This window comes from Magallana gigas, chromosome 5 (assembly GCF_963853765.1).
Source record: "Magallana gigas chromosome 5, xbMagGiga1.1, whole genome shotgun sequence".
Lineage (NCBI taxonomy): Eukaryota > Metazoa > Mollusca > Bivalvia > Ostreida > Ostreidae > Magallana > Magallana gigas.
Window position 1 is genome coordinate 41,384,978 of NC_088857.1, and position 288,358 is coordinate 41,673,335.

The 288,358-nt window shown below is 32.8% G+C and overlaps 17 protein-coding genes and 1 pseudogene across 31 annotated transcripts; 13 read left to right on the forward strand and 5 right to left on the reverse strand.

The window, feature by feature from the left end:
* Window positions 1–2,710: 2,710 nt before the first annotated feature.
* Window positions 2,711–24,504, forward strand: LOC105346465 (polycystin-1-like protein 1). The gene is made up of 23 exons (XM_034480138.2): window positions 2,711–4,165; window positions 4,422–4,643; window positions 4,737–4,906; window positions 5,192–5,374; window positions 11,058–11,204; window positions 11,771–11,895; window positions 12,316–12,444; window positions 13,159–13,257; window positions 13,600–13,752; window positions 13,851–13,959; window positions 14,388–14,644; window positions 14,720–14,947; window positions 15,105–15,546; window positions 17,424–17,617; window positions 18,619–18,840; window positions 19,010–19,180; window positions 19,862–20,022; window positions 20,184–21,019; window positions 21,190–21,428; window positions 21,570–21,744; window positions 21,879–23,129; window positions 23,624–23,721; window positions 23,802–24,504. Exons 1-23 carry the CDS (start codon window positions 4,002–4,004, stop codon window positions 24,018–24,020), a joined length of 5,994 nt encoding a protein of 1,997 aa, XP_034336029.2. The 5' UTR covers window positions 2,711–4,001; the 3' UTR covers window positions 24,021–24,504.
* A 41,781-nt stretch (window positions 24,505–66,285) lies between these two features.
* Window positions 66,286–80,272, forward strand: LOC105346762 (polycystin-1-like protein 2). The gene is made up of 16 exons (XM_066085465.1): window positions 66,286–66,521; window positions 67,867–67,965; window positions 69,051–69,203; window positions 70,803–70,911; window positions 71,287–71,848; window positions 72,006–72,441; window positions 72,775–72,959; window positions 73,841–74,062; window positions 74,791–74,961; window positions 75,799–75,959; window positions 76,085–76,923; window positions 77,078–77,316; window positions 77,442–77,616; window positions 77,756–79,015; window positions 79,137–79,222; window positions 79,314–80,272. Exons 5-16 carry the CDS (start codon window positions 71,645–71,647, stop codon window positions 79,347–79,349), a joined length of 4,014 nt encoding a protein of 1,337 aa, XP_065941537.1. The 5' UTR covers window positions 66,286–66,521; window positions 67,867–67,965; window positions 69,051–69,203; window positions 70,803–70,911; window positions 71,287–71,644; the 3' UTR covers window positions 79,350–80,272.
* Window positions 80,273–88,707: 8,435 nt separating this feature from the next.
* Window positions 88,708–98,586, forward strand: LOC136269591 (uncharacterized). The gene is made up of 18 exons (XM_066085240.1): window positions 88,708–89,052; window positions 89,269–89,414; window positions 90,180–90,404; window positions 91,528–91,694; window positions 91,793–91,963; window positions 92,093–92,239; window positions 92,344–92,468; window positions 92,551–92,715; window positions 92,835–92,933; window positions 93,429–93,581; window positions 93,767–93,875; window positions 95,822–96,078; window positions 96,166–96,396; window positions 96,733–97,174; window positions 97,348–97,562; window positions 97,669–97,887; window positions 98,046–98,216; window positions 98,340–98,586. Exons 1-18 carry the CDS (start codon window positions 88,708–88,710, stop codon window positions 98,526–98,528), a joined length of 3,576 nt encoding a protein of 1,191 aa, XP_065941312.1. The 3' UTR covers window positions 98,529–98,586.
* On the forward strand, window positions 98,562–102,963 carry LOC105347188 (polycystin-2-like protein 2). The gene is made up of 5 exons (XM_066085241.1): window positions 98,562–99,396; window positions 99,623–99,855; window positions 100,069–100,243; window positions 100,520–101,776; window positions 102,173–102,963. Exons 1-5 carry the CDS (start codon window positions 98,562–98,564, stop codon window positions 102,304–102,306), a joined length of 2,634 nt encoding a protein of 877 aa, XP_065941313.1. The 3' UTR covers window positions 102,307–102,963.
* Window positions 102,589–111,627, reverse strand: LOC105346591 (kelch-like protein 18). Its single transcript, XM_011455282.4, has 11 exons — window positions 111,424–111,627; window positions 109,103–109,233; window positions 108,810–108,950; window positions 108,372–108,570; window positions 108,022–108,182; window positions 107,761–107,897; window positions 107,386–107,493; window positions 106,969–107,083; window positions 106,667–106,771; window positions 105,214–105,325; window positions 102,589–104,374 (listed from the first exon to the last, which is right to left on the reverse strand). The coding sequence occupies exons 1-11, from the start codon at window positions 111,532–111,534 to the stop codon at window positions 103,979–103,981; spliced, it is 1,716 nt and encodes a 571-aa protein (XP_011453584.3). The 5' UTR covers window positions 111,535–111,627; the 3' UTR covers window positions 102,589–103,978.
* Window positions 111,628–113,135: 1,508 nt separating this feature from the next.
* On the reverse strand, window positions 113,136–124,902 carry LOC105346473 (nuclear envelope integral membrane protein 1). Of its 2 annotated transcripts, XM_066085466.1 has the most exons (9): window positions 124,777–124,902; window positions 120,023–120,150; window positions 119,590–119,821; window positions 116,724–116,796; window positions 116,511–116,604; window positions 115,861–116,225; window positions 115,165–115,326; window positions 114,657–114,820; window positions 113,136–114,626 (listed from the first exon to the last, which is right to left on the reverse strand). In XM_066085466.1, exons 1-9 carry the CDS (start codon window positions 124,877–124,879, stop codon window positions 114,514–114,516), a joined length of 1,434 nt encoding a protein of 477 aa, XP_065941538.1. In that variant the 5' UTR covers window positions 124,880–124,902; the 3' UTR covers window positions 113,136–114,513. The 2 variants fall into 2 exon arrangements, with proteins under 2 accessions (XP_065941538.1, XP_011453378.3); XM_011455076.4 differs by having other exon boundaries at window positions 113,136–114,820.
* A 1,860-nt stretch (window positions 124,903–126,762) lies between these two features.
* On the reverse strand, window positions 126,763–137,773 carry LOC105346385 (uncharacterized). Its single transcript, XM_011454963.4, has 16 exons — window positions 137,411–137,773; window positions 137,014–137,214; window positions 136,458–136,567; window positions 135,717–135,855; window positions 135,414–135,548; window positions 135,037–135,204; window positions 134,660–134,764; window positions 134,160–134,339; window positions 133,533–133,642; window positions 132,301–132,448; window positions 131,782–131,913; window positions 131,291–131,479; window positions 131,016–131,129; window positions 130,799–130,903; window positions 128,570–128,711; window positions 126,763–128,228 (listed from the first exon to the last, which is right to left on the reverse strand). Exons 1-16 carry the CDS (start codon window positions 137,451–137,453, stop codon window positions 127,988–127,990), a joined length of 2,262 nt encoding a protein of 753 aa, XP_011453265.3. The 5' UTR covers window positions 137,454–137,773; the 3' UTR covers window positions 126,763–127,987.
* A 2,369-nt stretch (window positions 137,774–140,142) lies between these two features.
* On the forward strand, window positions 140,143–148,001 carry LOC105346243 (uncharacterized). Its single transcript, XM_011454779.4, has 7 exons — window positions 140,143–140,455; window positions 142,199–142,773; window positions 143,935–143,988; window positions 144,103–144,264; window positions 144,715–144,898; window positions 145,330–145,424; window positions 146,647–148,001. Exons 2-7 carry the CDS (start codon window positions 142,398–142,400, stop codon window positions 147,810–147,812), a joined length of 2,037 nt encoding a protein of 678 aa, XP_011453081.3. The 5' UTR covers window positions 140,143–140,455; window positions 142,199–142,397; the 3' UTR covers window positions 147,813–148,001.
* Window positions 148,002–153,438: 5,437 nt separating this feature from the next.
* Window positions 153,439–162,339, forward strand: LOC105347120 (solute carrier family 49 member 4 homolog). Of its 5 annotated transcripts, none has more exons than XM_034447460.2 (12): window positions 153,444–154,091; window positions 155,409–155,499; window positions 156,243–156,406; window positions 156,889–156,967; window positions 157,117–157,178; window positions 157,286–157,339; window positions 158,192–158,318; window positions 159,133–159,241; window positions 159,938–160,005; window positions 160,113–160,231; window positions 160,409–160,591; window positions 160,911–162,339. In XM_034447460.2, exons 1-12 carry the CDS (start codon window positions 153,770–153,772, stop codon window positions 161,084–161,086), a joined length of 1,554 nt encoding a protein of 517 aa, XP_034303351.2. In that variant the 5' UTR covers window positions 153,444–153,769; the 3' UTR covers window positions 161,087–162,339. The 5 variants fall into 5 exon arrangements, with proteins under 5 accessions (XP_065941541.1, XP_065941539.1, XP_034303351.2 ...); XM_034447465.2 differs by having other exon boundaries at window positions 153,446–154,091; window positions 156,889–156,958; XM_066085469.1 differs by lacking the exon at window positions 160,911–162,339 and having other exon boundaries at window positions 153,439–154,091; window positions 160,113–160,266; window positions 160,409–160,585.
* Window positions 162,340–163,657: 1,318 nt separating this feature from the next.
* LOC105346593 (solute carrier family 49 member 4 homolog) lies at window positions 163,658–170,465 on the forward strand. The gene is made up of 12 exons (XM_034447483.2): window positions 163,658–164,089; window positions 164,342–164,432; window positions 164,547–164,710; window positions 165,143–165,224; window positions 165,387–165,436; window positions 165,843–165,902; window positions 166,101–166,230; window positions 167,049–167,157; window positions 167,508–167,575; window positions 167,701–167,819; window positions 168,136–168,318; window positions 168,712–170,465. The coding sequence occupies exons 1-12, from the start codon at window positions 163,822–163,824 to the stop codon at window positions 168,894–168,896; spliced, it is 1,509 nt and encodes a 502-aa protein (XP_034303374.2). The 5' UTR covers window positions 163,658–163,821; the 3' UTR covers window positions 168,897–170,465.
* Window positions 170,466–173,371: 2,906 nt separating this feature from the next.
* On the forward strand, window positions 173,372–183,390 carry LOC136275702 (solute carrier family 49 member 4-like). Its single transcript, XM_066085471.1, has 12 exons — window positions 173,372–173,919; window positions 178,707–178,797; window positions 178,930–179,093; window positions 180,127–180,208; window positions 180,285–180,334; window positions 180,956–181,012; window positions 181,212–181,341; window positions 181,530–181,638; window positions 181,951–182,018; window positions 182,117–182,235; window positions 182,509–182,691; window positions 183,060–183,390. The coding sequence occupies exons 1-12, from the start codon at window positions 173,652–173,654 to the stop codon at window positions 183,248–183,250; spliced, it is 1,512 nt and encodes a 503-aa protein (XP_065941543.1). The 5' UTR covers window positions 173,372–173,651; the 3' UTR covers window positions 183,251–183,390.
* On the forward strand, window positions 183,149–189,939 carry LOC136275703 (solute carrier family 49 member 4-like). 2 transcript variants are annotated; one of them, XM_066085473.1, is made up of 8 exons: window positions 183,149–183,277; window positions 185,294–185,353; window positions 185,552–185,681; window positions 186,506–186,614; window positions 186,982–187,049; window positions 187,175–187,293; window positions 187,610–187,792; window positions 188,186–189,939. In XM_066085473.1, exons 2-8 carry the CDS (start codon window positions 185,320–185,322, stop codon window positions 188,368–188,370), a joined length of 828 nt encoding a protein of 275 aa, XP_065941545.1. In that variant the 5' UTR covers window positions 183,149–183,277; window positions 185,294–185,319; the 3' UTR covers window positions 188,371–189,939. The 2 variants fall into 2 exon arrangements, with proteins under 2 accessions (XP_065941545.1, XP_065941544.1); XM_066085472.1 differs by lacking the exon at window positions 183,149–183,277 and having other exon boundaries at window positions 183,687–185,353.
* Window positions 189,940–192,249: 2,310 nt separating this feature from the next.
* LOC117681732 (uncharacterized) lies at window positions 192,250–208,420 on the forward strand. Its single transcript, XM_066085242.1, has 19 exons — window positions 192,250–192,762; window positions 197,554–197,644; window positions 197,777–197,940; window positions 198,974–199,055; window positions 199,132–199,181; window positions 199,803–199,894; window positions 199,971–200,188; window positions 200,377–200,485; window positions 200,798–200,865; window positions 200,964–201,082; window positions 201,356–201,538; window positions 201,907–202,095; window positions 204,022–204,201; window positions 204,400–204,529; window positions 205,354–205,462; window positions 205,830–205,897; window positions 206,024–206,142; window positions 206,458–206,640; window positions 207,042–208,420. The coding sequence occupies exons 1-19, from the start codon at window positions 192,417–192,419 to the stop codon at window positions 207,224–207,226; spliced, it is 2,685 nt and encodes an 894-aa protein (XP_065941314.1). The 5' UTR covers window positions 192,250–192,416; the 3' UTR covers window positions 207,227–208,420.
* Window positions 208,421–211,506: 3,086 nt separating this feature from the next.
* LOC105347303 (solute carrier family 49 member 4) lies at window positions 211,507–232,835 on the forward strand. 5 transcript variants are annotated; one of them, XR_010714215.1, is made up of 13 exons: window positions 211,507–212,044; window positions 218,581–218,671; window positions 218,804–218,967; window positions 220,000–220,081; window positions 220,158–220,207; window positions 220,821–220,877; window positions 221,076–221,205; window positions 221,399–221,507; window positions 221,815–221,882; window positions 221,981–222,099; window positions 222,372–222,554; window positions 227,329–228,103; window positions 228,732–232,835. XR_010714215.1 is itself a non-coding variant. In XM_034447472.2 (12 exons), exons 1-12 carry the CDS (start codon window positions 211,777–211,779, stop codon window positions 227,514–227,516), a joined length of 1,509 nt encoding a protein of 502 aa, XP_034303363.2. In that variant the 5' UTR covers window positions 211,507–211,776; the 3' UTR covers window positions 227,517–232,835. The 5 variants fall into 5 exon arrangements, 3 of the variants coding, with proteins under 3 accessions (XP_034303363.2, XP_065941547.1, XP_065941546.1); XR_010714216.1 differs by having other exon boundaries at window positions 230,316–232,835; XM_034447472.2 differs by having other exon boundaries at window positions 227,329–232,835.
* LOC136275333 (uncharacterized) lies at window positions 222,986–226,316 on the reverse strand (annotated as a pseudogene).
* Window positions 232,836–243,517: 10,682 nt separating the features above from the next.
* On the reverse strand, window positions 243,518–244,876 carry LOC105347304 (uncharacterized). Its single transcript, XM_011456314.4, has 2 exons — window positions 244,465–244,876; window positions 243,518–244,026 (listed from the first exon to the last, which is right to left on the reverse strand). Exons 1-2 carry the CDS (start codon window positions 244,841–244,843, stop codon window positions 243,584–243,586), a joined length of 822 nt encoding a protein of 273 aa, XP_011454616.3. The 5' UTR covers window positions 244,844–244,876; the 3' UTR covers window positions 243,518–243,583.
* Window positions 244,877–249,173: 4,297 nt separating this feature from the next.
* Window positions 249,174–250,840, forward strand: LOC105347305 (myeloid differentiation primary response protein MyD88). The gene is made up of 6 exons (XM_011456315.4): window positions 249,174–249,328; window positions 249,434–249,616; window positions 249,721–249,812; window positions 249,926–250,207; window positions 250,320–250,453; window positions 250,614–250,840. Exons 2-4 carry the CDS (start codon window positions 249,435–249,437, stop codon window positions 250,204–250,206), a joined length of 555 nt encoding a protein of 184 aa, XP_011454617.3. The 5' UTR covers window positions 249,174–249,328; window position 249,434; the 3' UTR covers window position 250,207; window positions 250,320–250,453; window positions 250,614–250,840.
* A 20,922-nt stretch (window positions 250,841–271,762) lies between these two features.
* Window positions 271,763–276,935, forward strand: LOC105347306 (myeloid differentiation primary response protein MyD88-like). 5 transcript variants are annotated; one of them, XM_011456317.4, is made up of 4 exons: window positions 271,763–271,787; window positions 275,679–275,867; window positions 276,074–276,165; window positions 276,351–276,934. In XM_011456317.4, the coding sequence occupies exons 2-4, from the start codon at window positions 275,686–275,688 to the stop codon at window positions 276,626–276,628; spliced, it is 552 nt and encodes a 183-aa protein (XP_011454619.1). In that variant the 5' UTR covers window positions 271,763–271,787; window positions 275,679–275,685; the 3' UTR covers window positions 276,629–276,934.
* The last annotated feature ends 11,423 nt before the right edge of the window (window positions 276,936–288,358 follow it).

Sequence of the window (288,358 nt, forward strand, 5' to 3'; positions counted from 1 at the left end):
TAGGGAGGTTACAATACAAACAAGTACTAGAACCATTTTTTCAGCTCCACATGCAGCTATTTATTTTACAGAAATTCTATGTACGGACTCTTTTCGATTAAAACATTATACATTACCCTAATGAAAAAAAAAGTTATAGCGTGCTCCTAGATACAAGTGTAAGGTTAGTTTTAACTAAAACAAAACATATTTCTAAATATAAATCTTGTAATGACATTTACTTCTTTACGATGTTCATTTCAACCCTCGATAAAGTAAGTAAACATTTAAATAAAATTTTGTTAAATAAGAACACACAAAATAATTCATTCAACAAAAGTTGATGTATATTCAAAGACTATATCAGGATAGGTGTTTTCACTCAAATCATTAAAATAAAAAAAAAAAATAGAACACAAATTTATACAGCAGGTTGATTATTTAATGGTACTTAATCTATGAATATTTAATTTTTCCTAATCAAAGTTTGAAAAATATGACATTTTGCATATTTACACATACAACCGTGCACCTCCTGTTTATTTGTGATGATAATGTCCAACATAATGTCTACCTTTTTAATCATCATTATACAATAATTGTCACTAAATATGGAAAAACGGACTTAAATTTAGAGTATTGAATTATATGAGCTTGTTCTTCACATAAAATATTTGTTGATTTTCCAATTATTACGTGCATTGAAAAGCTTTTTGTAAGCTAAATGCAGAGAGGTTGATGCATACAATGCATACAATGCACATTCATTTCTTTAAAAAAATCCTTCATCAATAAAATAGAATTATGTGTAGACGTTGTTTTTTTTAATTCAGGCGGTGTCCTAAAAAATCCAGCAGTTCACTTCAATGAGTCTGATGTATATACAACAGGCCAGCCTATTCAATTTAAAATTACTGCCGAAACAAACGTGACCGAATTCAATATCACTGCTGAAATTAACATGACTGAATTCAATATCACTGCTGAAACAAACATGACTGAATTCAATATCACTGCTGAAACAAACATGACCGAATTCAATATCACTGCTGAAACAAACATGACCAAATTAAATATCACTGCTGAAACGAACGTAACCGAATACAATATCACTGCCGAAACAAACGTGACCGATTTAAATATCACTGCTGAAACTAACATGACTGAATTCAATATCACTGCTGAAACAAACATGACCAAATTCAATATAACTGCTGAAACAAACGTGGCCGAATTCAATATCACTGCTGAAACAAACATGACCGAATTCAATATCACTGCTGAAACAAACGTGACCGAATTCAATACTACTGCTGAAACAAACATGACCGAATTCAATATCACTGCTGAAACAAACGTGACCGAATTCAATACTACTGCTGAAACAAACATGACCGAATTCAATATCACTGCTGAAACAAACATGACCGAATTCAATATCACTGCTGAAACAAACGTCACCGAATTCAATATCACTGCTGAAACAAACATGACCGAATTCAATATCACTGCTGAAACAAACATGACCGAATTCAATATCACTGCTGAAACAAACATGACCAAATTAAATATCACTGCTGAAACGAACGTAACCGAATACAATATCACTGCCGAAACAAACGTGACCGATTTAAATATCACTGCTGAAACTTACATGACTGAATTCAATATCACTGCTGAAACAAACATGACCAAATTCAATATAACTGCTGAAACAAACGTGGCCGAATTCAATATCACTGCTGAAACAAACATGACCGAATTCAATATCACTGCTGAAACAAACGTGACCGAATTCAATACTACTGCTGAAACAAACATGACCGAATTCAATATCACTGCTGAAACAAACGTGACCAAATTCAATACTACTGCTGAAACAAACATGACCGAATTCAATATCACTGCTGAAACAAACATGACCGAATTCAATATCACTGCTGAAACAAACATGACCGAAATCAATATCACTGCTGAAATAAACATAACCGATTCAAATACCACTGCTAAATCAAACGTGACCCATTCCAATGATGCTATTACCATAACGTTATTTTACGGGGACGGTTCGAACCATACTTATTTCTCAACAGCTTCAGAAATCCAAAGTGTATACACTGCAGTGCCGATTCTCGTTCTCTTACCAAGGTAACTACTCAGTCTATGGGGAACTTACATGTAATGGATCCGTTAGTGTAACTCCAAGTAAAACAATTTACATCTGGAACCCAATAAACATGGATATATCATCAAAATCCATTGCAGCAGTTAATGAAAAGATTCAGTTCGTTTTCATATCACCTCCGGAGTGGAACGTCTATTACACAATTGATTTTGGAGATAATAACATTTCTCTACACCGAGCTGGATCATTTCAAATTGCCTTTATGGATCGTAGTATTGTTCATTCGTATGCACTGCCAGGGTTGTATAATGTAACGCTACATGCTTGGAACTCAATGTATACCCATGTTAACAGCACAATAATAAGGATCGAGTATCCGATATCCAATGGAAGTTTAGCCGTCAATAAATTTGCTAACAAAATTCCTATTCCAGATGGAAAGGCAACCTTCACTTTATCTTACTCATCAACAAACCACGATCCCTCTAATGTTCGATGTATATTTGATTACGGAGATAACAATGAAACCCTCGCTGTAAACTTAACAAATAGTCAATCAATTCAACGCATTCACTTTTACAGGACAGCGGGACAAATGAATGTGGTATTTACGTGCACAAATGATTTGTCTCATCAAGTCGTAAAAACAGTTGTTAACCTCGAAACTTATAAGCTATCTGAGATTTCTTTTCAATATAAAAATCCAGTTCCCATGAGTATGAAGTTAGAGCAAGTAATTCCAACTTTAGAATACAACCATTATTTTAAATCAGTAACAATTCAAAAAAAGGTGACTTTTACCATTTTTATAAACAAATTTCCAAACTTACCTTCTGGAATATCAGTGTTTTGGGATTTTGATGACGGAACTCCTCTTAAACATTTTGAGCTTGTGTCACCGACTGTAACGCACACATTTGCAGGCAAACGTGGAACTTATAACATGGTTATCAAGATGAATAACAGTGATAGTGAGTACACAGTTTACAAAAATATAACATTAGGAGTTATTAAACTAACGTGCAATACTACAAAGTTTGATTTAAGGTTTACCGACGTACAATTGAAAGCAGAGGGAATTTCTGGTGATCCATTTTATTTTTTTAATGTAAATTCTGACATTAACACTTTTGTCTCAAAAGAAACATATGAAGTGAACCAAAATATGAATGGCACGACATACACCTTCAGGTATGCAAAATTTGGGCTCTACATTCCGTCTGTCTATGGAATACACCTTGACAACGAGAGAGAGACAGTATATCTTGATGAACCACTTATAGCAGACCTCTCTGTGGAAGATGTCTTCGGTGTAAGTGTTCAACCAATGCAAATACCACTTCCTCCGGGAAACGCTTCTATTTACGTGATTTCATCTTCGACTACCACAAGGCCATTTGTTACTTGCGAAATGAAACCTGGGGATGCAGTTGACCGCGACATCGTTTTCACTAAGAGACAAAATGTATCATCTACTGAACCAATGGTATTTAGTTATGCGTATAAAAGCCTTGGGACGAATTTTGTTGCCATTAAGTGTTCAAACCACATATCTGTCAAAACAATGGAAAAAACTGCAACGACTGTTAATAGCTGTTTTGATACTCGCGGCATATTTGATCGTCAGTATTCAATACCAACAAATCCAATGAAAGTCTTCTCTGCAAATGATCTATACATTTCAAATCGAATGGAAATTTTTTGTAAAGACAATATTAAGTTTTATTGGAAACTGTTTCAAACTAATAACACGGAAGAATTCGGTTTACCGATTGACTATGAAAACCCAATTCAAGAAGGTCAAGGTAGAATGCTAATAAGGAGAAATACGCTAAGGGAAGGTTTAATTTTCTTACATCTCAATGTGACACTAAGTACCACTTAGTTTCCGGAATACATGTATATTCAATTTCATAGCTCGCATCCTTTTGCTTACATAGTGGGTGGTGGTTACGTCATTGGGTTAAAAAATATGACGTTTGACGCTTTGTCTGAATCACGAGTTACTTACCTAGACCTTGGTATCAAGGGGAATCTCACCTTTACCTGGAAATGTAAAAGGTACTTATAAAGAAGTAGATACATGTATAATATCAATCTATTTTGTGTACATTTGACAATAGTATTCTAAGTGAATTGTATCTATTTAAGTTGTCAAAGTTACCAATATTTTTTAATCAAGGAAAAAGGATATATTTTTTTTCCATATATCTATATTATTATTTAGACAAAGACTGATTGTTGTATTTGGTTACTTTTATAAAGTTTATCACCTCCTCAAATAGAAATACAATATTTACTATTCAATGAATTCTAGATTTTCACGTGCATATATGAGTGTGGCTGAAATTCGCATCGATGAAACACCACTAGACAACTGTTCCGTTAAGGAACTGTCACGTGGTATTGTTCAACTGAGTTCCGTGATGTCAACTGACTTAGATTATGCTGTTACGGTGACAGTACACGAGGGATCCTTAGAAAGAACCTTTACGCAGATTGCATCAATTACAGAAACAGGACCATCATTAGCTATAAAGTACATTTCAATTAAGTAATGAAACTTCCTTCATTCATTCATAATTATTACAAGTTGTTTTTATCTTTCCCATTTTTGTATTCTATTTCACAGCTGTAGCTTAAATTGTAATGACAAAGTCGCTGTGTCGTCCAAACTGGCTCTTGTTGCTTGGTGCCAGTCTTGTGTACCAGGAGATGACGTTAAATATGATTGGCATTTATGGGAAAATCTAAATGGAAGATATGAACGGGTTCTAATGTCAACAGAAAATCAAGAAAACGGTGAAAATTTAGTACAATACATACTGTGGTTTTATTAAAATTCAAGGGTATCAATTTTCGTGAATAAATTGAAAATCATTTCAAAGATACAATAATGCGTGTTAACAACGAAATCCACAAAAATTAGTATTCAATGAGTATTGACGAAACAACGATGTAAGTTATGCTATGTAAATTGTATCATAATATTATATTAGGATATTAGATATAAAAAATGTTAAATTCCCGTGTTCGTTTCACATGTTTAATACAAAATGTTACATAAAAGTATGTTTCTTTTTTTAGATACTACATGCAACAGCCAAGCTTTTAATGTGCCTAGTTTTGTTTTACAATCTGGTAAATCGTATGTTGTGACACTGTTTGTCACAATTGCCAACCATACAAAACATGAAAGGAAAATCTACAGAAAAATACAAACCAACACACCACCTACCGATGGAGTATGTTCGGTCTCAAAAGATACAGGTAAGGTCAGCTTAAAACGGGAAACATTATAAATAATTATATTTTACCTGAATTATTTACGTTGCTCTCTACTTTCTATGAGTTGACAAAACAATACAATGTTAAAAAAAAATATTCGTTTCATTATCTGTCATATACATGTATCTGTGTCTATATGACATTTCAGTTTAATGTTTTATAAAGACAGAAGAACATTTTAGATAAAAGTGGACTACTTTATCCTGAAAAAGAAAGACAACAGCGTACGTTTTCTGGTCCAGAAAATGTTTTATACTGATACAATAAGCATTTTGATAGCCGAGCTACCCTTTTAGTTTCCACTCAATGTTAAAAAATAATTGTTTTCTTTCTGCGTCTAAATGACATTTCATATAAATGTTTTATAAAGACAGACGAAAGTTTTAAGTGGGGAGAATAATTACGGTGAACAGAAAAACAACAGTGTAGCAGTGCCCATTAAACATTATTAATTTCATTGAAGCATTATGATAGCCCAGTTACCTATTGAATTGCTCATTTTTTCTACAATCCTCCTTATCACTAGAACACCTTGTTTTATACATGTACCCCTTTAATAAATAAAAGGTCTGTTAACAGTTTGCCTTGCTTTGTCACATATTTGTGGTATTTAGGAGGGCAAGATGGTGGTGGCCAATTTTAGACTATTTAAATCTCTTCAAAAAAAGTTCGGTGTAAAGAGAAAGGAAAATGATCAATTTTAAAACTAAAGTGTTCGGATCAATTCTTTATTAAATCTTATTATATGGCAAGAAAATATCTCATGTAAAAGTTGAAGGCACTTGTAATAGTTTATATGTTGACCCCCCAGTATCCTAAACAATCAGTTTGTAACTCTCAAAAATATTATTGATAATGGCATGTTATTCTGTCAGGCAACAAGGATAAAGATGAGGGAAATCCCGATTTTTGATTAATCACAACTAAGATTTAAACGAACAATCATGAAAATGGGCCTGAAAAAATTTACAGATATAAAACTAAAAAGAACATACTTGGCGGAGAACGGGTGGAAGAAGATCTATAACAGGCATGAGAAAACTCCCACCCTCCAATTCAAGGATGTAGAAGGCAGAAGAAGCAGATTGACACACCGCGCGGCCGGACTTTTTATATTTTGACTGGACAATATCTGCCTTTTCTATAACATTTAATCAAATAATTATTACAATACATCAGAACACAGTATTTTAAACGCTAAGCTTCAAGGAGGCCAGGACACTAAAAAATTACCATAAAAAATTTGAGTAGACTTAAATTTATTAATGGAAAAACGATTTTTAGAGCAAATGTTTATCTTTTTTCCTTACGTGAAAGAAATTATAAATATCTATTATCTAAGATATTGCAAGTAAACACAGAAAGTATTTATTAATATTTACTTGGAGTTAAAGGGCATTGCTTATCAGCAAAACATATATCAAATTACTTACAAAGCAAATAATTAATTTTGGCTGCATTCAAACAACAAGGCCAAAAGGCACAACTGTATCATCAAACATTCAACATATCAAATAAGTGACTATGGTTGTAAAAGATACAGACTCAAGGTGAAAGTTCAACACATCAAATCATTCAAGCAAATCAAATCATTCAAGCAAATCAAATCTCAAATCCATGTGACAATGACCCTTGGAGGTCCAAAGATCAAAGTCGAAGTTTCAATTATCATGGAAAAGTAGTTCAATACGCCATAGAATCCAACCTAGAGTGGTTTCTAAGAACACTCATAATTGGGGTCTCCGTCACCACGAGGTGGGGCTTAGAGCGGCATCCGTTAAGCCGTGTCTCGCCATGGGGAATTTAGAGGTAATATGATTGCAAATCGATCGAGATTTTGTGGTTCATAATCTTTTCAAGCCCACCTTGAATGGTGTTAAAAAATATTTGGTTGCCCTGATAAGGCTAGTTGACCCCATCCCTTTGAAAAAATTGGGGATGCTTCGAGATGTCTAGATGTTGGATTACTGAAATCTTCAAAGACCTTTTTCACCATGAAGGAATATATACGTTTCTTTTGTCTTTCCATGGCCACTGCATTGTAAAAATAGCACTATGTACGTCTGGGCAAAATGAGGGATCGATGAAGTGTACATGTGGAAACTCACTTGTTAGATCCCGAAGTAATTTTATAATTGCTAACATAATTTTTCTTACAGAAGTTTTGCTACGATCATTGCCCCCAAAATGGATAGATATTATTTTGGCTACAAGCTACATCAAGCTACTTGCTTCAGTAGCTCTAATTTCTAAAAAGCGTTGAGCAATTTCTTTCCACTATAATGTTGCCACCATAAAGTGATTTTGTTTCTCAAGATTAAGATTAGACCCACAAGGTCGGAGCAAATGCTCTCTCTAGATAATTGATTACCCAAACATCCAAACAATCGGATAATTTGAAAGAATTTTTAAATTAAATATATATTTAGAATACATATGTACGCTTTGTAACAATTTGACATCTTCCTAAAGTCTGAATGATGTCGGATGAAAAACATATCATTGTCAAATCAGTGCTCACCCCAATCTTAAAAGAATGTGACTTGTAAACGGTTGTATCAAGATGGAGGACAGATATTGCCTTGGTCAATACTAACGAAAATTGGTGTCTTGTTACTTGTTAATAACAAAACAATGGGTCTGTATAATGTTGTAATGTCAATAATAATATTGTGAGCGCGTATGCTTTGTATATACAGATTGTTTTCCTTACCCGTTTAGTCGGGTTTAAAAACATGTTACTTGCAAAAGTAAAAAATTAATTTGCTTCGTCGATATGGAGATGTTCCCTCATCAACAACCTCTTATTCTGTTTTGGGGTTACTGTCACTTGGTAATCTAACGTCTTGGGTGTGTTTGATGCGCTTTAAACCTTACAACAGCTTAGATACAAAAAATTGGTCTGTTGGGTCTTGGAAACCTTAAAGTTTTGTAAGATGTGATTAGATTGATAAGTAAGATTGTTCTGTTCCATGAGAAAGGCATTCAACTGAATAGTTAACTACACACTCTGAGGATGGGCCAAGGAGATTTTAATTCGTATTGCATACAAAATGCTGGAAGGAGCTGGGGATCGGCAATGGTTTGGTCTGTGCTGGGGTTCAGTCTGCCTGAAAAGTTGCCACTATTTACGAAATATTGAATCAGCAATTGCATCATGATTTGTAGGCGTAGGTATGTGAACTGCACTAAAACAAATACTGTTTAACATACAATTGATAATGAAAGGCCGTAGCAATAACATAACTCTCTGAGACTTGGAGGTTTGCCTGTTGAGAATAAGTGCCTGACTATCACTGTGAAACACCACTTTTTTGTTTTTTAACTTAGCACCCTAAAGACATACATGCATAACCAACACAACAGGGATCAACTACAAAGATGTCATGTCTTAAAGGATGTTTGACCTATCAGAACCTGCAGGCCAAGAAAAATAATACCACTCGCCTTGACAAAAATGTCCCACATTCAAGATCCTGAGCCCCTGCTCTATCTGTATTCAGATCTAGGACTAAGTTAGACCACTCAGCCTCATAGGAATACACTTTGCCATTACATTTTTGCAAACATTTAAGCCATATCTGCATATCTTCCTTCGTTTCATGTCTTGCTTTAGCCTGATATAACGGTGCGGTTGAAGTATGCCAATGGGGCAATTTATTTCAATCCTAGGAATGTGAGATTATGTGTTGAACAAGTAGATTTATCCTCTACCAATGAAACCCTTAACACTTAACTCATAAGTAATTTTTTTGAATGAGTCTGATAACTTTAATTTAACAAGTGTCATAATCTTTCCCAGCAAAATGATTATCAAATAATGATTAATGGTAGAAAGGCCTGTATTCTGTTTAATTGTCCACAAAAAAAAGTAGACAACTCTTCAAAAACATTGCATGATACCAAACAACTCATGGGGAGACACTTGTCTATGTAATAATTTATTTCCAGCGATTTTAATTCTGAAGAGCTCAAAATCCGCTGGATTTATTGGTTACATCCGAAAGGTCCATCTTACCAATACATGCCCCTGTGCCTTGTTTTGTTAAGATTTGGACAACTAAATCGAATGATGGGTAGTGTACTGTACGCTCTACTTGATGAATGAATAGGTTAACACTATTTCCCTCTAGAATGACAGGTGTGTGTAATGAGACGCCAACCTGATTTGTCACTTTAGGAACAATTCATATTGTTGATACGCTTACACAAGAGATAGGAATTTTTTTTATATACGTGGATGTTTGTTGATGTGCCAAAACTAAATTGGAACATGCTAAATGGGTTCTTGGACCAGAGTAATGCAGTCGAAATACAACTGAAAACCTGATAGAATTTCATTTCCTACGGACCTGTTTGGATATTTGACCAAGTATTTGTTTTAACACAGATTTATTGATTGCGGTTTTCCCTAGCTCCCATATATTTTGGGATTACTCGGTTGTTAAATTTTTGGGACGGTTTTTGTTGTCTCTATTGTTGTTGTGGTTGAAACCAATGATTGTAGTTGGTTGATTTGTTTGTGGTACTTGCACCATTGTTGTTGGTATAACGGAGTGGTTGGGATAACTAACAACCGATCATCATAATGTCCATCGTTGTCTGTTTGATTCCAGCTAACTAAGATGTGCATGCCAGCACAGCAATAGCAAGTGTGTGAGTACTAACAATGAGTCCTTGTGCAAATTCCTTTAAAGTTATAATTGAAACACTTGTACGCAGGTGTAGTTGATTGTGTGTAATGAGATAGGGATTGATCTATCATAGTCATATATATGAGCCACAACTCTAAAACAATCCCCACAAGAGCTGGCTGGATTAATGGCTTTGTAAAGTGTTAACTGTTCGTCATGTTCATACCAACAATGTGCCCACTTGCGGCCATTAATCTTACGGTATGAATATACTTTTGTAATTCAGCAGACTTGGAAAGGTTTGCAGTCAAATTTATAGATGCAAAATGCAAAAATATGCATAGAAACTGTCCATTTTCAAAAAAACAATTTTTTTATTCAGTTTCCTTTGTAAAAATCTCCCCTGCACTTCTAAGGAGGCGATTCTTGTTACTTGTGGTAAAAAAGGTAAAGTTCAATAAATTTGACTTGAACAGTTATAAATAGATTGTATCATAAGATCAGTTATATATTATTACCTTCTCCTGGATACTGGGGGCTTAAAAGTGGGAACTGCTGAAGAGCCTGTGGAGGTGGCTGAGTCTCCTAAAGAGGTGGTTGAAATAACTTAGTAGTTGTACAACTGGTTGAGGCAGTTGCTTATGAAGGTTTCGGGTGACCATTTACGTTCATCTACACTTCTAGGATGTTGAAATAGGAAAAATTATGCCCAGCATGTATAATATAACTAAGGTAAAGTTAAGAGAAAAAAAATGTTTTTGTTGAAAACTTTGATTTTCTGGGGAAAATATTTGGTTTTAATAAAATGGCAAACCTCATTGTTGCAGTAGTAAGACGAAAGATGGGATTTGTATGCGCATGATTTAAATATACCCAAGGGAAGTAATTAATTCCCAGCATGAGGCGATATCAATATTTGCACGACTTTGATAACAGCGTCGTACATACGTAAGACATAAATGTAAAAAATAGAATAAAATTCTTTGTTTTACTTTGCACTAATTATGAATATTGTGGGTTTTTTTTCATAGATGCGGTTACTCTGATCAGCGTTAATTGCTCAAACTGGACTGACCCTGATGACAGTTTACAAACGTTTGTGTACCTGTATGAAACAGTAATACGCAGGAATTTGACGCATGGAATAGATGACATTGTCTCAATTGTTTATGAAGGAAGTATGTATGTTACATTCAGTTCGGATATCAGATATCAAATATAAGTCGTTATGAAAATAACATCAGATCCCGGGGCGAAAAAAGTTAGATGAGCTCTCTTTTGATCTCAGTCTCTCTTTCCACCAATATATTTCATGTGTAAAAGTGAGACTTATATCAAAGGTGGGCTCGACTAACTTTTATGACCCAGGGTATGTAACGTATGCAGAAAGAAACTACACTTGAAATAATAAAAACAATGCAACATTTCTCGGTATATCTATCATAAAGATCATGGATTTTTATAAAGTATCATAAAACAGCTGAATATTAATTTATTACCTTTTTCTCAAATTTTAAAGATTGCTTGATCTTCAATGCAATGATTATTTTTTTCCGTTTACACGTGAATGATCAGTGAATGTATAATATTTAATATTATTGCATTTAATATTTACCGCTGGTGTAAAAAATGTTGAACTTTTTTTCCACAAATATTCAAGATTCCTTATTTATGTACATTTCATCGTTTCGACAAGTTTTTTTTCTAGAGTGTTTCAGTGGCCTTGAAACTTTTGTTGATTTAGGTGAAAGCAGTATTGCAGATGTGCCTGTTCAGGCCGGGGATCCAGTTTTTGGTTACAATGTGACTGTCAGAGTTCGAATCTTTGATATTTATGGGGATTACGCAACCTTTGTGAAAAACATCACGGTCAGCAAAAGCATATTTCAAATCATTCTGTTTTAAGATACTGTGGAATCATTAGAATTTGTAGTGGCTCAATGTTCATGGTATTCATGGGTAGCCCTCCCCCAAGAGTTTAAATACTCAACAAAAACAGATTTAGAAAGAGTTATCTTTGTTACTGAAAATGAAAACCTATGAATCCACGAAATTACATACCTACGAATACACAAAAAACCGCAATCCGCAAAAATTTACCTCCACGAATTTTAATGATTCCTCAGTAAATAGTCTCCCTTATCTAAAACTCGTTTTTGTCGTCTTAAAATGTAGATAGATGACAGATTAAAACAAGAATTTTATAATTTATTTAAAGATGAATTCGGGTTGACTTTAATAAAAATATGCTATTTATTTATGTTACTTTACTAAAACTTGTTTTTGTAGGTGGTTTCAACTGAAGTATCTTCCGAGAGCTTTGATGAAAAGTTCAGTAAATATAACCTTTCTGGAAACGACATACAGACGCTTAATTTTATAGGAGCAGCGGCATCTTCTTTGAGGCAGCTTCCTTACGTATGTACTTTGCGCATTTAAACCTCTAAGAAATGTAAACAGAGTGGTTGGTTTTACAGCTATATATATTCTTATTTTGAATGCGCAAAAACAAAATTCACAACTTATCATAATGATTATTCTATGTTATCTCAGAGCAGTAAGTCTCGTAAGAGGGAAGGTCAAAGTGACCTTTCAACATGCAAATGAGAATAATCTATCTGAAATCCTACATAAATCATAGCAGGTGGACTTTGTCTATTACTGGCATAAAAAAAGAAACACGCTTGAACATCTGAAATACCTTTATGGAATACATCCGTTTAGTCATTGAGTGATCGAAATTATCAAGAGATGCCTTTGTCGATCGATTGATTTTAAAATTTTGCGAGAATGAATGGTACAGGGAAATATCAATTTATACAACTACAAAAACTTTCGTTATTTCAATTATCAGTAAGAAAGCTGTATTCATTTAGAATTTTAACTTTAATATGTTTATAGTTTCATGTTTTAAATTTAGTGAATGTGATTTCATAAATTGCCCATTTTTGACAATCATTAATAAAAAAAATAATAATTCCAACTTTTATGTAAATAGATAAGTATAAATGGATAAATCATCTAATCATTAATATCCTTAAAATATCGGAGAGATGTAAAAAAATCTATAAATCTTTTTATTTACGTAAAATATTTATATTTTGTCGTCTGTTGTACCATTTAATGTTACAGACTGATTCAACTACAAAAGAAGAAGATGTCTTCCGTGGAGTGGAGTCTATATATATTGACGATACAGATGGAGGACCTGAAATCATAAACTATCAACAAGTAATACATTGGCATATTTACTAATCTATTTCCGCTCTCTTAGAATATTTCTTCTAATTACTTCAAAACTGATAAATTTCGCATAAAATCAGATGACACTCAGTTGTATTGATTTTACACACAAAAACGAACATTTTTGCCATTCATCAGTGGATTCATACATTTAAAAAGAAGTGTACAGTCAAATGTAAATATAGTATTATATTCAAGAAAACTCTCACATACGATACAAATTCATGATAATTACTATACAATAAATTAACCATAATGAACAATTTTATAATACATTGTGATTTTAATTTTATTTATTATTTTATATTAACAATTAATATCTACCAACAGAGGGTATTAAAGCTAATCCGACTGGTAGAAAAGATCATCTCACCTGGTTGCAACAACACACACGGAAGATACAACTTAGCAGACATACAGACCATATACAGCACTCTTGATGCACTGACTCGTTACCAGCCTTACCTCACACTGGAAGCTGTGGTAGGGCCTTTTAAGACTTCGTATTTTTTGCTTGAAATGTCAGTTTTTTTTATCAATGCTGAATGTCAATAGATTTAAAATTGATTGCATTAATATAGAACACAACAACAGATATTCTGAAAACAGTTATTGGTTGTTTGGAAATTGAGACTGTTGATCGCCCTCTTTCAACAACAATGTTGGACAAATTAACATTATTAGCCAAGGGTAAGAGAGTTTTATTATCGATAATTTAAAGATACGAATTGTTGTCATATGTAAAAAAAAAAATATCGATAGTTTCTGTATTATGTGAGTACAGTTATAAGCATACATAGCCCGCCCTCATTTGCTACTTCTACAAAATGCTGACACATGACCTGAATATCAGATGTTTAGGTTTTTGTTATGCATCACACTTTTTCGTATCTTTATTAAAGTCTAACAAAGTTACCGATAGTCTAAACATGATATGGTAAGAAACAAACTACCATATGGATATACATTCTCTTCATATTTCGATATTGTCGATATTCATTTAGTATTGGAATAAAGATTTTGAATAAGGAACTGATTTTGATTATGGATAGTGTGCCGTGCCTCATGTAATTGTTAATGTGTTACATATATTGTTTTGAATATTTTATTTTTTGTAGTTTTCCACCGAGTACTGGATAATACATTGAACAAAATGCTACCAGAAAAACTTCAAAATTTAGATGAGGAACTCTCAGAAGAAGACATTAGATCAACCATCATTGTACAAACTACTCGATTTTTGCAAGAGACATTTTTATTGAAAAAAACGCAAGGAAACGTAACTTTAGACCATCACCTTATGAATTTACGAGCCTCGTTTTTGTTTCAAATAAGGTCACATGAGCGATCCAAGCAGATTAAACAAAGAGAACTGGTAAGTCTTGTGATATTTCGAATTTGGAGTAAATAATTGTATTCCATTAATACCAATCTTTTTTCAACGTTTTAGGCACAAAGAAACATTCCTTGCATTAAAAACATTTTGTCTGTCTTCAATAAAATTATGGAGAATACAATCGCTCTTGGAGAGCGATTATTCCTTAATGGTCTTCATGTGCTTGAAATAATGATTCGAAAAGTATCAGGCAACAATCTATCAAACACCAACGATCCATTTTTTGCTGGACTGTATCAAAGAAATAATTCCGAACATCACTATTCCTACTTGACAATATCGGTATGGTATTTAATTCAAAGCAGGTTTCTTCTGTGGAAAATGCAAAATGAATTATAGGCTCCATATGAGTCTGCGTGTGTTTGTTTATGAAAAATACTATGAGAGAAGTAATATTGATTTGACGATACATATGCTCCATTTTGAATTTTTTTTTCAGATTGCAAATTTTTTAAGGAACCCCTATATTTACGCGGAAAATGCATCAGTGGCCACGTCGTCCGTACCTGTCATAAAAATACCGCAAAACGTATCAGTGGATTCTAATGTCCCAAATATCGGCAAACCTGTGTATAAGAGATACATTCCTTTAATGAACCCAGCATATTCAGAGAAAATGATTTATTTCACATTTGATTTAATTAATGATGAGGATGCTAGTATTATCTACATCAAACCTGATGGATTTGATAAAACTAGCCAAAGAAACATGACATTGTATTCTTTCTTCTTTAGTTCTAAAACTTTTCCAAAAGCTACAAATTTTGATTATTTAAAAGTCTTGGGAGTCAGAGATTGGACCGATTATGGTTTTAAAGTTTTTTTACCAGGAGGTATTTGTCGGAAAGGGAACTGCTTTCTTGGAATACAACCACATGCAGGTATTATTTCTCTTGTAAAACTGTTTGTATTTCGAGGGTAAAACTACATAAAAGAATAAAAGTTTAAAAGAATATTGTTACGATTTTAGCTGAGATATTTTTAAAAAATTAATTTTTGTTTTTAAATTTTTACAGGTATATTGCTTTAATAAAGAACACCAAGAGCTAATTTTGAATGTCAGTTGACAATTTGTCAGAAATAGATCTTTAATTCTTTTTTTTTTCAAAACAAAGCTCGTGCCATGTTTTTGTTTACATTGGTTAAATTAATTTGTGAAAATTATGTTTTATACAAATTTGTTTTGCTAGTTTGCTATGACAACAAATGAAAAATTTCTATTGTTTCTACTCAATTTTGTATTAAACGAGATGCCTTTATTTGCTACCCAATACGGTAAGTAAAGTCTTAACAAGGGCAACGCTAAGCGGAGCATCCCCTCACGACATGACTTGTTGTAGGGGGAAATGCATTCTTTAGGAAAATACATGAAAATATTAATTAGATCAAAATAAATATGACACAAGTATTTTTAAAACCACTTTGAATTCATAATAACTATTTTATCCCAATCCCATAGCTTTGTGGTGTATAAATTGGGGGAGGGTAGTTACATTTACGTGGTTGCACAGTTTTCCTATTCATAGCAGAAACTCAACACACATGCATTAGAGTTTAATAATTTAGTGACAGCCATTTTTATATAAGCATACATAAACGATCCATATACATTGTGAAGAATAGCTGAACACCCAGCGATCAGTAGTCTGCTCTGATGGACGCTTGTCGTATGTCAACCCATAGTAGTAGATATGCAGCAATTATTAATATACAACAATTTTCCGGTGATGAATGTGCGATATCTGTCAAAGTGTTTTCTGAATTTTGGACTAGTTCTATTGTAAGCAATACGGAAAATGTTGTCCATAAATCGACTGCTTGTTTCGATGTTTTTTGAATGACTTTAATCTCTTGCCCGCTTCAACTTTTAATTATGGGCAATCTTCTCACCCTCCAATACTACAAAATTAAACGTTTGGGTTTTTTTACCTTTACTAGATTTAAATCCCAAAAATGTCAAATTGTTGATTTGAACTGTATACGGTAGCGATTTATTTCAAGTCGTACATAAAATTACCGGAAATGTCTATTGTCAAGTCGTACATAAAATTCCTGTTTTAACTTCTTTTTTTACGATAACTTAAAAAATATTGAATCAATTGACTTGAAAATCTATAGGATTTGTCCTTTTACCATGCCAAAGAAGTGTTATGAGTATTCATGTGAGGGTTATCTTGGAATTTTGCTAAGAGCTGACAATGGACTCACATACATACTTACATACATACACACATACACACACACAGCACGCACTCACACACACACGCACACTCACGCACAGTCAGGTATTGAGATTTTTGTTAAATCTTTACTCGATCACAATTCTTCTGTTTTGTTGTATTTAAGAAATGTAAACATGACATTTGAATATTAATCACACTTGTAGATTGTAATCATATATATTCATTTTGATTTTATGATATAATAGATAAAAAAGTTTATAATAAAATGTTTTGTAAATATGATTTAGCACTATAACTCGAGAGAAATACAAAATCTGTTCAACTTAGTATCAAAATATTGTCTTTTTAAACAAGCAAAGATTACAAAAGATGAAAATTCTTTAAATGAAACAATCTGTAACAGTGACCCACATCTCATGAACAGAGAAAAGCATGTCTTAAAGGATGCAGATATTAGATTTTTAATTTACAAACATTCATTTCAATACAACAACAGTATCACATATTAATGTTAATATCTATGTCTATGAAGCGATCGATCATAAATCCTTATCCTTTTGTTTGCATCTTTCCAGGGTCCAGCTCCGTTAAAAATTTGTTATCAAGAAAAAAACGAGCAGTAAGTAATACCACAACTGAGGAACCATTTGGGAATGCGACATCTCTGGAGTTCATGCCAGTTGAGGCAAACTTTAGCTTAATATTCACAACCACGGGGTGTCGTACATGGACTGATGATAACAATTCATGGACTATGGAGGGTTGCACGGTAAATTTTGTATTCAGATTGCATTTAAGCACATATAGTAGCAGCACAAATGTAAAAGTAAGAAAGAAAGAAAAAACTATTAACGCCAGAGTGAAGGTAAGGTACATGTATGTTAGCCATCAAAATATTGATTTTTGGTCAAAAGTAAATACAAAATCTATTAAAATACAAGATATATAGTATCCAGAACACGGGTGTATAATTAGTTTGAGCCTTTATCTTTTATGGCTGTAGGTAAGAAGACAAGCGTGTAGCGGTGTATATACAATATATTAATCTATGACTACATTTATTTATTACTTAATGTTGTAAATTTGCAAATATAGCAATCTGAATTTTATGATTCCGTGGTAAACCACTGCCAATATATTCCCTCTCGAAACTCGCTAAGAGAGTCGGGAAGATATAGAACGTGGCTGCGGACGATACTGGATAGTCTTCGAAATGCGCACTTTGAACTACAAAATGACCAGTTTCATAACTTCTTCAAATTTCTCTAACACGGACTGTCAATATAATTCCTTTCCAGAATTCCAATTTACGCAGGCGCAAATTAGGTTTCATTCGCACTTAATTATTCAGCGAGCGGACCGACTAATTCTTAGATCATTCCTTTATAAATTCAAAAGGGATGTGCGGCCATCTTGTACATTTAAGGATAAGAATGTAAACTTTTCTTGAACTGGCTTGTTTCTGCCCGAAACTGGCCAAACTGACTCATTTTGAAGATTTAAATATCTGAAAAATTATGAAGGAGTTTCATTGGTGTCCTCTCTACAACCATTTATTGAGAAAAAGTTTGAATTTTGCTCATTTAAGTGGCAACGTTTCCTCAAAATGGGTACCCTATTCTTAAAATGGGCCTTTTAAGAATACGACTTTTTCATCTTTTTCCACAAATATTAATTTGAATTGTTTGGTAACAGTAATCAAATTTATATGTTATTTTCGAATTTCAACTGTGTCAAACAATTTAAGTTTAATCAATACTATGTTTCTAGGTACTTCCAATGAGTGATTTAAACTACACAGTCTGTCGATGTACAGGAAACACGTTCTCTTCCTCGTTCTATATTCCTCCAAATGTCATCAATTTTCTGACGGTGTGGGGGAAATTTGACGCATCGAACGCGTCCGTGTATGGAACACTAATAGGCGTCTTTATAATCTACCTGGTGGCAGTAATCTTTCTTAGAAGACAAGATAGAAAGGATGTAGATCAGGTTTATTAATCTGAATAAAATATCATTTAAAATGTGACTTGTAATTTGTGCATGTATATGTTTGCACAACTGAGATTGGCTTAACCCCCCTTAAACATATCGAAATCTTAACTTGTTCATATATTAGATAAGATCACTAAAACAAACGAATTATTTCTACATTCTACAGTGGGCAGTGACGTTTCTCTCTGACCATACTACATCACATGTGTACTTCTATCTGATAAGCGTTCATACTGGATTACGGAGAGATGCTGGCACAAAATCAAACGTACAGTTTATTGTAACAGGAGACCTTTGTGATTCTGGAATTCGTGTTTTAAAAGACAGAAAGACAAAGGTATTTGCTTTTACAAAACAAACATTTTCTATTTTAAGCTGTCATGAACCGAATGTTCAAGTGAGCCTTTCGAATTTCTTGATATTCGTCGTTGGTCCGTCTGCCTGTCTCTTCGACTAACTTAATACATTTTACATTTGGCATATATAACAAAAATAAAAGGTAGAAACCTTTTATACAAGAAATATGTTTAAAAGAAATATATTATAATAAGGATGTTTTAGAAAATGCAATATCAATAACAATTGCGCAAAAATGCCCCCCAAAAATGCTAAAAAGTTGTGTCATGTTGAATTTCTTAACCTGTGTTACCCAGACCAGTGTATTATTGCCGGAAACATGACGTTTGACCGAGGACCTAGTAGAGTTTTAAAGTTTGGCAACAGCAAAAATATGATGGGGAATATTTCATTATAGAGATTTATGTGATATAATCAACGTCCTAATACATTATTGATTTTTCATTGTGCAACACAGACCTCCTTCACGTTATTTTCATTATAATTATTTTTTTTTAAGATTAATTTTATAAAAAAAACATTTAAATTAGTTTTGAACTAATATGATTTTATATTATTATAATACTTGAAGTTTTATTCAAATCTGATTTAGACGTTTTTTCATTACCTTAAAATAAATATATTTACATTTTATTTAAGTTATTTACATCTTTATTTTAAGGAATTCTCTACAACCAGTGTTAACAAGTTTTTCTTTGGAACAACGGAGCCTTTAGGAGATTTATTGTATTTAAGAATATGGCATGACAATTCAGGTCTACCTGGATATCAAAGTTGGTTTTTGGGCAAAGTAATAATCGACGATTTGCAAACCAAAAAGAGGTATTTAAAATACAGTATTAAAAGCTCATTATCATGTCGATTCTGAAAGCCGCTTTTTAAAGCAAAGACAGGAGGTATATTTAAAACAAGTGACATTTAAAGTGTTTGATAGCCGTTGTACTATCCAAATGATAATAGTTGCATGATGTTCTTGATTTCAGGTATTTCTTCTATTGTAACAAATGGCTGGCTATTGATGATGGAGATTGTACTCTTGATCGCATTATTCCAGTATCTGCTCCAAATCTTATTTCTCTTAAAAAACGTCTATCTGACGAAACACAGACTCAAATTCCGGAACACCATTTGTGGTTATCGCTGTTTTTCCGTCCACGACAAAGTAAATTTACGCGTGTTCAAAGAATCTCGTGCTTACTGGCTCTGTCATGTTTAACCATGATATCAAATGCCATGTTTTTTCGATCATCCTCAGAGAACCAAAATGTGGAGCAAGTGACGTTTGGATTTCTTCAAATTTCTTCATCAACACTATACGTGTCTTGTGTTGGAATTTTGATTTCAACTCTACCTGTTTTATTTGCTTCCCATGTGTTTAGACATATAAACAACAATATAAAAACAAAACAAAAATCTTCTAAATCTAAACATATCAACAGACCTTATAAGAGTAATGATATCTCAGTTTCTCTGTCCGACGTTGATACCGATGTTTTTCAACAAGAAGACGACAAATTTCCTCACTGGATATACTACTTGGCATGGATAATTTTAACAATGTCTGTTTTATCATCCTGTTTCTTCTTAATCCTATACAGCATGGAATGGGGCAGTACTAAATCAGAAGAATGGCTTTCTTCCTTTGTTTTCTCTCTAGTAGAATCTTTAGTTGTGTTTGATCCGATGAAAGTACTTATAATAGTAATTTCTTTTTCAACTCTATTAACAAACTGGTACCAAGAGAGGGCACCCAATATTAATCTACAAAAATTAAGAAAAATGTCGATTTCAAAAGGATATAAAGAAACAAACATTTCAGGTAATAAGATATTAATACTACAATACACAATGTTTCTTTTCATCAAAATCCTATTTGTGCCAAGAGGTGTAAAATTTGATAGATAAATTAACAAAATGAAAAACAAAATTCAACAAGACCTGTTTTTATTACATATTTTTCTATGTGGTTTTTTAAAATTTATTTTAAAGATCTCACTAACTACGTGCTTCCAACGTATGATTTGATTTCCGAAGAGGAACGGGCAGACTTGAAGAAAATATGTCAAGAAAAATCAAAAGCCAAATCAGCTCTACGGAACATAATCTTTTTCACCCTTTACATCATTGCTATTTACTTGATTAGCTACTTTGAACGCGATAAAAGATCGTTTCATCTAAAACAAAATTTGGACAACTATTTAATGTTTGGGAAGGAAGGACCCTCGGCTGTAAGTTTATTTTATTGCAATTGAATTTTATTACTAACACACTATTTTGCCTACCAGTTTTTAATCGCTTTATTCTCCGAACAATCTGTTTAAGTTTTTATTATGAAGGTTTTTAATCAAATAATTTTGTGCTTGTTTTAGATTACAGATAAAAAAAGCTTTTATACATGGCTGAATGAAACCTTCATCCCAACGTATTATCCAGTCAATAATTACGCAAGTAAACCCTTGACGGTTGTAGATCGTCAATGGTTTCAAGATATGGCGAGTATTCGTGTTGGACCTGCCCGGCTGCGACAAGTTCGAATGAAGTCAGGTACAGTTAACAAAACAAAATGAAATCACATAATATTTCAAAGATACTATTTATTTTAACATTAATCCACCATACTCAATTTGAAAACTACCTTAAGTTAACATGGAAACTGCTATAATTATTTTCAATTTTAGGTAGTTGTAAATATTCAAAGTTGGTTGGGACCTACCCATGCATAGAGACGTATTCCGAACTTAATGAAGACCAGAGTTTGTATTGCTTGGAATGGAAATCCTATAATGAAAGCATTTGTGGAACCAATGATTATAAAAATCGTTTTTATACAGCCGATTCTTGGAAATACACTAAAGCTAGTGACATATGGGGAATATCAAGAATGGGAGAGTACAATACATACAGCGGGGGTGGATATATTTTAAAGTTTGTAAAGAATAGAGCAAATGCTTACTTACTTTTGAAAGAGCTCGTTGAACATGATTGGATTGACCGGAAAACACGTGCTGTTTTTTTAGAGTTCACAATGTACAATCCAAACGTGAACCTTTTTCATTATGCAATGCTACTTACAGAGTTTCCCGAGGTTGGAGGTGTTGTTACTTGGACAGACATTCAAGCATTTAAGCCGATATTGAACTTTTCTTCCCTTGGATTTGGACTGGTTATGGCGTATATAATAGTACTGTGTTACTATATTTTCCTGCTTTTTAAAATTCTTTGGAACTGTTCAAAGTTTGGTTGCATCACATATTTTAAAGAGCCTTGGAACGTTGTAGATTGCATAAGTACATGTTTGGCATATTCCTGTTTCGTGATAATTGTAGTTAAAATGAAATACACGAGTACAGCTATGAACATGTTCTATGAAGACAAATTGACTGGTGCCAATCGATTCATAAACTATGGTCACATTGTTATTTGGGATAACGCGTTGAATATTTTCTTCGCTGTTCTTGTTTTTGTATCAACAATACAAATATTGAAAATTCTAGGATACAATAAACGGTTTACTGAAATTCTAGCAGTAATTACAAATGCAAGAAAGGATTTGCTCTCTTTTGGAGTTCTTTTGGCGATTTTACTAATTGCATTTGTATTCTTAGCTTATTTACTTTTTGGATCAAGGCTGGAAAACTACAAGTCTATATACATCACATGCGGGAGTCTAGCCAACACGTTTATTGGCAAAAACAAACTTGATCCTTTAGTAATTGCCTCGCCGTTGACAGCCCAATTCTTTTACATGACGTATATATTTTTTGTCATCATGTTCATGTTAACAATTTTCTTGTCGATCCTGAATAACAGTATTTCAGCAGTTCGAGCGGACACGGCAATGACTTTAGACTCTCTGGGAATCTTGTACATCGTGAAAGATGTATTCAGACGTTTACATGAGAAATTCCTCAAATTTAAAAAATATGAGAGTGAGTTAAAATTTCTAAACTGACTTAAATATTGTGTAATAGGTTTAGGAAGGATTTGCTATAAAATAAACAATTTCTAGTCGTTATTGTCCAGAAAACAAAACCAATACCCACGATACTAAAAAGAATGCATATAGTGCTCTTTTTGTGAAATATTAATTGAATAGTCATTGTGTGAATATAACAAATTACATCGTTGTCTTAGATATGTTTCAATCGGAAAAAGCATCCTTTTAATGAAAAATGTAATAATATCATCGGTATTAACAAAGAAAAAAAAATTAAATTATCGTTAAAATATTTTCATAACAGAGTGTAAATATATTTTGTTAGTATGTCTTTGAATTTAAAGTTTAATTTATTGTGTTACATTTTCTAACAATTTTCTAATACACAATCATGTTTCAAAAGTTTGCTTTATATAAAGTTTTATTATTATATTGATTTCAACAAAACTATATTTCTTAATTTAATATATCATTATCTTTAAATAGAATCTGAAGAGACCACAGTAAGAAAGGAGATCAATGCTGTCAACGTCATGACGTTAATTCGAGATATTGTCACCATTTATGGGATTAAAAAACTAGAGGTTCGTACGTCGTTTTAAGGAAAACATAAAAAAATATCAAATGTTTGTCATTAAACCCTGATCATATGATTTCATTTTAGCTAAAAGTGAAAAGCAACGACAACGTCGAAGAAAAATGCAAACAGAATTATTTCTCCTCTCTCAAACTTGATTCTTGTGACTGTCATGATCTAGTAAAAGAGAACAACGACGAAGAAATTTCCAACAACAAACACATCTCTCGATTCGATGCTGTATCCATCTCAAATATAGATGCTAAGTTACATGTTTCGGAGGATTCATGCAATGTGCACAAATGAAGAAATTGACGATGCTTTAGATACTATGGATCTGTATACCATGATTGCTACCACGTCATCATTCTAATTTTACTGCGATTGACATTTGAATATCCCTGTTGCACGTGAATTTCATATATTGAAGTTACGTTTTTTAAGATTATTTTCGTTTTTTCGATCATATGTATGTGTGGTGTTTGTATATAAACATTTTTGAGAAAAATTAATCAAGAGAAAAAACATTCGAATAATTTCAATACAGTAGTTATCAATTTTAGTTGAATCCAATTGAACAAAGTTTGTTGTGACATAAATCATTGGTGCTCTCATGTTACAATGTAAATACATCAATCATTGTCTTTATGATGACGCATGCAGAGCGTAATAGATGTAAACATTCAAACAGTTTAAAAACATTATGCATATTATATTGAAGTCTACGAACCTGATGTCCTAACAAAAGAATAGAGCAACGCGGATTTTGATCTGAGTCGATAGAATGCAAAAGACATGTTGATGTTGTACATGTAATATGTATAAATGTTTCTTAATAAACTCTTAATTTTTTCATTCTTATATATCTTATAAAATATTATTTAAGATAATAATGTGTCGTGATTTTAATGAAATTTAGGATCTCTCATGATTTGCGATGGTATATTATTTTTATTCCACGAGTTGTGTGATTTCTATCCCCGAGCCGTGTCGAGGGGATAGAAAAAACACAACGAGTTGGGTAAAAATCATATACCATCACAAATCATGAGAGATTCTTTTTATCACGTGTTTTTAACACAGATTTTGTTAATCTCAATTCTTTCTGTAAAAATTGTAATTGTGAGCCGCACAACACATTAAAACTGCAAGACGTCGACAACTTTACGCAAGAAAAAGAAGTTCTTTGAATTTAACAAACAAACATTTCATTTTCGAACAATTTTTTATGAATTCATTAAAAATAAATGAAACTACATTAAATGCTTCAAATTTAAAACTCAACTGTTTTCAACTGAATGAATTTTTTTTCTTTTTCATTCTACGTCAACCAACCGCATAAACCTACGTAATGCTTAATTATGACGTCATGTGGCGTAAGAACACATTGTGGAATATCAAAAATTTATTCCATGAGTGATATCCACCGTATATTGAGATAAACATGCGATAATGTATCTAAAAGTATTTGTTGTAATAAGCATGAATATACCTTGATAAACTCTTAAAGTGGCATAGTCACGATTTTAATTATATTATCTTATAAAATATAACTTTAGGTAAATGATTTCTAGTGATTTAGAAAAAAAATAAATTATTATTTGAGTACAAAATCAAATACAATTTCTTCTTTCTTCTTTTATATTTAATTAAGGATTATATGTTGCACTAAATGAACATGCCCTCCTATCTTTCGATCAATATTTCCCATCTGTTGTTGTTACAGGCTCCCCAACACGATATTGGATATGCACGTTTTTATATGATATGTTTTTTTTCTTAAAAATTCACAACTGAATACTACATGTATTCCTAGCATTTTTTTTACAATTTTATGTTTTGAGTTGACCTATCTTAGTGTGTGTAAGTTGGATTTCAAGAGAAAAAAATACCATGTAACATACATGTACCACAGAATCTATAACCAGAAACTTACAGTTGTTAATGAATATGCTACTGAGTGGTATCGAATTATTTGAAGAACAAATGAAGCAAATAGATTGAGTTATTTGCAACCGATGCATTTGAATATGTCAATTGGTACATACAAATTTGAATTTTAGATTATATTTCGAATCTTGATATACTTTTTTCATTACAAATTCTGGGGAGTTTTCCTAATATTTACTGCATTCTTACTCAGTTTATCTTACACACAGTGCTTCAAAATAAAATATATTTTAATACCTGAACATTCCGTTGAATGTAAATTTTGCAAATATTTCGTGAGAGTGATGCATCATGCCTGAACTTTTAATTTCAATTTCCTAAATATAATATATTTAAAAAATAAACATTTGCATAGGTTAAGACTAACCACAAAAGATCATTTAAATGGATTTGCAAAAAAAAGTCGAGGAAAGAAAATGACCCAGATATTCAATCATTCAATATTTCATGGTTGAAAACCAAGCATTTTTTTAATCTTAGGTTAGATATCATATTCATTATGGATCATAAAGTTTGATAAAAGTTGCATGTAAATTGATATATCATTACTTTTTTTCACTTGTCTATTTTTCATGTAAAATAAATTGTCCCGCTTATCTCTGAAGTAAAATAGAGAAACTAAAAAATGTACAATGACGGGGCGGACTTTAAAAGAAAAATGTGTTTTCAGTGGTATATCTAGGTACAGTATTTTTGATATACATGGTTGATAAAAAAAAATTTTTTAAAGCACACAAATATTTTGAATTGCAGTTTCTATGTACAATAACTTTTCATAGATATTTTTAGAAGTTGCAAATATATGAGCGGCGGAAAGGAGAAAAACGTCAAAGCAAAACGAACAACTTATTTTTAAAAACATGCTAAAATACGAACGGACCAGCTGCTTAAAACAACCAACAGCCTCTTTTGCAAAATCAACAGACACTGGTGCAAAACAAACAATCACCGGTGCAAAACCCAATAGCCATACACTGAATTGTCGCTAAATGGTGTGCATAGAAATATCAGGAGAAATCGTATCATATAACGAAACCCAATGAAAACGCATCCATAAATTGGGTTGCATTTTCTCAGAGAGAGAGAAATCGGGAAATTGTAACAAGAATTTAAAAAGTTATAATAACTGTTCTAAAGTAACAAAGAGACTAAGTCAATAAACATGTGTACATATTTGCTTGCATCATTGTTTACATCACATCACATCGTTGGCAAAAAAAGGGAAATTTACAAATTATCGAAGTCGTGAAAATCGTATTCCGAGGGGGGGGGGGGGGGGGGGGTTACTTTACACCTGTACCTATAACCTCAAATTCACTGTTAATTTCCTTCCTTTCACTTCAATTTCTTATACCCCCCCCCCCCAAAAACCAAAAAAAAAAAGTGGAGAAGCCAACTTCATGTTCATTTACTTTTTTATATATAAATTTGGGAATATGCGGTTGATGGGAAGGGGGCAGCGCGATAAAACGTGCCTATAAATAATCGCATACATAAATAATTACACAATACAGACACCAAGCAGTGTGTTTTAAAGTTAAGGTTGGAGGCGAGGGCAGACATTGACAAGCCAAAACATTGCAAATTATGAAAACACTATTCCTTTGGGGGGATGTTTACCTATTCCTTTGGGGGGATGTTTACCTATAACTTCAATTTTAGTTTTTACATGCTCCGAAAAAAGGTCCTTGGTAATTTGTATCTTTGATGTTAATTTAAGTAAACAAAAAATTTGCTACGAGAAAAAGTGGAAGGGACAGGCCTCCATACACCCCCTTCCTAATGCTACGTACATGTAATGATTGAGTATATATGTATGCACGAACAAGCGTGGCCTGAGCAGGTTAACCAGTCAGTAACTAACCAATCGATACAGTATATCTGAAATCATTTTAAAAAATGTAACAGTTTTGATTGCATTATACTTTTGAGACTTAAAAGATGAGTATTATGAAAAGAATAATGTGTTAGTTTTGGTATATTTAATTATGTGTATTCGTTTATTTATCCATATATGTTATGTGTATCTGTATATCTTTTATGTCTATACATGTATGTATTCACATATGTTAGGTGCACCTGGATCTTCAGTACCCGGTCGGGATTTAAGATTGTTATACATGAAAAATATGTGCATTTGTTTAATCTGATTCAGCAGCAATTTGCAATATTTTTAATAATCCGTTAAGCGTATTGAGGCCAAAATCTCTATCTACAGTAATGGTAATTATCACATTCCTGAATTTTATAGGATACTGTTTCATATCTTTTACGTTTGTTTTATATGACTGTTATTTACACAAAATATAACGAAACTCTTTAAACCCCGAAATTCTTGTTTTTCTTTTTATCCTTCCAAACCCGGATTACGAACAGAACAAACCCCTAGACAGCCCCAGTACAAAATGAAGACGATATGTTTTGTTTTGTTGTTGTTGTTGTTTTTTTTTTTTGGGGGGGGGGGTTGTGTTTTGGTTTTTTTTTTGCTTTTTTTTTTTGGGGGGGGGGGGGGTACCAGTATTCTATTGTCTTTAAGAACATACCATAAATATTTTTTAAAAAAACCCTTTGTAAATGACAGCATTTAGGAAATATAATTTCAGAATCAATTCTTAAAATTCGACAAGTTTTGGCCCCTTCCCCACAAATAATTAATAAGTATTCCAATTTTTATCTCTAGAGTGGTAAATTGATGCTTTATATGCTTGAACAAACTTTGTAAGTCAAGTTACAAACGAAATACATAGCTTTAAAGTTTTGTTGATATGGATAAGATGAAGTCTGGAACCCCACCCCCCCCCCCCCCACACACACACGTATACACTTCTGGAAAACTCAAATTTCTAAAATTTACTTTGTAAAATAACCGAATATATTGTACGGACTCTAAACCACTACCACCATCCCACCCCTGGCAAACCTAACGATTCCCCAGAACCCATTCTTTTTCGATGGAATAAATTCTGTATCCGCACATTAAAACGTTCCCTGTCATTCAAGGGTAATATTTCTCTGAGTTCCGATTTCTCCAGAGTTCGATTTTTACTGATACCTCTGTGCATGCCATCTAGCGTTAATTCAGTGCATGGCTGTTAGTTTTACATCGGTGATCATTTGTATTGCATCGGTGTCTGTTGATTTTACGAAGGAGGCTGTTGGTTTTTGCTTTAAGCTGGTCTGTTTCGTGTTTTGCTTATTTTTAATAGGTCAGTCTTATCAGGAACAGATAGCTAATGATACAATAATTACGATTGTATCCGTCAAGGGTGTAGCTCTGAACTTGCCTTATGTCAAACGACTAATCGGATCATATACACTTGACAAGCGAAGATAACAAATTACACAGAAAGAATCTATTACCACAATATTGGGATGCATTTATGGCGTAATACATGTAATTCGATTTAATTGTTTAAAAAATGAAATCGCTTTATTAGAAAGACCCTTGTTTTGGTTTTTTGGGGTTATTAGAAAATACCCCAGTAGTTACTTCGTCAATTAGTCAAATCCCACTGCACTTTTTTTCCTTTTCAACGACGGAGTTAAGCAGATCCAGTTTAAAATCTGTTTATTAGGGTCTTATGTTTTCAACGGAAGATCCTATTGTTTTTGTTAGGTTTCTTTTTCTCTACTTTTCACTATCATTAAGGTCTTCCGTTTCCAACGGATTAGTAGCCAAGAGACTCGTTAAGTCTTTTACACATACCTTAAAAACGATAAAGATTTCGTGATGCATTATATTATAGAAGCAAAGTTGTTGATTGCAACAATAACAGTTTGTAAAACTCATTGCCACACCCATGGATGGCGTAATTAGGGATTTTAGGGGACTAAAATCTTAAATCTTCAATGTGCTGTATCTGAAAAAGTAAAACACTTTGTTAAGCATTTTAAAGGATATTGACAATCGTATACATTATCTAAAAGAGGGGGGGGGGGGGGGTTGAGGGGAACTTCTGAAATTTCATTGATATTTTAATCGTATCGTTTAAAAAATTGAACGGAAGACATACTTGTTACTCGTAACGAGATCGTATCTAGTTATTATTTTATTCCCCACAGATTATGTGCACGCGATTTCTCAGAAACTTTTCGGCTGATTTTGACCATTTTTAACAAATGATTGCCAGAGGTCATAATTCTAGAATTTTTAAATTTTGAAATCGTCACTTCCGGTACCGAGTTACGGCTATTTTTTACGACCAATTTTGTGCATAGCTGATCTCAGAAATTATCAGAGATATGAATATGAATTTTTTTAAGGATAGGTAGCTAGTAGTTTGAAGTTGTGCACTATTTATTTTGTTTTACGTCAGTGGCACCATTACTTGGAGTTCGCCTGGGCGCGAAAATTGGGTAGGAATTTTTAAAAAAATGTCCCCTGTTTTTTGTCTACAAAGTTTCTCATGAATGGCTTAATAAATTTTCTTGATATTTGCAGGGATGATAAAAAGCTTGTGACATAGAGATCCCAAAAATGATAAGGACTTGAGCATATATTTTACGCATTTAATTTATTTTCACATATCGTCACCTGAAGCACTTCAAAATTGTATATGGAATGGATATATAAGTATAAAATCTTATATGTGTTAACTCTACAATGTTAAAATAAGCAAACATGATCTATTTCCGGTGAGATATATCAAATATCTTAAGTAGCTTTCCTTTTTACTTTGATACCCGTAAGATTTTAGTCACTGTAAGTGAGACTTAAAACACGAAAAGTTTATGAATGATAGACATTTGATTGAAGATGTGTTTAACGGGGTTTATTTTGTCAACCGCCATTTCCGGTACTAACCGAAAGTGTTCAAACAATTAATGTTTTAACAGGTTTTCTTGGGTGTTTCATCTAGCCTGCTAAAAGTGATCTACACTAAGCAAACGTACAATAAATTCCAGCTTTTATTTTCATTAATCACTTCTGTTCGTTGGTTTTCAGTCCCGAGACAAAAAACCTAGTTTCACAGAATCTCAGATTTGGCAGAGAGTACTGATATTTCATCGTATTATACATGTACTAGTATATAACAGATCGGACGAAATACCTACTCGTTACTCGTAACGAGATCTAGTTATTTTTTTTCTTCAAATTTTGTGCACGCGATTTCTCGGAAACTATCCAACCGATCCACACCATGTTTTCACAGATGATTGGAAGTGATCTGAATTTATTTTGTTTTTATTATTTTTGCCGTCGTCACTTCCGGTACCGATTTATCGCTGATTCTGTAACTTTTACGACCCATTTTGTGCACGCTTCATCTCAAAAACTATCAGAGATATGAATATGACATTTTCAAGATAGGTAGACCATAGTCTGAAGTTGTGCCTATTGTTTTTGTGTTATGCCAGTGGCGCCATTCGTAAGACCTCACTATGGTTCGAAAATTGGGTACAAATTTTGTTCCCCTTTTTTGTACACAAGATTTCTCAGAGATGGCTCAATAGATTTTTTGGAAATTTTCAGGAGTCATAGAAAAAGAATTATCTCAAGGAATTTATTTTATTTTTTCCAAAGTTCATTTTCTGTCGTCCGTTTTCTGTCCCGCGACAAAAAGCTAGTGACATTGATATCTCAAAAATGATAAGGACTTGAGCATTCAGACTTTGTAGGATTGTAGACCTATACTTGTAGATGTCTTTAAACTATTTTGTTTTCTTCGTCATAACTTACGGTCGACACCGGAAGCACTTCAATTTTTTTTGGGCATATAATTTGTTTCATATAGAAATGAAATATAAGTATTAATCCTTGCATATATCATGTATCCAATGTTAAATAAATAAAACAATTCTACTTCTGGTAAGATATCTTAAATATCTCAGAAAGCCTTTTTTAAATAAATGTATAATTACCCACGAGATCTCAGAAAGTCAATTGATAAATACACGAAACTTATATAGATGATGGACATTTGATAGAAAATGTGTTTAAACCCTTTCATTTTGTCAACCGTCACTTCCGGTTCTCACCGGAAGGGTTCAAACAAATCAAGCTGTTTGAAAGTTTAACTGTTTTTCTTTAACAATTTTAGGAAAATTGATAAACAATAAAGAACAGTTGTCTAATGTTCAAGAAATACTAACTCTTATTTTCACTGAGCATTTCCGTTTGTCTGTTTTCTGTCAAGAGACAAAAAACAATGACTCCACGAGATCTCAAAAACGGTGATGACTTGAACAAACAAACTTTGTGGGATGATAGCCCTAAGTATGTGTCCGTGTTTACATTATTTTGTTTGAATCGTTGTCACTTCCGGTCGTCACCAGAAGCACTTAAAAATATTTTTTTTCTTTTTTCTTTTTTTTTACATGGAATGAATACCGGTATATCATTACACGATCTTATATATGTTAACTACACAATGTCAAATAAGCAATTATATTCTTCTTCCGGTGAGTTATATCAAATATCTTAAGTACCTATCTTTTTTTACAAAATTGATATCTGCGAGATTTTAGTCACTGTAAGTGATTGAGTTTCAAACTTTTATAAATGATAGATAGTTGATTGAAGATGTGTTTAACGGGGTTTTTTTGTTCACCGTCACCTCCGGTACTCACCGAAAGGGTTCAAACATTTCATATTTAAAACATTTCACATTTTAGGAAAATGTACCAAAAACCCCCCAGCTTTTATTTGCATTAATCACTTTTGTTCGTCCATTTCCGGTCTCGAGACAAAAAAACCTAGTTTCACCAGGATCTCAGATTTGGCAGAGAGTATCGATATTTCATCGTATCAAGAATGTAAAACAAAATTGAACGGAAGACCACTTATTATTCTTTTTTTCTTAACATTTTTCTTTAAACTCAAATATCTCAGAAACGGCACAACAGTTTTATGTAGATTTCATAGATTATAAAGAGTATCAAAATCTTTTATCACGTACATTTTTGTTGATGAAGTCATTTCTGCTCGGCCGATATATTCGTTTAAAATATCTTTTTTCAAGTGATTTTGTCCTCCTTTTTTTCTCAAAGACGATTAAGAATAGAAATTTGAAATTTTCAGGAATGATAGATTTTTGAATTCCTAGGGGCGATCAGGTAAAAACATGATCGTCCGTCACTTTCGGTCAGCTCAAACAGCATTTTTTGAAAATTGTGTTTTAAAAACTTTTCAAATTAAAAAATTTACAATTTTTTCCCATCAACTGGTATTTCACCTGTACCTTTGGTTTCCCCCCCCCCCCCCCCCGTCCCCGTACTAAATACGGTAATTTATACATATTTTTTTCAAAGTGCGTTAAGAGTGTCGATACTAAAAAATGTTGATGTACCATCTTAACGCACTTTGAAAAAAAATTTCAAATGGGTTAACTTGGTCCAAAGTTTAACGCACTCTGAAAATTGTTTTCAAAGTGCGTTGATTTGGTCCCAAATTAAACGCACTTTGAAAAAAAAAATTCAAAGTGCGTTATTTTTTAAAAGTGCGTTGCCACATTGGTCGGTAACCTTTTTACAAATGAAGCCAGTAAATAATTGTAAATTGTTGAACTTTTCAATAACATGTATTTGCCATTTGGGCCATTTTATAGGTCGGTAACCTTGGTTACAAATGTAACCAGTAAATAATTGAAAGTTGTACTGTAATCTAAAATTGTAGTGCAGTCATGGCCATTATTCGCCAATAAATATGAAAATTACAGGTTTTTTTTTATTTTTCTAATAATCAAATTGGAAAACTTTAATGTCATGATTGCAATTTTGGAAAACCAACAACAATAAATATTTGATAATTTTTAAACGTTTGATCAAGCTAGAGTAACCTCCAAGGAATATAGATGATATAAACTGTAATATTCAAATGCATTTAAAACAAACCCACGCAACGTGAAATGAATGCATCTGTTTTTAAAACCCACCAGCCTAGCCAACAGATATTCTCGAGTAACAAGCATGGATGCATCAAATCGAAGAAATTTGTAGTATTGTGTGCAAAGACATACAAACATGAAAAAACCTACCTTGTTTCATCTTTTCTTTTTATGGCTGACCATGCTAGATCCAGCTCGCGGTGAGTTTGTTTTTTACAATTTCATTTTCTATAATATATTTTAAGAGAATTTTTCCACGTGTCCTTATATTTGTTGATTTTTTTTTTGTGAATTCATCAGATGTTGATAAGATTTGAAAATTTAGGATGAAGAAATTATTAAATCATGGTAAAAAAGAAAACTTTATCAAAAATTTCACTGAATTCGAACTTTTCTGCTTATCAGAAAAAAAACTTCGTTAGGTTGAAATTTATTCAATATAACTATAAGCTTAATAGTTTCGTATCTATCTTTTTTCTACATTAATGAGGTAAAACCCATTTATTTTGGTTGATTATATTCACGAATCATCTTATTTTTATCCGGATATATTTTGTCTCGTTACTCTCGGAATGATCATTTGAAACGCATATGCAAGAGATGTACCACTTTGCATAATGAATATACACATATTCAATTTTTTAGCATTATTATTATAAGGTTATCAGGAATGTACAATGTTCAAATTGAAATGTCAGAATTATTTAACTTTGCATAGACGTGAGTTATAGATGAAATACATGTAATGGTTTTGTCTGGAATTTGGCCTGGTGTCCGTTTAATGCACACTTCAAAGATAAAACAGATAATTGCCAATCTTTCACCCCTATATCATTGTGAAATGCTAAAATATGACAAAGTTTTGTTGCGATAACTGCATGGTCCCTTCACTCAAGTAAGATGTAAAGACCTAAAATGAGCCCGAACCCCTGGGAGCCACTTATAATTAGTAGTACCCCTACAGCCCAAATTTAAGACCGGAAAATAGTAGCCCCATAGGTCCCCTACACTGCCCTGCCAACGTTTATATGTGTTTTGGTTAGAATATACAGCGAATATTGTTGTTTGCCGTTTAAATTAATTTTATTTATCATGTCTTATGTGTCATAATACATTTGCATATAACTTTATACGATGTATTTAGTTTTTCCATTTGTTTTGCCCCCTTTAAATAAGAGAGGGCATATTGCTTTCCTGCTGTCTGTCGGTCGGTCGGTCGGTCGGTCGGTCGGTCCACCAACAGTTTCCGTTCATTTTTTTCGCAGAGGATAGACATATTGAAATGAAATTTGATATATAGGTTTATCATGATAATATCTAGGTCAAGGTCGATATTGGGTACGATCGAGCAATATTCGACAGAGTTATGGCCTTTGGACGTAGAAAAATTCCAGTTACTTGCAGATTCCGCTCATTTTCTTCGCAGAGGATGACCATATTGAAATGAAATTTGGTGTACAGGTTTTCCATGATAATATCTAGTTCAAGTTCGATATTGGGTACGATTGAGCAATTTTCGACAGACTTATAGATTTTGGACGTAGAAAAATTCCCGTTATTTGCATTTTCCGTTCATTTTCTTTGCAGAGGGTGCACATATTGGTAGCAAGACTTTTAGGCCCCAAGATGTTTAGGCCCTTCATTGATAAGGCGCTTAGGCCCCAACATGTTTAGGCCCCAACTTGTTTAGGCACCAGCCTACATTTTTCTAAGTTAATTGTAATTTTCATTTTCTTTTTTTAATGAATAATGGTTTAGGCACCAGCATACATTTGTATAAGTTAATTATGATTTACATTTTATTATTTAAAACTTCATTTACTTTAAAAATTATAAAGAAGTATAATCTGCATCTTATGCATAATTTATTATTTTTTTTAATATCATATTATTTTGTCACATCATATTATTTTCTAGAAACGGTAAAGTCTTTCATTTACTTTGTGTTTGACATGAATTAAATTGTTAAAACAACACCCCCACCGCATCCTGCTCCCTCTCTAGATAGGTGCTAATTAGGAGACGATATAAATGAAGAGATCCTCTAGTAATACAATGAGGGTTTCACACCTCACTTTGGAAGAAAGAAAATGTACAATGTGTAAATCTAATAGTATTGGGGATGAATTTCATTATATTTTAGAATGTACCCATTTTGTAAACGACAGAAAAATGTTTTTACCCAAGAGATATTATGAAAACCCAAATATTATAAAATTTAACGAGCTCATGAATACTTTTAATGTAGAAAAACTTGTCAATATTTATTTAAAAAAATTTCAAAGTCTGTTCTTCCAGAAACCAACTTTAACAACCTATTGTATTGTGATTTTAACCTTTTTTTGTCATTATTACTCCTACTGTACATGTGATCCTTGACTGTGTTCGTGTACATTTGTATATACTGATTTTGAACCTCAAATGCCAGTGAACTGGTCTTGAGCGAATAAAGAATTGAATTGAACTTGTATTTGGGTAATAAGTAGGTGAATTCTTTTGGGATATATAAGGGTTCTTAAAAATATTATGTATACGTTGCCATAAATAAGCTTTCTGAACAATTTTATGACATTCAAGTGTTGTATAATTCCAATAATAGAAAAAAATACAATAATTTGTTTTCTTTTCTTGAAATATCAATAATGAAATACTTCCCCTTATATAACATTTGTTCGTTTCTTTGTGATGATAGTATGATTTGATCACGGTATTAACTGATTTAAAGCACGGACACATAACCATGCTGGATGATACTATCATTGATAGCGTGTGCATGCAAGTTTATACATTGTGTAGCATAATGTTTTTCGTGATTAAAGTTTTTCAAGAACTTGTATATAAAGTCAACAACGCCATGTTTGCGTAGCGATTGTTAGTTTAATACAAATTAAAGTAAATTGCATTTATTGGCTCCAAAGTGCTTAAAAGCCATGTTCTTTCAACTATCAGTTATTATTATAAACAACAGGTGCCTAAACATCTTGGGGACTAAACATCTTACCTGGGGCCTAACCGTCTTGGGGCCTAAACATGTTGGGGCCTAAACGTCTGCAATTCCACATATTTATATGAAATTTGGTATACAGCTTAATCAAAATAATATCTAGGTCAAGTTTGATTTTGGGCTTGATAGAGCAATTTTCCACAGAGTTACGCTCCTTGGACTTAGAAAAATTCCAAATATTTGCAGATTACGTTCATTTTCTTTGTGGATGTTTCCAAGGGAGGGGCATAAATGTTTCACTAACATTTCTTGTTATTTACTACTGCATTTAGAATAACATGATTTTCATAATGTATGACCCGTATAGACAAATGTCAATGTTGATTTGATTTATATTTAGCAAAGACGAATTTATAACTCTTATCCAGGCAAGCTTTACTGCTTCTAAAGTCGTCAGTGCATGTACACATTATTTATCATTAATCGTTTTGATATTGATTAAAATTTGTCGATTATTAAGTAAAATATATAATGTTCTGTTCGAGTACTCTCAGTACTTTGATGAATTTCATTAACTATATGCTGCTAGCTTCTACGGGCTTAGTGGCTGCTGTTACATGTAGTGGCTGTTAGCTTCAGCCTGGTCTCTACTGTATATACAGTACAGAACCCTGGTAACTTGATGTCAGAGTGCATAAGTAAATTATAGAAAATTATTAATTAAAAAATAGATATATGATTAAAAGCCAGTTTCGATTATATAGCTGATTAATGGTCCTCGACTATCTTTTTATGGTACTAGGAAAAGTCTTTTATGATTTGTGTAAAATGACTTCAAAGAGAGAGGTGATATACGAAAGCAAACATTTTTAAAAACTGTATCTAATTTGGTATGCATAACACAATATTCTGGTAGAGTACCAGTATCAGTAAGGTCTTCATTACTCGTGTTTTATTTATTGTTATCATGATACATTTTGGAAAGTTTTGAGCGATCAAAAGTTATAATTAAATTTTGTGTTAAAATATTGTTTGGTCAAGATTAACGCAAAATGTAAAATTGCAAAATAATACGAATATGAATCGTGGGATGTATTCTTATTTTTTGGAATCTAAAGCGCTAATATTGACAATATTAAAATTTAAAAATGAAATCGTCCTAATTCTTTGCTGGTTCTTGTTCAGTCTTTTCTGGTTTGTTATGGTTGGCGTAATTATGTTAAATGTCATTAAAATTTAAGTCATGATGACAGGATGAACCTGTGTTACCCGTCCAACTGAATGATAACTGGAATGTAGGGCAATGTTAGGGGTGACTAATTAACGAAGCTACGTTTGATTGCCTGTAAACATCTAATATATTAAATATGAATTTAAAATTGTACTATTTCGTGAAAATTAATCAAAATGAACCACAATCAATGAAGATGAAGGATGAAGGATGATGATTTAAACGAACAAAGTCCATTCTATATGAATCAGAGAACTGCAATGAACTTTTTAAAATAAATTCCTTTCCGTGAAAATCATCAATATTGTTGCAGGAGGTTGCCATTAAAAATTCTCTGAAATTTAAGTGGAACACAATATTTGTTAGTGTAAAATATTCATTTCATAATTTACCATTACGTGTAAATCAATCTAAATTGCTGCAGGGAGTTGCAATAAAAGAGTTCTCTGAAATCTGAGTTTAAAGAAAGTGTTTTTCTGTATAAAATATTCATTTCATAATGTAAAATTCCGTGTACATCAATCAAAATTGATGTAGGGAATTGCAATAAAAGAGTTCTCTGTATTTTGAGAAACACACAGTATGTTATTATGTGTAAAATATTCATTTCATAATGTACCATTCCATGTTGATCAATCAAAATTGATGCAGGAAAATGACAAGGCTGAAGCTAGCAGCCACTAACAGCAGCCACTAAGCCCGTATAAGCTAGCAGCCACTAACAGCAGCCACTAAACCCGTAGAAGCTAGCAGCCAATAAGGAAATTCATCAAAGTACTGAGAGTACTCCAACAGTAAATTACATTTTACTTAATTATCGCCATATTTTAATTAATATCAAAATGATTAATGCACAATAATTTGTACGAGCGTTGACGGTTTCTGAAGCAGTAAAGCTCGCCTGGATAAGACTTATAAATGCGTCTTTGTTGGATAGAAATGAAATACGTCTATACGGGTCATAAGTTATGAAAATAATGTTACCCTAAGTGTAGTCTTATTGATACAAATAGAAAAACTATATGCATCGTATAAAGTGATATGTATACGTATTATGATATAAAAGTAAATTAAAAGGCACAAAATGATACAAATACAATAAAAACCCAAAGCCAATCCAGTGTGGCAAAATAATTTCTTTACATGTGCGTGTTTAAAAAATTATCCTCGGGCCTTTTCACTCCCCCGTTAACAACATCAACCGGAAATTAAAAAAACATCGTATTATTACAAATATGAGAAAACAAAACACCCAGCATTGTGATTTTATTCTCATCAAAAAAATTGTCATATGTCGCAGTCAAAAACGGCGAAAATCATCAGGTGAAATTGGGTTTATTTTGTCTCATGATCAGCCATATTTTGACGTGAACCTTCGAAGAATACAACAATGACAATGAAAAGGGTCGGATTAGGTCACCCAAACTACCAGGGCAGTGCAGGAGACCTGTGGGGCTATTATATCCCGGTCTCAAATTTGGGCTGTAAGGGTACCACCAAGTGGCTCCCAGGGGTTCTGGCTCATTTCAGGGGTTTATATCTCACTTGAGATTGACCCGAGAACTTGGAACACTAGGATTAGGTAGAGGATCTCACGAGGTATTCATTATAAGCGTTAGAGGGCACCTATGACCCCTGCAAGGGACCATTTAGCTCACCCGAACTTTGTCATATTTTAGCATTTCACACTAATATAGGGGTAAAAGGTGGGCCATTATCTCTTTTATCTTTGAAGTGTGCATCAAACAGAAACCAGGGCAGTGCAGGTGACCTATCAGGCTATTATTTCCCGGTCTCCAATTTGGGCTGATGGGGTACCACCAAGTGGCTCCGAGGGGTTCTAGCTCATTTCAGGGGTTTATATCTGACTTGAGATTGACTATAGAACTTGATAACACTAGGATTAGGTAGAGGACCTCAACAGGCATTCATAATAAGCGTTAGAGGGCACCTATGACTGATCATTGTGAAATGTAAAAAATGCAAAGTTCGGGTGAGCTCCTTGAACCCTTGCAAAGGTCATAGGTGCCCTCTAACGCTTATATGAATACCTGTTCAGGTCCTCTACCTAAGCCTTGTGTTTCCAAGTTATTGTGATCAAACTCAAGTCAGATATCAACCCCTGAAATGAGCCAGAACCCCTGGGAGCCACGTGGTGGTACCCCTACAGCCCTAATTTGAGACCGGGAAATAGTAGCCCCATAGGTCCCCTACACTGCCCTGGTATCCGTTTGATGCACACTTTAAAGATAAAAGAGATAATGGCCCGCATTTCACCCCTATATCAGTGTGAAATGCTAAAATATGACAAAGTTTGGGTGAACTAAACCGACCTTTTTAATTGTCATTGTTGTATTCTTCGAAGGTTCACGTCAAAACATGGCTGAGACAAAATAATTTCAATTTCACCTGATGATTTTCGCTGTTTTTCGACTGCGACACACGATAATTTTTTTATAAGAATAAAATCTCAATGCTAGGTGTTTTATTGTCTCATATTCGTATATACTAATACGATATCTTTTTAATTTTCAATTGATGTTGTTTCCGGGGGAATGAAAATGCCCGAGGATAAATTTTTAAACACGCACATGTTCAACTTCGATGTAAACAAATTATCTTGCCATACTGGATTGACTTGTGGTTTTTAATGTATTTGTATTGTTTTATGCCTTTTAATTTACTTTATTATACCCGCACTTTCTAAAGAAAGTTCGGGTATATTGTTGTTACCCTGTTCCGTCCGTCCGTCCGTCCATCTGTCACGTTTTATTTTTTCAAACTGCTCTTACATCTTATAAACCAGCAAACTGAACTCTTGGAGTTTGATTTGGGGTATCATATTGTTTTGTAAAAAGGTTTCAAAAATTCTTTGTTAGTCCTGGGGGTCAAATAATTGGTAAAAAATGACGTTTTTTCACAAAAAACCTTCTTCTCGAACTCCTCCTACATTTTCAACAGTAGACAAATCATCTCTTGGAATATGTTTTAGGGTATCCTATAGATGCGCAATAAGGTTTCGGAATTTTCAATTTTGTCCTGGGGGTCATTTAATGGCTGAAAAATGACGTGGTTTTTTTTTTTTTTTTTTTTTTTTTTTTTACAAAAAACTGGTTTCAAAAACGTAATTTTTTTTTTTCAGTAGCCAAATGATCTTCTAGAATATGATTGAGGGTGTCATATTGAAGTGTGATCAGGTTCCAGAATTGTTTTTTTTATTAAGGGGATCAGTGGGCACAAAAAATGACGTTTTTTTGCAAAAAAAAGTATGGTTCCCAGAACTCCTCTTACAACTTTTAGAGTAGCTCCGTCATCTCTTGGGATATAATTGAGGCTGTCCTGTAGATGTGCAATAAGGTTTTAAAAATTTAAATTTCATCCAGGGAGTCAAATAGTAGCAGAAAATTGACGTTTATCACTAAAAAAAACCATAGATCCTAGAACTCCTCTTATGATTTAATGGATAGACACATCATATCTTGGGATATGATAGGGACTGTCCTATAGATGTGCAGTAAGGTTTTAAAAATTTAAATTTCATCCAGGGAGTCAAATAGTAGCAGAAAATTGACGTTTATCACTAAAAAAACCATAGATCCTAGAACTCCTCTTATGATTTAATGGATAGACACATCATATATTAGGATATGATAGGGACTGTCCTATAGATGTGCAGTAAGGTTTTAAAAATTTAAATTTCATCCAGGGAGTCAAATAGCAGGAGAAAATTGAGGTTTATCACTTTAAAAAAAACCCATAGATCCAAGAGCTCCTCTTATGATTTAATGGATAGACACATCACATTTTGGGATATGATAGGGACTGTTCTACAGATGTTCATTACGGTTTTGAAAAATTGAAATTTAACCCTGAAGCCCATTACCTACATACCTTTTGATGCCCTTTAATTAAGGATCAAGAATATATATGGTTAAGGGGTGGGGATCTCAACCGTTTTCGAGATATTCGTGCACTTCCTGTTCGAGAGGGGTCACGACCACCCCCGGGGCCCATGACCTATTTGATGCCCCTTGACACAAGGAACAAGAATATATATGGTTTAAGGGTGGGGATCTCAACTGTTTTTAAGATATTAAGGGACTTGCTGTTCGAGGGGGTCAGGACCACCCACAGGGCCCATGACCTACATAACATTTGATGCTCCATGACATCAGAACCATGAATATATATGATTTAGGGGTCATGATTATAACAGTTTCTGAGATATATGGTAATTTCAAATTCCTGGGGGGTGGGAATGACCCCAGGGGTCAGATCAAATGAACCCTATATATTGCCAGTAACAGTCAATATTTGATTATAAAAACCCTATATTATTATCTTTGTCCGTTTTCAAGTTACCATTTACAATAGAGTCTACTATTCTTCCTACAAGGTTCAATGTTAGACCCCACACCGTTTTGACACCCCCCCCCCCCAAAAAAAAAAGTGGTTGTCTAACCCAAAATGAGAAAAATTAAACCAGGATGCACAACTAGATATGCAGGCCTATCATATCGGTATAGTCCACTAATGCATTTTCCATAGGCGGTAATGTTAACGTTATGGTTCATAGCTCCGGTGTAATGAAGTATAATGACCCCCGTAGAATAATGACCGGGGGTCATTTTTCTACGTAGAATAATGACCCCCTTAGCTGAAGAATAATTGGATTTTTTTGAAGAAAAAAGACCCAGGGGTTATTTTTCTTCATGTTAAACATGAAGAAAAATGACCCCCATAAAAAAATGACCCCCCCCCCCTCCGTAAACATGAATAGAAATTGGTTACCCCGTATCCAAGATATGACTTTGAAATTACTTTATTTTTCACTGTGTTCAACTGATTTTGAAGTTATAAACACCGATCTTGTAAATAAATCGCTGTATATAGTTTTTCCTATCCGTAGCAAGCACACGCAAAACACTCTTACAATGCCACAAATTGATTGTTAACAGTTACGTTACTTCTCTCGTCGACAAACGGCGGGAAATGACGCATATAAAGAAAAATTCATACACAATGAGCATATTGTGTAATAATTAACGAACAATAATCATGAAAGAATAATTGTTGTAATAATATAAGCAATATTCATTGGTGAATGAATTGTCAATCGAAGAATGATACTTGTATATATCTTTATGGAAAAAGACTAAGGGGGCAGGTAACGTAGGAATACGAATACTTCTTATTTACATTTCTTGGGGAAAGTGATTTTAAAAAAAAAGCATTCTGCGTTAGTTTTGTTTTCTTCTGCGTAATACATGAACATCAATATTCTAAACATTTGTTGTAATGTTGTATTTGTGATCATGGATTGACTTTATTCTTTTAGAGCAAATTTGTGAAGAGTACCTGACTATAGTAAATCTTAATAGATAATAAACACTGATCGATTATAATAAGAAACGATTGTTTCAAAAAGCGTTGATAAGAGGTTAACACCCATGTTAGGGGTTTATATCCCGCTTGATTTTGATCTCACGATCTTTGTTGTATCCAACGTTACCAATGCTCATACAAACTATTGATGCATTAATCATCTTGATATTAACTAAACTTACTAAAGTATGCCGAGGATAAAGTAAAATATATTTTCTGTACGAGTACTCTCAGCACTTTGACGATTTTCCTTATTGGCCGTTAACCTCTACTGGCGTAATGGCTCTAACTTCAGCTTGGCTATAATGCCTAACAGTGGAGTAAACTTTTCATAATTTTGGTTTCATCATTAATTCTGGGTGATGCACTTGTATACCGAGCAGTTTGTATTGCGGAAATCCTCAATGCAAGTATAATTCATGAATAATATGGAGAATATAGAAGATGCGACGGCGAAGCGCGAAGATGCGAAGACGAAAGTGCTAAGTTGCGAAGGCGAAGAAGTGATACTACTACCGCTTCTTGCCTTTGCAACTTCGCACTCTCGCCTTCGAATCTTCGCGCTTTCGCCTTTTTAGCTCACCGAGACGAAGTCAATGGGAGCATATGCTATACCCCCGGCGTCGGCGTCCGGAGCTGGTTAAAGTTTTAGTTGCAGCTCCTGTATCTAAGCTATAACTTGTCCTCTCTTCACCAAAGTTACATGGAGGATGCATCTGGACCTACTGAATCTGGTTCCTAACTTTCAGATGCTGGAGGAGGTTTAGGTTTTTGGAGCAGGTGCCTTAAATAGCAATATTTAAGTTACTGCTGGTCCGTACTTCACCAAACTTGCATGGATGGTGTGTCTTATGATACTGATATACCAGACAGGCTTGAGTGCTGAATCTGAGTTATAGGTTTCAGATGCAGGAGGAGGTAAAGGTTTTTGCAGCTGGTTAAAGTTTTTGGAGCAGGTGCCCTCTAATGATAATATCTTAGTTACTACTGGTCCTAACTTCATTAAACTTGTATGGATGGTGCGTCTTATTATAGTGATGCACCTGACAGGCTTAAATGCTGAATTTGAGCCACAGGTTTCGGATGCTGGAGGAGGTTAAGATTTTTAGAGCTGGTTAAAGTTTTTGAAACATGTGCCCTCTGATGACGATATCGTATTATTACTGGTCCTAACTTCACCAATCTTGCATTGATATAGTCTTATGATACTGATGCACCTGACAGGCTTGAATGCTGAATCAGAGCCATAGGTTTATGATTCTTGATGAGGTTTAGTTTTTTGGAACAGGTCACATGTTTTATAGCTAGAAAGATAGCTTGCATAGTTGATTTAACTATATTATATATGAAACGCAGAGGTTGCTTCAGATGCAGAGCCTGATCTCCATTATCAAGGATGCTAAAGAAATCTCCTACCTCACTCAAACCTGCTTGATAGATAGATATGGTTGTTGTTAAATGATGTAACATGATCCCTATGATATTGTAATATTATAAAATATCGTATCATACGATATTGTATAATATGATATTGGTTTATATGATATGTTATCATATCACATGAAATTGTATTTTATGGGATTTTAATATATATTATTGTATCATATGATACAATGTGTATAGTATGATTGTATTATATAATATTTTACTTTATCCCATGATATTGTATCATTTGATATGATAGAATGTTTATCAAATTATATTGTATTATATAATACAATATCATATTACGTATCAAATATGATACAGTATCATACAATACAATATCATACTATAATGTTTACATTCACTTTCTTTCCCTCTATTAAATTGCATTAGTTAATTTTAGTGATATTTACACACAACACAGAAGACCCAATCACCAAATCTGGTGCGTATGAATACATTCAGTATTTCTTCAGTATTTCTCGAAGAACAAGAACTGACTCTTCTCGCGACTTCAAACCGGATAAAGACCTGATATTATACTTACGCTGATAAATATTTCATTGATGTAAATATATTTTGGCACTTAAATTAATTCAATTGATTAATTTCTAAGTACACTTGTATACCAAGAGTAAATTCATTAAATTACAGAAAGAAAAAAAATAATTGTGTTATTAGAATTTAAAACGCTGCGTACTATTTTTGTCAGTATATTTCGGCTGTTCCAGTGGCCATTCTGTTAATTTCGCATTACTTGTTGAATAAGACAGAGCCTGTTAAAAAAAATCATATTTGCGGGAAGGAAGTACATGTTTAAAAAACGTAAATATAAGCATTGAATCATTATTTTTTGAAAGATGTGGTCTCATAACTGCAACAATGAGTGCAAACAAATTTTCATAACGCGCTAACGCGCGTTATACAATTTGTATGCACACACCGTTGCAGTTATGAGACCACATCTTTCAAACAATAATGATTCAATGCTTAATTATACAATATAATATCATATGTTTCAATGTTATGATGTATTGATGCAGTTTAATATTGTTTCATATAATACTATATTGTATTATGTTTTATGATATTGTATTGTTTGATCAAATACAATAATGTATCACACAATACAATGTCATATCATACGTTACAATATCATATCTCACAATTTTTTACGGTATTTTATGGTATTATATGATATATATTGTAATTATGATAGGATGCAATTTTAATTTTATATTATTGTATTGATTAACATATGAACATATGAATAACATACAATTTTTTAACAGATGATATACGATATTGTTTCCAAACAGAATCCATGAATATCCAAGATCATAAAGGATGGTTTTCATATAATATGAGAAAGGTGGTCTCATAAAGGTGATTCCTCATAAAGGTGATGCCTCGTCTCGGTGAGCTTTGTAATCTGTGATTACCTATGTTTTATAATTGCGGAGCTCTCCATCGTTGAAATGGTCCGAGGCATATTTTGGAAATTTTATTTTTATAAAATTAATAAAATAAAATTATCCAGGGGGATGGGGTCCGAACTCCCTCTCCCCTTTTACTGCGTGAAATTATTAATATTGAATTTTCCGGGGGGGGGGGGCGGACCCCCTTTCCCCCTCTAGATCCATGCATGAGCAAGGAGTGTCGCATAATGAAATTACTTTGTTGCTGGGTTTGGTCCACGGTAAAGAGACGGCTGGTAAGTGACAGTCCTGAGTCTGGAAGTGCATATGTACACATTATGGCGGACATTACATTTAGTGTGGAGTAGATAATGATTAGGCATAGCCAGCACTGGTAAACATATATGTTACATTTACACATTAAAATATTTATAAACATTCATAGTAAGCGCGATGGCCTAGCGCATGCGTACCAATAATAGCATGGATTAATCTGAAAACCTTGGCGAGTACGGTGCCTGTATAAAATTCTATGTAATCGACCGAGACTTGCTGAATGCAATCAAAAAAGGCGACGGCGAAAGTGCGAAGATGCGAAGGCCAGAGTGCAAAGTTGGGAAGGAGCGATAGAAGTATCGCTCCTTCGCCCCTCGCACCTTCGCATTTTAGGCATCACATCTTCGCGCTTCGTCGTCGCATCTTCGCACTTTTGCCCTTTCGCCTTCGCACTATCGCATTTGCAACTTCGCATCTTCGCCCTAAGGTCGAAGTGGCCCTATCGGAACACCATAGATATATGTAAATGTAATTGTTAAGATGACAACCATACCCCGATGCAATACGTCAATATCTAGTTATAACGGAAGGATTTTTATTTTCTAAGATATACCCCTTCTTTCACTTTAAGTTTATTTGAATATGAATTTTAATTTCTGTTACTTTCTGTAAACTGCAGCAGTAAAAATTGCAATAGTGTAAAGACTATTTCACAAATAATAAAAAAATATACTGAAAAACTTTAATCTACAAGGGGGTCATTATTCTACAGGGGTCACTTTTCTTCGTGTGGAGTGTGCTCATTTTTATGAAAATGACACTTATTCTTCAGGCAAAGGGGTCATTTTTCTACGTAGAATAATGACCGGGGGGTCATTTTTCTGCGTAGAATAATGACCGGGGGGTCATTTTTCTACGTAGAAAAATGACCCCCGGTCATTATTCTACGGGGGTCATTATTCTTCATTACACCGGCCCTAATTTTCGTTCAGCAACGAGGGACCTTTTGAATGAAAGCTCATCAAATTGTCTCTTTCCTGTTAAAATTTCGTGGTTTGAAGTCAGATTCGTTTTCCGGCAAAATGCGTCTGTATTGAAAAACTCTGAAAATGAAAGTAAAAGTAGGGAATTTCTCAGTTTTGGAAAGGGTGTACATCAAACAATTTCAATTCTTTTCTTCAAATGATTATTCAATTTTGACACTTGTTTTAAAAATTGCAAATCCTCTTTTCTGACATGTGTCAACCATTCTGATTTAAAATGTCCCAATAAATGTATATACACTCTGCAAGTATAGGGACTATTTTGCTTAAAGGCACTTCTTTGTTGTCCTACCGATTCTAAAAATAGTTAGAGGGATATACCCATATCCTAGAGTTTTGTACAATTCTGTTCAGCCATCTCTGAGAAACAAGTTCAGAGCGGGAAAGAAGAAGACGAAGAATAATAATACATGTATTAAGAACCGTACAAAAACAATAAGTCTCCAAATTTCATTTGTGAAACTTAATGATAAAGATTAAATAGAGATAGGATCATCAAACATCAATAATCTAAAGATAATTGACAATTTCTGATTCTAAGGGGGTCAGGATAATCCTGACCCCTTAGGGTCATGACTTACATGCCATAATGATCTGATGCGCCATGACCTAAGGAGGAATAATATCTTTGGATTAAGGTGGGGATCTCAATGGTTTTTATGATATTTGATAATTTCAGGAAGGGCACTTGGGATCATGACCTACATACCATCTGAAATGCCTTGATCAAAGAGACAATAATATAATATGTACATGATATATGATTCAATTTAAGAACCCAGATATAGATCAATCATCTATGTTTTGTAATACTTCCTATGTATATATACGTACATGTATTAGTTTGTGTTTTGTTCTATACTATTCATGTTCATGACTGTAGTATGGCTTATAGTTTTATTTTAAATTACATTAAAAAATTGTCAAATATATCGGGATGACTTGGAACCCCCACTCCAAAACAAACTCAAAAATAAACTATTCTCCCCCCCCCCCCCCCCCTTAATTGTCGAATAATCTATTAAAATCAAAATATATAATTTGGGTGTCTAAAAAAATTTATAAACTGGTAAAAAATGTTATTCTTAAAAAAATTATATTACACCTTGCATACTTGACAAATGATCTATTGGAATATGATCATATTTCTACCTTGGGATCAATAACAATGATTCAAATTATAAATGTTTATACTCGACATCCACCCCCCCCCCCCCCCATCTAACCTGGTTCTAATGATTCAGTCTTCTTAATACATTCTCACATGTGTACAGTAGCAAATTTTAAATCATTTCTTGGTTGCCTTTTCTCTCCTGATGCACATTAACATTTTGGAAATTGCTTAATTCAATTTTTAAGATTTATAAACAAAATGTTATATGCATGTGTATTCGCCTATTTTGGGCAATTGTAAAGTCTCCGAAACAAAGAAGTGTCATCATTAGCTAGGTTAGGAATTACCTACATGGATCAAACACTACATATGAATAAGATAAAATACTTTATTATTTCTAGTTCTAGAATGTCAGAGTGTCTCCAAGGGGGCATAACCTATATATATACAATTTGACGCGCAATGACACAAAGAGCAAGAAAAAATTATATGGTTTAGGGATGAGGATCACAGAAGTTAACAAAATATACAGTGTATCATCATTTCCTATTTCATAAAAGGGGGGGTTAAGACAACACCTGGGGGTCATTAATGTACTTTACACCATATTCCTTTTTTATGGGGTCAGATCGAACAGTCCCATAAGTTCATGACCTACATTGTATTTGATGCATTATAATACATTAAGAAAGAAATACTTCTTCCTTCCTATTATAACTCATATAAAATTGAATTGTGTCCACACTTACTTACATGTAAAACACAAATTTAATACGAAATTGTTTATACAGGGTCAATATGGGGTCAACTAAATAGTGTAATTCTGACAAATAAAAAAAATAACTTTTGCAATTAAAATGACAGAAACTTTACAAATGCGATAGGATAGGTAACAATGATAAGCTCATTTAAATATTAAAAGATGATGATACAGTATGCTGTCAAAGGGAGATAACATTTAGAAAGTGAAAGTAAAACTTATGTGTGCTGGCATCTCATTATATTGTGCTACTGCTACTACATGTATTATACTTATCTATATTGGTCAACATCATAATGATAATCCAATTAAAGCACAATAATGAATTCCTTTAGCTGATCTTAACTAATCCTTTTCTGCATATGGAAAACACATACCGGTACGTGAAACGATCTAATCGAAGAGCTGGGTAAAACTAGTACCCGCTAATGAGACCTGCAGACCTGTGTTGTGTACGTTACTTCAGACAAAGATCAGTTATTTGTAACATGCATGTATTTTTATGACCTATTCTTCAAAACTCCTTGCAGTATTTTATTAGGTAAATAACAGCTTTAAGGTGGTGCAGGACACCTGCATATTGTGATGTATACTTCCTTAATTGAGATAAACAATAAAGTATAGATAGTAATTAAATATTTACCCCAAAAATAATGTTACCTAACATTGACACAGGGGTTGGATATTGAATTTCCTAAATATTTGTTCCCGAAGAAAAAAATTAAAATTGGTAATCTTATGTGTATTTTTGGATTTATAGGGGGGTCCTCGTTTCAAGCTATGTTTTAAACAAGTTCTTCCAGTTCTCCAACGATTTCTGACAAGATCTAGGTTGGAATGTATTCAAAAGACTTATTCCTATCGTCTGACTACATCTGTATGCTGCATAATAAACACATCGTTCCGAAATGTACTATATACTTGCCAAACTTATCGAAATCAACGGAAGTGACGTAAATTCTCTATATAATCACTGAGATGTTCCGAAAATGTAAGATAAATCTAGAGAGAGCAAAAATTCCGCGAAAAGATATTCCTCTTGGTTTATCCAATGCTTTCGGATCTCCTCAGTGATTACATGGCGACTTTGCATCAACTTCCGTTGCTTTCGATAAGTTTGGCGAGTATCTAGTACATTTCGGAACGATGTGTTTATTATGCAGCGTACAGATGTAGTCAGACAATAGGAATAAGTAATCTTAACATTTTACAACCTAGATCTCGTCAGAAATCGTTGGAGAAACGGAAGAACTTGTTTAAAACATAGCTTGAAACGAGGACCCCCTATAAATCCAAGATGGCGAGTGTCGTCCCTTTACTTTTTTTAAAGTACATTGAATACACTTTTTTAACATGACTGAAACGGGGGGTTTCAGTGTATTTATTTAATGCAATACACAGAAATGCATCTAAGATTACCAATCTTCATCAATTTTTTCTTCGGGAACAAATAATTAAGAACTTCACTATCCAACAACCAAGCCCCTGTGAACATTGAAGCGCAATGGGTTAAAGCGTTTACATGTCTGTAAGAGCATTAATGGGTTCAAGGTGTATTTTTGGTAATTTTACTATTGATATAAGTGAATTTTCATGGGGGGGGGGGGTCTCGACCCCTCACTCCCACCCCTTCTCTAAATCTGTGCACACGATCGATGATGTACATGTAGGCACACAGAAGCAAATCTAAAACCGGCAACCGCCACAGGGAGGGGGCATCATTTAATTTTGTTTGTAATAATTATATAGACCATTATATATACTTTCTATGACATGAAATGTTAAGATTATTGATTAATTGAAAATTCACTGCAAACAGTTCAACCCCAAATTGCACATAAAGTGCTGCTCATGTGTATTATCATATGGGAAGGCTAGGGGCAAACACTTGGTGCGGGTATTACTGTCTAATGACAGCATCTAGTTTTATCATGTCTTTTATATCATAATTATGCATCTCACTTTATAAGATGCATATATTTTTCCGATTTGTATCAATAAGACTTCACTTAGGATAACATTATTTTCATATCGTATGACCCGTAAAGACGTATTTTATTTCTATCCAGCAAAGACCCATTTATAATTCTTATCGAGGCGAGCCTTACTGCTTCATAAGTCGTCAATGCTCGTACAAATTATTGAGCATTAATCATTTTGATATTAATTAAAATATGTCGATAATTATGTAAAATATAATTTTTTGATTGAGTACTCTCAGTACTTTGATGAATTTCCTTATTAGCTGCTAGCTTCTACGGGCTTAGTGGCTGCTCGTAGTGGCTGCTAGCTTCAGCCTGGTAGGAAAGTGCCATAAAAATTCCCTAAACTTTAAGTAAAACGAAATTGTGTTTTATTTATAAAAAAAAAAATATAAATTGTATCAGTCTGCGTAAATCAATCAAAATAATCACATATGATGCAAATGACTGTAATTAAAAAATTCGAATTTTAATAACAATCTTCACTGTATATTGGAAGACTGTATGCGATTTACATTAAACAGATTTCCAGACATTGACCATTTTACATGTTTTCTTTAGATTTTGTGATTCCCTACATGATTATGAAATCTTGATACCAAAGCAATTTAAAGCTCTGATAGAAAATAATTTTCCCATATTTGTTAGCTCAAGATAGGTTTTATGTGTATATATTTTGATAGATAAACTAAAACAAGGTGGCTATTATACATATTTTATTGAAAACAAACCACTATTCCCCATCCCCAGGGGCAGACAGAAACTCTCCCTGTGGGTATTGAAACAAAACAAGAGGCCCATGGGCCACATCGCTCACCAGAGCAACAATAGGCATGATAAAATCAGTTTAATGGAGTCATGATACAGACTATCTGGACAATGTAGTATAATACATGTAGATCCTGTATAAATAAAAATCATTTTTTTTCCACCGGATATTCTTATGTATATTACGATTAGTCTCTTTTCTAACAGGATGATTTTATAGTAATATCATATGTTGAGCATTGCAGCTCTCAGACAGATCCTAAACATTTGTTTATATATAGGATATAAACTTACATCAAACGCCGAACCCCTTGTGAGACCCAATCGTCCAGGAATCACCCAGAAGACAAAATCTAAACAATATCAAATATTTTCTGAGAAGATTTTTAAAACTTTATTCTAAATATTCATATGTAAAAATTCCACCCCATTAAGGCCCCACTCTACCCCCAGGAATCATGATTTTCACAACTTTAAATATACACTACCTGAGAATGCTTCCACACAAGTTTCAGCTCTCCTGGCTAATTGGTTTCTGAGAAGAAAATTTTTAAAGATTTACCCTATATATTCCTATGTAAAAAGTTGACCCCCCACCCATTGTGGCCTAACCATACACCCAGGGGTCATGATTTTTACATCTTTGAATCTTCTCTACCTCGGGAAGCTTCCACACAAGTTTCAGATTTCCTGGCTAAATGGTTTCTTAGAAAAAGATGTTTAAAGATTTACTCTATATATTTCTATGTAAAAATTCGAACCACCCCCATTGTAGCCCCACCCTATCCTCAGTCATGGTTTTCACAACTCTGATTCTACACTACCTGGGTATGCTTCCACAGAAGTTTCGGCTTTTCTGGCCAAATAATTCTTGAAAAGAAGATTTTAAAAGATTTACTCTATATATTCCTATGTAAAAAGTCGACATTCCCCATTGTGGCCCATCCTACTCCTGGAGGTCATGATTTTCACACCTTTGAATCTACATTACCTGAGAAGGCTTCCACATAAGTTCCGGATTTCCTGGCCTAACGGTTTGTGAGAAGACGATTTATAATCGTTTTACACTAACTGAAGATGCTTCCACATAAGTTTCAGCTTTTCTGGGCAAATGGTTTTTGAGAATAACATTTCTAAAGATTTACTCTATATATTCCTATGTAAAAAGTCGACCCTCCCCATTGTGGCCCCATCCTACCCCTGGAGGTCATGATTTTCACAACTTTGAATCTACATTACCTGAGAATGCTTTCATACGTTCCGGATTTCCTGGCCTTACGGTTTGTGAGAAGACGATTTCTAAAGATTTACTCTATATATTCCTACGTAAGAAAAGTTTAACCTCCTCATTGTGGCCCCATCCTACACACGGGGGTCATGATTTCCACAACTTTGAATTGACACTACCTGAGAATGCTTCCACATAAGTGTCAGCTTTTCTGGCTTAATGGTTCTTGAGAGGAAGGTATTTAAATAATTACTCTATATATTCCTATGTTAAAAGTAGACCCCCCTCATTGTGGCCCCACCCTACCCCAGGGGGACATGATTTTCACAACATTGAATTTACACTACCTGAGGATGCTTCTATAAAAGTTTCAGCTTTCCTTGTCTAATGGTTTTTGAGAAGAAGATTTATATAAAGATTTACTTTATTTATTCCTATGTAAAAAGTCGAACCCCCATTGTGGCCCCACCCTACCCCTGGGGGTCGTGGTTTTTTTTTACAGCTTTGAATCTACACTACCTGAGAATGCTTCCACATAAGTTTCAGCTTTTCTGGCCAAATGGTTTTTGAGAATAACACTTCTAAAGAATTATTCTATATATTCCTATGTAAAAAGTTGACCCTCCCCATTGTGGCCCCATCCTACCCCTGGAAGTCAAGATTTTCACAACTTTGAATCTACATTACTGAGAATGCTTTCATACGTTTCGGATTTCCTGGCCTTACGGTTTGTGAGAAGACGATTTCTAAAGATTTACTCTATATATTCCTACGTAAGAAAAGTTTAACTTCCTCATTGTGGCCCCATCCTACACACGGGGGTCATGATTTCCACAACTTTGAATTGACACTACCTGAGAATGCTTCCACATAAGTGTCAGCTTTTCTGGCTTAATGGTTCTTGAGAGGAAGGTAATTAAATAATTACTCTATATATTCCTATGTTAAAAGTAGACCCCCCTCATTGTGGCCCCACCCTACCCCAGGGGGACATGATTTTGACAACATTGAATTTACACTACCTGAGGATGCTTCTATAAAAGTTTCAGCTTTCCTAGTCTAATGGTTTTTGAGAAGAAGATTTATATAAAGATTTACTCTATTTATTCCTATGTAAAAAGTCGACATTCCCCATTGTGGCCCATCCTACTCCTGGAGGTCATGATTTTCACACCTTTGAATCTACATTACCTGAGAAGGCTTCCACATAAGTTCCGGATTTCCTGGCCTAACGGTTTGTGAGAAGACGATTTATAATCGTTTTACACTAACTGAAGATGCTTCCACATAAGTTTCAGCTTTTCTGGCCAAATGGTTTTTGAGAATAACACTTCTAAAGAATTATTCTATATATTCCTATGTAAAAAGTTGACCCTCCCCATTGTGGCCCCATCCTACCCCTGGAAGTCAAGATTTTCACAACTTTGAATCTACATTACCTGAGAATGCTTTCATACGTTTCGGATTTCCTGGCCTTACGGTTTGTGAGAAGACGATTTCTAAAGATTTACTCTATATATTCCTACGTAAGAAAAGTTTAACCTCCTCATTGTGGCCCCATCCTACACACGGGGGTCATGATTTCCACAACTTTGAATTGACACTACCTGAGAATGCTTCCACATAAATGTCAGCTTTTCTGGCTTAATGGTTCTTGAGAGGAAGGTATTTAAATAATTACTCTATATATTCCTATGTTAAAAGTAGACCCCCCTCATTGTGGCCCCACCCTACCCCAGGGGGACATGATTTTGACAACATTGAATTTACACTACCTGAGGATGCTTCTATAAAAGTTTCAGCTTTCCTAGTCTAATGGTTTTTGAGAAGAAGATTTATATAAAGATTTACTCTATTTATTCCTATGTAAAAAGTCGAACCCCCATTGTGGCCCCACCCTACCCCTGGGGGTCGTGGTTTTTTTTTACAGCTTTGAATCTACACTACCTGAGAATGCTTCCACATAAGTTTCAGCTTTTCTGGCCAAATGGTTTTTGAGAATAACACTTCTAAAGAATTATTCTATATATTCCTATGTAAAAAGTTGACCCTCCCCATTGTGGCCCCATCCTACCCCTGGAAGTCAAGATTTTCACAACTTTGAATCTACATTACCTGAGAATGTTTCCACATACGTTTTGGATTTCCTGGCCTAACGATTTGTGAGAAGAAGATTTCTAAAGATAAACTCTATATATTCCTGTGTAAAAAAAGTTGTGGACCCATCCTATCCACAGGGGTCATGATTTTAACACTACCTGAGGATGCTTCTACGAAAGTTTCAGCTTTCCTGCTCTAATGGTTTTTGAGAATAAGATTTTTATAAAGATTTACTCTATATATTCCTACATGTATGTTGTCGAACCCCCATTGTGGCCCCACCCTACCCCTGGGGGTCATGCTTTTCACAACTTTGAATCTATACTACAGTAGAATGCTTCCACACAAGTTTCAGCTTTCCTGGCCTAACGGTTTTTGAGAAGAAGATTTTAAAAGATTTACTCTATATATTTCTATGTAAAAGGTCGACCACCATCGTGGTATCATCTACCTCCGGGGGTTATGGTTTTTACAACTATGAATATTTGAGGATGCTTCCACAGAAGTTTCAGCTTTTCTGGCCAAATGGCTCCTGAAAACATGATTTTTAAAAATTTCTTAAAATTTTCAATTAATTCCTAATTATCTGTCTTTGTAAGAGGGCATGGTCCTTAATTTTCACAACTTTGGATTCCCTTAGGCTAAGGATGCTTTGTGCAAAGCTTGGTTGAAATAGGCCCATTGGTTCTTGAGAAGATGATGAAAATGTGAAAAGTGTACAGACGGACGACAGACAAAATTTGATCAGAATAGCTCACTTGAGCTTTTAATTAGCTCTGGTGAGTTAAAAAAACCCACTAACTATGCCATAATGTGTTAATCACTCTGTTCCATGTTTTTCATATTCAACTTTCCTTGACATTGCCTCACCATTTTACATGTACTGCTTAATAGTGATTTTTGCGAGCCAATTATTACTTTAGCATTGACAAGTCTATTTGTTTATTTAAAAATTTCAAAAACTGTGTAATTATATTCAATGTCAATGATTAAGTGCTAAATATAAAGAATATGTATAGCTCCATTAAAAAGAAGTAAGGAAAGATAACTCCATTAAATGTTAACACCACCCCCCCCCCCCCCCCGAACGCTTTCCAAATGCTTTCACAATATCTTTTAACTTTGATATTCAGCTTCATTCTTTCTCTTTTCTAAATATGTGAATATTAACTCATTTTCATGGAAATTCCTGAGCAGAATAGAATAATAAAACAAATACATTGTATATCCCCAACAGTTAAGATTTTGTTATGTAAATGGCTTTATTTTCTTCCTTTATATGCAGTCAGATTTTTAGTGTCAGCAGAAGTAAAGAAGACGATTTTTTAAAACATTAATTGCATTTACACTATATGACCATTTTGGCCCCGCCCTAGAGTCAGAACCCATACTCCAGGTGACATTAAATTTACAATTTTTGTAGAAGACTTCCAGCTGGTTAACATAAATATGAAGTAAGTTTTTCTTATAAATATGTAAGAGTAGAGAATATTTTTAAACATTATATGCATTAATACTATATGGCCATATTGCCCACTCTCAGGTCCTGAACCCCAAACACAGGGACAATAATTTTCACAATTTAGGTAGAGGAGTTTGTAGACATCACAACCATGCATTCAGTTTTTCCCACATGTGTGGGAGTAAAGAAAAAGATTTTCTAAGTTTCAATAGATTTTTACTCTATGGTTATATTTGCCCCACCCTAGGGTCTTGACCCCTGCCAAAGGAGCAATGGGTTTCACAATTTACGTAGAACACTTCACGATCATAACCATGCATTTAGTTTTTATCAAATATATATGGAAGTAGATAAGAAGATTTTTGAAGATATAATACATTTTTAATATATGGCCAAATTGGCCCCACCCTAGAGCCTGAACCCCTTACCTAGGGACCATGAATTTCCCAATTTTTGGAGAGGGCTTCATGGGCATCTTAATCATGCATTCAGTTTTATCCTTCCGTATGTGGGAGTCGAGCGGAAGATATTTGAAAATTTGGCTTTTTTTTGCATTAATCTAACCCGCCCGTGGTGCCCCTGGGGTGTAAGAGCCATAAATTTTACAACTTATATTCTTCTTACCAAAGAGATGCTTCACACCAAAAATGGTAACAACTGGCCTTGTAGCTTTTAAGAAGTTAAAAAAATCGTTAACTTTGTCCGACGCACGACGACGGACAAAGACCAATTGCGATAGGTCACCTGAGTGACTCAGGTGACCTTAAAATCTAATCAAAAGTCCCATTCTCACTGGGGGTTTTTTCAGTCGAGATTGCCTCACATAAAAACTATTTATTTTTTCAGATGCATTTTCTTGATTCTTTGGTATATGTTGGTTTTGTTTTGTTTTTTTTCAATTTCTTTGATTTTTTTTTGTTCAAATATTTGATTTTATATAGACAAAAGGAAAAATTCATATCTTATACAGCTTTTTTTGTAAGTACAATAACAAAATTATTGCTGAGGTATTGTACTATGTACTACATTAAAATTACCGCCACCATGATTAAAATATGTGCTCAGCTCTTGCGGGCTGCCCCACGACCCTCTGCTTACAAATATTTTGTCCATAGATACGAAACTGAGATGAGAACCATTCCCCGGTAAAATGTACAATATGTCAAAATCTTGTTATAACAAAAGGATTTGTCTATTTTAATTTTCACTTTAAAGGGGCATGGTCTCGATTTTGGTCAAAAATTATTTTTCCAATTTCAATATTTACTATGCTTCAGAAAGGCATTTTTAATAAACAACCGAAATTTGCGTGTCATTTGTTGAGTTATTTATAAGTGAGTTACAGAGTTTGAAATTCTTTGCTATGTAAACAAAGTGTTTTGAACGTTGAAGTAAAAATTTCAGTTTCAAACTTAAAACGAATGTGTTAAACGTTAGGAACTGTTTATCCATCCTTAAAATAAATAAAAAGATTGCCAAATTAGCTGGAAACAGATTTTGACTGGTATATTGAACCTTCGTAAACAAAAACAGGGCACGAGCCTTGTTTACATGACAAAGAAATGTGAGCCCCGTATCTTGCTTATAACTCTACGAATGACTCTCAAATTGTATTTGATCATTAGAAATGCATTTCTAAAGCATTGAAAATAATAAAAACATAAGAATAGAATTTAACCAAAACCGTGACCATGCCCCTTTAAGTTTAAGAATATGAATAGTAATTATTGTTACTTTCTGTTTACTGCAATCAAAATTTAAGTATTTTAAAGACGTTTTCAAAAATAGCAAGAAATGATACCGAATAACTTGATAGTGGGGTCGTTATTCTACAGGGGTCACTTCTACGTCAAATAGGGACCCCGGTTATTATTCTACGTAAGTCATTATTCTGCTTCACACCGGGCGTCCGCCTTTTAGTGAAACGGATCACATGGCTTTGCTGGATATATTGTTAAAACTGTCGGATTGGTTGTGTTTCCCCATAGATTTTTCAAATTGTTGTTAGTTTTCGATGAAATGATGGTACTTTTTAACATGGAAAAGTATTCAAATTTTTGTACACGGATTGCCAAATATTTTTAAAAAAAACAATATCAAAGTCGAAATGAACATAAGATTTAACTTGAGTTCAACCTATCGTAAGGTCAATTCAGGCATCAAAATTCTAACAGCTCAGGGGTTTTTTTTTATCTTCGGTGATTATTCACATTAATTGCCTTTAATCTGAAGAACAAAATGCGAATTTCTATTATGTTTCATGATTTTCAAATCATGTTATTAATAAGGACGAACACTTAGATGTTTTGTTAAGTGAAAATACTGTATTTATATTAATTGAACGAGTGAAAATACTATATTTATAGAACATAAAAGAATCAAACTGATGTATTTATTTAAATGTTTTCGCTTAATGCAGGAAGCTTTATTTACCCATAACTACACAGTTATCCATATAAACAACTTATTTATAGATAAGATAAAATTGTTTACATTTTTTTGTAATCTAGGCGATGATCTAGAAAACCCAACTGTTCACTTCAATAATTCCAATGTGTACACAACAGGCGAATCTATTCAATTTAAAATCATTACTGAAACAAATGTGGTCCACTCCAGTATCACTGCTGAAACAAACCTGACTGATTCAAATAGATCTGCTATAAACGAGTCCGGATTTAATGTCACTGTTGCCATAAACTTGACCAATTTCAATATCATTGCTGAAACAAACATGACCGAATTCAATATCAATGCTAAAACAAATATGACCAAATTCAATATCACTGCTGAAACAAACGTCACCGAATTCAATATCACTGCTGAAACAAACGTGATCGAATTCAATATCAATGCTGAAACAAACATGACCGAATTCAATATCACTGCTGAAACAAACGTGACCGAATTCAATATCACTGCTGAAAAAAACGTGACCGAATTCAATACTAGTATCACTGCTGAAACAAACCTGACCGAATTCAATATTACTGCTGAAACAAACATGACCGAATTCAATATCACTGCTGAAACAAACGTGACCGAATTCAATACCATTGCTGAAACAAACGTCACCGAATTCAACATCACTGCTGAAACAAACGTCACCGAATTCAATATCACTGCTGAAACAAACATGACCGAATTCAAAATCACTGCTGAAAAAAACATAACCGATTCAAATATCACTGCTAAAACAAACGTGACCCATTCCAATGATGCTATTACCATAACGTTATTTTACGGGGACGGTTCGAACCATACTTATTTCTCAACAGCTTCAGAAATTCAAAGTTTAAACACTACAGTGCCGATTAATCACTCGTACTCTTACCAAGGTAACTACTCAGTCTATGGGGAACTAACATGTAATGGGTCCGTCAGTGTAACTTCAAGTAAAACAATTTACATCTGGAACCCAATAAACATGGACATATCATCCAAATCCATTGCAGCAGTTGATGAAAATATTCAGTTCGTTTTCATATCACCTCCGGCTTGGAACGTTCATTACACAATTGATTTTGGAGATGATAACACTTCTCAACACCGAGTTGGATCATTTCAAATCGCTTTCGTGGATACAAATATTGTTCATTCGTATGCAGCTCCCGGGTGGTATAATATAACAATTAATGCTTGGAACTCAATGTACACCCATGTTAACAGCACACTAATACGGATCGAATATCCTATACCCAGTAAAAGTTTGTCCATCAGCACATCTGCTAGTAGAATTTCTATTCCAGATGGAAAGACAAACTTCACTTTATCTTACTCATCAACAAACCACGATCCCTCTAATGTTCGATGTATATTTGATTACGGAGATAACATTGAAACCCTCGCTGTAAACTTAACAAATAGTCAACCAATTCAACGGATGCACACTTATAAAACAACAGGAAAAATGAATGTGGAATTTACATGCACAAATGATTTGTCTCTTGAAGTCGTATACACAGCTATTAACCTAGACACTTATACCTTATCTGAGTTTACTTTTCGTTATCAAAATCCAGTTCCCATGAGTATGGAGTTAGAGCAAGTAATTCCAACTTTAGAATACAACCATTACTTTAAATCAGTCACAATTCCAAAAAATGTTACTTTTACCATTTTGATGAAAAAATTTTCAAAATTACCTCCTGGAATATCAGTATTGTGGGATTTTAATGACGGAACACCTCTCAAACATTTTGAGCTTGTGTCACCGACTGTAACCCACACATTTTCAGGCAAACGTGGAACTTATAACATGGTTATCAAGATGAAAAACAGTGATAGAGAGTACACATTTCACAAAAGAATAACATTAGGAGTTATTCAACTAAAGTCTGATACTATACAATTTGACTTGATGGGAAGAAATACATATATTACATTGGAGGCAAAGGGTATTTCTGGTAATCCATCATATTTATTTGACGTCGATACAAATGATTCCCCTCCTGGTTCTATACAACCATTTAAAGTGAACCCAGAAATGAAAGGTACTAGATACAAAATTTCATATAAGAGATATGGGTTCTATATTCCATCTGTCTTTGGAATATGTGCTGGCAACGAAACAGAAACAGTATTCCTGGATGAGCCACTGATAGCAGACTTTTCTTTAAAAGATGTCTTGAGTCTTAATGTTCAACCAATACAGATACCTCTTCCGACGGGGGCCGTTGATTTCAGCATTGTTTCATCTTCGGGCACGACATTGCCTCGTGTCACTTGTGCAATAAAACCTGGGGATGCAGTTGATCGAGACAGCGTTTTCGTTAAAACACAGAATATATCATCTAAAGAACCAATGATTTTCAAGTATGTTTATACCAGCCTTGGAGCGAATATTGTTACCATTAACTGTTCAAACTACATATCTGACACAACAATGGAAAAAACTGCAACGACTGTTAATAGCTGTTTTGATACTGGTGGTATATTTGATCGTCAGTATTCACTACCAACAAATCCAATGAAAGTATTTTCTGCAAACGATCTATACATTTCAAATCGGATGGAAATATTTTGCAAAGACAGTATTAAGTTTCATTGGAAACTGTTTCAAACAAATAACACGGAAGAAGTCGGTTTGCCAATTGAATATGAAAACCCCTTTAAAGAAGGTCAAGGAAGAATGCTAATAAGGAGAAATACTCTGAGAGAAGGTTTAATTTACTTACATCTCAATGTGACACTTAGTACCACTTGGATTACGGAATACATGTATATTCAATTCCATAGATTGCATCCTTTTGCTTACATAGTGGGCGGTGATTACGTCATTGGATTAAAGGATATGACGTTCGATGCTTTAGCTGAATCACGAATGGATTACCACGCCTTTGGAGAAAACGAAAACTTTAACTTTACATGGAAATGTACCAGGTAATCTTAAACAAAATTATATTGAGTTTGTAATGCTATTTTTGTGATTTGATTTATATTTCCCTTAGTATTCAAAAATGTCTATATTTTGTTTTATACTGTAAACATATTATATTTAGCGTGTGGAATAATTGGCGAAAAAGATTTTGCAACAGGTAAGCGTGGATCTAAATCAGCGCATTTCTGAATGTGCTTTTTTATGTATATATAGTTGACATTTGGCGATTACTTTATACGGCAGGACCTTCATTGCACTAAAATTGCTTAAAAGAATACATAGCAAAATGAAATATGTTTACAGTTTCCACAAAAATCAAATTAAGGCTTACATACTCAATTCGATAAAAGTCATCAGAAAAACGGGTTCCGATTTCTGATCACTTATATAAACATGCTATCCACTTTAAATGACAACGCAATAATTATTTTTATAATGAATTTCAGAATTTCGCCTGCGAATATGACTGTGAATGAAATTCGCATCGATGAAACACCACTAGAATATTGTTCCGTTAAAGAACTGTCACGGGGTATTGTTCAGCTGAGTTCCGTGACGTCAACTGACTTAGATTATGCTGTTACGGTGACAGTACACGGGGGATCCTTAGAAAGAACCTTTACGCAGATTGCATCTATTACAGAAACAGGACCAACACTAATTATCAAGTACATTAAAATCTACTTATTTAAGTTCACTAATTACAAGTGATACAATTTTTATTCCTCCATGCTTATCATAGGTGTTGGAACCGGGGGGGGGGGGGGCACTATTTTTATTATTTTTTCAAAGTTAGACCTAACCATTAGGAACATGGCATCAGAGAATGTCCAGCTCCCCCACCCCCTTTCTCGCTGCAGAAAAAATGTTCCTAAAGTTCTAGAGTTGCCTTTAAAAGATTGAAATATCAATAGTGATATTGAAAATTGGAGTCAAAGGTATACAACACCCCCCCCCCCACCCCCCTTTCATGGATTAGGAATGACATGATTTGGTTTGTTTGGAAATTTGTTTTTGCCAGGTAAGATTTGAGTTATAATAACAACAAACCCCCCCCCCCCGGATTAGGATTTTCATGATTTTGGGAATTTTATTTTGTTCTTGACAAGATTCCTGTTGATCAGTCTAGCCCCTCTCCCCCACTTTCAGTTTGCTTCCGACGCCAGTGCCTATGCATCTTTATATTAATATTCTATTTCACAGCTGCAGCTTAAATTGTAACGACAAGGTCGCTGTGTCGTCCAAACTGGCTCTTGTTGCTTGGTGCCAGTCTTGTGTACCAGAAGATGATGTTAAATATGATTGGCATGTATGGGAAAGTCTAAATGGGACATCTAAACGTCTTCTAATGTCAACAGAAAAAACAAAACACGGTGATGCTTATTTTAGATCTCTTATTAGTTATCAATCATTACGCTCATAAAACTGTGCTTACTGACACAGTAGATGTTAGTGAATTTTATAAAAAAAAAAAAATTAATGATAAAAAGGATATTGGCATCATTACATTTCACACGTTTAATTACTTTTTTTTATAGATATACCATGTAACAACCAAAGTTTTATATTGCCATCTAACTTTTTAAAACCTGGAAAAATGTATATTGTGACACTGTTTGTCACAATTGACCATGGTACAAAATCATCTGAAAGGAAAATATACAGAAAAATACAAACCAACACACCGCCTACAGATGGAAATTGTTTTGTCTCACAAAAAACAGGTAGGGTCAATTTAAACAATATGCAATGATATTTTCTTAAATCAATAACTGAGACATCTTAGTAATTAGACAATTAGATTTACATAGTCATTATCAATTATCTATTTATTATTGTTTTACATTAAGTTTACAATAAAAAAGAAAGAATTTTTAAGAAAATGTTTAAAATTTTTTTCAAGTATTCATTGTTTATATGTAATGAAGAAAAAATTGACACTTTTTAATTATCTTAATTTAGTTCAATCTGTAATGCTAGAGAACGGGAAAAGTAGTTTGAACCACATTCACATGGCTGATATCATATACTAAGTTTGCCATTTTGCACTTTCAATTTTTTAATACGTTATTTTTTCTTGGTTTATTTTTTTATACGTAATTCAGAAAAAGGTTTTGCATATTTTCAGCAGGAGATTTGGATGAATTTTATATTATACTCTACAATATCTTAATAGCACATGGGATGCTCATAGACTTTAGTGTAAAATTCAAGGTGCAATCAACTAAATAACAATCAAGATATTGGAAATTCCTTTAGCAGAGTATTTTATTTGACTTTCAAAATGCCGCTATGAATAAAATAAAGGACCATTTGTGTATAAGGAACAACATACGATCATTATACATTAAGTACCTAATATGATGACATTAACGTTGTGGCTGTGTACATGTAGTTTTATAAGGGCTGCGTGGTCATGCCCATAAAACCTCCTTTAGATGAATAGCTTTGTGTGAAGTGTATAAAAAAATGTTTTAATCTTAAAGCTCTTTACTTAATAATATTTTATTGTCAAAACTTTCATGTACAAAAGTTTAAAGAAGATCTAATAGCTAATTTGTTGACCATTCAGTCTCTGGACTGTCAACAGATTTTATCCAACTGTTCAAATCAAACAATTTCTGGCCGACAAAAGTTAAGTTTGTAATAAGTTGACAAAAGTTTTTAATATGCTAAATTACTTATTTATTTGCAAATATATTCGGGGTTTTGTACTTGTTATATTCCGCCCTTTTTTTTGTCGTATCATATTTTTTAAGTTTAACTATAAAGGGCTAAGCAAATTGTTAAAAATATTACCAAATACTTTAAGGCGTAGTTAGTTGTTATCTAGTATATGCTGATCCCCTTGGATACATGTATGTATTATTCTTATTATTCGTCATCACATTTGTTTATTTTCCTATGTTTATTTTCCAGTGTTTAGCGTTTCCCGATAATATTTAAAACTCACTGCGGTGTCCTAACTCTTGATAACTAAGGAGGATACATTTTATTGTTGATAACATTGTATTAGATAGAAATATTATGTTTCTATTAATAGATGCAGTTACTCTGATAAGCGTTAATTGCTCAAACTGGACTGACCCTGATGACAGTTTACAAACGTTTGTGTACCTGTATGAAACAATAACAAGCAGGGATTTGACGTATGGAATAGATGACATTGTCACGGTTGTTTATGAAGGAAGTATGCTCTATTATATATGGATATCAGATGTATTATAATAACGTTTACTTGATAATGTTTCCACAAATTATATGAGTTTGCTGTTGACCCTTTTTTCGTGTTTTGTTCAAAGGCGATGGCAAAATATTATTGAAATAATTGGGAGCACAAATAATAGCACAAATCGGGAACGAATCACTAGTTCAATTGATTTGAACCTCTGTAAGCGTTTTAAATAAAGAACAATGTTTTACGAGAAGTTGAGTTTATCCAAATCATGAAAAAAATATATCAAAGGGTTTTCAGTCAGATAAGAACATCAAAATGAATACAAAAAAGACTTATTTCTTAAATGAATAAAGATATTGATCATGATTTATTATATATTTTATTTTTTGGCCTTTATAAAAAAAATATTTATATATTTGCCATAATATTTTACAAACACCAAATTTTTTTTTACCAATCTCGTTCAACAAGTTGCGAAATAATAGATATTTCAAGGGGAATAATTATTGTAACAATTGTTATGTTAACTGCGTAGGTGGATACTGTATAAATGTTATGCAATAAATTGAGGACAACGCTAGACACTTTCATCAAAACGGGACTGGTGTGATAGAATTTTCAACACCAAGTTCCAAACGGCTTATTACTGATTGATGACTTGTTTATGGAAATGTAATTTATGAAATTTCACTGCAGTGTTAAATTTGTCCCGTTGTCTTGTTGACACACGAGAGATCAAAGGCTGATGGATATTAGAAATTTAATAAATTATCATTCCTTTGAACAATGGCAAATGTTTGAAAAACACATAAATTTGTACATTTTTTTCACACACAATATCCGGAATTGCCTTAATGTATTTTTGTTAAATTTTGTCAATTTTATATGTTTTATTGATGTACATGTGTTGTACATTGCAAGTCGTTACAATCTTCGGGTTTTTTTCTTCTTTCTATTTTGCGTAGGTGAAAGTAGCATTGCTAATGTGCCTGTTCACGCCGGGGATCAAGTTTCTAATAACGTTGTGACTGTCAGAGTTCGAATCTTTGATATCTATGGAGATTACGGAACCTTTATGAAAAAGCTTAAGATAAAAGTAAACATAATGATATTTGAATTTATTTATTTATACTTTTTTCATATAATAAATATGTACTATCTTCATTTGTAATATAATGTAAAAGCTTTTACTGCGAGTTTCGTGATTATTATAGGTGAGTCCACTTGATGTTGTGACTTTTGATAAAAAGTTCAATGAATATAACCTTTCTGGCAACGGCATACTTACTGTGTGTTTCATAGGAGCAGCAGCATCCACCTTCACGCAACTCCCTTACGTATGTATATCTATAATGTATTGAACACACAGCACTGTTAAGGCTTACTATGAAAATATCAGCGGATTTAAACGTCCATAAAACGACGCATCTGTTATTACAAAATATTTATTGTATGACACTTAGAGTGGTCCTTTGAATTGATAGTTATGTGACATGTGTTGATAATTCTCCCGAATTGAGGTCATAAATATATTTCAATATTACAAGGGCATACCCTTATCTGAATAAAAAATTTAAATGATAATTGAATTCTACCTTTATGGTAGATTCTGAAAAGTGCTGCTGCTTTGTATTGAGTTTTCTCTTATTAGAATAAATGTCAAAGAAATGAGCTCTGGTTGGAATTTATATGACCTTTTATATTTTACGTATTTAATAATTTATTCTATAGATTATCTCAAAGCAGCAGCACTTTTTAATGATATAAACATTCCCTTAATTTATATCCAAAAGATGGTAGTGATATGTTTATTGTATGCCCTTGTAAAAAGCGGATTCATATAGGCTTCCCGATGTCAAACACAACGAATTTGTACAGTTAACGCTCCAGGAAAGAAATAATACACGCTCTAAAAAAATAATCACATGCCGAATCAAAACAAGCATAATAGGTAGGATTTAGTGGTATGGTAATTGTTTTAAGATTGTCTTCTGTTCATTTATAAAAAGTATTTTTCCAGGTTAAAAAAATGATTGATCCGCCAATCTACAGACAAATATGCGTCACAATTTACAGTATGACGCCACATCGACAAGTGCATCGCGATCAGTCAGTTGTTTATATTTATCGTTGTTGGACTTATTTGCCTACAATATTGCACTCATAGGTAATTTTTAATCTAGTTTAATGTTTTCGTACCCATAACAATCGGAAATTACTTTATGCTTTAGCATTTTTGACGACTTGTTGTTTTGTGTGATGTCATAGTTAACATTTCCCGTACTTTCTGGTCGGCGCGACCACAAAGTAAACCTTAACAGTGCTGCACATATCAACAAATACATCATAGAAAGATAAAACGGACCATTTGCCTTAAATATTTCTTATTTCATATAATTACATGCACTGCATGTTATTCATCATTCATATTAAAATCGTCTGTTCATAAATGTATGACACAAACACCATTTCAAAGGATCAAGATGACTTTTCGATATGCAGATGAGATCTATCTAACCGTAATACTTTCTATTCATTAACAAACATTGGAAACAAAAGAAATATCTTCATGAAATGAATCTATTGAGGAGTCAGCCTCATCATATGTATGTCTTTGTCGATTGAATATTTCAGAGTTAACGGATGCTCTTTGTCGTATGTTAATACCATTCAATATTACAGATTGATAAAACTACCAAAGAAAAGGACGTATTCCGTGGTGTGAATTCTATATTTATCGATAATACAGATGGAGGACCTGAAATTAAAAATTATCAAAACGTAATATATATATATTCATTTGTTATTATTTTTACTGTCAAACGGTTTGTGGCATTATTATTTTTTATCGATAATAATTGTTAGATATAATTTTTATAGTTTTTTTCTTTTTCTTTTTTTTTTTGGCTAGATTACCTTAACCATGGTTCAATTAAGTATGCGTGAATCACTTAAGATATTTAACAACACGTAACAAACAGCTACTGTTTCTGATTTTTGAAAGTTTCAAAATGTTTAAAAGTCTAAACATTCCAATGAACATTTAGCATATGATTCTTATTATTGTATTAAAACAAAAAGTAAACCATCTTTAAAAAAAACCCTAGTATTGAAATATATTTTGTTTTTAAAAAAATGGAATTTATATATCCAAATTCTAACATACATTTTTTACTAGAAAAAAGACATTAATGATGATCTTATAACAACACTATAGATTAAGTATTTACTTCAATTTTTATTGTCAACTTTCCTCACTTATGTAGCAAAAGACCTTCATTACCTGCATATGGAGTTTTTGTCCCTTATTTGATACGCAAGGGCATGCTTTAAGTGTGGAGCAACTTCTAAAACGAGGCAAGCTACTGACAAACAAGTTGATAAAACAAGATTATCAACATTCTCAATTGACGTCATCGTTTTGTAATTCTATGGTTGATACAACGACGTTGTCAGCAAATACAATTTTCCGCTAGGTCGAAGGTGGACTAACGTTTTTCAAACTTATTGCAAGAACATTATTAATCACCAAAATGTCTGCAAAGTTTTCCGTTTTACCGATTACGACAAAAACCCATTGCGGGTAATACCGGTCAGCAGAGGAGGGTCACTCCTCCATGGCATTTGATCCTACTTCTAATTTTTATAGAGGTCCGTATTTGCTCTGCTCCTGTTTTGTATTTTTTCTTTGGACTTCTGATTTTGAACAGTTTTTGTTATCAATATCGTTATCATTTCATACAATACACAATGTACGCGTGGTTTTTACTAAATTATATATAAATAACTCATGAGGGACTTTTTAGAGCATTGTTCGTTTGATTGTATCAATTGTTTTAACAAACTACATGTCTTGCATTATACAGAGGGTATCAAAGCTTCTGAAACTGGCAGAAAATGTCATCACACCTGGTTGCAACAACTCACACCGAACATACAACTTAGCAGACATACAGATTATATACAGCACTCTTGATGCACTGACTCGTTACCAGCCCTACCTCACACCGGAAGCTGTGGTATGTCTTAAATTTAAAACTCTAGTTACTTCTTCATTATTAATGTTTAATTTTTAGCTCACCTGAACCGAAGGTTCAAGTGAGCTTTTCTGATCACCCGTTGTCCGTCGTCCGTCCGTCCGTCTGTCCGTCCGTCTGTCCGTCCGTCTGTAAACATTTCACATTTTCTACTTCCTCTCAAAAACCACCAGATTTAACCAAATTTGGTAAAAAGCATCCTTATGGAAAGGGGATTATAAATTGTTAAAATGAAGGGCACAGCCCTTTTCAAAAGGCAGATAATTGCGAAAGATAGTAAAGATTGTAAATTGTAAAAATCGTGACCCCCGAACAAAAAGTGGGGCCCCAGGAGGGGTTTGGATTTTAACATATATAGGAAAATGTTTTAAAATCTTCTTCTCAAGAACTATAACGCAACTGTTTGGGATATTACTATGCATACATGTACATTCTTAAGTAATGTAGATTAATGTTGACTGGGCACCAAGAGGGGTTCAAAATTTAAACATTTTAAAAAACATAAAGGAAACGTTTAAAAATTTCTTCTCAAGAACTATAATGTTATAGTTTGTGGAATTTCTATGCATGCATTCTTGGCTTATGTCGACTCCTAATTGGTAAAATTGTGACCCTGGACCAATACTGGGGCCGCAAGAGGGGGTGACAGTTTATAATAGAAATATAAAGGTAACATGTTAAAAAATCTTCTTCTCGAGAACTACAATGCTTCAATTTGTGAGATTACTATCATGCATACAGCCTTGGATAATGAAGGTTCGACAGTTTTAAAATAGTGACCCCTGGACTAATACTGGGGACCCAAAATGGGTTTAAAGTTAAATGTAGAAGTATATATGGAAATGTTTAAAAATCTTCTTGTCGAGAACTACAATGCAACAATTTGTCAGGTAACCACGTAAGCATCCTCAAATAGTGTAGATTCGAAATTATAAAAGCTTATACTGGGGACCCAAGAGATGTTCAAAGTTTAGCATAGAAACATAGAGGGAAAATGTTGAAAAATCTTTTTGTAGGGAACTATAATGCTTCAGCTTGTGAGATTACTATGCAAGCATCCTTAAATAATGTAGATTCCAAATAATTAAAGCTTTAGCACTGGACTAATACTGTGGCCTCAAGAGGGGTCTAAAGTTTAACATAGAAAGATATATTGAAAATGTTTTTAAACAGTTTTTCTCGAGAACTATAATGCTACCGTTTGTGAGATTACTATGCAAGGATCCTCAAATTGTATAAACTCTAATGTAGTGGAACCAAGAGTTATCTTTCTTGATGTTCTGTACAGTCTGAGAGTTATTTTTCTTGAAGTGGAACTCTTCTACGTTCAGTTTTTCAGGCTGTGTACGTGCGGTCCCACCGCAGTGCTACACATTTTCATTCCTTTGTCACTATATATGTTGTTCAAGCCAACCATAAACCTCGGACCAATACTGGGTCCCCAGAAAGGGGTTCAATGTTTAAAATAGAAAAAGCATATGCTACGAAATGTAATGTTACAAGGAACTGCTGTTCAGGTGAGCGATGTGGCCCATGGGTCTCTTGTTTAATTCAAATAACACTAAGGTTACAATTATATAGAGCACAGCAACAAATATTCTGAATTTAGTCATCGATTGTTTGGAAAATGAGACTGGTGATCGCACTCTATCGGTATCAAAGATGGACAAATTGGCATTAGTAGCCAAGGGTAAGATATTCTTATTTATAGAAAATAATGTTAGGTACATCTATAGATTTTGCATGTTGTATTTAAATAGACACTATCCTAATTGTTATTTTTACAAATTATTGACAAGTGCATCGCACCTGTTCTTATCTTTAATAATGAAAGCCTAACAAAAATACTAATAGTCCAGTAGAAATCTAGTTGTACTTTTTCAATGAAAATCAAATTACCAGAAGGACAAATGTTCTCTTAATATTTTTTGTTGAAATACAATCAATTTCAGAATATTTTTTTAAACTAAACAAAATTATTATTATTATTATTATTAAATAAATATGCTTTATGTCGAAAGTATCAGGTATTTATTTTCAATTTTAAAAAAAATTGATTTTGTAGCTATTCACCGGGTATTGGATAATTTGTTAAACAAAATGCTACCAGAAAAACTTCAAGACTTGGATAAGGAACTCTCAGAAGAAGAAATAAGATCAACCATTTATAGACAAACTACTCGATTTCTGCATGAGTCATTTTTATTGAAAAAATATGAAGGAAACATAACTTTGGACCATAAACTAATCAATTTACGAGCCTCTCTTGTTTTTCAAATAAGGAAACATGAGCAATCCAAACAGAAACTACAAAGAAAACTAGTAAGTTTTGTGAAAGTACTATTTTAGAGCTTGTAAGTTTATATCAAAAATAACAAAATCATTCTTTAACACTTTAGGCAAAAAAAAACATCCCTACAATTATGAAGGTTCTGTCTGTCTTCATAAAAGTTATGGAAAAAACCGTCGCCCTTGGAGATCGACTATTCCTAAATGGACTTCATGTGCTTGAAATAATGATTCGAAAAGTATCAACCAATCATCTGTCAAACACCGAAGATCCATTTTTTACCAGCTTGTATATGAAGGATGATACGGAAAATCGCTGTTCCTACTTGACAATATCGGTACGTTTGTTAATTTATTCAAAAAATGTTTCAGGCGATATGAATTATGAAAAGGATAAAAAACCCTTGTACGCATGTTTATGCTATTTATGAATTGCATAATTTCGAGTTTAATTAATATAATGATACATATGTTCTATTTTTTCATATCTTTCAGATCGCGAACTTTATGAAGAATCCTTATATTTACGGTGAAAATTCATCAATCGCCACTTCATCCGTCATAAAAATAGAACAGAACATTATAATAAATTCCAGTGTTCCTAATATCGGCATTGCCACGTATAAGAATTACACTCCGTTAATGAATCCAGCATATCCGGAGAAAATGATTTATTTCACATATGATGTAACATACGATGGCGATGCAAGTATTATCTATATGAAACCTGATGGATTTCATGAGTCCTTTAAAAAAAACAAGACTTTTTACTCTTTTTTCTTTAGTTCCAAAACTTTTCCGACAACTTCTAATTTTGAATATCGTAAAGTCTTGGGAATCAGAGATTGGACCAAGTATGGTTTTAAAGTTTTCTTACCAGGAGGTATTTGTGGAAAAGGGGCATGCTTTCTTGGAATAAAACCACAAACAGGTATACTTTTCTCGGTTTTAGAAAACTATAACTCCGTAAAATTTTATGCTAATAATAATAATTTAGTGCTTACATGCATCTTGTACTTTCGCTGCATTTTGATATTTAGAGGTTTCGGAACATTGATATTTTAACAAAATTATGAAATAATATATTGTTAAGACATAGAAAGAAAGTGTCATTATCTAATTAACTTGATATAGTGATATCCAAGTTAAAAAGATCTAGGATGCAGATATGAGATGTTTTGTTTTTGAATGTACATGCATTTCAAAATCCATACCAGCATCTATTGTGCGTAAATGCTTTTTGCTTTTGTTCGTGTTTTCTCAGTCGAAAGTTCAAAATCAAGAATAAAAAGAACGGTGAGCAATGTCGCAGTTGAGGAACCATTTAGAAACGTGACATCTTTAGAACAAATATCACTTGAAAGTTTAAACTTAAGCATAATTTTCACAACAACGGGGTGTCGTAAATGGAATGAGGATACCAAAGGATGGACGATGGAAGATTGCACGGTAAACTTTGCAAGACGGATTACAGTTTAGTTTTGGCTCTGGGCAGGCAAAACAGCCTCGTTACCATTAAAACACAAATAAAAATAGAAAAAAAATCAAAGAATGATGAAAAAAACTAAGTTTATCGCACTTGATCAAATCATTACCTTCTAATGTATAAATTGGAATAAAATGAGACATGCGTAAATAAGAATATGATTAGTCACTAAGTCTCTATCCTAAGCATAATCTAAATCAACCAGTACACGAAATGACCATTACATAATGAACATTTTCTATTTAATTATAAATACACAAAATTGGATATTTTGGATATTTTTTTTCAACTACTTCACAATGATTTTTCATTTAGCTTGTTTTCAAATTAAATATTCTTTAAATTTTGTCGCTTTTTATAAGCATTTTACTGTATTCAGTTGATTTTTCACCGCCATTAAATGCATGCTTCCTAAAACCATGAACCAATTGGTTGTAGTAAGATCCTCACATAATCATAAACGGGTCAGTACCATAAAACAAAGACACTATCACCAATTGAAATGAGAGAAATGGAAAAAAAACGTATTTATAATTTTTGTAAAATTCGTAAGAAAGGCCTAATTTTTAAACGAAATTTTCAATAAGCAGACCTTAAAATCTTTTATGATTAACAATTTATAAAAACAAAAAAAAACCAAAGAATTTGACCTGCAGCTCTCATAGACATTTAAAAAAATAGTATTTGATGCCTAGAGTAAAAGTCTAGAAAAACTCTTTCTTTGGCTCATTCATTTAGATGCATTGGGTAGTAACTATATACAAATAAGCATGTTAATTTTGCAACTAAATTCTTTTTGTAAAATTGGCACACAACCAATCAATTTAACATTCTTTGATTTAAGGTACTTCCAATGAGTGATTTAAACAACACAGTCTGTCGATGTACAGGAAACACGTTCTCTTCCTCGTTCTATATTCCTCCAAATGTTATCAATTTTCTGACGGTGTGGGGGAAATTTGACGCATCAAACGCGTCCGTGTATGGAACATTGATAGGCGTCTTTGTAATCTACGTGGTGGCAATAATCTTTCTTAGAAGAGAGGATAAAAAGGATGTACAAAAGGTTTAATTATCACAAACTATTAATGTCTATATCATGTGGATATTTTAATATGTTTATATTTGCACAGCTGAAAAAGCGTTTTGATTTATCTATTAATTTAGATACTTTTACAACACAACAACTGTTTAACTTGTTAATAACTATAATTATTATATATTCATCGATATTTTTGGGATTTGATTTTAATCAACTCTCCTATGCAGTTACACTGGCAAATCGAAAGTGAACCAGTATTTGGACCTAAGCACAATTCATCACCACTGACAATACTTAGTTCTCGAAAATAATCGATAAATTCGCTGTAATGAATTCTGAAGCACTGTTTTTCAAGGAAACTTATTTATGAAAACCATAAAAAATAGTCAGATTATAAATGGTAGGAACAATTTAGATATGTTTTGTAGTGGTGTGTATTCCTGCACTAGAGATTACAAGAGTCAAACAACTGATTTTAAAAAGATATTTTTGTAATTTTAACTTTCTTGAATTTATTATTATAACAATAACTTGACCCAGAGAGTCGAATCTATTTTCATGCCATGCGCAGATTATTAGATCAAACTTGATGCTTGAGTAATTACCAAAGTCGCCAGAATTGCACCTAGCTTGACCTTATGATCAACGCTTGGCAACTCGTCGTGACCAAATCCTTTGGATCAAGTTCTAATTACGATATTAGATATTTGCGAGATAATGAAAGTGAAATGAAGAATTTATGCATTTTACAGTGGAAAGTGACCTTTCTCTCTGATCACAGACCAGCACATGTGTACTTTTATTTGATAAGCGTTCATACTGGATTACGGAGAGATGCTGGCACAAAGTCAAACGTACAGTTTATTGTAACAGGGGAACTTTGTGATTCTGGAATTCGTGTCTTAGATGATGAGAAAACAAAGGTATTTGCCTATTTAAAAGAACCGAATCAAATTTTTCTATTTTAACTACTCATCAAGGTTCAAGTGAGCTTTTTTGTGCTTTTGTTTTCTAGCCTCAAACCGTCTGTCTATCTTAAAACTCAACACTTTGAGACTTTGGACTCTGAAGCAACTTGGCATATTTCAATAAAATAGAATAAGAGTTAAATCCCTTTCAAATATGAGAAATAATTAAAAAAAAAATTAAAATGGGTGGATATATGCATTGTATCAGGATCATCATTTAGGTCCCAGAAGGAGTTCAAAGTTAAACATAGGGATTTAAAGTGACAATGTTTCTTTTAAATTCTGGCATAGTGTAGTAAAAATTCCACCTTCCTGACATTATAACACCTAGCTGACTTTGGGTGTGAGAAATTAAGAATTTATAAATGTAGAGAAACATATTTAAAGATATTTTTCCTAAAATATATAACCTTGCAGTTTGGTAGATTACTGTTTGGTAGAATCGTGTCATAAATAATTACATTAAATTCAGCCTTTTTCCTCATTTCACCACCCATCACCCCCTTACCTAAGTGTGTAAAATAAAGATTTCGAAATCTTTAAGGAAACCTTCTAAATGGCTGTCTGAATATAAGCAATGAAGTTCATTAGTCGTCACTTGAATATAGAATGATAGAGGATCAAAATGACGGAAGGTTAAAATCAGAATTTCGACATTGTGTAAATATGTATACTTTTTAAATAACTGCATTATTATTACCTGAAATAACATTTATATAAAATTTGCTCGATGATTTTTTTATTATCATGATTTATTTCGATTTTTATAATTCAACAAAATATCTTTTAAAGGGATTCTCTGCATCAAGTGTGAAAAAGTTATTCTTTGGAACAACGGAGCCTTTAGGTGATTTATTGTATTTACGAATATGGCATGACAACTCTGGTCCACCTGGATATCAAAGTTGGTTTTTGGACAAAGTAATTATCGACGATTTGCAGAGCAGAGATAGGTATTTACATATAGTACTGTGAAAATACGATAAATTAAATAAAAGTATATTTCATAGAAGTGATATTTCTTGTTAGTCGCATTTATGCACAATAATATATGACCATGGTTTTATCTTGATTTTAGGTATTTTTTTTATTGTAACAAATGGCTGGCTATTGATGATGGAGATTGCAAGCTCGATCGCATTATTCCGGCATCAGCACCCAATCTTATTTCTCCAAAAACGCGTCTAACGGACGAAACCCAGACTCAAATTACGGAACACCATTTGTGGTTATCACTGCTTCTCCGTCCACGACAAAGTAAATTCACACGTGTTCAAAGAATCTCGTGCTTACTTGCCCTGTTATGTTTGATAATGATATCAAATGCCATGTTTTTTCGATCATCCTCAGAGAACCAAAATGTGGATCAAGTGAAATTCGGAGTTCTTCGAATTTCGTCGCTAACATTATACGTGTCTTGTATTGGAATTTTAATTTCAACTCTACCTGTTGTATTTGCTTCCTATGTGTTTAGACATATAAACAACGGTTTAAAAACAAAACAAAATTCTTCTGAATCTAAAAATATCGACAGACCTTATAAGAGTAACGATAACTTAGTTTCTCTGTCCGATGTTGATACTGATGTTTTTCAACAAGAAGACGACAAATTTCCTCATTGGATTTACTACGTGGCCTGGGTAATTTTAGCAATGTCCGTTATTTCATCCTGTTTTTTCTTAATCCTATACAGCATGGAATGGGGCGATACGAAATCAGAAGAATGGCTTTCTTCCTTTGTTTTCTCTTTAGTGGAATCCTTAACCGTAGTCGATCCGATGAAAGTACTTATTATTGCAATAACCTCTTCAATTTTATTCACAAACTGGATGCAAGAAAACGCACCTAAAATCAATCTATGGAAATTAAGAAAAATATCTTTGATTTCGAGAAGATTTCAAGATACAAACATTTCGGGTGAGAAAATACGAATTTCAAAACACACAGTATTTTAAGCATAATAAAATGCAACATGAATTTTTATCTCAGGGTGTAAAATTTAATATAATGCTAGAGAAATTTTAAAAAAGTGTATAAACAAATTTTGATATTTTTTTAATACTTTTCAAAGAGATCGCTAAATACGTACTTCCAACGTATGATTTGGTTTCCGAAGAGGAACGAATGGACTTGAGGAAAAAATGTCAAGAAAAATCCAAAGCAACATCAGCTCTAAGAAACCTTGTGTTTTTCATCGTATACATCATCGCAATTTACTTAATAAGCTACAAGGAACGGGACCAGAGAGCATTTCATTTAAAACAAAATTTGGACAATCATCTTTTTTTAGGAAAGGATGGATTCTCAACTGTAATTGCATTTTGAAATTATATTTCGTTATTAACAACATATTTTAATCATTTTGTTCTGCGAAAACCCGTTTTAAGTAATTAGTATGATAATGTTTAATAAATATTTTTGTTTGTACTTTTTAGATAACAGATAAAAAGGGTTTTTATACATGGTTGAATGAAACCTTTATCCCAACGTATTACCCGGTCAATAATTACGCAAGTAAACCCTTGACGGTTGTAGATCGTCAATGGTTTCAAGATATGGCTAGTATTCGTGTTGGACCTGCCCGGCTGCGACAAGTTCGAATGAAGTCAGGTACAGTTAACAAAACAAAAAGAAATCACATTTTATTTCTATACTAAGGTACTATTTATATTGACATTAAACCACCATACTCAATTTAAAAATTATCTTATGTTAACATGAAAACTGCTATAATTATTTACAATTTTAGGTAGTTGTAAATATTCAAAGTTGGTTGGGACCTACCCATGCATAGAGACGTATTCGGAACGAAATGAAGACCAGAGTTTGTATTGCTTGGAATGGAAATCCTTTAATGATAGCAGTTGTGGAACCAACGATTATAAAAATCGTTTTTATACAGCCGATTCTTGGAAATACACTAAAGCTAGTGACATATGGGGAATATCAAGAATGGGAGAGTACAATACATACAGCGGGGGTGGATATATTTTAAAGTTTGTAAAGGATAGAGAAAATGCTTACTTACTTTTAAAAGAGCTCGTTGAACATGATTGGATCAATCGGAATACGCGTGCTGTTTTTTTAGAATTCACGATGTACAATCCAAACGTGAACCTTTTTGTCTATGCCATGCTACTTACAGAGTTTCCCGAGGTTGGAAGTGCACTAACATGGGTTGACTCGCGAACATTTAAACCCGTTTTGAATTTTTCATCCCTGGGGTTTGATCTTGTTTTGGCGTATTTCATATTTGTATTTTACTATATTTTCCTGCTATTCAAAATTCTGCGGAACTGTTCTCAGTTTGGTTGTAAGACATTTTTGAAAGATCCTTGGAACGTTGTAGATTGCATAAGTACATTTTTGGCATGTTCCTGTTTTGTGACAATTGTAGTAAAATTGGACTACACGAGTAAAGCTGTGGATATGTTTTATGAGGACAAAATGACTGCTGCCAATCGATTCATAAATTATGGTCACATTGTAATATGGGATAATGCATTCAATTTTTTCTTTGCTGCTCTTGTTTTTGTGTCAACGATACAAATCTTGAAAATTCTAGGGTACAACAAACGTTTTACCGAAATTCTATCAGTAATAGCCTATGCAAGAAGGGATCTGCTTTCTTTTGGATTAAACTTATCCATATTAATTATTGCATTTATCTTCTTTGCATATTTACTTTTTGGCTCAAAAAATGAAAACTACAGGTCTCTTTTCATAACGTGTGGGAGTCTAGCCAACACGTTTATTGGCAAAAATAAATTTGATTCTTTAGTCATTGCCTCGCCGTTGACAGCCCAATTCTTTTTAATGACCTACGTATTTTTTGTTATTATGTTTATGTTAACAATTTTCTTGTCGATCCTGAATAACAGTATTTCAGCAGTTCGAGCAGAGACGGCCGGGGCTTCAAACTCTCTGGGAATGATGCACATCGTGAAAAATTCATTCAGAAACTTTGTTGAATTTTTCTTCAAACCTAAAAAAAGAGAAAAGTTGGAGAGTAAGTCCTAGAAATGTACTTTTTTTTTATAATCAATTATTTTGTATATCAAGATATTTTCGCATTTGTATGTAATTTTAAAGATTTATTTTTGAATATTTTTTTATGATTTTAAATTTAGAATATGTGCTGTTTAAAGCAAAAGACGAAGTAAATGCAGGCAATACCTTGGTATTATTAAAGGATATCATCGCTGTTCATTTTAAGGTTTGTGTGTCTTTGTAATAAAAAAAAATAAAGCTATTATCAATCAATGTTATATTTAAAAAAAACGTTTCAAAATTCCTTTTTCCTATAGGTAACAAAGGAAAGCAACAGTAGGGAGGAAGAGTGAAAACTGGAGCAACTTTTTTTTTAAATTTGCTTTCTCCTTTAATTAATTAATTGCTAACTAAGGAGGAAAATGACGCAATTTTTTTAAAGAAGACACATACATTAATCTGATGCTCTGTTTGAGTCAAGTGATGACAATTAGCGAAAAGAACGAACGATTATAGTGCTTATATGTATATATCACAAGGAAATTCTCTGGAGCTTCTTCTCCGCCTCGGCCTGGTATTGGAACCCACTTTCTGTGATAGAATTGTTTTACAATAGTTTGCGTTATTTCTCTCTACAATTAATATATACAAATGTTTTCGTCATATAAGAAGAGCGGTGCAGTCCAAACTTCTTTGTGTTATCTCAGTTAGTCCAAAGTATTATGTACATGGCTGTAATTCATACGATATAAACAAACATTTAATTATTTTTTATGGATGTGGGATTTTGAGTATGCATTTTATGTGCATTTGTATAATATAAACAAAAATATTTCCCTAATTATTAATCTCTCCAGCTCGGTTTTGCTGTGGTTTGAATACAAACATTTTTTTATAGAAAAAAAGAGAACAAAGACATGTGATGCAGAAAAATAGTTCAGTTCTCTTTGAGTTTTATTGTAACATGGACTTAACTTAGTTTATAAAAAACAATATTTTTAAGGTCTTCCGTTTCCAACGGAAGACCTTATAGTGATTGTAATGTTTTTTATTATTATTATTATTTTTTTCCCCTTTTTTGTCCACAAGATTTCTCAGAGATGGCTAAATATATTTTCTTGAAATTTTCGGGACTGATAGAGAATGATCATATCTCTAGGCGTTTTTTTTTATTTTTTTAAAATTCACTTCCTGTTGTCCGTTTCCTGTCCCGCGACAAAAAGCTATGGACAATCAGATCTCAGAAACGATAAAGACTTGAACATCCAAACTTTGAGGGATGATAGACCTATAGTTGTAGATGTGTTTAAACTATTTTGTTTTGTTCGTCGTAACTTCCGGTCGTCACCGGAAGCTCTTCAAAAATTATGCTTTTACGCATTTAATATATTTCTGGGAGAATTAAAATAAAAGTATAAATGCATATATATTGCATCTTTCCGATGTTAACTAAACATAAAAATTCTACTTCCGGTGAGATATCTCAAATATCTCATGTAGCCTTTTTTAAAACAAATGTTTGAACCCCGAGATCTCAGAAACTGTAAGTGATCAAGACACGAAACTTACTTGAATGATAGTCATTTGATAGAAGATGTGTTTAACCGTTTTTATTTTGTCAACCGTCACTTCCGGTCCACACAGGAAGAGTTCAAACAATTCAAGTTTTTGAAAAGTTTAAGATTTCTCAGAGATGGCTGGATGGATTTTCTTGAAATTTTTAGGACTGATAAAGAACGATAATATCTCTTGGTGTTTTTTTCATTTTTTCAAAATTCACTTCCTGTCGTCCGTTTCCTGTCCCGCGACAAAAAGCTATGGACAATCAGATCTCAGGAACGATAAAGACTTGAACCTTCAAACTTTGAGGGATGATACATCTATAGTTGTAGCTGTGTTTAAACTATTTTGTTTTGTTCGTGATTACTTCCGGTTGTCACCGGAAGCACTTCAAAAATTATGTTTTTACGCATTTTATTTCTTTAACACAAAATTGAAATATAAGTATAAGCGCTTTCATATGTCATCTATCCGATGATTAATAAACAAAAAAAAATTACTTCCGGTGAGATATCTCAAATATCTCAGGTACTCTTTTTAAAACAAATATTATTACAGCGAGATCTCAGAAACTGTAAGTGACCAAGACACAAAACTTACATGGGTGATAGACAATTGATAGAAGATGTGTTTAACCGCTCTCATTTTGTCAACCGTCACTTCCGGTCTACACCGGAAGAGTTCAAACAATTCAAGTTGTTTAAGAGTTTAACTGTTTTTGTTTGACAATATAAGATATGTTGATAGCCAATAAAGTCCTGTTGTGTAATGGTTAAAAAATACTAACTTTCATTTTCATTGAACACTTCCGTTTGTCCGTTTCCTGTCCCGAGACAAAAAACCTTGTTTCCTAGAGATTTCAAAAACGGTGACGACTTGAACAATCAAACTTTGTGGGATGATAGACCTAGGTATGTACATGTGTATATACTATTTGTTTCGATCGGCGTAATTTCCGGTCGTCACCGGAAACACTTCAAAAATTTGTTTGTTTTTTTCATATTTTATATATTTTACATAAAATGAAAATATCAGTATACAATCTTACATATGTTATCTATATAATGTTAAATTAGCAAATAAATTTTACTTCCGGTAAGATATCTCAAATGTCTCTATGTAGCTTTCCTTTTTATAAATGTGATATCCGCGAGATTTTTGTCACTGTAAGCGAATTAGACACGGAACTTTCATGATTGATAGAAATTTGATTGGGGATGTGTTTAACGGGTTTAATTTTGTCAACTGTCACTTCCGGTTCTTACCGGAAAGGTTCAAACAAATCATGTTTTTAACAAGTTTAACTGACTTTCTTGGGTGTTTCATCTAGCCTGACAAACAGTGATGTACGCTGAGCAAATGTATGAGAAATACCAGCTTTTGTTTTTATTAATCACTTCCGTTTGTCCGTTTCCAGTCCCGAGACAAAAAATATTGTTTCTAAAAGATCTTAGATTTGGCAGAGACGTGAACAACCAAACTTTGAGGAAAGATTAACTTATCATTGTACAAATGGTTAACATTTTTGTTTAGTTCGGCATTACTTCCGGTCGTCACAGAAAGTACTTCAGAAATTGATTTCTTTTTCATTCTCGTTGTTTTACATGTAAGTAACGTCCGTATATATCATTCACAATAATTATCATATCCACTTTTTTCTCTGTCAGAGAAGCAATGTCTTACAGTTAAATTGATACATGTATATCAAAACGGAAGACCTTTTTGTTGCTTTTGCAACAAGAGTCTAGTTTTTTTAATAATTATTTTGAACTAATCAATTAACGAACATGTTGTAAAGGATAAAAGTCACAATTTGACTTAAATTATTTTAAAATGCTAATTTCCTGAACAGTGTTATTTCCAACAGCCGTACATTTGATTCGACCAGTGGCCAATTTCTTACGCTATAAAGATAAACATTGTCTATACTGATATCTATGAACATATTTCTCGTTATGTGCCAATAAAGTTCAACGTTGGTGTTGAACATAAATAACAATTAAAATATTTCCTCTTTCTCGATTATTTTTCATACGCAAAATCCTTAAACTATTTGATAAATTATATTTCTATGTGCGGTTGGAATGTGAAGGGAAAGCCTATGCTTTAGCGCTATTCGGTCCCTTGTTTTACTTCTTTGTTTCGAATTGGCTATAGCTAGGGAAATAAATGAAAATAAAATTTGTAAATCGCTAGTGTAATTGTGACTTCTTGTATGTTTGCGGGCAATCAATAATTTTGATATACAGAAACTGTTAAATTAAAAACGTATACCTTGTCTGATGTTTGAAAAGCTTATATTTGAAATTTTAATTAATAATGCGTTGATTTTAATTTAAACAAAAAATTATCAATATGACAAAACATATTTTAGATTTGATTTAATAAGCTTGCAAAAGACAAACGCCCAAACTATTTTCTTTTTCAGTGTTAGACTTTTTATTTTAATTTTTGTTTTAAAAAGGCATGGTCACAATTGGTCAAAATTTATTTTTCTGATTTGAATAATTACAATGCTTTAGTGAGGCATTCTGAATAGGCAAACAAAATTTGAGTGTCATTTGTTGAGTTGTTAGTGAGTTACAGAGCTGCTTACAATTCTTTGACATGTAAACAAAACTTTTGTTTACATTTGGAATGTTGAAGTAAAAATTTCAAATTAAGAACTAAAATGAATGTGGTTTTCAATTGGTGAATTGAACCTTTGTAAACAAAAACAGGGCACGAGCCTTGTTTACATGACACAGATTTGCGAGCTCTGTATCTTGCTTAAAACTTAAAGACCGACTCTCAAATTCCATTTGATCATGAGAAATGCATTTCTAAAGAGTTTAAATTAAAAAAAAAATAAGAAAATTTGTCGAAAATCGTGACCATGCCCCTTTAATGTGAATAGAGACATAACATTTTCTTTATATTTCAGCTAGAAAAATTAAAGTAGTATTTGTTTAGACTAACAATCTAATTCTAATTATAATAATTGTTAGACCATAATTAATCACCTAATTGTCTACAGACTTTTCTATTTTTCCCGATTACGACAAATAGCACACGCGGGTGTGACCATTCAGCAGAGGATGCTCACTCCTCCTAGGCACCTGATTCTACCTCTATCTTTTAGAGGTCCGTGTTGCTCTGCTTTGAATTTGTATTTCGTTTTATGGATTTTGAGATAGTTGACAGTTTTGTTATTGTCATTTTTCACTTTTAAAATCGCTCCTCTATGATGCACTAAACAAGATTTAACATAAAAGTGTACGGGTTAATATCAGAGAAACATCTTGATAATTAATAAATATAAGAATGTTAGCTAATCAGATTCAAGTTCAAAAACAAGTCTAATAATAAATTTATAGTGTTGTCTCATAACTTTATGGACGACCATTTTAAATCAAGTTAAGTTTTCCCTGTCATAATTGTGTATAACATATCTGTCCGATCTGATATTCATTACTAAATCATGCTAACAATAATAATTCAAACATGCACTTGGCCATGACTTTATTTCTACACACGACATCTCGGAGAATTGGGTTAATCTGCGATAAAGACCCACACTGATTTCGACAACAGTGATTTCATTGCCTATCTGAAAGGTCGCTCTGAGAAGGGATGTTGTTAGATCTTGTGTAGCGTATCGTAGTAAAGCGGTTTTACAAGTCACATTTAATATTTTAGATAAGTATTTATTACACGTGCAACAAAAATATGATATATGTGTATTTTGTGACTGCATTCATTTTGTGTTTAAAAATAAATCAATTAAAACAATAAACATAATGACGTCTTAGTTATTTCTTAATCTTTGAACTATAAGTCAGTATATTATATCATATTGTATCGAAGCACCGTCAAAATTTGGTGAAATAAACAATACGTATTGTGTTAAAGAGACACTACAGCTAATTGACCTCATCTTGGTAATTCTTTTTTAAACACAGTTCAAAAAAGATTAGAATTTGCGCATATACTGAACGTTCGAATCTTTTGTACTACTAATAATAAGATTGAGATTACGTGCTAAAGATGTTCCGGGAAGGATTTATTGCGAATAACAATTGATCTATAGGGGATATATATTTACTTATCACTTATGAAAATCAAAGTTTTTTTCGTTATTTTTAAAATTGCATGTTTTGCGTTATCCTCCCACATTAAGGACCACATCGCGAAAAGCATTCGTACCAACAAGAGACATTAAAATAAGAACCTACGTGTCAATTGTAAAAAAAACATTGCTACTGATAAAAGCAAATGAAAGTTTCCTTGATGATACGGATCTGTTACATTAGTTTTAAAATTATCATGTTCAAAACTGAATGAGATATAAGGAAAATAAATACCCGATTTTACCGCCATTGTGGACCCGGCATATGTTAGAATTGCATCATCGTAATTATGATCCTATACGGGAATAAAGTAAAATAAAACATTTCTTAATTTTTATAAAATAAGAAAATATTGATGAATAAAACGATCTTTAGAATCGCGTCACGCGAGGCTTTCGAGATAGTTGCAGTCCCTGGTTGTAAATAAACGCATATGAAATACATGTATTGTATTATAGAAAGTATACTGGAAATAAAATTTTAAGATAATAAAGTTAAAAAAAAAGTCCATAACTCATATTGCTCGGACAACGACTGTGAAACTTTTTTTGGGGGGGGGGGGGGGGGGATTCACTACATATTATGTGAACTAGAACTCAAGAGTTTAATGTGTATGGCCTAAATTAAGAAGTGAAACGGAAATCGATATGCTATTTGTAAAGACAGAAACCAATACCGGTTCTATTGGTCAATTCTATTGTAATATACAATCGATCCTTTAAATTTCTTCATAGCAATTCGAACCTTGAAATTTTTTTTGCATCACGTGATTTTTAATGGAAGCACTTGTCAATAGAATATTGGAGATACTTTTATAGAAATAAACTGGTAGTGAAAATAATTCATGCACAGGATCGTGCACATGACAATATTAAATAAAGCGTCTAAACTCTTCATGTTAAGACATTTCTATACTTGTTACGCCTCATAGCGTAATACGAAAGGGGGAAGTGGAAATGCTCGGCAGATCTAAATATTAAAATATTTTTATAGTAAAATGATGTATTTATTTGACACAGAGAAATCTATTATTTTTTATCTCTTACAAGTTATCTAGTTCGCACGTGTGTTTTGTTTCCATCTCTTTTGATTATTTTCCATCTCTTTTGATTATTTTCTTGCCAAATCTGTCGAAATTCTTAGCTTTCATTCTCTTGCTGAAAGCAACGCTTAAATCGATCTGCATGCGTTGGGGCACGAAAGGCTGGGCTAGCAATATTTTCAGTATAGATCGTCTAAAATTATTAACTTTACCAATAAATTGAGAATTATTTTTAGATATTACGAAGCGTACACACAAAGGTCATACGTTTAACTTTGCAAGAAAACATATTTAAGTTATGGAAACTGCCATTTCATGGTATTTGCACAAAATGAGCCGTAGTGTCTCTTTAGATTATCGATAGAATTACTGAATAAGCTTACATACTTATAACTCATTTAGTTATTCTATTGCATTCTTATAATCCTATAAACTTACGGAAAGATTCATATGGTTATAGTGGGAACTGCACGTCTTTTCAGAAGCACTCGGAATACTTACGTAAGATTTCAAAGAAATTTATTCGTTTAAAGTTTTAATTCAATAAAAAAGCCCATTTACAAATTATTTTTTTAAAATAAGATTGATATCCATAAAATAGAAACGATGCAAATTGCTGACTGCAGTACGAGATCCAAGGTACTTTTAATAAACCATTCACTTTGACATTTGATTGATCCTCCCATTATTTATTCTTCAATTAAATATTTTTAATTATAGAAGAATTATTAATTTCTGTAGGTTAGAAATTTTTACTTGATCAAACTTTGATGTATTGATTGTGGATTTATCTTATATCTATAGTCATATAAATGAAAACTTTAAAAGTTAGTGGAAGATAGTTCTTCAGTTACGATGTGGACACGAGGGCTAATTTTTTTATTGGCGGTTACATGCCCATGCCTTCATGCCGAGAACTTTGGTATGTTAGTATTTTATTTTTATTTAAACGTATTTTTTATACGTTATTGTTTTCTAATCAATGCATTGAAAATCTAAATTCTTGGATTGCCAAGTCTAATTTTGGACCGTCATAAATTAATTTCTAATGACAGATAAAATCCTATATACTGTACATGTACAATGTATCATTATACTATTGATATGGTGTATTTTTTCGTTAATGCTAAAAAAAAAAAAAAAAAAATATTATAAAATCTTAAATGTATATCTGCATAAAAGGAATGTTAAGTTACGACTATAGCATAAATCATAAACAATAATTGGTATAAATATAAACGCTTTATTATATGTATATTGCCTTTGTAATGGTAGAAATATATATTAAGTAGAAACTTATTAGAAAAAAATCGTAGGATTTGCTTGCCCACTGACATTTAACTGTTCAGTGTATATAAAATATGATATACAGTGTAACTACCTAAACGTTTTTTTTAAAATGACATTGGATAACATTGTTTTGTCTTCAATATATTTTATGATTTCAAGCATAATATTATCAAAAAACACTATTAACAATTTGTTATGACGTTAAAGGGGCGTGGTCGCGATTTTGGTCAAAAGTCATTTTTCCGATTTTAATGTTTACAATGCTTCAGTTAGGCATTTCTAATAGGCAACCAACATTTTAGTGTCATTTGTTGAGTTATAAGCGAGTTACAAAGCTTACATTTCTTTGCTATTTATAAACAAATCTTTTGTTTACATTTTGAATGTTGAAGTGAAAATTCCAGTTTTAAACCTAAAATGAATGTGTTGAACCTTAGAAACTGTATATTTATGCTTAAAGTTAATAAAAATATTGACTAATTTGTTTGAAAAAGATTTTTTACAGGTATATCGAACCTATGTAAACAAAAACAGGGCACGAGCCTTGTTTACATGACAAAGAGTTGTGAGCCTTGTATCTTGCTCATAACTCTACGACCGACTTTCAAATTTCACTTGATCATTAAAAATACATTCCTAAAGCATTGCAAATAATAAAAATTATAGTTAAATTGAATTTGACCAAAATCGTGCCCATGCCCCTTTAAAAAATCAAATGTAATGTCTAAGATATGATATATTCTAATAAATGAAATCAAGAATTGATAATAAGAAGTGCTGTTTCCTTTTTTTTGTTTAGAGAGCATGATTTCAATTTCGACTGAGACTCAATACATAGTCGAGCCTAATGTTAATATCAAAATCGTTGTAACAATCAAGCTGTATAGAAATGTATCATCGGTTGAACTGTTTTTCGGAGATGAAACTGCCAGTAAAATATACGAAAACGAGTTGTATATTGATAATTCAACGGACACAACAGCTGTTTTTGATAAGCTGTACAGTTCGCAAGGAAACTACACGTTGAAAGCCTCGGTTATGTACGCTGGCGTGGAATACCAAAAAGTTACAGATATTTATGTTTGGGAACAGCTTTATGTAATTTTAACAGTACCAAATAAAGTCTTTTCTACAGAAGAAACTGTAAGTTTTAGCTTTCGTAACGTTCCACGTGAAGATTTTAACTACGCCATTGATTTTGGCAATGGTGAATCTATCACTTATAACAAAAGCACATACGAAGATGATTTTAACAGTAATACGCACTTTTCTCAGATGTATTACCTTCCAGGAACATATCAAGTGACCTTAACAGCATGGAATGTGTTGTATTCCCAGTCTTACTCTTTGGATATATATCTACAGGTACGTATTCCGTACAAAGCATTGTCTTTAAGACCATACAATGAGACAATACCGATTCCGGACGGGAGAATAGAGTTTCTTTTAAGGTATTCCAGTTCAAAGCCAAATCCTACGGACGTAGTGTGCAAATATCATTATGGGGACATTGAAGAAACTGAATATGTTGATTTTACCAATAATAGTTCGTTTGCAAAGGAACATTTTTATTCAACGGCAGGTACAAAGATTGTTTTGTTTCGATGTTTTAACGATGTAAGTAGCGAATCTGTCAGATCTATAATAACTGTTAAGTCTTACAGTTTAAAAGAATTCGACTTCTCATACAATAGACCAACGCCAATGAGCATGGCTTTAAAGCGGGTGACACCTTCTGATGAGTATCGCCATTACTACCGCTCTGTCGTTGTTCCAGTCAATGTCACCTTCACTATTACATTGCTAGATTTTAGATGGTTTCCTCCTGGCATTGAAGTATGGTGGGACTTTGACGATGAAACTGGTCTCGATAATTTCATTTTAAAAGACCAGACGAGGACTCACGTGTTTTCCTCAAGACGTGGCACGTACCACATGACTGTTAAAATGAACGATTCCAATTCTGGACTACAGTATAAACACTGCGTTCCTATTACACTTGGGGTTATTGCGTTTTCTTGTTACCCATCGGCATTTGATCTTAGATCCGAGAATGTCAGTTTGATTGCCACAGGAATACAAGGCGATTCCAACTACACTTTTGATGTCGACTCGATGGATTTGATTCTACCTTATCTTAACTTTGACAATGTTAAAAACAATTTGAATAAAGATTGGCGTACTTTTAAAAATACAACAAAATATTCAAAATATGGATTTTACATGCCTTCTGTTCTTGGAAGTAATGGTGAAAGAGTTTATGTTGATCAGCCCATTATAGCTGACTTGTCTTTGAGTGATGGCTTAGAGCTTGTCGTCGTACCACATAATGTTCCTTTGCCCCCAGGAAGCGTGACGTTCAGAATAGAACTAAGAGAAAACCAAAGAGATAGGCCCTTCGTCACCTGTAACATGACGTCAGGAGATGCAGTAGATCGGGTCAGTGTGTTTTACAAGAAACAAAATGTGACTAGACTCAATCCTGTGGTATTCAAATACACATATACAAGTCTTGGAAATCACACTGCGACTTTAGTATGCACAAATTATATATCTTCCAAAAAATGGATGAAGACGGTTTCGGTTATTAATAAATGTTTTAATTACAATGGTGTATACGACCGTCAGTACTCAATACCGACTGATCCAATGTATGTCTATACATCGGAGAATACCTACATTGCCAACAAAATGCATATTATGTGTGATGATGACTTAGAATTTAACTGGACATTTTTTAGAGCAAATATTGTTGGGAAAACCAATGAAAGTGTGAATTATGAAAATCCGATGAAACCACTGAAAGGAGTTCTGTTTGCAAAACAAGGAACCTTTGTTGAAGGCTTGTATTATCTTTTATTAAACATTACACTTAAAAGTACATGGATTACAGAGTACACATACATCCAATTCCTCGAAAGAAAACCATTTGCATACATTCAACACGGACACTACAGAATAAGCAATAAAAAAGGAAAAATTTCATTCAATGCTATTGAAAAATCGCATGCAAGTTATGGAGATTATGGAGAAAATCTAAATTTGACATTTACCTGGAGTTGTGAAAGGTATTTACCAAACTATTTCGTCTGTGATTATTATTATTATTCAATACATTTACAAGATAGTCCATTTATGCTATGGTTTGTGTCACATTTATACTTGTTTTACTTTTATTTAAGAATATCAGCGATCAGTCTATCTGGGGAAGAAATACTCATCCATGATCAAATCATAGACGAATGTTCCCTTCTGACTGTGGGACATGGTATTGCAGAGTTTTCTGGTATCCCCACTGATATTGCTCATTACGCTATCACCGTGACTGTAAACGAGGGACTATCTCAAGATACCTTCACTCAAATATTGACGATGCAGGATGATGAAACAACAATGATAAGTATTAAGTATGAAATCATTTTAGTTGCTTTATTACGGGCCGCCGGAAGGCGGTCCGTTATTTGATACACATTTAAATATTGTTACTGCGTTTCTGCGGGATAGTTCTTTTTTTTATTAGAATTAATACTATGCTTATTTTTATGAATTAAAAGTCAATTTGCATGTAGAAATATGTTTTATGCCTTTTAGAAAATATCACATATTTTTTCTTTTACTCGTAAATGAAAAGTAGGTCAAACTTAGTAAATTGTCGTATTTGGCGCGTTTTTATCGAGACTATAATCTATTCGGAAAATATCGGAGTTCTTCATTCTTTTCAAAACAATGCATCAGGATCGGTATGCGGGACATACTAAAGACCTAAAATATTAAAGACCTGAATGTCATTAAATTTTATATGAATGGTATTTTTGAATTTCTATTTGCCGTGTCAAATAAAAAGAGTTTGTGTGTGTATTTATTATATTTCCATGTAAAATGTGGTAGAAAATTTCATGAAATGACATTATATCAATTATTTACGCAAGAATATGACAGAAATGAAAATTTGAATTGGCTGGAAAATTTGAACTAATAAATTTTTATTTTATTATGAGGTCCCTTGAAATCATGCTAATACATTAAGTTTTCATTCAATACAATGCAACCAAAATAACCCAAAATGGTTTGAAATACATAATCTCCAAGAGAAAAATGATGAGTTGCACTTTGTATTAGAGTAATGTACAAATCAATGTGTTCTCCATTACTTTATACTATGGCAATGATCATACAATTTCCGTTAGAAATGCTTACAGTAACGAAATCGATTCTTTAAGATAATAGTAAAATGTTAAACTTCAAAACAAGTTGCTGAAAGTATATTAAAATTTACCATAAAAATTAGAACAACCAACTCTTATTTTCTTCTTTGTGGTGTGTTTTTATGTAAACAACCAATGATTCAAACAACAATTATATTTTTTGCGGCCCATTTGACGCTTGCGTCAATATGATTTCTTGTTATGAGTGTTGTACAGTTGTAATTTTCATTTACAGCTTCTACTTTGTACATGTAACCTTAACTTCATCTTTTATACAAAGTATTATCAGACTTTAGAAATTTTGATTTTGTTTTTGTCGTGCTAGTTGTAGCTTGAATTGTAAGGACAAAGCAGCTGTTTCGTCTAAATTATCCCTTGTTGCATGGTGTGAGAGTTGTTCATTTGACGATGACCTGCAATATGATTGGCGTTTATGGCAGGATGAGAATGGTTTAGGACGATTCACGCCATTACAACATCTATTCCAGCAAGGTACTTATTGTTAATGATAAAACCGACAACATAAGAGCTCGGAACATTAAAACTTTGTAACAATGAACCGGTGCTTTCATTTTCCCCATTCTTCACAGGTACCAATCAGCAAGGGTTTGTGATACCAAAGAACGTTCTCTCTCAAGGAGCAAGTTATATTGTCACACTTTCTGCTAAATCTGCCGATAAGACTGAAGGAAAGGTCTTTAGAAAAATTCAAACAAACACGGCGCCTTCTGGGGGAATCTGTACATTTGCTCATAAGATAGGTAAGCTAAAGTTTATAATCTCGTATCTTTAATCGTTTAGGGTTTAAAATAATATGTAATTGTGATATCCCTATTTCTATTTACAAATGTATGTGCATTTGCATTCATTAACTGGCTCTTCTCATTCAGATAGCGTACCACTTCTAAGTGTTAATTGCTCTGGTTGGACGGACGACGATGATAATGGGAAAGCGATGACCTATCGATATGAGACAGTCACCAAGCGCCAGTTAAACAAAGGAATAATTGACGTAATAAGCATTCATTATGACGGAAGTAAGCTTACATTTTAACTTAAATCTTATAAAGACCCAGCATTTCATAAATGATTTGTTCGTTTTTTATTCTTATTTTAATTTTTTTTATGTTTTGTTTTATAGGCGAGAGTAGCATTTTAGATGTACCAATTCAGGCAGGGGATCAAGATTTTGAATATTTAGTAACCGTTCGTGTCCGGATTTTTGATATCTATGGAGATTACGGAACATATTCTAAGGAACTTGTGGTAGACAAAAGCATATTGTATTTACTTACATTTATCATTAATATAACATAATGTATTTTCCCATATTATATTTCTGTTTCAGATAAGACCACCAAATCCGCCATTAAATGAGATAAACGTGGGGAAAATTCAATTGAATTTTGCTGACTTTACTGTAAAATATATTTATTATAACCGCTCGGGAAACGATCTGCAGACGATAAATTTAATCGGAGCAATGGCATCTACGTTTGAGCGAGTTTCATACGTGAGTACATTTAATTAAAGGACATCCACAGCATGTGTTTTAAATAGCCTTTGCTTATTACATAAAGTAATACAATATTTTGATATTTTTTATCCCATTTGTTATAATTTCTGATATAGACTGATGAATCAACGACAGAAGAAGATGTGATGAGAGGAATTGATCATCTCCACATAGACAATTCTTTAAATGAACCCATCTTTATTGCATACAGGGAAGTACGTAAATATTTATCGATTCTTCAACTCTCTGAGTATTAGCTTAAAACATTTATGTACAGCAAATTAAAACCTTTTCAACCCTCGTTCCTTATAGGTTTGATTTTTAATCATTATATGTCCATCGTAGAATAATTTTTGGTTATACGATTTTTCGATAATTACACAAAAACTACAGAAGAAAAGGCACTGCCAAATGACTGAATTGAAATTACTTTACTTTCATCAATATTCGCTACGATTACTTTACTTGGATTTTATCAAACTCAAAGGACTCATACATTTCAGGGCATACATTTACCTTAAAAAATACAAGTAACATGTACATGTATATTCATATAATTATATCTTTTTTGTTAAAGAGAACCAAACTCTAATACTTCTTTATCGGTTTTTCTAGTCATACATTAATATGAACATACATTTTACAAACTTTGAAAACGGTCTAACAGTCGATTACCATGAAAGATCATAATTAAGTTCTCTGTAATTCAGAAAGCGTTGGAGCTCTTGCAGTGTCTACAGAGTACACTTCATCCGGGTTGTTCTCAGTTTAACGATCGATTCAGTCTGACAGATATTCAACAGATTTACAGCACCCTGGAGGCAATCACTCGATATCAGCCATACATATCTTTAGAAGCAGTTGTAAGTAGTGCAACATTGTTCATCTACATTATCAATTATGAACGTAAAAGTTTTGATTTATGAGAATCCTTCAAGTATGAAATTGGTTTATATATAATATATAACGGTCTACTTCAACAAAAACGACTGCGTGCAAAGCCGTTCTTGAAATGGATGAACAATTGAAACATTACTATTTTTTTTAGAATCGTACAACGGATATATTGGTGACAGTTAACGATTGTCTTCTATATGCAACCAGAAGGAATCCACCCCCAGTGAAGAACACTGAAACTATTTCTGATGTTGTAACAGGTATATGTATAATGGCCCAACTTTCAAGGACAGAAATTTTCAACAGTTCTCAACAATCACCTTTGTTTCAAAACAGTTGAAAATTAATGATATACGGCTTGGTGTATTCCGAACCACTTTATACAACTTGAATGCAAACTATGTAAATATCACGTTAAAGATTGGTTGTCTTGTAAAAATAGAAGGGGATTAGTCAGGATACAGATCATACCTGTGCCACAAACACATTCTGAAAAAATAAAATAACTTTGAGAGGCGGTTCTTATGACACCATCACTTTAGTGTATTGAGGGTCACTTCAGAGTATTCAGTAGTTAAACTGGCAAAAAACAACCTGACAAAAAATTATTAATGAAAAATTGCCCTTAATCTAAAAACGTAAAGAGATCATCATTTTAGTCCATTTTTTAAAAATTATATTAGATTTAATAAACCCCCTATGCATGGCCTGTCCATTATTTCTGTCGAAACGCAAAGCAAATATGAAGGGCATCAACTAATGTAAAAAGAAAGTTCGACTTTAATAGCCCTAGCATTGTAAAAGCATTGCTTTGCATACATAAAAAACATTTAAACGAATTATATTCAAAACACAAGTGTCTTGCATGCATTAATACGGATACTGTCACTGTGTACACTCGTGATTGGAAATGCCCCAAACTATATGGAGCTGAGAATGCAGTCATATGGTCTACATTCAATAATGTTGCAAAAAATATTTAAAATTCTTAAAAGCATTTAAAATTGCCAATAAACAGTTTGTCAATTTTCGTCAATTATTAAGGCTACAGTGTAAATGAGAGAACATTGAACAGCGTTTTTGTAAATAAAAAGGAAAGCGAGCACATTTATTAACTAATCACACGTGATTTGTTTAATTGTTGATATTTTCTCTTTAAATTTTGTATATAGGGAAAACTTACATCTTGCTGATGATGAATTTTGGGTAGTTTCATTAGTATATATGTTTTGTATATTGCATAGTGTCAAACAGACACGAAACGCGGGGTGGTTCGGAATACATCATATGACTGTATTTAGTGCTAAAATGAAGGATGCAGCCAAAAATGTTTTTTTAAAGCTCATCTGAACTGAAAGTTCAAGTGAGCTTTTCTGATCACCTGTTGTCCGTCGTCTGTCCGCCTGTCTTCCCGTAAACTTTTTACCTTTGAGAATTCTTTTCTAGAGCCACTGGGTCATATTTAACCGAACCGTACTTATTCTTATGGTAAGGGAATTCTAAACTATTAAAATAACTGGCGAAATCTTTTTAAAAGGGAGGTAATCCCGAAACAACAAAACTAGGCTGCATGTTTTAAAAATAGTCTTCTTAAGTACCACTGCACCAGAAATGCCAATATTTAAACCAAAGCTTGCATATATGATAAAAATTGCAAATTGTTAAAAGCGTGACAAAAACTGGGGTCCGCAGAGGGGTTCAAGGTTTAACATAGAATATCTAGGGATAATTATTAAAATCTTCATCACAAAAACCACAATGCTATAATTTGTGAGATTATTGTGCAATCATATCTTCATATCAAGGCCATTGTGACTTTCTTTTACTTTTTAATACATGTATTTATTTCTAGATGTAGCTCATTTTCTAGTTTAGTTATTTCTTATACGATAAGACCAATGATTTGTTACTTGATGCATCTTAGATCTTAGGAAATGATGTCCAAAAAAAGAAGGCCTTTTATAGATTGTTTAAATGTATTGTCAAATTCTTAAATATAGGAAAGGTTTTGTAAGTTTCACAATATTTAGAAGAGTTTTATACTAAAACGTTTCGAAAAAGAGAATGATATAATATCTGTTGTCCAGGTGAGCGATGTGACTCATGGACTATTTGCTTATATATGTGCCATTAAAAACAAAAATTGAAAAACAAAATAATTTTAAAATATCATTTTATGTTTGCTGTGTTTCTCTTTTTTTTCAAGCTCTATTCTATGTTTTGGACAACATTCTGGATAAAATGCTACCTTCTCAACTACAAAACTTTGATGAACCCTTGTCAGAAGAAGGAATCAAAGAAGACATTTTAAGACGTATCCGGCAAATTGTACAAGAGTCAAGTCTTTTACGACAAAACAGTGGGAATGTGACAGTTGATTATGGAGTGATCAATCGCCAATCACATCTCATTTTTCAACTACGTGCTCGAGAAAGGATATTTCAGGCTGAACAGCGAAAAACGGTTAGAACTTTAAATAATGCTTAACTACATTTATCAACTTTTCAGTACAAGTACATATTTCATCTATTTTTTTTTGTTTACTGGCAGGCTGAGAGTTGTTTTCCAAAAATTAAACGATTACTGTCGGTTGCAACATACGTGCTCCAAAATACTCTGGTTGTGGGAGAAAGATATTCCTTCCAAAATGGACTTGGTATACTTGAAATAATTATAAATAAATTAGTATTCAAAGATGTGATCCGGGAACCTGAGAAGTATTGCAAAGGAGTGTTCAAATCCAATGGATCAGAATATCACGATTCTGATATCTATATTGGGGTGGGTATCTACTCCACTGATCAATGAGTCTATAGCTACTGACCAAAGACCAATGCTCACCAAGTACCATTTCTTGCCAGTGCATTGCATTGTTACGTCATTTTATGAACATATAAATAAAACGAGAAATGCCGTAACAATGCACTGGCTTGAAAAGGTTCTTGGCGTGCATTGGTCTTTGGCCAGTAGTAATAACACTGTACATAAATATATTACGTTGAACTTTACTGCTAAAGGAATTTGAGAAACATTTTTATTTCAAAAGTTCTAGTAATATGATTATTATGTGTTCTTAGTGAATTAACTAATTCTTATATACATTAATCTGTTTTATAGATAACAAGTTTTCTGAAAAATCCCTATATATATGGTGGTAATTCTTCTGCAGTAACGTCAGTTGTTCCAATTATCAAGGTTCCAGTCAATATTTCAGTTGATGCAAGGATTCCTAATAAAGCATTTTTAGATTATAAAAAATATATACCTTTAATCAATCCAGCATACCCCGAACAGATGATTTTCTTCACGTTCGACGTCACGAATGATGGAGATTCTGTGATAATATATTTCAAGCCCGATGATTATGACCGTACGCGCCATCGAGATTTGCCTTTGTATTCATTTTACTTCCGTGCTGACACTTTTCCTACGCTTACAAAATTTGATTTGAAGAAAACATTGGAAGTTGGAGATTGGACAGAGTACGGTTTTAAAATATTTATTCAAAGCGGAGTGTGTGAAAAGGGCATTTGCTATCTCGGGATAAAACCTTTAAAAGGTAACTAAATAATCTTATTGCATCAGATACTGCCAGACAGATAGTTTTGTTATGATGTCTGGTATGACAATTACATGTAGAATTATGATTTCAAAATGACAACTTTTGGCACAATGTAACTATATACATATATTAAGAAATCATCGTTAATGACTTAACGTATCAATTCCTAGCTCCAGAGGACGACCCTTTCGAGGATTTTGAAGATAGAAGAAAGCGAGAGGCTGTTTCTTTTAATACCACAATCAGCCCAGTTATAAACACAACCAATGACTTGAAGTCAGCCGAGTTCATTCCGGCGGAATCAAATTTTAGTGCTATCTTTATCACAACTGGTTGCCGAACGTGGAATGATGAAAACAATACGTGGAAAATGGAAGGATGCGAAGTAAGAAATTTAGTGAAAAGTTACACTTATTTGTTTACTGAAGCATTTTTGCTATAAGGTTTTGATATCGAAATTAACTTATCTTATGTCGTCTTATGAGTTGCAGGTGCTTCCCTTGAGTGATTTGAATGACACAGTGTGTCGTTGTGTAGGAGATACATTTTCATCCTCTTTCTACGTTCCCCCAAATGTCATAAATTTTCTGATGATTTGGAACAAGTTTGACTTTGACAACGCATCCGTATATGGGATGCTAATAGCTGTGTTTGTCATCTACATTTTGTTGGCAATAATTCTACATCGACAAGATGAAAAAAATAAACAGGTAATTTATTTTCATTTAATGCATTGTTCTACTTTTGTCTCCATAAGTTAATTAATGCATGAAAATGTAACTTAATATTCATTAATAAATTTGATTTACTCAAAAATTAACAGTTCCATAACCCAATATGATATGAACCTTAATTAATTATATTGCAGCACCAGGTTGCATTCCTTTGTGATCATAAGGAGGAACATTGGTATTTCTACTTAATAAACGTATACACTGGGTTTCGCAGAGGAGCGGGTACAAAATCTAATGTCTTTTTTAACTTGACTGGCGATTATGGTGACTCAGGAGATCGTTTTCTGAACGATGGAAAAACTGAGGTAAAATTTAGGTTTACAAATGTGAAAATTCAAATAATGAAAAACTCGAATAAATCTTGTGTCATTGATAGAAATATTTCATCAATAATGAAATCACCACCGATACTATCACTTAACTTACAGGGGTTCCCAACTTCTAGTGTTCGTATGTTCTTCTTTGGGACTAGAAAACGTTTGGGTGAACTAAGATATTTGAAGATTTGGCACGATAATTCCGGACCAAGTGGATTTCAGGGATGGTTTTTAAATAAAGTTACAATAAAAGATTTACAAACAAACAAAAGGCAAGTGATAAATCTCTTTACTCCTTGACTGTTACCGTTTATTTGCCTTGATGGAAACGTCATGGTTTTTTATCCTTTCAGGTACACTTTCCAATGCAACAAATGGCTGGCTCTTGATGACAAAGACTGCACAATCGAGAGATATCTTTTAGAATTGCCCAACGAACACTCCTCGTTGCCTACTCTCCTAAAGGACCAATCCCAGCGGCAGATGTCTGAACATCATTTGTGGATGTCGTTATTTTTTCGATCCGATGGACTTCAATTTAGTAGTGTACAGAAGCTCTCTTGCTTGCTTGCTCTGGTGTGTCTCGTTATGGTTTCGAATGCAATGTTCTTCAAATCCTCGAAAGAGGAACAACATATACAGCAGTTTAAACTGGGAATTCTTCGATTTTCCGCCTCCACATTTTACGTTTCCTTCATGGGAGTTTTAATTTCAACTTCCCCAATCATATTTGCTACTATGATATTTCAACATGCAGGAAAAATGAGAACAATTACGAAAAGTAACAACGAAAAGAAAGATAGACTGGAAACAGATTCCTTGAATTTATATTCTGAAATCTTTCGTGAACATAAGACTCCATTATCTCATTTGCTTCTCTTTTTGGCTTGGTTTGTTATAGTCATCGCGGTCGTGTCGTCGAGTTTCTTCCTTATTTTATACAGTATGGAATGGGGTAAAGAAAAATCTGAAGAATGGTTGTCATCTTTCTTTTTTTCATTTTTAGAATCAGTGTTGGTTGTAGATCCTGTAAAAGTTCTACTTATAACAATACTTTCATTGACTATTCTGAAACATTTGAAGGAAGAGGACAACCTAAAAGTTGATCTTGAAAAACTTGGTGTTTTAGCCTCTTATTCTGGAACATGGGAAACGGAACAAAATATTGGTATTTTTCTCTTCTTTACAGTCCTTCATTTCTACAAAAAATCCGTATAAGTATAGTTACGCGGTTATGATTCAAATTATAATAGAAAATAGTAACACATTGCACACATGGTATTAATTTTACATTTTTTTCGTATGGATTTTCTAGAGAAATAAATTCAGTTGTTAAAATGCGTTTGATCAACTTATTCTGTAAAATATCATGATTGTATATATCTTTTTCATAGAGAAGAGAGAATTGCCGAGGTGTTCTAAAATATCTAAAAACAGGATTAGAAAACTGCGGAAAAAGTATGAGGATGAAACAAACGCTAGAAGCGCCTTGAGGGAGCTGTTGTCTTTCACTATCTACATCATCGCCATCTATATAATCAGTGTCACAGAAAGGGACAAGTACTCTTTTGGTGTTAAACAGAACATTGAAAACTATCTTCTTTACGGTAGAAATGGATTTAATTCGGTGCGTTATCTATTCAGAAATCGCAAAAACTAAATTTGAAAAAAAAATAATGAAAACATGTTTGAATCGCAAATTGTTGCTCCCGCAGTAAGAAAAAATTAAACGCTATGCACAGGCACTACTCACATGTATGTTTGTTTTTTCAATAAAATTATTTCTATATTGACACTACAATACAACTTTTATTTAGAATGTCATGGTGCCCCTTTGTAGATCAACAACACACGAGCTTTTTATGACTGGATGAATAAAACGTTTATACCGGCGTTTTATCCCGTGGAAAACTACGCTGGGGGATCTCTGAGGGCCTTGGAACGTCAATGGTTTAAGGATATGTCCGGCATTCGTGTTGGGCCTGCTCGTATGCGACAAGTTCGAATGAAAGAGAGTAAGATTAAGATCAGATTTCCATTCAAAAACGTTTATTTAATTCTTATGTTTGTGTGTGATCATTTAAAAATTAAGACTGTATTATTATGATTGAATACTATGCCAGTTATGTCATTTATACCTTCAATATCTACAGCTTAAAGATCTAGATGTTATATTATATGAGGAAGGGCATTATATTTCGTATGAATTTAATAAGGTTTAAAATTGTTGGTAAAAATGTTGAAGCTGGATGGGGTGCGTGGTAATTATTATTGATTTCTTTACTATCTAGGCACATGCTCCTACCATAAGCTGACCTGGCCGTACACTTGTGTAGATTCATACATCAAAGCTGAAGAAGACAGAAATGCATACTGTCTAGGCTGGCAGGAATACAACAAGGTATCCTGCGGTGGGTATGTTTACAAATACAAATACTACACTTCGGATTCTTGGACATATATGGACGCTAGCGACATCTGGGGCATGACCATCAAAGGAGAATACAATTCTTACGGTGGGGGCGGGTATATTCTTAAATTTGTAAGAAACAGAGAAAATGCTCATCTCTTACTAGAAGAACTTCTGCGGTATGATTGGATTAATCGTCAGTCAAGAGCGGTTAGTTTGGAATTCACTTTGTTTAACCCTAATGTGAACTTGTTTGGATATGTCATTCTTCTCGTAGAATTTACAGAACTAGGCAGCGTGTTAACATGGAGTAATATACATGCGTTCAAACCAGTATTAAGTTTGTCATCACTCAATTCCATGGCATTGCTCTGCTATGCAACATGTATTGTGTATTACATATATCTGCCTTTTAATGTAATTTGGAATTTCAGTGTCTTTGGTTGGTCTGCATGGATAAAAATGCCATGGAACATCGTGGATTGTTTAAGTATCATTTTAGCTTATTCTGCAATAGCAGCATTCATATTAAGGATGGAAGATACGAATACAGCTATCAACATGTTTTATGAGGACAAATCAACTGGCGCGAACCGATTCATTAATTATGGACATATCGTAGTTTGGGATACTGTTTTCAATGTACTTTTAGCGGTTCTTGTTTTTCTATCCACTTTAAAGATCTTAAAAATCGTTGGATATAACAAAAGGTTCACAGAAATTACGGCCGTCATAAGTAGAGCCGGCAAGGAACTGTTGACCTTCGGAACGCTACTGATCACATTGTTCTTTGCTTTCGTGTCCTTTGCGTACCTTCTCTTTGGTTCAAAACTGGTTGGTTACAAATCCATGTTTAAAACCTGTGTGAGCCTGGTCAACACTTTCATCGGAAGAAACAAGCTTCGGACACTGGTCGAAGCCTCTCCAACTACAGCCGAGTTCTTCTATATGGCATATGTTGTCATTGTAATCATGTTTATGCTGACAATCTTTATGTCGATATTAAATAGCAGCATCAAAGAAGTCAGACTAGAGACCGCCAAGCACGCAGTTATGTTTGGAATGATAAAGGTCCTGAAAAAGACATTCAGAGAGTTCTTACAGCTGTTCTACATACCGAAAAGGAAGAATCAAAATAGTAAGTATGTGTTATATCGTGGATTCTTTTCTCTGAGAACACAGATAACGTCTTTATTATAAAAAAAAAGCCATTTATTTCAGTCGTAAAATACAATTTCAAATTTAATTTTTTTCTTCAATGAAATGTTAAATGTTAAAAATAAATTAAAGTTTGCAAAAGCACAGTTTCTAACTATATTCAGTTTTAAATATTTTCACATAGGATAAGAACAAAAATTATTGCCGTAAGTTTTTGCTGGTATCGAGCCCACAACCCAAAAAACGCAGTTGCTTTAGCCATTGAGCCACTTTAGTCACAACTAAGTGCGTTGTTCAAATGCTATATGTGACCTTTAATTAAAGAAGAATTTTATGTTAACAGCAGTAAAGTAAATGATATATTTTTCTGATTTAGAGATAAATGTTTCGGAAGAAGTTGCTGATGACGTGGATTTAAAAGCCACATTGCAGTCAATCAGACAAACCTTAAAACGGTATGAGAGAGTGTATGTGGATGACACTGACAATCCTTCCTCGCAAATTGTTTAATTTTTCATCAAAGGAAATGAACTAACTTCCTCCCTGATGAAATTGCATGTGCAATATTACAAAATGAAATGTAGTTTTAAAATATATATTTTTTAATAATGTATCAGTTGTAATGATTAGAATAGACGTGTTCTTTATGAAATCAGTTTATGTACATTTTTACTCTAACAAATATATGTAGTTCTGCAACGTTTTTTACGTCATATTTTTTTCTTTCTTCTTAATAAACTGCCATAAAAAGTTATTCTTAGGTGAGTCTTCTGTTCAATACGCCAAAGAAAATTTCAAATTGTAAAAATTTTATTAGTGAACACAATAATAGTACAATATAAAAGAACAAAAGTAATTGGGTTAGAAAGAAAAACACAAATGAGTTGAAAAATCATAACAGGATTTCGAGATATTAAATCCCACTTGATGAATGCTATGAAATATAAATGTTTCACAAACTTATGTACACATCAAATATCTGATTTGACTAGAAAGTTTGAGAAAGTGGAAAACAGGATTTAAAACTAGATTTGTTTCAGAAACGCTACTGCTAGCCTGCTTGGAATGCAAAAGTTGTGAAATTGTCAGGTTGTAAATTTTGAATTTACTGGGTAGCAGTAAATACAAAATTTACCCGGTAAATTCAAAATTTACAACATGACAAAATGGCAGCCAAAAATCTGAAAACCAGAGAGGTACATCATTGGCAAACAGTAGCAACAAAAGTTATAGTTACGGAAGCTTGGCTTGACAAGGCATTGGTACATGTACACTGAATACTAGGACTGATTGATTGAAATAATGAAAAGTTCTGGAGAAACTGAAAGCTTGTCCATTATTATGGTGATCTAGATCAAACAATTTTACATTCTTGTGATAATCAAAAAAACAAACATGATGGCATTGTCTGAATTGATATCAATATTGCACAATAATGAAAACAATATAAAATAACTAAACTACAACATAGAAATCAATGCAAAAAACAAATGCAAACAAAAAATAAAGTGTTTCAACAACGATTTTTTTTCTTTCCTTTGCAGAAGTATTTTCCAAGTTAAAATACCATCATTTTTACAAATAAATTCAAACCAATCACAACAGAATGTATGCCCATTTCAAAACCAATAAACCTTCTACCAAATGTGCAAAAAGTAGACTGAGTATTCAATATCTTGACCTCAAAGTATTATTCCATACATGCGTAGCTTTTAATATCTGAAGATCTTATAACAGGTCTTCTCACAAAGAAAATATGGGATACGTACACTTTAAATAAAGTGTCCCTCCTCCTATAGCTTCAAATAATTGAAGACGATTGGTTAAAGGAATGCAAACTTTAATAAAAACCAACTTTGCATTGGGACAGTACGATCATACTTCTTGATTCAAAACTAGTAGAGATCTATTTTCAAAAAAATACTCACAGTATTTATCAAAACTGCTTTTTTATTTATCACAGCCAGTATACTAGGTTTTGTATTTGAAGGATAAGTATATGCTATATACACATATTTCTCAACACATTTAAATCACACACTGTACAACACGAAATCCTCATACAGTCACTTAAATCTACAAAAGAGCCTGCAAAACTCCCTTGTATCTAAAACAGAATCTTCATACATTCAACACATTGACATGAGACAAGACCATACAACCCTCACAACTTTCAACATCCTCACCCATCAAGGTCAACTTCGACAGGTACCACCCCCACACCCACCCCTCCCTCATGTGCACACATGCTCTGCACAAACTTCCAAGTGTCTTTCTCGGGGTCGTACATCTCTACAGAGTTCAGATTAGCCAGTCCGTCGTAGCCCCCAATTGCGTACAGTTTGCCGTAGGTAGCCACTAGGGCTACCCTGCTACGCCTGACCCTCATAGAGGTGATGTAGGTCCAACAATCCTTCACGGGGTCGTAACACTCCACTGTATTGAGGAATACTGAACCATCGTATCCACCTGCTGCATACAGTTTACCGTTGAGGGAGACGACTCCTAGTCGACAGCGCTTTGTTAACATGGGAGTGACATAACTCCAGGTGTTTGTGGCAGTGTTGTACTTCTCCACCTTTATAAATATACAATGTAAGAAGTTGATGGATACATGAATGAAGGAGAAGGCCCTTCCATAATTGCATTCAAATTCATTTCAATGCTTTTTGTGACTTGTAAATATATGACTCGACATTTATGAATCTAAAATGAATATTTGTGACAACATCTTTAGCATTTGAAAATTTCCAGCAGTTATTGATTTATCTGTTTGCATGCACATCCAATTTTCATTTTAAAAATCTACTATATTTGAAATTTTTAAAAAAATCCAAACTTATGAAATGCTGTAAAAAAGAAGCTCTAATACATGTACAATGTAAAAGTAAATATATTCAGTAGAAAGTGATATTTTTAATATCATCTATACCAATATCTGATATGAAATTTTGATCATCAATATTATTTGATAAAGAGGAGCAAAGAAATATAAAAATTAATGTTGACCTGTTATTATAAGAATACACACAATTCATTTATAAGAAAAAAGTGGCTAAAGAGTGGCTAAAAAATGGGTTTTTAAAAATTTCTTTTACAATTTTAGGAGGGTTAAAAGCTTCAATTTATTACCGAATTTGTTAATTTGCTAATTATTTATTTGATAAATAAATTCATCAACTTTATTCATCATTTATTGTAAAAGTAGAACATATTACACTGGTTTCAATTTCACTGTTCACAGTCAAAGCAATAATACTTTCCATTTCATTAGACTCCTTATATTCTTTTTTTTTTTATAAAAGTGTACCATACTGGTTTAAATTTAATTGGTCATGATCAAAGTTATAAATCATCATGATTTCCACAATGATTCGACGCATGCAATAATATAAAGCAAGTCATGTAAGATCTTACAGAATCAAATATAGAAAGTCCATCATGTCCACCACAGGCATATATCTCTCCATCCAAAAACGCCACTCCAGCTGCACTCCTGTGCTTCAACATATTGGAAAGAAGAGTCCACCTGTTAAAATCAAGCAGATAGAATCCATGTGAATAATGTTTCCCAAGCGTATTCTGAAGTAAATCACACACCGCTACCTGTACATGGAATGATAATTGAACAGAATTCCATTTCCTCAGTTTCATTAATATTTTTAACCAATTATCAACAAATACCTGATAATTCATGCTAAAAAAATTTTTTTAATTTTTTATTCAATTCTGTGACTACAGAAAGGTCAGCAATAGAAAACCTCTTCTTCATTTCAGTGTAACAAATTTGTGATACAACTATACTTTAAAATCATTTATATTCACAGGAGCCAATTGTGTGGCTTGTCCAAAACTTTAAGGTTTTTTGTTAGGATGTAATTTAGTTCATAAACTGTTCAGGGTTCGACACTAACTTTTTTATGCATTAGTCCAGCCGGACTAATGCCTGTTTATTTTAACTAGTCCGTAGGCAATTTTATGTGCCCGTCAAAAATAAATTAAAATGCATTACCGTATTTGCCTTATATATAGTACGGAGTTTTTAAATAGAATTTGTATGAAAGGGGTGCATAATATACACTATAGTGTTTTACTTACAGGTGTTGCACTTGTTTAGTTGTATTGTGCTATGCAGTACATAGCAATGAGCTGCCTATTCCTTGGTGTATGCCGCCATTACAGATGTTATAAATAGATCTATGCAAATTAGATCCAGGCTATGAGCTACCTTGTTCTTTTCATTATCTAAGTTCTTTAAAAATCTGTTTAAAATAATAAGCAATTTATCATAAGTTATTTAAAGTAAAACAATTCATTTAAATTAAACAACTCGCAGGAGATTCGTTTTGAGACCTTTATATTTTTAAAACACATAAGCGTCCCTATCGAAGCTGTTGTTGTGAACACGTGTGCTTGTCACCTATTTTCTCGGACATCCCCTTACGGCAAAGAAATAATCAAGTCACCCATAATATCCTGCATACCTCTGTTGTTTTCGCTCGGTAACTCTATAATCACTGCAATGTATCATATGCTAGATAATAAAAATATAGTCAGGGTTTTCCATTAAAATGTCGACAATCACACATCGTTAATTTACACATTTTTTTAGCAAAACTTTTTATTAGTCCAACCGGACTGACTCGACAGAAATTTTGTTAGTCCATATGAAAATCTATTAGTCTGTGACTAACGGACTAAGGTTAGTGTCGAACCCTGCTGTTTCACTAAATTATTCACTATTAACATGTCAATCTTTTAGTCAGGTTTCCTAAACATCAAACGAATACGGTTTGCTGTATGGTAGAGTGAAATGCATAATAGCAAACCATCCCCCCCCCCCATTCCCGCACCCCTGTACATTACTTACACATCTTTCTCTGGATCATACACCTCCACTGTCTTAAGGGAGGATACTCCGTCATATCCTCCACAAACATACAGCTTTCTGTTTATTGCAACAGCTCCAAGAGCACTAAAACACAATCCAAACCAATTTATAAGTCTATAATAAAAAATTGGTTTATAAATTATATATATTATTAATAAATGTAATTATCAAGTAATCTCTATCAAAGATTGTTTTAGTGTTCATTGACATACCGGTACGCAACCAAAACAATATCCTGGGAAAATGAGAGTTATAACACATAAAATTCTCACAACTCTTACCTTCTCTTGCAATTCATTGATGCTACTTTCTTCCATTTCTTGTTACCCTGATGAAACACTTCCACTGTACTCAACCTTTCCTCTCCATCGAATCCACCTATTGCATACAGCCTCCCTATAAATATACAGCACAACATGTGTACATGTACATTGATTTGTACATTCATGTTGAACTTATTATTTTTTTTTAAAATAAGTTCAACATGAATGTACAATGTACATGTACAAATGTTTTCTACATTCATGTAGGAAAACCTGATTGAGCCTACAAATTAATCTCTCTCTCTCTCTCCTCTCTCTCTCTCTCTCTCTGCACATGCTTTTAACAGTGAAAATACCTTAAAAGTTATAGTTTGATTAAAATTACCAAACTCATTAGCTAGACAACTGGTATGAACATTGTTAGTTATTGTTTACCATTCAGTACAGCTACGCCCACCCTGCTTCGCACTGTCTTCATATCTTCAGCCGAGTTCCAAATGTTTGTAATAGGGTCGTAACACTCTACAGTGCTCATTGAATCACCTGATGATGACAAGACACAAAATACACATATTAAGTGATTCAAATACAAAATAATAACCAAATATACTCTGTCTGGTACCTTAATTCATCATCGATACATGTACCGGTAATAAAAAAAATTCTAGCACCAAGGAAATACAAGTTGTATCCAAACTTTTAATCAATCTTACAAAAAAGCATTCACTTAAATTACTCCAGAAAAAAATTTGCGAAGTGCAAACATTGTACGGATTGAAAATTGAGTCCCTGAACTGGTCTTTAACTCACCTGATGATGTCAGGCCCCCTACTGCATAGATCAAGCCAGGTACATCTGTACAACACCTGGGGCGAATCTTGAAGGTCTGCATCAATGAACGCCTCTCTGGCATCAGATGGTAGTCCTTAGCTTCATCCAACAAATCTCTGTCAAAACATGCACATTTGTATTCAATCTGTTCTTAATTTGTACATAAATGCCTATCTACTCTCATTCTACACTCATTCCAAAGATTTGAAATTACTTGCATTTGATGTTCTACACAATTACCTGCATTTGAGACAATTTTTCACGAGGTCCTCTGTAGCGACTCGATCAGATAAATACTGAGGAGTCAGTAGAGGCAGCCTGACTTTCACCATCAACTCAGGCATGGCTAACTCCCTTATCTCTTTGTCTCTTTTAATCCAAGTTAAAAGGGCTTCAAAAACCTACAAATACAAAACAGTAAAATATGATTTTTAATAATATACATCTTCAATTCTGCAGAGATATTTTCTGATTCACAAGTGGTTAACACCTACAAATGATCAAGTTTTATGTATATTTTTTTAACATAATAAATTACAATGAAGGAAATATATTATTCAAAACTCTTGTTGTACATATTTGTAGCTCACCTGTTCCTCTGATTGTACATTGAGCTCATCTCGAGATATAATCTCCATAAGCTCAGATTTGTTGAGATTTAGAAATTCATCAGTCACCATAACATCTTTAAAATGTTTCTGGATGTATTTATTTGCATATTCCACTAATGACTGGCACATAAACTGGTCCCCAAACGATCGGATTCCAAGAACATTTGTTGGATGTAGACTGAAACAAACAAGACCTTTAATATACAGTACATGCTTAAAACTATTGTATACATTTTGCAATTGTTGAGTTGTAGAGATAAACAATTGGTACCCAGTAAATTAATAATAACATCAAGACTTTAATAGATGAAATAAGACATACAAGTATTGACTATCATTACTTTTCTGAAATTCATTATTATGCTTTTTCTAATGAATATTACTGATCGATTCAAAAGTTATGCAAGATACGTATACCTCTTTTTGAGAAAGTCACAACATGCCTCTTTGACAGACTGTAAATGAAGGAAACTGGCTCCAACCAACAGTGACTGGACATTGTTAGAGTCAATCTCTACACTGCCATTGTATGCAAAATTCACCAATGCCTCCAGAGCACTAAAATACAGCAATTCAAATACAAAAACATGCAATTTTCTGATATTTTCCCCAAGTAAAACATGATATCCAAAGGAATTTCTTTGTGTATATATATAGAGAGAGAGAGATAGATAAACCTTATACAACTTTTTAGCACTCAGTCTGAATACCTTGGGTCAATGCCCTGCATTGTAATTTCATTTTGTTTGGATTCCACCATGTCATGTGTAAACATAGCATGAAAATATGGAATACTGGCAGCTAGCACTATCCTATGTGCTGTGAATTTTCTCTCTCCAACCTTTGAAAACAAAAGTACAAACTAGTAATGGCAAGAGTGAAGGAAAACACTCTCAATATTTCATCAAAACCAACCGTGTATACACACTGTAAGCATATAATATTGAGTTACAACATATACTGGTAAAGAATGAGACCTTATGACTCCTATGCCCACACTCAATAGCATATTATCTGTGACATTTCAGACTGCTCTGATCTTTAGCACCAGATACAATGTAACTCAAGTGGTAGAGCACCTGATTAAAGATTTCGGGGTGCAAGTTTCAATCCCGGTCTGGTCCATCATTATTTACACCATCACTTGACAATGGTATAATTAAGTTTATCTTTCTTTTGACTTTGACCATTAAAGTTAATGTCAATTAATGACAATGTAAAGATTAAAAGAATCAATGATCAAGGTTTGTGACAGAAGGAAAGCAAGATTGATGAATTACCAGGTTTTTAGCAATTTGCCCTATATATCTTCAGTCAATATTTTTAGACCATGTGGCTATATTACCATTTCTGATTCACTTCGAAGAAGCAGATAAAATATTGACAATTATATTTTTCATTTCTATTGTTTCAAATGCTTAAATACTAGTTGATTGTAAGGTATATTAAATGGCCCATTAGAAATTGGACGTCAGTTCATTCAGTTGTCAAGTCTCAACTTACAACAGTGCTCATAATTCTTTTTGCCATGTTTTTAGAAATACCTTTTATAATCATAGAGAACAATAAATTTGAAAAACTAAAACATTTTAAGTTCAAATCGTGAATTTGTTTCTTAAACATACTGATATATCTATAAATCTCCCCATTTACTCAAGTAGGTATATGTAATACTGTTGAATCATTAAAATTCATGGGGGCCAATTTTCGTGGATTGATTAAATTTTACAGGTTTGTGGGGACGTAATTTTGTGTATTCTCTTATACTTACAAAAGGAAATGTGACTTTTTAACAATAATTTATTAACTATTTATTAATTGCACCCACGAATTCCACAAAAAATTGAGCCATCACGAAATCGAATGATTCCACAGTATATACCTGAACTGCACTCTAATTCAGTTTGACAGTTACCAGTACATATTACATTTATGCTTTGGCTTTTTACATACACAAACCTTATATTTAGTGATTTATTTGGCCTTATGATTTGTTAACTGTAGTTTAATTATGAGAACAATATCTTTCGTAGTCGAAATGTCTTAAATTTAGTACAATTTCACACGTCATTAGTTACTTCCTTAACTGTAACACATCTGTTACATGCCCTGCAGCTATATTGACTTTAACATTCTCTGGCTCTACTCCAAGCAGCGTATCAATGTATGGCGGATCTATTGATTATACATGGCTTGAGGAGCCTTTGACATTAAATACTCTTTAAATGATTTGATTATCTCTTCTTGATATTTATACCAGTACACAAAACATAAGTTATTATTTTAGTCTGTCTCAATTAAGTTTATATTGTTTATAAATTTGTTACATCTGGATGATTTGAATAAAAATACAGGCATACCTGTGAAAGAAGTAATGCCGTATACAATTGAAATCGATGAAAGGGAAAATATCCCAGATATCTTTACTGATATATTATCATTTTTTACTCAAAAAAAATCACAGAAACAAAAACAAATTTCATATGGAGATTTAAAATGGAAAATATTGACATATTTTCTCCATGCAGAAGTCACATGGAGTACCTTGCAAAATTTTTCAAATGATCATCTGGGTGCTTTTCAATGCAAAAACCCTGTAGATTCTTTTATTTTCAGCAGTGTATTGAAACCTGATAAGCTAGAGGCGTTTCAAATAAGAAATCTTGGAAATGTTTCATACTTTTGAATAAACATCGTTTCAACCCTGAGGTTATTATGATCATCAAGTAATTTGGAAAAAGGTGAATCGATGATAATTTGGGATAGAGTATAGTTTATATCGAAGTGAACCACTTCAATTTAAAGACATGATTTCCAGAAAACCTGCATTTGGTTTTCAATCCAAAGGCTGGGTCTTCATAATTAAGTAGAAAAAAATCAACATGTTAATACAGCATAATCTCGGAAAGAAAAGTGGGTGTATGGACAACTCTGGAATCGGGTGTCTATAAAATATACAATACTAAACAAGTTCACAATGTGTCTCTTTTTCATGTCGTGTAATGATAGATGGCGGGACAACACTCCTCACCTTTAACGTGACATCACAGAGCTTCCCCTGTCTTCGTATATCTTCAAACATAGGAAATGCACATTTAGGCAAGTCCTCTTTAAGAAAACGAACTACAGAGTCCTCTGCCATTCTTTTCAGCTGTTATTTCTCCAATTGCATCCGTAACCCTTCGACTGAATCGACATTTATGACAAGGGAGGCGTTCGGTTAACAGCAAATCGTTCGTCGGCTCTCTCGCTTTATTATTGCCTTTGGAAAGGGGGGGGGGGGGGGGGTGGGGGGGCTCTTCTGCCTGTCATATATGTTACAAAAACGATCCATCTCTGTAGTAAAATAGAGTTAGTTAAATTCAAAATACCTTTATGATAGTTTTGAGTAGTTGACCCGCTAACTTTTTATTTATTTCCCACATATTTTAAAACAAATGAATTGTAGATCAATTGATCCAAAATGAATAAACAGAGAAAGTGTTTATAACAATATGTTCAAATAAATTCCCCTTATGGCAAAGGTTGCCAATTTTTCAAAAAGAAACCTTTATTTTTATTTTTTTTTAATATTTATTTTTAATGTTTTTAAAACAATTTTAAGGCTACCAAATTAATTGAACAAAAAATTAAACAAATTCAAAGAAACATTTTTGTATATGTACATGTATGCCAGAAAAAATAGCCACAATTTTTATTCAAACTTTATTATAGGATGATAATGCATTAATTGGTACATTCATCCATAGTAATAAATCAACATTTACTGCTCCATGTTTGATACATGAACAACACATACTTATTCATACTTTTTAATTATTCAGGCTAAAGTGGGAGAGATAATTATGCAATCCAACACAGGAAATGGTATGGATTTCCTGCAATAGTACAGACTAATTCTGTTGAAGTTTTTTCATTTGATGAGTTCCCTCTATCCTTTCTCTCCCCCCTCTCTCTCTCACCAGGGTTGCACATTATGGTTAATGTATACAATTTACAATTCATTTATGCCATGTCGGCATACAGTCATGAATATGAGTTACATAAAACAAAACATTAAACATAGCATGCAAACATGGTTAATAAACCCGGTCAGCATGCATGCAGAGTAATGTCATGTTGACTGTTTACTATTAATATATTTATAAAAGTTACAGAAAACACGTTTGCTTGTTTTGAATTAAGTGGGCGTGTCGATATTACATATCGAATGGCTGTTTACGAGTGAATAGGGTGAATTATTCCGTGCTACGCATGACTTGTACACATATAAAGTAGAATTTGGGGGGGGGGGGGGGGGGTTATTCGAAGTTCGATGCCACTTTGCATCAGACTATCCCACCCACCCCTCTGAAATGATATTGAATTTCAGTCAGTTTTTTGTTTCTACATGATTTTTTCTTCTTTTGTAGAATGAGTATGCTTGTACTTGTTTATGAAAGTAAAGAAACTGAGAGCCGTTTACTTTGTACTATATTATACATTATACGATTATTAAAGTCTGTTGCATTCGCGCATGCGAGCTTATCCTATAAATTATGTGTTTGTGTTTTATTTTATAAATAATTTATGTTCGGTTGAACTGGTGAATAAGAACATGAAATGAGTTATGATTCTATATAGCAAATGTACAGCAAGAACAAGTAGTGGTATACTAACACTGTGCCATGTACATGTGTATATTAAACATTTATATATTATTTAATTGAAATATTCAACAACAAACAAATTGTATGATTTGGGTAAAATTTTTAATCAAAAAATTCCAAGCAAAGTACATAAGTTTACAGCCAAATACAGTTTAATAGTTATAATAAAATAATGTTCATGTGCATGTACATAACTTTGTTTATCCCATTCACAAAATTACTGATAAATGAGTCATTATGAGCATTTCTGGTTCAGTACAAGATATGCAATATGCACATGTACCATTGTTACAATGAACACTGCAGTTTCCTTAATATGATTCCCAAGTACCTAGTGAGTAGTACATATGTACTCTAAAATACTTTTAAACATTTAACTACCAGTATTGCACTTGTATAAAAACAATTTTACTACCTATTCTCAGTGTACAAAAGTTCTAAATCTACTCAAATTTATTTTTTTCTCTGAGCATTCTAACTAACTTCTTTTTCACATAATAATGGTAATGAAGGATAAACATATAAATTAGTCATGTTTTAAAGTATCAAAAACATTTATATATAAGGACTTCCTCTTCATTAAATTTTATGTCTGTTCAGAATAAAGGAAATCTTGTACATTGGTACACAGGTTTATGTGTGCCGAATACAAGTATAGAATGTCAAAATCTAAACATACACTTCTTATTTTTTTACTTTCAAAAATAATACTACAATTTAAAAATTAAGACGGAATTATCACTTACAATTTTATTATTAAGACAAATTGAAGTTATATAAACATTTGATGCTAAAGAACTAACAATTTTATAAAAATACAAATTTAAAATGTAGAATTGCTTTTTGATATTGCCAGTGTGGATAAAAAAATTCTACATGAAGATTTTATGAATGCAGTGTTTTGAAAAAATAATTTATGAGTACTTACAACATAATATGATGGAGATTTTGGTATAAAAACATGAAAATATATTAAGCAGTAGGAAACTTCTTTTGAGAAAATCCAAATTATTAAACTTTTTAGACAACTTTTAATGAATTACATGTATTTCAAAGCAATGAATTTTTGGAATAACCCTATGATGAATGGTAATGAAGTAATAGTAATTACAGATGATAAGAGCATGTTAACCAAAAACCAACAAAATGATATGCTGATGAAATGACGCGTCACTTATAAATACATGAATGTCACATTTACACATATATGAAAAAAAAACCATTTTCTCCACCTTAATTTCATCTTTACATTAACATTCAGACACCTTTCCAATTTCCACGCTAAAAATTAAACTTCCCATTCAAATCAATTCACATTTAAACACACCGTAATAAAAAAGAAAACCATGAAAATACTTTTTTGTCAGGAGTCAACAATTTCAATTTTCAAACAAAATTCAACAGTATGTTCATGGATATATATATCTGGCACAAGGAGTTCACAACCACACACCCAGCTGGATAATACTCTATCATGACAATGGGGGCCCATCAATGCTTTGATCTGAAGTTTCCTCTGGTGCCGGATCTTCCTCGTCCGTTGAGTCAATGATTTCACCTCCTTCTGTGGAGTCGGGAGGATTATTGACTCTTTGCACTGGTATTTCCTGATCACTGGCTCTTTGCACTGGTATCTCCTGATCACTGGCTCTTTGCACTGGTATTTCCTGATCACTGTCATCATCGTCGCCCCGCGGAAACACATCTGATCCACTGTCATACTCCAACAGTTCATCATCTGTCACATGCCAGGAATTTCCCTCCACAAAGTCAGCAAACCTGTGAAAATGAAGTTGATGTAATGAATGGCATGCAGAGAAGATTTGAGATCTTTTGACAGAGCACAACAATTTTACTTTGAAAATAAACTTGAAAATGAAAGTAAAAGGTTTTGTTCAGCACACAAAATGCAAACTAATGCCAGTACTTATTCTTCTGGGAAGAAAATATACTACGGGTAGTAACCAACTACAGTTCATTAAAACTTTAATAAAAATAATTTCCTACCAAATTTTTACAATCTTTAATAACTTTATATCAAATCTTTACCATCTTTACAAAATTTCAGTACATTTACTTGCAATGTCTTTCGTATCGATATGTATATAGTCGTTTAAACAGACCTATTAGGGCTCTTAAGCCGACTGATGGTCTTCCAGGGCTTACACTCTGGGCTCTGACAGAAGCTCCTCAGCTCCTCCAGGGCTTTCTTTGTCTCCTCAAGTCCCTGCTGCTGATACTCCTCCTCTGTCAGCAACCGGATCTTTGGCTTGAAGATCTTATACCTGTAAGACCAAACCTCATACTTTATACATGTAATATGTTAATGAACAGCAATGATGAGAATGTGTGCGTAGAAACATAGGTGGATTTTAGAATTGATGCAAAATCTTTAAAAAAAATATTTTACTAGCACTTTTCCTTGAATCTGAATGTTGATTAGATCAATACATGATTAAATGTATTGTTTAACACAGATGCAGATCCGAAGCTCTATGAAAACAGAGACATATGCCAACCCTAATTTTAGAGATACAGACTTGCAGCTTAGTTTAACACAAAGTGCAATTTACCATAATCATAGTCATAATCAATAAGTAAAGTACATGTATCTGTAAGGTTGTTATAACTACTTCAAACAATCTATCTTGTAATTCTTAGATGGCTCCAAAAACTGATGTCACATTTCTTCATGTGATGTATCTGATTTATAAACTTATATTTCATGTGTATGAATTTAATTTGCTACTATTCATAATAAGTTTGGTATGATTCAAGTTGCATGCTAGCTAGATAGGGTGACCCAACAAAACACTCACCTAATATATCTAGTAAATCTATTGTTAAATAACCCAGGAGGAAGATTGTATAATGTTATCAACACCACAATGATGGCCACTGATGCTTCAGTGATCTGGGTTCCAAAGAAGATAAATACTAGAGCTATGAACTGAAGAAACCACTTGATGAGATTTAGGGTTCTGGGTTCAGTAACTGGACCGTAACGATAACAGGCAGCAAAACTGATGACTGCAGAGACAGCGACATATCCGAGAATCCACTGCCAGTATTTTACAAAGATGTGTGCAGAGGAATCAAATATATTGTTTGTAATGTAGGTCCATAAATACAAGGAGGTGGAACATCCTATGGCCATTAACAGATATCCTAACTTCTTGAGGCTCTGTAATGAAAAAAAAAAGAGTACATGTATAATATTCATAAAGAATAATACTCTGTCTTGTCTTCTCTTGCATGGTTAACTCGTACATTCCCAGAGCAAAAATATAAGGTTAAATATGAATGAAATTTTGAATATTGTGAAACCAAAAACAATACATCTCCAAGAAAAAGAGATTTCGTTTAAAAGATTTGGGTAATATTGCAATGATACTTGGCAATTTGCAAGTTTGTATGAATTCTCAAAATACAAATTAATGAAATTATGTGTTTCAATGAAATGACATACCTGAGGAAACATTCTATTCATCATAAATAATAACACCAGTATTGAGGCCATCACTCCCAGCCCCATACCACATCCATAATGGAGCTTCACATTACTACAAAACAAGTAAACACAATAGTCAATGTTTCACTGCTGACAAGACTGATGTTAAAGAGGCAAACAAAAAGTTGAACACATTTTTTCTTTTTCTTTTTTTGGTGGATTATGACTTACTGACTCCAACTTTCGGCAGAAAGAAAAAGGACAATTCCAAATCCTAGATAGGCTAAATACCATGGTTCTAAATCTGTAATGAAAAGCAACATGTGAAAAACTACCTGTAGTTTTGGAATCGTATATATAACAATACCTTGGAATATCTTAAGAGTATACATTTAGTAACATTTACAGTACATGTACTCATCAAATCAACAGCACTGATTTAAAAAATATTCTTTAATACATTCTGTGGTTTCTTCAAAATTTGTTAAGCACCAAATTCATTGGACTCGTTAATTCATGAGGGAACTTATTCATTGAGAATACCTGTTGAAAAATCATAGTGATAATGCAAGTGTCTACAAATTTAAGCAATCTTAAAACATAGGTAATCACAGATTACAAAGCTCACCGAGACGAGACATCACCCTTATGAGACTTCACCTTTATGAGACCACCTTTATCATATTAAATGAAAATCATACTTTATGTTGGATATTCATGGATTCTGTTTTGACACAATATCCTATATCATCTGTTAAAAAATTGTATGATAATCATATGTTCATATGTTAATCAATACAATAATATAAAATTAAATATTGCATCCTATCATATCTACAACATATATCATATAAATCAATTAAATACCACAATAAACAATGATGAGATATGATATTGTAACGTATGATATGACATTGTATTGTGTTATACGTTATTGAACATAATACAATATTATAATAAATAAAACAATATAGTATTATATTACAATATCATATTACATAATACATCATAACATTGAAACATATGATATTATATTGTATAATATAGTATGAAAATGTATGATACTGTATCATTTTTGATACATAATATGATATTGTATCATATGATACAATATAATTTGATACAACATTGTATCATATCAAATGATACAATATTATGTGATAAAGTAAAATATTATATAATACAATATTATATTATAAATATTGTATCATATGATACAATAATATACTATACAATATCATACAATACAATTTCATGTGATGTGATAATATATCATATTATAAACCAATATCATTTTATACAATATCGTATGATACGATATTATATAATATAACAGTATCATATTATACAATTTCATGTGATATAATTCTATATTACAGAAACTAATATCATATTATACAATATTGTATGATACAATATTACAGAATATACAATATTGTATCATAGGATACAATATTATATTTTGCAATATCTTATGTAATAGTATCATGTGATAAAATAAAAAATTAATAATACAATATAATATTATACAATATTGTATCATAATATACAATACTATACATAACAATATCATGATACAATATCATAACATAGAATATCAAAAAAATTGATACAATATCATATCGTATCATATAACTTTATATAATATTACATATGATATTATATTGTATCATATTAAACAATATAGTTTCATACCATACAATACTATATCATAGGAATCATGTTATATTATTTATCAACAAACACATCTATCTATCGAGCAGGTTTGAGTGAGGTAGGAGATTTCTTTAGCATCCTTGATAATGGAGATCAGGCTCTGCATCTGAAGCAACCTCTGCATTTCATTTAAAATCTAGTTAAATCAACTATGCAAGCTATCATCTATAAAACATGTGACCTGTTCCAAAAAAACCAAACCTCATCCAGCATCCGAAACCTTGGCTCAGATTCAGCATTCAAGCCTGTCAGGTGCATCAGTATACATGAGACGCATCTCCATGCAAGTTTGGTGAAGTTCAGACCAGTAATAACTAAGATATCATCATCAGAGGGCACTAGCAATTAAAACCTTAACCTGCTCCACCATATCCAGCATCTGAGACATATGGCTCAGACTCAGCATTCAAGGCTGTCAGGTGCATCAGTATCATAAGACGCACCATCCATGGAAGTCTGGTGAAGTTAGGACAAGTAATAACTAAGATATAATCATCAGAGGGCACCTGTTTCAAAAACTTTATCCAGCTCTAAAAACCTTAACCTCCTCCAGCATCCGAAACCTATGGCTCAGATTCAGCATTCAAGCCTGTCTGGTGCATCAGTATCATAAGACACACCATCCATGCAAGTTTGGTAAAGTACAGACCTGCAGTAACTTAGATATTGCTATCAAAAGGCACCTGCAACAAAAACTTTAACCTGCTCCAACAACTTTAACCTCCTCCAGCATCTGAAATTTAGGACTCAGATTCAGCATCCAAGTCTTTCAAGTCAATAAGTAGGTCCAGATGCATCATCCATGCAAGTTTGGTGAAGATAGGACAAGTAATAGCTTAGATACAGGACCTGCAACAAAAACTTTAACCAGGTCCGGACGCCGACGCCGACGCCGAGGGTATAGCATAAGCTCCCCCTGACTTCGTCTCGGTGAGCTAAAAACTGTGAATTTTCTTAATCCAAAATATTGAATAATGAAACCACAGTACATATACTTATGGTGTTTATAACTTCATATCATTTGGCACTAAAGTTCATGTAACTGTACCTGAAATATCATTTTAATAAAGCACTATTCAATCACAGTTTTGAGCTTATTGTTTGCAAACTACATCAATTACAACGAAATATGGATCGAAAATAATATTTTGCACACTGTGCATCACATTTTTGTGTTAAATTTGTTAAGTGTTGAGCAACCTGCATTAAAATCACTTGTTATTCACTCTAATTTACTTGCTATTTACTCTCTATTAGTTAAGGTGATAAATTTGAATTAAAGAATAAAACAATTACAAATGCTCCTCAAAGATCATTTTAACAACTGTCAAAGAGCAATACAGAAAATTTTGAGATGAAAGAAAATACAAGAACCATATACTTTTGATAAAAAGTTCTGCTTTAAATCCAATGTCAGAGTGTACACCTATACAGCTTTGATTGAAGGCAGCAAAGGGAATTTCCTCCACATCTCTCTGGGCGGCCAGTCTGAGCCAGTGGAGGACAGTGTACATCAGGTTGTAGGAGTCTTTTTTATCTTCAACCTCCATCACAGTACCACCCCGTACTGTCATCAACTTTCTAGGTAGGGTATTATTGAATTTCACTTTTAACTGAAATGTTTGTAATACAGAGATGAAATATCAAAACAGGTATGCATGCTCCTAGTTTTATATGTTTTGAAATATAAATTGAATTCATAACTTGAATTATTGTTCTTTATCCAAGTAAAACTTTGATTTTTAAAAAAATATCAAAGTTCAAATACATAAAAACTGATGACATGCATGAAAAGAAATTTTGGTTATACATACCACAGGATTTACCCACAGAAAAATAATTGATTTGGAGAGACCTCTGAAACAGAAAACTTTCCAACAGCAATAATCATAAAGGTCTGGATCAACATGTTCAGTGGGGTGGTCTCTGCTTAGTTCAACACCTACAAAAATCCCCAAAAAAGACTAAATTCATTCATAAGAATTATTGAAATAAAGGGAGAACCTGAGGTTTGGCTGGTTATTTGAGGTGTATAAATTGCTAGAATATTTATTGCATTCATTTTGTGGATAGAGGAGCTAATGTCAATTTCACTGATATATGACACTTTAATACTGCATGGTAGCACTTTTCATCAGATATGGAATGAAAATGTGAAACTGACCAAATTAAATTTTCACTTTCGGTTTTGTGCTTGAAAAGGAGAGTGGGTTCAGAACAAGAAATGTCACTCGAAAAGAAGGTGATTGACCCCCCCCCCCCATCAATTGGTGATTATTTGCATGGGTATACATTAAGCTAGCTACCAATCCTATGGTAGTTTATGGCAGTTGCTCGGGACTGGATCAAGCGTGGTGCTGGATCCGTGAAAAAGTGAAAACAGGGCAATTTTTCAGAAAATTTTGAGACCGTCCCTGGCTATTCTATAGGTAGCAAGGGAGGTTTCGGATAAAGTACCCGGTCAATATTTTTGTAAAATTGAGAGTTGCTGTACTTGAAGGCTTATGAGTGTTGCTAAAATTCATGAAATGATTTTAAATGATTATCATTAGTTAGAGTGGTGTCTCGATTGTTGAAATTGATATGCAATATGTAGGCCCCTTATGTTAGGTACATGAGAATCAGAAGTAAAATGCGAAACCTGTGGCTATGACTGTTGTGTTGACTTTACACAGTGATATTGCAAGTTACAGACGGGAGGTAAAATAACAGGAAAAGTAGGTGGATGGGACATTGTAAACTATACACTGGTAAGTTTCTGACATATGATAGTGCAACATGCATCCGGTACGGAAGGTCAACCCTCTGCAGGGAATTAGCTGGGGGAGGTCTAAAAAGCTGAAAAATCAGCAAAATATGAAAGGGTCAAAATCTCATAAAAACCAGTATGTAGAGAATTTTACAGGTTTTGACTAGTAATTTTCTTTAGAAATTGGTGATTGGCATTACAAAGAGTGAATTTAAGGTATTTGTGCTGAATGGGAACTGAGAAAATTCTAGTTACAGAGTCCCGAAGACATGTATCACTTGGCTACAATGAATTAAATTGTATTAAAAAAAAACTGTCCCCTGCCACCTTCAAGACTACATTGCATTTCCATATTTCTCCTTTAAGTGTAATTTTGAGTGGATTTTGTACTATAAGTAATACATTTTGTGATTATGGATGATTTTCTTGGCTATAGATGTCATAACATGATTTATAAGCAAAAATATTCAAGGGGAGTAACTCCCTCTTAAATGTGTAGAATGACCACCACTAGAGTAAATTGGCTAAGAAAGTAGGTATTTCTTATCCTGATGACAATTAATAGGCTTATGTTAACTACTGAGATGAGAATAAATACTTTAAAACAGTTTTTATCAATTAAATCATTAAATTTATGAATTTGCAGCCATACAATATGTCAAACAAGAGGCCCATGGGCCACATCCCTCACCTGAGGAACAATATGTATGATAAAATCAGCTTAATGGAGTCATAATACAAACAATCTGGACAATGTACAATAATACATGTAGATCCTGTATAAATAAAATCCACCCCCCCTGGATATTCTTATGTTTATCATCATTAGTCTCTTTTCTAACAGGATGATTTTATAGTCATATCACATGTTGAGTATTGCAGTTCTCAAAAAGATCCTTAACAATTGTTTATAAATGGGATATAAAGCTACATCAAACACTGAACCTTCTTTAGCTGCAATAATGTAGCCCTCTCCGATTTTTTTATATCTGATTGTTTACTGGAGAGGGCTACAATTCCACAGGATCTCCGTAATCACGGTGCAAAATTAATTTTTTAATGCGGCTGACTTCGTCTGAAAAGATCGATATTATATTTGACTTCCTTTAGATAAAATGATTTTTTAATTCAGGTTAAACAAATTAACCGTATATAAATCAAAACCAGATAAAACACATCAGCATGTTAACCAGTCGTCTTTTTCAGCAGCAATGACAGTTCTCGCGTGATTTTATGGGATGTACGCTTGGAGTTTTGATGGGCTAGATAACGTGAATGTCAGTGTAAATAATCGATCTTACCTCGTTATATCACTAAAACATCATTTAAGGAAATGGTATATAATGAAAAATTCATATTTACCGCATTAATTATGTTTAAAATAGGGGAATTCCTATATTCAGTAACAGTGTGTCCCTAATTATAATAATAAAACATACATTTATTTATTTCAATTCCCATTTGAAACAAGATTTCCTATGGTATGGTTGTTTACAAACAAATCCACAACACGTGCTATCTAAATTGCTCGACCAAACCAACTCCATTATCGAGTTTATTTTTTGCAACGTTTACTAGATACGTTTATCGCTTACATTTATTTTTGGAGACCGTGCCCGATAACAAATAAGTTTAGATCTAAAATGTTATTTCTATCGGGCACGGTCTCTAATTAAAATGTAAGCGATAAACTAAAATAATAGTTAGTGAATCTTTACACTTAGGCCTGATTGTATTCATCCGCCATTTCTTGATTAAACAAATTTATTCTTATGCAATGAGTTGTCAATCACCAGGTAGGCAAAGTTGGGTTTTTTTGTACACAATTTAGTTGAATAAATGGAAAAAAATCTTGTAATACGTTTAATTCTTTAAGGAACTTATTTCTAAAGCGCATTTAAAAGGCGGTGAAGAGCATGAATTTTTGGATGATTGCCAATCCAGACGATCGCTAGAAGGCTGCCGAGCATTAGCTCAACACCTTAAAAAAAAAAAATAGAGGAAAGTGGAAATGGTGGGTTCACTTAAATGGCCATACGAGGGTTGTCCCAAAATAATGTAGACAGGACACCTAATTTATAATTTGTTCACTGCAATTTCATTAGACTTCTATGTTTTCTTCAATGACCCTTTGGCAAACAATGCTGAAAAGTTCAAATTTGTACTTTATTTTTTTCTCGAGAAAATAAATAATTAGTGACACCAAGTTTTGTCAGGCGGCACAATGTTTGACGTTGAAAATTTCCAGTTTTACGTTGTTGCTAAACCCTCCACATCGTTCATGATAACATTTACATTTTATTTCCGAAAATGTCTTAGAAAAAATATTATCTTTGAACATGTACTCTGCGTGCACATTCATTTTTCTTAAACCTCAATGGAATTGGCAAAATGTGGTGTACTTTTTCTCAGAATAGCGTAAGCTTTCTAATTTTAAGACAAGATGACTTTTCAGAGAATGTTAGTGTATGTTAAAGGTAGCAAGGGACAGTTTCGGATAAAGTACCTGGTCAATATTTTTGTAAAATTGAGAGTTGCTGTACTTGAAGGCTTATGAGTGTTGCTAAAATTCATGAAATGATTTTTAATGATTATCATTAGTTAGAGGGGTGTCTCTTGTTGAAATTGATATGCAATATGTAGGCCCCTTATGTTAGGTACATGAGAATCAGAAGTAAAATGCTGTTGTGTTGACTTTACACAGTGAAATTGCAAGTTACAGACGGGAGGTAAAATAACAGGAAAAGTAGGTGGATGGGACATTGTAAACTATACACCGGTAAGTTTCTGACATATGATAGTGCAACATGCACCCGGTACGGAAGGTCAACCCTCTGCAGGGAATTAACTGGGGGAGGTCTAAAAAGCTGAAAAATTAGCAAAATATGAAAGGGTCAAAATCTCATAAAAACCAGTTTGTAGAGAATTTTACAGGTTTTGACTAGTAATTTTCTTCAGAAATTGGTGATTGGCCTTATAAAGAGTGAATTAAAGGTATTTGTGCTGAATAGGAACTTAGGAAATTCTAGTTACAGAGTTCCGAAGACATGCATCCCTTGGCATGAATTGAATTAAAAAAAAAACTGTCCCCTACCATCTATAGAGTGCTATATATGTAAGTTGTACTTATTTTATTCTGAAATGTTTAAAAATTCTTAAGAGTCGGGACCATGTGTCCCCTGCATGCAAACCAATTTTAGCAAATTTAAAAATCCACTGAAAAATCAAATCACATATCTGAGCACTATCTGCCTTACATTTTCTCGACCAAAAAAACTATCCCCTGCCACCTGTAACAGGTTGGGACCAATCTCCCAAATGGGATATAATAGCCCGTTCGGGATATAATAGCCCAAATGGGATATAGATTTGAAGTGCGAAAAATTATTTTTTTTTTTATTTTAAAGTTTTTGATATAAATCCGCATTAATGTGAATCATGCAACAACTTTTGGTTAAGAAGTTGTTCTATATGTCTAAAGCTTGTAAGATTGATCCCCAAGAAGTTTTGGATATACCGAGGGATCAATCTCCATAAAAGTACAGCTACAGAAAAAGTTGTTTACCAAAAGTTGTTGTATTTCATCTATTCTAATGCGGATTCATATAAAAAATTTCAACATCTAAAATTTTTATTTTTTGCACTTTAAATTTATATCCCATTTGGGCTGTTATATCCCAAACGGGCTATTATATCCCTTTTGGGAGATTGATCCCAACCTGTGTAACGTTACACAAAAATGACCAACAGGAAGTTTTTTTGCATATCTAAAATGGACGGTTAGTCGAGAGAAATTTTAAGCTTATGTAGCATACTCACAGCTTTTATCATTCGTGCAATCTTTAATAAGAGGTTCTGAATCTACTGAAAAGCATAAAAGTAAACCGAAAATGAAGATCGACCAAAACAAATTCAGCGCCATCTTTACCAAAACAAAGGTAGAAGAATTCTAAAAGATGAATAGAAAATCTAAATATTTCCGGCTGGGTGAACTTTTTAGTCTATTGTTTTATTTTATCATTAATACATATTTTGATAAAAATTTGTATTAATCTGTTAACAATGATATCGATGAAAATAAATAAACATGGAGTAAAAGTTTTTTTTGGTTTTTTTAGGGGTGGGGTGGGGGGGGGGGGGGGGGGGGTCTGCACCTGGAACTTTATTTTACCGAAATCAATTCAATTCAATTCAATTTATTATCCTTGAGCTTTACAACTCATCGGAATACAAATTATAATACATATAAAATTATATACAAATGTGCTGTAGTATTATTACAATGCTGCGCTCTCATTTTGGAAGCGCTAGATAAATATTTTCCTAAATTATTGAGTTCCTTTGTATTGTTAACACTTAAAAGTTTAGCTAGCTTAAAAACACTTGGTTTTTTGTAATAAAAACTCTTTATATATTTCTTTCGTAATTCAGTGTAAAAAGGACATATGAGTATAAAGTGGAACTCATCTTCTCAATCTTACAATGATTGCAAAATCTTTCATTTCTTGGCACCTTGTTGTGTCGACCTTTTTCAATATTTAAAATCAAACTCACAATGTAACAAAACACAAAAAAATTAGGTGTCGGGCCCTCCCCTGACAACAACACATCTATCCCTCGATCCCTTCCCCATGGAAGTAATAAACTTAGGATAGATATCTCACAGATATCCAAAATACAGTAACCACTCCCCCATATACATTATCTGATTTTAAATTAAGGACATGGTTGTGTGTTTTGTTTTCGAAATGATACTCTGCCTATTACATTCATATTTTCATTGATACTTTCTCACGTTTCGAGAATTGCCTCCTCCGATATAGAATATAAATTTTTATGTCCTCTTCGTCGGAATCCTCACAGTTCAAAGAATTACCCCCCCCCCCCCAAAAAAAGTGAGGGTTCAGTATCCATGCATGCATACCTTAGGTGACAATGTTGCAGGTATATATAGCATAAACTTTTTTTTTCAACCATTTTCACATTGATTTTAGCATAGCAAACCATCCCATTTTTAGTTAACTCTATAATTATTCGCCTTTGGATATATAAAGAGAGCGTAATCAGCAAATATAGAGAAAACCCCACTCTCTTAATTAATGTCCTTTTCCTCGCGCCAAAGTGACGTGACGTTCACTTCCTGGTCCTAAAATGTGTTGTGTTTTTTTTTAAATTTCACAATATCACTGAATTTAATTAATTAGCTAATGGCCTAAAAACGATATAAAACGAAAACTTCCGTGGTCTTGTCATGCGTGCCCATTGCTCAATGAATCATTCATAGTTTTTTGATTCGGGGGTGTGGGGGATGGTGTCTATACCTGGTAGTTGTAACATAAAGTATTCGTTATCAAAGCCAATATTTTCAAAAGCAACATCATTTAGAAATAAGAATATTAAACTAAGAGTTAACGAAATATTTTGATAGAAAACGACCCTTTCTGTATCAAATTCATATATATACATGTATGTTTATGGGAGGGGGATAAGGATGTAGCATTGCAGAATCAAAGTCTTCTGCAAAAGGACTAATAATTTTAAAACGCTTCCTCATGTCTTGTTTCCGAGCACTGGCTTGTTACGCAATAATATAAATATGTTTATTGACAAAGATGATTGGCACATGTGCATAATTGTACAAAATTCCGTATTCAAACAAAGGTAAAAAGAAAATCAACGCGTCACTGAAATCAGAAATTATTAAGTTTGATAAATTCCTTCTGGTTATTACATAATATAGAAGATCACGCACACAGACATCATGGCAGATGTTTTTTTTTGGGAGGAAATGAATCACCACAAAAGTTGAGTGTTAATGAAGAATTTTTTATTCAATTCTTTATTCTTTCAAAACCAGATCACATATAAATTTTTAAAATAAGGTACTTGTATAATATATACACAAAACAATAACAGATAAGGATCTTTAGGGTTCTTGGAACTCATTAAAACAATGCTAGTGTACAGTCATTTGTTAACGTTCTTGGAAAAGCAAAAAATAAAAAGCATTAAAAATGTTCTGTATTAATTTTGAAATTCTTAAAAGTAAAACACCAATCAGCTAAAACATTCGTGGCAGTGCAATGTATTTATTGATATGAGAGGTGCAACTTTTTGGACATTATAATTTAAAAAGATTTCTTATTTGTAATATTTTTAATGCATTTTTTAAAGTCGTGATTATTTGATTAAAAAAAAACTGGCATTGCAGAAAAATATCATGAAAATGAAACAAGATAAATTCTAATATCTATTTTATTGTTTTTTTTTTGATCTTTCAAAAATATGGACAAAATTTCTTAACTTGTTGACGCACAGTCAAACATAAAACTACAAAATTAAAGACAACTTCATTTTACAATACAACCAATGTTTATCATAATGGTTAACTAATTGAACGGTGTCACAATAATAACGGAAGACAGATTTATAGGTCGTTTTAACTAACTCAAGGAATTCAAATATTAGATTGTATGAACACAGTCGGTTTTTTAAACAAAAATGCGAGAAAATACTCATAAGATATAAATGCATGGAATGATCAAAGAGAAAACAAAATGAAATATTTTGTTCACAATGAACATGTATAGAAAATAAAAATATATCTCTCTATAAAAAATCATAAAAAAGCATCGTAGTGATAAATAAAAATTGGCACTTCAGAAGATTATACAATGTGTCGATGTGATCGGTGGATTTCTTTTCACCAGTAATATTTGAATCATGAAAATGTGCTATGAAAACATTAGATTAACACACATGTATGTAAATAATGATACAAAATTTAAAGTTAAGTGTATGTGGGGGTGTAAGTAGGAGTATACATGTACTTGTACAAATGTACATGTATGTGTTATTAGTAAAAGAGGATGTTTTTAGTTGGGAATGACCTTAGACATTCTTTCAAAGAAACTCGCACCGATTTATCAATACATTAGTATTTGAAGTATGTTCGTTTTAAAAGTTATAGTGAACTATTTGGGATGACAATACACCGTGGCACTCATACAAATTACAATAGTTCATATTTCTAATTCTCTTTCTGTAGCTGCTCGGTATCCTGTTGAGGCTCTTGTTCCAGATTCTGCGCCAAGATGTCAATGTCGTGGTCCATAAAGCTGGGGTTGGAGAAACTTCTCTGTCTCTCTAACGGAGAGTGATTAAAAGATGGCGGGCGACTGGTGCTGTCCCTGAGTGTGCTGAATTTGATTGGTCCGTTCTTTGTGTCTATCAAGTCCGTTACATCGGATGTAACTTTCTCACTTTTTCGCCTGCAATACATTTTGATTATGACGAGCTTTGTTTCAGCAGAATGCATGTAAGACAATATTTCACGTTGAGTAATTTTTAATATTTTATGAAGTACATGATTTTTTCGAGACCACAATAATCGAGACTTTAGAAATGCTTTACATCACGTTTTAATTTGAAACCGTTCCCCGTACCAAATATTTGCCAAATGCAGGAAAACAATGGTGCTTTCCCATAATGAAAACTTTTAAAATTAAAAATTCTTTTGGACGATCATCACTCGTCCTACTTTCCCTGTCCACTAATATTCACCCATTCCTCCCACCCCAGCACACCGCTTTCAAAATCGACAGAGACTTACAGCTTAGTTACCACTAACATGGCCACCACGGCGCCAATGATCGCCACAGCGATGACGACAGCGATGATATTGGCGGTCATGTCGTCCTGCTCAAGCTGGGGCTTGGTATTGCCGGACTCTGGTTGTGGTTCCTTTGTTGAGACTGTAATTTAAAAACCAAAGCGTTATACATTTTTTTTTTATTTTGTGTTTTATAGTGATAGATAATTTGGCTGAGAAATGTTTTGAGAATGATATAAAGGAATTATTTGTAAATATACATAACATTATGTGAACGATTTTAAATTTTGTGAAAAATTATTGATACATCTTCTAAAAAATATGTTTGTATTAATTTTTGACGGTGCACACCCTAGAGATATTTAAGCAGTCTAAAAATTGAAAAAAAAAATTAAAATTGTATAATTACATACATGTAATTGGCATCACACAATCAAATAAATCAGATGTTATTCCACATGAAAATTCTTGAACAATATCAAAAAATATTTCACGAATTGAATATCAGTAATATATCGTATTAGTTTGAGTTGTCATTATGATAAGTAAGTCAAAGACAACAAAATTATTGTCCGCCTCATCCTGTATACATATATACGTACATACATGTTTTGGTGCATCAACATGATCGGTATTGTTAGTATTACCTGCATATTCATTCTGTATGAAAGTAAATCTTGGCTGTCCACAGTTTAACTTACATGGATACATACCTTAATTAAATTATATACACTTTACTGCTTTGTTTAGTCTCAAACCGTGTATGAATTCACCATGCAATCTAATGTATGTATGTATTAAAAAATGTAAGAAGGATGTTAATCCGCCTCGACCATAATCATTACACCATAATACATGTATTCAAAGGATTACTTTACTTATATAATTTCCAGCAATTATACACTCAAGCATTAAATTAATAGAAGTTTTAGATAATTTTCGTAATGTATAATTATAAAGCCCTGCTTGCGCCCCAACAGTACGTCATTTACGTCTTTGATGAAATGTATTGAACTATATGCTACAAATTTGATTCCTGGCGTTATCGCAGACAAAGACATTGGAAAAGGTTAATATTTTTCAATACATTCATCATTGGCACATTGCCTAAAATTTTTGTGTTTAACAGGATCATATAGTTCTTCATGGGGTGGTAGTCTATACATAGTCTACATTACTTGAAAAATCAATTTGTGTCAAAGTTGGAACATTAGCATAGTTTGCATGATAAAACAAAAAGTAAAAATCAAAAAGGAAAAGGTTGTAAATATAAGTAACAAGGAATCATTCATCGTCTTTTTTGAGTTGATCATTGCACGTGGTACAAGATCAAATCAATAATAAAGAACTTGATCGAAAGACCGACTGTAATGATCACTCCATAAAAGTTAAAGAATGATTCTTTATTCCTCAATAATACTCTTTAGGATTTCTGTTGATACCACATCTACTGATGGTTTATTTCTTAAACAACAACAACAAAATAATTACTGAGCAATTTTGAAATTGTATGTTCTCCCTCATTCGTTTTGGCGCGAGTTTCTGACTTACACAGATAAAACTGTGGAATTGCTATTCAATGATTTAATAACTTTGTCCATTTTATCCCATAGTGATATTAAACTATGTTACTCTCAAAAACCACATTAAAAATGTATTAATGCTTGGAGACCAAAAATATTGGCATTTTTTAAATGTAAAATGATAAAATAAAAGGAAGTAATATCATATGTATTTAACAATTAATGTCATTTGATAACCAAATTTGATAAAAACAAAAAAAAAACAAAAAAACATTGAGATATTATTCTCAACGGTTTTTTTTTGTGTCAGTTCAATGATAAAGACATACAAAAATCAAAGGAGTAAAATTAAAGATTTTTTTTTCAATACACAAATATTCAAATATTGTAAAAACGTTTGGTTAATTACAGGCATGGTTGTAGTTAACTTGCCTTGTAACGTTTATAACACAGGTTTCTTTTTTTTAACAATTTGTACCACAACAATCAAACCTTATTAGCCCTCCACTTTAAGGAAAAAAGGTACATTTACTCATATCCACTGTATAGAAAAATATACTCGCTTGATTATAAATCTACTGGCCGCTCCACTCTATGTCTGGACTCTGGACCCCCAATTTTGAAAAAAGCTGTGCTACATAGCTATTTCAGAAATGTTTAATTTCCTTATAACATCCTATTATTTAGAAAACACGTGTTGCACTACCTTTGATCGTGGTCATTATGTCGGACCCAGTGTTGTATGTCATGCTTGTCAGGTCCTCTAGAGTCCTTGTTGTTGTTGTTCCAGCAATGGTCGTCTGGGCAGTGCCTACAACCATCCCCCAAAATAAACATTCAAACAGTAACTTTTTAAACAAGAAATTCTTCATCTGTGTAAAACGATATTTTTGTTGATTTACTGGTAGTTGGAATTTAGTTACCCTCTGTACAAATTCCTTGCAGCATTTCTGAACAGAGCATGTAGGAACACTGTAACTGACCATTGTTGATTCTACAGCTCTCACAAGCATTTTTATCCGGCCGAGGGGCCACTCCTAAACAAACGAAATAATCAGGTGAAAAAAGTAGATTATACCGATTCTAGATCGATGCCTCAGCGAAAGCCCCCCCCCCCCCGTTAGTGTGTGATGTTCTGTATGAGGTTGGCATATTGGTTTTGGTACCGGAATTGTTCTTTTAGTGGCTGTGTATGTACCTGTGGGGTTTTGTTTCAATAACCATCGTCTCCATCCATACCAATAGGCCCCGTTTGACAGAGAGCTATAATCATTTAAAGAGCTGTCTCCCAGATTCCCGCCCTTATCCCGACACTCCATTGAAGCCTCGTACCAGTTGTACATGCCTTGGTAAGCAATCTGTGTGCAGTTTTCCCTATCATTGTCGCCTATAAGTAGTGGACATGTATAAAATGATATTCAAAATAACAGTGATGACTGAATCAAAAACGAAAAAAAATATGGCTCATAGTTATTTTTAAAACAAAATTATATCCATATAGGTTACATACACAATTGAGTTATTATACATGTATATTTATTTATCAATGCACACACTATATACATGTATACACCCCAGATACATACTTATAATGATACAATTGTGTATCACCTCTTATAACAAACATTTCTTTGTAACCCACTGAACGACTTATTGATTATTATTTCTGATCTTGGTCTCGGCACTCACAAATTTCACAGATATATCCGCTAGCTTTATGGAGGCAGTCTGCAGAATTCATGAACATGAAATCCATTTGTTTATGAAGATAAACGCACTCCATTCCCGTTTCAAAACTGCTTACGGCTATATTGTTCATATCTGCCAAATAAATAAGATATTGAATTTATGGTAATAAAATTGAATGCGTGGGTCGAAAGTGCATAAGGTGCAATGAGAAACACTGATTAAATTCTATTGATCCAAACTTAGAGCATACTGCAAAGAAATTATATAGCTAGATAAGCAAGAGAAATAATGATGACACAACATATTCAAATGATTTGAAAGCTGGTGAACTATTAACAGAATACTTTGTATACCAACTTGAAAATATAAATTTTACCCATGACCAAAAAGTAGATGGTTAAATATCAAGCAATCGTAAAGCAACCAACTCCTTCTATCCATCATCTACATCTGTTTACTAAGCAAATGCATAACAATATAGGGTGAAACACGCCAGATGAATGTAAAGTTCTATTTTACCAATTTCATGCAAAATCATTCTGCCTTCTGCTCCACACGTGTCATTGCTGTCGTCTGCGCATGGCGTCATACACTCACTGGCGTTTGATAACGTTAAATCAGTAATATTTTCTATACAGATGCATTTGTCCTGGGTCACATTTTCTTTCTAGAAGAAATATCGAAATTGTATATCAATAATACCGAATTAACAGGTGTTAGATTGCTACTTTTTTTGGAAATTCTCCTTGTCTAATTTATTGAACCAGACTGAAGCCACAAACAAAAATCAAAGTACTGAAGTACTGACGGGAGTTGATTTTATCGATTATCATTTATTTTAAAATCAATTTATCTTGCATGGCAGTTAGTTTCTAGTTTGTGTTTGAATTACGCACTTTTTTATAATATGAATTTTTAGACTTTTCCGACAAGAATTTCGAGAAACCCCATATGCATCATGTTGTGTAATATTTAAAGATAGATTTCAACTACTAGTATGTACGTATTAGTTATCGAAACAATTCTAAAAATTGTATGGATCCAAGCACTATTGATATCGAACTCTAGTCTCGTTTAACTGGACGCTCGGCTGTCTCCGTCAAGAAAGAGAGCCCCCTCTCTGCTTGTCGCAGATTTACGGAGACAGCCGAGCGTCCGGTTGAACGAGACTAATACCGGTATATTGATTGGAGTAGGAATACACGAGACTACAAAAATATCTAAATTGTGCATAGTATATAAAATTGACTATTTTCAAAGTGTTTATAGATAAGTTTCCTTGAAAAACAATGCTTCAGCATACATTACATCGAATATTTTTCTATTATTTTCAAGAACTTAGTCTTGTTAGCGGTGATGATTTGTGCTTAGGTCCAAACACTGTTTCACTTTCGGTTTGCCAGAGTAACTGCATAGGAGAGTTGATTAAAATCAACTCCCAAAAAATACCAGCAACCAAGCCCGTTAGAGAAGTTATTTTTAAGCAAATTACTCTCGCAATTATATACGCAATTAAATGCTGTAACAATTAACATTGTTCAATTCCAAAATTTAAAAAAGGTTATTTTATTTTTTAAAAGGAAGCCTTTGAGATACCTTTCCACATTAATACCGCTATCTCAAAGAGTTTCTTAAACACCAGCTGTTTTACGTCAAATGCTTATCTAATATAAACAATTGAGCTAATCTAGTATGCATTTTAGTAATTAGATGGACTCATACATGCATTGTGTGTTTTTTGTTTAACTTACAGTGACTCCAAAATACTTTGAGCCTTTACAGAACTCCAAACATCCAAGGATAGATCTTTGAGCGCCGTATGCTGATGACATACCGGAACTGTTGGAAATGTCATAACAACCTGAGGAAACAGAACGCCTTTACAAAAACACATGACACTTATCCATTGATAATAAATAGTTCAAGATAGTTGTCATCATAACACTTATAATATAAGATGTACCACTTCCTGAGATGGATAAACTAAACATAGTTTGAATGACGAACATATGCTAGGATCAGTTTTTAGACACTTATATAATTAAGAGCATTGTCTATATATAGAATATTTTGGAATATCCAAGATTGATATGATACTATGTTATTTTATGTCACAGTGAGAGTATTCGTAAAGAGGCGTCGGCGATGTCCATTATGTTTGGCGTTCTGGACTGTAGAACAATACAAGAGCAAAGTGTTTGCAACTTTTACTGGTATGGTATAACTGCTGAAGGACAGTTGATGCAACCTCAGATTCAATATGACGTTGCAAACAGAGAATGAAAAAGTAAACGCAAAAAATTGCATATATAATTATTTATGATATGTATCTTTTTAAAATTATGTCTTTTATGAAACTTGTAACGCATGTACATTACCTATGGACCTGACACAAGGAGTGAATTCCGCAAAACCGTATGTCCAGTAATACTGGGATATGTAAATGTCCTCCTCCATTTTGCGTTCGTATAGCTCACTGCCATTTAGAAGTCGAGAATTGGAGAGTTCACAATTTTGTTCAGCATCGAACCAACTGCGGATTGGTATATTCTCAGAATCTAAACCAGAATCAATTTTAAAACATAAATACTGAATGATAGCATACCAGGTAGGCTGTCAAAACTCACTCTCCCATACATTAATTCAGTTTGAATGTTAAAAGCTTGATTGTAGCCACATGACTTTATAGTATTGCATTGTTTTGTAGTCTGTGGACAGCTGCAATTACGAAGTCTTCTCCGATTTTTTTGAATCTGATGTTTTCTGAAACTCCCCCCCCCCCCTTAAAAAGGGAAACGTTTACATTTTTGCAGCAAGTCAGCGGAGAAAGCCGTTAAAATTAATATTCATTAACTGATAATAAGGAGGAACATCATACCGGTCACACACAGCGAGGGGAGTTCTCTGGTACAATTGGTATATATACAGTCTGCCACACCCACTTTAAACCTACATGCCAAACATAACGTCGGGAAGATGGCATCTGGAATATTGTAAACAAGGCAATCTTATAGCTCTATATTTGTTGCTTTGCTTGTGATTTTATATAAAATGTTATGACGAATTCTGATTTGATAATTAAGTTGGTTAAGATATTTAGTACTTCCATCACTGAACTGAAAAAAGGTAAAAATAACTTTAAGTTGATGTAATCACGGAAATTGTAAAGCCCTTCAAAATCTCAAAATTCAAGCTTTTCTTGATAAAATAAAGTGTTTTTCGGCTTGATATGAGAGTTTTATTGGAATAACGTACAGCTATCGTCTAAAAACCATCTCTTATAACCAGTCCAAACGGTTTTATTTTTTGCTGAACCGAAATTGCCCAGGTACCCTCCTCTTTTCTGACAAGCCTGTTGGGCCTCATCCCATGTCAGTTTCACACCTTCCGAGTAAACCTCTTTAGAACACTGGTCATCGTCACCTGCAAAACCCCCATAAATTATTCTATCAGAATGTATTTACAAATACATTAGAAAGCAAGAAAGAACTTGAATTTTTATAGTTCACGACTCTGCCTGAACATTAATTTTTATATATAAATGGATTCTTATAATTTTGGATAAGATTATCTTATTCGTTACTTGGCAATCTGATTGCACATAATGTTCAATGATAAACACCATTACTTACATATATCACAGATGTACCCATCATTTGTGCTTCTACAGTCATCATACAGGAGTGAGGTACTCTCCCCACTGGTCTTAATGGCAACACATTGTACCATATCCTTCGGATTCGGTGCATCAAATCGATCCCTGTAATCTGTTTGATCGTAGCAAATGAAATTGGATTGAAAATAAATGCTATCAGATATACAAAGTTCAGCACATTTAGCTGAACTATATTAATGGAAGATTTAAACAGATACAAACTCTGTTTATATGTCAATGAACTCGACGTAAGTTGTGTTGAATGTTACTTGTGACTTACACACTGACATGGAGTCCTTATTGCCACACGTGTTCATCATTACGTCATTTGGACAAGGGACGTTACAGCTGCTGATGTTGTCACGTGTATGCGCGCCCTCCTCCAGACACAGACAGTAAACGTCCATCATGTTTGATATCTACAATTCATCTATACTTCACCAATTTTTTTCGTTTAACAAAAAAACAAAAACAAAAAACACGAACGAGTCACCTTCCTTTATTTGTTCTAAATAATTGCTTTTTTAAACCAATATTTTAATCTTCCATACGCCAACAAATGCCACGTGCACTTCAAACGATTTTTTAACATAATAATTTGTTCTTTAATCTTTATTCAAAATGAACCAATAGCGTAAGTTTTGGATTTGTTCTGAAGGAATTGTTTCCGTTGTACTACAAATGTTCCTAAATTGGAAAGCTTTTAATATTGATAGCAACTTTTGGCTGGGCAATTTACCACAGTCGATTTTTTCCAACAATCGTGGAAAAACCGATGTTAAATCCTGATAGCTTGGATTTGTAAACGAAACCTGTTTCCTTAACCATCACGGAAGAGACGTTGCAAACCAAAGCTTAATGAAACCTGTTGTCCTGCTAGAATGACACCGCGTACAATCAGCTAGTGAACGTTTACTTTCACATACACAACATGTATGCTACTAACATGCAAGTTAATTTCAATATATTCTCGAAGTCTGACTATTATTTTTGGAGTACATAAGTATACTCTCACACTGACCGTCAGGCCAATCCGGGACGTATTGTCACAGTAATCAAAACAGGCTGCCACTGGGTGCAGCGACGGCAACACCATTTTCATTGGTCCTAGGAGGGATGAGTTAAAACAACCTGGAAAGATGGAAAATATCAATGACAAGTGCATTAATATCGTAATCACGATGTTCTTTTATTTCCTGGTTATAGTATTACATATATCTTTTGTCACCATTACAACTCGCACAAACAAAACATGCTCTTCCATCCTAAATATTAAATATCAATTGATTTTTCTTTCAATTGTTTATAATCAATTAAGTTTGTAGTATTCTCTGCATATTGGATGACTAAATCATGTAGTTCGACCAAATTCATTAAACCATTTTTGAACATTATGTGTGTTTACAGAAGTAAGCAACCTGCAACTTAAGAGTTAAAACCTGTTTATAACATCGATATACTTCCATCTATTTTTGCAGTTCTAGTTCTTAGTGCGCTAACCTTCATATTGGATAAACCTGTAACTGTAGTATAGAAATAATATCTATTCTTGGAGTTCTAGTTCTAATTGTGCAAACCTTCATACTGGATAAAATCTGTAAATGTAGTCGTTTTATTGGACCAGTAATATTGATCCTTTGGCGTTGTGATGTTCTTCAAGGAGGGGTCCATGATAGCATCGACGGTAAATAGCAGACCCCCGGCCAGCTCCACTGTACAGGTGTGGTTGGCCTGGGACCACTCCTGATCGTCCTGTAGTTTTATTTCAAATCCTGAGGCTTAGAATCAAAAGATAAACATTAAATATACACTCAAGTTTATTAGTCAAGTGTTCATTGAAATGTTAAATGGATTATACACCATCTGATGACACACTGAAACTTAGTTTTACATCAGTTTTAAAACAAATATCAATAGTTAGACAAAAAAGTAGTTTAAGCACTGTCATACATCTAAATTACGATTGATACTTACTAAATCTAAATAAAACTCCAAACCACATTACATAGAGAAACATTTTCACAGCTTGTGTCAACGGGATCAGTCGTACAGCCCATATAAACTATTACGGAAATTGCTCATAAAAACGATATTTAAAAGGAAGGACATTGTTGGGATTAATTTTACGAGAATGGATATCCATTGAATTGTTTAGTTCTTAAAACACATCTTGTATGCGAATATAAAACACCCAAAATCTATGCTTTTTAGAATGACATTGTCTACTAGTTCATGTTTTCTGCCTCAAATTTGACTTGAAAAAAAGAACTCAGTCTCGCGCTCACTGTATCAATTTCCGACCGTGGATTATGTTATATAAAATGGGCTGTATCCGTTCAGAGACGGAAACGTATTTAAGTATCCATACGTTGAACCAGAGGTCTCGTCGTCTCGAAAATGTAAGGGGGCACTACGTCATAACAGTCACAAGAGAATGTCATTGTTGATAAAGCACATTGCTCCCAGACCGGAAACCAGGGACTTTTTATGGAGATAAGAACGAGTGTTGTATAAAAAAAATTCTATATATACAATATATATAGAGGCTAGAGAGCCGGGTTTTGGTGGCAATAGTGTGCGGTTTGTGAAAGTAACTTTTCAAGATTTTACATAGTTTAGATGTGAAGAGATAAACTGGAAGGCTTTATTGTACTAATTGCGTTGCTGTGAACAGTAATGCTCCAATCCATCGAGCACATAGGTAATAATACGCATTTAACACCAACCTTTTAAAAAGCTCCGCCTAATGTACTCTACCTAAATTTTGACCAGTTTCTATCGTAAATATCTTTATATACGAGTACCAGATGCATGCTAGTATGTGAAAGCATTTAAATATTGTCATCAGATCAAGAACTGATTTAGTTTGAGCATTGACATATTTGTTTTAATTAATCTATATAATTGATTCAATTAGAGCTGTCAGGTTCATCCATTTCTTTTTAGTGTATGCAATTTTGACTAAAACAATTTGTTTATCTTTAAAAGGTTAATATGTTGGAACAAAGAAACATCACTTCAAACGATATACTGATTACAGAAACGACAAGGAACAAGTAGGTTTCTTTGTTTAAGAGAGCGTAACAATTACAATAAAACGACAAAGAAAAACCAGTTTTCTTTGTTAAAGTGTTAAACAATGTACATAGTAGATATCATACTAATCTATTTTGTCGTTGACAATATATATCGATCAATAAAGCTTCTTCAACAACAATATTGGTTATATCTACCAAATACTTGTCAAACGATCTTAGAACCATCACATCTGCACTTTTGTAAACAGTGAAAGCACACGATTGTTATTGTAATACCTATGCTTCGGCTCTTTGACAACTGTTTGGGAAACAATCTTGCTTAATACAGAGTTGCAGGTAGACCGGTATTTGCAGAATAGTGTTATGCACACTGTATGTTATAGACTGAGATGTCATTGCCAAACTCGGTTTCCTTTAGTCTGACTTGATAATTGACTTTATATAACTCGTTTTCCCTTCTCCTTTATTTATCAACCCGAAAGATATATGATTGTTTTCTTATTAACAACAGAGGTTTTTTTATTTCATTAATGAGACTCTTTTCATTTAACTTTATTAACTGTGTTCTTATATACACCAGTTAACTTTGATACTGGGTTAAATAAACGAAATATACTAGTAAGGCTGGATATTAAACAAAGCTAGATATACGAAGAGCTGCCACGGAAACATGTAAATATTGGTTATAGCAAGACTGTCTATATTCCAGCACTTGTATGCCTTGATGAATGTTGATCGTATCTGCCGAACTCCAGGATGCCGTGTTAAAGAAATGAAAGCAGAAACATTTAAGCTGGGGAGGTTAAGGTAGTACATGTATGCATATCACACAAAAGACAATTATGGAATGAAAAAAAACAATTTTTCTTTTGTGAGATGTTAAAGCTTTACATGCATCTTTCAAATGAAAAAAAAATTATGGATATTTTTCCTAATTCTAAATTCAAGAACTCCATCAATTTATCACAGTCAAATTTAAACTCAAATCTGAACTATTAGAAGTATCTTCTTTGACATAATAAATTCTTTAAAAAAATCTGCAATATTGCACTTCTAAAAGTACAAGCAAGCAAAACAGGTTATATAATCAATAAAGCTTAATATACAAAGTCGATGAACTAATGAATCAACCCACACAGAGTCTAGATGATTCAGGTGCATGCCGATGTAACCTGATTCTTTTATAACTTTCAATATATCATCAGAGCTTTGCATCCTGCTGCTGCATGCATCATGCACATGCATTTTTATGCCATTTTTGCAAAAATGGACGAAGACCATATTATCACACAATCACTCACTGTCTTCTGTCTCTGATTAATGAATTAATTTTTGTTGATGATTTATCAGAATAGGGGCACCAGCCTTTTAGTCATTGGATTCCACCTTTATATGAGAAGTACTTTTAAAACTTGTTGTCAAATTAAATTTTAAAAAAAAATCATTTTTGAACATTCTAATAATAAATTAGTGATCTAAATTTATAAGAGTTTTAATTGCAAAAATTGTCCCAATCATTCCAGTCTCTGAATTGCAGTATTAAAATTCTGCACAAAGAAATTTTGTATAATATCCCTTCAGTCATCCTATTTTTCTATTTCCTTAATACATAATCTTCAAATTAAAGTAAAAAAATTGAAAAATTTTCTAGCATATAGTAAATATCCCAATGGTAGCCTCTCTGCTCAGCATCCAGAAAACGTTTAGGCATCAGCACTCAGCGCTTTGCACACGCTGTTGGCATGGCTGGTGTTTATTTTGAATAGATGGTCAATGATCAAGTGCTTCGCTAGTGCGGAAAAATGCTTGAATTTATATTTAGCTTTGCGCTGACCTAAAACAAAAAAAGAGGTAGACATGTTCTAAGAAGTGGTTTCCTACTGTCACACTCGAGTAGATATGCTGCCTCGGGCAACAAGACGTACATACGAACCAGAGCAAGGAAGGTAAAATGGCGACGTGAAAAGTGTAGCAAAATCAGGTAATGTTCCTATTTTTCACCTCTTCTCAAACCTTTTTACTTCATTAGACTCACGATATATCTTGCTTTAGTTTCAAAGATGGTCAGAAACTTCGATATCGATCAATATTGTTACGATTTACATAGAATAAAAATATAGCGAATTGAATATTTGTATCAAACAACTGTTATAATATTCATGGAAATAAAACTCCATACATGTATTCTATAGAGGAGATTTGTTAAGGATCCTGGCACATTTCATGTGTATACTCTAAAAATGTTATCCTAGATATAAGAAATGTTTTATTGCGCATACATGTAGATCAAAGGTTGGTATCCTATGGCCATTAGGCCTCGTACGCTCTTGATAAGCTGACTTATAGACTGTATATCATGTTCCCTGGTGTAACGTTAATTGGGAGATCAAGGAGAGCGGTTATTATAAAAATCTAAATATTTTGTACTTAATAGCACAGTTTTCAAGGCTGTATGTCGTTTTCATACAAATATTACGAATGTCGTTCAACCGTATTGTACAACTTTACCGAGCATGGCGAGACTTTAGATATTAATATTTAGAATGTAACTTACGTAATTTGAACTTGACCAAGAGAAATCTACATACTAGAATGGAATAATTAAATAACAGGTATGTGTTTAAGAAGGTGTTAAGATGAGATGTGTCGTTGTGTCACCTGATTTCCCTTGTTTGGGATGTATCCAGCATGTAATACTAGACAAGTACCTTCCCAGAGGCTAAACACAACCAGGTTAAAATCAGCACACGTCTTACAGAAACATTGATATTAGAGGTATTTTATGGGAATCTCTATTCAATCTTATACTATGAATTGTAATGTTTACTTTTATTCATTTTCAAAATTTATGACGAAAATGAAACTAGTCTGACATTCGAAGGTTGAATTATTGCGTAACCAAGACATAGTTACTAGGTTTTAAACGACACAACACATCATTCTGGCGTTTAGTAAGTAGAAAGTTAAATAGCTAAATTTATTTTTAATTTTTAAAACAGTTACATTCTTTTTCAATGTTTTTATAGCGGATAAAGAAACTTCGTGAAAAATGAAATCCCAAAATAACAAAGTGCATCATTATCACCTGTTTTAATTATGTTAAATTCATATTTGTGCAAGTTCAGTATCAGAGGTGAATAGCATGTAAATCAATCAAAATGCATGAAATGGGAAGTGACATTCTTAAATAACATTTAAAAAAACCTCTCATAAATTATCTTTTAATAGTGATGTAGAAATCTTTGTTCATTCATGAATAGAGCATGTTTTAGCAAGGAATGCTAATGTGAAAGAAAGCAGACGAGACGAACGTATATGAACAGTTATATAAGTGTAGTACATGTATTTTTAAGGTTGTAAGAATAGAAAAAAAGGATCTAAATAACACGAACTGATTCTGTTAACATCCATGTGTTTGTGTGTCTCAAAATAAAACCTTGTAGAATAAAGGGAAAACATTAAATACCATTTAATGTAGTAAGATGTATATATACGAGTATGTGACATGAAATATGTTCATAAACATACATGTAATTACAGTGGCAAATATTTTAAATTACCTTAATATATAAAACTATTTGAACCAAAAAAGTTGTTTTTCAGTCTATCAGCAAAAGCTTTATGGGATTCGTCACGTGACCAACCCGACTTTAAAATACCTTATTTCACATTAATTATGTTGTATATTTTACATGACTTTTAAATGTTTTTTTTTCTTTTGTAGGTCGATTTTCCATGTGATTTTGTGAAATAAAATAACATTTTTAATCATTGTTTCTCTCAATTACCACTTTATCGTTGTGGATCTATCAACGGATATTTCAAAGAATATCAGTTTCTTGTTTAATCCTTATGAATCAGACACTCGGAGCATTAAATACCGGTACCTAAAATTTTCATTGGTATACTGATAAAGGATATGAATGAAGGATAAAGCGAATTTAAAATCTATGACCAAGTCATCAAACAAGATGGTAGAGGGACTGGAGAACCAGAATGGCTACTCTTGCTTATCTCTCAAAGTCCTTGGTCACTCTACTTGCAAACTGCTTTCTAATCATCTGGATATTCCTGCTGACATTGTGACAGAAAATGGCCTCACTCCAGATGTGTTTGGACTAGCCGAGCTGGCTGGATTTGACTCCAGCTACGTGAGGCGTTTAGCGTCTAAACCCGAAAAGACAATTGCATTGTTAGATGCATGGTCCAGAAAACCTGACGGTACAATAGGGAAGCTGTTGACCGCCTTAGATACACTTGGAAGGTTGGACTGTAAAACAGATATTACACCAAGTATTGGTAGGTCCACTTCATTGCTTTCAACTAGTCTATCTAATGGAAACGTGTATTGAAACTATAGCAAGACATTAGATACTTTAAATAAAAATGAAAACGATTAAGTAGTACGTGCTTTTTGAACTGATTGTGATATGAAAAGTTATTTAAAACTTAAAGATCATATGAATTTAGAAAAGGTGAATATTGTTTACAAAACTGCAATTTGTCATACTGACTTACAGCCCTTATAAAAAGAGAATTTTGATGACCCAGATCTGAAATCTATGACCATATTTCCAATTATTTTTTCCATTCTTTGCAGACATTTCTTTCTTTTCCTCATGACATTAATAGAAACAAAACGAAGACATATTGATTGATTTCTCTCTCTATGACAAAATGTTAATCGCTCATGTTTGAGCGAATACATTTGCTAACGGAACACAGCACTATGAGTAGCTAGCTGTTGTAACATCAATGGAAATGAAAGGTTCACATAACCTTGTTTTTTCTGAAACATCGGCAATGAATATGTAGATTATATTCATGTATAACATAAATTAACATTTTGTTTATAAATAGTAATAAGGGTTAGAGATTTAATTTCTGGAAAACTATCTTTTTTTTTACTGGAAATGAAACGTGTTAGAAAACCAAAGGTCAATACATCAATGACTTGAAAGTAGATATCGTAAGATTATTATTTTGTCAATACAATATTGATATGAAAAATTAACTAACTAGTAACTGTTACATCTAATCAATAGAATGCACAATGCAACCATTGCTGATCTCAAGTAATAACAAAGCATTCATTTTACCGTTATACAAATGTAACACGCTGATTGCTTTTAGAATATCATTTTGAAAAAAAAATAAATCACTGCTGTTAGAAGGAATAAACCCATTTATTTTATATTAAATCGTCCATTCATCATGCACCTGGCTTTAGCTGGAATGAATTGTTATAATAGAAAAGGATTTTTTGTGTGAAACAATTAATTAGAATATATATCCCGAAATGATAATACAGTTTCCCTCATCTCGAGAAAAAAATCTTTGTATACTTTGAATAAATTTCCAGTGATATATATCTTTTAGTGGATTCATATCCATAAAAAATATGTTTTTGGTGACCACAAAAGAGTCCTTGTTGAAAGGAATGTTCCGTCTATGTTTCAGCAAGAGATATTAAAAACTGGTTACAGAGTGATGCCAAGGAACCTAACCAACCAGGTATTGAGTACTAGCAAATTTTGTTTGACTTCATATCCGATAATTGTAATAAAAATCTCCAGTAAGATATTCAAACACACACTTTCAAATTCTTCTGACATATACTTTGTAAAGGTGCAGACATTCCGCGCGAGCAACCGCCGAAGTTGAAAATCCCCCCAGCAACACCTAGCAACAAACAGCACCAGGACTATGTATCATCGCCAGTGTCTCCCACCAGGTCAACCGGAAGTGACCCCACAGACCACAACGATGGGGCGCTAACCTTGGACGACCGTGAGTAAACAGCAAAGTCATACTACACAGATCGTACATTCTATCTGCCAGAGGGCTAGTAATCTATTTATAATCATTCCACTAAACATAGGTATGGCAATCAATGTGACTGTAAAAAGGTGACATTTTTAGTTACTACTGTACGTGTAATAGCATTGAAGCTTGAAATATTCGTCGCCTTACAAATGACTTTCATATCTTTTTAAATGTTAGAAAACTGTTTATAGTTAGAATAAACAAATTCTTAATATTTTTTTTCTAAATCATCTCTTTTTCCTTATTTATCAACATCGTCTTGTGGGTGTAATTTATATATTGCTATATATAATTGATAATGTACTTATACTATAATTTTTTTCAATGTTAACCTTAAAGGTTTAACACAATAAAACAACGGTTAAACAAAACACCACATACATTTTTTAATTAAAAAGAAATCAAATTTTGCAGTTGACGGAAACCAAGCTTCCTATGTTGCCTGCATATGTTGCTCTGATGACGACATAGAGATTGCGCACACGATCATCGAAGCGTACCGAGAGGTTACGAACACTGTGCAGTTCTTCCTGCCCCAGGAGCAACTGTTAGGAGGAAAGTACGAATACGAGTCACTAGCAGAAGTCATAGAGGACAGGTAACAGAAACTAAAGATCAATTAACTAAATTATTAGCTATTTCCCCCAAATTTTCATTTGTTTAGATTTATCAAGGAAAAAAAAGGAACAATGTGAATGCTTATATCATTATAACGTTATCCAATCACACATACAGATGTACCTTCAGTTGACATTAACAGCGTTTAGTATTCAAATTATGATTTAATGTATGCTTCAGTTATTACCAAACAATCATTTAGTTGCACATGATTAATGCAGTCATAATTCTTTAAAAGCATAATTACTATTATTGTCAATCAATTTCAAGGATTGACATATATACTCATACAGTGTATTGTTCAGCAGTCTGATTTTATATTTTTTTTTTCATTAAGCAAACAGTGACATGTAGATTATGGTTTCATTGCATGGCTCTGATTTAGCTCTGATGAGTGTAACTCTTTTGCAGGTGCGATGGCCGACTTCTGGTGATTATGTCCAGAACCTATGTTTCCAGTCCCGCCTGTATATTCTCTACACAATTCGTCAAATCCTTGGATCCAGGTATTAAAGTTTACTTAGCAATTATAGCTTATGTCCAATATATACTTATACTGTGAACATAACATCTAATTTTATTCACTGCCCCCCCCCCCCCACACACACACACTTAAAATTCACACTTATTAAAGTCTTAGAGGTAAATAAAAAAAGCCTCGAAACCCTCTCATTTCAGACAACTGCTACCGCGCATGTAAACTTGATAAATAATAAATAAAATCATGTATAATAACATGTAACATCAAGAAATACACCTCCATCTCGAAAAAGATCACTTTTTTTTCATTTTAAAAGGAACGATGATTTTGGTAAACTTATTTAATTAAGCCAGACCATGAAGACAAACATGAGCATATTTCCCACGTACATCTATCAAGATTTAAAGCCATTTCATTGGTCTACATTTGCACCAATGAAACAAAATGAATAAAACATTATGCCCCTTTACTACGTTTTTTTAATATAAAAAAGTGAGAAAAAAACGTCTTCTCTGAAAATGATATTTCTGAATCATTCGGTACGGCAGAATATATGTATTAAACGAGAAAGAGAACAGTGTCCCCTTTATATTCTACTTCCTCAGGTAAAGTTGTGTCGCCGAAATTCCATGGCATATTTAACACTGGTGACAGCTGGCATAATCCGGCATGAAGACGTCAATCAAATAATAAACCTACTATCATTCTGAAATGTTATTTGAAAAAAGAAATGCATTGTCAAGAAAGAAACGGTTTAGTTTGCGGAGATCGGGAGGGGCATTGGTTAAAATCAATCGATAAAATCAATGGCTTGATTTTTTTTATATTATGTAAATATATGCGATGCGTATAAATTCATTAAATTTTATTTGACAGGAATAGGAAGTATTTATTAGCGTGTATTCCAAGCTCAATTTAAGTTCAATGTATACAAAACAGTTTTATAAATCGATCTTAAAGGCAATTGCTGTTTGCTAATTCAACTTATGGCCATATAAAGTTCCATTATGGAATAAACTTACACGTAAATTATCTCGACATTTTTTGGCATTTCTAAACGAAAAAAATTAAAGAGACATGTAGTTTCTTTGCAATGTTGGCATCAAGGAATGATTAATCGTACAAAGTTTCTTTTTAATCACACATTCCATTAATATATTAAGATAATCAAGATATTATCGAGAAGCAATAAGATTATTGAATAACATAAAACTCTAAGTAAAAATATCTGTTAATCATTATTGTAGATGCAAAGAGAAGGAAGATTATCCCCATCATCAAAGATGAAGATGCGACATATCCCAGAGTTCTGCGCGGCATTAATGCTATAAAGCTCCAGCGCCTCAAGTTTAGTCTTCCATTTTGGAAACTCTTGTCCGCCTCTTTGGACATAAAGTACATTCCTAAACACAGTCAGACCGACAGCTCTTTGTTGTCGCCATCAAGTGCAGGTGTACCTAAGTCTTCAACCTCGTACACTTCCAGTTCATCTTCACCCTCTTTGTCTTCAAGCATTTCATATCCGTCGTCATTCTCCGGCAAATCTGTCCCATCCAGAACCTTCTCGGTTGAATCTCTTGAGAGTATTATTGATAACGAAAACGTTTCTCGAGTGTACGGTCTCCAACATCAGTCCTCCACGACAAGTACAATTTCAAATACTTCGTTGTCATATCATTGCCAGAATGTTTCGTCGGCCTCACATTCATCATTGATGAATGGTTCTAAGAAAGACCAGTCTTCCCAAAAAGATGATTGTACGGTACGTCTTCATCACTCTAAGAGCGACCAGGGCATGTCTGGAATGCTACGTTCTTCTGAGAGTTCGTGTTCTAGCTGCAATCCGGGAACAGTGAAAAAATCCGGCAGAAAATTTATGTCAAAACTCATGAAAACGTTCGGGTTAAGAAGTAAAAGCTCCAAGTCCCTTGTGGAAGATCCCATGAGATCCTCCAATGCACCTTCACCCATACGATCCAATTCCGAACCAGCAGAAACTTTACAGAGAGCTTTCAAATCGTGCGATGATATATTCAATGATCAAAGAAGAGATAAGACAAAACTACATTTTGTTCAAAATATTGTGACATCTTTGAAAACTGGCCTTTCTGGATCCAGGGAACTCACAGAAAGTGGTCAAAATTCGTCGACAGAATCCAGAAGTGAGAGTCTGATATCCCCAGTTTCTTCAGCTGGTGACATTCAATCGAGTCCTGTCGTTGAGCTTCCATTGAATATCCGTATGAACACATTCAACATCATTCAAAGGGAATATTCTGTAGATGGCAACACGGAGTCGGCCATCCTGCGATCATCCGGGTACTCCGACACAAACACAGAGTCGGCCATCTTGAGAGGAGCAGGGTCGACAGAAAGTATTGACGACAACAATGCGCAGTTTACTCTCTGTTGATGTGTCGTAGATAAAGTCCCGCCATGTATCTGTAATGCTCTGGCACTACTCTTGGTAAACGCAATTGTACATATTCAATGTAAATGTCAGATTTAAAGAAAGATAACCGGCATGTTTAATTATTTGTATCCCCAAATGTATGAAATAAAAGGATGAAAAATGAAAATATGAATAAAATCTTTAACAAAAAGAGTAATTAAATCTCTCTCTCTCTCTCTCTCTCTCTCTCTCTCTCTCTCTCTCTCTCTCTGGGTAAGGCATTTTATAAATGAAAACATTTTTATATACGTAATAGAAGTATCTTACGGCCGACGATTGATGTAGTATTAGTTATAAGTCAATCGAGATCTTTGTTACATGTATGACAGAAATGTTCATGTATTTGAATGTTTTGCTCCTGTATGTAGTATTTGTAGTAAATAAAAGCTAACAGTTGTGTTGTTAAGTTCTAATGACTGAGATTACTATTTGTTAAACGTTTTCACTGCATGGGCTCACAACCGTGAAAGGGGGGGGGGGGGGGTAGTCGACTCTATAGGTATCCAAACAATGTAAAGATCGATACATTATACCTATACAGCAAAATAAAGCTATATGGATTCGATTGGTGTGCATCTTCTTGCATTCGCTTCTGACAGATGTAGTAGAAAAACTCCCATTTTATGAAACAGTGAAATACCTTAATACTTTCAAGTGTGACAGTGTTGTTTATTTTGGCATGAAGGGGGAGGTTAGATATGCAAGAAAATAAAATATTTTGAATTTTACTATGAATTAAGCGATGGACTTAGAGAGGTTATGGGACATTTCTAAAAGGAGAAAAGTTACCCTATTATAGATTTACAGAGGGAAAACGAAGAAACCTGATCAAGGGGTAAGCTCTCCCCTATACACGGTCTCTCGCAATCGTAACTCCCACGGACCAATTTCTTTAAAAGAAAAGTTTGTATGAAATCAAACGTGTACGTAAAAAAACAAAGAGTTACAGGTTTTTGCCTTATGTTTTTAAGGTTTTCCGCTCTCAGCGGAAAACCTTACTATTATTCTGAAAAATTTTCAAATTTCTTCTTATTTTTTTTTTTCTTCTAGACGCCAACTTTGATCCTTAATATCTCGCTCGTTTGTTCACTGATTGTTTTGAAATTTTCAGGACTGATAACATGCCGCGTGATGTTGTCGTTGCATATTTTAGTTGAGAAAAATCTTTATCCGGTTTGAGTTATTCCCCTTTTAGTAAAATTTAACGACTTCTTTTGTCCAGGGGGTTTAGCTTTAACGATGACTGGCAGAGTCTCAAAGATGGGCTGGTTTGGAAGCTAATACATTGAATTTGTGCGAGATATATTTTATTTATTATTTAAATGCAAATAAAAGGGGTGGTATAGATGTTGAAACAAAGGTAAGAAAAAAAATCAAAAAAATTCGCGTATTTTCCTTGTTAGTTTTCTACCTGATAAAAATTTGTTATAACATGTATTTTAAAAGTTCTTGGTCTTACCGAGACCTTTCATTCGGTATACAGAAAAAGGGGCTGGCCCTTATAATTAGGGAGTTAGAGGCGTCCAAAGTTCCTTGTCAATAACTTAAAAAGGAATAAACATTTCTAATGCATTATTGAAGCAAAGTTGTAAAGAAATTAATTTTGAATCCTTCTATAGTATTCAATTTAATGTTTTCGTAATTTATAGTCAGTATTTGCAGAAACAATTGTTGTCAGTTCGGTCCATTTTTGTGGGGGTGCGCACGTTTATGAGGTTATGAAAGGGCTTCTTGTAATGCACTAACTGATACATGTAGCGCGCAAAAATAATTCCACATAAAATTCCCAAATGTTTTATACATATGTACATTTTCATTTCATATAGATAAACCTCTTTGACCTTATTTTTGTTGTTTGTTTCATAACTGTGCCCCTGTCTAAATTTAGATGCATCACGAGACTCAGGTAACCGATCGATAGGAGAGTCGCTAGCTGTATTCAGACCGTCGCCTAGACGACAGTGCATGTGCTTGTAGAGCTGGACGTACACGATTAACGCCCCACTGTGTTATACTGTAACAGAGACATTTTGAATTGTTTCAGTACTGGGAGATGTGTTAATAAAATGGTTCCAATGCATGGTAATTTAACTCAACTTTTCTACAATACGTATACACGGCCGTCACATAAAGCACAATGTGTATTACTGACATGACAAATGTACGCTGGCAATTTAAACGAACGCGGGATTGCTCCCGATAGAACAATTCTTTTAAAGCAAAAAAAAAAATACTGATTTGCGATGGATATAATATAATTATCATCGGGGAGATGATTTTAAAATGTGAACTTAATATTCGTATACGATAATATTTGAATCCAAAGCCGCTAGTTTTAAGTTACGGTTATTAGGGATATTAATTATGACTTGCCCCGCGTTTAAGGTTTTTTACTTGCAAAACATCTACAAACGAAAATACCAAACAACCTTCCGCAGCAACTTATAAATTATTTATTCCATACACAATTCTAAAGAGGTAATTAAATAAATTTTATAAATGCTTTATACTTGTAGTCGCTATCTTCCATGGAAAAAAGTGGCTTGAAAAAAATGTTGTTCAATGTTCATCAAATACGCTGTAGCCTTAGCAATCGAAAATAATTAACAAACTGTATATTGATAGATTGACATATCAACAAACATTCAGACCCGCAATGTGTTTTCTTACAAGTTCTATAAAACGTAGACTCAATGACTGAATTCTTTACCGTTTTCCGTCTGGGTTATATTGAATCACGTGTGTACGTTATGTGTAGCCAATTGTGTACATGCAGAGCAATGCAATGCTAGGACAATAAAATTCCAACAATGTATATGGTGAGGCCGGTCAGACTGATACTGGTTCTGCTTGTTCTACAAATAGCGAATGTAAGACGAAATATTTGGGTGTTATATTTTAAACAAATATAAGTATTGCATTCTTAAAAGCTTGCATTACTCAACAAAGTATTTTTTTGTAATTATTCTTAGTTACCTTAGCTGCATATATGTACCGCTCGGTCTGTATCCCGGAAAAATTGACTACCATCCGAAATTTTTCATACAAGGTCTACAGACTTGCAGCTACATGTAACATTACCTTTAAAAATACATTTTAGTATTTGCCGCTGTTTATAAATTCATTAAAAAGACGCGCAGAATCAAGTGGTAATATGTCGTTTGATATGGGATTTATGACGTCTATTTATATTGTTTTCCTTAAAATTATTTCATTATTTCAAGCTTGTGGGTGGAATGAAATCAGTTTCACATGTTATATGACATAAATATGTTCTCTCCCCACTTTTTCTCGAAGCAACTATTTTTATAAAATTTACATAAAAAAATTGAATTATCATGGAGTTGCCCCCCCCCCCCCCATTTTGGTAGCATGTAAAAAAAATGCTATAAAAATCATGAAATTATGAGTGAAATTTTGAAAATTTTGGATTTTGTCAAGATTTGTTGGATGAGTTTGCCCCCCCCCCCCACTTTAAAAAACGATGCTACGCGCTTGGAAATTACTCATTTCTTTATTCCCCTCTTTAATAAACAAAACAAACTAACAAACATAACCGATCCAGATAAATATAATAACATGTATCAAAAATTAACTTAAAAAACAAACTACACATTCATCCTTCACCAACAATATTGCCACAACGATATTTCTCATCGTTGTTACTAAGACCCGTGTAACAATCTGTTAAGTAGGTGCTTGCACGAAAAAGAACCCCTTGCTGATCTACATTTTCATTAACGCATACAAAGAAAAAATATATTAGATTTATTTTTGAATTTCTTTTGATGTAAAAAAAAAAAAAGAGAAGAAATTGGTTCTCAGTCTCTCTTTATGCCTGTTTGTTAGCGGTTAATCCAAGTTCATTTTGAATATCCTTTTGTAATTTAAAAAATGCGATGTAAATTTTTTAATGCAATATTTCGGATAAATCAATGAAGAGTTGTTTCTTGAAATTTAATTAGACCATAAAATTGTAAAATGCTAACTTTGAAAATTGTGCCCGATTTCTTTCTTTTTTTTAAGGTAAAACTTTATTGATTTAAAAAATGATTCTTTGAGACAAACAAATTGACATAATCAATAAGAGTTTGACAATCTCTAACTGCAGGTCTGTAGCTTTTAGTCAGAAAAAGAATCGGATGGACGACCTAGGACACAGATCGTCCATCCGAATTTCTTGAAAATTGCCATTATTTTCGTACGCGGACGCAAAACTCACCGAGACTAAATGGTTCGTATCTTAAGTTTTAAGTTTTAACTGCTTTGAAAGGTAATATTGGTTTTCTGATAATTATGAACATGAATAATTAAATAAAAATGGTTAAAATTTCAGTAAAATTACCGGCATCGGTCTTCTCCGTGCGCGGATCTAGAAGAGGAAGGGTTCCAGACCCCCCCCCCCCCCAGCTAAATTTCTTTCAATTACGTGTACATTATAAACTTACCAAATATGCCTCGGACATCCCTTGGCAAACTCAAATAACCGTCTGACTTTTCAACCCCCACCCCGGAAAAATTTTCTGATCCGCGCATGTTCCCCCTCCTCGAAATACAAAATTATTCTTAAAACCCCTTGTAAAATTTTCACGATCTCCGCATATATACTAAGATATTAATTGGCGCTTGCGTTCGATAAAAATGCGTGTAAAACGTTTGCCAATGGTGTTTTTACCTTCGTACCGGGCATAACCACAGTCCCACTCTGTGAATAAAATGCGGCGAATCAAACTAGAGACAACGGGTTAAGATCTGTATTTGCTCATAAACATGTAGTATCATCGTGCAAAATGCACTGTTCAATTATAATTTTTTTTTACTTTACTTGTAAAATTCAACACCTGTTTCGTAATTTTTTCTCACAGTTTATTTCTTACATAGTTACTTTTTTATTTAGTGATTGACACTTTTCAGACTTTATATGTGATTTCAAAGAGACAGAGTGTCATGTCTCAAGGACTGTTTGGTGAACCGACTGTTTACCTTTTAAAACAACATTATCAGATTTTCATTTCTTGGACATCAAAGACTCATTGAGTTTATTTAATTATTTTATATCTGTGAACCTTTCACTCAGCTTACTTATATAATTACCTGTCAATTGCAATTTATACTCATTGTTAAGATTCTTATAAATAGTTATGTACAATTGTCAATGCGCAGTCTGGAATACGGCGGCCATCGTTGAGTCTCGTCCAATAATGTGGAATCCTGCATCAATTGCCTGTTTATTTCTCTGGAACTGTATACTGGTGGACCTTCGGGAATAAGGCAAACCTACCCTTCGTTTTAGCTTACGGCCCACAGCACGCCCCAACCTTTTACCTTATACACTTTACGCCAACATTCCCTCACCCGGTTCGTACTGCACACGACCGATGCAGATCCAGACGAATTCTCTATCACCGTAAAATCTACGCGGTCACAGAAATATAATACTTTGTTTCTCAGTGTTTACACATCTAATATTGTACTATGGTCAGCTATCAATTTTTTGTAATACGTCACAAGTATGACGCAGCTACGACGGAAAACCTAATCGTTGCTTGCAACGAGCTCGTCTCTAGTTTTGTATTATATTTAGCATTTACTGATCGGTTGTTAAAAATAGAAAAATCCAGTTTTTACCCCTCACCCGCGCCCCCAATATGCTTCGTCCTGTCCCTCCGATCCACATCCTTATTAGAGCATGTACTGAAGTTGTACCGTTGGTACTTATAAAGATAACTACGCATTTCTTATATACCTATGTGATATTTCTGTCGTCCACGTGACTTGAAATCATGTGACCATGTGTTTACTGGATGTAAACAATATACGTGCAATAGCTGTTCGTGACTTCGTTCAATGTAGCACATTATGTCTTATGTAAAAGCCGGTTCTAAACAGTTTACATATGTACAAATTCTGAGAATATCATGTCGGTAAGTGAGAAAAATGGAGTCACTGTAAATAGCATAGTCCAGCATGATGACTGTACCAAGTCGACGGACGAGGGAGCCCCCCTGCTTCCAAGGAAAGAGAAATATAAAACATACCGGCGGAGATGGTTTGTTTTGGGGGTGTTCAGCATGGCCTGCTTTCTGCAGGCCGCCATCTGGAACACGTGGGGACCCATCACACAGTCCGCGGAGGTGGTGTTTGGGTGGGAGGACAGTCAGATCGGAATGTTGGCAAACTGGGGAAACATCGCCTACATATTCACTGTCTTCCCAGCTTGCTACTTCATGGACACTAAAGGTAACATGTTAATTACCGGCCGTTAAATTCCGTAACCAAACAAAAATTGTTCCATCTACTGTGGTACATACGTATCTGAGTGTATAGGGTGTTGACAACAGAATCGTTAACGTTGTACATATATATTTATTCAAACAAGATTGCAAAAAATTTAGTACACATTTGTTTATACATAAATTTGTTATATAAAAGGCATGATACCGGTATTGTACAAAGTATTATGAACTACTTTCACAACGAAAAAACTTGTGAGCGATATTTCAATTCAAAATGAGCACATGGAAATGATATATTATGTTTAATGTCTTTAAGACTGTGACAATCATAAAAAATGCAACATTGCAATGCTTAACTTGAGTTGAAAGTTCAATTTTTATCAGTGTAATTAAAAATTTTAGAATTCTTTTAATAAAAAAAGAGTAAAAAATATATAATATTCAATAGTACATGACCATGTATATTGCTATTCCGTTGAAATATCTTGATGAAGAATGCGAAATACATACATTATATACAGTACAATGTATGTCCAGTTCAAAATGGAGGATTGGCCAGTGTTTACATAAGAATTTAGTGTGCTTGACATTAGTGATAATAATAGTACACATATTTAAAGTGGTATAGTCAGAAATCAAAATGTCCAGGTATAATAACTATGCACACAAAAATATCTAAAGGTAAACATCCTTGGGTGTAGTTATTTATGTGCATGCATTATACCAATGAAAGAGAAAAACTGTAGGTCTTAGATCAATGTTCTTTCAGATGAATGAAATTTTATAAAGCAAAAACATGACCCAATAATGAAATTCGCTTTTGTCAGTAAATTGATTTTTTGGAAATATTCAAGGTATATAATTTTGAATCCATTCAAACTGAGTTCTGTTATCTAAATACAATCTGACTTATATACATTTGATGTTTATTCACAACAAACAGTTTCTGGACTCTCATTAATCATATATTAAATATCATAAATGTTCACCTACCTTAGTGTCTATTTTCACGCAAATGTTAAAGTACGTATTAAATAACTTACGTGTGTATTTTGTCAAACTGTAAGGTGCATTGTCATACTAAATCATAGAAGTTTTTTTAGATTCTAATACAGGTTTATTTTAACGTGCATGTATGTAAAACTTGGATCAACTATACCAGTATCCATTTAGAAATAAATTGAACATTTACATAGTTTTATACTTATTAAGATTTCACTTGCAATGAAAAAAAAAACTTGTCGCGCTGAATTTTCATTTGTTTACAGTTACATGTATCTTGTAAAACTTCAAATTTTGTACTAATTTTTTTACACCGTAGGTTTAAGGATATCGTTTATGGCGTGTACAGCCATGATGTTGATCGGGACCGGGGTTAGATGTATCACCACAAATCCTAAGTATGCGACATGGTAAGTGAGTGGAGACAGCAACAACAACGTAATAAGGACATATATGTACACTAAAATTCTACTGCCATAAATAGCCACGCTAAGCTAAAAAAATGGAAGTTTGTTCGTTATGCACGTACATTGATTGCATGTCAATGCGCATGCACTCCCAGAATGTTGGGCATTTGTGTTCGTAGAAGTATTTGTAGTAAGGTTCATTTTGTCACCTAATTCATGAGACCTTTCGTCCATAACCTACATGTAACGAGGGCAAAGTAAGCGAGAAAGAAGTATTTCATCTAGAAATTATACTTCTATTTCAGACATTGCTCCTTCACGACCGGGGCATATACTGTTCTATTTATCATATCCCGTACGCCTGTCTGTCCTCTAAACTTGACCTTGACCGTCCTTCCAATAGCCTTAGTCTCACTATTCTTTTTCTGCATTCAGTCCGTTTGTTTGAAAGAAATTTAACCGTAATGATTGTGAATCTTCCCTTGGCTTTACTAATAAAGTCCTGGTTTTGCAATTGGCTTTACCAAAATAAATCTATTTTAACCGATTTATACTATTCATCGAATATATTTGTAACTAATCCTCGTAGAAAGGTACTTAAATATTGTCTTCGTGTTACAATGCAAATTTACCTTAAGGGTAGAATGTTGGGGATCAAATTCCCTTGAAAGGTAAATAGTATATGAAAGATATATAATACTATTTATGTGTTTTCCTTTCATTCAGTTTTATTTTTTACTCTATAGGTTGATGAATTTATGTGCTATACTGAATGGAATTGCTGGAACAGTGCCATTTGCAGGTCCTGCGCTGGTTGCCAACACTTGGTTCCCGCCGCAACAGAGAACCACTGCTACAGCTATATCATCTGTATTTAACTATGGGGGCGTTGCAATGGCATTTGTTATAGGTGTGTAGTGCCACCAGAATTACACAGGAATATATCATATCATATAATATTAATATTACATGATAACATGTCATATGATATTTATAATAATTATTATATGATGAAATTTTACTGTTTCCTCATATGTGCAAGAAAATTATAAACCAAAAGTACGAAGATCTTTTTTAAACCCATGAAACCGGTGAATTAAAATCAACCTGTAGTAGTTCTTTAATCAAGACATACTTACTTTAGTTATCGTAAAGTATACTGTCAAGAAATCTGGTGACATGTTTAAATGTAACTGTTCTGTAGCATTATGTCATTGCTACAGTAAATAAAAGAACACCTGTTGTCACTGAATCACTATTTTTCATGCGCTTCAAATCTGTCATGCTTATTAGCGATCATACGTTACTCAGATTTAATGGACCATTGTTAGGGTCATAGACCAAGGAGTCTGGGAAGAACAATCGATAAACATTTGATATATTTCTTTTTAGGACCACAGCTGGTGTCTGCACCAAAGTACAATTATAACAATGAAACCCGAAACATCTCTGTATCAGACAGGTACTTAAAGTAAATATCAATTCTGTCATAGTACAACAATCTCTCTTGTATATTTTCGAAACATATAGTATTCACATGCATATTCATGTACTGAAAGACAAAATAATTGTCATAAAACTATATATATATTTGTTATGTGTACAATATGTACATGTCAGGTTACCAATTAGTCTGGAAACAGAAACGCAGAGTCCAAAAAATGTCTCCAACACAACCCAAGGTTAGACTATTCCTGGGTATTAATTTTGCATCATTTAAACAATCAATCTCTTGTTATAGTATGGTGTTGTAATTGTAATCATAATTATGTCATTTGTTTCTTTATAGTATTAATCAATTTTACCCACGTGCGAGAAGATATAGTTTATTTAATGTATTATGGTAAGTAAAAAGTTAAAGATAATTTTGATAAATAAATGTAAACTGATCACTAAGAAAAACGTTTTGGTAATATTATGAAATCTTAAATTGTGAATATGTAAGTTCTTGGTTAAATTTTATAAACTTTGCTATCAGCTGTTGATATTATGTACATGTACTTTTGGGTAAGAAATTCTATTATTGCTGTTTGTATCTTTATGAAGAGGGAGAGTCTAACATGCGCTTAAGATGTCATTCTGATTATCAGTTTAATGCGGTAGTTTGAGTTTATTTGGGACAAGATAAGATTTCATGAGTAATGAAATACTATCAGTAGTATTTCTTTCGGTGTTTTTTAAAGTGACACTTCTTTGCAGCATTAATCTGGAAACATCTTCTCATCCATTCGGAAATTAATGCTACAATCACTATGACTGTATGCACTTGAGTTTAACGAGTTCTCATCCCCACTTAAATGAAAAGAATGTGTTTATGACTAACGCATTGGTCCTTTATACATTGGACTAGAAGTGACATATCATACTGTCACAAGATAGATATTACGTATAACCGTGTTATATATATATATATATATATATATATATATATATATATATATATATATATATATATATATATATATATATATATATATAGATAGATCAGTTCCTAAAGTTGAGTTGTACATTAAATCTAAAATCTTTAATTTCCTTTGAAACCTTTTTCTTTCATAGTTCCTAATCCTTTCCAATTATAAATTGATTTAGAGTCAAAAGAACTACATATTTTGTCGTTGTTATAAGACATCTATTAACATGCATGTAATACTATTATTAGTAATTAAGTCCACTTTGTTGTCCTTGCCTTGACCAGAATGTGCTGCCGCCGGCCTTATCTTCCTGTGCAGTCTCTTCATGCCGTCCAAGCCGCCAACGCCCCCTAGCGTGTCCGCCTCCACAGCCCGCGTGGAATACCGGAAGGCGCTGATGACTATCTCCAGGTATGTATATTTCTTCGTTAATTCCATTTTTATGCATCCTTTTGCTCAATGAATGTTAAAAGATTCATATTTGAACCTTCATTGTTATCCACGTGTAAGAGTAATTAGCTCAGTAATATTGATGCGTTTGGTGAGTATATTGATTTCAATCAACAAAAATATCGAGTAATAACCCGCTATATATTAAAGATATCATTTTGTATTCCAGCAATTGAACATTTTAAAGAAATAAACAGCAATGTTAAGCCTTTCGTGAACCGGGATATGAAGTTGGTTGGTCATGTGATCAAATCCTTTGAAGCCCGAAGGGCTTCTCAGTAGATTTGATCACGTACCAACGTTATATAAGGAAACATTTTTGCAAATGTAAATATGGAAAAATGATGCAAATCCATAAATTTGTGGCCAAAGTTGTATATAGCATTTAAATAACGCACTTTGTTGTGACTGAAACGACTCAATGGTTAGATCACCACACCTTATGTAGCCTTATAGAACTAGGCTTTTTAGGTTGTGGGATTGATACCACTGAAATTTGGGGTAATAATTTTTTTTCTTATCGTTTGTTAAAATATTTTAAAATTGAATGTAGTTAGAAATTGTGCTTAAGTATTATAAAATTGTCAAATAGATTTTAAAAGAGAAAATTAAATCTAAAATAGTATTTTAAGATTAACCGATTGGCATTAAATATTTGCGCTATCTTATCCCCCCTGCCATCTTCTTTGATTATTCGTTGCAATGTTGTTCCCCAAAAATTTAGATTTGCGAGAATTTTTAAAAATTATCACATTTAACGTGATGATTCTTACAGGAACAGAGCAGTATGGTTGATTGCACTGGCGTATGCCTTACCCGCGGGGGTGTACGGGGTGTGGGGAGCCGTCATTGACGTCATACTGAAACCCGTGGGAATAGGACAGGTAAAATACCAAGAGGCTGTGTATTAAAAACACTGAGCAGGTAAAGCATTTCTAGAATATTTTTTGACAGTCTGTGGGAGAAGGAAATGCAATTAAACTACAACTAAATTCCACAGAAAGGGGAGGTAAGGAAATGAATACGACATTTCAAATCACCCTAAGGGCATATGGTATTGGGACATGTTATTTAAAGAGTAGGTAACTGGAATTGTATTTTTATCAGACGCCGTTAAAATACTGTGGTTTCATCAATATTCGTTGACTACCAATTTTCGTGGATTTTGTTGCAAAACCCGTGGCTTGCGACGATGGTTGTACAGTTAATCCTCGAAATCAGGCACGTAGCATCGTTTTAGAAAGGGGGGGGGGGGGCAGACTCATCCAAAAAATCTTGAAATCTGGAAATAAAATTTTCGTTTAAGTGCAATATCTTAAAACATGTTGTCTAAGTAGGATCATAGGCCATCAATTAATATACACTGTATCTTTGAAACTGTGATTTCGCTAAATCCACGAAAATATATGTCCACGAATGAAACCACAGCGGTCCAATATCGAAAAAGAATATTAAAAGATGAAAACTTGTATCAATAAAATCTAAACAGATCCCAATTGATTTTTATCATATTTGTGCATGTTATTTGAACCTTATTTGTGATTCTGTGAATATATAATAATGTTTGTTTACTTTTGCAGAACGAGGTTGGTTGGATAGGATTCTATTCTATAATGGCGGGCTGTGTCTCGGGTCTAGCAATCGGAAGGTATCGGTCATTTTTGCTAAATATTGCGTGGTTTACTAAATAATATAGACTAAGTATATCTAGAAGCACTAGGAATTTATGGGATTTTTAAATGTAATTTTGGACAGATTTTCGGATCTCTTCATGAGGCACATGAAGCTCTTTCTCCTTGTCATGTTTGCTATGGCTGGTGGATCGTTTGTCTGGTTCACTCTCATGTGTGTCGATGTCATTCCACTTTCTACAAGCAAGTCAAATTGTAGATTAATTAAACATTGTGTGGTAAATGAACCGTATTTAATTCTGAACTCAGATAGTAAACCGTGTATATTGGTTGCAAATTTATTTAGATGACCCACAGTAATACAGAGTTCGTTTTCTTACATGCAAGTTTTACAACAGTCTCCGGCATTTTGTCTTGCAGCACAAGTGTACATCTCTAACATTGTTGGAGGAATGTCTTTGAATGGGGCCATTCCCCTGTTCTATGAGTTGGGGGCCGAGTCGGCCTTTCCCGTCTCTGAGGGGGTCGTCGGGGGATTTCTTACCTGGTTAAACAATCTGTGTGGAGTCATGTTTCTTTTTATGCTTCAAATACCAAACATAGGTGAGTACTTCCGCTAATGTATCCTCATATTGGTCCACAGAACATGATGTATACGCATCTGCTCTTGTTCGTGTGAATGCTAATTTTTTTTCCAAATGTCTGTTTTCTTTTTGTCTGTCGGTCGTTTTGTTTCATGTTATTTTCTCGCTTTACTTACATCTTCGTCAAATTGCTAGAACTGCGTTTTAATACTTAAAAGCAGGTAGACGATGAATTTTTTGACAAGTGTAAAATATATGGTTTAGTTGTCGACAGTTCTCATGGCTGTAGTCCTCGGTGTAAGAGTTAAAATTCAATATACCCCTTGATTTCTCCGCAGGGACGTCTTGGATGAACTGGACACTGGTGGGTAGTGTTGCTATGGGTCTAGTCTTCCTGTTTGTCTTTCCGGAGCGGTACACCCGCACTGACATAGATATCTATGTAGATAAAGCAGAGACAGGCCATCCAGAAACCACGGTCACCGCCCGCCACACCGTGTACCAGAATCCATGAAACAACCAAGAGACCGAGGTCGCCGCCCACCACAGTCTGCCCACCACAAACCGTGTACCAGATCACTATAAACGCACACCTGCATGTATATTTAGAATGAGTTCGGTTGTGAAGTGTACTACTTTCAATTCCGTTCAGTATATTCACTCAAACCATGAAATGGTACATAAGGTCAAACAGTATATACGGTTCAAAAGTCAAAGGCACATTTTATTAATGAAAAGAAAGGTATTAAATCAAGATTAATAGGCTTAAATATACAATATATACAATAAAGATAGAAAAAAAGTAGAATCGTGGAGGGCAAACTAATTTATCAGACTGTATATTTTGATAATAAAATGACAATTTTTTCAGAGTTGTACCATTAGTACAAAACACAGGCTCGCAGTTGGTGCTGAACAGTATTTATCCTCAAAATATTTATGTCTTAACATCAATAGCTCTTTACATTCAAGAATATAATGAAATTCGTCAGACATTTGACCTGAATTACATAGTTTACACACTCTTTGGTTTAATGGAATATTGCACCATCTCCCAGTCTCCACTGGTGATGGTGGTTTAAGGTTCTAAATTTCATGAAAATCTTTCCGAGTTTGTGCAACATATTAATGTAATTGTTTTTAAACTAAAAATTTTCTTTAAAATCTTGTTTATTTGCCCTTTTTAATTTCACTAGACTATTTTTAATATAAGTCAACTCGCGAATTCTTAAGTCTCCAACCCTACACTCACCCCCACCCACACACACAAAAGAGGTTTTTTTCGTAAATCATTACCATTGTGTTGTGAATTTCAAGTCGTGTGCTTGAAAGGAAGGCTAAACTCCACATTAATAACAACATACGGTGGTAATTTACATATTTCATATTTTATGTCGTACATATCATGTACAATTGTTTTATTAGTGTTTTGTACATGTATTTGTTGCTAGGACAGTTGGGATTGATTAAACATTTCTTGGTCCTTCAAAAACAAAAGGGCATACAAAAATAATCAGACAGTGTACACGATTTTTTCTAATAAGACAATTACAATTTAAAACAAACTACAAAAAAAAGAACAACTTGTAACTAAAGATTGCATTAGCTAGGGGTTATTTATAATGACCCATATGGATGCAATATACATGTATATAGTTGACAAAGGACAGTACTGTATATAAGTTTTGTAATTATACATGTTGTATATACTGTGTTACAGTATTAAATGTTTCTGTTTTAATTGTGCAATAAACATATTTATTAACATCCATTCTTGACATTGTCCATTACCTCTTTGTACAATTTGATTCTATATGTACTGCTAATTTGAAGAGATTTAGAATTGGTATGTTATTCAGATAGTTCACTTCATCTGTTGTTTGTCTGATGTCGCTCCTTAATTATGAATTTAGCATCTGAGCTTGCATGCGAATCTCTAAACATCTGACTGTGTATTCTATGACCTTTTTACTGACATACAATGTGGTTAATTTGGTTAAATTATCGCATTAAATTGAATATTACAATGACAGTAACATCATAGCAGGGTAGGTAGGCCGCAAATTCGAGCTGATCTGTTATATTTTTCTCACGCCTGTGATATTGATTAATCAATACTATTTATCCATGGTTTAATCATAATAATCCCTGTACATTGTGGTTTCATCAATTATATTTATTGAATACTAATTTCCCTGAATTTCGTTCTTGCTATTATCCTCGATTTGAAAGTTCGTTGAAATGCAAATTAATTCCAATAAGATATAGAATTGATAAAATCATTGGTCACCAGTTTACGTAACTATATCCTTGAAGCAATGATCACAATACCCCGAATATTAATGAAAAGTACTACAGCAGACATAGAAGCAGGCACAGTATGAATGGGAGGGGGGGGGGGAGGTGCCCCCAACCTCCAATATTTCTCGCATCAAACATTTTCCTCAAAATTTACGTATAGAACATTCATTAAATTGGAACGGAGTTGACCCCTCTTCCAGCCCCGACTTTTTTTGGAGCATAAAAAAATTGTAAGAAAGTTTACAGTAAAGTACCCCCTCCCCTCGCACCAAAGGATCAGGATTTTGAAGATTCTCAAATAGGGATTTTTTTGCTCGTGTAGATTTCGGATAAGTTACATACTGTGAGATCAGGGCTCAGATAAATATTATATTTTCCATTTTCCAATCATCATTTAAATTCGATCCTTCACACAGCTGTGTTTGCTTCTATTCTGAGCATGAAATATTTATGTTTTGCTTTATTCTCTTTTGAGAAGTGAACAGGCATAGCCTACATCCATGGATGTAGGCTGTGCCTGTCCATTTCTCTAAAGAGAATAGTTTTGATTTAGATAAATTCGATCCTTCGCACTCCTTTAATATATGATGCTCACAGCTGTGCTGGCTTCTATTCTGAGCATGAAATATTTATGTTTTTCTTTATTCTCTTTTGAGAAGTTAACAGGCAGAGCCTACATCCATGGATGTAGGCTATGCCTGTCCACTTCTCTAAAGAGAATTTTTTTGCTTCAGCGTCAAATGCTGTTCTGTTGTATATTTGGTCTATCGGCACCTGAAATAGAATCGGGCTCGGTATTAAAAATAAATATTTTCTACTTTCATTTTCACTAGTATCAGGTGATATTTACTATGTAGATCAGTGAGTGGGGGGGACCAACCAGCTACCTGGGACGGACGCGGATAGATGTGTTTATGAGTTGTGTCTTCGCTTGGTTAAAGTGTAAACATGAGTGAAGAGGCGGATGACTCTACCACCCCTCTCCTATCAACGGGAGGGCAGCCAAAAGTATACGCTCGACGATGGTATATTTTGATTATATTTGGGATGACCAACTTCACTCAGAATCTCGTTTGGAACACATGGGGTCCTATTGCACAGTCTGCAAAGGCTGTGTTTGGATGGAGTGACAGTCAGATAGGACAGTTTGCCAATATTGGAAACATTGCATACCTTGTCACGGTAGTGCCGGTTTGTTATCTGATTGAAAGACTGGGTACGATTTTATACTTTCTTTGCTATTTTACAGTTTAGTTCATAAACTTGTTCGTTCTAATATTCATAGTGTGATAGAATGAAAATTTCATAATACTTAAAGTTGATACTCATAAATATGTAAAAGTTAATATCCTATAAGTTTATTTATTTATACTTTAATGTACGCAGCTGATCATTCAAGCCTTGGCTTTTCTGGATCCATGCATGTGTTTCATAAAGATGATGCAGCTTACATTTTGTTTATTCATAGGATTACGTAAAGCAATACTTGGCTGTACTCTCTTGATATTCATTGGAACAGGATTAAGATGCATAACTTATGATAAAGAAGCATTGACATGGTAAAAAAAAACCACAGAATTAAATCTTACAAAAGTATATGAGAAAAGAACTATGTTTCATTAATGTCATTATTTAGATGAGATATGTGACAGTTTGGTTTTATATACAAACAGGTTGTCCTATGTGTGTTCAGTATTGAATGGAATAGGAGGAATAGTGCCCTTTGCAGGACCATCATTAGTGGCCAACACTTGGTTTCCACTCAGTGAGCGTGCAACAGCCACTGCAGTATCATCAGTGTTCATGTACATGGGTATTGGGATTTCTTATATCATTGGTGAGACCCTTTTTGTCATGAAAATTGAACCTATTGTAAATAAGTAGGCCATATTAATAATATTGAGTATTAGATACCTTCATAAGGTATAATCAAAATTTTAAAAATGATAATTGCTATAAATCATTCTATCTTTATAGTATAAAGATAGAAAGATTTTTAGATTAAATTTATATAAACTATATACATTTATGATTAATATTTAGTCTAATTATAAGAGTTAATCTAAAAGTAATGTCACTGAATGCCAGACTTTTTTTTTTCATTTTTCATAATGAATATTGTTTCCCACAATATTTTCATGAATTATTCCTATTTGGATAAGTCCCTCTATATCATTTGTGAAAGGGAAACTATAGTAGTCATGTGTTTCCATATGATGCAGGAAATTGTTATTAGACACAAGTTAATGCAATAGTTTTATGATTTAAGGAACTGAATGGGTTTCATCTCCAGTACAGAAAAACTCTACAAACCAAATCAACATCACTGCTGATATTGGTTCCATTACAGGGTAAAAGAGATATGATTAATATGATAGAGTTGATAATAACTTTTATTGTAATTTACTTGATTATATCTTTTCCCAACAAAGTATCTAGTATGAAATATATACCATAGTCATTTAATTAATATTCATTATGTTGCTAAATATTACCTTTAAAATTTGTTGTAGGTTTTCTTCATGGAACTCAGAAGGAACCCTTTTTACATCTAATTACTCAGGTACAAAAACATGCAATGTTTATTGTGCTTTCCTTTCATCAAGATAAATAATGGTTATTATGAATTCATCATTTGCACATAAATCTTGTCTATTTTCATTCCTGTATTTAGCTCATCTCTCAGAAGTCTTGAATTTATTCCCATATCTATAACTTTGTCAATAAAAAATTAGAGCAATGAAAAACCAGTAGTATTCAGTTTATTCAAACAGCTTGCATGCACACTTTTTTCTGAACTATATTGGGTCTAGACATTCATAAAAATACATAGATAATCTTATTTTAATTTGTTTTCTTTCCATTTATCTTTATCTCCTCTGCTTTGACTTACAAATCCTGGGCAACAATAACAAACATATTGTATCAAAACACTGGATGTTATCAATATCAATACATTTTTCTCTCAGATGAAGAAGTAACCAATCTGGTTGCAATGAGGACAGACATCATGAATATGCTGTATTCTGGTTTGTTTCTTTGATTTTTTTCTTTTACTTTTTTCAAAAAAGTATTTGAGTGATGTTACACATAGAAGCACCAATGGCAAAATGTTTAACCATTAACAATTACATGGAATTCAAAAATTTTCTATGTCTTTCTACAAATAGGCATTTATAAAAACAAATAAATCAAAATGTCACTATTGGTACTGTTTATTTTGGCAGAGTGCGGCCTCGCTGGTTTGCTCTTTCTGTTTAGTCTTCTGTATCTTCCCGCCAAACCGCCAACACCACCAAGTACGTCTGCTTCTGTCCAGAGAACCAACTATAAGGAATCTCTTAGAAGTGTGGCTAGGTATGGATAATAATCTAAGTGTTATCAAACTATATACTTGTACTTACGTGGATTTTTATATATTTTAGGGTTCTCATTTTTTGTAAATTTTTGCAAAAATACAGATTTTTTTCTGGGCGTAGTTTTGTAGATAAACAATTATTATGAAGGAAAAAGAAACAAACAAGGCAAGATGAACTTCTGTTGCTCTACTGCTGTATTCTATGATCATAAGTGTATTAACAGACTAAAAGCAGTATTTAGTTAATGCAATGATTACTTTTAAAGTCATACATATAAACACTGATATCTTGAATACAATGGATATGTTAAATTGATTTATAAGTCCCAACCAAATATTTTTTAAGTATTTTACCCCTGATGTCTCGAAGATTCGGATATCTCTAAGTTTTCAAACTGTCTCATCTAGTTTGAGATCATAACGAAGTTTGACTGTAATTGCAATTCTGAAGTTTTGAATGCTAAAAGTAATTTTATGTTACATTAAGTTTGTGTGCGGAGTGTATCTTAAAAAGGTAAATTAAAAAATATACTGCAATAGCTATGCAGACATTTATGTATATAAACAATCTGTTACGATTCAGTAGATTGACAAATGTACTGTAAATTCATAAATAAGAAGTCCAATTGGATTCAGATATAAGTATGATGATTTTGTACTATTTTTACAAGTGCTACTATGCAGTCATATAAATTATAGTCTGTTCCAGGTTTCTGTTTCCTAGCTTGCATAACTGTTTGTTGATTTCCATATTCACATATCTTTCAATGAAGAACATCTGAAATTATGTTATACTTTTTATAATGAACATTAACAGGAATGGATCTCTCATCATGTTGTGTTTAGCCATTGCCATACCCAATGGAGTGTTTGGAAGTTGGCAAGCTGTATTAGACGTACTACTGGACCCAGTTGGTTTAGATCAAGTGAGAACAATAAAATAATTGAAAAAGGAGGTAATATTTCAGGATTATCCTAGAATAAAATTGCTTTGAAGCAACCTCATCACTATAATATCCTTACCATGCTTTCTCAGACCTTTGGGAATTTGTGGATTTTATAGCACTCCTACATGTATCTCTTGATTAATACCTTTGTTCAAATAACAATTTAATGGAAGTAATCATCAAGCAACTTTCAATTTTTCCTACAGTTCTGGAAACCTCTATTTTTTAACAACCTTTAATAGTATATCCTTACAAACCTCACAATATGAAGTATGTGCAAGGAATTGGTTGATATCTACATTGTAAATGTTGTTTTCAAACAATTTCAGAGTGAAGCTGGATGGCTGGGGTTCTACATGACGATTGCTGGGGGTGTGTCCGGGCTTCTTATTGGAAGGTATTGTTTATTTAAATCTACAGAGTACGACTCGCTGGAGCATATATTCTTATTTTCTTTAATCATTCAATGCCTGAAAGAGTCTCTGGTCATGTTTTTTTAACATGTATTACATTTTGTTGTAGATTTTCAGATATATTTTTGAGAAACACCAAGTTCTTTTTAATCTTGATGAATGGCGCAGCAACTCTAGCTTACGTTTGGTTTTCTCTCATGAGCTCTGGAATCATACCTATCTCTAAAGGTATCAGTGCATATCACATCTTTAAAAAGTATGAAATAAATTGATCATTGGTGACTTGGACAACATTTTAAATGAAAAAAAAGTCATTATTCAAATGCTATTTTGGGCAATTTTGTGTGAAGAATGTCCCCTTTTGTAGAATAATTACTATGTCAAACATTGAACATGTAGCTTGCAGTTGCTTTCCTGTAAATTGTTTTGTAATTCCAGTTACATGTTATCTACTAAATTAATATGTAACAGTGAGAAACATTTTCATCTAAGCAAAAAACAAAACTCACCCAAAACTAACATAAAATGTTATCATTCCTTGCAGTTCAAATTTACATTGCAACAATCATCGGAGGAATGTTAATCAATGCCTCTCTTCCATTGGCTTTCGAGATGGGATCTGAGTTGGCATTCCCTGTGTCAGAGGGGATAGTGGGGGGACTCCTTACTTGTTTGATCAACCTGTCTGGAATCATATTCCTACTGGTGCTTCTAATTCCAGACATAGGTATGTTTTTATCATTGCATATAATTATGATGTTGCAGATATTTATCACATGTACATCACTCATCTACAGAGAACAAAAAATAACAATTTGAACAAAAATATCTAGTGTTCTACGAGGCCTTAGAAACATCATTTGTTAGATATTACATTTTAGAAGATGATATGGGGATTTTTTGACAAAGAACCGTGTACTTATGTAACTAGAATGACAGGTACTTACATGTATGCCATAATTATTGTAACCATCATTGTTTGATAAATAAAATGTGGATACTTTCAAATTGATTTAGATGTAGAAAATCACGCGAGGCAAACTCAAATTGACTAGAGGATATAGACCATAAAATAAAAATAATTTGGTCGTAATCTAACTCAAAGCTTGTGTGATTTCAGGAACGAGTTGGATGAACTGGTTCCTAGCAGGAAGTGTGTTCCTAGGATTTGTTCTACTCTTCTTGTTTCCGGCGCGCTATAGACGAACTGATATAGATGTTGTAGTCCAAGTTAATGATGATGAAACAGATAATAGTCCCAATATCAGTACTACAATAAAGGAAAGGTCAACAATATATGAATAATGTTTATAATTTATTTCTATTACTATGTACTTTGATCATTAATTTATTCCAATGAAGGATGTATATGATCTGAGATTGGTTACATGGACAGTCACTTTATATATAGAAGTTCATTTAAATAATGTAATAAAACAAAGCAGTGAGTAATGATACATAAGGAATTGATAGATGATGGGCAATTTACAGAACTTATGTTGATCTATTACTTTTTTTTTAAATTAAAGCTTGGAAGTTTCATATGTTTCATTTGAAATATTTATACAAAAAGAAAGAAAATGTCAGAAAGATTCACCAGTTTGACAATTGCATGTCAAATTAATGAAGTGTCAAAATTCATAGAAATAAATGTGTATTTAAGTAACTGTAAAATAATTTTTTTAAGAAACACAGATTAAGATATTCATTGATTTAAGATAAAATAATAAGTTGATGATAATAATTTAAGTTTATGAAATGTAATCTTTGTTGACATAAAATGAGATTTTCTATGTATTTAAAGCAATTTGTTAACCGAAAGGAATATTCCCAAATTCTTTTCATGATTAATTCAGTGTTATTAAAAATATCATTATTGGTTCATTTTGGAAAGAATTGCCTTTTCCCGTTTAATTCCTTTATTTATATTCAACAGTTCCTGCTAATATTGTACCATAAAATTATTCATGATTGTAGAAGCAGAACCATTTGATAATAAACATTAAAAGAATTTACATTAGCAAATGTGCTGTACATATTTATTGATTAAACAGGCAATGAAACATATTTAGATTTGAAACAAACACAACGCCACTATTTCTTATCTTCTGTTTTTCTCAATTCTGTACTAAAGAATGTTAAGGTTATTTTTTTTTAAATATATCTTATTATTACCTAATCAAAGGGATTTTGTTGTTTTATTACATATTATTAGTAAATATTTGCTACTATTTTGTATGTGTATGCAGTTTTCTCAACTATTGAAACCGTTCTTACTATTGAACTGCCGGTCAATAGACTGCGATCTATTGGACAGGCAACGTATTTCAGAATGCGGGTATGTTAAGGCTTCCCGATTGATTTCACAGCGATTTGTAGAAAGTCACTTGTCTCTACGTCATGATATGAGGTCATAATTAACTTTGACCTCACGATATGCTTCCTTCGATATATCTCTGAGAATGTATCGTTACGTTATAAGTGAATTTTATTGACTCGGCCTCGGGCAATTATAGATCGTACTGTTCCCTGCACATCGGGAAAAATATTCGGGTCTATTGACTACTCAAGCATTAAAGAATTGTTTATACTTACACAGTTAGATAATGTGCAGAATATTTTTATTTTAATATATTTGAATGTATTATATGTGTATCTTACTTTTAATCACACATTATACAGAGATATTTATTCAGTGTTTCAAGATGGTAATCTTTGCTGTGATAAAATACTTAATATTCTTATTTTTTGTTATATATACAAAGAAAGTGGTTTAATTTGACAAATTTTGTTACACTTTGTTGATTTTCTTCCTATTTCGTCTTTATTTATGTTAAACAATTGATTTTAATAAAGAGAAAATATTGCACTGAGTATTTGTTTTTTAAACATTTATTTAATATAATATACTAGTATCGAATGGAATTAGGCAGCAAGCACATCCTATTTTAGCCCCCTTCCCTGTATCTATTTGTTGACAATCATTCGTCTTGGATTATCATTTTACGTACATGTTACTTAAATGAGTTACTCATTAGCTACTTGATTAAAATGATAATCTAATATTTAGTTTAATCCCTCGTTTTATCGTATTATTTCATTGCCTACTATCTATGTATTCATCGTCAGGTAGAATCAGACAATACATCATCAAACTCGTTTTAAATTATACTCCACGCTAAGTCTACTTGTGTCGAACTCTCGGAGGTTTAACGAGTCTAGATCCAACGAGAGGTCCTCATTGTTGACACAATTTTGGACTTTACCAGAGCGTTTTGTAATATTGCCAGATGAGACTATATTAACTTATTCTTTCAGGATTGGCCTCATTTTTTTGGTATGGAAGTTCTAGAAGAAATGTCTTCTTTAAAGGGAAGTTTAGATGCAAACAGCCTTTACCGTTTTAAGTTTATAAACATTTCTCTATTACTGTAACTTTCTCAGATCTTACTTTTCTGGAATCACAACGTTGTGTTTCCTTTTTTTAACATTTTATCCATGTCAGGTGTTTCTTTGAATATCAACTCAATACATCTTCTATACTCTTGGTTTAACTGCAATTTAGTTTCTGGTTTTCTTATACATTGCTTAATCATTTTCAGCATTATATATCATATAATTTTTCACATTTGATACTTGCTGAAATTCAACATGTGTTTTTTCCTGTGTAATTTTAATTTATAAAAGCAGAAATGGTCTTGAAGTAATGGTATGGCGAAATTCCTGTTGCATAATGTAAATGTATGTCATGAGGAAGCGCCAAACCATTTATATAAAATGTTTCGGTATTAAAGAGATTTATATTTGTGCAGCCTGCTCCCTTATTGCTCACATTTATTTCTGTATTATATGTTGAAAGTAAGTAACTATGTCGAATGCTGTAATATTTTTTACGTTTTGGCAGTAGCATGTCTTATCATGATCTAGACACTACTAGTTTTCGTAAGCCTCAATGGTGTTATTGTTTTAGTATGTTTTATTTTGATTTTTTAGATAAAAATGTAGGATACAATGTATTTTCCTTTATCCTTAAAATTACGTTTCAAGGCTCGGTTTATGTGTTTTAGATCAAATACCAGTGCTTTACGTATAGTAAAATCGTAGATATTAATAAGCGTCGATTTGTTTTCTCCAGATTATACATAAATTCTTGAAACCAGTTATAAATGTCCAGAATATGATAGTTTTCTTGAACTGTGTCAGCTTTTGACATTCTAGTTATTATTTGTGCTTACTCTTTTTTTACTTAAATGTTCTACCAACTTTGTTTTATATAAATGAACATTACATATTCTCTATGTATATAGCTCTATGTGCCAACACATTGTAAAGAAAACTTTAAGATGGGAGTACATGTTAAAGATCATGTATTCGCGATTGACTGCACATAGGTCTCTAATAAAAAGTTTTGGTTTTGTTTTATCGAAGTTGCTGGAGTCAGACTTTGAGAGCATCTTAACATCATGTCGGTGTTCGGAAAATATCGTCTGCATCAACTTAATTAAGATATGTAACATTGCCAAAATGCTTTAATTTAAATTTCTGTAAGTGATGTTAATATCCTCCACTGGTTGTGTCTATTTTTACATTTCTAAATACGCAAAAGATGCAAGATCGCCAATTGTAACTAGACATACCTTCAGAAAAATCGATTTGGATAAAGAGGAAAGGAATTATAGAAAAAACCTGTAGCAAAGCTGACGCATCGACACCATTCCATTTTGTCACTGCATTTCTTGATTCAATGTAAAAAGACATCATTTTCTCAAGTCAAACAAGCTACCAAAAATAAAAACATAATCCGACTTAACTCGATATGAGTTATGTCATGTTATGGAAATGAAAAGATTAACCATTTCACTTATATCTACATCGAAAGAAAGATAACTCCTCAATATGAGGTTCTCGTAACTTTTCGCACGGCCCCTTTTGGGGTCCTTATATTACGCATGCGCAGTAGTGTATCGACCTTTCTCAGCTTCAACCTGGAAAAAATTCAATCCCTCCCCCTCCCACCCTATCTTGTAAGGTTATATATTCCATATTTTTCGTGTTTCTGTCTTCTTTTTCTGTATTACTTTCATCACATCCATAGATAAGCGTCATGGCTTTACAACGACACGTGTGGCGTGCAGCTGTCATCAGTCTAACGAATTTTGCTTAAGCCTGCCCCGGATTCTGTTTACTTCCAGGTCCGTGGCCAATAATCGGGCTTACTTTAATTGACACTTTGTTTCATTCAGACATTGATTGACAGTGAGTCATTGAATACACTGAGTAATTGAATAATTCTATTGATACATTGCAGTGGGTTGATTGTCATCATTGAATACATTGAGTAATCAATTAAATTGATACATTAATTGTCATATTGAGACATTCACTAAAGCAAAACATTGATTATACTTTATTGATTTGCATATTGATTGATTGATTGAAATATTGTTTGAATTATTGATTGATTGATTTCATTGATTGATTCATCTTGATTGGTTGATTGTTTGGTTCATTGAAGATCTAACATCATAACTACCCAAAAGTCGATGTTGATCATTTAACTTACTCTATTGCTATATTTGCAATATTTTGCATACAATTGAATAGTTTATGATGTACTGATATATTAAAATAAAGCCATGACAGAGACTGCCAATACGGTGTTGTTAATCTATTCTATTGAAATAACATGAAAAATATCGGACGCGATCCGATTTCATGTATTTCATAACTGTTGTCAATGCAACATCTGGGCCCTGATCACAACAAGTAATAAAATTAGGGTGTTTTTTCCTCAAGCTCTGTCGATAATAAACGAGAATTACTGTTGTAGTTGTTTTCTACATTTCATATCTTACATTGGGTCACAGCTACCATGGCGTCCTATTGCACACTCTGCAAAGGTTGTGTTTGGATGTACTGACAGTCAGATAGGACCTGATACTTTTCCCCCATGGATGAACTTTAATGAAAACAGAAACCAAAAGAACAGCTTTACGTTATCATTTTGTCCTATATTCTTTAAAGTCAAAGTGAAACAGGCAAACCGATTGCCAGTGAGACATGAATAAAGAGACGGACGATCCTACCGCATCTCTTCTGCCCGCGGATGGGCAACTGCAGGTATACACTCGACGGTGGTACGTTTTGACAATGTTTGGGATGGTTAATTTCACACAGAATCTTGTTTGGAACACATGGGGTCCTATTACACAGTCTGCAAAGGCTGTGTTTGGATGGAGTGACAGTCAGATAGGACAGTTTGCCAATATGGGAAACATTGCATACCTTGTCACAGTATTTCCTGTTTGTTACTTGATGGGAAAACTGGGTACGTATTTTATAATTTCTAGATAGGCCATTTCATCGACTGTCCTGTAAATAGCACATTTCATTTTTTAAATTAAAAAAAACCTTGTATTTTAATTTCAATACCAATCTAATAGCCATTTAACCCATTAGGCTATTAATTTTATTCTGAACTTCAGCTAGAATTTTTCAACTTTAGTTTGATCAATGTTAGAGCAGTGTCGTTAACGGGTGATGTAGACTCTTCAGGTATATATGACCCATCTAACCTTAAATATTTGATAGGTATTTGATCACAGATAAGTTTTAATATGTACCAGGTATATAAAAATCAAACTCCTTAATCAAGCGTTTACTCCGATAATACTCTATCTACGTCCATCACTGTGTTTCTGTTTATGTGGACAACACGTGCCGCTTTAGAACTGCACGAGGACGAAGAAGTGCGACAAATACTGTGAAATCATCATTGTTCGTGGAGGACCAATGTTCGTGGCTTTCGTGGATAACCCTTATCCAAGAATTTCCCCCCCCCCCCACGAACAATATGAAAGCATAGGTTTAATATTTAATTACGAAAAAGAACTTGCTACCAACTTGCTACCAACGAAATTACGACCCCACGAACCCGAATAAAGTTGGCTACACACCAACACTGACCCCCACGAATAAAAATGATTCCACAGTACATGTATACACATAAAAGTTTATTTATTTTAAAATCTGGTACATATCTCGTAAGGCTTTTGGAAATTAAATGTATCTGTTTTACACGATGCAAATTATGTTAAAACAATGAATGATTTTTTTAATAACCTACCAGATGAAATAGAAAATGAGATTAATCCGCATATCAAATGGGATTTAATTAAAATACAGATAAGAAATTGAAGTATAATTTTTTTTGTAAACAAAAAGGTAAAACAATAATAAATAAAATTCAACTGATTGAAAGGGAAATTGAAAAAATTGAAAGTTGTGATTGTGCACAAATTAATGTCAAAAAGAAGAGAGAACTAGAAAACGAGTTAGACGAATTATACAAATATAAAGCGAAAGGCGCACAGATCAGATCGAGAGCAAAGTGGATCGATGAAGGGGAAAGAAATACGTCCTACTTTCTTAGGCTTGAAAATAAACACCAATCTCATAATGTAATCAATAAGGTAAATAATAATGGAAATATATACACTCAAACAGATGAAATCTTAAAACAACTTTACTTATTTTATGATGATCTCTATTCGAGTAGACATGTCCCGAATGCGCATATTGAAAACTACTTAAGTGAAATAAATCTTGAAAACAAAATATCAGATAAAGAAAAAGAAATAATTGAAATTTTTCCCACTTTAAAAGAATGTGCTGAGGCAGTTCACAATATGAGACAAAATAAATCTCCAGGCAATGACGGTATACCAGTAGAATTTTATAAAATGTTTTGGAAACACTAAAAAACATATTTTTACAATGCCCTGATACATTCTTTCGAAGAAGGTGAACTTCCACAACACAAAAATGCTCAATTTTATCACTTATATATAAAAAAAGGGTCTCTAGAAAAAATAGAAAACTACAGACCTATCAGTTTAACTAATATAGATTACAAGATCATAGCTTTTGTCTTTGCTAAAAGACTACAAAAAGTAATGGATAATATTATAAATGAAAACCAAACAGGGTATATCAAACGAGATAGATTTTTAGGAAATAATTCTAGACTTATATAAGATATTTAGAGTACTGTGAAATAATAACAAAGATGGCATATATATTACTTTCGCTGATTTTCATCAAGCCTTCGATTCGGTTGAATGGAACTTCCTGTTTAAAACACTACAAAAATTCAATTTCGGGCCGAACTGAATAATATGGATACAAATACTTTGCAAAAACCCATGTTTTTATGTGAAAAATAATGGCTGGCGGTCACGGAAATGTAGAATGGAACGTGGAATAATACAGGGTTGTCCAGTATCAGCCTTATTATTTTTATTCGTAATGGAAATATTGAATCTAAAAATAAAGAATTGTGGAGATATAAAAGGGTTAAAAATTAATTCGTTAGAAAAAGAAATTAAATGTATACAACATGCTGATGATAGTACATTTACATTGGAAGATCAATTATCATTGGAAAATGCGCTAAACATTTTTAAAAATTTTGGCAAAATGTCGGGCACAAATTTAAATATGACTAAAACGGAATGCATCATTTTAGGACCTCTTAAGGAAAGATTAGATCACCAAACACACGTATATCAAGTAAGAATAAATAAAGGTACTTTAAAATGCTTAGGTATATATGTTGGACTGAACAAAACTATATGTAACGACAAAAATTGGATATGTAAATTAAAGAAATTTGAAAAGATACTGGATTCGTGGAGATGTCGAAAACTTACTATCTTTGGTAAATGTTAAATTGTAAACTCGATTATTCTATCAAAAATCATTTTCACTGCAACGGTTTTAGAAAATCCGGGACATGACTACATTATAAAATTAAATAAACTATTTTTTTCATTTTTATGGGGCAATCGTGAACGCGTAAAAAGGCACACATTAATTCGAGAAATAAAAGAGGGGGGTATAGGAATAATTGACCCAGAAATCAAAATTAAAGCTAATAAAGCAGCTTGGATATCAAAACTTACACAAAATAAGAGTAATTTAAGTAAATTTTTAAATGCACGTTTAGCAAATCATAAGATGAAAATCGAATATATCCTAGAATCAAATGTAACAAACACTTCTGATTTTAATTGTCTGAAAGGACTTTCACAATTCTACAAAGAGGTATTTACTGCATTTAGTGAATGCAAAACTCCATAAAGCATTGATACTATGGACAAAATATTACGGCAGAATATTTGGTAAATACAAGGAAAAGTTTTATATTTTCAGAACTGGTACGAAAGCGGCTTTCCTTGTGAATGATTATGGTTTTAAATCGCTCAATGAAATAGCTACTATATCAAAATCAAAAAGAAATTATCTTTGTGAATATCTAACACTGCAAAACGTTTTTCATTCTAAAATACATAATGATACAAGCAGGAGGAGATATATGAATATCAAAAATGAGTTTCATTTTAAATTACAAGGAGAAATAAAAGATATCGGTAAAACGAAATCTGGCTTCTTCTACAAAATACTACTTGATGACAAATCCAAAAAACCTATCATGGAGAGTAAATGGAAAAATGAATTTAGCGACATAAACTCATTGTGTTGGCGAAAAATATATGATGAAAAAATTGTAAAAATTAATGATAAAAGCATCGCTGAATTTAATTTTAAATTATTGCACAATCTGTTGCCAAATAATCTATACCTTAGCAAATGGAATAAAACTATTGATTAATATTGTACGTATTGTCGAGAAATTGAAAATACAAAACATATGGTTTTCGATTATATACTTGTAAAAAACACCTGGAAAAAGGTTTCTGCTATACTTAAAATCAATATTGCTTGGAAACATCTTGTTTTGGGTTTTATTTATAATGGAAACCAACGCAATGTAGTTTTAAACAATGTAGTATCCTTCATTGCATGTCAAATCTTTAAATACAAAATGAAATGTAAATGTAAAGACAATGTCACAAATGAAGGCATAATTTTATTTTTAAGGTCATCGCTTGCAAGCTTTATCCTTGTAAATCAGCAAGCACAAACTGTCAATTTTGATTATTGTATACTTAGAACTCTTTCTGAAAGGCTGTAAATTGTAAAATAAGAATAATAATAAATTAATATTGTATAATTAGTATTAGAATATAATGAACTAGAGGGCGACCTGGCCCTCGTAAATTCATGCGGTATAGGACAAAAAGAGCTGTGACTGTAGAAGCAAGTCCTAACGCATAGTATCGCATTATATTTTGCATTTTATATTTTCTATAATCACAATTGTCAATTTCTATTATATTTGTAAATTGCAGATAAATTATGACCAAGAAATGTTTTCATATTTTTTTTTCAATAAATCTTTGCATAAGAAAAATGATAAATTCACACTGGTTAGATATGTGTATGATGTACTATGATTTAAATTATATTACTTCACTTTATTAACTTCATTTTGTAAAAATACAAATGTATAAGGTATTTTCATATTTTTGTTACATAGTTATCGATCCAAGGGGCCCCTTATTGTTGATGAAGTCACGTGACCAATTTTTTAAAGTTTGTAATTTTTCCGCATCAAAAATACTATGCCTAATAGGCAAACGAGGATCGATATCGCTGTGTATGGAATCCCTTAAAATTGTAATTGGAAGAAAAGTTAACTCTTTATCAACAGAACATAGGGAAGGTTAAAAACTGTGTTTAAAAGTTTTAATGCAGTTTTAAAACCGAATCATCAAAAATACGCCGTGTATATTTTCACGCATCTCTCCATCTAAGTTTATATTCATACATCTGTCCCTAATGTAAAGGACTAAATCCATGTTTAGCTATATATGGCCCTGTGATATCTCAAAAATTAAACTAGATCAAAATGATATAAAAATTGTGTTATGCGTTAGTCTAGACCTGATACTATTTTGACATGCCAGAATTTCCCCGCCAAAACGTCTGCTTGCAAAAATATTTTTTAGAATATTTTTAATACAATATTAATTGCTTTTGACGTTAGGCCGATTTTGACTAAACATGGATTTAGTCCTTTACACAGAATACACGTACATGATTCATAAAATGTGTAAAATCTGCTTCTTTTATTTCTCTTTGTATTTTCGCATGCATAAACAGATTTCTTTTACTGACTTCATGAAGCGTAACTTTTTCTTTGAATTACAGGGTTACGTTTTTCAATCCTTGGCTGTACTCTTTTGATATTCATTGGAACAGGATTGAGATGTATAACGTATGAAAAAGAAGCAGCAACATGGTAAATTAGAACAAAAATCTGATAAAAGCATATTTCTGAATTTTTTTATTGCACTGTTGAACGTGTAAATGAATATCAACAACAATGTCTTTAACATTTGCTATATGATGGAATAATTGTGCAATCAACTAGGTTATCCTATGTGTGTTCAGTATTGAATGGAATAGGAGGAATAGTGCCCTTTGCAGGACCATCATTAGTGGCCAACACTTGGTTTCCACTCAGTGAGCGTGCAACAGCCACTGCAGTGTCATCAACTTTCATGTACATGGGCGTTGGACTTTCCTTTATCATTGGTGAGAATCTTTTTTGTCATGAAGAATTTTAGTATCAATAATAGGTGAATTACAAAGACTTGAATAGTCAGTATGTGGAAAAATACTAGAAAGCTACAAAAATATCTTTCTTTTTGTAAATACAGGGTATCTAAGCTAAGAAAAAAAGATTTTTTTTATGTTTTATGATGGAAAATAGAAAATGTTGAGAATGTGATAATTATGTTTACGGCATGCAGTCATTTTTCTGACCCTCTTGTATATTTTCTCCTTTTCGAAAATTTTGTATTGTTCAATAAATTGGTCAAGATATATATCATAAAATTTTATCGTCAGTGAGCATTGCATGAACTTAACATTGGAAATGGAATACAAAAACTTATAAGCAATTGAAAGTCACAAAACGAGTGACGCATAGATTATTCTTTTTTAAAAGATACTATTTTTCTTTTACTAATCCGTAGATTTTCATAATGTTTACCCAAGGAAATTGATGATTAAAAATAAATTACAAAAATCACAGTAATTACGAATTTTGTTAAAATAAAAAATGGAAAGAAACATTACGTTAATTGACTCACACATAAGAAATATTTTTGATTTTATCATAATGATTCGATTGTCAGTGAAATTAAAAATGAAACCTTATAAACGAAGAAGACGATCAAAGTTTAGAAACTGACACATAACAATACGACTGGTGAAATAATTAATATCGCCTGGTCTGCGGTCAAATTATAAGCATTCTGTATATCGGTTAAACTATAACCCGTTCAGTTCAATTATTTCTTCAAAGATCTTAATTCTGCTAATCGGGAAAACCTCGAGAAAATTTTGAAGTTTTAGATAAAAAAGAGCCTTAGTTAAACTCAATGGTTCCTGACAGCGACTCATAAAATACGCAACACCCCTCATTTAATCCTTATTTGGACATTTTCAAATCACTTTTCGCATACATGTCATCATATCTAATGTTTTTAGTGATATATAGATCAGACGTGTAATATTAGAATGACAATGCGCAAAAGTAATGCCAATCATTTCATGGTTTTAGGATCTGAATGGGTTCCATCCCCTTTGGAGGTAAACTCTACGGGTGATGTTGGCTTTACTGCAGATATTGAATCCATAAGTAGGTCAGTTGTTTGACAATTTCTGTAATAGTTAATAGAAACGTTATGCTGATGTAAATAATGTTAATTCTCTGTGTAGGCTATCATCTTCGAATTCAGATACAGCCATGTATACATCAAATCATTCAGGTACGAAAACATTCAATGCTTTTCATGTCTTTCTTTCTTAAAAATGAAAACAGGCTACAATTTTTCATACCAAATATTTTCTGTTATCGTTGTCATCTGTAATGTTTCATATTCAATTTTAATAAAATAAACATCAAGCGTCGTGTATTTTTTTGTTAACTTGATAATAGTATACTATTACAAATAGTACAACAGAAAAGCAACCCGTCAAATTTGAAATTCAATTATAAGATAAATACTTACTTTAGGCATCTCCTCTTGAGCAGAAATCAGAAAATAAAGATATCAAAATCGCAATAAAAGAATTAAAAGTATTTTTTTAAAGTGCCTCTAACTCTAGATACTAGTAATAAAGGTTGCGACGATCGCCCTACGACAATATAGTTACTAGTATTACGAATACAGAAAACTTATTTCATAAGAATGTGTGACAACTGACACAGAAAGCTTAAAGTGTATACATGAATATCTTCTTAAATCTGTTCTTTACTTCGTCAGTACATTATATCAAATACTTGCCTGTAGATTACTTCTTTAAATGCTGATAAAACATCGACACTAATGGTAAATAATCAAAATTTGTGAATCTCAAATTATTAAATGATGATGTGGTATTTCTAGTTAAAGTAATCAACATGGATTCAATGCGAACAGATATTATGAATTTGCTGTATTCTGGTATGTATTGTGAAAAAAATATTTTTACTTTAATATGTACTTAAATGTTGAAAAATTAAGTATATATTTGAAAATTTTCTGTCAACATTGTTTTTCTCACTAATATTTTAAAGCATTATTAACAGAATAAAAGCAGCTATCAATTTTAAATGTCACATTCAACAAAAGGCTTTGGATTGCTTCGGTTTATTTTTGGTAGAGTGCGGCCTCGCTGGTTTGATCTTTTTACTCTGTCTTTTGTATCTTCCCGCCAAACCTTCAACACCACCAAGTACGTCTGCTTCTGTGCAGAGAACCAACTACAAGGAATCTCTTGGAAGTGTGGCTAGGTATGGGTATTGTTGTTATCAATCCAAACACTTGTACCGATTTCTCGATATTCCCATTCCATTTCATTGAAAAGATTCATTTAGACACAGCAACGATTGAGCTATTGCAGTTTAAAATGCAACATTCGCAGAAACACATCTTCGTGCGTGTTATTCAATAATTGAGTATACTCTCAAAACATTTAAAGGAACAAATCTCTCATATTGTTGGGTTTGGCCAATGCAATACCTAAAGGAGTATTTGGAAGCTGGCAGGCTGTATTAGATGTGTTATTAGACCCAGTCGGTATGAATCAAGTAAGTACAAATGTCTCCAGATTGCCTTCTGGCTCGCGAAAACCAATATTATAAAGGTTAAAGGATTATTTTTTAGGGTTTTGTTTTCCAAGTTGATCTAGAATGTCTATAAGGATTCATTTTTCTCTGTAATACAAAAATATTACAATTATAGTCGGGGTTTAGCAAATTACATTCATACTGAAATCTTAAAGCATAAAGACAGTTTATAAGCAGTTTATGGACCCTGAACTTCAAGCAAAGAAAATTAATTTGTCCCCTTAGACTAAAGTATACAAGCGAAATGCTGTGTTTTCTCAATAATATTTTAAGAGTGAAGCCGGATGGTTAGGATTCTACATGACAGCAGCTGGAGGCGTGTCTGGACTTCTTATTGGGAGGTATTTTGGACACGAACATCTTTTGTAATCATGTTTATCGGGTTGAATGACAATTCATAAATAGCTGTGATAGTTATCTGTTTTAAATTTTGTTGCAGATTTTCAGATATATTTTTGAGACGCACTAAATTCTTTTTAATCCTGATGAATGGCGGAGCAGTCCTAGGCTATGTGTGGTTTTCTCTCATGAGCTCTGCAATCATACCTATCTCTAAAGGTATCATTGTTTCAAGTTTATGAATTTAAGAGTAAGTGTTATCATTCTCTTTATCAATAAATACGTTTTTTGAAAGATTGAATTTCCGTTTCCAAGTGATAGTGATCACCACTTGTTATCTAGATGATACCACGATTTAAAATTACTGTGCAGACGCGGTTGTTCAAAAGTTACCTTATCGTATTTTAGTAGAGTATTTTATAAAAATATAGAAACTTTGTCACATTTGATGTAAAAGATGGTAAAAAATCAACAAAATATGATTTCTTGCAGTTGAAATCTACATATCAGCAATCATCGGAGGAATGTTTATCAACGGCTCTTTTCCGTTGGTTTACGAGATGGGATCTGAGTTGGCATTCCCCGTGTCGGAGGCAGTAGTTGGGGGACTCTTGACATGTTTCATGGAGATTTTCGGAATTTTTTTCCTACTCGTTCTTATGATCCCAAACATAGGTATGATTTGTCATTACATGTAAAATGTTGTATTTGAACATCACATGTACAACGTATACGGCTGCAAAGAATAAGAAACTGCAAACTTTAAATTGATGAAATAGAGATGGACATTGCACCCATGCTAAATCCTTCAGAAATATTATTTGTATATAATATGCTTTGTATGTGCTAAAGTGCAAATACTTTATGATGACTTAACCATACATAGAAGTTGCGACAAAATAAAGACTCATTCTAAGCTAATTAAGCATAAAATCTGTAAATAAGTACAATTCTACAATTCATCATAACCAAATCTATAAAAGTATATTGTTTTATGATAGATAATATCAAAAATGCAATTCATATTTGTTGTTTAATTATAGGAACTAGCTGGATGAACTGGTCCTTATCAGGAAGTCTACTTCTAGGATTTGTTCTACTCTTCTTGTTTCCAGCACGCTATAGACGAACTGACATAGATAATGTCGTCGTCCATGTTAATGCCGAAGACAAATATGACGACTCTGTTAACAGAAACACAATAACGGGACACCCAGCAAGATATGATGAATGAATATTGTCTAAAATGTGTCTTAATAAGGTCGATCGGTTGATATAAATAGATTTAATCTGCAAATTTGTATGTATTTAGAAATTTATTGGTTATAAACATTCAACCTAAGTTGAAAAATAATAAAGAATGCTGTAGTTGAATATTTCACGTGGTCGTAATTTGAAAAGAGTGCGTGTTTTACAAACATCGATACATTATGTACATGTAGTATTCTAGTTCATAACGATTATGGACATTAATCAGTTTTTAGTTTGAAACAATTGAGCCCCAATAAAATACAGAAAGATTTTAATTCAAGCCATTTCCATACGTTTTATTTCAGTCTTTTGATTGCATTTTAATTTTTTTATTATAACATTGATATGTAGTAAAGAAAATATATTGCAGGTAAGTCTCATTTTGTAGTTGATAAAAATACAACTTTGTTCTCGGAACGACCTTTTGTTTGATTTTGGTATAAGGATATTCCAATATCCCTCTTTCAACGGTATGATGTAAACTCTTCAGCAATAAACTTTTATAAAATCTTTCTTTTACTATAGTTACATCAGCAATTGTGTTGAAGTACTATTAATGTAGATTCAAGTAATTTCAAACCTTTGCCTAAAGAGAAAGTCTACATTAGAATAGGCGGATAACAGATTGAATTCTGCTTTTAAATTAGCTTACCCTCTTTTTTAACCCCCCCCCCCCTTCATTTTTCTTTATTTAGATATCAAACCGAATATTGCTCATGTTAAATCTATCAAGAATAAGGATAGAATGACAAACAACTAATGAAGTCTGCAGTAAATTTTAAGTAAATTGCTGATGGATCCCTTAAGAAGGGTAAATTTAATGTGACATCTTACCTTAGAAAAAGGGCAAAAATGGTTAGGAAAAACACATTTCTGAATGTAATATTAAATTCACCATTGACCCATATCATCACCTTACAGAGACGCAAATGCTGTATCGCAAAATACAGGACATGAAAAAGAAATTAACGCAAAAAAGAGATAAAGTCGGGCTATTAAAACAATTATTGAAGCATGAGCTTGAACGTTCCAATTTTACCAAGTTTTAAAAAGATATTACATGCATGTGGAAGATCTTTTCACGCTGCAGATATTCAATAATGTACTAAGAGTTGTCTTTCATGTCTTTCCTTTTATACATGGAAGAAATAATAATATATTCAGAAATTCCGAACATCTGATGTGCGATAACTATTTTTTGGGAACAGGATTATCATTTAATTGAATCATTTAAAATAGAACCAGAGGCCAATACCAACATTGGATTTCCTTGAATAGATGTGTATAAGAAATTAAAAAAGAACAATAGTGAAAGAATACTTCTTGTTAAAAATAATGTTTTGATCAATTATGGCCAAGAGGCACACAAATTTTTCAATTTGAATTACAGCATATCCTATTCTTTAAGTACAAATTTGCAAAGGACTATAATTAAAGCTGGGCCAGCTGCTGATGAAATGTTTTTTATGTATGCAAAACATTTGATTAAATATCATCATTGACATGACAAAAGGATTACATTCTTGTATAGTATTTTGGTTTTGATTCTGGTGGTTACCAAAATGATGACAAATCAATTATTGAAACCCGGAGGTCAACATTTGTTAAAGTTATAAAAAAAAACCCTCAAACACTTGTATAAATTCGATATATAACCCCTTTATAAAACAAATTTTCAATGTGAACACTTTTAATTCTTGTAAATTAAGAAAAATATAAGAGCTACAAATTATCACCTTGAATCAGTCTTGAATTTATTCCCATATCTATAACTTTGTCAATAAAAAATTAGAGCAATGAAAAACCAGTAGTATTCAGTTCATTCAAACAGCGTGCATGCACACTTTTTTCTGAACTATATTGGGTCTAGACATTCATAAAAATACATAGTTAATCTTATTTTAATTTGTTTTCTTTCCATTTATCTTTATCTCCTCTGCTTTGACTTACAAATCCTGGGCAACAATAACAAACATATTGTATCAAAACACTGGATGTTATCAATATCAATACATTTTTCTCTCAGATGAAGAAGTAACCAATCTGGTTGCAATGAGGACAGACATCATGAATATGCTGTATTCTGGTTTGTTTCTTTGATTTTTTTCTTTTACTTTTTTCAAAAAAGTATTTGAGTGATGTTACACATAGAAGTACCAATGGCAAAATGTTTAACCATTAACAATTACATGGAATTCAAAAATTTTCTATGTCTTTTCACAAATAGGCATTGATAAAAACAAATAAATCAAAATGTCACTATTGGTACTGTTTATTTTGGCAGAATGTGGCCTCGCTGGTTTGCTCTTTCTGTTTAGTCTTCTGTATCTTCCCGCCAAACCGCCAACACCACCAAGTACGTCTGCTTCTGTCCAGAGAACCAACTATAAGGAATCTCTTAGAAGTGTGGCTAGGTATGGATAATAATCTAAGTGTTATCAAACTATATACTTGTACTAACGTGGATTTTTATATATTTTAGGGTTCTCATTTTTTGTAAATTTTTGCAAAAATACAGATTTTTTTCTGGGCGTAGTTTTGTAGATAAACAATTATTATGAAGGAAAAAGAAACAAACAAGGCAAGATGAACTCCTGTTGCTCTACTGCTGTATTCTATGATCATAAGTGTATTAACAGACTAAAAGCAGTATTTAGTTAATGCAATGATTACTTTTAAAGTCATACATATAAACACTGATATCTTGAATACAATGGATATGTCAAAGTGATTTATAAGTCCCAACCAAATATTTTTTATTAATAAGTATTTTACCCCTGATGTCTCGAAGATTCAGATATCTGTAAGTTTTCAAACTGTCTCATCTAGTTTGAGATCATAACGAAGTTTGACTGTAATTGCAATTCTGAAGTTTTGAATGCTAAAAGTAATTTTATGTTACATTAAGTTTGTGTGCTGAGTGTATCTGAAAAAGGTAAATTAAAAAATATACTGCAATAGCTATGCAGACATTTATGTATATAAACAATCTGTTACGATTCAGTAGATTGACAAATGTACTGTAAATTCATAAATAAGAAGTCCAATTGGATTCAGATATAAGTATGAAGATTTTGTACTATTTTTACAAGTGCTACTATGCAGTCATATAAATTATAGTCTGTTCCAGGTTTCTGTTTCCTAGCTTGTATAACTGTTTGTTGATTTCCATATTCACATATCTTTCAATGAAGAACATCTGAAATTATGTTATACTTTTCATAATGAACATTAACAGGAATGGATCTCTCATCATGTTGTGTTTCGCCATTGCCATACCCAATGGAGTGTTTGGAAGTTGGCAAGCTGTATTGGATGTGCTACTGGACCCAGTTGGGTTAGATCAAGTGAGAACAATAAAATAATTAGGAAAAAGGAGGTAATATTTCAGAATGATCATAGATTAAGATTTGTTTTTGTGATTGAAGCAACATCATCACTATAAAACCCTTACAATGCTTTCTCAGACCTTTGGGAATTGAGAATTTGTGGATTTTATAGCACTCCTACATGTATCTCTTGATTAATACCTTTGTTCAAATAACGATTTAATGGAAGTAATCATCAAGCAACTTTCAATTTTTCCTACAGTTCTGGAAACCTGTATTTTTTGACAACCTTTAATAGTATATCCTTACAAACCTCACAATATGAAGTATGTGCAAGGAATTGGTTGATATCTACATTGTAAATGTTGTTTTCAAACAATTTCAGAGTGAAGCTGGATGGCTGGGGTTCTACATGACGATTGCTGGGGGTGTGTCCGGGCTTCTTATTGGAAGGTATTGTTTATTTAAATCTACAGAGTATGACTCGCTGGAGCATATATTCTTTTTTTCTTTAATCATTCAGTGCCTGAAAGAGTCTCTGTCATGTTTTTTTAAACATGTATAACATTTTGTTGTAGATTTTCAGATATATTTTTGAGAAACACAAAGTTCTTTTTAATCTTGATGAATGGCGCAGCAACTCTAGCTTACGTTTGGTTTTCTCTCATGAGCTCTGGAATCATACCTATCTCTAAAGGTATCAGTGCATATCTCATCTTTAAGAGTACGAAATAAATTGATCATTGGTGACTTGGACAACACTTTAAATGAAAAAAAATCATTATTCAAATGCTATTTTGGGCAATTTTGCGTGAAGAATGTCCCCTTTTGTAGAATAATTACTGTGTTTAACATTGAACACATGTAGCTTGCAGTTGCTTTCCTGTAAATTGTTTTGTAATTCCAGTTACATGTTATCTACTAAATTAATATGTAACAGTGAGAAACATTTTCATCTAAGCAAAATACAAAACTCCCCCAAAACTAACATTAAATGTTATCATTCCTTGCAGTTCAAATTTACATTGCAACAATCATCGGAGGAATGTTAATCAATGCCTCTCTTCCATTGGCTTTCGAGATGGGATCTGAGTTGGCATTCCCTGTGTCAGAAGGGATAGTGGGGGGACTACTTACTTGTTTGATCAACCTGTCTGGAATCATATTCCTACTGGTGCTTCTAATTCCAGACATAGGTATGTTTTTATCATTGCATATAATTATGATGTTGCAGATATTTATCACATGTACATCACTCATCTACAGAGAACAAAAAATAACAATTTGAACAAAAATATCTAATGTTCTACGAGGCCTTAGAAACGCCATTTGTTAGATATTACATTTTAGAAGATGATATGGGGATTTTTTGACAAAGAACCGTGTACTTATGTAACTAGAATGACAGGTACTTACATGTATGCCATAATTATTGTAACCATCATTGTTTGATAAATAAAAGGTGGATACTTTCAAATTGATTTAGATGTAGAAAATCACGCGAGGCAAACTCAAATTGACTAGAGGATATAGACCATAAAATAAAAATAATTTGGTCGTAATCTAACTCAAAGCTTGTGTGATTTCAGGAACGAGTTGGATGAACTGGTTCCTAGCAGGAAGTGTGCTTTTAGGATTTGTTCTACTCTTCTTGTTTCCGGCGCGCTATAGACGAACTGATATAGATGTTGTAGTCCAAGTTAATGATGATGAAACAGATAATAGTCCCAATATCAGTACTACAATAAAGGAAAGGTCAACAATATATGAATAATGTTTATAATTTATTTCTATTACTATGTACTTTGATCATTAATTTATTCCAATGAAGGATGTATATGATCTGAGATTGGTTACATGGACAGTCACTTTATATATAGAAGTTCATTTAAATAATGTAATAAAACAAAGCAGTGAGTAATGATACATAAGGAATTGATAGATGATGGGCAATTTACAGAACTTATGTTGATCTATTACTTTTTTTTTAAATTAAAGCTTGGAAGTTTCATATGTTTCATTTGAAATATTTATACAAAAAGAAAGAAAATGTCAGAAAGATTCACCAGTTTGACAATTGCATGTCAAATTAATGAAGTGTCAAAATTCATAGAAATAAATGTGTATTTAAGTAACTGTAAAATAATTTTTTTAAGAAACACAGATTAAGATATTCATTGATTTAAGATAAAATAATAAGTTGATGATAATAATTTAAGTTTATGAAATGTAATCTTTGTTGACATAAAATGAGATTTTCTATGTATTTAAAGCAATTTGTTAACCGAAAGGAATATTCCCAAATTCTTTTCATGATTAATTCAGTGTTATTAAAAATATCATTATTGGTTCATTTTGGAAAGAATTGCCTTTTCCCGTTTAATTCCTTTATTTATATTCAACAGTTCCTGCTAATATTGTACCATAAAATTATTCATGATTGTAGAAGCAGAACCATTTGATAATAAACATTAAAAGAATTTACATTAGCAAATGTGCTGTACATATTTATTGATTAAACAGGCAATGAAACATATTTAGATTTGAAACAAACACAACGCCACTATTTCTTATCTTCTGTTTTTCTCAATTCTGTACTAAAGAATGTTAAGGTTATTTTTTTTTAAATATATCTTATTATTACCTAATCAAAGGGATTTTGTTGTTTTATTACATATTATTAGTAAATATTTGCTACTATTTTGTATGTGTATGCAGTTTTCTCAACTATTGAAACCGTTCTTACTATTGAACTGCCGGTCAATAGACTGCGATCTATTGGACAGGCAACGTATTTCAGAATGCGGGTATGTTAAGGCTTCCCGATTGATTTCACAGCGATTTGTAGAAAGTCACTTGTCTCTACGTCATGATATGAGGTCATAATTAACTTTGACCTCACGATATGCTTCCTTCGATATATCTCTGAGAATGTATCGTTACGTTATAAGTGAATTTTATTGACTCGGCCTCGGGCAATTATAGATCGTACTGTTCCCTGCACATCGGGAAAAATATTCGGGTCTATTGACTACTCAAGCATTAAAGAATTGTTTATACTTACACAGTTAGATAATGTGCAGAATATTTTTATTTTAATATATTTGAATGTATTATATGTGTATCTTACTTTTAATCACACATTATACAGAGATATTTATTCAGTGTTTCAAGATGGTAATCTTTGCTGTGATAAAATACTTAATATTCTTATTTTTTGTTATATATACAAAGAAAGTGGTTTAATTTGACAAATTTTGTTACACTTTGTTGATTTTCTTCCTATTTCGTCTTTATTTATGTTAAACAATTGATTTTAATAAAGAGAAAATATTGCACTGAGTATTTGTTTTTTAAACATTTATTTAATATAATATACTAGTATCGAATGGAATTAGGCAGCAAGCACATCCTATTTTAGCCCCCTTCCCTGTATCTATTTGTTGACAATCATTCGTCTTGGATTATCATTTTACGTACATGTTACTTAAATGAGTTACTCATTAGCTACTTGATTAAAATGATAATCTAATATTTAGTTTAATCCCTCGTTTTATCGTATTATTTCATTGCCTACTATCTATGTATTCATCGTCAGGTAGAATCAGACAATACATCATCAAACTCGTTTTAAATTATACTCCACGCTAAGTCTACTTGTGTCGAACTCTCGGAGGTTTAACGAGTCTAGATCCAACGAGAGGTCCTCATTGTTGACACAATTTTGGACTTTACCAGAGCGTTTTGTAATATTGCCAGATGAGACTATATTAACTTATTCTTTCAGGATTGGCCTCATTTTTTTGGTATGGAAGTTCTAGAAGAAATGTCTTCTTTAAAGGGAAGTTTAGATGCAAACAGCCTTTACCGTTTTAAGTTTATAAACATTTCTCTATTACTGTAACTTTCTCAGATCTTACTTTTCTGGAATCACAACGTTGTGTTTCCTTTTTTTAACATTTTATCCATGTCAGGTGTTTCTTTGAATATCAACTCAATACATCTTCTATACTCTTGGTTTAACTGCAATTTAGTTTCTGGTTTTCTTATACATTGCTTAATCATTTTCAGCATTATATATCATATAATTTTTCACATTTGATACTTGCTGAAATTCAACATGTGTTTTTTCCTGTGTAATTTTAATTTATAAAAGCAGAAATGGTCTTGAAGTAATGGTATGGCGAAATTTGTAAAGAAAACTTTAAGATGGGAGTACATGTTAAAGATCATGTATTCGCGATTGACTGCACATAGGTCTCTAATAAAAAGTTTTGGTTTTGTTTTATCGAAGTTGCTGGAGTCAGACTTTGAGAGCATCTTAACATCATGTCGGTGTTCGGAAAATATCGTCTGCATCAACTTAATTAAGATATGTAACATTGCCAAAATGCTTTAATTTAAATTTCTGTAAGTGATGTTAATATCCTCCACTGGTTGTGTCTATTTTTACATTTCTAAATACGCAAAAGATGCAAGATCGCCAATTGTAACTAGACATACCTTCAGAAAAATCGATTTGGATAAAGAGGAAAGGAATTATAGAAAAAACCTGTAGCAAAGCTGACGCATCGACACCATTCCATTTTGTCACTGCATTTCTTGATTCAATGTAAAAAGACATCATTTTCTCAAGTCAAACAAGCTACCAAAAATAAAAACATAATCCGACTTAACTCGATATGAGTTATGTCATGTTATGGAAATGAAAAGATTAACCATTTCACTTATATCTACATCGAAAGAAAGATAACTCCTCAATATGAGGTTCTCGTAACTTTTCGCACGGCCCCTTTTGGGGTCCTTATATTACGCATGCGCAGTAGTGTATCGACCTTTCTCAGCTTCAACCTGGAAAAAATTCAATCCCTCCCCCTCCCACCCTATCTTGTAAGGTTATATATTCCATATTTTTCGTGTTTCTGTCTTCTTTTTCTGTATTACTTTCATCACATCCATAGATAAGCGTCATGGCTTTACAACGACACGTGTGGCGTGCAGCTGTCATCAGTCTAACGAATTTTGCTTAAGCCTGCCCCGGATTCTGTTTACTTCCAGGTCCGTGGCCAATAATCGGGCTTACTTTAATTGACACTTTGTTTCATTCAGACATTGATTGACAGTGAGTCATTGAATACACTGAGTAATTGAATAATTCTATTGATACATTGCAGTGGGTTGATTGTCATCATTGAATACATTGAGTAATCAATTAAATTGATACATTAATTGTCATATTGAGACATTCACTAAAGCAAAACATTGATTATACTTTATTGATTTGCATATTGATTGATTGATTGAAATATTGTTTGAATTATTGATTGATTGATTTCATTGATTGATTCATCTTGATTGATTGATTGTTTGGTTCATTGAAGATCTAACATCATAACTACCCAAAAGTCGATGTTGATCATTTAACTTACTCTATTGCTATATTTGCAATATTTTGCATACAATTGAATAGTTTATGATGTACTGATATATTAAAATAAAGCCATGACAGAGACTGCCAATACGGTGTTGTTAATCTATTCTATTGAAATAACATGAAAAATATCGGACGCGATCCGATTTCATGTATTTCATAACTGTTGTCAATGCAACATCTGGGCCCTGATCACAACAAGTAATAAAATTAGGGTGTTTTTTCCTCAAGCTCTGTCGATAATAAACGAGAATTACTGTTGTAGTTGTTTTCTACATTTCATATCTTACATTGGGTCACAGCTACCATGGCGTCCTATTGCACACTCTGCAAAGGTTGTGTTTGGATGTACTGACAGTCAGATAGGACCTGATACTTTTCCCCCATGGATGAACTTTAATGAAAACAGAAACCAAAAGAACAGCTTTACGTTATCATTTTGTCCTATATTCTTTAAAGTCAAAGTGAAACAGGCAAACCGATTGCCAGTGAGACATGATCTTCTGCCCGCGGATGGGCAACTGCAGGTATACACTCGACGGTGGTACGTTTTGACAATGTTTGGGATGGTTAATTTCACACAGAATCTTGTTTGGAACACATGGGGTCCTATTACACAGTCTGCAAAGGCTGTGTTTGGATGGAGTGACAGTCAGATAGGACAGTTTGCCAATATGGGAAACATTGCATACCTTGTCACAGTATTTCCTGTTTGTTACTTGATGGGAAAACTGGGTACGTATTTTATAATTTCTAGATAGGCCATTTCATCGACTGTCCTGTAAATAGCACATTTCATTTTTTAAATTAAAAAAAACCTTGTATTTTAATTTCAATACCAATCTAATAGCCATTTAACCCATTAGGCTATTAATTTTATTCTGAACTTCAGCTAGAATTTTTCAACTTTAGTTTGATCAATGTTAGAGCAGTGTCGTTAACGGGTGATGTAGACTCTTCAGGTATATATGACCCATCTAACCTTAAATATTTGATAGGTATTTGATCACAGATAAGTTTTAATATGTACCAGGTATATAAAAATCAAACTCCTTAATCAAGCGTTTACTCCGATAATACTCTATCTACGTCCATCACTGTGTTTCTGTTTATGTGGACAACACGTGCCGCTTTAGAACTGCACGAGGACGAAGAAGTGCGACAAATACTGTGAAATCATCATTGTTCGTGGAGGACCAATGTTCGTGGCTTTCGTGGATAACCCTTATCCAAGAATTTACCCCCCCCCCCCCCCACGAACAATATGAAAGCATAGGTTTAATATTTAATTACGAAAAAGAACTTGCTACCAACTTGCTACCAACGAAATTACGACCCCACGAACCCGAATAAAGTTGGCTACACACCAACACTGACCCCCACGAATAAAAATGATTCCACAGTACATGTATACACATAAAAGTTTATTTATTTTAAAATCTGGTACATATCTCGTAAGGCTTTTGGAAATTAAATGTATCTGTTTTACACGATGCAAATTATGTTAAAACAATGAATGATTTTTTTAATAACCTACCAGATGAAATAGAAAATGAGATTAATCCGCATATCAAATGGGATTTAATTAAAATACAGATAAGAAATTGAAGTATAATTTTTTTTGTAAACAAAAAGGTAAAACAATAATAAATAAAATTCAACTGATTGAAAGGGAAATTGAAAAAATTGAAAGTTGTGATTGTGCACAAATTAATGTCAAAAAGAAGAGAGAACTAGAAAACGAGTTAGACGAATTATACAAATATAAAGCGAAAGGCGCACAGATCAGATCGAGAGCAAAGTGGATCGATGAAGGGGAAAGAAATACGTCCTACTTTCTTAGGCTTGAAAATAAACACCAATCTCATAATGTAATCAATAAGGTAAATAATAATGGAAATATATACACTCAAACAGATGAAATCTTAAAACAACTTTACTTATTTTATGATGATCTCTATTCGAGTAGACATGTCCCGAATGCGCATATTGAAAACTACTTAAGTGAAATAAATCTTGAAAACAAAATATCAGATAAAGAAAAAGAAATAATTGAAATTTTTCCCACTTTAAAAGAATGTGCTGAGGCAGTTCACAATATGAGACAAAATAAATCTCCAGGCAATGACGGTATACCAGTAGAATTTTATAAAATGTTTTGGAAACACTAAAAAACATATTTTTACAATGCCCTGATACATTCTTTCGAAGAAGGTGAACTTCCACAACACAAAAATGCTCAATTTTATCACTTATATATAAAAAAAGGGTCTCTAGAAAAAATAGAAAACTACAGACCTATCAGTTTAACTAATATAGATTACAAGATCATAGCTTTTGTCTTTGCTAAAAGACTACAAAAAGTAATGGATAATATTATAAATGAAAACCAAACAGGGTATATCAAACGAGATAGATTTTTAGGAAATAATTCTAGACTTATATAAGATATTTAGAGTACTGTGAAATAATAACAAAGATGGCATATATATTACTTTCGCTGATTTTCATCAAGCCTTCGATTCGGTTGAATGGAACTTCCTGTTTAAAACACTACAAAAATTCAATTTCGGGCCGAACTGAATAATATGGATACAAATACTTTGCAAAAACCCATGTTTTTATGTGAAAAATAATGGCTGGCGGTCACGGAAATGTAGAATGGAACGTGGAATAAGACAGGGTTGTCCAGTATCAGCCTTATTATTTTTATTCGTAATGGAAATATTGAATCTAAAAATAAAGAATTGTGGAGATATAAAAGGGTTAAAAATTAATTCGTTAGAAAAAGAAATTAAATGTATACAACATGCTGATGATAGTACATTTACATTGGAAGATCAATTATCATTGGAAAATGCGCTAAACATTTTTAAAAATTTTGGCAAAATGTCGGGCACAAATTTAAATATGACTAAAACGGAATGCATCATTTTAGGACCTCTTAAGGAAAGATTAGATCACCAAACACACGTATATCAAGTAAGAATAAATAAAGGTACTTTAAAATGCTTAGGTATATATGTTGGACTGAACAAAAATATATGTAACGACAAAAATTGGATATGTAAATTAAAGAAATTTGAAAAGATACTGGATTCGTGGAGATGTCGAAAACTTACTATCTTTGGTAAATGTTAAATTGTAAACTCGATTATTCTATCAAAAATCATTTTCACTGCAACGGTTTTAGAAAATCCGGGACATGACTACATTATAAAATTAAATAAACTATTTTTTTCATTTTTATGGGGCAATCGTGAACGCGTAAAAAGGCACACATTAATTCGAGAAATAAAAGAGGGGGGTATAGGAATAATTGACCCAGAAATCAAAATTAAAGCTAATAAAGCAGCTTGGATATCAAAACTTACACAAAATAAGAGTAATTTAAGTAAATTTTTAAATGCACGTTTAGCAAATCATAAGATGAAAATCGAATATATCCTAGAATCAAATGTAACAAACACTTCTGATTTTAATTGTCTGAAAGGACTTTCACAATTCTACAAAGAGGTATTTACTGCATTTAGTGAATGCAAAACTCCATAAAGCATTGATACTATGGACAAAATATTACGGCAGAATATTTGGTAAATACAAGGAAAAGTTTTATATTTTCAGAACTGGTACGAAAGCGGCTTTCCTTGTGAATGATTATGGTTTTAAATCGCTCAATGAAATAGCTACTATATCAAAATCAAAAAGAAATTATCTTTGTGAATATCTAACACTGCAAAACGTTTTTCATTCTAAAATACATAATGATACAAGCAGGAGGAGATATATGAATATCAAAAATGAGTTTCATTTTAAATTACAAGGAGAAATAAAAGATATCGGTAAAACGAAATCTGGCTTCTTCTACAAAATACTACTTGATGACAAATCCAAAAAACCTATCATGGAGAGTAAATGGAAAAATGAATTTAGCGACATAAACTCATTGTGTTGGCGAAAAATATATGATGAAAAAATTGTAAAAATTAATGATAAAAGCATCGCTGAATTTAATTTTAAATTATTGCACAATCTGTTGCCAAATAATCTATACCTTAGCAAATGGAATAAAACTATTGATTAATATTGTACGTATTGTCGAGAAATTGAAAATACAAAACATATGGTTTTCGATTATATACTTGTAAAAAACACCTGGAAAAAGGTTTCTGCTATACTTAAAATCAATATTGCTTGGAAACATCTTGTTTTGGGTTTTATTTATAATGGAAACCAACGCAATGTAGTTTTAAACAATGTAGTATCCTTCATTGCATGTCAAATCTTTAAATACAAAATGAAATGTAAATGTAAAGACAATGTCACAAATGAAGGCATAATTTTATTTTTAAGGTCATCGCTTGCAAGCTTTATCCTTGTAAATCAGCAAGCACAAACTGTCAATTTTGATTATTGTATACTTAGAACTCTTTCTGAAAGGCTGTAAATTGTAAAATAAGAATAATAATAAATTAATATTGTATAATTAGTATTAGAATATAATGAACTAGAGGGCGACCTGGCCCTCGTAAATTCATGCGGTATAGGACAAAAAGAGCTGTGACTGTAGAAGCAAGTCCTAACGCATAGTATCGCATTATATTTTGCATTTTATATTTTCTATAATCACAATTGTCAATTTCTATTATATTTGTAAATTGCAGATAAATTATGACCAAGAAATGTTTTCATATTTTTTTTTCAATAAATCTTTGCATAAGAAAAATGATAAATTCACACTGGTTAGATATGTGTATGATGTACTATGATTTAAATTATATTACTTCACTTTATTAACTTCATTTTGTAAAAATACAAATGTATAAGGTATTTTCATATTTTTGTTACATAGTTATCGATCCAAGGGGCCCCTTATTGTTGATGAAGTCACGTGACCAATTTTTTAAAGTTTGTAATTTTTCCGCATCAAAAATACTATGCCTAATAGGCAAACGAGGATCGATATCGCTGTGTATGGAATCCCTTAAAATTGTAATTGGAAGAAAAGTTAACTCTTTATCAACAGAACATAGGGAAGGTTAAAAACTGTGTTTAAAAGTTTTAATGCAGTTTTAAAACCGAATCATCAAAAATACGCCGTGTATATTTTCACGCATCTCTCCATCTAAGTTTATATTCATACATCTGTCCCTAATGTAAAGGACTAAATCCATGTTTAGCTATATATGGCCCTGTGATATCTCAAAAATTAAACTAGATCAAAATGATATAAAAATTGTGTTATGCGTTAGTCTAGACCTGATACTATTTTGACATGCCAGAATTTCCCCGCCAAAACGTCTGCTTGCAAAAATATTTTTTAGAATATTTTTAATACAATATTAATTGCTTTTGACGTTAGGCCGATTTTGACTAAACATGGATTTAGTCCTTTACACAGAATACACGTACATGATTCATAAAATGTGTAAAATCTGCTTCTTTTATTTCTCTTTGTATTTTCGCATGCATAAACAGATTTCTTTTACTGACTTCATGAAGCGTAACTTTTTCTTTGAATTACAGGGTTACGTTTTTCAATCCTTGGCTGTACTCTTTTGATATTCATTGGAACAGGATTGAGATGTATAACGTATGAAAAAGAAGCAGCAACATGGTAAATTAGAACAAAAATCTGATAAAAGCATATTTCTGAATTTTTTTATTGCACTGTTGAACGTGTAAATGAATATCAACAACAATGTCTTTAACATTTGCTATATGATGGAATAATTGTGCAATCAACTAGGTTATCCTATGTGTGTTCAGTATTGAATGGAATAGGAGGAATAGTGCCCTTTGCAGGACCATCATTAGTGGCCAACACTTGGTTTCCACTCAGTGAGCGTGCAACAGCCACTGCAGTGTCATCAACTTTCATGTACATGGGCGTTGGACTTTCCTTTATCATTGGTGAGAATCTTTTTTGTCATGAAGAATTTTAGTATCAATAATAGGTGAATTACAAAGACTTGAATAGTCAGTATGTGGAAAAATACTAGAAAGCTACAAAAATATCTTTCTTTTTGTAAATACAGGGTATCTAAGCTAAGAAAAAAAGATTTTTTTTATGTTTTATGATGGAAAATAGAAAATGTTGAGAATGTGATAATTATGTTTACGGCATGCAGTCATTTTTCTGACCCTCTTGTATATTTTCTCCTTTTCGAAAATTTTGTATTGTTCAATAAATTGGTCAAGATATATATCATAAAATTTTATCGTCAGTGAGCATTGCATGAACTTAACATTGGAAATGGAATACAAAAACTTATAAGCAATTGAAAGTCACAAAACGAGTGACGCATAGATTATTCTTTTTTAAAAGATACTATTTTTCTTTTACTAATCCGTAGATTTTCATAATGTTTACCCAAGGAAATTGATGATTAAAAATAAATTACAAAAATCACAGTAATTACGAATTTTGTTAAAATAAAAAATGGAAAGAAACATTACGTTAATTGACTCACACATAAGAAATATTTTTGATTTTATCATAATGATTCGATTGTCAGTGAAATTAAAAATGAAACCTTATAAACGAAGAAGACGATCAAAGTTTAGAAACTGACACATAACAATACGACTGGTGAAATAATTAATATCGCCTGGTCTGCGGTCAAATTATAAGCATTCTGTATATCGGTTAAACTATAACCCGTTCAGTTCAATTATTTCTTCAAAGATCTTAATTCTGCTAATCGGGAAAACCTCGAGAAAATTTTGAAGTTTTAGATAAAAAAGAGCCTTAGTTAAACTCAATGGTTCCTGACAGCGACTCATAAAATACGCAACACCCCTCATTTAATCCTTATTTGGACATTTTCAAATCACTTTTCGCATACATGTCATCATATCTAATGTTTTTAGTGATATATAGATCAGACGTGTAATATTAGAATGACAATGCGCAAAAGTAATGCCAATCATTTCATGGTTTTAGGATCTGAATGGGTTCCATCCCATTTGGAGGTAAACTCTACGGGTGATGTTGGCTTTACTGCAGATATTGAATCCATAAGTAGGTCAGTTGTTTGACAATTTCTGTAATAGTTAATAGAAACGTTATGCTGATGTAAATAATGTTAATTCTCTGTGTAGGCTATCATCTTCGAATTCAGATACAGCCATGTATACATCAAATCATTCAGGTACGAAAACATTCAATGCTTTTCATGTCTTTCTTTCTTAAAAATGAAAACAGGCTACAATTTTTCATACCAAATATTTTCTGTTATCGTTGTCATCTGTAATGTTTCATATTCAATTTTAATAAAATAAACATCAAGCGTCGTGTATTTTTTTGTTAACTTGATAATAGTATACTATTACAAATAGTACAACAGAAAAGCAACCCGTCAAATTTGAAATTCAATTATAAGATAAATACTTACTTTAGGCATCTCCTCTTGAGCAGAAATCAGAAAATAAAGATATCAAAATCGCAATAAAAGAATTAAAAGTATTTTTTTAAAGTGCCTCTAACTCTAGATACTAGTAATAAAGGTTGCGACGATCGCCCTACGACAATATAGTTACTAGTATTACGAATACAGAAAACTTATTTCATAAGAATGTGTGACAACTGACACAGAAAGCTTAAAGTGTATACATGAATATCTTCTTAAATCTGTTCTTTACTTCGTCAGTACATTATATCAAATACTTGCCTGTAGATTACTTCTTTAAATGCTGATAAAACATCGACACTAATGGTAAATAATCAAAATTTGTGAATCTCAAATTATTAAATGATGATGTGGTATTTCTAGTTAAAGTAATCAACATGGATTCAATGCGAACAGATATTATGAATTTGCTGTATTCTGGTATGTATTGTGAAAAAAATATTTTTACTTTAATATGTACTTAAATGTTGAAAAATTAAGTATATATTTGAAAATTTTCTGTCAACATTGTTTTTCTCACTAATATTTTAAAGCATTATTAACAGAATAAAAGCAGCTATCAATTTTAAATGTCACATTCAACAAAAGGCTTTGGATTGCTTCGGTTTATTTTTGGTAGAGTGCGGCCTCGCTGGTTTGATCTTTTTACTCTGTCTTTTGTATCTTCCCGCCAAACCTCCAACACCACCAAGTACGTCTGCTTCTGTGCAGAGAACCAACTACAAGGAATCTCTTGGAAGTGTGGCTAGGTATGGGTATTGTTGTTATCAATCCAAACACTTGTACCGATTTCTCGATATTCCCATTCCATTTCATTGAAAAGATTCATTTAGACACAGCAACGATTGAGCTATTGCAGTTTAAAATGCAACATTCGCAGAAACACATCTTCGTGCGTGTTATTCAATAATTGAGTATACTCTCAAAACATTTAAAGGAACAAATCTCTCATATTGTTGGGTTTGGCCAATGCAATACCTAAAGGAGTATTTGGAAGCTGGCAGGCTGTATTAGATGTGTTATTAGACCCAGTCGGTATGAATCAAGTAAGTACAAATGTCTCCAGATTGCCTTCTGGCTCGCGAAAACCAATATTATAAAGGTTAAAGGATTATTTTTTAGGGTTTTGTTTTCCAAGTTGATCTAGAATGTCTATAAGGATTCATTTTTCTCTGTAATACAAAAATATTACAATTATAGTCGGGGTTTAGCAAATTACATTCATACTGAAATCTTAAAGCATAAAGACAGTTTATAAGCAGTTTATGGACCCTGAACTTCAAGCAAAGAAAATTAATTTGTCCCCTTAGACTAAAGTATACAAGCGAAATGCTGTGTTTTCTCAATAATATTTTAAGAGTGAAGCCGGATGGTTAGGATTCTACATGACAGCAGCTGGAGGCGTGTCTGGACTTCTTATTGGGAGGTATTTTGGACACGAACATCTTTTGTAATCATGTTTATCGGGTTGAATGACAATTCATAAATAGCTGTGATAGTTATCTGTTTTAAATTTTGTTGCAGATTTTCAGATATATTTTTGAGACGCACTAAATTCTTTTTAATCCTGATGAATGGCGGAGCAGTCCTAGGCTATGTGTGGTTTTCTCTCATGAGCTCTGCAATCATACCTATCTCTAAAGGTATCATTGTTTCAAGTTTATGAATTTAAGAGTAAGTGTTATCATTCTCTTTATCAATAAATACGTTTTTTGAAAGATTGAATTTCCGTTTCCAAGTGATAGTGATCACCACTTGTTATCTAGATGATACCACGATTTAAAATTACTGTGCAGACGCGGTTGTTCAAAAGTTACCTTATCGTATTTTAGTAGAGTATTTTATAAAAATATAGAAACTTTGTCACATTTGATGTAAAAGATGGTAAAAAATCAACAAAATATGATTTCTTGCAGTTGAAATCTACATATCAGCAATCATCGGAGGAATGTTTATCAACGGCTCTTTTCCGTTGGTTTACGAGATGGGATCTGAGTTGGCATTCCCCGTGTCGGAGGCAGTAGTTGGGGGACTCTTGACATGTTTCATGGAGATTTTCGGAATTTTTTTCCTACTGGTTCTTATGATCCCAAACATAGGTATGATTTGTCATTACATGTAAAATGTTGTATTTGAACATCACATGTACAACGTATACGGCTGCAAAGAATAAGAAACTGCAAACTTTAAATTGATGAAATAGAGATGGACATTGCACCCATGCTAAATCCTTCAGAAATATTATTTGTATATAATATGCTTTGTATGTGCTAAAGTGCAAATACTTTATGATGACTTAACCATACATAGAAGTTGCGACAAAATAAAGACTCATTCTAAGCTAATTAAGCATAAAATCTGTAAATAAGTACAATTCTACAATTCATCATAACCAAATCTATAAAAGTATATTGTTTTATGATAGATAATATCAAAAATGCAATTCATATTTGTTGTTTAATTATAGGAACTAGCTGGATGAACTGGTCCTTATCAGGAAGTCTACTTCTAGGATTTGTTCTACTCTTCTTGTTTCCAGCACGCTATAGACGAACTGACATAGATAATGTCGTCGTCCATGTTAATGCCGAAGACAAATATGACGACTCTGTTAACAGAAACACAATAACGGGACACCCAGCAAGATATGATGAATGAATATTGTCTAAAATGTGTCTTAATAAGGTCGATCGGTTGATATAAATAGATTTAATCTGCAAATTTGTATGTATTTAGAAATTTATTGGTTATAAACATTCAACCTAAGTTGAAAAATAATAAAGAATGCTGTAGTTGAATATTTCACGTGGTCGTAATTTGAAAAGAGTGCGTGTTTTACAAACATCGATACATTATGTACATGTAGTATTCTAGTTCATAACGATTATGGACATTAATCAGTTTTTAGTTTGAAACAATTGAGCCCCAATAAAATACAGAAAGATTTTAATTCAAGCCATTTCCATACGTTTTATTTCAGTCTTTTGATTGCATTTTAATTTTTTTATTATAACATTGATATGTAGTAAAGAAAATATATTGCAGGTAAGTCTCATTTTGTAGTTGATAAAAATACAACTTTGTTCTCGGAACGACCTTTTGTTTGATTTTGGTATAAGGATATTCCAATATCCCTCTTTCAACGGTATGATGTAAACTCTTCAGCAATAAACTTTTATAAAATCTTTCTTTTACTATAGTTACATCAGCAATTGTGTTGAAGTACTATTAATGTAGATTCAAGTAATTTCAAACCTTTGCCTAAAGAGAAAGTCTACATTAGAATAGGCGGATAACAGATTGAATTCTGCTTTTAAATTAGCTTACCCTCTTTTTTAACCCCCCCCCCCCTTCATTTTTCTTTATTTAGATATCAAACCGAATATTGCTCATGTTAAATCTATCAAGAATAAGGATAGAATGACAAACAACTAATGAAGTCTGCAGTAAATTTTAAGTAAATTGCTGATGGATCCCTTAAGAAGGGTAAATTTAATGTGACATCTTACCTTAGAAAAAGGGCAAAAATGGTTAGGAAAAACACATTTCTGAATGTAATATTAAATTCACCATTGACCCATATCATCACCTTACAGAGACGCAAATGCTGTATCGCAAAATACAGGACATGAAAAAGAAATTAACGCAAAAAAGAGATAAAGTCGGGCTATTAAAACAATTATTGAAGCATGAGCTTGAACGTTCCAATTTTACCAAGTTTTAAAAAGATATTACATGCATGTGGAAGATCTTTTCACGCTGCAGATATTCAATAATGTACTAAGAGTTGTCTTTCATGTCTTTCCTTTTATACATGGAAGAAATAATAATATATTCAGAAATTCCGAACATCTGATGTGCGATAACTATTTTTTGGGAACAGGATTATCATTTAATTGAATCATTTAAAATAGAACCAGAGGCCAATACCAACATTGGATTTCCTTGAATAGATGTGTATAAGAAATTAAAAAAGAACAATAGTGAAAGAATACTTCTTGTTAAAAATAATGTTTTGATCAATTATGGCCAAGAGGCACACAAATTTTTCAATTTGAATTACAGCATATCCTATTCTTTAAGTACAAATTTGCAAAGGACTATAATTAAAGCTGGGCCAGCTGCTGATGAAATGTTTTTTATGTATGCAAAACATTTGATTAAATATCATCATTGACATGACAAAAGGATTACATTCTTGTATAGTATTTTGGTTTTGATTCTGGTGGTTACCAAAATGATGACAAATCAATTATTGAAACCCGGAGGTCAACATTTGTTAAAGTTATAAAAAAAAAACCCTCAAACACTTGTATAAATTCGATATATAACCCCTTTATAAAACAAATTTTCAATGTGAACACTTTTAATTCTTGTAAATTAAGAAAAATATAAGAGCTACAAATTATCACCTTGAATCAGTCTTGAATTTATTCCCATATCTATAACTTTGTCAATAAAAAATTAGAGCAATGAAAAACCAGTAGTATTCAGTTCATTCAAACAGCGTGCATGCACACTTTTTTCTGAACTATATTGGGTCTAGACATTCATAAAAATACATAGTTAATCTTATTTTAATTTGTTTTCTTTCCATTTATCTTTATCTCCTCTGCTTTGACTTACAAATCCTGGGCAACAATAACAAACATATTGTATCAAAACACTGGATGTTATCAATATCAATACATTTTTCTCTCAGATGAAGAAGTAACCAATCTGGTTGCAATGAGGACAGACATCATGAATATGCTGTATTCTGGTTTGTTTCTTTGATTTTTTTCTTTTACTTTTTTCAAAAAAGTATTTGAGTGATGTTACACATAGAAGTACCAATGGCAAAATGTTTAACCATTAACAATTACATGGAATTCAAAAAATTTCTATGTCTTTTCACAAATAGGCATTGATAAAAACAAATAAATCAAAATGTCACTATTGGTACTGTTTATTTTGGCAGAATGTGGCCTCACTGGTTTGCTCTTTCTGTTTAGTCTTCTGTATCTTCCCGCCAAACCGCCAACACCACCAAGTACGTCTGCTTCTGTCCAGAGAACCAACTATAAGGAATCTCTTAGAAGTGTGGCTAGGTATGGATAATAATCTAAGTGTTATCAAACTATATACTTGTACTAACGTGGATTTTTATATATTTTAGGGTTCTCATTTTTTGTAAATTTTTGCAAAAATACAGATTTTTTTCTGGGCGTAGTTTTGTAGATAAACAATTATTATGAAGGAAAAAGAAACAAACAAGGCAAGATGAACTCCTGTTGCTCTACTGCTGTATTCTATGATCATAAGTGTATTAACAGACTAAAAGCAGTATTTAGTTAATGCAATGATTACTTTTAAAGTCATACATATAAACACTGATATCTTGAATACAATGGATATGTCAAAGTGATTTATAAGTCCCAACCAAATATTTTTTATTAATAAGTATTTTACCCCTGATGTCTCGAAGATTCAGATATCTGTAAGTTTTCAAACTGTCTCATCTAGTTTGAGATCATAACGAAGTTTGACTGTAATTGCAATTCTGAAGTTTTGAATGCTAAAAGTAATTTTATGTTACATTAAGTTTGTGTGCTGAGTGTATCTGAAAAAGGTAAATTAAAAAATATACTGCAATAGCTATGCAGACATTTATGTATATAAACAATCTGTTACGATTCAGTAGATTGACAAATGTACTGTAAATTCATAAATAAGAAGTCCAATTGGATTCAGATATAAGTATGAAGATTTTGTACTATTTTTACAAGTGCTACTATGCAGTCATATAAATTATAGTCTGTTCCAGGTTTCTGTTTCCTAGCTTGTTTAACTGTTTGTTGATTTCCATATTCACATATCTTTCAATGAAGAACATCTGAAATTATGTTATACTTTTCATAATGAACATTAACAGGAATGGATCTCTCATCATGTTGTGTTTCGCCATTGCCATACCCAATGGAGTGTTTGGAAGTTGGCAAGCTGTATTGGATGTGCTACTGGACCCAGTTGGGTTAGATCAAGTGAGAACAATAAAATAATTAGGAAAAAGGAGGTAATATTTCAGAATGATCATAGATTAAGATTTCTTTTTGTGATTGAAGCAACATCATCACTATAAAACCCTTACAATGCTTTCTCAGACCTTTGGGAATTGAGAATTTGTGGATTTTATAGCACTCCTACATGTATCTCTTGATTAATACCTTTGTTCAAATAACGATTTAATGGAAGTAATCATCAAGCAACTTTCAATTTTTCCTACAGTTCTGGAAACCTGTATTTTTTGACAACCTTTAATAGTATATCCTTACAAACCTCACAATATAAAGTATGTGCCAGGAATTGGTTGATATCTACATTGTGAATGTTGTTTTCAAACAATTTCAGAGTGAAGCTGGATGGCTGGGGTTCTACATGACGATTGATGGGGGTGTGTCCGGGCTTCTTATTGGAAGGTATTGTTTATTTAAATCTACAGAGTATGACTCGCTGGAGCATATATTCTTTTTTTCTTTAATCATTCAATGCCTGAAAGAGTCTCTGGTCATGTTTTTTTAAACATGTATAACATTTTGTTGTAGATTTTCAGATATATTTTTGAGAAACACCAAGTTCTTTTTAATCTTGATGAATGGCGCAGCAACTCTAGCTTACGTTTGGTTTTCTCTTATGAGCTCTGGAATCATACCTATCTCTAAAGGTATCAGTGCATATCTCATCTTTAAGAGTACGAAATAAATTGATCATTGGTGACTTGGACAACACTTTAAATGAAAAAAAAATCATTATTCAAATGCTATTTTGGGCAATTTTGCGTGAAGAATGTCCCCTTTTGTAGAATATTTACTGTGTTTAACATTGAACATGTAGCTTGCAGTTGCTTTCCTGTAAATTGTTTTGTAATTCCAGTTACATGTTATCTACTAAATTAATATGTAACAGTGAGAAACATTTTCATCTAAGCAAAATACAAAACTCCCCCAAAACTAACATAAAATGTTATCATTCCTTGCAGTTCAAATTTACATTGCAACAATCATCGGAGGAATGTTAATCAATGCCTCTCTTCCTTTGGCTTTCGAGATGGGATCTGAGTTGGCATTCCCTGTGTCAGAGGGGATAGTGGGGGGACTCCTTACTTGTTTGATCAACCTGTATGGAATCATATTCCTACTGGTGCTTCTAATTCCAGACATAGGTATGTTTTTATCATTGCTGATTTGCATATAATTATGATGCTACAGATATTTATCACATGTACATCATTCATCTACAGAGGACAAGAAATAACAATTTGAACAAAAATATCTAATGTTCTACGAGGCCTTAGAAACGCCATTTGTTAGATATTACATTTTAGAAGATGATATGGGGATTTTTTGACAAAGAACCGTGTACTTATGTAACTAGAATGACAGGTACTTACATGTATGCCATAATTATTGTAACCATCATTGTTTAATAAATAAAAGGTGGATACTTTCAAATTGATTTAGATGTAGAAAATCACGCGAGGCAAACTCAAATTGACTAGAGGATATAGACCATAAAATAAAAATAATTTGGTCATAATCAAACTCAAAGCTTGTGTGATTTCAGGGACGAGTTGGATGAACTGGTTCCTAGCAGGAAGTGTGCTTTTAGGATTTGTTCTACTCTTCTTGTTTCCGGCACGGTATAGACGAACTGATATAGATGTTGTAGTCCAAGTTAATGATGATGAAACAGATAATAGTCCCAATATCAGTACTACAATAAAGGAAAGGTCAACAATATATGAATAATGTTTATAATTTATTTCTATTACTATGTACTTTGATCATTAATTTATTCCATTGAAGGATGTATATGATCTGAGATTGGTTACATGGACAGTCACTTTATATATAGAAGTTCATTTAAATAATGTAATAAAACAAAGCAGTGAGTAATGATACAATAAGGAATTGATAGATGATTGGCAATTTACAGAACTTATGCTGATCTATTACTTTTTTTTTAAATTAAAGCTTGGAAGTTTCATATGTTTCATTTGTTGACATAAAATGAGATTTTCTCTGTATTTAAAGCAATTTGTTAACTGAAAGGAATATTCCCAAATTCTTTTCATGATTAATTCAGTGTTATTAAAAATATCATTATTGGTTCATTTTGGAAAGAATTGCCTTTTCCCGTTTAATTCCTTTATTTATATTCAACAGTTCCTGCTAATATTGTACCATAAAATTATTCATGATTGTAGAAGCAGAAACATTTGATAATAACATTAAAAGAATTTACATTAGCAAATGTGCTGTACATATTTATTGATTAAACAGGCAATGAAACATATTTAGATTTGAAACAAACACAACGCCACTATTTCTTATCTTCCGTTCTTTCAATTCTGTACTAAAGAATGTTAAGGTTATTTTTTTTTAAATATATCTTATTATTACCTAATCAAAGGGATTTTGTTGTTTTATTACATATTATTAGTAAATATTTGCTACTATTTTGTATGTGTATGCAGTTTTCTCAGTTTTGACCTAACGATATGCTTCCTTCGATATATCTCTGAGAATGTATCGTAACGTTATAAGTGAATTTTATTGAGTCGGCCTCGAGCAATTATAGATCGTACTTAGCTGTTCCCTGCACCTCGGGAAAAATATTCGGGTCTATTGACTACTCAAGCATTAAAAAATTGTTTATACTTACACAGTTAGATAATGTGCAGAATATTTTTATTTTAATATATTTGAATGTATTATATGTGTATCTTACTTTTAATCACACATTATACAGAGATATTTATTCAGTGTTTCAAGATGGTAATCTTTGCTGTGATAAGATACTTAATATTCTTATTTTTTGTTATGTATACAAAGAAAGTGGTTTAATTTGACAAATTTTGTTACACTATGTTGATTTCTTCCTATTTCGTCTTTATTGATGTTAAAAAATTGATTTTAATAAAGAGAAAATATTGCACTGAGTATTTGTACTTGTTTTATTTTTAAGTTTCCAAACTTTGTGCCAAAGCTTTTCTTATTAAATACGACAACATAGACTATGAAAACTTTTGAAAGCCACCTGATGCACAGTAAAAGGTTAAACTTTGATTTAGCTTTTGTGTATATTTGTTTTGTTTTTTGTATTTGTTTTTTAAACATTTATTTAATATAATATATTAGTATCGAATGGAATTAGGCAGCAGGCACATCCTATTTTAGCCCCCTTCCCTGTATATATTTGTTGACAATCATTCGTCTTGGATTATCATTTTACGTACATGTTACTTTAATGAGTTACTCATTAGCTACTTGATTAAAATGATAACTTAATATTTAGTTTAATCCCTCGTTTTATCGTATTATTTCATTGCATACTATCTATGTATACATCGTCAGGTAGAATCAGACAATACATCGTCAAACTCGTTTTAAATTATACTCCACGCTAAGTCTACTTGTGTCGAACTCTCGGAGGTTTAACGAGTCTAGATCCAACAAGAGATCCTCATTGTTGACACAATTTTGGACTTTACCAGAGCGTTTTGTAATATTGCCAGATGAGACTATATTAACTTATTCTTTCAGGATTGGCCTCATTTTTTTTTTGGTATGGAAGTTCTAGAAGAATTGTCTTCTTTAAAGGGAAGTTAGGGATATTTAGATGCAAACAGCCTTTACCGTTTTAAGTTTATAAACATTTCTCTATTACTGTAACTTTCTCAGATCTTACTTTTCTGGAATCACAACGTTGTGTTTCCTTTTTGAACATTTTATCCATGTCAGGTGTTTCTTTGAATATCAACTCAATACATCTTCTATACTCTTGGTTTAACTGCAATTTAGTTTCCAGTTTTCTTATATATTGCTTAATCATTTTCAGCATTATATATCATATAATTTTTCACATTTGATACTTGCTGAAATTCAACATGTGTTTTTTCCTGTGTAATTTTAATTTATAAAAGCAGAGATGGTCTTGAAGTAATGGTATGGCGAAATTCCTGTTGCATAATGTAAATGTATGTCATGAGGAAGCGTCAAACCATTTATATAAAATGTTTCGGTATTAAAGAGATTTATATTTGTGCAGCCTGCTCCCTTATTGCTCTCATTTATTTCTGTATTATATGTTGAAAGTAAGTATCTATGTCGAATGCTGTAATATTTTTTACGTTTTGGCAGTAGCATCTCTTATCATGATCTTGACACTATTAGTTTTGTAAGCCTCAATGGTGTTATTGTTTTAGTATGTTTTATTTTGATTTTTTAGATAAAAATGTAGGATACAATGTATTTTCCTTTATCATTAAAATTACGTCTCACGGCTCGGTTTACATGTATGTGTTTTAGATCAAATACCAGTGCTTTACGTATAGTAAAATCGTACATATTAATAAGCGTCGATTTGTTTTCTCCAGATTATACACAGTATCTTGAAACCAGTTATAAATGTCCAGAATATGATAGTTTTCTTGAACTGTGTCAGCTTTTGACATTCTAGTTGTTATCTGTGCTTCCTCTTTCTTTACTAGAATGTTCTACCAACTTTGTTTTATATAAATGAACATTACATATTCTGTATGTATATAGCTCTATGTGCCAACACATTGTAAAGAAAACTTTAAGATGGGAGTACATGTTATAGATCATGTATTCGCGATGGACTGCACATAGGTCTCTAATAAAAAGTTTTGGTTTTGTTTTATCGAAGTTGCTGGAGTCAGACTTTGAGAGCATCTTAACATCATGTCGGTGTTCGGAAAATATCGTCTGCATCAACTTAATTAAGATATGTAACATTGCCAAAATGCTTTAATTTAAATTTCTGTAAGTGATGTTAATATCCTCCACTGGTTGTGTCTATTTTTACATTTCTAAATACGCAAAAGATGCAAGATCGCCAATTGTAACTAGACATACCTTCAGAAAAATCGATTTGGATAAAGAGGAAAGGAATAGAAAAAACCTGTAGCAAAGCTGACGCATCGACACCATCCTGTAACATTTTGTCACTGCATTTCTTGATTCAATGTAAAAAGACATCATTTTCTCAAGTCAAACAAGCTACCAAAAATAAAAACATAATCCGACTTAACTCGATATGAGTTAAGTCATGTTATGGAAATGAAAAGATTAACCATTTCACTTATATCTACATCGAAAGAAAGATAACTCCTCAATATGAGGTTCTCGTAACTTTTCGCACGGCCCCTTTTGGGGTCCTTATATTACGCATGCGCAGTAGTGTATCGACCTTCTTCAACCTGGAAAAAATTCAATCCCTCCCCCTCCCACCCTATCTTGTAAGGTTATATATTCCATATTTTTCGTGTTTCTGTCTTCTTTTTCTGTATTACTTTCATCACATCCATAGATAAGCGTCATGGCTTTACAACGACACGTGTGGCGTGGAGCTGTCATCAGTCTAACGAATTTTGCTTAAGCCTGCCCCGGATTCTGTTTACTTCCAGGTCCGTGGCCAATAATCGGGCTTACTTTAATTGACACTTTGTTTCATTCAGACATTGATTGACAGTGAGTCATTGAATACACTGAGTAATTGAATAATTCTATTGATACATTGCAGTGGGTTGATTGTCATCATTGAATACATTGAGTAATCAATTAAATTGATACATTAATTGTCATATTGAGACATTCACTAAAGCAAAACATTGATTATACTTTATTGATTTGCATATTGATTGATTGATTGAAATATTGTTTGAATTATTGATTGATTGATTCCATTGATTGATTCATCTTGATTGATTGATTGTTTGGTTCATTGAAGATCTAACATCATAACTACCCAAAAGTCGATGTTGATCATTTAACTTACTCTATTGCTATATTTGCAATATTTTGCATACAATTGAATAGTTTATGATGTACTGATATATTAAAATAAAACCATGACAGAGACTGCCAATACGGAGTTGTTAATCTATTCTATTGAAATAACATGAAAAATATCGGACGCGATCCGATTTCATGTATTTCAAAACTGTTGTCAATGCAACATCTGGGCCCTGATCACAACAAGTAATAAAATTAGGGTGTTTTTCCTCAAGCTCTGTCGATAATAAACGAGAATTACTGTTGTAGTTGTTTTCTACATTTCATATCTTACATTGGGTCACAGCTACCATGGCGTCCTATTGCACACTCTGCAAAGGTTGTGTTTGGATGTACTGACAGTCAGATAGGACCTGATACTTTTCCCCCATGGATGAACTTTAATGAAAACAGAAACCAAAAGAACAGCTTTACGTTATCATTTTGTCCTATATTCTTTAAAGTCAAAGTGAAACAGGCAAACCGATTGCCAGTGAGACATGAATAAAGAGATGGACGATCCTACCGCATCTCCTCTGCCCGCGGATGGGCAACTGCAGGTATACACTCGACGGTGGTATGTTTTAACAATGTTTGGGATGGTTAATTTCACACAGAATCTTGTTTGGAACACATGGGGTCCTATTACACAGTCTGCAAAGGCTGTGTTTGGATGGAGTGACAGTCAGATAGGACAGTTTGCCAATATGGGAAACATTGCATACCTTGTCACAGTATTTCCTGTTTGTTACTTGATTGGAAAACTGGGTACGTATTTTATAATTTCTAGATAGGCCATTTCATCGACTGTCCTGTAAATAGAACATTTCATTTTTTAAATAAAAAAAAAACCTTGTATTTTATTTCAAATACCAATCTAATAGCCATTCAACCCACTAGGCTATTAATTTTATTCTGAACTTCAGCTTGAATTTTTCAACTTTAGTTTGATCAATGTTAGAGCAGTGTTGTTAACTGGTGATGTTTGACTCTTCAGGTATATATGACCCATCAAACCTTAAATATTTGATAGGTATTTGATCACAGATAAGTTTTAATATGTACCAGGTATATAAAAATCAAACTCCTTAATCGAGCGTTTACTCCGATAATACTCTATCTACGTCCATCACTGTGTTTCTGTTTTCCGCTTTAGAACTGCACGAGGACGAAGAAGTGCGACAAATACTGTGAAATCATCATTGTTCGTGGAGGACCAATGTTCGTGTCTTTCGTGGATAACCCTTATCCAAGAATTTAACCCACCCCCCCCCCCCACGAACAATATGCAAGCATATGTTTAATATTTATTTACGAAAAAAGAACTTGCTACCAACGAAATTACGTCCCCACGAACCCCCAAAAAGCTGGCTACACGCAAACACTGACCCCCACGAATAAAATGATTCCACAGTACATGTATACACATAAAAGTTTATTTATTTTAAAATCTGGTACATATCCGTAGTTTCCTGTCTCACCTGCTGTTACGATATCTTTTGATCAATTCAATAAACTTTCACATATTTTATCTTTTACAGTTTATCAATATATCGTGGTCTGATTGTAATGGGGCACCAAAAAGTCGAATAGATTATGTAATAGCGAGCGAACACTTTTGTTATGCTCCAGAGAACATATTTTTACGCAAAGCTCCCAATGTGAATGACTGCTGACTGAGTGATCACTAGTTTTTAAGTTTAGAATATCGGGTAACACAAGAGGAAAAGGCTTTTGGAAATTAAATGTATCTGTTTTACACGATGCAAATTATGTTAAAACAATGAATGATTTTTTAAATAACCTACCAGATGAAATAGAAAATGAGATTAATCCGCATATCAAATGGGATTTAATTAAAATACAGATAAGAAATTGAAGTATAATTTTTTTTGTAAACAAAAAGGTAAAACAATAAGAAATAAAATTCAACTGATTGAAAGGGAAATTGAAAAAATTGAAAGTTGTGATTATGCACAAATTAATGTCAAAAAGAAGAGAGAACTAGAAAACGAGTCAGACGAATTATACAAATATAAAGCGAAAGGCGCACAGATCAGATCGAGAGCAAAGTGGATCGATGAAGGGGAAAGAAATACGTCCTACTTTCTTAGGCTTGAAAATAAACACCAATCTCATAATGTAATCAATAAGGTAAATAATAATGGAAATATATACACTCAAACAGATGAAATCTTAAAACAACTTTACTTATATTATGATGATCTCTATTCGAGTAGACATGTCCCGAATGCGCATATTGAAAACTACTTAAGTGAAAGAAATCTTGAAAACAAAATATCAGATAAAGAAAAAGAAATAATTGAAATTTTTCCCACTTTAAAAGAATGTGCTGAGGCAGTTCACAATATGAAACAAAATAAATCTCCAGGCAATGACGGTATACCAGTAGAATTTTATAAAATATTTTGGAAACACTAAAAAACATATTTTTACAATGCCCTGATACATTCTTTCGAAGAAGGTGAACTTCCACAACACAAAAATGCTCATTTTTATCACTTATATATAAAAAAGGGTCTCTAGAAAAAATAGAAAACTACAGACCTATCAGTTTAACTAATATAGATTACAAGATCATAGCTTTTGTCTTTGCTAAAAGACTACAAAAAGTAATGGATAAAATTATAAATGAAAACCAAACAGGGTATATCAAAGGTAGATTTATAGGAAATAATTCTATACTTATATAAAATATTTAAAGTACTGTGAAAATAATAACAAAGATGACATATATATTACTTTCGCTGATTTTCAAAAAGCCTTCGATTCGGTTGAATGGAACTTCCTGTTTAAAACACTACAAAAATTCAATTTCGGACCGAACTGAATAATATGGATACAAATACTTTGCAAAAACCCATGTTTTTATGTGAAAAATAATGGCTGGCGGTCACGGAAATGTAGAATGGAACGTGGAATAAGACAGGGTTGTCCAGTATCAGCCTTATTATTTTTATTCGTAATGGAAATATTGAATCTAAAAATAAAGAATTGTGGAGATATAAAAGGGTTAAAAATTAATTCGTTAGAAAAAGAAATTAAATGTATACAACATGCTGATGATAGTACATTTACATTGGAAGATCAATTATCATTGGAAAATGCGCTAAACATTTTTAAAAATTTTGGCAAAATGTCGGGCACAAATTTAAATATGACTAATACGGAATGCATCATTTTAGGACCTCTTAAGGAAAGATTAGATCACCAAACACACGTATATCAAGTAAGAATAAATAAATGTACTTTAAAATGCTTAGGTATATATGTTGGACTGAACAAAAATATATGTTACGACAAAAATTGGATATGTAAATTAAAGAAATTTGAAAAGATACTGGATTCGTGGAGATGTCGAAAACTTACTATCTTTGGTAAATGTCAAATTGTAAACTCGATTATTCTATCAAAAATCATTTTCACTGCAACGGTTTTAGAAAATCCGGGACATGACTACATTATAAAATTAAATAAATTAATTTTTTCATTTTTATGGGGCAATCGTGAACGCATAAAAAGGCACACATTAATTCGAGAAATAAAAGAGGGGGGTATAGGAATAATTGACCCAGAAATCAAAATTAAAGCTACTAAAGCAGCTTGGATATCAAAACTTACACAAAATAAGAGTAATTTAAGTACATTTTTAAATGCATGTTTAGCAAATTATAAGATGAAAATCGAATATATCCTAGAATCAAATGTAACAAACACTTCTGATTTTAATAGTCTGAAAAGACTTCCACAATTCTACAAAGAGGTATTTACTGCATTTAGTGAATGCAAAACTCCATAAAGCATTGATACTATGGACAAAATATTACGGCAGAATATTTGGTAAATACAAGGAAAAGTTTTATATTTTCAGAACTGGTACGAAAGCGGATTTCCTTGTGAATGATTATGGTTTTAAATCGCTCAATGAAATAGCTACTATATCAAAATCAAAAAGAAATTATCTTTGTGAATATCTAACACTGAAAAACGTTTTTCATTCTAAAATACATAATGATACAAGCAGGAGGAGATATATGAATATCAAAAATGAATTTCATTTTAAATTACAAGGAGAAATAAAAAAAAAAACAAAAGAAAAAAACTTTATTTATTTTACAACGATTGATAAACAAGTTCTACAACTTATATTAATATCTCTCGTTGGCACGGATGTTAGCGCGAGGGGGTCATTGGTGTGGGAAGAAGCCGGAGTACCCGGAGAGAACCCACGTGTCCAAGCGGGCGACCGCCAAACCCTATCACATACGACCTCTGTCGATCACGGGGATCGAACTCGGGTCGCAGCGGTGAAAAGCGAGTGTATTGTCCACTACGCTACCTGGACACCTTAAAATAAAAGATATCGGTAAAAACAAAATCTGGCTTCTTGTACAAAATACTACTTGATGACAAATCCAAAAAAAAAACCTATCATGGAGAGTAAATGGAAAAATGAATTTAGCGACATAAACTCATTGTGTTGGCGAAAAATATATGATGAAAAAATTGTAAAATTTAATGATAAAAGCATCGCTGAATATAATTTTAAATTATTGCACAATCTGTTGCCAAATAATCTATACCTTAGCAAATGGAATAAAACTATTGATAAATTTTGTACGTATTGTCGAGAAATTGAAAATACAAAACATATGGTTTTCGATTGTATACTTGTAAAAAAAACACCTGGAAAAAGGTTTCTGCTATACTTAAAATTAAATATTGCTTGGAAACATCTTGTTTTGGGTTTTATTTATAATGGAAACCAAAGCAATGTAGTCTTAAACAATGTAGTATCCTTCATTGCATGTCAAATCTTTAAATACGAAATGAAATGTAAATTGATAGAAGACAATGTCACAAATGAAGGCATAATTTTATTTTTAAGGTCATCGCTTGCAAGCTTTTTCCTTGTAAATCAGCAAGCACAAACTGTCAATTTTGATTATTGTATACTTAGAACTCTTTCTGAAAGGCTGTAAATTGTAAAATAAGAATAATAATAAATTAATATTGTATAATTAGAATTAGAATATAATGAACTACCTCGCCCTCGTAAATTCATGCGGTATAGGACAAAAAGAGCTGTGGCTGTAGAAGCAAGTCGTAGCGCATAGTATCGCATTATATTTTGCATTTTATATTTTCTATAATTACAATTGTCAATTCCTATTATATTCGTAAATTGCAGATGAATTATGACCAAGAAATGTTTTCATATTTATACCCCCCCGCAAACAAAGTTTGGGGGGGGGTATATAGGAATCACCTTGTCCGTCCTTCCGTCTGTCTGTCTGTCCGTCTGTCTGTGCAATCGTGTCCGGTCCATATCTTTCTTATGGAAAAACATTGGAATTTCTTACTTCACACAAAGATTGCTTATGACCCAAGGGTGTGTCATGACCTTGACCCAAGGTCATTCGGGCAAGGGCAAGGTCACTGGCAGAAAAAATGCAAAATTCGTGTCCGGTCCATATCTTTCTTATGGAGAAACATTGGAGGTTCTTACTTCACACAAAGATTGCTTATGACCTAAGGGTGTGTCATGATATTGACGTAAGGTCATTCGGGCAAGGTCAAGGTCACTGGCAGAAAAAATGCAAAATTCGTGTCCGGTCCATATCTTTCTAATGGAGAAATATTGGAAGTTCTTACTTCACACAAAGATTGCTTATGACTTAAGGGTGTGTCATGACCTTTACCCAAGGTCATTCTTGCAAGGTCAAGGTCCTGGCAGAAAAAATGCAAAATTCGTGTCCGGTTCATATCTTCCTTATAGAGAAGCATTGAATGTTCTTACTTCACACAAATGTTGCTTATGACGTAATGGTGTGTCATGACCTTGACCCAAGGTCAATTGAGGAAGTTCAAGGTCATTGTTTCGAAAATACTAAATTTTGTCTGTGTCATTTATTCTATTAATGGAAATATTAGAAGCTAAAATTTGACACAAAGCTTTTTCTTCTCAGGCCACAGAAAATTATTTTTAGATTTTCATCCCCATTTCTCTGAAAATGGCCTGCCCCGATGAAATTTTTATTTGGAAAAAAGAAATGTGTGGAAAAAAAGTTTTGGAAAAAATCGGGCTCAGTATACCAATAATTCAAAATTTTTAAATATTAAATGGCTGCTTGACTTGTGGATTTCATTTGATTCGAGTTTGATTTGAGTCATGGTTGTTAAAGGAAGGATGCAAATGTCCTCATGCATCAACGGTTAACTTAAAATAAAATGGAATTAAAGGATAGATATTGGTTTGTTTACTCCTATTAGCATTAACAGTTTTAAAAAATAGAGCAGTTGTTATTTATAGAAAATGGTCAGTGAAATAGATTCATCCAATATTTTCTATAATAGCAAAAATGCCCGCGTTATGATTTTTTTCTTAGCGGGGGGTATCAATTGTGAGCTTGATCACAGTACCTCTAGTTTTTTTTCAATAAATCTTTACATAAGAAAAATGATAAATTCACACTGGTTAGATATGTGTATGATCTACTATGATTTAAATTATATTACTTCACTTTATTAACTTCATTTTGTAAAAATACAAATGTATAAGGTATCTTCATATTTTTGTTACATAGTTATCGATCCAAGGGGCACCTTATTGTTGATGAAGTCACGTGACCAATTTTTTAAAGTTTGTAATTTTTCCGCATCAAAAATACTATGCCTATTAGGCAAACGAGGATCGATATCGCTGTGTATGGGATCCCTTAAAATTGTAATTGGAAGAAAAGTTAACTCTTTATCAACAGAACATAGGGAAGGTTAAAAACTGTGTTTAAAAGTTTTAATGCAGTTTTAAAACCGAATCATCAAAAATGCGCCGTGTATATTTTCATGCATCTCTCCATCTAAGTTTATATTCATACATCTGTCCCTAATGTAAAGGACTAAATCCATGTTTAGCTATATATGGCCCTGTGATATCTCAAAAATTAAACTAGATCAAAATGATATAAAAATTGTGTTATGCGTTAGTCTAGACCTGATACTATTTTGACCTGCCAGAATTTCCCCGCCAAAACGTCTGCTTGCAAAAATATGTAAATGACAAAACTGGTAAAAGTTTTCAGAATATTTTTAATCAATATTAATTGCTTTTGACGTTAGGCCGATTTTGACTAAACATGGATTTAGTCCTTTACACAGAATACACGTACATGATTCATAAAATGTGTAAAATCTGCTTCTTTTATTTCTCTTTGTATTTTCGCATGCATAAACAGATTTCTTTTACTGACTTCATGAAGCGTAACTTTTTCTTTGAATTACAGGGTTACGTTTTTCAATCCTTGGCTGTACTCTTTTGATATTCATTGGAACAGGATTAAGATGTATAACGTATGAAAAAGAAGCAGCAACATGGTAAATTAGAACAAAAATCTGATAAAAGCATATTTCTGAATTTTTTTATTGCATTGTTGAACGTGTAAATGAATATCAACAACAATGTTTTTAACATTTGCTATATGATGGAATAATTGTGCAATCAACTAGGTTATCCTATGTGTGTTCAGTATTGAATGGAATAGGAGGAACAGTGCCCTTTGCAGGACCATCATTAGTGGCCAGCACTTGGTTTCCTCTCAGTGAGCGTGCAACAGCCACTGCAGTGTCATCAGTGTTCATGTACATGGGCGTTGGACTTTCCTTTATCATTGGTGAGAATCTTTTTTGTCATGAAGAATTTTAGTATCAATAATAGGTGAATTACAAAGACTTGAATAGTCAGTATGTGGAAAAATACTAGAAAGCTACAAAAATATCTTTCTTTTTGTAAAGGGTATCTAAGCTAAGAAAAAAAGATTTTTTTTATTTCTTATGATGGAAAATAGAAAATGTTGAGAATGTGATAATTATGTTTACGGCATGCAGTCATTTTTCTGACTCTCTTGCATATTTTCTCCTTTTCGAAAATTTTGTATTGTTCAATAAATTGGTCAAGATATATATCATAAAATTTTATCGTCAGTGAGCATTGCATGAACTTAACATTGGAAATTGATTACAAAAACTTATAAACAATTGAAAGTCACAAAACGAGTGACGCATAGAGTATTCTTTTTTAAAAAGCTACTATTTTTCTTTTACTAAGCCGTAGATTTTCAAAATGTTTACCCAAGGAAATTGATGATAAAAATCAAATTTGAAAAATCACAGTAATTACGAATTTTGTTTAAATAAAAAAAGAAAAGAAACATTACGTTAATTGACTCACACATAAGAAATATTTTTGATTTTATCATAATGATTCGATTGTCAGTGAAATTAAAAATGAAACCTTATAAACGAAGAAGACGATCAAAGTTTAGAAACTGACACATAACAATACGACTGGTGAAATAATTAATATCGCCTGGTCTGCGGTCCAATTATAAGCATTCTGTATATCGGTTAAACTATAACCCGTTCAGTTCAATTATTTCTTCAAAGATCTTAATTCTGCTAATCGGGAAAACCTCGAGAAAATTTTGAAGTTTTAGATAAAAAAGAGCCTTAGTTAAACTCAATGATTCCTGACAGCGACTCATAAAATACGCAAAACACCCCTCATTTAATCCTTATTTGGACATTTTCAAATCACTTTTCGCATACATGTCATCATATCTAATGTTATTAGTGATATATAGATCAGACGCGTAATATTAGAATGACAATGAGCAAAAGTAATGCCAATCATTTTATGGTTTTAGGATCTGAATGGGTTCCATCCCCCTTGGAGGTAAACTCTACGGGTGATGTTGGTTTCACTGCAGATATTGAATCCATAAGTAGGTAAGTTGTTTGACAATTTCTGTAATAGTTAATAGAAACGTTATGCTGATGTAAATAATGTTAATTCTCTGTGTAGGCTATCATCTTCGAATTCAGATTCAGCCATGTATACATCAAATCATTCAGGTACGAAAGCATTTAATTCTTATCATGTCTTTCTTTCTTAAAAATGAAAACAGGCTACAATTTTTCATACCAAATATTTTCTGTTATCGTTGTCATCTGTAATATTTCATATTCAATTTTAATAAAACCAACACCAAGCGTCGTGTATTTTTTGTTAATTTGATAATAATATACTATTACAAATAGTACAACAGAAAAGCAACCCGTCAAATTTGAAATTCAATCATACGATAAATACTTACTATAGGCATCTCCTCTTGAGCATCAGGATCAATCAGAAAATAAAGATATAAAAATCGCAATAAAAGAATTAAAAGTATTTTTTTATACTGCCTCTAACTCTAGATACTAGTAATAAAGGTTGCGACGATCGCCCTACGAAAATATAGTTACTAGTTTTACGAATACAGAAAACTTATTTCATAAGAATATGTGACAACTGACACAAACAGCCTAAATTGAATACATGAATATCTTCTAAAATCTGTTCTTTACTTCGTCAAATACATGCCTGTAGATTACTTCTTTAAATGCTGATAAAACATCGACACTAATGGTAAATAATCAACATTTGTGAATCTCAAATTATTAAATGATGATGTGGTATTTCTAGTTAAAGTAATCAACATGGATTCAATGCGAACAGATATCATGAATTTGCTGTATTCTGGTATGTATTGTGAAAAAATATTTTTACTTTAATATGTACTTGAGTGTTGTAAAATTAAGTATATATTTGAAGATTTTCTGTCAACATTGTTTTTCTCACTAATATTTTAAAGCATTATTAACAGAATAAAACCAGCTATCAATTTTAAATGTCACATTCAATAAAAGGCTTTCGATTGCTTCGGTTTATTTTTGGTAGAGTGCGGCCTCGCTGGTTTGATCTTTTTACTCTGTCTTTTGTATCTTCCCGCCAAACCGCCAACACCACCAAGTACGTCTGCTTCTGTGCAGAGAACCAACTACAAGGAATCTCTTGGAAGTGTGGCTAGGTATGAGTATCATTGTTATCAAACCAAGCACTTGAACTGTATGTGGATTTCTCGATATTCCCAGGGTTTCGTTGAAAAGATTCATTTAGAAACAGCAACGATTGAGCTAATGCAGTTTAAAATGCAACATTCGCGGAAACACATCTTTGTGCGTGTTATTCAATAATTGAGTATATTCTCAAAATATTTAAAGGAACAAATCTCTCATATTGTTGGGTTTGGCCAATGCAATACCTAATGGAGTATTTGGAAGCTGGCAGGCTGTATTAGATGTGTTATTAGACCCAGTCGGTATGAATCAAGTAAGTACAAATGTCTCCAGATTGCCTTCTAGCTCGCAAAAACCAATATAATAAAGGTTAAAGGATTATTTTTTAGGGTTTTGTTTTTCAAATTGATCTCGAATGTCTATAAGGATTCATTTTCTCTGTAATACAATAATATTACAATTATAGTCAGGGTTTAGCAAATTACATGCATACTGAAATCTTAAAGCATAAAGACAGTTTATAAGCAGTTTATGGACCTTGAACTTCAAGCAAAGAAAATTAATCTGTCCACTTAGACTAAAATATGCGAAATGCTGTGTTTTCTCCATAATATCTTAAGAGTGAAGTCGGATGGTTAGGATTCTACATGACAGCAGCTGGAGGCGTGTCTGGACTTCTTATTGGGAGGTATTTTGGACACGAACATCTTTTGTAATCATGTTTATCGGGTAGAATGACAATTCATAAATAGCTGTGAAAGTTATCTGTATTAAATTTTGTTGCAGATTTTCAGATATATTTTTGAGACACACTAAATTCTTTTTAATCTTGATGAATGGCGGAGCAGTCCTAGGCTATGTGTGGTTTTCTCTCATGAGCTCTGGAATCATACCTATCTCTAAAGGTATCATTGTTTCAAATTTATGAATTTAAGAGTAAGTGTTATCATTCTCTTTATTAATCAATACGTTTTTGGAAAGATTGAATTTCCGTTTCCCAATGATATGATCACCACTTGTTATTTAGATGATACCATGATTTAGAATTAGTGTACAGACGCGGTTGTTGAAAATTTACCTTATCGTATTTTAGTAGAGTATTTTATAAAAATATAGAAACTTTGTCACATTTGATGTCAAAGATGGTAAAAATTCAACAAAATATGATTTCTTGCAGTTGAAATCTACATATCAGCTATCATCGGAGGAATGTTAATCAACGGCTCTTTTCCGTTGGTTTACGAGATGGGATCTGAGTTGGCATTCCCCGTGTCGGAGGCAGTAGTTGGGGGACTCTTGACATGTTTCATGGAGATTTTCGCAATTCTTTTCCTACTGGTTCTTCTGATCCCAGACATAGGTATGTTTTATCATTACATGTAAAATGTTGCATTTGAACATCAAATGTACAACATATACGTCTGCAAAGAGTAAGAAATTGCAAAATTTAAATTGATGAAATAAAGATGGACATTGCACCTATACCTATCCCAGGTGTATACGTTCGTGCTCTAGTTCTTCTCATGTATTGGGAAATGTAGTCATTATCATGAACCGAGAACAAGAACATATACAAGGGTGGGGTTGATGGGGTAAACTCATGGATACTCTGAACCATCAATGCCATCTACCGTGCTCATCCTCAATATTCAGTATCATTGGTACATCTTTGAGAAAGATGACGTCATCACTTTCGCGGTGACGTATTAGACTTGGGATAATTAATCTACTGCAAATTCGAAAACAAAGGATCTGTCTTATTCCCTTAATTGTATTGACATTTTGAAGGCCTTATCGTTTATGAAAAGCTTTTTGTAAAATATTAAAATCCCCATACTGTTGGAACTGATCTTCCACAAAATCACATTGACCTGCACTGTCTGCTAATCTACCTGCAATATAATCAGATTCCACTAAAGCTGGCAATCTTCTATAATATTCTGCTGTTCCCTCTCCCTACCATCCCACATGGTTCATAATTTGTCCTACATTGGCAACCGAACCAGATAAAGCCAGAGTCACTGCACACCCGACTCTGAAACTATGAGGAGTCTCACCCTCATATATTCCTAACAAAGTAAGATACCGAATCAGTCTTTCATACATTACTGAATATGTCACTCTATCACCTATGACTCTACCATTCTCTAAAACAACTCGAAAAAGAAAACCATTTGCAAGATACACGCCCATTCTTTTACAATCTTGAACATATGTGTGCAAACCAGTTACTGGACAAACAGTCTTGTCTCTGCATTTCTTAATAACAAAAACATGAGATTTATGTCTATTTCCTCTTAAAGTTTTCCCAAATGTTTGTTTTTTAACTAAACCAGAATTGTCATCTAATCTCTTTACCTCCTGTCCTACAAGCATTCCCTAGTCATTTGCCCGATTTCCCCCAAAGAACTGTAATTTCCTCCAAGCTTGATCTTTAAGGTGCACATATCTTTCCTTCGATGAAATATCAACCCTACCCAATTCATTATCTATATACGAGACAATTCTGTTTATTTTACCCAGAAAAGTTGGATTTGCCTGCTTAGAAACTACATGTGCTGCTGCTTGTTCCTCTTGAATAAGTTTCACATACTGTTTGATGCAATGTGCCGCTGCAGGGTTACCTGTATTACTTCTCTCATCCCAGAATTTACCACGACCACTTTCGTAAAAGATCTCCGACAAATTTTATACCATGACCGATACTGTCCCAGCTGCTAATCCTCTTGGGCATTCACAACTTTAGTACCCAAAAATGTACAATTTATTTTATGAACTGGTGTTTTACCAAAATCATCCTTCCATACCAGAAATGCTTTAGATCATCAGGGGTACAATTAGATATTGTGCAATTTTTCCTCAATAGTGGAAGAAATAAATTTAGAGAGTTTTTCAAAGTATCTCTTCTCTTAGATAAAGATGATGATGAAGATTTGTCATTCAATTCCTTAATCCTCTTGTCAATCTTAACCAGATCCAAGCTTTCTCCCTACAAAATGAAAAACAATTAGCTTAGATAAACAATAGCCTGAATGCAACTAGTGACCATCTCAGACCCTTATTATCAGTGATGAAACCTTTTCTAAGGAACCCTTATTACTGCCTTATCTCCCCTGGCCCCTAACTCTAAACTCTGGATTACATGCTTTTGAACAAGAGGCCACCAAACAGGTACAGGCTTGATCAATGGTAGGACAAAGGTGCACATACCAACTTTCTGTTCCCTTAAAAATAAGAGTACAGGATGTATAAGGGCAAAAGGAGGATAAACATATGCATTAACCACCACTGGCAAATCCTGAGCAAACAAATTTACACAAGATGAATATGGGGTAGGATATGGGTTAAATTTGGTAGTGCTGTACCTCCTGAAGATTTCATCACATTAGAATCAATAGCCATGAGGTCCATTGAATGAGGTCCAAATTGCCTTTCAACACGCTGCCATGAACCAATATTCAAACATGCATTCAAACAGGTAAATCTGCCTCATTCACTCTGAGGGTACATATTGCATGTGCAGATCACAATTACAAGAAGTCACCAACTGAAATATGTGTTTTGTTATGTTGTTCAAAGATCTATCCCGTCCTCCTTGATTGTTCCAAACACTCAGAACAGCAACATTATCTACCAGCAAGTCAACCCTTGAGTCTCTAATTACTTCCTCTATTGACTTCAAGACCTGAAGGACTGCCTCAGCTTCCTTCAAATGAATAGGTCTACTGTCGTTTGTCTCCAAAAAATCTCCAAGTTCAACCTTTTCCCCCTGAAAACAAACTACTGCCCCATACTTGTAGCCAGAAGCATCTGTTGAAATACTGGTATTTTCTTGCTTATGACTCTCTGACCTCCACTTTGCGTAACCCTTCCACGAGTCTAAGAAACGCCAGTATTTAAAATTTGAAGTAGAGCATATATCACCCAAAAACAATGTTCTTTTGCTTCCAAGTCAGTAGTGCCTTCTGATGGGTTAGCTATCACCAAACGGTCATCAATATACTGAGTTGTTATTACATTCAATTTTCTAAGAAAATATGTAATTGTCATTCCAACAGTTTGATAAATATATGGTGAGGCCTTCCATCCAAAAGGCAAAACTGTGTAAACCATGATAAACTTCAGAAATCCCACTCTCCTTTAAACATTTATTTATGGCCTTAGTCACTGTACCTGCACCTTTCCCCCCAAGCACCGTTATACAAAAAATTTCCAATGTTAATCTTGCTCTGCATCCTACTACATGTACATTTTCTATACAGTTCTTCATACACATCCATGTCCTCATGGTTCACTTTTCTAGCTAACCTAGATAATTCATCTAAACTTAATAAATCAGTGCTTCACTGGGCTGGGACTGGGTACAGAGAACTTAAATCTTGTCCTTCACCTGCTGAATATGTGTACCATCCTTGTCTTTTACTTCAGTTGTTGAATCTTGTAGCTTACTACGTTTTCCACCATTTGAATCCTAAAATGCATAAATCATTTGATAATGATTACTATCATCACAAGTAGTAATACTGTACCTGGTTGAAGTGAATATTGTTTAACCATTTATTCAAAATGATTAATCACTATCAATGCAAACTAATAGGTTAGAAATCAGTTTATTAACAATACATAATTAATTACTAATAATTAAATATCACAGATAATTAATCACTCTTTTGATGAAAAACCTAATCCGTTAACTAAGAGTACCTGATCTTTGTCTGTTGCCTTCCTTGCATTTGAAGTAGGCCCTTTCTCTTGATCTGCAGTCGTTGCTGACGAATGACCTAATTCTGGATCATGCAAATCCTGTCCTTCTGGTTGTCCTTTTTTATTAGAATGTAATATGCAGAAGTGGAGTAGTAACTTTGCAAAATCCTCATTATTTGGGTCCTTCCCTATTATTTTAAATGAATTTAATTCAATAAAATGGCATCACTTGTTCTTAAACTTCTATAGTTATTAATTAGAGATTTAAGAGCTATTACACTGTAATATCATAAATATCAATTCTTCATTCATGACAGAACTTTGTTTTATTGTAAATAATACCTACCAGTTCCAGTAACTCAATCCCGTTTTCTCCAGTTAAATCCTCAACAGCCTTCAATACATCCTCATCAGACATATTTTCGGTACGCCTAGCAGAAGAAGTCCTAGCTAACTGTTTAATGCCATGCGCATCTTGAATATCCCTCAACTTTCTGATAACTGGTAATAATTGTTTTCCTTTCAGGGAATGTTTTTTTTTAAAACAGTAGGTAACACCATCTACAACATCAAGCCGAAAGTAAAAAAAGCTAATATACAAATAGATCCGTACATATCTACTAATTCCGGCCACAAAATTGAAAAATCATAAAGGTTTAATTGATTCACATCACATGTATGCTTGTTATTATTTACTCTTCACGGTACATTTTTTTTTAAAACGTTGCATACGTTTTATCTGCGATTTTCGACCTACATAAAATCCATGTTAAATCAGTGCAATCATCCATCGTCAGTCTCAGTAAAATCATACCATTTAATCACATCACCAATATTAATCTAACATCAGCGGTTAACAAGCTATTACCACCTCGCTGATTATGTATATCTGGCCCTCATGGTACATCCAGTACCAGCCATACCATGTGGTCGTCCTCATCGACGCCGCATCATTTTTAAAATTTCACTCCAAAATCAATCCTCAGCGATTGATATATCACTGTAGATCCACTGGCCATATAAAAACACTCATCGGCAATGCCCTCATCGGCAACAGACCGCTCTATTGTCTAATATAAGAAAATATATTACATTGCCGCTTCTCAATAGGTCTTCCTCCTTGGTGTAGCTCTGAGAAAGATGACGTCATCACTTTCGCAGTGACGTATTACACTTGGGATACATGCTAAATCCTTCAGAAATATTATTTGTATATAATATGCTTTCTATGTGCTAAAGTGCAAATACTTTATGATGACTTTACCAAACATAGTAGTTGCGACAAAATAAAGACTCATTCTAAGCTAATTAAGAATTAAATCTGTTAATAAGTACAATTCTACAATTTATCATGACCAAATCTATAGAAGTATATTGTTTTATGATAGATAATATCAAAAATGCAATTCATATTTGTTGTTTAATTATAGGAACTAGCTGGATGAACTGGTCCTTATCAGGAAGTCTACTTCTAGGATTTGTTCTACTCTTCTTGTTTCCAGCACGCTATAAACGAACTGACATAAATAATGTCGTCGTCCATGTTAATGCCGAAGACAAATATGACGACTCTGTTAACAGAAACACAATAACGGCCGGGACACCGTGCAAGCTATGATGAATGAATATTGTCTAAAATGTGTCTTAATAAGGTCGATCGGTTGATATAAATAGATTTAATCTGCAAATTTGTATGTATTTAGAAATTTATTGGTTATAAACCTTCAACCTAAGCTGAAAAATAATCAGGATTATTTGTTTTTATATCAAATAGTCTGTATTAATTTTGAGACACACTGTATATTCGGAAAAAACTTGGTACGAGCTAACCATTGGCTTATCCGGAAGCCCCTGCAAAAACCCCATAGTTTTCTTCAAATTTTGGCAAGGAGCACGTGTTGCCTTTTTAAAGCAGTTTTTACACCAATTTTTTATACGTATTTGCCTTGCAACTCCCAGCAAGTGTTGGAAAGAATCCACCGTTCGCGATGCCCCCAAAACGCAAAGCAGTGCCAGCAAAGCGTAAAGCACCCTCAGGGACTCCAGCCCGAGCGCCAGGGAGAAAAGTTCCCCGCCATTGCAGAACAGGCACAGGCCCCGCTGCGGACCCGCCACAGGCCCCAGTGGAGGTTTTACCACCACCCCAGGCTCGGGCTCAAGACCAGTTCCCCCCAGTGGTTCACCCCGAAGTCAACAACAACTCGGGTGAGTGCGAATTTGTACAACATTTAGTAGGCTTGCCATATCAACAGACATCTGCCTCAGACGGCATTGCATCTCACGTACCATTAAAGTTAAAATTAAAAATCTGGGAGGGGGAATTTCTTGATATGTCTCTGTTGCTAAAGTCGGCCACCGAATTGGAAGATTTTGATTCTCAAGGCGAAGTACAGTTTAAAAATGGCCGCCTCTGTGTAGTTAAACGTAAACAAAACTCGCAGTTGAGTATTGAAAAGTGGACATCCGCTTTCATGATATATATGAGCATTATGTTTGAACACAACCCTGCTTTAGCACAACAAATGCTTAAATATCTGCGCGATATCAGAATAGCTGCTAGTCGTTCACATTACTGGTACAAATACGACGAACAATTCCGTCTGCGCAAGGTGTCCAACCCAGCTATGTCTTGGGGTGATATACATAATGAATTCTGGCTTCTTTATGTCACAAATCAATCAACCAATTTCATGTCACAGCAAGGTTCTGATTCTCATTTTCAACAACACAACAAACCTATAACACATGGGTCTTCTCCAATCCCAACACAAGCTGATGTTAAACAAACCTGCAATACTTACAATAGGGGTAAATTCTGCACTTTCTTCCCTAGATGCCGCTTCAACCATGCTTGCAGCCATTGCGGAGGAAAACACCCCAGAGTTACTTGTGCACGAAAATAAACATTTGTATACATTAGGACACACTCCCATAAAAATTCAGGCACTACAAAAACACTCACAGGGTTATGAACATTCAAAATTCTTGCTCAATGGTTTCAATTTTGGTTTCAGGCTTCAATATCTGGGTCGTAGGAAAGCTCGAATAAGTAAAAATTTACCAAGTTTGTATAAACATTTGCCCATAGCATTTGAAAAAATCAACAAAGAGTTACAACTCAACAGAGTAGCTGGTCCCTTTCCACAACCCCCTTTTGTAAATCTTCAAGTTTCCCCCCTTGGGCTAGTACCAAAGAAGGATGGGGATATGCGCCTCATACATCATTTATCATATCCTAACGAGGATTCCATAAATTTTTTCATTGATCCCACTGCATGCTCTGTCAAATATTCCAGTATCGACGAAGCAGCAGACATGATTTCAAAGTTAGGGGAGGGCTCTCTTATGGCCAAGTCAGATATAAAGTCCGCATTTAGACTCTTACCTATCGCTCCAGGTGATTTCGACTTGTTGGGTTTCCAGTTAGAAGGTTACTTTTATTTTGACAAAATGGTCCCATTTGGTTCGTCGATAAGTTGTGCACTGTGGGAAAAATTTGCTCTTTTCTTGCATTGGCTCACTCAACAACACACAGGCAACATCCATATTTTACACTACCTGGATGATTTTCTCTTCTGCGGACCTAGACAGGATGTGGTCTGTCAAAATACACTTGACAAGTTCAAGTCACTCTGTCAAGAACTGGGGGTTCCTATTGCTTTAGAAAAAACTGTAGAACCAACTACAAATCTTATTTTTCTCGGCATTACTTTCGACACCAACGACATGACCATGACTCTGTCATCAGACAAATTACACAAGTTAAAGTCAGTTATCAATTCCTTTCTATCAGCAAAAAAAAGTTACTCTTCAAGAACTCCAATCACTCATAGGATTACTCAATTTTGCTTGTAAGGTGGTAGCTCCCGGACGTGCCTTCTGCAGACGCCTCATAAATGCAACTATTGTTATTTCAAAACCCCATCACAGAATCAGGCTTAACAACAATATCAAGCAAGACTTGCGCATTTGGCAAATTTTCCTTCAATCTTACAATGGTGTTTCTGTTATACGAACCCAATTTTTGGATAGTCAATCCATACAGCTCTTCACAGACAGTGCAGGGGGTCAGAATGGGGGTTTTGGTATCTATTTCGGTGGTAGGTGGGCACATGGAACATGGCCTCACTCTTGGTTTTTACAGGGTCTTACCAGGGATATGACTCTTCTTGAAATTTTTCCAGTCCTAGTAACAATTACCATATGGCACCAGAGTCTACAAAACTCTAGAATCCTTTTTCACATCGACAACACTGCAGTAGTCCAAGTGCTCAATACACTAACTTCCAAGTCCGATAGGGTCATGTATGTGGTTAGAAAACTTGTTCTTCTGTTACTAAGACACAATATTCAAATCAAAGCAACCTATATACACACAAAAGCAAATTGCATTGCAGATGCCTTATCTCGTTCACAGTGGGCCAGATTCCGAAGTCTTGCACCGGAGGCGGACCATTGGCCCACCCCTCTACCACCTCACATTTGGAACATTTGGAGCAAGAGGCATCAAGACTTCTGTACAGATCTTTGGCCCCAAACACCCACCAGTCTTATAACACCGCTTTAGCAAAGTTCAATCAGTTTAGAGCACAGTATGACTTGGCCCAAATCTGGCCTGTACCTACAAACCAACTCGTACATTTCATTGCTTATTTATCAATCAACAATTTATCATACAGAACTATATGTCTATATATAAGTGCAATGTCCTATCATCACAAAATTTTGGGTGCTTTAGACAACACTAGGCATTTCATAGTTACCAAGTCTCTCGAGGGTGTCCGGCGGTCAGTCGGTGTCAACAAGGACATTCGACTCCCCATTTCAATCCAATTATTTACAAAAATTATCCATTCCCTCAAATCAGTATGCCGCTCACCCTATGAGTCATTACTTTTTGCGGCAACATACACTGTTACCTTTTTTGGCTTGTTACGAGTAGGCGAAGTTCTTGCATTGCAAGCAAATCACATTTCTCAAAATCAGTTGGGTCAGTTTTTCATTACTATCAGCTCATCGAAGACCGACCAAACAGGCAGGAGCTCGGTTGTGCAAATTCAACAGCTACCTCAAACTCATTTCTGTCCATCATCAACAATCACTCCATTCCTCCAAGCTAGACCCCCGAGAAAACCCACTTTATTTGTTCACATTGATGGCTCACCAGTTACACGTTCCCAATTTCAGGCAGTTTTGGACAAGTCACTCTCTTTTTTACAGGTCAAAGGTCACTACAAGTCTCACAGTTTTCGCATAGGCATGGCTACTGAAATGGCAAATCAGGGTTTTTCTAATGAAAAAATTCAAGAATTGGGGAGATGGACATCTAATTCCTTTCTTACTTACATCCGCCCTCATAACTCACATTAGGTTTCCAGTTACATTCCCAATTTATCTAGCACCACTGTATTTTGGATAACACTACATACACACAATGAATACATACATCAGTAGGACTCAACACTAATTTTAACAAAGCCTTTTTAGATTTATCAGCCTGGATTGTGGGGTCCTCAATCCCCTATTGGGCTGAAATTGCAGCAGCGGATAGACCGGGGGGGAAAAACCTTAACCTGCAACCACCTGTAACCATTCAGTGGAAAGGTATCCGTGGACTACAATGGGAAGATTTCGACAAGACGGTAACATCAATGTCAAAATACCAGACTCCACCAGATTTCTTCATCATTCACCTCGGTTCAAATGACCTAACCAAAGATCAAATGACTTCCAAATTGTTTTCTGAAAATGCACAATGTTCATTGTATAGATTGCATGCTCTATGGCCAAAAACAACCCTCATCTGGTCTGCCATCCTACCTAGAAGATATTGGCATTTTGCCCCTTTGGGTCTGGGAAACAAAATCAATAAAAAGCGGGTCAGAATTAACAAGTGCATGAAAAATTTCATGGCTGACCAGGTAGGGGGTTGTTACATCGGCCATGACCACAACATCAAGGCAACCGAGCTTGAGTTGTTTCGATCAGATGGTACACACCTGTCGAACACTGGTAACAACATATATCTCAACAATATTCAATGCGCTCTACAATATTTCATTGATGGACAAGGGAACCAGTATCCAGTGGTTAACTAAAAAGCAACTGTTCACAATCCCATGCTTCACATATGTACAATTTTTATGTTAGTAATCAGAAAGTTCTGATGCTTGCCTTGCGCCCATGATAGGACCAATGTTTTGGCCCAAAATTTTATTTTACTTCAAAGCATAATGTGCTGCCATACTTGGTTTGGCCTTTGTTTCATGCTCTTTTAATTTCATGTACAACCTAAGGCAAATATAAATATTAACCGTCTCTAACAATTTTGCTTCTTTATTTACCAGCATCTACACAAATTATTGCATGTGTATGTATTAGTTTTACATATATAATATTAATTTTATCAAGGGTTTTGTGGGGGACATTGTCCCAATGTCTGTGGCGGGACTGGGGAGTCCGCAGTGGTATGTGTTGACACTTTCTGCTCCAAAACCTGGGTGTCTCCCCCCACTTGCTTTCAAAGCTAGGGGATAGTATATAAATTAAATCATTCAATATGGTTTATAAAAGGCAAAGTTATTACAGTTAACTGCGCCATGTGGTTACAATTTAAAATTGGGTTTATTGTATAGTGGGGCCTACACTGGGTATAGGTGGGGCCACATCCACCTCACTCCAGTGAGGGGATGCTACAGGCTGGTGCATGTAATAATTGGTTGATAAAGTAGCCTTTGTCATGCAAAGTTCTAAACCAGGTAGCACTGCAGGAGACAGGGTGAGAAGGGCAGGTCTCACTACCCTCCTTAGAACGCTGGGGATCGTTCAGGTTCGGGCACTGATGTTTCATACTCGGGCCCACAGTGTGTCCCTACATGGGTAGTTAAACTGGCACACTGGTCGGCTCCCCAGTTACCCCACAAAAAATCATTATGCGGCCAACATCCACCAATTGTTTGTAATAGCGGAGTAATAAATATTTCTCATACTATTTATTGTTAAGTTCTATTTCATTATTCCCGAATGTTGCCAGGCTCTGTGTCTTTCAAGCGAATATAATGTATAGTGCTGGGTTAGCTTGGTGAATTCAATAATTAATCAGGATTATTTGTTTTTATATCAAATAGTCTGTATTAATTTTGAGACACACTGTATATTCGGAAAAAACTCGGTACGAGCTAACCATTGGCTTATCCGGAAGCCCCTGCAAAAACCCCATAGTTTTCTTCAAATTTTGGCACCCACCCCCCCCCCCCCCAGCCCCCAATTTTTTTTTATTTTTTTTTTTAACTATTTCAAACTTAAATATTGATATCTATATTTGTGCTTTTGGTTTCTTTCTCGTTTTTCTTTTCTTTATTTTGACAGGTCATTGAGTAGCAAATTGAGAGCAGACTGGAAATCCACTAGTAGACCAGAAAAAACAGCCAGACAGGATGACAAGCAGCTCGGTGTCATCTGGACTCGTGTTCAACAGTTTATCTTTTTTCAATAGACTTTCATTTTTTTATACTTGTACATGGACCTTTTTCTTGTCGCATCACAATTTTAGGGGGGATGGGGACTGGGGAGTCCGCAGTGGTATGTGTTGACACTTTCTGCTCCAAAACCTGGGTGTCTCCCCCCACTTGCTTTCAAAGCTAGGGGATAGTATATAAATTAAATCATTCAATATGGTTTATAAAAGGCAAAGTTATTACAGTTAACTGCGCCATGTGGTTACAATTTAAAATTGGGTTTATTGTATAGTGGGGCCTACACTGGGTATAGGTGGGGCCACATCCACCTCACTCCAGTGAGGGGATGCTACAGGCTGGTGCATGTAATAATTGGTTGATAAAGTAGCCTTTGTCATGCAAAGTTCTAAACCAGGTAGCACTGCAGGAGACAGGGTGAGAAGGGCAGGTCTCACTACCCTCCTTAGAACGCTGGGGATCGTTCAGGTTCGGGCACTGATGTTTCATACTCGGGCCCACAGTGTGTCCCTACATGGGTAGTTAAACTGGCACACTGGTCGGCTCCCCAGTTACCCCACAAAAAATCATTATGCGGCCAACATCCACCAATTGTTTGTAATAGCGGAGTAATAAATATTTCTCATACTATTTATTGTTAAGTTCTATTTCATTATTCCCGAATGTTGCCAGGCTCTGTGTCTTTCAAGCGAATATAATGTATAGTGCTGGGTTAGCTTGGTGAATTCAATAATTAATAAAGAATGCTGTAGTTGAATATTTCACGTGGTCGTAATTTGAAAAGAGTGCGTGTTTTACAAACACCGATACATTATGTACATGTAGTATTCTAGTTCATAACGATTATGGACATTAATCAGTTTTTAGTTTGAAACAATTGAGCCCCAATAAAATACAGAAAGATTTCAATTCAAGCCATTTCCATACGTTTTATTTCAGTCTTTTGATTGCATTTTAATTTTTTTTATTATAACATTGATATGTAGTAAAGAAAATATATTGCAGGTAAGTCTCATTTTGTAGTTGATAAAAATACAACTTTGTTCTCGGAACGACCTTTTGTTTGATTTAGGTATAAGGATATTCCAATATCCCTCTTTCAACGGTATGATGTAAACTCTTCAGTAATAAACTTTTATAAAATCTTTCTTTTACTATAGTTACATCAGCAATTGTGTTGAAGTACTATTAATGTAGATTCAAGTAATTTCAAACCTTTGCCTAAAGAGAAAGTCCACATTAGAATAGGCGGATAACAGATTGAATTCTGCTTTTAAATTAGCTTACCCTCTTTTTTAACCCCCCCCCCCCTTCATTTTTCTTTATTTAGATATCAAACCGAATATTGCTCATGTTAAATCTATCAAGAATAAGGATAGAATGACAAACAACTAATGAAGTCTGCAGTAAATTTTAAGGATAAATTGCTGATGGATCCCTTAAGAAGGGTAAATTTAATGTGACACCTTACCTTAGAAAAAGGGCAAAAATGGTTAGGAAAAACACATTTCTGAATGTAATATTAAATTCACCATTGACCCATATCATCACCTTACAGAGACGCAAATGCTGTATCGCAAAATACAGGACATGAAAAAGAAATTAACGCAAAAAAGAGATAAAGTCGGGCTATTAAAACAATTATTGAAGCATGAGCTTGAACGTTCCAATTTTACCAAGTTTTAAAAAGATATTACATGCATGTGGAAGATCTTTTCACGCTGCAGATATTCAATAATGTACTAAGAGTTGTCTTTCATGTCTTTCCTTTTATACATGGAAGAAATAATAATATATTCAGAAATTCCGAACATCTGATGTGCGATAACTATTTTTTGGGATCAGGATTATCGTTTAATTGAATCATTTAAAATAGAACCAGAGGCCAATACCAACATTGGATTTCCTTGAATAGATGTGTATAAGAAATTAAAAAAGAACAATAGTGAAAGAATACTTCTTGTTAAAAATAATGTTTTGATCAATTATGGCCAAGAGGCACACAAATTTTTCAATTTGAATTACAGCATATCCTATTCTTTAAGTACAAATTTGCAAAGGACTATAATTAAAGCTGGGCCATGCTGATGAAATGTTTTTTATGTATGCAAAACATCTAATTAAATATCATCATTGACATGACAAAAGGATTACATTCTTGCATAGTATTTGGTTTTGATTCTGGTGGTGACCAAAATGATTAAAACCTGGAGGTCAACATTTGTTAAAGTTATAAAAGAAAAACACAAACACTTGAATAAATTCGATATATAACCCCTTTATAAAACAAATTTTCAATGTGAACACTTTTAATTCTTGTAAATTAAGAAAAATATAAGAGCTAAAAATTATCACCTTCCTATTGATATAGGAAGGTGGAGTAGTGTTGAAAGAAGAAAGCGTTATTGTAATTTGTTTAATTGTAAAAAAAAGATTGGCGATGAATATCATGTTATTTTAGAATGTAAGGCATTATGTAACTTACGAAGTCAGTTTTAGCTACATATTAATGTTCTTCTCTTAACACTAAATTTTTTTTGTGAATTATGTCTTTAAATAACTATACGGCAATATGAAAATTGTGTTGGTTTGTTACAAATTTGTTCACCCAATTTACTTTTTTTTTTCAACTATATTGTAAATATGTAAATATATGAATGTTTGTTCTTGTATCTCACGTCCCATTATATGGGTTTTAAGTGAAAATAAACTGAACTGAGCATTTATTTTAACTTATCTAATGCAATTAAATTGAATAATTATTCACTGACAGAGAATTTTCAAACAAACACGCACCGTCATCAACATTTCATTGAGAAAACGAACACATCGGGTGGTCCCTGCTGTCTTTGATGCTTGGAACGTTATCATTGATCAAAGTCTCTAATATAATTCAATCACTTATGTAAACAATTTGCTAATCACCTCAAATCTAGCGATTGTTTGAATAATTACATAACATTAATGTTATGTTTGGTTTTTAGTACGTTAATGAGACTCTGGATAACCACAAATACCGGTATGAGAGCTCGGCCCCTTCTAATTTAAAATTAAGTGTGTCGAATGGGATCGATTCTCATATTTAATTGAATAAGAAAATTCTTAAGTGATTATTTGATTATGGAGAATCAAAATCTACCCGGCCCAGAGAGTAACCCTTTTTAGGGGTTCATTTCGGTTTCCAATTTGAATGTACTTTTGATATGACAGATAAAAGTTCAGAAAAAACCGAATTGTACTAGTGTAGAACGCACACAACACCAAATTACCTTTTATATAATCATACATATTGCATGATAAAATATTGTTTAGATTAAAAATAATCAAAAAATGGCTAAATGATTGTAATTTGGAAATTTTCGTGTATTCGTGTAAATTCTTTCATGTTGCAATGTAAATGAAGATATTCGTCTAGTTGCTTTTTTAGCAAACTTAAATGATGAAGAAATAATGTAATCTAAACTAAACTAAAAGTTAAAATTGTTGTTAGAATCGTTGATAAGAAATCCATGCGACGATTATTAATGCATGATAATACGCTTTATATCAGATGGTACATAAATTACATGTTGTTTTTTTCTTGAAATGTAGTATAATATATTTTCTTTTAAAGAAATATCTCTCTTTGCTAATTGCTTTTTCAACAATATTTTCCCCTCTACTTGAAATTATACAGCTTTCTTGTTAATTTTTCTACAAGTAATGATCTTTAGGTATGTACTCTCATTTCAAGCAAAAATTATTTAACAATACCACACATCGACAATAAAATTTTGTATTTTGTGCGAATTTCACTAGCCCTTAAAATCAAATATCATAGAACGGATCTATACTTCTCAAATGGTTTGATTCAACTTTTAACTAAATATTGAAATGACATTTCAAATAATAGATGACGTGTGTTTTATTGCAGGACCTATACGAGTTAACAATACCACACATCGACAATAAAATTTTGTATTTTGTGCGAATTTCACTAGCCCTTAAAATCAAATATCATAGAACGGATCTATACTTCTCAAATGATTTGATCCAACTTTTAACTAAATATTGAAATGACATTTCAAATAATAGATGACGTGTGTTTTATTGCAGGACCTATACGAGATGCAGTTTATCTTCGGGAATTAAAACCCAGTCGGATTCACAAAAATTATACAAGGTTACAAATTACAAATTGGAATCGAGATTGGTGATCTAATGAAGGATTAAATCCTTTTCGTTGATATCAACATTTTTTGCGTTCGATTTTATATTATTTTATTTCTATAGTTCTAAGTAGCTAGATGGATATAATATATTACGTGTACTCTGTACAGGTACGAGACGAAAACTTTTTAAAAATATAATAATTAAAAGTATAATATATGCCAAAATCTATGAATTCACTTCTCGCACCTGAAGGAAATATTTATTTTTTTTTCAATAGAATTTCCTCTGCTATTTGAGACTGAAAATAATACAAAAAACTGCAGTTTCTATTGGCTTAAAATAAATTAGATGTTCTTGTGGTAAGCCATACTGTTCTGTTAAAATGTCAGTGAACCAATTCTTGATCGGGAATTGCAAATTTATTAGGTAATTAACATTCAAAGCTTCTTTATTATTACACAGGTGACCTCATTGAGATTGTATAAAATACAAGTCAGTTCAGTTAACTTTCTATTTTACAACAATAATCTCAAATGCAAATAATTGGCAATGCAATGACATTAGGCGACACGAAATTCAAAAGCTAAAGTTGACCTCTCATACGTACGAAGAGACACGTTTCTTAAGCTCCATTGACCTTTGTTGGTCAAATCTTGGGTTTAATTCTGTAAGTTTAAAACTCAAACTTACTGTCATTTAGTTCTAAAACTAAATTTAAAAAAATAGATATTGATATTTGTTTCAACATCACAGATTGAAACCGTTAACATCGTTGTGAACAACTGGTATATGAATTTATCTTATATGTAAAGATAAATTCTATAAGAATATTTGATCATACATATTACAATACGTAAATTAATGATTGCATACTTACTGTATCCTCGTTTTGACAACATATAGCGTATACAACGGCTCCCGTTCAATTTATGAATGTTGAAATACAAACTAAAGTAGTGAGTAATGTTGTAGAGATTTATGTAGAATTTTGAGTTGCCATTGCTTCGCTAGCAGTTTAGCTGTGAAATTCCCAACGCAAAACATAAAATTTGCAAGAAAACGCTCTTTAAATTGCCAAATTCCTGAAATAGTTATTCTTAAGTTAAAACGATACGGTTATTTGATAAAATTCATCTGAATTGAAAAAATGTTTTTTTCATTTACATTGTCTGATATTTTTCTGAGTAGAAAAGTAAAATCCATTTTATTCAATTTAGCTTTTACTCTAGTATAATACGATAGAGAGTTAAGAAGAGTAATTATTTTTAAACACTAGGCTCTGACTATGTCACAATATTTGCGAATATATCAATGAACTGTCTAATATTCAAGGGGGTCAGTGACCATTAAACGCCTGGTTGTTGGAATTTCATCTACATACTAATGTGTTGAAAGGATGAAATATCATTTTACATCAAACCACAGTGATTTTGTTAAAAGTTTGCAAAAAATATAGTCAGAATAATAAAATGCACTTTAATGTCATTTTATTTTACTTCATTTACCTAGCCCCTGTGACATGTATTAAGGTTTACTTCAATCAACAAAGTATAAGCTGTTGGTTTATAGAGAAAATCTTTATGAATGAATATTTAACATTAAAAACGAATGAATAGAGACGACAGGCGAAAACAGCAACAATCTTTGTCTTAACTTTCCCACCAATTGCCAGTAGAGTCCTGTCATCTTATGATTGTATGTCATTAACTGGGTCGATGAATATTTCATACAAAATTGTCGTTAATTCTATATAATTTTTAATCCCCCACAAACATGTAAATTTTTACTTTGATTATTATGGACACAATTTCCAACAAACACCAAATCTTTTTCATTCCTCTTCAAGCTATTCCTTTTACCATTGTTAAATACTTAATGTTTAAAATAAATTCAAAATAATAATTAAATTATGTGTTTTAATTACTTCGACACTTAAAACAATTACACATTTTTTTCCTTTTCAAAGCAGTTTGTACTCAGTCTGATAAAATACTATCATAACATGATGTTCATTAGCCATATTTTTACATGAGGAATACTAAATAAACCTTGCCTATAGTTGCTTACTAGAATTAGTTTTTTAAATATAATATATACTTCGAAGCAAGTCACAACAATTACATGCAAATATAACGTTTTGCATCTAGATCCGTTAAACAATAACAACAATTTCTTCTTTATACAATGCAATGGCTAAGTTTATTAATTCCTGATTAATTAAACTTAATGAAACTGACGAATGAAATGTCTTTTTTAAAGTAATTTTGATAAAAACTTCGACTACACTGTATCCCTTTTTCTTACAAATTTGGTGAGGTTTTTTTCGAAAAACTTACAAAGACATTGTAAGCTTTTCATAAGAAATGTGGTAATGAAAAATATGGCTGTTCCCATCATTATCGTTCTTTGGTTACTGATCGGCATTGGTCATGGTATGAATATTATTCCAATTTTTGTACAAGCTATTTTCATCAAAGAGCCACAAACCACCGCCATCACAATGTCGTTGTAGCAGTCGCTTATTGTGAAGGAGGTCTTTGTCTCGTCAGCAATAAATCGAATACTTACAAGATAATAATACGTGGGTGAAAATGAAAAGACTTCGCCCAAAGTTTTTTTTTCTCCAGGTGGGCTTATTGGTCATTCAGACCAAACATCAATGTATGTGACATGCTCTGTCCAAGAACAACCCTTTAAAACACATCCACATTGACCCTGAGGACCGATCACAAACGGGCATCGATAATTTTTCATTTGAAGCTGAATATTGAATTTCAATCGTAAACCTACCTAAGAGAAAAAGAACTATTTAATCGTACCTTAACTTTCTAAAAATGTAGAAGGTCGTTTTTAATTATTCTACAGCCTCCACACTGAAAATAAATACTTTTTTGGGTATAAAAAAACGACAGTCATGTCTTTGATAGGCATTGTGATGCATATTTTATACTTTGTTAGGTTATATTATACTTTACATTTATTAACAAATTCGCTGTGCACAAATCTGAGTGCTATGGTTACGAACTTTCGACACCACATTCATTAGAATTGTGCTTCAACCACACCTCCCTTCAAGGAAATGTTTTCTCTTGTAAAATAGACTGCTGAACATCTTATGGGATTTTTATTCTTTATGGTCTTGAGAAACGGCATTGCATTGGTCAGGCAACACCTTGTTTATTGCTGCATGAACCACTAAGGAAAATGCATTGAATGATCATTATTCATTACTCTGTTTTATGTCAACATATTGAACTAAATAACTAATCTCTTTTTGAATCAGTTGTTGTTGTTTGGTTAGTTTTCTGAATAAAAAAAACAATTTGCCATTAAAAAAAAAGTTTTTGTCTTACATGTTTTCGTCTTATTGAATTAGCATAATTGAATATTAATTTGGGATATCTTCGAAATTCTAATTCCATTTAAAAGTACATTGTTTTATTTGAAATGTTGCGAGCAATTCTCAGTAGACGTATCTATTGACGTTCAGACATTCTGAATACTTGCAAAGTCCTTTGCATATTGAAACTACTTCTTCGTCGGACAAAAATAAGCTCACGGTATGACATCGGCTCCTGGGAGTCTTACTTTTGTTTCTCCTGATGAAATGATGATTTAAGGTTTCAAAAAACCTTACCTAAGGAAATTTTTGCTGTGATATAAAAATCCCCAGACATCCGGAAAAGAAATATCATTGGCTTGCTGAATAAAATAATTTTTGAACTTCATTGTCAGGTCACATTCATTTTTTGTCTTTTTTGTATTAAGAAATTCGGGCATTTATGAACAAAATGAGATATTTCATATATATATATATATTTTCATTATAATTCAATTTAACTGAAACACTCATTTAATTTTTCAAAAAGAAGACATATTTGTTCATATACCATATAACAATTTCAAAATATACTTCTAATTTCCAAACATTATTTTTTGAAATTCTTCACTAAAATGTTTAAAACTGACGAAAACCATTTCACTGAAGTCTAATTTCACTGATCTCTTAAAAAATACAAAATCAAGCATTTTTTTCAATCAAAGAAAGTTAAATATGTTGTTTGTACGTGTCTGTATCATTCAGAACTTCCTTCATAGTGAACGTTGTTCCTGCTCAAATGTCATTTCTGTAGAACTGAAAGTTAATTTATGTGAATACCTCAACAAATTATTCCCTTAAGACGGCATTTTCTTTTATTTTTCCGTGTGAGGGTTGACACTTTAGTTATCAGATGCATTTGAACTGTACTTGGAGAAAAAATTGAACTTGAGATAATCTGGTAAAACAAGTTTTCGCACGTAGTAACCACTGCACTAAGAGACCAGATATTATCTGCATTCGGTGGTATGCAAGAACACAATTTTACATGATTGAAATAAATAAATAAATGGAAGGAATGAAGTAGTTAAATAAAAACGACATTAATTCTTTGATTAAAAATCATATTTAAATTAAAAGCAGTCAATGCAATTGAACAGTTAATGTCAATTAATGAATTATAGGTGTATAAGTAGCATGGTGGTCAATGCACTTGCTTCTCACCGCTGCGACCCGAGTTCGATCCCCATGATCGATAGTGGTTGCATGTGATAAGGTATGGCGGTCGCCCGCTTGGACACGTGGGTTTTCGGCGGGTACTCCGGCTTCCTCACACATCAATGACCCCCTCGCACTCACATCCGTGCCAACAAGAAATATTTATAGAAGTTGTAGAACTTAATTGATTATTAATCGTTTTAAAACAATTAAATAAAGTTCCGGTTTTCTTGGGTTTTTTAATGAGTTCATGTTGATAATGAAAGCATTTGGAATTAACAGCAAAAATGATGATTAAATCATAACTAGAACCTTCCTAAACGTATGGATAACAATTTGATGATGTTCAATATACCAAGAAACCTAGATGATGATTCAAAACGAAAACAGTTTGATGTTAGGCTTGCAAATTACAAAATTTTAATTGATAATATGCTTTATTTGTAATAAGATATGCCATGCAACTCTTCTTCCCAAATTTTAAGTTTAACTGAGTAAATCGAGAAAATTAATTCAGCATCTAGATTGTACATGTAATTTAAAAACAGACTCTTTCATTTTAATTAAATCAAAAGATTGGTATGGGTTGTGCATCAATATACGGCTAATGATTAAAAAAATGATTAGCACATTTGTATATAAGGATAAACTCGAACTTGGCGGCAGTGTATATATTTTCATATATAAAAATGTTAGAGAGAATTACCCGGTACATACATTATCTATAATTGCCCTCATTTGTGAAAAGTTTATCATAATCTTTATCTTGCAGTGATATATTGTACGGAAACTCCTATTATTTTTTTCTGAATTATGAAAATAGCTATACATACATTAACTTCATTAATTTGGTAAGCCCTCTTATTTTATCAAATTGGAAATTGTCTCGTCTACGCCTATAGGTAAAAATTGGCAAAAACCTTTCATATCTTTCATAGGCTGACGTATAACTATTGCAAAAGCTTAATGATTGTTTCTTCTATATGCAACGAACATCACTGATAGAGAAAGAGATCTGAACATGTCTAATATGTGCCGCCTAAATTTATACACCTTATATATTTTAACAGGAATCTAAAACTCAGCTAAGTTTGTCTCAGAAGCCAGGTGCGGATTTGAAGTTAATAGTGCATATATCATATATGTTTATCACTCGACGTTTAAAATTGAAACTTTTAAAAGACTCGATCCAGCAGTAAAAAGGGTAAAGGGTCTACAATGTCTCTAAGGCTGGGGAATCCTCTTCATATGCTTTCATTTTGTATTATGTATAAAGTTCTTTTAGACGAATTGTGAAGACAAACCAATCAGACATCCAACCACGAGATTGTGATAAGCTTCCATTCAAAAGATGTACGGTCGCTAAACGGAAGTCATGTGAGGAACTATAACTCAAAAACATTGTTGTTAAAAAGAAAAAGTACTATTTGTTAACTTTAACCATTTTTATTCCTCTTTATACAAATTTGGGTTTTTTTAAGTTACTTTAAGACACGTTACTCTTTTTACATGTTAGTTTTCTCATAAAGAGGAAATTTTCCATCCCATGAACGAAGACCAACCACAAACATCACTAAAGATTGCTCCCCGATTGTGGCATACACCAGCCTTTACCCGCATATACACGTCATCTCCTGCCTGCAAACGAGCAATACTTCCTGCAGATACATGTCCGTCAAGGTGGGAAGAATCCAGATAAACCTTTCCGTGAGTTTCATTGTTGACAACCAATTCTGCAGAGTGTACAGAACCTCCTTTTAATCGAATCGACCAGGAGAAAACATACACCCCAGATGTTGGCACAATAAACACCCCGGTGTTGTTGTGATATCCATTGCCAATGTTAACCATGACATGATCAAATTTTATGATTTGATTAGCACCAGGACTCGGCAAGGAAGTGGTCAGGTGTACATAGAAGGCTACTTGCTCAGTGGGAGAAGTTGGAGCAACGAGTAAACGTTCTGCAAGAAAGAGGATACCTTCAAACCACAGCAAACGTTGTGTACTTTAGAAAACTTCATCGCAGTTCAAAAATATTCTATATGTATATATTGATAGATAATGTTTCAAAGATCGAACATTTTTAAACGTTTTAATTTTTAAAAAAAACTGCTGTTATTTACATGAAGATAAAATATTTATTGTCAATTACATTATCTTATGTATTAGAAGTTATATTTTAAAGCGTAAACTATTCATTCCTGTTTTGTCTATTTTTCACCAAAGAACATCTGCATCTAAAGTTATAAAAGCACTATGAAAGTCTTATTATTAACGCCAAACATTATGTATTCCTTTAGATGTTTTTAAGTCGCCGATTTGTTTACTGGGTTTTTGTATCATATTACCATGATTTGACACACATCAATATTCATTGACATGGAACATCATAATTGTACCTTTTCTTATTTTAGAAACGTCTTCCTGTACGTTTTCTCGCCGGATCTTCTTACTTGCAAACGGTTTTATTTGAGCTTCCTTGTTCTCAATACCAGATAAATGTCGGCTGAGTTCGTTAATGACTTGCAAGTTTCGTTTTCTCTCCCTGACCAGCAGATCAGTTTTCCTATCCGACTGAAGTAGCCTGTTCTCCAACATTTCGAATCGAGATTCATGGACCTTTAGTGTAACTTGTAATTCTTTCACTAAGTTCCGTAAAGTTATATAATCCTGAACATCAATAACATCCTTGCGTTTATCAGATTTAGAGGCGGAGACAAGGGCAATGGCTATTGTGAAAAGCACAACACAAAATTTGGCACATTCTGAGGCAGCCATTTTCTTATGACAGCGGTCTTATCAAAGTATGTCTGTTTATCGGTTTCAGAAAAGTACCATACGGTAAGATATTAACTCCTTAATATGAATAACAACCACAAACACCAGATTACCTTTTTTATACCATGATAAAAAATTGAATTAGAGAAAAATTCTTTTCAAAGAAATTTTTACAAGTTTCTTTTATTTAGGTAATATTATTTTCACTAATTAAATCTAGATCCAGCTGATTTATTCTACTTTTCTGTCTACGCAACTTGGTTGCTCTTAAAATTAATTGAGCCTATAGCTACATGTATATGACAATTTATAAGAAAACATAATTATGTGTGGGTTTATAGAGGGGTCGTAGAAGGGTCTGAAATCAATCCACATGGATAATTCAAACTTGTTAAATTATCAAGATAAATATTCTTCCCTTGGACCCCCGCCATCTCCCAACTGACAAATAAAACTATTCTTCGGAACCCCACCCCACCCTTTTTTTACAAAATTTTCTTGATCCGCACATGATACAAATGTCATATGCCATTTTTTAAAACGTTTATATCAACTTTTGTTTATGGTGTTACCTGTTAGGTGAATATGTTTATATCTCATATAATATACAAAGATGCAAACGTAAATTTCCACAAAAAAAGAAGAAAGATATCTGGAATTTTCATCTGAAATTTAACGACTTCCCATGTGACCACAATTTTTGATTGGACTTCTAAATCCAGTACGAAAATGTTATTTCCTACATCAAATTCTCCTTTAGATATTCATTTAGAAACTTTTTACATTCTATTGATTTTTATTTATAAGATTTAAGAAAATTTAGAAAAATATAATTCAGATTTTTTATATTTATATTTATCAGGAGAATTTTTTTCTCCTATGGCTGCATGCAAATCAATTAGTTTTTTGAAAGACGTCACCAACTTCAAATTTACTTTTTAAATGGAAAAATAAATATAATTATCAAAAGGTTATGCAATGTTTGAACAAACACAAGAATGATTAATCAAATATTATTCTAGCTTTACTTTCGTTGGATTCGACCTTGAAATGAATGACAGGAAATTTCAAAATTCCAATGGTTAAATTTATTACCCACCACAAAAGCCACATTTATGAATAAAAATTTCAGTCATTTTGTCTCCATAGCTGTCGAGATGTATGTTAAAATCCAGTGTGTCCTTTAAGAGATACTTCTAATGAAGCAGCAACTGTATTGTAGATGTAAGACACGTATGCTTTTAGAGATAAATTTCAAAAAAATGATTAAATCTCTATATATTATAAAATGAAAAGGTTTAAATGTCAAAGTTGTTCAAGTTATTTTGTGTCACTGCCTTACATATATCAGAATACGCGGGGTCTACGATATAACAATTCTCGTTAAATGTAAAAAAAAAAAATATATCACTGCAGTTTCTACCGATTAGAAACGTAATCCTCATACTGAAATACCCCTAGAAAACAATATAAAAATATGATAAACTGCTGCTTTGTTATTCTAACCTTTGAATTTGATTTTTGAATCTTCACTTTATTTAATATAATATTATAATTCAATATCTAATTTCATATCAAATTGATCATGAGGTGTACCTGCATACAACCTATCTTCTATATAATATTAGCTTAGATTTCTCTGAAATATAAAAGTAGAATTATTCAAACTCTCTCCCAATCGATTGATTCACTCCAATGTTTTATGCAAATAAATGTGTTTTTAAAGAATAGAGGTTACATAAGCCATTATTTGCAAATTTATCAATAACAAGGTAAAAACTATACATGGAATTTGCACTTTAATTCGTAGCATCATCTGTACCATGCTGGGCCTTTCTCTGTGTAACTCTGTTTCTTGAGTGACAGTATCTGGTTGATAACCAGTGATTAATGTAAATATTTGTGCTAATTATCCCGACCCTTTGATTAGGTCTCGCCTCTTTCATTTGTTATTGATAAACATGAAGAAAGTATTTGATTTGATTTATCACGTCATTTTTGATGCAAGTCTTGTCAGATGCAAGGCATACTTTACGAGGTGTAGTAAACTGACACGCGTAATGGAACCATTCTTACGGAGAAAAGCAACAAAAATTAAACTGAAACTATTTAAGAAAAAACACAAATGTAATCGCATAAATAGAATTCAACTTTCAACTTTCTTTATTGCGTAAGACATAATCTTATTGCATATGAATTTTTTTTTTAAAAAGAATATGTGCAGTACATTGCATGGATTTACTAACAAATGGAATAGTAATGAATATGTAGTACAGTGATAATAGCATTGAAGAATGTACAATTCAACACATCGATTTTTAAATTACAACAATTGTTTTAAAACTAGTATATTAGTCAACATATATATAGTTTGAAGGCATGATGCAAGAATTTTCCTAAGTTACAGAGTTCTCTAACATTGTTTACACATAATAGCTGTATAAATTTATACATTGATGGTTTTTTCCAAAAAAAATTATGTATTTTGGCTCTTATTTGCTAGAATTAACTAAAGTTCTTGTATATTTCTTAAATATAACACATATTGAGTATTTAGAAAACAAGACATCAATTTGCATTTAAAACATGCACTTTTGTGATCGTGTGGAAAATTTAAATATGTTACGTCATAACTATAAAAAAAAACAAATGATAGTTCAAATGCAAAACAAAAGAATAGACCTTTGCATTAAGAGATGTAAAAATTTCAAAAAAGATGTGTTTTTCAACATTTTACATTTGTTATTTAATCAAATGTCAATTTATGTTAATTTCCTATGAATTGTCTAAGAATCGTCCAATGCCAACCTAGTTAGTTTCCAGCAAACTGATATAAAAGATCTTTGCGGTCATAAATATTCATTTAATCAATGAATTGCATTCTGATATATAAAAAAAGATAGGTTTGAAAATGATTATATGAGAATTGCATCCCAATGAGAGTAAAGTTCATTCATCGTTTTTTAAATCATGGTTGATATTGCTCGGAACACTTGTACTTTTATTTTACATATATCAAGATTGACAAAATGATTTGATTAAAAAAAAAAGCCTACTTTGGTTGGTCGTTATGGAATTGTTTTGAGATTTTTTGCATCATCTGTCAGTGTAAAGAAGCAAATTTATTTCTAATAGGCATGCTCCAGAAACTAGAAATAGAGAAAATATCTTAACATAATAAGTATCTTGACTAAAACAGACAATTTGTGATCCATTTATTGGCGAGCACTGGCCAATACAAGTAAATATATTTACGCTCTATAGACTAAATTGGTCCGCTAGTGACGCACGATCCAGTCTTCTAGAACGGCTTATGTAAGTCGACTCCCGTTGATTGACAGCTAACATAACCATAAACACATTCAAGGTTTAGCGCCTTGACGCACGGGTTTATTAAATTACAATTTATATGCTAAGCATCATAAAAACTTATTACCTTTTACTACATGTAGAAAATGTATATCTCAGTCGTCCACGTTTTATTTCAGGAAAGCAGAAATAGTGACGATTAAATACTTAATATTTTTCACCATAGATATATAATGTACATGAACCGCAGTGACCTAGATAATATATTTGACTTGGAAACATATGACAGTGTAACATTTGTGCCGGTGTTTTGAGTTGATTACCGGTATTTCAAAATGAATTACATCTTTTATCATTTCCAAATTACACATTTTATTTCCTTTTTCTCTAAAGATAAAATTTTGAAACAACAGTCCCCTTGTATGTGCGCGGAAATGCTTTCTTTTGCGTCATTTTATACAATAAAATAGCAAACTTTATTCCATGTAAAAAAAATCAAAATCAAGTCAATCTTTCTATCATGGAAAGCAAAAAAAATATCCAAGTATTAAGGTTCCAGTGCTCTAATTTTCAAATATTATTACAACGTATTTCACTTATAAAATTTAAATACCCTCGAATTATCATATCTAAATTTTTTTATCATAGAAAATTAATAGATTAGATCAAACATACGCGTTCTTGTATGGATTAACAAAATATCGAACATGATTGGATGATTGGTAACCTTTGTTCTGGCTAAAATGACTACCAGCATTGTACGTTTTGGTAATTTATTGATCTTGATTTGAGAATCAGGATAACAATAAATAAAATAACCCATGACCTTCTCTGATAGTTATCATGCTTGTACTAACATATTTTGATGAATATACAAAACAGCTTTTTTATATTCATAAAACATCTACTTAAAAACACTATCAAAACCGCAAAACCGCAATGTCAATAAAGTATTCTGTTAAGCTTGTATCTTATTGGCTAGTCATCAACTTTAACCCTATTGGCCTTCTTTGCATGCCTTCAGTATTTCTCTGTACTATGACGTTCGACCTTTACGCAACTGAATATAAATAGGAATCGAGTGAAGAATCGAGTCATAAGCTTATCATCATTGGAGGTGTAAATATATTGGATTTTATTTTCTAATATTTAACATAGGAATATATTGTTGCACAGGTAAGATTTAATGTTTATCATCAAAAGGATATGTATTGTAAACTTGCAGATGGATTTAAAATGAATTTTAAGATCTTTTAATTGAAAAATACTTTTTTATGTCAGGATGGACAATTTTGATTACGACGCTTTTGTGATTTACAACCCCCATGGTAAGGACCAGGAGTTTGTCAGTCTTATGACCCAAGTGCTGACCTCCCCTCCCTACAACCTCAGACTCTACGTGCCATGGTTTGATAACAACGAACCCTTTGAAGCTGTAGCCACGGCTGAAAATATCGAGAAAAGGTAAGAATTATATGTAGCTTTTTCTTTTTCAATTCCAAAATTTATCTGCATAATTGTATATAGAAAATGCTTTGATTCATCGTGATTATTTGTTTCAATTGCAGATGTAAGAAAGTTTTAGTTGTAATTTCGGCGGAATCCATGGAGAGTGATTTGTTTCATTTTCAACTTCGAATTGCCCATTCCATGTCGCCAAGTAAGTATATAAATGTTTATATAAGACAAGAAGGAATTGCAAATTGCCATAAATTTTGAACATTAATATTCTAATTGAATTTGATTCTAATCCATGATATAAAACATTTACAGGTGCCAAAACTAGAAAAATAATACCCATTCGACTTGATGGTACTGAGGTTCCAGACATGATTAGATTTTCAACTCCTTGCGACTATTATAAACAAGATCTCCGTGTATTCATATGGGATAGGATTTTTGCATCGTTCAAAGATTATTCCCGACCAAAGAAATCCAAGGTTCTTAAAACAGTGTCATTTCCACCCAATCGGCAAGTCCCAGCTGCAGTACAAACTTTTTCGCCACTGCGTAGAGTAAAATCTTGGTGGAGAATGAGAGCAACTGTAGCATAAGGTACTAGCATTTCATTAGTTAAAGTATTTTTTGTCGTGCTCTATCATTAATCGTCTTAATGTACGTCTAACACCTAGTAGTTTATCATTTGGTCTTCTTTCCACTACTCTAGGCCATGTTGGAATTTGTATAAAATACTATGACGACAAACCACACCAGAGACATCATGAGTGATAAAGGAAAACCAATATGGTCCTTCTACATCCATTTCGACGAATCACTTTTACAAGACTTTTTGCATCAAAGGTTTGTTACACGATTTTCTGTTAAATTGTCTGGAAAATTCAAGTGTCTGTCGATTGGAAATTGAACATAAGTGTTTTTTTAAAGTTTATACAATGTCGTTTTCTTATTATCTTGGGCATTTATGACGATTTAATATAAATCATAACTTTTTTATTTGCAGGTGCAGTATTGGGTCCAGTGAGAAAAACAATATTGCCAGAAACTCTTCTGTTTCACTCGCGTAGAAAGGAAATCCCGAAGTTATGTTGACATTAAATAAGTTTTGTGCAATATCAACATCCTTCATTATCCTTGCAAACTTTCGTTTTTATATTTGTGCGGGAAACACAATACGTGTTTGATGTAAGGATCTTAGCATTGCTGTAATAAATCTTGAAATCCAACCTATTTTGCAGTGTATATTGTTTTGTTTTGTTGTTTGTTTAATTTTTGCTATAATTTAATGAAAGATTTTGTGATAAGTATTATATTTAATACACTATACCTGTACTGTTAAATCCTTTCATCCAAATTGTCCGGTGCAACATTTTTTTTTGCAGTGGCTTGACTGATCAAGCTCTATAAAAGACATAAAGAGCATCACTCATTTTTTATATCCATGAAAACAATGATGTTAACAATATACAGATCATTGTTGACCGTAATTTTTCTAATGAGTTTATGTTGTAACTGATAATTGCCGTGTAGCCATTCAGTCATTGCCTATCACAGTAAAACATTTTTTATGAGATATATATTAACTTCCTCTATTATATGAATAAGAATCCAAGGGCCTTATACATTTTAAATAAAACTGTTTAAATTCAGCGTGCATACAATTGACAGGTACACCTATCGTTGTGAGAAATTTTCTTGACACGTTCTTTTAATACTTTCCGCATGTCTTTTCGCGCTGTTTCTTTTTTCTATTAAAGAATGTAAATTAAAATCCGATTCGTATTTTAGTTCTATCAAAGAGCTAGAAAGATTTGATTGCTTAAAAGTGAATAATAAATTAATATCGCCTTAAATTGAACGGAAAAAAATACAAAGCATATATTGAACTTTGCTGATACCTTTTTAAAAACTGATTTTTGAGTGACAAAGAAAGAAGGGATATCATAAATGTTTTTGATAATGTTAATTTTGTTATAATTGTAAAAGAGGACTGAAATTGTTTTAGATAAGTAAAAATGGACCATTTGAATAAAGTACATGTGTTATCTAGCATTTATTATCAAACGTTTTAGATGTCATTGATTTCACAATGAATATATTTCAAGTACTACATGTTTGACCGTTTACTATGAGTCTTTTAAAGGATAACCCGCATGAATCATCAAAGAAAACATATTATTGTTTATATTCACATCTTTGAATTCTTTTAACAAATTTATGAATTGATCGTAAAAGGAAAGTAAATGTAACTAAATTATTGATAATGAACATAAGCAAGTTGAATTAAAGAAATAGCCAAATCATCTAAAATGGGAATTCAAGTCTGACAACATCATCATTATTTAGTGCATTCCGTGAGTTTTCTTTAGTGTCTTAAGGTTTCAACCGATCGATAAACTTGTTAGAATTGGATCGTGTAGATTTCAGTCCTGTCATTTTCTATACAGAAACAAAGGGGATCATACTTAAAAAAAGTAAATATTTATAAGTAATTATAAATTTTTACTTTTAATGATAAAGTATGTAATAATAGCACGCATAACCACTGTACGATTAAACTTGATATCAAACTATCAATTGCAAACAATAAAACAGTTAAATAATGAGAGTTTATTCATTGCACACTTTTAGTAAGTTTTTTTTCTGGGTTTTTTTTTGTCAAACTACAACAGAAAAGGACTAGTCTTCCATTGAAAAAACTGTTGGCATTGCATGAAAAATGTACACTTGTGATATAATGATTTTTTAGAGTCCAGAAGACATTGCATTCAGTGCATCTTATACAACTTCCTAAGAAGGTAAGTTTTGCTGTCTCTAAATTCCACCATTTTGGTAAATAGATGATATCAATATTATTATGATTTATCTAAGGTGGAATAACACATTATCTCAAAATGGCTGACCTCTGATCGTAAAAACATTTCGTTTCATTAAAAGGATTTTGTCGACGGCAACATGTAACTTACTTCATAAGTGGATAAAGTGTCGGGCTTATGATTCGAACATCCGAGTTTGAATCCCGCAGGGGATTTTGGTGTTACTTACTGAACTGAATTTTTAAAAATTCGTTTTTTATCCCGAAACTGCAAATTGTTCGGTTGTATGACATATGTACAGTTTATTTATCATTATATTTTTCATTATTAATAAATTTACTATTAATTTGAATGATTTTTTTCCAGGTCTGTTATTCAATCTTAAGATGGTATGGGGCACCTGTCGATATTACCGTAGATAAATACTTCATAATAATCAAAATACTCTCTCCAATTTAGAATTTTCAAATTTTACAATATTTGACCAAAAGATATGTTTACAAATTTTTTGGAAATGTAAAAAATGTAAGCCCTATTGGGATTCAAACTAATGACTTGCAGATTCGTAATTTATGCTATACCCTATTGCGCTACGCTGTTAGGTTACAATTGTTGGAAAGACAACTCTTAATCATATTGATTTTATTGTTTATTTCGTTGGGAAGTATGTCACAGTATGGAAGTGCTCCCTACCCCTTGATTTGTATACACAATCTCTGTCTCATTGTCGCCAGTTTAATTTCCCTCCGTCATTACTATTTTTGGTTTTTCTTTTATTTGCAAATTTCATCATCATTTCAAATTTTCATCTTCAATATGCTTGTATTTTCTGTCAAGACAAAAAAAAATGAATTTTCATATGACATGATATGTGCCATTATACAAAAATTTTGTAAGAAGGCACTGTAAAAAAACTACATTTTTTAATAGAAATTTTTATTTTAATACATTTCTTGTAATTAATAATTAATGAGAGAGAAACAATCTTATATTAAAATAACATTTGACAACGGGAGGATCATACAGCTTTACTGAGGACATTTTATCTCAGAATGTAAGAAGACCTCCTCAAACACTTCCTCCTCCTCCAACCAACCAAAAATAATTAATGTTACTGTATGTCTTTCAAACTTCTCTATTTGACGTGGGTGTTTAAACGATTTAAACATTTTCTCTTATTTATTCGATCTTAGTTTCAAGTATTTATACTTCTAAACCACTTCAAAAGACAACGGAATTATAAACATCGGTTTGCTGAGATAACATTAATAGCTGAAAATCTAGAAAATCTCACCTTTCCTTGCGGTTAACACATAAATGTTTGTCATGAAAATCTGAACTCGACATTAGTGTAAACGGTCTCCTCTTTTATTCTTGATGGCAGACGTTGGTGTCAAGCCACCGTTGAGACAGTTTTTTATTATGTAAGATGACAGCATTTCTTATGATACAACATTACTTTACTCATCTAAAATGTCAACTAATTGTTGGCATGATAAATTGTCAGCATTAAATATCAACGTAGAAGAATGCATTGAATCGTTTTGAAATATATTTATCATATAACACTGATTAATATACTTAATTGCTCTCTGAGTTTTACATTACCAACAAGTTTAAATGATGATTTAAACTTATTTCAATTGAATAGCTATCATGAATGGTATATTATATCACCTTTTAAACAAAATAAGGTAACGAGAATAAAAATGTTTTAGTCTTTAGTATAAACAGTTATTGAATAAAAAAACCAAATATTTTCATAGGTATTCGATGTACTAGTTGCCAGAATACAGTATTCGTTTAAGTTATATAATGGTCGAAAAGTGATATATTTTTAAAGAGAAGTGAACTTGGCATATTATTACTTATTAGGTTCGTTACTGACTGTTTACAGAAATTTGTAGGGTCGGTAAAGTCCATAGAAGGCGAGGCGGAACGATTAAATTCATAGCTTAATTCTCTAATTTTTAACCTTCCTCGTCAGTCGTTTGTGCAAACCTCGATGCTATTGTAGGATCATAATATTACGTCACAGGCAAAGGGGGGTCACTCTAAATATTTTGGGGCTTAAAAATTAAAGGTATGGTTGAACGTTTGTGTAAAAATCAGCTCAAATAACGTTACGTCCGCCATGTTGCCGTTTAAATTTTGACGCTTGCCCTGTAAAGAAATTTATTAGGCAACCACGTGACGCGATTCATCCAATGACGTCGAGACATTCTAGTCCGAGGCAAAACAAATTGTATTTAAAACATTGCCTCTTAATTTTATTCAATTTATTGGTTGTTTCGCCTGAGGTCATTTCGAAGGATGCCAGTACCATGAGTATTCTAATAGTCTGATATTACAGTTATATCAGACTAATGCTTAACTTACTTGAATCGATAGCAAGAATAAATGAATGAAGTCAAAGCAATGTTTTAATGCTTTGTATGGAAATTGGGCAACGATAGGTAAATAATATCTGGATTGATCATTGATTGATAAAATTTACAATAGCATACATTTTGCTCTTTCTTATGTTTTTTATCAGTTGTTAATTTGTAAAAGTGCATTTGCTCTCCTCAGAATATTTTAAGACCTTGAAACATCATTTACATATCATAACAATTTTCTTTTTAAATGAAAGCTTCAAACAACGTCTCTCAGTAAACTTAAAGTTAAAGACAGCAATAGCTAAGGTGGTATAATCCATAATGCATATCTGATTGTTACATTGTTTTTTTAATAATACACAAGAAACGCACGGTTAGAAGACACCCTTTTAAAGTTTACGTGGTATAAATTCAAACAATTTACTGGCACCGCAATTACCTTATTTTGAAAATAAATAATATTAATTATATAATAAAAACAAGAGAGCATACTTAACAGTGAAGGATAGTTCGTCACGCACAAATAAAATCAAGGAGTGCTTAAAAATATTAAATATTTTGTATGGGTGGGCTGCTGGCTTTGTGCAGTTCAGGAAATGGAAAACCAAAAAATTGTCAAAATTGGCGGCTTCAGATGATAATTAAAATTAATTAACATAACGTATGCATACTGGTCTAGTTTCCAGGCCTTGACATGTTGAGCAATAAAGAGGAATAAAAATATTTTATTTATGTTTTTTGTTTGTCTCGATTGTGAAGTCATTAACAAATGCTTTTAGCATGTAGTTAATGAATAGTCTTGTGGAGTTTCATTCAGAGTAGTTTTCTATTGCTAAACAAAGTTGCAACAAAAGATTCATTTGATTTTGATTTTATGCACACAATTTTGTTTAACAGTTATGCATTACATGTATTTTTTTTCGGGGAAAATATGTGTGAAATAACTTATAAAACAAAGGAACATGCATATCTTTCAATTGTGCACTTCCACATTGAAAAGAGACAAAACGGCGTTTTGAATGCAAAACCGCTTGTCTATGCGCACTGTAATATTATTATAAATCCAGGAATAATTTCTATAAAGGAACTTATTAAATCAAATTGTCGAGATATTGTTATTCATAGTAATAAAATGAATAGCTATGTGACAACGAATTATTCTTTTTACATTGTTGCCACTTTTATTTTACAATTTTGCAGATTGAATTTTTTATCAGATTTATGTACTTTTATGTGCAATAATTTAAATGCATATTAAAATATATCCATATGTTCTACACATTTCCTTTGGAAATTCACAGCAGAGAGACTATAACTATTCGATGTTATATTTTTATTTCAATTTTACACTTCGTGCACGTGGTGATCTGTGTTATATATATAATAACGCTTGCCTGAGTAACAACTCCTAGTTCCTCAATTTCAAAATCGGAATTCTTTTGGCCGGGGGGAGGTCCAAACAACATGAACTTTCGTAATTAAGGAATAGGTGCCTACGTATTTGTGAGCTGAAGCCAAATGTTTCTTCAGACTACAGTTTTTTCATAGTATACCTTAAGAAAATGAACTATGCACTTCTAACATAGCACTTATATCGTTCTGGAAATTACAGGCTGAACAATTTAGTTTTTGTAAGTATATTCAACGGTATGCTTCGATTATTTGCACTATACAGTATACATCCTTGTTTCTTCTTTTTTTTTTTTACAAAGCAGCATTAAAAGGTTCTTTATACATATCAGCAAGCTTTTCATCCATCTATCTAGATGGTTCAATGGTTGTCCGATTAAATATGTGGTTGTATTTTTGTGCATATTGATTATTTTAATTTTCATTGGAAACCAATTTTAGCCCATAAGCAAGGTTTTAAATAACAGAAAGTACAATATATCGGTATGATTGTATAATAACACAACTTGCAGTATTGTAGTCTTTTTAAAAGAAGAACATGATAGGTTTTACCATAATTATATTGATATTTAGGGTCCCGTTTATGGTCTAGAAGTTTCAGGTTGAACAAACTGGCATCTACATATATATATACTGAGTACAAAATAAGTGAATATATACATTACCGTATCAAAATATGTAGGAAAGTGCGTTTTAAAAGATTATTCGTGTATTCTTACATTGAACTTGGCACTGCTCGTGGGCCCCATAATTGGTTCGGGGTCACAGTTTGAAAAAACTTTGATTGACGTGCTTTAAAAAATACCATCTTGTAAATATTGTCATTCCGATGCATTCAGTTGCTATAGCTACGTATCGTGAGAGCCACGATATATAACCACACAATGAAGACACTATTGTGGGTTTTTTTAAACATTCTGCATTTAAAGAAACAAGACAAAAGATAAGATTACAACTACATGTATTTTGTTAAATGCGATAAAAACAAGTATGTATTGAACCTTTTGCAATGAAGACTTTGCAAGTGAAAGACGTAAATAAATCAAGTCAAAATAGTTTGCAGTTTTATAATTTAATGCTTGAGAAATTATGTCTGTTTGATCTTCAAATTTTGTGTGGTTCATATTTCTATAAAAAGACTGTCATACTTTTCAATTCGAGTATTTTCAATTTGCAATAGCACTTGTGTAATTTACTGTTTTAGAGTTGTCTCCAACTAGCGCGGCTTGACAAAATCATCAAGCGATTTCCGGATATGAAAGAAAACGAGGCCAAGCAAACTGATTATAAATAAGTAATGATCAGTGCCAATCAAGACGGTTTGGTTTTAATGTACTTAAATGAAACTAAAAAACCGAGGTCAACAAATTTACAGTGTTTGTATTCATTCACGATGTACATGGATATTGTTATAACAATATCCATGTACACTATTTTACATACCAATGGTTAGTGATAATAATATTTTTTTCATATAATATAATTTCCAAGAATCTCAAAATTATATTTAAAAAAAGAGATGTGTGGGAGGAGGAAGATAGGTTAAAAATCATTGGTATCTATCGTAATACAAAATTTGGTTACAATCTAATTATAGACCAGTAGTTGTGCCGCATGATGGTACTAATCAAAGAGATATAAAGTAACTTTTTTCTGCAACTTGAACATATTTGTTGTATGATTGGATAAAATATATTATCAAAAGATGAAAAGAAGGAAAAGACGTCATGCTTTTATCAAATATCTGTAGCAGGCAGGTTTTAAAATATAATAAAGAGATAGTTAAGATGTATTTCAAGTACAAGCAACTATTGTAAGTGTTTGAATATTGGAAATCATTTAACAAGATGCCTAAGTATATCACCCACGTGAAAATGGAAAAGTACATCTTCTTTTTTGGTAACTTGTAACTAACTGCTCAAATGGTTGTTTAGAGACTTGTTTTAATTGAGCAAATAAGTAATATCGATGTCTTGCATGAATCAATCAATTTAAAATTGAACTAAACAAAAAGCAATAAATTAGCTTACAATGTTTTGATTAGCTGTTGATAAAATACGTGACTTCATTTACAATACAACTCTCAAAGTGATTTATCTCTAGGCTTGTTTCTATAATGCATATTTATGAAACAAACTAAAACCTGGAAAAATGTCTGGTTGTGGTCACAAAGAGAGTCTGCTAATTGGACAATAGCTGATCATTTAACGTTGTTTTGCCTATCTTGTATTATTCTTTTAATTGCAAAAAAAAAACATAACGCAAGTGCGATTCTAAGAAATGTGAAACATAAATAAACTGAAATAATTTTGTGAGTTTATCTTTAATTTAAAGTATTTTAATTTATGTTTCTAAACATAAATATAAGCATTTTAAAGTAGAAGACGATTTACAATAAAAAAAAAATTCAAAATTGTTATTATCTAAGTGGTATTAATTAGGGCCCCGCAAGGATTTGCGGGTGCCCTATAGTAATCACTCTGTCCGTCCGTCCTTCTGTCCGTCCGTCCGTCTGTCACTCTTCCGTCCACAAATTTCCTGTTTTTTTCTAATAACTTTTTTTATGGTTGCCCAATCAAGTTCAAATTTGGTATGGTAGTTCAGTAGGCAGAAATACATATTTTGATGCTAAGTTTGGTTCTCTATGTCTTCTGGTTTGGAGCTGGGGTGGTGGGGTAGATTCCTAACTATGCATAAGAAGAATGGGCAAAGAGAGATAACTGCTGAGAATGAATGGGCAAAGAGAGATAACTGCTGAGAATGTTACCATTGTATACATGGAAGGCTGTGCAATATTTGTCCTTTGGGATTAATTAACCTTCCACAGGAAGAAAATCCTAAGCTTTATCTTTATCTGTCACATTGAGATTAATTACTGCACTGCCTGTGTCTGCAAATGAACTTTGTTTTGAAGTTAAAGTAGATCCAGTGTTCTGTGACGTCACACTTTTTTGTAAAACTTTGAATTCTTTAAAAATTGTGCAAGATAGTTTTATTTATTTTATGTGAATATAATCACATGGATGTAATTAGAATTATTGGTAGGTTAAAGATATTTTCGCACTTAATTTTATACTAAATTTCCAAATTTTTATATATTTTATCTATACAAAGGGGAAATAACTCTTTTTCTGACATTTCTCTCAGTTGTATGTCTAAATGCTATAGTTTTTCTTATTCCAACGGTTAATTTTAAAATATTTTTGTAATTTTAGTTTTCTGATAAAGTTGACATTAAAATTAAACAAGCAAAACAAATTTCTGCCTACAAGATTTTACTTTTAACAGAAAAAAAAACATTTTTCTAATGCTAAAATATGCTTTAGTTTATGTTTATCTGGCATCTCAAAAAGTGTGATGACATGTATATTTTTTTTAACAAATGATGACATTTAAGTCTATTAAGTCTAAATCAGTTCGGTTTTTCAACTTTCCTCAGAGAATTTTATGAGTATGGAGCTACCTTAAGGTCAATTTTGAATGATGTGTAGTATTGTGTACATTCTTTGAAATATGGATTTGAAATATAATATTCATATTTTTTTTGGTTAAAATACCGTACACAATGATTTATGATAGTTTTATTGAATAGAGGCAAAGCCTAGGTATCATTGCATTGGTATCAATTCTTTGTTTTTTTAACAAATTTTATTTCATCCCATGTTAACCCACTTTATCCCGTGGATATGACTCATTGGATATTTTTTTGATATTCCACAGTTGTGACTTTACAATGGGATTTGCCTAGGCATAATGAAGTAAAAATAATGTAGAGTTTTATAAACAGTGTAAACATTGATTGCGGTGTATAAAATATGGGATAAATAGAATCTCATGATTTGTAGTATAATATGATTTTTATCCAACTTGTGTGTTTTATCCCCTCACTAAGGCTGAAGAAAAAAACACTTTAATTGTTGGATGAAAATCATATCCAACTACAAATCACGAGATCCTATATATTCCAGTTCTTTACATCTTCTGCCGGGCATTTATTTTTCATCATTGTTAATATAAAGAGGATGGAATTCAAAGTTTTTTTCACTTCTCTATATTAATTGTCATAGCGGGGCCCTTCCTGACTGGTCAGTTTTCTAGTTTATGAAGATTGCATTTAGGTTTTTGGGGACAAACATTTTTTTTAATGAAAAAGTAAATACTAAGAATGTCAATAATATATCAGTTGTTGGAAAGATGTATTCAATCATTAGAAACAGAAAAACGATTGAAAATAAATTTTATACGAAATAGATTTTTTTAGAACTGACTTTTATAGAATAAAAGCGGAAGGGAGGTAACTCTTCAAGAACAGGAAAAGTTAATATATTAGGACACATCCGCATTTAAATACTGATGAAAAAATGACAATAACAAACCGTGAACCATCTCAAAAATCCATTTTTTTCTTCCATTTTTTTCCCATTTTTTCCCACTTTATCTAATACTTTAGTATTAGGCTCAAACATATATGTTGTGCACCTAGTTTTGTTGAATATTGGGCTATTATGGATCGGATACATAGGCATCTCATTTCATGTAAATAAGACTTGGTACTTTTTGTATCGGCAAAGTTAATTTCTTTTTCCTATCCTAAATAAATCCTTTTCTTCTTAACAGTGAAATATAAAACAATTTTTGGTAGATAAAATAAGTATTACTTATTACATGTACCTTACGACCGACGGATGGATATCTATGGTATTTCTAATGAAAAGTTGATGTTAGTCATAAGAAAAATTCAGTATTTCTGGTCTTGAACATTTAACATATAGATCGTAATAATAATTCTATTTTTGGAATTTAAAACCATAAACAGATTTTCCAAATAGCACGATGGGACAGGAACAGGAAAATTGTTCGTTTTTTATCATTGATTGTGATAACTAATATAGCTACATTATAACAATAGTATAATCTAGCTGTGTTTATGCTTATTGACTTTTTATCTTAAGCATTGCCTATATTAAAATTCTATAATGTTGTTGCTTAAAAGAAATTATATATGCATTTTGATATGTTATCACAAACTGCAATTCTGATGTTAAAGTTATTGCAGTGATAAATCGCATTCAAAAATATTCTATGGAATTTTTGTTAATCTACATTTACAATTGATATATTTAATCTACAAAGTGATTAACACAATTAAAGAAGTGCACATACATACAGAGACTATTTGAATTCTAAAAATAACTGATTTATGGTATACATGTTATTATTTAATATCTACATATATTAATCCTTTGAAATCGTAAGGTTAAAGGGTGTATGGTACGATACAGGTACAAATAAATAATTCAACGAAGCAATATACACACCATTCATTCAAAATAATATATTTGAATTCCAATCAGTTCTCTGCGCCTTCTAATTTCGTCTCGATCTGCATCCTTCTCTTCCTGCTCAGCGAATCAATTGGTCACTTTTCTGAAAAGGAAATACCTAAGCTACTTAGAATTCAGAGTTATTCTTCATAAGGTCATCTGAGCTAAAGTTCACATCAAGAAAGGATGAACAAGAAGATAAAATAACTTCGAATTTGATTTATTATTTCCACCTTGTTGCAAGGTACTTTTTATCTTTTTATAGACTGACAAATTGTGATAACAGACTTCCTTTGAGGTTTTTATTAAACTCTAATCTACGATATTGATTCATTAATTAAAATGACGGGAGGTGACTGGTTTTCTGGAAATATTGCATCATTTGAAACATCTGGTGTAAATGTAAAAATTAAAAATACATTTATTATATTCAAATTTATATTCATGGAAAGACATTTTTTGTTAATTTGATTTTGACCCTCTTTAACAGACATGTATGTTTCGGTAGATTTAATGATGATTTTATTGCTTATATTGAAATCTGGGTCAATGTTTTTAATTTTCTGTCAAAAGCAAATGAGATAGATTCACCTTAAATCACAATTACAAATTATTTTCCAATAAAAAAAAAAACTCTAACTAAAATTACTTGTGATAAAATAACTGTAACAAAATTTGAAAAAGATTATTGCGATATTAAGAAATTAAAATAAAATATGACTGTAGTAAAAAAGCGTCATAAAATACAAATTTCAACGATGTAGTTTAATTGTAGTGTAGTGTCAGCCAATTCATCTTAAAATAAAAATAAAGCGTAATATGTTAATGCTAAGGGCATCATCAACTCGTGGTCATAAATTATAGAAATGTTTAAAATCGTGTCATAAAAATATTTTGTTCTTGTATCGACAGATTGTGTCGATAAAAGCTGGCGAGAAAATTATTAACGGTAATATGATCAAAAGAAATGAAGACTTCAAAAATAAAAGAACAAAACGCAAAAAAGACAGTATATCTCATAAAGGCTATATCAGTACTGTGGGGGAGGGGGGGGGGAGACACATCGAAAAAAAAATCTTGAAAAACAAAATAAATTTTTTTTTTAAATTTCCAAAATCTTGAAAATCCTCATTCGTGGTGGGGGAGGGGGTGTAGCGTAGAATACCTATAATGGGGGAGCAGGCCCCCCTCCCCCTGGATCCTACGTCCCTACGTTTTGTTCACTAATACCTTACATGTACATGCATGTAACCACTGTCATTTGTGATAACTAATTTAATCTATTCTTAACGATGTTAATCATAATGCGATTCAATTCTAAACATTTTTATACTGATTATATATGAATTGAATTGTATAATGTGAAACCATCTTGTCCGATATAACTTTGTTGTAAATGTGTCTATGAAAAGTTGCATATGTTTTACTTAAGACACAAAATACGCCAGTATGATGTGTGAGTTGGAACCAATGGTGATTGTAGCGGTATTAAATATTCCTTTATCGTAGTCTTTGAGTGTTACTAACTCATAGGTGGATTTGGCCTTTCACTGTTGGTGTTTGCTTGGGTCCTTTGCACAAGAGTACATGTAGTTATGATGGGTAAAATGGAACCAATGGTGAGTGCAGCGATTGCCCTAACCCTCTTAAACAGAGGTTGCATGTACTTTAAAATGCAACGGGCGTCATTTGAATACTCAATATGGTAGATTATGGCAAATATTAGAATGCATCTGTGCAAGATTAAATTGAAGTGAATTCATTTTAATTTGGATGGGGTTGTAAAGTCATGCAACTGACTTTGAATGATTATGAATTTTGTTGATCATCCGAATCAAGCTCGGATTGTACAATCCTGATTAGGTCAATGTACTGATTGTCTCAGATTTCATTCTTATATAAATGCGAAGGTTATCAGATACACTTATATAAGGGGTGTTGGATTGCTAGTGGTCAAACCTAATGGAACCCCTGGATCATAAATGGAAATAAACTGATTTAATGTTACTAAGAAAACTACTGTTTAGCAGTAGCATACCTAACATGGGTAGAGATATAATGTTTTCATTGACGGGTAAGCTGGTAAATGCAATGGTTCAAGCTTTATAACTGACAGATATTGACAAATATAACATCGACGTTATACTGTTTGTATAAACATATTATCATCAAATTGATTAACTATGTGTATTGACACATACAACATCAAGAATTATAAAAATGTCAACTGATTAAATTAATAGATATAGCATCAACACTTATTGAATTAGTTAACTGATGTATTCATAGATAGAACATGAACACTAATCAAATTAGTCGACTGATTGTATTAATGGATATAACATCAACACTACCTGAACTAGTCAAGTGATTGTATATATGGATATAACATCAACACTAATCAAGTTAGTCAATTGACTATTGATAGAAATAACAGTTGAAAACTTGATACATGTAGTATTGATATAAATAACAAATATGTTATCAAATCCTATACTGTTTTTGATGGCGGATATATCTACAACACTTATTGGGTTGTACAGCTGTGTGTAAATAAATCATTTGCAATAACCACCTGCGTAATTCATTTACAAGAGTCATTAAAATCACAATTCTTTTCAACATTATTTACGATCTTATTAATTTACATTGCAACAGTTTCTTGTTTTATTGACCATTTCGATACGCTTGCTTCTAGCTCTTGTAAATACAGGTCACTGTTTTGTAATAAATGTCTAAATTAGCTGTAAATGTTTCCAAACGGTGTGTTACATTAAAAGAATATATTGGTCGGCGTTGACTGCGCGTGAAAGAAGGGTCTTTGCTAATATTCATGCGACTTTTTTCAACAAATCAGGGTTTACTTCATTTGCTTCGAAATTAGCACAGTACAACACATGCATTTCAAATAAGCTATCCAAGGCTAGAATTAAAGGACGTATGGCAATTTCTCTTCCTCCTTTTACTGTACTTAACATAAAACTAGGCCATTTTCTCGATTTGACAGTGATAAATGTAGAATTAATAAACAGTTATGTATTTCTTTTTTTAAATTCATTTTGGCAATCTTATCATGAAGAATTTAACATTATTTAGATAGGCATTAATTTGCAACTTAACATTTCTAAGTTTTATTTACTTTACCATTAAACCTCATCCCATTTATTAGGTAAGTGAATACATGTATACCGATTGTGATTTTGTTCAATCTTGGTCACTTATCTTGCACCTGTAAATGACACAATCACACAAGGTCATGGGTTTCATGTTTTTCTTCAATTCATGACACGTGAAGAAGCCTGGGAAAAGGCATTTGATATCACTAGCATTTAGAATTCTCAATATGAGAAAGTTCAGAATATAGAGAAAGACAACTAAAGAGACAGAAAATTTTATAAAAAATTATCTTCTGCAAATTAAACCCAAATAAAATTGTTAATGACATCGTTATACTTTAATCTGAAATCAAAATTATTTATTGTAAGAAAACATGTCAAAAAAGGAATGTGCTCACTTTTTAGAATTGACGCGTCAGATGAAAAAACATACGTGTACTTTTATACACATTCACGTTTAATAAAAATGATGAGGGTTTTGTCACCTTACATACAATGAAATGTAGTAGGGTCTTGCATCAATTATCTACTTTTGGATATTTTTTCCTATAGTTTAACGAATGTTAAACTGCAATTCGTTAAAATGGTAGTTGTTTTAAATGACTTGTATGTAAAAAAAAAAAATGTCATCTATTGTTTATATTCATACTTAAATGGCCAAATGATTATCTGTTTGATTATTTTGATCAATCAAAATTATTTCTTATCCGATAATCGTAAGTAATGACAATCAAAAATTGAACAATCAAATATATTCCATTACTTTTTTATTTTGTATATGAATAGCGCAATGACCTTGAATCGAGAAACATCCATCGAAATTTCTGGTGTCTTGTTGACACAAATTTTTATTAATTATAACTCGCATGTTAAAACTTCCATTTTCAGATATATTTTTCACGAACAGGGAAATCTACAATATGTTGAGTTTAAGTCTTAATGTTATAGAATGTGCAATAGTGTGATTGAGTTTAATTTTTAGTTTATTTAGTATTAAAGCATTTTGTTTACTCAAATTAATCTCATTTTATTAATTCGTTCATTTATTCAATCTCTCACTCTAAGCTGCACTGCAATTAAATAATGTTTGTATTATATTGGTAGACCTTTAATACATTGTAAAATGGTTTTGATAAAAAATGGTCTTTGCATATTCCATTTACATAAAGGTGTTTTTAATAATTCTATAAATGGATATTTCACTATTGACATTGACGGGAATATATCTTTTGTAATCTGGTTTTGTTATTAATTGAATGCAGTTTAATTTTATTTATTTATATTATACTCATAATAGTAATGTTTCTGGAATATTATCTAAAATTAGTTATCGTCCTTTGCGGATAATCGGATATATATTATATCCAAGTCGTCTTATACACGAATTGGAGTTTGACTTCATCATGATTATTTCGTGCAGTCCATGATTTTCCTCGAATTGCTGAAGGTTTCGACCGATCGATAAACTGGTTAGAACCGGATCGTGTAGGTTTCAGTCCTGTCAGTTTATATAGAGTACTGAATCACAGTAGGCTTTCTTAGATAAAAGGGAGAAAATATAGACATAACGATTTAAAGTGACTATAGAAAAAATATTTCATATGAATAAGCTTCAATATATATATAAGTATTGAATACTTATTTTTGAATATCGTTTGTCCATTAGCACACCAAGCTGTGTAGACAAATTATCAAAACGCGCGTAAGTTTACAGTCTGGTGTGTTATAGGACGACGATGTATTCTGTGCTTAATTTATACCCGTTTACCAATGAAAACCATAAGGTAAGATCATACTGGACTTAAAATTAGTTTTTCATCGATATACAGTTTAACTCAATATTTTATCGCAAGACGTAATACCAGTTGGTTTGAAAATGTGAAAATAGTAGTCCTCATGCAACTCGATACTATTTTTTTCCCGATTACGACAAAGAGCATACGGCGGGTGTGACCGGTCAGCAGAGGATGCTCACTCCTCCTGGCCACCTGATCCTGCCTCTATCTATTTGGAGGTCCGTGTTGCTCTGCTTTGAATATGTATTTCCTTTTAAGGATTTTGGAGATGGTTCACGGTTTGTTATTGTCATTTTTTTCATGTAAGCAGTGTAAATACATTCGATTTGTTTTACAATCCTTGTTGAAAAGCCCTTAAAACTCAAGATTTTGTAGAATTAAAGTTCTGAAATGTAAATAAACAAAGGCCATTTTAACGTGGTTGGCATTGGCACGATATTAAATCATCAGTGCTAAATGACCCAAGAGTGGAACGGCACATATAGGCTTAGGTTTTCACCGTCATTAAGTGACGGCTTTCAAGTCGACGAATCTGGAAATGACTTTTAAGATAAACAAAAATATTTATATAGATCTAAGATGGTTTCACTTTCAATGGTAATACTGTTGGACTTTCTTGCCGAATTTACTGTCTCTGAATATTCAACACTGTACCGGATAATTATGCCAGTGCCAAGGTGGCATTTTTGCACCCGCTTAAGCTGCATATATCGAAAAATTCAAATATGCAATATGATAGACCATTGCTTAAAGAGTTAACATCCACCTTTGTTATCATTGTATCTCACCTGTCAGGTGAGATATTTACCTTTCAAAAATAAATTCCTATAGGAAAAAAATATTTCCCTTAGGAAAAACAATATTCCTTTAGGTAATTTGAAATTTCCTATCGGAATACAAAAACTTCCTACAGGAATTCAATTCCGATAGGATTTGATAAAATCCGATAGGAAAACTTAATATCCTATAGGAGAACTACATGTCTGAATCAAATTCCTACAGGAAATACCATTCTCCTTTAGGAAATATAATTCCTATAGGACTTTTTAAAAATCCTATAGGATTGTCAATATTTCTGTAGGAGAATCAATTCTCCTATGGGAATTATCATTTTCCTATAGGATATTAATTTTTAAAGGTAAATGTCTTACCTGTCAGGTGAAACATGCTAAAAACAAAAGTGGTTATATACTCTCTAGACAATGGTCTATCATTTGGCATACATGGATGCGGGTGCAAAAATGCCACCTTGGCACTGGCATAATTATCCGGCACAGTGTTATTCATTTCGTTTAAGTTTATCTTCTGTATAGTACACATGTAACTTGATATTCTTCGTGATAATTTACGCCCCGCTCAGCCCGCTGGTCTGTCCGTCCGTATCTCTTGTTCGGAACATATTTTCTGTCTCCTTGGCCCAATTTGGCTCATACTTCACACAAAGAGTGCCTTTGGGTAAAGGGTGTTCAGTGACCTTGAACAAAGTTTCTAGGTTAAAGGTTAGGGTCATATCAAATGTGTGTGAAGAATACTTGCCCGGATCATAAATATATTCTTTACCAACAGAGTGTCGTTTCTCAAATGGTGTTCATTGACCTTACACAAAGTTTCTATGTGACGGGTCAATGTCATATTAGACTATAATTTTAAAAATTCTATTTCATATACTATACTTTGTAAGTGTTCTCTCTTCTTAGCCCTATCTGCCGTATACTTCACAGCGTTCAGGTAAAGGGTTTTTAGTGACCTCGAACCATTTTTAGGTCCAATGTGAAGGTGGTCATGATAGCTTATATTTTTCAAATCCAGTTTTTGGCCATAAATTACTTCACATTTAGCTTAATTTTGGTCAGATTAACCCAAATGAATACCTAAGAGTTTGAATTAAATTTGAATTAAAGTTCTAGGCCAACTGCGGAATATCTAATCTTAGGTTAAGGACAAAGCAAGTCTTCTTGATTGCTCTTTATCCTAATGTACACTATTAATGCAGGGCCATCTGAGATTGTCACCATCTCAATGATGTCTAATTTAATATCATATTCAGCAGATTTAAGCAAAAAGTTCGCCACTATGAATTAAAAAAAATTGAACGCTAAACAATCTAGATATTTCACTGTAAGATGATAATTATTCTTTAAAAATTCCATTACATATGTATAAAAATTCTAAACATACTATTGGGTCACAATCTGTTACGATTTATATAATTCATAAAGATGATACATTGATACCCCAATTAGTGACAAGTTTATGCAGCGAAAAAGAAATTTTAAATTTAAAATGAAGCATTTAGGTAGCCAAACCCAATGAAATTTGCTCAAATACACAATTGATGATTGATAATGCCAAGTTCATATTTGAAAGAATTTACTTTTCATTATGAGTTTCATAAAAACTTTTGAGCAGTCGTGGACAGTAGCAAATCAGTGAGGAGTAATCGCTCATTTTCTGAATTACCGCGTCACACTTGCGTGAATCAAGTCACTTGATTTGACAGTGTAGAGATCGAGAGGTTCACCACTAATCAACGAATGGTAAAGACAATGCCCTCTAAAATGTTATTCAAAATTTAGTATGAAGGATCAAAGAAAATGTGGCCAGTCTTCTAATGTCAATAGCTAATTCACAGTGTGTGACATTTTTTCGACCTATTGTAATGGGAAATGAAATGAATGATGAAGAATAAAGTAATTTGTATTATCAAAATGAAATATTCATTCATTGTTTTAACATGTTATGACTAAATTTTCATACAAGAAACAACTGAGCGGCGGTTACTTGTATCAAAATGATTCCAAACTGGGTCTGTTTTATCTTTGCATGGTTTTTAACAATCTTTTCACTATCATCATACGAATTTACGTGAATCTCTCTAGTGGTCCAGTCCCTGTAAAAAATGGCAGGCGATAACCGACTATCTTCATCTTCTTAATGTTAGACGTAACAGAACCGCCACGTAGCCCTTACAAAGTATCCACTCGGAACATTGCACGCAAACAAACAAGTCGTAAAGGGAATTGTAAACAAATTAATCTAACGGCAGCAAACAACAGTTTTTAAACCAGGCTTTAGGATAGACAGGTCGACCTGTACTAAGACAAGTTTTCATCAAGTATAAAGGAAATACGTACATTCTCTGCATGAGAATAAAAATATCAATTTTTCATAAGCATTTCAGACTGCTATTTTAAGTGTTTACAGAGGAAAATTTTTCATTAAGTTAAAATCACTTTTTAAGTATTCATTCTGTCTACGTTACACCCAATCAAAAAGCTTAATATTTCTTGATTAACGAATTTTTGCCGTCGAGGAAATAAAAGGGTTTGCGCCATAATATGCATAAAAACACGAAAAATCATATTACCCGTTTATGGTTCTAGGGTTTGAGAGGAAGAGTTTGTGAAACATTTTGACAAAAAGGCTTGTTAAATAGTTGTAAATAACCTGTTAATTGAGGAAGTTCCCGATAAAGGAACAAGATTAATAGCTCAAATTCATTAAAAATTATTGCAGCTTGAAAAACTTTTACGCCCTTGAGATTTAAAAAATTTCATTTACAAACATTGTTTTAACGTTTTAAAATATGTCAAATAAAATTGGCTGCACCTATTTTTAAATGTATTTGTCAATGTTTGCTTGAATTAAAAAAAATGCAATTAAATTTAAAAAAAAATTGAAATGATTTTTTTCTCGTTTGTATCAGTATTTTATTAGTATTTTTTTAGATTAAGAATCTGAAAGATACAGGATGTGTGATATAAAAAAATATTCCTATATTTGTTTTCACCTGAATATAACCTATTTTATAATGGTTATAATGTAGTAAAATCGTTCATAATATTATTTGCAACATGAACTGTGATATGTCACAAAATAATTTTTTTTAAACTGTGATAATTTATCTGATTTTGTTTTCTTTAAAAACTGCCATTTGCGTAAACAACTAGTGTTTACTGTTCCAAACAAATTACAGCTTACATAATGTGGGACATTGTTTTTATCTGTTTAAAAATTACATTTTAATCCTTTATTTAACTGATCCAAAACATTGTCATGTTACTCAAAGTTATCCGGTTTAGGTTTTTTTCCTACATAAGATGCGACTTTTCCCCCATCATACCAAATCGGTTTTTGTCATATTGTTAGCTAAATAATTATGTTCCTGAAACCATTGTGCATCAAAGTGTGTCATCGTACGCTACTATTTCGTTCAATTAAGGAAGCATCAACAAAAATGTATCCCCCTGGCATTAATTACACAAAGAACGCAATTTACTGACAGAAAAAATAAAACAAGTGTTGTGTGAGGTAAAGATTTTATTCACAGAAAATTTTAGCTCAGAGCAAATAGATTTTAGTTTAATACCTACCATCTTTTTCACCTAATAATCATAATGCGAAGTGTAGATGTATTTATTAATATATTACAGTTTTACATGCAAAATAGTATGCGTACAAGCATGACGTAAACATTCAGATTGAAATATTTTTAAAAAAGTAACAAAAAACATAAAAAATAACAATCATAAATTCAAAGCATTATTTACATTAAAACATTTAAAGCTTGTTATATTTCAAATCAAACTAATTAATAAGTGAATAGAAATTTGCAAAACAAATTACAAAAAAAGGTTAACCAAAGTTAACATCAGCTTCAAAATAAGTTTTCATTTCGATTGATAAAATATGCAATTAACTTTTTTATTAATTTTTGGAAAGGGGCATTGTTTTAATTTACTGACGTCAATTGTTTTCAAAAATGTTAACTAGTTGAATTTCTCACCAGATAGTAAAAATATATATAGAGTTTTGTTAAGACAATAAATAAAGAAAGAAGAATGAAAACTTAAGGATGAATATGATAGGTCGTAGTGCAATTGCAGGTAAGACAAGTTTTTGTACAAATCTTATTATTTTGTTATTTCATCTTTTCTCAATGCATACTTTCAAAAAAAAAACCATACAATCAAAACGGAGGGGCAAAGAAACGGAGCGTTTATTTTGAATGATTATAGAGGCCTTTGAAATACGTCAGTGCCACCCATCTCTCAAGCACAACAAGCTCTCGCCGAAAGAATGACGCGCTTACCTGGGCAAATGCACCGAACATTCTCATGTACATTTAAGCCACGTTTAAAATAGTTCTTGTCTAATTATTCATTTTAAGTGGAAAAGACGTATCTTACGTTAGAAAGAGATTGTTATGAAATTTCAGTTTCATAATATTTTTGAACGTATTTACATGTAACCTTAATCTTAAAAAATCCTGCGTAATTCTCGAATTGCAGGCTTAAAGTTTTATATGCGCTATTCCTAGTACTGTCGTCCTAAATCGTAAGTTCAATTATTTTATATCTCTTGATTTTATTTTAAACTTCCGACAATGTTATGCAAAATCCATTTAAAAATTAGACTGTACTTAAATGTCCTAAATAACGTCAATAGCATTTGTCAAAGAAACATTGAACATACAGTTTGCACCGATTGAAACTCACAGGTGTCTGATATGCGTTGCCAAAAGTCATAGAACTTGGATCTGTTTGAGAAGCTTTGATAAGAAATACATGTCTATGTGTATGATATTTGTCAAAGACCCTCATTGTAATCCTTTATTATTGTTTTTTTGTTCAATACTGCCGTATGTGTTTGCTTGTTCGTGTGCATCTAGTTACATGTAGAATATAACTAAGAAATAACAAAAGATGAAATAATCGCACTCTGACAAAAGACATGCGTTAACAATATAGTTTGTAAAAAGGATGAAGGATGCATTTGACATAGAAATCTTATATCGTTCACTCCGACAGTAAAGCCCCCCCCCCCCCCCCCCCCAAAAAAAAAAATAAAGGTTTTTGTTTTAGATTATAAAGTTTAATTTCATAAATGGTATCAAAACAATTTTTAAAAGGTATAAATACATTGTATTTTTTACTAGATTGTGCAAAAACATGCGTAGTGAAAACTAAAGTCGGCCACCTTAAATATTTCTCAACATTTCAATAACTCTCTTTCCATTCCTTACTTTTACAGAAAAATGTAGTATGTTTGGTCCGTTGATAAGATTAAGAAATTCAGAGTGACTGGATCAAATACTATAACAACATAATCCATGATCGTTTGATAATCACTTCAGGTCAAAACTGGTCCTTTTTTTCTTTGTTAACAGATAGTGGACCAGTTTAGTCATGTGATTTTGCCGCCATGTGTCGTCTTTACTTCTTGTTTTTACCGATGCCTTAATTATAAAGCGATTAACGCTATGTCAAATATAAATATGAGCAATGTTGTAAACGTCTTAAATAATATATATTCAGTTGCAATAACGAAAATAAGTTTAAGCCATTTGGATTTTTGATGTTTTACTAAGTTCATTAATGTTCTGCTCGGTGGATGCCCTGTAATAATGAGCAAGTCCCTTGTCCGTCTTTAATTCTGTTTATCATCACTTGTTGGGGTATATTTTTTTCTCTTTCATCCTATCTTACTGATACTTCACGCACTACCCTTTATAAAAAAATATGTACATATACTTTTAACCAAAGTCATAGCAGAACTTTGAAAAATCTATGTTGTCATCATATATTATCTCCCCAGTTTAGTATACTTCACCAGCTGAGTGCCTTTCGTCAAAGAATGTGCAATGAACCATATCAAAAATCAAGGTCATGTAAGACCTTGTTAAAAACACAAATGTCCAAACCAGATCTTTTCTCCCCTGTACCTTTTCTGGCTTATACAACATATCAAAAACGTTTTCAGGAAAAGAGTTTGCAGTGACCTTGAACAATGTTAAAGCTTTCCAAGTGAAATGTAACGGTCATTCCAGATTTTTTTAATCTAGTATTGGACCATTATTTCTAAGCAAATGACCGCATGTATGTAAGGACTTGGTTTGCAGTTAAGTGAAAGAAAATTCCATGTCAAATACAAAATTTCTAAATCAGTGGTTACAAAGCAAATTCATCTAAAATACGTTTTCTCCCCCAACGTCTTTTATGAAAACAAGGGCCTTTGAGATATTCAACTATCTCAACGATGTTTAGTTTTGCAGGTTAGGACATGCAATCTGAATAATATCGTTGAAGTTAAGCATTGCCTAAATCGCATATATCATTATGGAAAAATGTAACTTACAGAAAAAAAATTAATTAACGTAAAACCGTTTTAACTAGGACAACACTGGAGAGTTTTGCATGACTTGCATGCGGCGAAGGCGGAAACGTTTTTAAAACAAAACATTTATTTTCTTTGATTAGAATAAACAGTTTGCAGTTCAAACCCACAAGTTATGTAAACGATCAGTAGGTAAGGTTTAATCACAATAGGTTCGCTGTCTTCTCCCACTCTCCACAAGATATCTGATTTGCTACTATTGATGCTATGTTGACGTTTCTTTTGAAGCTTTATGAGCGCTAAACGACCTCGCTGTTGCTTTTCTCCGAGTGATTTTTTATGGAAATATATTCATCCCTGGCCTCCAAATTTTACTGCAGAGGATTTTATGTATATTTAGACACGTACACACATTACGTAAATCTCAATTACAACAAACGATTATATAATGGAATTTTTTTTTCAAATGAAAAGAGTAGTAGCTAATCACACTTGTTATAGAACTATCAGGTTGCAAAAAAGTTCATTGGATAATAAGACCATTTGAAGTTTTTTGCCTAATTGTGTCGAACTACGCAGTTGGTGAGTAATTAAAACTAATGGTTTGTGAAATGGATAATGCAGAGTGTATTGTATTTTTGTGATATATCATAACGTTAATATTAATCATTCTGTAATACGTGATGGAGAAATTTAGCTACCGTTTATTATTCCTTCGAAGAAGAAAAAATGTACATTAATGGTGATTGTTTGATATCGGATAACGCAATGTTTACACTGGTGTATTTGTATGATACAGAGACACCCAGTTATTTTTATCTCCACGCTTAAAAAATAAAAAACCGGGTAAAAAATGTTTAATATCTTTATCCAATATTTTAATGTTAAAAAATCAGTTGGTAAATTTGTTTATTCATTGATTAACGAATGAAATGTAAATTGTGCATCACGTGACGTACATGATTATAGAGCAAACGCGTGAATGTTGGGTAATTTTCTTAGTTATTAACATGAGACTATCCTCACTTGCATTCATGAATGTGCAGAGTTTTATATTTTGGCGATTCTGATTTTGTCGTGAATATCGCAATTAACAAGAAACCCCTATTGACAAATATCAGTTTATTTTCGAAAAGAAAAACACCTGTGATATTTCTGCATTTTAAAGTGCGTTTAATTATGGTACCGTAGCTACAATAGTTCTTACACTATATTATTTCCTTACCAAGTATGTGACCTTCCTCACGTACATGTATATAAACATTGATTGTCGTGTTCTCTAGTATAACAGTGCATGGTCATTAATTGTCAGTATTTTATGGTTTTTTAGAAATTCAAGTTACAACGCTCAGGAAGGCATTAAGATAAACAACACATTGATTAGATTGAACAATTTCCTGCTAATTTTAGATGATTAATTCCGCAAAGCTTGTCGTAAATGGCCGTGTAGCGTTTGATTTTTCCTCGTTTTACTTGCAAACATGCACTCCCCTCGTCTGATAATAGTCGTGTTATCCTTCTCAGTACGCAAGTCAAATTGTAGTACCATGTATAATTATGGACCAGCTCATTCACAACTTATACGGAAACATCCCATTGAATATTCTTATCTGAAAACCACCGAACCGCACTATCAATAATGTATTCTGTAAGACAAGCGTTATGATTGGTCCTTCGCGACCTCTCAACTTATCAATCATTGGCTTTAATGCTGTATACTCATTAAGTATCTATTTTCAGGAGATGTGTGCATTTTCTGAATCAAACACTTAAAATCTACTATATATTTGATGCAATGTTGGTTTCACTTTAGTTGTTGGATTTTAAAGTTTTGAATGAGTAACAAAGCACAAATAATAGTGGTAAGAGTCTATGCTTATTTCTAAGAAAAGTGGAAAATCCTTATAAAATTCTTTTAAGGTGTTTCCTGTGAGAATTTTCAAATTATCATGGAAAATGCAAACACCAAATATTTTTTGCTCAGAAACGTACAGTATGCTCGTGTTTTTAAGCGATTAATTTTGTTCGTGATTGTAGTTTAATGTGTAATCTATACAAAAATATTGTGCCAAAATAGAATTTGGCTTAAAAACGGACTGTTTCGTGTTACAGGGTTACGATGGGTGCATATGACTACGACGCTTTTGTGATTTACAACCCCCATGGTCAGGACCAGGAGTTTGTCAGTCTTATGACTCAAGTGCTGACCTCCCCTCCCTACAACCTCAGACTCTACGTGCCATGGACGGATAACAACGAACCCTTTGAAGCTGTAGCCACGGCTGAAAATATTGAGAAAAGGTAAATGTGAGAGTTCTTTTGATAAAATTAAAAAAAACAAGCTTGAGAATGCATTTATTTTTTTTCAATAGCATCAATTCTTTATTTCTTTATAATCATCTAATTCCAGTTATGTTAATCACTTTTAACGAAGAACAGCAATTGGCACTCACAATATATATTCTGCTAATATTGAATTACAAATGCCTACATTTATCTTTTTTTAGATGCAAAAAAGTTCTAGTTGTTATATCAGCGGCATCTTTGGAAAGTGACCTGTTTCATTTTCAACTTAAAGTTGCCCATTCCATGTCACCAGGTATGTCAGGAATGCTTTGTTATTCTTCATTATTTGATATACAGAGCTGATTTATTTTTGAACGAAGAGGAAACCTTACGTATATCAGTTGATGTATGATGTAATATAACATATAAATAAATCAACTGTGATTGATAACTATAGCTCACATTTGATGATGCGTTACTTCTTTTATTTTTGTGCAGGTGCTCGGAGTAGAAAAATTATTCCAATTCGATTGGATTCCACAGAGGTACCGGCTGTGATACGATTTACAACATCATGTGACTATTACAAGAAAGAGCTGAGAGTCTTTGTTTGGGACAGGCTTAATTCTGCCTTCTGTAATTGTGATGACAATTATAAGTCTAGAATATCAAAAGCTGTGTCACTTCCGGAGAAAAGAGCGCTCCCGGATTTGATTCCAACTTCACCCTTAAAAAGAGTTCAGTCTTGGTGGCGTTTGAAAGCATCCGTTGCATAATAATTGTTTATTCTAACTGCGATTATATACATTTGATTTTATGAAACTATTCTTAGAACAGTGGCATTACGTATGTGAATGTTGTATCATTTTTTTAATTGAATACTAATGATTTTATATATCAATACATTATACCCAGCACTTCCCTTATATTGTACACGCTTTTTTGCAATGTTGTAGAACTTTGTTGCTCAAATATATTAGCTTTAACTAAATTTTATTTCAGATGCAATGTATTACTTCCACAAACTTTCAATGTTATATTTATTATCAGTGTATGAATAACAATAAATTTTACAATCTTTGGTTTCAATTTCATTGGTTACAACCTTAATTTAATTTCAAATACATCTTGAAAAATGAACATTCTAAACGATACTTCGTACGAGATTGTTCCGGAAAATGTTTTAATAAGCGACCATTAAATGTAGTAATCATGCAGTACTTATGTGATGAATTATTCATGGTAATAAGTAGGATCTTTACAATGATTAATGACTGTTGCTTCTGCGTGCCGACAAATCCGGTGTCAAAATGATGAAATGACTCAAAACTGTTACAGTCCGACATGCGAATAGAAGAGAATAGTTCATAATCAAAAGCACTTAAAACCCTAAGCATAAATATTTAATTGATGGCTTATCAATAAGTTAAAAGCCATTTCCGTCGCCTTACCGTGTGTCTCGGGGTTTGTGACGCTTCGCATCCTGGATCATGCTATGTTGAATGTAGCACGTCTACAGAAGACGGGATGTTGGAAAATAGTTCAACAAATCGGAGGCCCTCGGGAGTGTTAATGTTTTCATGGAAGCTCTTTGAAATAATCGAGCTATTACCTGACATGTTTGTTGTAATAATGTTAGAAATGAAATACCGGTATAACAAAGCTTATTGTTTTTATCTACATTATTTTAGAAGTCATTTGCACCTTTGAGATATACATAATAAACCACATAACTGTCATTTTTGTGCTTACATTAAAAGCATCCACTATACAAACTTTCTAGTAAGCAAGTTGCAAAAAACTTCTTTAAAGCATTTTTAAAAAGTGTATAATTTTACGAAGGGTGTTGCCACGTTTACGTCAATAACAAAACAAACACAGAGAACACTACGAATTGTGCCCCATGTTATTCTACACAAAACCATTATCGTGCAAAAACAGGTAGGGCGGCGACTCGCCTGTTCATTGGTCAGATTCAATCACACATGTCCTTTCTCTTCCTCTTTGTTTTTATCGACTCCTACAATGGGTTATGCACTGGTTGACCGTAGGTCTTTTTATATACTATAAATCTCTTTTGGCGGTTGTTTAAGGCCTAGAGCTCGGGATCGATGGAGGGGGGTGTTAAGGTATACATTCTATCAATATACTTGTAAGAATATTCATTTCTCTTTACAAATATGTCTATGCATATGAGTATTGTACGCCGAAAATGTATATACATGTTGCAAACTACATATAAATATTTTCACCTAAAGTTTACCTTTGTCATGTAAATTTTGAATTTGCTGGGTGGGTGCAAATACAAAGTTTACGTCATGTTGTAAATTTTGTATTTATACCCACACAGTAAATTCAAAATTTATAACATGAGACCTTTCAAAGCAAATGAGTATCAATCGTATCTGCATTCGTCGAATGCAAACTGCGTATTTTATTAATTTTTTGTAAAATAACACATAAAAAGAAATGTGCAAAATTAAATACTAGTAGCAGATTCGAATGCTAATACAACGCCATCAATTCATACCACACAGTTTGATTGTTGAGTATCCATGGCCAATTTCACTTCACAAATTTAAATCTGCATTTTTATAAATTCAAATTGTACAGCTACCTCTATATTAGAACTAATATAAGATTTTAAGGGAACCCGTATATGTCGGATCCAAAAATGATGTTGCAGGAAATATTTTGATTTGATGAAAAAAAAATGCATAAATTTTTAGTTTCAGATTGTCATAATGTTATGGAATAGTCATTCTTTTCCAGTATATTTTGGTCCTCTGTCAATACATTTTAGTTAATAGTGGTTATCTCGAGTAATACTGACATCGACTAATGGAGAGAGTATCGGTATGAAGAATGCGGACATATGTCATAACTGTTGTATTCTTGATCAGCCGACGACGATCATCTAACAGAAATAGATCTAAAACCAAATATTTTTGGCATTAGTTTTTATGAGAAGTGTACAAACTGACGGAAACTAAACTGTCTTAATTTTCCCGTGAATAATGTGCAAAATATCAGCAAATAAAATAAAACAAAATTGAATGCAATTTTGGCGGGAATTTCCTTTTTATGTTTAAGTCCCTATAGGATACACTGTATCTTGCACGTTTAATATTTTTCATTAAATACTAGCATGAAACAATGACTAATATTTTGCTAAGTCATGGAACATTTTCTTGCATAAATTATTGAATGTTTGTCTATTATGCAGAACGGTATTTGTAATAAATCATTCATAGAACGACAAAGTCACATCAAGGAATCGTTTTAGTTTTATTGCTACAGAAATAAACTTAAATATTGTACCTTATTTAGAAAGTATCTGATATGAACTTGAATTTTAATCAGAAAAAGGCACTTATCAGCCGACGCTTTCAGGAAATTGTCTTTCTCCTATCATTCCTTCTAAGAAGTTCCTGAAAGAAATTCCTACGAATATATGGTACCAAACTTATCCTCATCAATTCTTTATGTAAGTACCCAGCCAAATAACTATTTACCTAGTACAATGTATTAAATCGCATTATTTACAACAATGCTGGACAGGGGAGGCTTGTTTGATTTTTTTTAATGTTTCAATTCTTAATCAGGTAATTAAGTTATGAAGTCTTGCAGAAGTGAGCAATGGCTCTCTCAGTGTTACAAATTCAACATGTTCTATCTCTGCCGTTTAAGTTTAAGTCGTGATTTTTGTATATTATACACTTTACTATTCATTCATAATTGTACCAAAAATGCAGATGTACTCTGCATGTTTCAAAATACATGTATTATGATTTAAATTTATTGTTTAACCATCATGATGTCTACCAAAGATTAGGATTTTCATGTCTTTATTTTTGTTACAATACAATAGAAATACTTGAATAGTTAAACAAAAATTTATCAATGTACTAAAACGTAATGTGTTTTCTGTTTGATTTGTGTGAGTTATTTTCCTGAAAGAAAGAGAGGTTTTTTACTTTTGTTTGGACCCTAGACATAAGAAATATTTGAAATTGCTTTATGGTGCATGTTTAGGGGTAGAGTTTCATTTTTACCGACTTTGGTGATAACTGCCTACGAAAGTGAGCACATTTTGTATGTTAGGAGTCCAAGGACACCTCCCTAAATTGCACTTTATGTAACAATTGTGGTTATAAGTGTCTGAAAATAGTTCAATTGTTTAATACGGTTTATTATGGAAAATAATAAAGGCAGCAAGAGAAACGCTTTGTTATTTGTCAAACATAACGTATTCTTTTTGTGGTAGAATCTATGGACCGTAAAGCTATGGTCAACTAAAAATACTAAAGTACAAGCTTACTACCGCAAGCGTGCACCAGAGTGGTAAATGGGATCAATATGGCTTATTATGTAAGCGTTGGTTCGAAATGTCGTAGCCGATATTTGAGATTTTGTGCAATTATCGCCCAGCGGAACATCATCTTTTATTTAACGAGGCCGGGTCTAATTTTTTCTGCCCTAGATTTTTGAATGAAATTTTTTACAAGAATTTCTAGTGATATAATTATTATTTTAAGATTAAAAAATAAGACATTTACCACACCGTTTGTTTAAGGGGTCATCTCAAAGTTTGTTAATTTCTAACATAGGTCCCTATGGGATTTTGCTTGAAATGTACCAAAATTGCACATTTTTTAAACTTCTGCCCTAGGGATTTCTTTTTTTGTTCTACATATTAAAGTTATTGCGAAAAGGCATCAAATTGTCAAATAAAAAAACCCTTTTACCTCCTGGTTTGTTCCAGGGGTCTTATCAAAGTTATTTTTTGTACGCCCAATTTCCAAGTTTGTCAGATAATGGCTATTTTTTATTTGACAAAGACGGAAATTGTGATCTTTATTGTGTTATTAAAACATTACGACATATTTAAGTAATAAATAAATATATAACATCACATACATGTATTAAGGGTAATTAATATAAAATACATACTTAAATAAATGAATTAAGCGATATTTAGGCGGGTTAAGAAAACGTGACAGAGGGTTAGGCTTGCTGAACCTTCTTCACGTTTCGACCCGAGCCCAAATATAGCTTATACTTCGAGACATTTATGTTTATTCCACAATATAATATCAATTTTGCACATCAAACGAGCTATTTTCAACAAATTTCGCTGAATATCTGCAGTTGAAACTATCACGCCATGGCATCAACAAAGCAAAAAGATGACGTCACAATACAAATGAAACGCTGCGCGAAAGCGTGCGTACTCGTTCTGTACTCGGCCTCGTTAAATGTAGTTTTGATTCAAGGTAACTGATTTGTTTTGCTGTACATGTTATGTATTCTTTTGTTAACTTGTACCTAAACAATAAGTTGTAAAAGCTTGTAGCATCGGACATCTCGAAGAAAAAAATCACCACAAACTTTGAAAATTGGAGAGGCTTTGATTATCACAATGCTGAAAATACATGTATATGTTAATTTAAAGGATTCGAGGTTTATACTTTTAAGTCTTGCCTACATTTTTTGCATACTAGCATTTTTAACACTTAAGAACTAAACATAAAGACCCAATAAGACACTCACCGTTAGCGATGCTGTATCAGTTTTGCAACAAGCTGTGCTAAGGGGTAACAGTAGGACCACCAAACGGATTAATCAGTTGCGAGAGGAAAAATTTTTTGTTTATTTTGAAAAATAAATTACAAGCAGTAAAACCAGATCACATTTCTTTTTTCATTGTAATTCGGTCTTTTCTTGCATAACATCAATTCCTCGATTCAGTTAGCCTATTTGTATTTAACTAACACTGTATTCAATCAGTTGTTTTGCATGCCTTTAAGATAAAATTCACCGATAACTGTGGAAATAAAAAGGGTTTGACATTTAACAATGCGCTTAAAACAAGTATGTTTGTCTGATGATTCCAAGATCTTAGGTTTTCTTTTAATCTTGCCTACAAGCTTTTGTACATTAACACACAAAATACACCCACATATACACTTAGAGATGCGCAAGGGGATACAAATTATTAGAATATATCTCTTAATCAATTATTAATTCACAACTTTTTTTCTAAACCTAAATCTGTGCAGACAGCACAGTCAAGCGTTCGGCGAATAAGTGAGCTCCAATTCTAACAACGCCTTGATGTATGCCTTGGTTTGCAACACGTTAGCATACGACCGCAAGCGCTAGGTAAATTAATTTGTAGTTTTAGTGGCCTTGTCGCGCACTTGTCAATAGCATCGCTTGTTAAGGATGACAGACGCTCTCATCACAACGAGTGCTTCAATGATAGTAAATCAACACTTGGCGCGGCATAATTTTAATTATTTAGATTTAATTTAAGTCCTTGAAAGTAAGCGTAATGTCTCATATCATACATAACGCTCAGATCGTGTTTTTTTTATAGATATTACTACTTGTGTGCATGCAAATGTAAATTGCTCTTAAAATCATTAAGCAGTCATGAGCAGTTTCGTTTCTTGTTTATTGTGCTTACGAACATGTACTTACTATTTATTTTCTGATCTTTTAAAATGGAAAAATCTTTTCTTCATATGTATGGAAATATCAAGAAAAAGGAACTGTTATGCAATTTATGATATAAATAATATATAATGGTCATTAGGCGAGTCACTTTTTGGTATGAAGTTATGATTTGTGGCTGTATTTTACATAATGCTTGAATAGCCTTTTCTATGAAAACAGCCCCTTTCCGCACTCAAATAATGATGTATGTAAACAAAATGGAGATAGTGCAGTATTTAGGGATTCTCTACACTAATAAAAAATATGCCTGGACTGATAAAAAATATCCCTGGACTATATGACCTATTAAGTTTCAAAATAAGATGCGTGCCCTTCTGTCAAGAACTATTTTTATTTAGACAATGATATTTTTATATATAAAAATTACTTCTGTCAGCTTTATAACTGAGGAAACTACATGGAAATGTAGTTTTAAACATTTGGTTTCGTGTATTTAGAATATATGAACTTATTTACAACTGCACATCTTTGAGATAATGACCATTTCGGCTCGCTTAAAAAATGGACTTAGGATAAAAGCATTTCTGAATCAGATAATTTTGATTTTACCTTAACTTATGACTTAGAAATGTTCCAGTTGGTATAGAACTTTAATTTAAGCTTATTTTTTTTAAAAAATCTGATTTGGCTCTCACATTTGACCTAAAACGTGATTCAAGGCCACTTTAAACCCTTTTCCTAAAAGCTCTGTTAATTAAATCATGGTTTGGATATGGTTAAGAGATTAGCATTTATAATATGCTTTGAACATAGATTGTTTGCTTGTTTGATATTACCTTGATCTAAATAATTCATGTACCAAAGGCACTCAGTAGGTGAAGTGTGAGCCAGACTGGACCAAAAGAAGAGAATATATGATTTGAACAAGTATTGTTCACATTATTCTTCTATGAACTTAACCTTCGGACTAGATACTTGGTTCAAGCTCACTGCACACCTTTAACCAAACATTTTTACTCGAGTTTTCTTTTAAACAATCAAAAACTGATAAATGTAATTTTCGTTAGTTTCAGTCGCTTGACTGACCAAAATGTAGTTTCAAAATCAGAATGCAGCAATCAATCCTCGAACATATCTTCCAAGTTAATCTCGACTCATTGCTGTAAAAGTGATACTCTCGGAAGTGAAGGTCAAAGTCAGATGAGAAAAAGATTCAAAATAAAGAGGTTTGGATTAAACGGTCTTAGACAGGTAAATGGCGTGAGGCCAATCCGAACTAATATCAAATCCTCTTGCAAAAGAGGACATTGAATCGGCGTGGTTTTTTAATGGCTTATCTTATATCTTATTTTAATGGTTTATCCAAAAGTCAAGAATTTCACCTGCATCTTTACCTTGGTCCAAATTTGGTGGATTGTGAATGAACATCAGTTTTTGGGGGAGTTTGCCAAAATTTTAAGGCAGTGGTAAAAAAAAATAGTCTGGTATATTTCACATCAGATTCGTGGGCAAATGACTATTGCATGTCGTGGTAGGTATTGGCACGATAAAAATCACCGCGGTTTTAATAGTTGCAGGCGCAAAATAAATGTCGATATTTACATTAATTTACATCTAGTCTAGTCAATATACAAAATGACCTCAAGAAGATTGCTACAAAAGGTTTTTCTGCTTTAAGTTATATTACATTACAAGTCTTAATAACATTAAAAATATACAAAAATATAATTTGCGGAAGACGTTGAAAAGGGGATCTTTAATGTGACCGCGAATTGTAAAATTTCAATTTTAATTTATGGTGCGGTTTGTCCTCGATACACAGAAAATATGACGTCATGATGACACAAGACAGTGACGTATCACTTCACAAGTCCCTGAGACGCTGTGAAAGCATGGTCATTGATATTAAATAAGCTGCAATGATCATTCCTGTTACATAAGTACATTAAAATTGGGTTCTTAGGTAACTTATTTTTTATTCGCTGCTTATCGCAGGTAGGTAACGACATAAATTCAGGCCAAGTATGCGACTAGCTAAGCTTGCGTACCAAAACAATCGCCAGTATAGTTCCCGATTCTTGATATTTTCCCGTAGATTAACATAAGTTCCATAAACTGAAATCAAATATTTCAAAGCAGATGCCAAAATAACAATTTCTTACTGAACGGGAAATCGCCTTCATTTGTTTGAAAAAATCATCTACGGTGAGCCATGTGTGACAATTTTATGCATTCTTTACGCATACAAGGTAAACAGTACAAATTCTAAAGCAGTTTTTGAAATTCAGTTTGATTTATAATTCTTTAAGCCTAATATTTAAAATTTATGCACATACATGGATAAAACAATTTTTTAAAAATAATATTCTTCGATTCACGTGATTTAAAAACTCGAAACACTATGAATTGAATGAATATAGAAAATGGATTTGTGTGTTTTCTGCAAGAGAGATCTAGGTACATGGAAAACAATTGAATTACGTGAAAAGGGAAGCATTGGTGTTAACAATGCAAGCACTGAAAGAGGTGATTCTATATCTACTAGGGCTGGACAAGTCGTTCATGAGGAATGCCGACGCACTTATGTCAATCCTAGTTATAAAAATTTTGAAAAGATAATCAACATCACCGGTAATCCCTATTCCATCCAGATCATTTAGATAAGAAATGCAATTTAATTTTAAAGAAGAATGTCTATTTTGCGGAAAAACCGGTAAATGACAATGCAAAACGAAAAAAAAACATGGTGTACACTCGGTTCAAACAACTCAGTTTCAATCAACTTTAGAACAGATTTGCAATGATAGAAACGACGAATGGGCAGTCAAAGCTCAAGGTAGGATAGAATTTGCTAGGGACCTTCATGCGGCTGATGCTGTTTATCACAGTACATGTAGTGGTAATTTTCGATCAGGGTAAAAAGTGCCAGAGGTGTTTTCAAAACGTAAGGAAAATGCATCTTATTCACGAGGTCGACCAAATACTGGCCACACATTGTTCTTTAAAAACTTGGAAGAAAATGACGACGAACAGACAACAATCAAAGATCTAGTACACCACATGAAAAGTCTTTCAGAAGATGCGGCATATTCCAATCAACATATGAAAATAAAATTAAAGGAGCATTATGGTAATTCAATCATAATAACTGAATTAAACGGCAAAGAAAATGTAGTTACATTTCGCCAGAATGCCGCAACCATACTGCATACTTTCTATAAGGAATCAGTTCCTAAGTCTGACGAAGAAAAAAAAGGTTTCTGATTAAACAGCGGCAACACTGATCAAGAATGATATACGAAACATGCCGGTAGGTAAAGCATTTTATCCAAGTGTTCAGGATATTCTGTCAAAAGAGGATCATTTACCAGACAGTTTATCATCATTTCTGAAAGTAGTAACTTCTGAGAATGTCTCATCAACCAAAATTAATTCAATTGGTCAAGCTATCATACAAGCCACAAGACCAAGAAGAGTGATAGAACCTCTTCAAATTGGACTTGCAGTGCAACTGCAACATATGTTTGGGTCCAGGTTTCTAATAGATACCCTCAACAGTATGGGGCTTTGTTCATCATACTCTGAAGTCAAGAAATTCGAATCATCTGCTGTCATTTCATCAAAGCAAGAGACATGCCCTTTAGACAAATCACATTGTCTACAATTTGTAGCAGATAATGTAGACCATAACATCAACACCATTGATGGAAATAACAACTTTCATGGTATGGGGATTATATCTTGTTTGTCTCCCGGGTTAGAGAAAAACCATCTACGCATTCAACGTTTGGATGTTACTACTGATGATTTAATTGCATCTGGCCATATCAGCTTATATTACTTCAATGTGGAAAGGAATTCAAACAAACACAATCACTTTTACTGAGAATATGCCACTGAGAATAAAGAAGGAAACTTTTCTTGTGAATGTATCAAACAAGCAACGCTTTGCTGAACTCCTTGTACGAAAACTGCAAGAGAGCAATATCGAAGCCATACAAAGTGAGGGTGATGCAGATTTGTTGATATGTCAGACAGCTGTTAATAAGGCAGACGATCACGCAGTGGTTGTGTATGGAGAAGACACTGATTTGCTAGTTCTGCTGTGCCATTATGCAAAAGAAGGCAGACAAATCTTTTCACCACTGACAAACAAACGTCAATGAAAAACCACAGAGTTTGGGATATGTGAAAAGCAAAGTCGGTTCTTGGAAGTGATAGTTGTCGTCAACTTCTGTTTATTCATGCTTTAACAGGGTGTGACACAACTAGTCGTTTGCATGGCATTGGAAAACCTGCTGCCTTGAAAAAAATAATGACTGACGTTTATCTAAAATCATAAGGAGCTGTATTTTTGCAAGAAAATTCTAGCAAAGAAGATATAATAAAGGCGGGAGAAGAAGCATTAGTAAACTTAAATGTTGGGGTACCGCTAGAGGGTTTAGACATTCTCAGATGGAGAAAGTTCACGACAAAAACAATGTCATCTAAAAGGAATGCTGTGGTCCAAGTGCAATCTTTTCCACCAACATCTGATGCTGCCATATTTCATTTAATGCGAGTTTACTTACAGTGTCAGTACTGGAAAGGCAAATCAGTGGCAGATCTTGATCCAACAAAATGGGGTTGGACTCTTAAAACTGGCAAACTTCTCCCTATTGAAATGTCCAACCCACCTGCACCCGACCTCCTATTTAAAATCATCCACTGCAATTGTAAAACCAACTGCGACAATAAGAAATGTAGCTGTCGAAAACATGGCATAGCGTGTTCAGGTGGATGTGGAGAATGTAGAGGAATCAACTGTTTCAATTCAAGAAATACTCCAGAATCTGATGACGAGAGTGAAAACGAAATTTAGAATTAAAAAACTGTTATATTCCTTTACAATAAAAGGATGTTAATTCCATTTCCATTTTATTTTTCATGGTTGTGATGTAAACAATTTGCATCAATTGTTCATATCCAATCTTGTTATCAGATTATAAATAAGCTGATACCATATTGATTTGATTTGGTTATTAATTATTTCTTTATTACCATGATTCAAAAAGACAAAAAAAAATTGCCCTAAATATGACCAATGTTTTATGTTATGTTATTATTTCAATTGTTCAAATACTATTCTGTAATTTGGAGTGAAGATAATTCGTTACAAATTGATTTGATATTGTTTTTACTTTTCCCCACAATTCCACAATTTTTTAATAACAATACATAAAAAAGCAATATTTGACCCAAAAGAATCTTTAATATTTTTCGTGAAATTGTTTTACATGTATTACTCGGACAAAATAAAACTTAAAATGGAGTTTAGAATAAGCTGATACCAATTTATAAAATGTTTCCAGATTTCCGAGATTTTTAGATAAAAATGCTATTATTTACCCCAAAACACCTTCAATATTTGTTGTAAAAGCGTTTTAATCAGTTGTACCTATGAACTCATTTCATTTCAAAACAGCATAAATTGATACTAATTGATTTAATTTGGTTATTAATTTTTTGCAGATTTCCGCGATTTTTCAATGAAAACCCATTTTTTACCCCAAAAAAACTATTTTCCGCATATCGTACAAATGTATATTTTTTAATATGTTATTTGTATATACAAACACCTTTGATTTCAGTGGTAATTAGCTTTATAGCAATTTTCTTGAAGTTTTGCTGAAATTTTTCACAGATTGACTAGACTAATCGAACTAAATTAAAGCGAAACGGTTACTCTTTTGAAACCTTTTCTTAATTAGTAACGCTAACCACAAAAGTGTGAGCATTTTATAATATTCTTAGTTGATTTGCTTTGCAGAATAGAATAGAATATTTTAATCATGAAACTAATGTACTATTATTCGATAGTTGTTTTAAATAAATAAATGACTTTTTAACCCTTCAAGTATAACATTCTCATGATTTTTTGAAAATATATAGGAGTTTGAATTGTATTTTAATACATAAATAACAAATTAGAACCATTTTAACAAGAGCTTGGACTTTGGGTAGTTGTATCAAACTGTAATGTGACGTAGGCCTGTCTATTTCAT

Bases quoted from the DNA above. Each gene is read 5' to 3' on its own strand.
- LOC105346243 (XM_011454779.4), top strand. From the start codon at position 142,398: ATGAAGGATAAAGCGAATTTAAAATCTATGACCAAGTCATCAAACAAG. The intron at 142,774-143,934 runs GTAGGTCCACTT...TCTATGTTTCAG, and splicing joins AGATATTACACCAAGTATTG to CAAGAGATATTAAAAACTGG. The intron at 144,265-144,714 runs GTGAGTAAACAG...CAAATTTTGCAG, and splicing joins GGCGCTAACCTTGGACGACC to TTGACGGAAACCAAGCTTCC.
- LOC105347305 (XM_011456315.4), top strand. From the start codon at position 249,435: ATGGACAATTTTGATTACGACGCTTTTGTGATTTACAACCCCCATGGT. The intron at 249,617-249,720 runs GTAAGAATTATA...TTTCAATTGCAG, and splicing joins GCTGAAAATATCGAGAAAAG to ATGTAAGAAAGTTTTAGTTG. The intron at 249,813-249,925 runs GTAAGTATATAA...AAACATTTACAG, and splicing joins TGCCCATTCCATGTCGCCAA to GTGCCAAAACTAGAAAAATA.
- LOC136269591 (XM_066085240.1), top strand. From the start codon at position 88,708: ATGGCTTTAAAGCGGGTGACACCTTCTGATGAGTATCGCCATTACTAC. The intron at 89,053-89,268 runs GTCAGTTTGATT...TATGTTGATCAG, and splicing joins TTGATCTTAGATCCGAGAAT to CCCATTATAGCTGACTTGTC. The intron at 97,175-97,347 runs GTAACTAAATAA...ATCAATTCCTAG, and splicing joins CGGGATAAAACCTTTAAAAG to CTCCAGAGGACGACCCTTTC.
- LOC136275703 (XM_066085473.1), top strand. From the start codon at position 185,320: ATGAGGACAGACATCATGAATATGCTGTATTCTG. The intron at 185,354-185,551 runs GTTTGTTTCTTT...TTATTTTGGCAG, and splicing joins CATGAATATGCTGTATTCTG to AATGTGGCCTCGCTGGTTTG. The intron at 187,793-188,185 runs GTATGTTTTTAT...GTGTGATTTCAG, and splicing joins GCTTCTAATTCCAGACATAG to GAACGAGTTGGATGAACTGG.
- LOC136275702 (XM_066085471.1), top strand. From the start codon at position 173,652: ATGAATAAAGAGACGGACGATCCTACCGCATCTCTTCTGCCCGCGGAT. The intron at 180,209-180,284 runs GTCAGTTGTTTG...TTCTCTGTGTAG, and splicing joins GATATTGAATCCATAAGTAG to GCTATCATCTTCGAATTCAG. The intron at 181,013-181,211 runs GTATGTATTGTG...TATTTTTGGTAG, and splicing joins TATGAATTTGCTGTATTCTG to AGTGCGGCCTCGCTGGTTTG.
- LOC105346465 (XM_034480138.2), top strand. From the start codon at position 4,002: ATGTATATTCAATTTCATAGCTCGCATCCTTTTGCTTACATAGTGGGT. The intron at 11,896-12,315 runs GTCAGCAAAAGC...TTGTTTTTGTAG, and splicing joins CCTTTGTGAAAAACATCACG to GTGGTTTCAACTGAAGTATC. The intron at 19,181-19,861 runs GTATTTGCTTTT...CTTTATTTTAAG, and splicing joins TAAAAGACAGAAAGACAAAG to GAATTCTCTACAACCAGTGT.
- LOC105347303 (XM_034447472.2), top strand. From the start codon at position 211,777: ATGAATAAAGAGATGGACGATCCTACCGCATCTCCTCTGCCCGCGGAT. The intron at 220,082-220,157 runs GTAAGTTGTTTG...TTCTCTGTGTAG, and splicing joins GATATTGAATCCATAAGTAG to GCTATCATCTTCGAATTCAG. The intron at 220,208-220,820 runs GTACGAAAGCAT...TGGTATTTCTAG, and splicing joins GTATACATCAAATCATTCAG to TTAAAGTAATCAACATGGAT.
- LOC105346473 (XM_011455076.4), bottom strand. From the start codon at position 124,879: ATGGCGCTGAATTTGTTTTGGTCGATCTTCATTTTCGGTTTACTTTTA. The intron at 116,605-116,723 runs GTAAGTCATAAT...CTTGTTTTGTAG, and splicing joins TCTGCCGAAAGTTGGAGTCA to TAATGTGAAGCTCCATTATG. The intron at 116,226-116,510 runs GTATGTCATTTC...TTTTCATTACAG, and splicing joins TGAATAGAATGTTTCCTCAG to AGCCTCAAGAAGTTAGGATA.
- LOC105346591 (XM_011455282.4), bottom strand. From the start codon at position 111,534: ATGGCAGAGGACTCTGTAGTTCGTTTTCTTAAAGAGGACTTGCCTAAA. The intron at 108,571-108,809 runs GTATACGTATCT...TGTTTGTTTCAG, and splicing joins TGTGACTTTCTCAAAAAGAG to TCTACATCCAACAAATGTTC. The intron at 104,375-105,213 runs GTAAGATCTTAC...ATATTTATAAAG, and splicing joins GACTTTCTATATTTGATTCT to GTGGAGAAGTACAACACTGC.
- LOC105346593 (XM_034447483.2), top strand. From the start codon at position 163,822: ATGAGTGAAGAGGCGGATGACTCTACCACCCCTCTCCTATCAACGGGA. The intron at 164,090-164,341 runs GTACGATTTTAT...GTTTATTCATAG, and splicing joins TTATCTGATTGAAAGACTGG to GATTACGTAAAGCAATACTT. The intron at 165,225-165,386 runs GTAAAAGAGATA...AATTTGTTGTAG, and splicing joins GATATTGGTTCCATTACAGG to GTTTTCTTCATGGAACTCAG.
- LOC105347306 (XM_034447502.2), top strand. From the start codon at position 275,516: ATGGAAAATGCAAACACCAAATATTTTTTGCTCAGAAACGTACA. The intron at 275,560-275,678 runs GTATGCTCGTGT...TTCGTGTTACAG, and splicing joins TTTTTGCTCAGAAACGTACA to GGTTACGATGGGTGCATATG. The intron at 276,166-276,350 runs GTATGTCAGGAA...ATTTTTGTGCAG, and splicing joins TGCCCATTCCATGTCACCAG to GTGCTCGGAGTAGAAAAATT.
- LOC105346385 (XM_011454963.4), bottom strand. From the start codon at position 137,453: ATGTTTCTCTATGTAATGTGGTTTGGAGTTTTATTTAGATTTA. The intron at 131,130-131,290 runs GTACATACACAG...TCGTTTGTTTAG, and splicing joins ATTGAAACAAAACCCCACAG to GAGTGGCCCCTCGGCCGGAT. The intron at 130,904-131,015 runs GTAACTAAATTC...GGATGGTTGTAG, and splicing joins GCAAGGAATTTGTACAGAGG to GCACTGCCCAGACGACCATT.
- LOC117681732 (XM_066085242.1), top strand. From the start codon at position 192,417: ATGAACTTTAATGAAAACAGAAACCAAAAGAACAGCTTTACGTTATCA. The intron at 199,182-199,802 runs GTACGAAAACAT...TGGTATTTCTAG, and splicing joins GTATACATCAAATCATTCAG to TTAAAGTAATCAACATGGAT. The intron at 200,189-200,376 runs GTATGGGTATTG...AAACATTTAAAG, and splicing joins TCTCTTGGAAGTGTGGCTAG to GAACAAATCTCTCATATTGT.
- LOC105347304 (XM_011456314.4), bottom strand. From the start codon at position 244,843: ATGGCTGCCTCAGAATGTGCCAAATTTTGTGTTGTGCTTTTCACAATA. The intron at 244,027-244,464 runs GTACAATTATGA...TCTTTCTTGCAG, and splicing joins CGTTTCTAAAATAAGAAAAG to AACGTTTACTCGTTGCTCCA.
- LOC105347120 (XM_034447460.2), top strand. From the start codon at position 153,770: ATGTCGGTAAGTGAGAAAAATGGAGTCACTGTAAATAGCATAGTCCAG. The intron at 158,319-159,132 runs GTATGTATATTT...TGATTCTTACAG, and splicing joins GCGCTGATGACTATCTCCAG to GAACAGAGCAGTATGGTTGA. The intron at 159,242-159,937 runs GTAAAATACCAA...TTACTTTTGCAG, and splicing joins AACCCGTGGGAATAGGACAG to AACGAGGTTGGTTGGATAGG.
- LOC105347188 (XM_066085241.1), top strand. From the start codon at position 98,562: ATGGTTTTTTATCCTTTCAGGTACACTTTCCAATGCAACAAATGGCTG. The intron at 99,397-99,622 runs GTATTTTTCTCT...TCTTTTTCATAG, and splicing joins GGAAACGGAACAAAATATTG to AGAAGAGAGAATTGCCGAGG. The intron at 101,777-102,172 runs GTAAGTATGTGT...TTTCTGATTTAG, and splicing joins GAAAAGGAAGAATCAAAATA to AGATAAATGTTTCGGAAGAA.
- LOC105346762 (XM_066085465.1), top strand. From the start codon at position 71,645: ATGAAGGTTCTGTCTGTCTTCATAAAAGTTATGGAAAAAACCGTCGCC. The intron at 74,962-75,798 runs GTATTTGCCTAT...TATCTTTTAAAG, and splicing joins TAGATGATGAGAAAACAAAG to GGATTCTCTGCATCAAGTGT. The intron at 75,960-76,084 runs GTATTTACATAT...TCTTGATTTTAG, and splicing joins GATTTGCAGAGCAGAGATAG to GTATTTTTTTTATTGTAACA.